Below are 278,209 nucleotides of genomic sequence, written 5' to 3'. Positions count from 1 at the left end.
GGAAATGTAAATCAAAATCATGAGATATCACTTTACACCTGTCAGAATGGCTGTCATCAAAAAGAACACAAATAACAATCATTGGAGAGGATAAAGAGAAAAGGGAACCCTCGTATTCTGTTGATGGGAATGTAAACTAGTGCAGATACTTGGAAAACAGTATGGAGATTTCTCAAAATTAAAAATAAAACCACTGGGAATTCCCATTATGGCTCAATGGTAATGAACCCAACTAGTATCCATGAGGACACGGGTTCAATCTCTGGCCTTGCACAGTGGGTTAAGGATCTGGCATTTGCTGTGGTGTAGGCTGGCAGCTACAGCTCAGATCTGACACCTAGCCTGGGAACTTGCCTATGCCGCGAGTGCAGCCCTAAAAAGAAAAAATAGAATAAAATAAAAATAAAACTATCATATGACTCAGTAATTCCACTCTTGGGCATATATTCCCAAAAAACCCAACCACTTATTTGAAAAGACACACGCACCCCAGTGTTCCTGGCAGCATTATTTACAGTGACCAAGATATGGAAGCAACCTAAGTGTTCATCAACAGATGAACAGATAATGATGTGCTGTATATAAAATGGAATACTCAGCCATAAAAGAGAAGGAAATATTGCCACTTGCAAAAATTTGGATGAACTTGGAGGGTATTATGCAAAGTGAAATAAGTTAGAAAAAGATTAACACTGTATGACACCATGTATAAGTAGAATCTAAAAACACAATAAACTGGGAAATTTAACAAAAAGAATCAGACTCACAAAGAATACAAAATAGTGGTTACTAGTGGGGAGAGGATTAAGTACAAATTATTATGTATAAAATAAGCCGCAAATTTTTTATAATAGTTATAAAGCATGAACTTAAAAAATTGTGAATTACTATACTGTATCCCTATAACTTACATAATATTGTACAACTGTAACTTTAAAAATAGCTTAAATTAAATAAAAACAAAAATTAAGAGGATCAAGATGACAGAGGATTAAGACGTGGAAGTTACCTTCTCCCACAAAAACATCACAACCAAAAAAAAGCACCCATCTACATGTAGAACAATTCACACATACTAACTACCGAACACTGACAGAAGACCTCAGACTTCCAAAAAGGGCAAGAAAATCTCTACTCAGCTGGGTAGAACAAAAAGAAGAAGGAAAAAAAGAGAGAGAGAAGAGAAAAAAGAACCAGGATAGGACCAGCATTCCTGAGAGGGAGCTATGAAACAGGAAAGGAATCCTCACCCTGGGAGGCCACCTAAATGACAGGGATATCAGCTGGGATGGAAGATGAGCCCCAAAGCCTCAGAGCAAAGTGCAGCAGCCTATCTAAGAAGAGTAAAGCAGAGGGAGCTGCAGAGAACATTGGTACCACCACTGAGTGCACCACAGCCTGAGACCCTTGGGCTGGGTCTGGCACTAAGAGGGCTACAGAGGCTGTGTGGAAACAGCCCTAGTAGGGTATCCGGCTAGCAGTAGGCTATCAGTGCACCACTCACTGGGAAGTGGAGCATCACAGGAGACCTGGGCCCTCAGGAGAAACAAGACAGCATTGTTGGAGAGTGTGAGAGGAGGGCGGCAGAACCGCCATGGAAACTTCTTTTTCTCAGTACATGTGAGGGTTCTCAGGTGGCAGGGCAGCTCTCGCAGGGGCTACGGGGGCAGTTGCAAACCACCACAGTCATCTTGGAATCCTGACGTGGGCACAGACTGCTACCACTAAGAGTCCCTTGAACAGACACAACCTGTGGCACCAGTCACCTCAGAGGCCCTGCCAAGGAGTGCCCTGCAACCGAGTACCTCTCATAGCCCTCACCTCATTGGGAACACACATGCCTCTCTATCAAAGGCTCTGGGTACTGCCCCTCCTTTCCTGAGGGTCACTGTCACTACCAAGGGCCCTGTAATCAAGAGTAGCCTACTGCCCACACCTCCCCATGAGTCCCTGACACTGCCAAGTGCTGGGTGACCAGGCACCACCTACAGTTGCTGCCCATTGTCACCACCTCCCTGGAAGCACAAGCAGGCCATACACCTTTTCACCCCCATCAAGGGGAGAAGAGCCTACATGCACTAAGGCAAAAGATAGCAGGCAGCCAAACCAAAATCAGCCCTCATGGCAAAAAAAATAGTAAGCTCTCACAAGCTACCCAGGGATGCTCCCAAACATAAATAGGCCTCCAAGACTACAACTGTTTTCCCTAAACTCACATAGTAAGAAAAATATAAGCAAAATGAAGAGGCACAGGAACCATCCCCAGTTAAAAGAACAGGATAATTCCCCTGAAGGAACAAACAATAAGTGACTTGGAAGATAGAATAATGGAACTCACCCAATCAGGACAGCAGACAGAAAACCAAATGAAAAAAAAATGAAAGCAATATAAGATCTATGGGATAATATAAAGCATGCCAATCTACATATAATAGGAATTCCAGAAGGAGAAGAAAAAGAAAAGGGGGGTTAAAAATATATTTGAAGAAATTAGGGCTGAAAAATTTCCAATTCTAAAGAAGGAATGAGATATCTAGATACAGGAAGCACCAAGGGCCTCAAACAAGTTGAGCCCAAACAGACCTATACCAAGACATGTTATAATAAAAATGGCAAAAGTTAAAAATAAGGAGATGATTCTAAAGGCAGCAAGAGAAAAAGAGGTAATTACAAGGGAACATCCATAAGGCTACCAGGTGATTTCTCTATAGAAACGCTACAGGCTATAAGTGAGTGGCAAGAAATACTCAAAGTTCTAAAAGGGAAAAATTTGCAACCTAGAATGCTTTACCTAGCAAGATTATTTAAAATAGGAGAAATAAAGAATTTCCCCACAAGCAAAAACTAAAAGAATAGAACAACACTAAACCCATTCTAAAAGAAATATTGAAAGGTCTCCCCTGAACAGGAAAGAAGATACAGGATGGAGAAGCACCAAAATATATATGACAAATACTAGTGGACATAAAAGAAGAAACTGATGGGAATAAAAAAAATGAGTAGGAGACTAACACCCCACTCACATCAATGCAAAGATCCTCTAGACAGAAAATCAACAACAGAGATGTTAAATGACACAAAAGAATGGTCAGAATTAGTTATTTTCAGGACATTACCTCAAAAAAAAAAAAAAAACCCATAAGAATATACATTCTTTTCAGGTGCACATGGAACATTTCTCTAGGATTGACCGCATACTGGGCCACAAAAGTAACTAACCTCAACCAATTTAAGCGTATAGAAATTATTTTAAGCATCTTCTCTGACAATAATGGTATGAAAACTAGAAGTCAACTGCAGGAAAAAGAAAATGTGAAAAAACTGACTACGTGGAGACTAAACAACATCTACTGCAAAATGAATGGGTCAACAAGTAAAGAAAAAAGGAAATTAAACACCTTGAGAAAAATGACAATGAAAGCACAACCATTCAGTATCTATGGCCAGACTCACCAAGAGAACCCAAATAAAACAAGAAATGAGAAAGTAGAAATCTCAACTGACACTGCAGAAATACAAAAGGCCATAAGGGAACACTATAAACAACTGTATGCCAACAAATTAGACAACCTAAAAGAAATGGACAACTTTCTAGAGACATACAGCCCATCAAAACTGAGTCAAAAAAGATCATTTAAACAGACCCGTCATTAGAAATGAAATTAAATATGTAATAGAAATACTCCCTTCAAACAAAAGTCCAGGACCACATGGCTTCACAGGCAATTTCCACCAAACATACAAAGAAGAACTTATACCCATCCTCCTTGAACTTTTCCCAAATATTGAAGAAGGAACACTCCCAAAGACATTCTGTAAAGCCACCATCACCTTAATACTGAAACCAGACAAAGAAACTACCAAAAAAGATAATTATAGGCCATTATCTTTGATGAATATAGACGCAAAAATTCTCAACAAAATTTTAGCCAGTGGAATCCAACAATGCATAAAAAAGATCATATACCACGACCAAGTGGGATTCATCCCAAGTTCACAAGGAAGGTTCACCACAGCCACCATACCCAGATCAGTCAATGTCATACACCACATTAAGAAAAAGTCTAAAACCACATGATGATCTCAATAGTTGCAAAAAAAGCATCTGATAAAGTCTGACATCTGTTCTTGAATAAAAACTCTTACCAAAGTGGGTATAGAGTGAACATACTTTAACACAATAAAAGCCATTTATGACAAACCCACAGTCAATATAAAACTCAACAAAGAAAAGCTGAAAGCCTTCCTACTAAAATCTGGAAGAAGACAAGAATGCCCAGTCTCACAACTTTTTTTATTCAATGTCGTATCAGAAGTCCTAGCCACAACATCTGATAAACAAAAGAAATAAAAAGTATTCAAACTGGAAGAGAAGAGGTCAAATTGTCATTACATGCAGATGACATGATACTATACATGGAAAACCCTAATAACTCCACACAAAAACTCCTTGAACTGATGAAGGAATTCAACAAAGTAACAGGATACAAGATTAACATTCAGAAATTGGTTGCATTTCCGTATACTAACAATGAAGTATTAGAAAAGGAATATAAAAATACAATACCTTTTAAAATCACACCTCCGGAGCTCCCGTCGTGGCGCAGTGGTTAACGAATCCGACTAGGAACCATGAGGTTGAGGGTTCGGTCCCTGCCCTTGCTCAGTGGGTTAACGATCTGGCGTTGCCGTGAGCTGTGGTGTAGGTTGCAGACGCGGCTTGGATCCTGCGTTGCTGTGGCTCTGGCGGAGGCCGGTGGCTACAGCTCCGATTCGACCCCTAGCCTGGGAACCTCCATATGCCGCGGGAGCGGCCCAAGAAATAGCAGCAACAACAACAAAAAGACAAAAAAAAAAAAGACAAAAAAAAATGTCTACAAATAACAAATGCTGGAGAGGGTATGGAGAAAAGGGAACCATCCCACACTGTTGGTGGGAAGGTAAGTTAGTACAACCACTATGGAAAACAGTACGGAGATTCCTCAGAAAACTAAAATATAGAACTACCATATGAACCAGCAGTTTCACTGTCCGACATATATGTGGACAAAACTACAAAAAGATACATGCACCCCTATGTTCACGCGAACTATTCATAACAGCCGAGACATGGAAACAACGTTAATGTCCATCAACAGATGAATGGATTAAGAAGAGATGTGGTATGTATAGACAATGGAATTACTACTTAACCATAAAAAAGAACAAAATAATGCCATTTGTAACATGGATGCAACTAAAGAGTCTCATACTAAGTGAGGTAAACCATAAAAACAAATAACCCTATAATTTCACTTATACGTGGAATCTAAAATATAGCCTAGATGAAACTATCCATAGAACAGAAACAGACTCAGAGCAAAGGAGAACAGACTGGTTGTTGCCAGGGATGAGAGGGGAGGGAGTGGGATGGACTGGGAGTTTGGGGTTGGTAGATGCAAACTGTTGCATTTGGCATGGATAAGCAATGAGGTCCTACTGTATAGCACAGGGAATTATATCCATTCTCTTGGGATGCACCATGATTAAAGATGACATGGGAGGGGGGAATATATATATAATATATATATATACATGACTGGGTCATTTTGCTGTGCAGCAGAAATTGGCACAACGTTTTAATCAACTCTAATAAAAAGAAAAACGCAAAAAATAAAAAATTAAATATTAAATGTAATGTTTAATAGGACACAAAAAGGCTGTTTTACTTAGCGTAAAATTCAAGTTAAATCATACATAAGCCAGAATGACTTTCACATACCTCATTATTTGAAATTTTCTTCTGTCAGTTCATACCACCAATTTATTTCAGAATTTTACCAGAGTATAGTTGACCTACAATGCTATGTCAGTTTCAGGTGTACAGCAATATGAATTAGCCACACACATACACAGCCATTCTTTCCCACACAGGTCACCACAGAATTGAGAAGACTCCCTGCACTACACAGCAGGTCCCCGTCAGTCAGTCATCTACTCTGTATATAACAGCATCATACCCCCAATTTTTTCTCCGTTTATTCATTAATTCAAGTATAGTTGATATACAATGTTCTGTTAGTTTCTGGTGTATCACACAACAGTTTGCTAATTTTAGATTACACACTGTTATTATCTAATATTGACTGTATTTCCGGTGCTATATATTACATCCTTGTGACTTTCATAATTAGCAGTTTGTATTTCTTAATTTCCTTCACCTATTAAGCCCCTCCTCTGTCTCCTCCCCAATCCTTCTTCTATTCAGAGGGATAAGAGACCCAGGATTTGATTCCAAAATAACAATAGGCTGCCCTTCAGAGAAACATGCTCTGTTATTGCTTTCAAGAGTCCTGGTATGTTTTTTCCAATATGGGACAATACCCAAATATTTAAGAGGGCTGAGAAATCTGTGCCTTTTTCTTGAACTATAGCCTCATTCAAGCAAAAAGTTGAATTCTTTTGACAAAGTCAAAACTGTATTTTGATTTGAGGTGTCCTTTGCCTTACTAGCAGTCAGAGTATCATTCACAAACTGAAGTAGGGCTTCTGGTTTTTTTGGGGTTTTTTTTTTTTTTTTTGGTCTTTTTTGTCTTTTCTGGGGCCTCACCTGTGGCACATGGAGGTTCCCAGGCTAGGGGTTGGATCAGAACTGTAGCCACCAGCCTACACCAGAGCCACAGCAACTCAAGATCCGAGCCACACCTGCAACCTATACCACAGATCACGGCAACACTGGATCCTTAACCCACTGAGCAAGGCCAGGGATCAAACCCTCAACCTCATGGTTCCTAGTTGGATTCGTTAATCACTGGGCCACGAAGGGAACTCCAGGGCTCCCTCTTTTAATTAAGGGTCCCTAAAATCTTTTGGCAGGATTTCTCCAAATATTATAAGTGAATTTTTAAATCCATGAAGTACTGTATTGCAGTACTGTTTAACTTTTGTATCTAGATCTTTCCATTTGAAAGCAAAAAACTTCTGGGATTCATAACTCAAGGAGATAGATATGGCATCCTTCAAATCCAATATGGTAAACCAACAAAAATCTCCAGACAGAATAGTGAGCAGAGCATATGGATTAGGGACTAGTGGATGAATATCTTCTAGAATTTCATTATTTACTCTTAAGTCCTGCACAAACTGATATTCATCTGGCTCATGTGGAGCCCAGGCTCCAGCACCAACAACAAAAGAGCAGCAACACCATCATATAAGGTGGAAGAAGGGCCTTCAGAGAGTTCAACTAAAATAATAGCAAGTCATCCTCCTCCTCCTTAGAATCAAGCAAATCAGGTTTGCCTTTCCTTGCTTTTGAATCATAATCTTACATTTTCTTTGCACAAGTTTATTCTGATACAATAAACATACAAGACTATATATATACATAAGGTATTTCATCCCATTTTTCTTCCCATTTACAAAGTAGGTCTAGATGCAAAACTGTACTGGAATATAAGTTCCATTTGCAGACCATTTTGCTTCAGAGCCTAAAGATACAGTAGCCATGCAGTATTACCAAAAAAATACCCTATTTTTCCTTTCCCCAGATTCATCACTGAGAGTTCCTGAATTTGAGAAAGCAGCCTAGGATGTGAATTAATGTTTCCCACCTTAAAGGAGCTTTGCTTTCAGGGGGTTGCAGCAACAAAATCTTTCTGATGGTCTCAGCCATGGTTACCAAGAAGTTCAACCCCCAATAGCCAGTTCTTAACAATTAAGACAATGAGTCATAAATGGCCATTTCCAAACAAGCCCAAATCCAAAAACCAGAGTCCCAGGCCTTTAACCCAGGTAACAAGTACCTCAACAGCTGTAAACTTTTATACTATTTGCTAAAATCCCACCAGGTGGGCCTCCAACCCACCATTTGGTCAGGATTGCAAAAACAATCTAGAAATAGGTACATTTCTTTAACAAGTTTACTCACCCAAAAGGTGTGTTCCAAACCCAGCCCCCAAGGCCGTTTGTTTCTTAGCTGCAACGGCAAACTAAATGCAGAAGTTCAGGAGTTCCCATTGGGGCTCAGCAGCTATGAAACCCAACTAGTATCCATGAGGATGCGGGTCGGTCCCTGGCCTTGCTCAGTGGGTTAAGGATCCAGCCTTGCCGCAAGCTGTGGTGCAGATCGCAGATGCGACTCGGATCCCCGCATTGCTATGGCTGTGGCTTACGCTGGTGCTACAGCTCTCATTGAACACCCTAGCCTGGGAATGTCCATATGCCATAGGTGTGGCCCTAAAAAGACCAAAAAAATAATGAAGTTCAAGGGTACCTCGCTTGGGGGACGTCAAGAATAGTCCTGGAATGAGTGGACCTTGCAGCTGCTTGGTTCATCCACAGACTCTCAGAACCTGCAAGGGGTCAACGAGCAAGAATTCCATCTAGACTTCCCTCCAGAGCTTGCCCTTGCCAAACCCAGGCTCGTTGTTCCCGATGCACAGCAAGCCAAACTACTGAAACGCACAGGTTTTCGGCAAAGAGAGGACTTATTTGCAAGGAAGCCAAGCAAGGAGATTGGAGGACAAATCTCCCATCTGCCCCCCAGAAAGTAAGGGCTCAGGATACTCAGAAGTGGTGAGCGTGGGTTGAGCCTGGAGACTTGTGATTGGAAAAAGTTGGGGAATCATGGTCATCATCTCTGCGCAGGCGTAAGTACGCTGTGCTACAGGCCTTCAAAAGGTCGGTGGGTAGCTGTTTGAGCATGCCCAGTTGGAGGGTGGGTGCTTCCCGTCCTGTCTTAACCAGGTCAGCTGAATTGGACACAGCTGACTCCAAATTTCTAGAAAACTCAGGCAAACATTGTTTAGGATACTTAGTGGTTGGAGAACACGCAAATCTTGAGGCAACAATTAAAACGATAATGATTAATAAAGGCAAGTTACAGGTGAAATGGGTATAACTAACGGCAACTTCGGTTTCATAACCAGCTTTCACCTGTCTTTGAGAATGCAGGACAGCCGTCACTGGAGGAGTAATAGTTATCTTCCCAGGCATTTATGAAGAGAATTTTTCTTTTTTTATAGATGACTCTGAGCATAACTAGAACATGCTGTGCTTTCTTGTTGGTTGAGAAAAAACACAGAATATTTAATAGGGCTCTGATTATCCTGATATCCTCCCCACATGCCCCCCCCACCCCCTCCACACATACATACTTACATAAGAATTCACTGAAGCCTGCATGAGAACTCGGAATTTCCCCCAAAAAAAGTCTTTGAAGCCAGGCACATTCAAAGTGTGATCCTTAGATCCGTTGTTTTTCCCGAGTGAGCTTTAGAAAGGCAGAATTGCAGGCCTACAGACAAGATTCCCCACGTGATTCCTCTGCGTATCAAATTTTCAGAAGCACTGTTTTAAAGAGGAGGGCTGTTTTGTTTGGCTGTATGTTGAAATCACTTGGAGAGCTTAAAAAACTGACAGCCCTATTTCCAGAAATCCTGATTTAATTGGCTTGGGGTGCAGTGGGATTCTTGGAATTGTCACTCTTGATACGAGACACGGCCCTGTGGGGTTCCTGGGTGCAAGAGCCTTTCTGTGTCCCACATTTCTTGTTCTTAGGAAATGGGCCTCATTCAGCCACCATGACCTTCCCTGAGTTCCTAGGGACAGGTTCAGACAGTTGCTGATCAGGGAAGGAAGGGAATGCAAAGACAAGGGAGGAACAGTCAAGCCACAATAGTACAGCCTTGGGGCAGGAACCTGGTTCCCTCTCAAGGAAAAAGGAATACATATAATAATGTAGGCATCTTATACACCTAAGAGAAAAGTTATATTCCTTATGCTTCTTTTAGAAATGAATAAAATTGAACAGCTCAGAGTCCTTCCTTGTCCTTCTCCCTGACTTAATTGCACCCTAAACACCACTGCCTGTAAGCTAAAGATTAGGCACCTTGAGCATGATTGCCTGTGGGTTAAAGGTTATTAGCACATGCCTTGTTTGTTCTCTTCTTTGATCAATATGCCCTTTTCACAAGTACTGTTTTTCTAGGCAGTAACCCAGACCAGCATCATGAACATCTCCTGACTCCAGCTTTGATGCCTAAGATGCCCCCGAAGAAAGAAGAGTGCATGTTTGTCCCAATCCTGATTCCTATCTGAAAACCTGTTTTTCTCCTTTTTACTATAGAACTCCTAGCAATTCTTTCTAAGGGCGGGGGGAGGCACAGTCTTTAAGGTATTAGCCTGCTGTGACCCTCCTTTTCCTGGCAAAGCAATAAAGCTATTTTTTTCTTCTTTACCTAAAAATCTGTCTCTGCCTTTTAATTCGGTACCAGCAGACAGAGGATGAATTCCAGCAGAACTCTTTGAAAATTTTTCCTTACCTGTAAAATAGGAACAGTACCACCTGTTCTTACTACCTCACAAGAATGTAGAGGGGTCAAAATAAGATCATATTAAAAAAAACTTTACAAACCAGGAAGCATCGTGTACAGGTAAGGAATGATTATTCATTGCCCCACGTCCCTAAACACTTAAAACCTGGATTCTTCTACATGATCCTTTTACTACTGCAAAGAATGTATCTGAGTTCCTTCTTCTCTTTGCCTTTCCCAGTGCTTTCCTCCAAACCTGAGGCCTCTTTTGGATACACTTTCATTTAAACTCTCCAGATCTCCAGGATCTGGAGACCCTCCTCTTTGCCCAGGCATTGAAATAATTTTCTGGAGAAAACTGCTGCAGTAGAGCATCAGAAACAAAAAACCTTGGAGGGGAAAACTAGAAAAATTATATGTAAATTTAGGAATCAACTAAACCTTCTTTAAAGGGGTTGGGGCATGGAGTTTTGGAGGCAGAATCAGTGTTAGAAGATGTGGGAGAGAAGGGAATTGACTGTAGAACAAAACGGCCTCTGCTGCACAAATTAGTTCAGTGTCATTTGAGACAGTTTAAAGTCTTAAATGTTCAAGGTTTTCTTGGATCCTCTCTTCTTTGGATAAGTGTGACCACACTGACCTGCATAACGTCAAGCATACCTGAGACTTTCTTCTCCCACTCCCAATGGGATCCTGAGACACAGCCGGGCCCCTAGGAGGGAGGCCCTGTCATCAGTGTAGCCGAGTCCTGGTGACTCAGTGGAAACAAGCCAAAAGCCCTTCACCTACCATCCAGCCACACACAGCTGACAGGAAGACAATTCCCGAGTAGGGTGGTAGCCGCTGTCTGAGAGCACCCAACCTGCATTTCCTGGCATACCCTTCTTCCTAGAAAGGCCATGGCACTGAGCAGGAAGCAGCCACATGTGGCTTTTACAATTTCATTCAAAGTAGATAAAGTCTGGAGTTCCCTGGTGGCCTAGCAGTTAGGGATTCGGTGTTGTCATTTCTGTGTCTCGGATTTGATCCCTGGCTTGGGAACTTCTGCATGCCATGGCCATGGACAAAAAAATTAAAAATTAATTAAATTTTTATGGGAAAAATAAAGGGTTGACTATGAAAGCAGTCAAAGCTTTCAATCCAATGCCATTCATGGTTTTCGAGCCCTAACTGCAAAACAGCTTTGCGGGATAAGGGCTGGGACACCGTGGACTAATTTCAATTTGGGACGTTATAATTTAAAGAGCTTTGCAGTCTCTACAGATTGTCTGAAGCGTAAAGTTTCTCCAAAGTCTTCCCAGCCTGATATGGATGGGGCAGAAGCTCATTTCTCAAGGGATATCACTACTCCCTTCATCCTCAAAGCCTTCCCCACCTTCTCTTCATTCGTCCTCTGGACCAGTGCTGTCCCATAGAACTTCCGGCCATGGTGGGAAGGTTCTATCTGAGCCATCCTGTGTGATAGCCACTAGCCACATGTGATCATGGAGGACTTGAAAAGTGGTTAGTATAATCAAGGAAATGAGTTTTAGATTTTATCTCCTTTTTAATTTTTTTGTCCATGGCCATGGCATGCAGAAGTTCCCAAGCCAGGGATCAAATATGAGACACAGAAATGACAACACCGAATCCCTAACTGCTAGGCCACCAGGGAACTCCAGACTTTATCTACTTTGAATGAAACTATAAAAGCCACATGTGGCTGATATGGACAGCACAGCCCCAGGATCTGACTGTTCACCAGTCCTCATACTTCCTGGTGATCCATTCTCTCCCAAGCCCAGCCTGGTTCCCCAGTGAAGTCCTAGGTAGAAAGCTGTTCATGGCAAAGAACACAACATCTTTGCAGCTGTAACTGTCCTCCACAGGAATCATTGTTTAAGAAAAATGACAAATGAACTCATATAAATCACCCTGTCTTACCTTCAGAGATAATCACACACAGTTCATTTTTGCCAAATAAAATAAATCATTTTTGCCAAAGCAGCGCAGAGAGGCAAGAGGAGGAATATGGAGCCCTGAACCCTGGAGAAAGAGAGCCAGAGATACCTGCCAAGACAGAGAATACTCCATCTCTAGCCCTCTAGCCTTCATTGCTGTAATTTAGGTGTTCTCCAGGTGTGAGCCCCAAACAGGCGTGTCAAGCATCACCTGGGAATTTCTTGGAAATGCAAATACTCGGTTTTACCCTACACCTACTGGATCAGCAACTCTGCAGTTACAACCCAGCAATCTGTTTTAGCAAGTACTCCAGAAAATTCCGAGGCATGATAAAGTTTGAGAACCCCTGCCATAAATAACCAGCGGCCCACTAGGCTCCAGAAATCACAGAACTTCCTTCAGGAAGAGGCTACCCTCAATGCCCTCCCAGACACCGATATTGAGATAAGAGCTCAGTTTCATTCTCTTTCTCAGACTTCCGTTCCCCAACCCGCCAGCTTTTCTCCCAGTGAACCAGCCTAAGCTTCACCCCTCAGAGTGGGCCCAAAATAAATGCCTCCTTTCTGAGCACCTCATCCAATAGGTATGTACTTACTGATGCTCTACTAAAGCACTCCACTAATTACTTTTCATACAGTTCACATTTAATCATCTTAAAAACCCTGTAACCTAAGTATTAAGAGGTGTTGCTGGAGATGGCAGTTACCAGCTCATGAGAGCTAGTTGTGCATATCTATTCCCAACTCACTGGTGGCTGGAAATTGGCCGGGGTGAGAGTATTTACACCACAGAAACTGGCAAACGGAGAGCTGATTGTTAAACATTTACCAGTGCACCACTGAATGATCCTTTCCTGTAAGTGAGGGAAACAGGATCAACGAAGTTGAGTTGGCCAAGCTTGCACATATAGGAATTTTAACCCAGGTCTTGTAACTCCTAGACCCGCCTGTTTTTGTTACAAGGCTCTTCTGGTGATACCTGAGTTTGTTTCAGTCAAGTAGGGGGCATCCAGAAGGCACCAGGCTCAAAGTACCCTGTGTAGGGCTCCATAGAGTCAAAGGGATAAGATTAGATGGGGGGGGGGGGGGACAGGGGGTTGTATTAATTAGATTACAATGAAGTTACTACACCTTTGGGGATGGTCCTAACTATTTTTCAAATCATTCACCTTTAACAAAGTCCTTTAAGTTTAAGGTTTCTTGGCTTTCCTGTCTTAGAAAAACTGGCCACACTGACCTACAGCCATCTTAAGTTTAATTGGGGATTTTATCTCCCTTCTTGAACAGGATCTTGAGAGTAAATTGAATGTGTAGATCAATTTGGAGAGCAAATGTCAATAATATTAAGTCTTCCAAACCATGAACCTGGGTTGTCTTTCCATTTATTTAAATCTTCTTTAATTTCTTTCAACAACTTTCTGTAGTTTTCAGAATATAAACTGTACATTATTGTTAAACTTATTCCTAAATATTTTGTTCTTTTGATGCTACTGTAAATGGAATGGATTTCTTAATTTCGCTTCCAGTTTACTTATTGATCCTGTGTAAAAATACAACTGCGTTTTAAATATTGACATATTGATCTTAGTGGCCCCACTCCCAGCAAGGCGCTTTCTACCACACCTGCATTACCCATTCCCTTCTATGCCATCTCTTTCCAGTCTCCTTTTGTAAACATTAAACCTGCTACTTATCATTCCCTTGTTCTGTGTCGAGCCTGTTGTCTAAATTTCATGAAAGCCCTACTCCATGTCCATGTTATAGATGAGGAACTGTGGCTGGGAAAGGTTAAAGAAAGACCCAGGATTCCACAACAAATAATACTCAGAGCATCAGCTGAGTTCCCAGCCCATACTCCCGACCACCATACTGGATTTCCCACAGTCTTACATAGTCTTAATTGGCAAGAAAATATACACTTTTCAGTATAGTACAGGAAATTAAAGTGGATGTAAGGAGTTCCTTCTGTGGTACAGTGGGTTAAGAAACTAACTGTAGCAGCTTGGGTGGCTGCAAAGGCATGGGTTCATCCCCTCCTGGCACAGTGGGTTAAAAGATCTGGTGTTGCTACAGCAGCAGCTCAGATTCAAGCCCTGGCTTGCGAACTTTCATGTGCAGTAAGCGCGGCCATTAAAAAAAAGGAAGAAAAAAAAAAGATTGTAGAGGAGATTCTCCTGCAGAAAATTTCAAGGCAAGTCTTTATCAGACTCCTGATTACTTAGTAATGACTCTCATCACAGAAGCTGAAACACTATGTCAGGCTCAAGTGCATATATCTTTCCATTCATTCTTTCCTTCATTCACTCAGTGAAGATTTACTGGGCAGCATGCTGGGTGCTAGGGTCTAGCTGCGATCTTATAAACAAGAGTCCTATCTTCATGGAACTTCCATTCTAGTGAGGAGACAATAATATCAAGATATTATACCATGTTAGTAAACTCTGCAGAGGGAGGAGAATGGAGGAAGACTATCCTATGTAACAGCAAGAAAGGCATCTCCTGGGATTATATTTGAGCAAAGGCCTCATTGAAGTAAGGGCAGGAAAGGCCTGCAGATATCTTGGGGAAGGAAGTCCTCTGTTTTAGAGCAGGTACACAGAAACAAGGTGGGGGTGGCTGGAGTAGAAGAAGCATGGATAGGGCAGCAGGTGATGCCTGCAGAGAAGCAAAGGGAAGCCTGATCCTGTAAGGATTATAGGCCAGGGTAAGAAAGTTTCCCTACTGCCCGAAATTTTTTAAAAATTCCTTCAACCTTTAGGCATCTCAACTTTTCAGCCATTCCCAGACTCAAATGTCCTTAAATGGTGAATAGTTTTTCTACTACTCAGAAGCCAACTCCTCTTCCTCTCTGTAGGGGTGATCCCTGCTGGTTCCTTCCCTTGTGGCTTTAATAGTTCCAGACAGATTATTCTGAGCTATAAAAATCCCAGAGCCTCCTAAGGCACATGCAGAACAGGATGTCACGTTGCTCCTGAGCCCCAGGTGGAATGTCCCACTCTCGGAAGACAAAACAGCCCTTTCCTCTAGCCATTTGAAACCCAAAGAGCAAAAGCACAAGATCCTCCTCTGGAAGCAGCAAGGGGTGGGCACTGGGAAACATGCTCAGCGGGTTCATTTCAGCCCCTTTCCTTTGAGACAACAAGTTCCTACCAGGTGGGATCCCGGGGGGTGTTGGTACTGGACAAGGTTCATGCCGCCCCCACTGGTGAGCAGGGAGCAGATGGAAAGCGATTGAAAGTCGGGGGAATGGTATGTATAGAGCTTTCCCTCATAGCAGAATTGGAGAGGCACTAATTAGCCTCTGCTAAGACTTTAATGACTGAAGGGAACTGCCAATATTTCATTTTTTCAATAAACATTTGTTAAATGCTTATTTTTTACCAGGCATTGTGCTTGACCCTGGGAATTTGGAAATGAATATTGTAATGCTGGATGCCAAACTCAGAAGGCAGATGTGAGCCCAGCTAACCATACTACAACCAGATAAATAACCCAGTGGAAGCTAATGTTACAGGGACAGGGAGGAGCCAATTGATTCTGCCTGGCTTTGGGAGTGGAGTGGAATTGGATAGAAACCCTAGGGAGAAGATGAAATCATTGGAACTGTATGAGTCTTAGATCTCTCTAGGAAAAAGAAAAGGAAACAACAAACTTTACCTGGGCTTCCTGAGAGCACTGGACTTGGTATCCTAGAATACCTACTTGATCTAATTTCTTGCTGTTTCACAGCCAGCTCTGAGATCTTGAACAAGACTACATCTCTTGTAACTTTTATTTTTTCATCAGTAAAGTGAACTCTGTGGTGTCTATGTCAAAGATTATCTAATTCTTTGATTTCCTTTCATTAAATATCTTCTCTTTCCCAGCCTGATTTCTTAGTCTTGTTAGGTGTGATCATATCAATGAGTCACTGCTTTAGAATGGCTTAACCCATCTCAGGAAAAAATCTCTGGAAAGCTGGGTGGTTCTATGTTCCCCAGATGCATAAAAACAGGGGTTCAGTGCTCTAACAATACATGGGCATTCTGCAGATTAGAGCTTCGACATTTAGGAGACTGGACATGAAGATTTATTACATTCTAAACTGAGGGGCATTGACAAGAAATTTCAACTTCACATTTGCCAATATGAAAAACGAACAGCTTTTTAAATACAATTTTAAATGTCTTATGGAGTTCCCGTCATGGCTCAATGGCTCTGACTAGCATCCATGAGGATGAAGGTTCAATCCCTGGCGTCACTCAGTGGGTTAAGGATCCGGTGTTGCCCTGAGCTGTGGTGTAGGATGAAGACATGGCTCAGATCCTGCGTTGCTGTGGCTATGGTGTAGGCTTGCAGCTACAGCTCCGATTAGGCACCTAGCCTGGGATCCTCCATATGCCGTGGGTACGGCCCTTAGAAAAAAAAAAATTAAATGTCTTAAATTTCTGAATGATTTTTAGAAGATATAAAAATTTTTAGCCATCTATTTGTGTAAATTTTTCACTGAAAGTGTTAAGAATCTGAGACATCAAACTAAAAGTCTTGATCAGAAAATGCAGGTGGTCATTTAAAAGACAAAACAATAATTGGGTCACTTTGATATACAGCAGAAATTGAGAGAACATTGTAAATCAACAATAATTTTAAAAATATTTTTTAAAGATAAAGTTTGCAGATACAAGCTCAGGTTTCTCAATAAACCTTTTAAAAACATTTTATTTGGAAAAGTTAGGAAATTTTTCAATACATAATATTATACCTGCTACTTCATTTTTAAAAAATATTTCTTAAAATTATGTGAATAGTGTAAAGAAATTTCAATGAATTTTTTTCCAGCAAGCTCCATGTAGAGACTTCAGACTTCCTCCCTCTTACCCCACTGTGCCAAATAAATATCCGTGGAACAGGCTTTTTACCATCATGTGAAAAACACCAAGAATCATTAGTTCAAGATATATGCCTGTAGTTTGAAAGTGACCATTTTATTTAATAGTCATTCTTTCCCCCACTGATCTGCAGGGACAGCTCTGACATAGAACAAGTTCCCACTACAGATGGCTCTTTGTCTGAGCTTCCTGTTCGATTCCATCAGTTTTGCTTTATCTCTACAGCTATATCAGCATTTTTCATTATAGCTGTTTCTTAAACCCATTTTTTTTTTTTTTTGCCACTTGTAGAAATTTAGCCTGAGACTATCATTTATTTATTTATTTATTTATTTATTTATTTATTTTTAAACCCATCATTTTTGGTAAGGTCAATTCCTCCACCTTTTATTTTAGAAGAATGTTCACCTTTGCTTTTTTTAAAAAAAATTAATAGACTTTGTTTTTGAACAGTTTTATATTTATTGAAAAACTGAGAGAGAGGACAAAGGGTTCTTGTTGACTGAACTAGTTAAGACCTCCAGTATAATATGGTAGGGTAGTGAGAGCAGTCACCCTGATTTGAAAGAAAATCTTTTTTACTGTCATTCTATTTAATATGATATATGCTTAAGTCTTTTTATGTATGCCTTTTATCTGGTGAATGTTCCTTTCTACTCCTAATTTGCTAGGGGGCTTAATATGAATATAAATGTTGAATTTTATTGAATTATTTTGCAGCTGAAGAAAATATTCCTTTTGGTTTTATTGCCTGCAGAAACCTCATGCCACTTAAGAATAAACCTCTAAGTGTGACACATGACTAAACTGGCCTCTGGGAGGAATAATCACACAGTGGGTCATCCAAGAACCCCAGGTCACATGGGATTGTAAAATTTTTCATTGAGCGATTGAGATAATAAAATCTTTGATTCCCCCTGTAAGCAGGCATCTAAGTTAGCCAACCACTAGAAATTATAACCTGATTTCTCAAACAGTATATAACTCCAAGTACATATTTGGTGCAGAATTAAAACCGTGAGTATATTGTATTTCCAGAGGGACTCGTCTAGGAAGCCTTCAGTTCAGAGGCATAAAAAGAGCCAATGCAGTGCCCTAGCATCTAGGAAATAAAGTTACTTTGCACACATCCTCCCCGCCGTATCTCCTAATAAAGCAAATTAAAGATGAAAGGGCCAAAAATGTAGAGAGGGAGTAAGGAAGGGAGGAGTAGAAAACAGGAAGACAATAGCAACAAGGAGATGTCCTAATGAAAAGAGCACAGAGACACCAGCATCACAGCATAGTGGGTATTGTCTATCTAAGAGACAATGGAGACAAGGCTATAATGTTAGTGCCGAGTGTTTGCACTAGAATCCGTTAATTTTTTTTTTTACTGTTGTTTACTGTATACAGTCAGCCCTCCATGTCCACAGGTTCTGCATCCTGGGATTCAAAAGTCAAATGTCCTGGGATACAGAAATCATGGATATGGAGGGCCAATAATCCCATGCCATTTTATATAAGGACTTTGAGCATCTGGGGAAGCCCTGGAACCAATCCCTGATGAAAGTACCAATATTCAGTGAAATATCTACTTTTACTACGAGTGTGAAATGGGCGTTCTATCATATTTATTTTCTTGCTGTGTGTTTTATACCAAGTTTTGACTGACTCCTTTGGCTTCTATCTAGGAAATTGTTCTTATGTATTCTGTTTGGCTAGTTGATTTGTATTAGTTTTTGTAAAAATATATTTGAATTTATGTCATGCTGTTATTAATTTCTGGTTTCTAGTATTTGTTAGAAAGGTGTATTGACATCTATTTACAGTATTCCATGTAGGATATGGGATTTCATTTACCAGTTAGTTGGTTTTGTTTCACAGCCTGCTTGGTACCAAAAGTCACTGATATATTTCTTTTTAGCTGTATGTATTTATATTTATTTCAGGGTTAGTGGAATATTCTTGCATAATCACAACCAATGCTTTTCACCTGGACTTCTGTATCTAGAATACTGTATCTACAGAACCCTTTTAAAAATCTCTTTAAAACAAATGAAATGAAAACCCTTTCAACTTTTTCCTCCATATTTCTCTCTACCAAATTTCCTTGTAAAACTGGTATTTGTTATGTTCCAATAAATACAATATATATTTACCTTTTATTGGATGCCAACTGCTTGCTTTGGTCTTCACGTTCTTATGAATTATGTAAGTAGCACTTGCACAGCCTTCTCTGGAGGTGGTTTGAGGAAGTTCGGGGGTGTTTTTGTTTTGGGTTTTTTTGGTCTGGTCCAGTCCCTTGAAGCCAGCTTCTCAAGCCAGTGGGCCCAAGCAAAGCCCTGTGGTTGCCTGAGCCCCTACCCATTGGCGCCTCTACAATGGATGACAAACCTGCAGGAGAAAGGAAACAGATCTGGGCGCTGTTTGTTTTCAGTGTCAAGGAATGACATCACTGCCAGAGATTATGACTTTGGACAAGCTGGTGGGTGGGCTTGGATTTACAACACAGAAAGGTCAAACTTTGGTTAACAGGCTACATCATTAGTGCACAGGGAACACTATATGTGAGTTTTAAAAGTAGGAAACATCAACACTTTTATGAACTTTGTGTAAACTCGATGGTGTTTGTTAAGGCCAAAAAGTGTGCTTTATATAAAACTTACATGATATGCTTGGGCCAATTTTTTTCTTTTACTCTAAAACCGGTGATAACAATTTTTTTTTTTTCTTCTCCAGTAGGCAAAGGCTCTTGCTCAATGACAATCAATGAATTGAGCTTTGGATAATTCCCTTTTTTATTTCCATGAGATGGAAACAGTCAAGATAGGAGTTCACAGTTACAGGAGCACAGATAAAAAGTGACTTGGAAATGTCCAACAGGCACTGAAAGGTGAATCAGTGATATTTACAATAAGGGTGTGTAAAGGAGGCGAGCTAGGGAGATCAGGGCAGGGGGTTGGGCTGTCATCAAAACAAAGGCTTTAACAGATCAGATTCTCCCCACAGAGCAATGACTGTACTAATCATCAGTGAAATATTTACTTTGACTATGTGGAAACTGGATACCATGAAATCCTATGATCTTCTTTAGGATAAACTGAAGTTATTACTTTAAACTCAGGAAAATATAAAACGAATTTCATGGCAAGTTAGTATTGCAGTTTAGTTCCTAAGCTTGAATGAATGGCATTTGGGAATCTGCAGTGGAAAACAAGAGACAGCAATGGGCTTTAAACCATATTTGTCCAAGAACACCACCACTGGATGGCAGCAACAATCTTTGGATGTCCCCCCCAGCCCCCTCCACCTTCTTTTCCCCTACTCATTAATTAGTCCTTCTTGTCCACTTAAAAATACCATGCATTTAGAGTTAACTTTTACCAGAATGACTTAATATGATATGCTTATGACATGTTAGGCTAAAGTTCAAAAATTAAAAAATAAAAAAGAAAGATAATGTGAAGTGGGGTCAAAAAAGGATAAAGATATTTGGATGCCCACAAAAATCAGACAATCTCTCCATCATTCAAGGTCAATACCCAGTCAATTAGGTCACTTGCAAATCAATTTAGATGCAAAATGATGAGATCTTGTTTACACAAGGTCTCACAGGGACTTCAAACTTGTACATGCTAGCGAGAATTAATGGTCTCAAAAAGGACACAGGAGTTATCTTTTCACTGGTTACCTTCAGAATTGAAAAAGCTATGCAACCCCTAGAGTGGACTTTCAAAAGAGGACTCACAGGCACTCAAAGGTTTCCATATCCAGAATTGAACCCATTATCTTAAACTCCAGGATTAATTATTAACTTATTCATTTATTAAATAAATATTTATTGAATACCTACAGATGGCTGTTGAGCATTGGAAATAAAACACTACTCAAAGGAATCAGAATTTCTGGGAATGGTATGAGGTCTGATCATTTTAGTCTGATAAATTTTTTTTATTTTTATATAAATTCAAACTTAGAGAAAGTTACAGAAGAATATAAATAACCACCATAGTTTTTACACAGATTTGCCAATTGTTTCTCTTCATTTTGTCCTATTTTCCTCTTTTGCTTTGACCCTCCACCTCTCTATGTACGTTTTTTAATCATTTGAGATTAAGTTGTAGATATATGCCTTTATCCCTATTTATGTCTGTGTATTTCCTAAAAAGAAAAGCATTATCTTATATAAATACAACATGTGATAAAAAATTGGGAAATTTGACATTGGCACCATCCCATTATCTAATCAAGAGTCCATATTCAAATTTCATCAGGTGTCCCAGTAATGTTTTTGTTGAAGGGTAGTTTTCCAAGGAAGTAAATTCTGTGGTGAAGATTAGTGTACAGGAATTTTTAAAGGGAGCACTCTTGGGATCAACATCCGGGAGTGGAAAAGGAGAGGAAGAAACTGCATTGTGATGTAGCCTCAACAAAGGGGAACCTAGGCCAGCCTTTTGAGGATCCTGAAGCTGTGATTCCCTTTAATGTTGTCCTGAGCTAACATGAGGGATTTGGGGCTTTATGTTATATATTGAACAATCATTGGATCTGAGCTGTCTTGGGGAAGGAAGCATGGGAAGTTTGTGTAAGGCAGAACTCTCCAGCCTGTGGTAATTTCTGATGACTGTCAGCCATCAATAGACTGTCAATTGCTGGAGGAATAAGTCCTCCAGACTTCAAGGGGATGGAGTGGCACATCACAACTCCCATTTGCACTACTCAGATCCACTTCTCCATATAAATTCTGGGAGGTGTTCCTCCAAGATCATGTTTGATCTCTCTTCCTAGGGGAAATGTATAAAAATGTTAGTAAGATAAATTATAGCCCTGGCTGTAAGCATTTGGAGCCCAAGCCCTTGGAGCCACAACTGACTGATACTCATCATTCTAGATTGCCTCCTTCTCAGCCACAATCTTTGCCAAGGAGATGGTTTACTTGCTGGCATGACTCAGATCTTCATTTCTGAGGCCTCTGATCTCCTGATCTCCATGGTTTCCCTAAGCATGACTGATGTGTTTCTCCGTTTTTCCTCAAGATGAACAAGGAAATGTCAAAAGGCCCCTCCAGTGGACCACCAGGATAGCATCACATTCTTCTTCCTTTATGTAGCAGCAGCCCTCCTCCGTATGATATTCAGGATCCTTACTGCTAACTGGATGGGTGGGTGGCAGCTTCAGAATCTCATATGAACATCGGTTTTCTTGGGCCACCCTCACCACCGTTGCAAGTTGAGTTTCCCAGGAAGCAGAGTCATCACACAGGAACTGAATTAGGGAATGTTCTTGGGAATCATGCTTGTAGAAGGGAAGAGAAGGAAGCTATACTAGGTGGAAATGATTGGGTTTTCAGTCTCAACAGACTCTCCATGTCCTTAAAATCTCATAAGGTTCTAGTGTTTAAAGGTTTTCATCAAAACTAACCATATCAGTGGCCTCAAGTGATATTGTGGGCACTTCAAGCCTCAATCTCTTCACTGCATTAGCTCCCCAAAGAATGAAACTCTGTATGAACCAACTCTCTGGTGAACATCTTTGTCAAGTTTTCCTAAAATCTTTCCTTTTATTCCTCTGCAGGAATATATTTTATTCTTCTGAACTCAGTGGTTAGTTAACACTTCAAAAGTTTTCCCATAAAATATTGTTTTTATTTATGAAAAAATTTATCATTAGAATATTCTTTGGTAGGATTTTTCAGTAAAATTTTTTTAAATCCTTTACAAAAAAGTTATTCAGGAATGTAACTATTGAAATAGAATCTAACAAGTACCATAAATGGAGACATGTTACAAACATTTGTACTTTCACCCAAATGCATGGCCAATACTGAGTCGTCTGTTCTAATAAATACTTGTTTCTTCATATCTTCAACCATGTTTTCTATGTGACTTTCCAAAAAAATGTGCTGAAGAGGAATGCTTTGGAGTTTATTGGTCTTTTGTTTTATAATTCTTTCAACCATTTTTCACAGTGGCAGGAAGAACCAGAGACTGCAATGGTTTGAGGCTTTTGTTCTTTAATGATAAAGTGAAAAACCTCAAAAGAAGCTTCTGCACAATTATCAGTAGGTTTCAGTTTGTCAAGAACTGGGTTTATTCCACATAATTTTAAATATCTCTGAAAAACTGCTGACGTTTGTTTTCCTGTTCTGGATGCTTAGCTTTTAAAGTCTGGCTAATCACCAGAATTCATATTATTACCAGTGAATATCTTAAGACATAATATGCTAGTCAGCTAGGGAGAATGTTATCATTAAAGAACAAGTTCATTAATGTAAGTGGATGTAAACCCATATTTTTATTTTATTTTATTTATTTATTTATTTATTTTGTCTTTTTGCCATTTCTTGGGCCGCTCCCGCTGCATATGGAGGTTCCCAGGCTAGGGGTCGAATCGGAGTTGAAGCCGCCAGCCTACACCAGGGCCGTGGCAACGCTGGATCCAAGCCGTGTCTGCAACCTACACCACAGCTCACGGCAATGCCGGATCGTTAACCTACTGAGCAAGGGCAGGGACCGAACCCGCAACCTCATGGTTCCTAGTCGGATTTGTTAACCACTGAGCCACGACAGGAACTCCGTAAATCCATATTTTAAATGGTCATCTTGATAATTTTAGATTTAGAGGGACTTCTTGCTAATTACATTATCATCCTTTTTTTTTTTTTTAAATCATATTGGGGCTTATTTGTACTCAGAATAAAAAGATTTACTCTACCATTTTCTTTAAGTTCATTTTGCTGTTATCTTTTTTTCACTGGTTACATTTTTGCAGAAATCTTTTAAAGCCGTGTTTCCAATAAGATTGTTAACTTAGTTACAATGAGACATTATCTGAAAATCTCTTTACTCGGCACATATTAATGGAATCTCTGAAGACTTTTCAGAAGCAATCAACTGAATGAACCAGGACTGTCATTCCCTTGGCACTTTTTCCTCCATAGGATATCTTAAAATCACTGGGGCTTGGGAATTGTAATTATAGCAATTAGCATACCCTGACTAATGTAATATCAATAGCAAGTTTGAGAAGTATGGGCTCCTGTTAAGCCACGTCTCCTCATTTTGAAATTGTACAACTGTTTTTTTATCTCAGTGCAGAATTTTAACTTTGCTCCTATTCATTTCACTGTCATTTGCCCCCTTATGTGAGCTTGTCAAGCCCTTTTGAGATGCATATTATATCATACACTAGGGTTGCTACCTCTTTCAAGTTTGCCTACCTTCTACATCTTTAGTCAAGACTTTAATGTACATATTAAGAAGGGTATCTGTTTAAGACAAAAACAAAACAAACAATGCAATAGAACAACTTCCTTCTGCTCAGTTACTCAGCCCCTTGTGGGGCTGACAATAGCAGGATGGTTTAGTCTCTGCTCTCCACAGGCTTTCCTGCCAGGGGGCTTCTGCATTTCAGAATCGGGCAACAGGAGTCAAACAACTCTTAGCATCTTTGTTCTCAAACTCCTACCTCTGATCAAGCGGGCGACCTTCAGAATTCTCTGCCTATGGTCCTAATCACCAGCCCCATTCTCATTTGCAATTGCTCATGAGTTCCTTGTAAAAGAGACATTTGAGAGTTTCCTGGTGGCCTAGTGGTTAAAGATTCGGTGTTGTCACTGCTGTGGCATGGGTTTGATCCCTGGCCTGGAAAATACCTCATGCCACAGGTGGCATGGCCAAAGACAATAAAATAAAAGAGACTTTTATTTGAATAAAACAAGGTCAAAAAGACTCCCTTTTCCAGGTGTGTCTGAGTCTATATATTAGAATCATTTTGCAAGCTGCTCTTGGAACTCACCAACCCCAAATCTAGACAAAGGGGGAGAGTTTCCATGTCGAGCCTACACAGCTCCAGGAACGGGCTGCAAAAACAAGCTGCTGGTTATAGTCATTACTCTCTGCTGCCACCTCCAGGTAGGCACATAGCTCTCCATATATTGCCCTGGGGCCTGTCACATCACATATGAGGACTGGTCTGAGAAGCACACATTCACTACTGGGAAAATGAGGCTGGTCAGGCCCCACCCACAGAGATCAGAGCAATCAATGCTTACCTCCAGATTTAAGCCATGGTAGGATCAGAGGCCCCTGAGAGCATCTAATTTTCCATATCTGATTTAGGAATAGCAATTGGAAGCTAAGGAGTTTGTCATTAAGCTATGCTTGTATAACAAGAATCCTATTTTTACTAAGGTTGTATGCTTATTTAGGATGACTTTGGTTGTTGAGGCTAATGGATGTCGTGGGAGTCAATGGCCCACTTAAGACACCCTTTGGTGCCGTGACTTGAACCACCATTCTGCTTTGAAAACCAGGGAGCCCAATAACCTATTAGCCAAAGTCACACACCTCTCTGGCTTCCATATACTTCCCCAACTTCCTTGTTCCTTCTCAGCCTCAGGATCCTTCCCACATCTGATTCTTACTAGGATGCTTTCATCACTGAGAGGAGAAATTGTGCCTCTGAATCAGGACAGCATCCTCCTGTTACATAGCACCAGACCCATGTCCTCCCCCAGTAGGTAGTTACTGTTAGAATTTGAGGTGTAGATAGGTAAATTGATATTTAGTTGGTTTAAAGTCATCCAGGTAATAAGCAGCACTAAAATTTAAAGTCAGGTATGTCTAGCTTCAAAACATAGGCTCCTTCTTTTTCCATGCCTCCTTTCCTAGAGCAGGGCTCTGAGGAGCTTCAGAGCCACCCTAGCACACACACTGGGAGAGGTATCCAGTCCTCTGTATTGACTAGTTTCACCCCTTGGAGACACCTTCATATAGTGAAAGTCATCTCCTCAACCCTGTTGGAGCATTAACCATGGCTCTTCACAATTTCCGATGGCCCTATATTCAGAATAGTGCCTTTTGACACTTAATTCTAATGAAATCTATGCCCGGAATGCAGAGACCCACAATACCCCAAGCCTGCCTCAACCACTCCAGTCCTAGTAAACTATCACAGTGGGTTTTAGCACAGATCTCCCCATCTTCTAAGCGTGTAGCAAATATTGGAGATGGTAAAAAGCCTTTATAAAGCCCAGTCTTCATCCTCTGACCTCCTTCTCATCTGCTTTTGTCAAGTCATTTGTTCACCAAAGATATAGGAGGATTATCTGATATCTGACAGTGGCTTACAGTTTCTGTCTTGCTTCAGAGAGCACATCTCCCTGGCACCAAACACCCACAGCCATATGGCCAAACTGTATCAACTCAGTTCTGGAAAATGCCTCTGCTTCTACATCCATCTGTCTTTGCTTTGCTCCTTCCTTCTGCTTTTTGATCTCATTTCTTAAACCTAACCCCTGATTTTGGTGTTTGGACTCAACACTCTTTGCTCTCAATTTTGTCAGACCTGACCTCTTTATCATTGGATCGTGTTTTAAAAAATGGTCTCTTCATCTTAGAAACAGAAAGCAGCATGGTGGTTACCAGGGGCTTGGAGGAGGGTAGAAAGGGGGAGTAGTTGTTTTAAGGGTATAGAGTTTCAGTTTTTCAAGGCAAAAAACTTTTGGAGATCTGTTTCACAACAATGTGAATATGCTTAACACTTCTGAACTGTACACATACAAACTAAGATTGTAATTTGATGTTAGGTGTTCTTTATTATAACAAAAAAATACAAAAAAAAAAATTTAGCACCCAGAAAAAAACAAATGGTCCCTTCATCTATATTTTTTTCTGAGACACAAATTAAATGTGCTGTCATTAGGCACATGGAGCTGCCTTTAAGGGAAGTGTATGCTATAATGTGTTCCAATATTGAAACCTTGATGTTGGCTATAGCTATCATCAGAATTCATGCAGTATTTACATAACCTGTTCCCTTGGGTCACTCTCTTGCATTAGTTAAAAATATGTAGTTTGACCCCTGCATCATGGGTTTTAAAACTTCAGTGTGCAACAACGGTCGCAGCCTTATATATGCATATTCCAAGGTTTACGCTAGACCTACTGAATTAGAAATCCTCTGAGTCTGAGGCCCAGAAATCTATATGTCAAGTAAACTCTATAAGTTATGCTGAAACAGGTTGTCATTGTACCACAATTTGAGAAATTCTGCTTTAGAAGGTAGGCTGTTTTAAGGTAAAGACCAAATGTTTAGTTTTATTTTTTTCTTCTATGGGCTCAATCTCAGAGCTTTGTACTTAGTAGGGACTTACATGTGGATGAAAAAAATACAATTAAAAAAAAAGTATTGCGCTGGACTTGTCCAAATAAAATACAATAGAAGCATGTGGTTTCTTTCAGAATTAATTGTACATTAATGTATATTTGAGCAAGCTATATAATAAGTAGATATAATGTGATGCTATCTCAAAAAATGCCCCTTTAGTGTTTAGTGTTTTGAAATTCAGACTCTTGGAACGCCCGAGCTCATATAGTTCTAAAGAGTCATTTCCTTTTTGAACTGTTTATCCCTCTTTAGCTTCTAAGTGGAAGCGAAGCATTCCTAGTTTCAATCAGACTTACAACTTTTTTTTTAAGGTCTGCACCTGTGGAAAATGGAAGTTCCCTGGCTAGGGGTCAGATTGGAACTGCAGCTGCCAGCTTATGCCATAGCCACAGCAACACCATGATCTGAACCATGTTTGCAAACTACACCATAGCTAATGGCAATGCCAAATCCTTAACCCACTGAGCGGTGCCAGGGATCAAACCCACAACCTCATGGATATTAGTCTGGTTGGTTACCATTGAACCACAACAGGAACTCCTGACTTACAACTTTCAATGTGTTCTCAGTAAAGTATAAGAGAACGTTTATAATATATTTTATTGTATAGTCTATCTACACAAGAATAACTATGAATATATTAAAAAAATTACATATGATTTAGAATTTAATTTTTTCCCAGAAGAATAAGAAAGTTTCATTATCTAGTGAACAAAGCAATTTGGAACTGCCTCATTTGGATTAACATCATAATTTTATTTTTAATAGAGCCATTTACATTTATGATATCACAAAGCTATGCAACAATAGTCTATTTACTTAGAAATTAATGAGACAACTTGTCCTTTATGTTCTAGAGAATTTCTGCCCACCAGTTGGATACTTAGATAAATGCTATGAAGGATCTATCTCAACTGAGAGTTTGCAAATTTATACTGCCAAAATAATTTCTTGATATATTTAATATTAGTTGGATAGAACATGAAATGTAATTTGTTTCCCACAGAGGACATAGTTTTTAGCCCTAAATTTGCCTGTACAAAGTAAATTGCATAATAGTTTTATCTCCATGTATTTTTAGAATGACATCATGCTTTAGTGATATAAACAGTCAAATGGAAAATCAAAAACACTCCAACTGATTTGGTTTTTAGCTTTTCTAGGGACTAATCTCTTCTCTTTCTCCCCTGTATTGTTCTATTAAGGTGTCAACAGTGGTCACCAAATGTGCTATGTAAATACAAACAGGATTCACAGCACTCCAAAATGTCTTGAGAGGCTTGAAAGGGCAGTTTGAAGTCACAGAAGCTTAGACATGAAAGGACCTCGGAGATGGAGCATGAGAACATTGAGGTTCCTGAGTTGCTGAAGAGTGTTTAGTGGTAGAAAGGTGACTTGCTTCTCTCCTGAGGAAGTGCACTTCCCACAGCTTTGAAGCAGGGAAAATTAAGAAGTTGTTTTGCTCTTCTCCCTGGGAATAATACTGTCCTAGCTATCCTTTAGAAAGCCACCTGGTATTACATCTACTTGTTTCTTCCTTCCAGCTTGGTTACCCCTTATGGTAGACAGACTCTAGAGTGGCCCCTGTGATTTCCTGCCTGTTGGAATTCATTCCCTTTCCTCTTCCTCTGAGTAAGGGCAGGACCTGTGACTTGCTGCCAACTAATAGAACACAGCAAAGGTGCCAGAATATACATGATTATGTGCATATGATGACCTTACACATAACCATAAACTATCTGGGCAAGAGACCCTCCCTCTTATAACCTGCCTGGCCAGAGGCTTAGCTGGGTCCACTGGTTCAGAGTCTTACAAGGATGCAATTAGGTTATCAGCTGGAGCTTTTGTCTCATCTGAGGTTTGACTTGGGAAGGAGCTTCTTTCCAGCATATGTGGGTGTGGGCAACACCCAGTGCTTTGCATACTGTTGGACTGAAGGCTTCAGTTTCGTGCTGACTGCTGGAGTGAGGCTGCCTACAGTTCCTTGCCATGTGGCACTCCCCTGAGGCAGCTCGCAAGATGGCTTCTTCAAAGCCAGCAAGAGAGAGTCTTTGGGTCATATTGGATACAACCAGAAAACTCAGTTATTTTAACTTGTTGCATCTAATTGGAATGAACTTGTACCCCATAATTTATGTTAGAATTCTAAAGCTTGTGATGGTGTTCACCTTGACATCAGTATAAAATCAGTTTATACTTTTTTCATTAATTGCATAATCATATGGTTCAGGGGATTATAGAGTATATTGACTCTATTATGAACCCAAACTAATCTACTGTATAAGCAAGAAAACTGTGTGAACTATTAAGTCAGCGACCAATCTACCACCTGGGCTTCAGTAGACCATAGTATCTGCCAAAGCAATACATTTACCAGTGACACGTGAGTCAATTTCACCGCGACGTTCTCTCTCCTATTTCTTTCCCTTCTTCCTTCAAAATGTTGCACAAAAATAATATTTGGGCACCAATGCTCTCAGTGCTCATAGTATTCCTTTTCATGTACAGAAGTATGCCATGCGCTGCCCCTATAATGGTATATTTTCTTTTCTGCCTATTTTTTTTCCCAGAGGTGGTTTTGCGTCTTTCTGCCTCCGTCAGTAATTGGTATCACAAACCACTTTACGGTTGAATCCAAAGGCTATGCCCCCAAAGAGCACATAACTGACAATAAAATGAAACAATAAAATGAAAGTGTCCATGTTTCAAAATTAATAGAAAAACTTTTACCACAACACTAATTAGAATTTCCTTTAATTAGCATGATATCAGATTTTAGTCTTGATAAAACCGATAAACTCTAGGCATTCATTTCTGGAGACTTTCAAAAGCCTTTTTTTTTTTTTTTTTAAATCATCAATACATGGAAACTAGTGCTATTTTATTTTAGGTATATGGCAACGTGACAGAATAGCAATTGAGGCTAAAGCCAAATCCAGTGAAAGCAGTTTGGTGTAGGTTTGCTGGCTGAATTTTAACCAAGGTTGGGCTTCTGCTGGGAGATACTGTGAACTCTTCCATTTGTGCCAGGATTATTGTAATTTTGCAAAGTAACCTTTCTTTCTTTCTTTTTTTTTGGTCTTTTTGCCTTTTCTAGAGCCGCTCCTGTGGCATATGGAGGTTACCAGGCTAGGGGTCTAATCGGAGATGTAGCCACCGACCCATACACCAGAGCCACAGCAACGCCAGATCTGAGCTGTGTCTGCGACCTACACCACAGCTCATGGCAACACCAGATCCTTAACCCAGGGAGCAAGGCCAGGGATCGAACCTGCAACCTCGTGGTTCCTAGTAGGATTCATTAACCACTGTGCCAGGACAGGAACTCCCAAAGTAACATTTCTAAACATTACTGTTTACTGACAGGCTAAGTAAAAACAAGCTCCCGGAGTTCCCCTTGTGGCACAATGGGATCAGCTGCGTCTCTGCAGCACCAAGGCACAGGTTTGATCCCTGGCCCAGCACAGTGAGTTAAAGGATCTGGCATTGCTGTAGCTGTGGCAGAAGTTGTAGGTTGCAACTATGGTTTGGATCTGATCCCTGGCCTGGGATGTCCACATGTCTCATGGTGGCCAAAAAAGAAAACAATGACAAAAATAAACTGGTAAACACAATTTGATTTTACTAAAATTAATAGAAGTGTCACTTTTATCCCACTTAAGTCATCTAGTTACTTCAAATAGTTAATTTTTATATTTTATTTTTATAACGTAGAACTACTTCCTAAATTTCAACAATTTTTTCCATGTTTCTGCTAACATTTAGTGACCCATCCTTCACCTATGTTCTTTTGATTAGTCATTCCAGCAGTTCTGATTTATTTTTATTAGTATTATACAACAATCCAAGTCAAAGGAATACATTTCCCCACAATTTGGCTAACACGTAGAATTTCTGCGAACAAATATGTTATTATTTAAAACACCTGTAAGACTCTGATATATGCAGTGCATTTGGGTCATTTGAGAAATAATATGCAGACTTTCTTTTTTTGCATTTTCCTTGTGGATTTTTGCTTGTGTTTCCTTTATATTGTACACATAGAAATTCTTTGTGATTGCAATTTAAAAATGTATTTTGCTCCACCTGCAAAACCAAAACAGTTGAAGAAATTTGCACAATACCTTTCCTGGCAAGGCGTTTGACTTTTTCCTCTAATGCCTTTTGAGAGTCTATCATTAATTTTAGATTAAGGGTAAAGAAACTTTCTGTTTCCATAAACATTTGAATGTTTCATTTCTAGAGATGGGCTACACAGGGAGCTCTGTGAAGCTGTTCTTTTTGAGAAGTTAAACATTTCCTCACAGAGAAGGCAAATTTCTGAGAACAATGGAAGCCTGGTATATGTACCTGGAGTTTTCTTAGAAGAGTTTGTGCTTCTCAAAGTGGTAGGATGCTTTGCTCCCAAGAAACATATTACACTGTTGCCAGCTATTTTCTTGACAATGTCAACTCAGGTAAGGTATAGGCACTTCCATACATTGTAGCTGTTATATCCTGACCACAGTGGACTTCTTTCTTTCTGCTGGTTGTAGTAGAAATTCACTCCTTTTTCTCTCTCTCTCTCTCTCTCTCCCTCTCTCTCTTTAAAAGGAATCTTTTCCTCCCCATCTGTGCCTGGGATGCAGACATGCTTGCTTTCCTTCACCAGCTCTGGCTGAGCTCATTGTTCAACCTATTGTTTCTCATACACAGAGCTTCGCATTAAAGCTAAGAATGGAAAGAAATGGCTGGGTAAGAAAACCAAATCAAATCACTAAACAAAATTAGAGAGTGCAAGTTCTTGTGATGAGGACTTTTAAGATTTACAGTCTTAGCAACTTTCAAAAATGCAATATGATATTATTAACACAAGTCACCAAGCTGTACTCCCAACTTCTTTCTAGAGGGTGGGATACTAATAAACAAACAGAATAATTGTATAGACTGGTGCTTCTCATACTTTACTGAGCATGAGAATCATCTGAAGTTAAAATGCAGATTCTTGGGCCCTACCCCAGAGTTTCCGACCAAAGTACTGCAGATGCTATTGGCCTGTGGACAGCACTCTGAGTTGCCCCTCCTGTCAAGAGATTCTCTAGATATTCCAGTGTTGCTTCTCAAAGTGTTACCCCAATGTAAAGAGAAGATTGTTGAGACAGTAAGTACATAATGATTGACAGATAGGTAAGATAATAGATAACGAATAGAATCCTATGAAGGACCTTAAGTAATAAGTTTTTAAATTTCTGTCTTTAAAATTAGTAAGTTTTTCAAAAAGACAACATATGGACTGATAGAAAATATTTGCAAATGATGTGACCCACAAGGGCTTAATTTCCCAAAAATATGAATAGCTCATACAACTCAGTAGCAGAAAAATAACTCAACTGAAAAATGCACGAAAAGACCTAAAGAGACAATCCTCCAAAGAAGACATGCAGATGACCAAAAAACACATGATACGATGATCAACATCACTAATTATTAGAAAAAAGCAAGTCACAACTATAATGAGATGTCAGCTCACATCAGTCAGAATGGCCATCATTAAGAAGTCTACAAATAACAAATGCTGGAGAGGGTGTTGAGAAAAGGAACCCTCCTACACTGCTGGTGGGAATATAAATTGTTGCAGCTATTATGAAAAACAATGTGAAAGTTTATCAAAAAGCTAAAAATATAGTTGCCATATGATCCAGCAATCCAATCCTGGGCATATTATCTAGACAAAATTATAATTCAGAAAAATACATGCACCCCTATGTTCATTGCAGCACTCTTCATAATAGCCAAGACATGGAAACAACCTAAATGTCCATCAACAGATGAATGGATGAAGAAGATGGTACATATACACAATGGAATACTACTCAGCCACAAAAAAGAATGAAATAATGCCATTTGTAGCAACATGGATGGACCTAGAGATTATCATACTAAGTGAAGTCAGTCAGAAAGAGAAAGACAAATACCATGTGATACCGCTTATATGTGGAATCTAAAATATGGTACAAATGATCCTATCTATAAAACAGAAACAGACTCACAGACATGAAGAACAGACTTGTGGTTGCCAAGGAGGAGAGGGTGGGGGAGGAAAGCATTGGGAATTTGGAATTAGCATACACAAACTATTACATATTAAATGAATAAACAACAGAGTCCTACTGTATAGCATAAGGAACTATATTCAATATTATGTGATAAACTGTAATGGAAAAGAATATGAAAAAAAAATTAGGTGTAACTGAATCACTTTGCATATAACAGAAATTAACCAACATTTTAAATCAACTATACTTAAAAAATAAATCACTTTTTGAAGCATGGTATACACAGTATAAAAGTGAAAAGAGCAAAAACGTATCAGAAATTAAACTGCCCACCCATTCCAGATACCCACGCCCACTTTGCAGAGTCAAGCATGTTTAGGGATCTTGTTAGACCATGTGCTCTTAATATTTTGAAAGAAGTTGAAAATTACCATCTATCAAATAGTTTATTCCAGTGTATACTTCCAAATACTTTATATGGATGCTTATTTCTTTTCTTTTTTTTTTTTTTGTCTTTTTGCCATTTCTTGGGCCGCTCCCGCGGCATATGGAGGTTCCCAGGCTAGGGGTCTAATTGAGCTGTAGCCACCGGCCCACGCCAGAGCCACAGCAACGCGGGATCTGAGCCGCGTCTGTGACCTACACCACAGCTCAGGGCAACGCCAGATCATTAACCCACTGAGCAAGGGCAGGGATGGAACCCGCAACTTCATGGTTCCCAGTCGGATTGTTAACCACTGCACCACCACGGGAACTCCTGGATGCTTATTTCTTCACTCTTCAAGGACATCGGACAATAGCCGAAATTTTGATCTGCCAATCTGACATGTAGAAAATGACATCTAATTTTTATTTTCGTTTGTGTTGCATACAGTTATGAGAGAAGTTAAACAACTCTGAGTAACAAGACTGTGGACAATCCATTTGTTTAGTGCAATTGGCTACAAATGGTTTACAAATTCAACTTCGTACTTTCATTCACTCAAAAGCATCTGCTTTTCTTGTTCACCTGATATTTTCCTTTTGCTGAATCTTGCCTCAAGAAATACTGATTCATTTCCTTTTGAATGAAAAGAAACAACTATGACATGCCCCCCCCCCCACCCCCTGTCTGCCTCCTTCCTCATTTCCCCCAGGAAATTCGATTTTTAGAGCAATCCTTTGAAAAATGAAGGCTGAGATGTAGGTTGTTTGCAGTTTATATGGAAAAACGATACATCTCCAAACCCAAGATTTGTTTATGGGAAATGACAACTTAGAGCCAAACCAAGGTTATAGGAATTTAAAGAAAATGTTGGCTATGGTGCACAGATCAAAGCTGAATTTTCCTTGTTTACTGGTGTTCACTTGAAAGAAACACACACACACACACACACACACACACACACACACACACCCTAAGACTGCTTTTTGAAATCAAATGCATTTCCTGCCCTCTTCTTTCCTCAGTGCTCTTACCACCAGCCTATTTATAGCCCAGGAAAGGAAAAAGCTCTGCTGGAGGCAGGAAAACTAAGTTCAGAAAGAATAGGAGGAAGTGTGCCTGCCATTTAGCCAAACAACCTTTAATTCATTGAGCTCAAAGCTTAGCAGCTTCACTGTCGTTGTTAGGGTGTAAACAGCTTGCAAATTCAATTTTTTTTCCTCTTCCCGATTCTGAACTGGATTTGGGCAATGGAGGTGAATGCAGCGTTTTGAAGAGAGGACAGGAATCTCTAGGTGTTCCAACACGTGGAAGAGAAACTTGCTAAGAGTTGGTGAAGCAGTGCGAAAGAGAGGATTTGATAAAGAGATGCGCTCGAAATGATTCCACGACTGCAAGTTAAGGTAAGTGTCCTTTTTAAGACCGTCCATTGTTGTGTCTACATTCATATCATGTACCATGGATACTGGTCACAGACAGTGTATATAATCTGAGGGCAGGTCCTCATGCAGAGCTCATGAACTTTGCTTCTATCTCTGAAGAAGTGTGCAGATCAGCCTCGGCTATGCCATCTTCACTTTTTAACAAACAGTAATAAAAATTTTAAATGATTGTTTCCTTAAGATAGTTTTATCGCCACTAAGTTTTCTTTCATTTCATTACGAGCAGGGGGTCAAATAGTATAAATAAATTCACTGAAGATCATTTTGAAAAATCCTTGATATTTGTCTGTTTTTCTATCCTTCTCAAAGTGCTGATTAATAATCCATGTGCCCTTTTTTGGTATCGCTATTGGTTTAGAATACATTTACTAGATATGCTTCCAAGCTAGTGTGACCTTTTTTAGAAAAGTTATTTTTAACTAAAAAATTTAGATTTTATATAAAATGAAAATTAATTTTTTTCTATACAAAGCGTCTCCTGGAATTCACAATTATTTACACTGAAGCTATTATTTCAAAACATTCATTGAACATGTATTTTCTGAGTAACCTGAACAAAGGTCCCTGGATTTGGAAGTGGAGAGGTCAAGAGGAAATGGATTAAATCTGAGAGCTCTTGATGCTGCCCACAAAAACTCTGAGAGATGGGGACATTGTAACTTCTTTTAACATTTCTTGCCATCAAATAAATACATTTGTTTCCATGATGACCATACTTTCATCCACCACTGCTAACCTCCACATCTGTGTCCTGGAAAAACTTGATTAATGTCATGCCCATGTCAAACAAAGGAATAGGGGTTCTGGTGGTTTCGGGAAAAGGAAGAAGGAAATGTATTGCTGTTATTTTGGCTTACCCCAGTTTGAGATTGGTATGTTTAGCATCTGCCGTAAGAAGATAGCAAAGCTGGAAGCCAGAATAGCTGAGCCAGCCAGATGACAATTGACACAGGAGGCCACGGCTCAGTGCTGTCTCAATATGGAACTCACCGACTGTTCTCTTTCCTGGAAGAATTTAAGGGTTATTTTCTTCTGATTAGAAAATTATAATTCATTCCATGGAAATAGCGGAGAAAAAATATGCTTGACTAGAAAGAGCAATATTTCTTAGTTAAACGTAGGTTGTAAAAAATAGGGGGAAGTGGAATTAATCTGGACAAATATAATGGGTCTGAGGAAACAAAACAAACGCTGAGCCCTCGTTTCTAGGACATGCCAGTACTGCAATGTCCTGAATTCAGGGCTGAATCTATTTTACTCTTTCCACAAAGTGAAACCTATAGTACTCTAATTAACTGCCACTCCACATGGGTCCACATTGCTTACAATGATCCTGACTTCTGTTAACGTTGAACCTTTTCCTCTTACAGTTTCAAAACAGCATTCTCATTTGACACCTTTGTATGTTTACATACATTACAAGAATAAAAAAATGTTTTAAATACTACTGAAGGTTGAAATAATAGATAAAATTATGAGTTATCTATTTTATTCTAAGAATATGTATTTTTTTCACTTTTAAAAGTTTTGTTGTTGGTCACTGGTTTCTGGATGCTCCATAGTTGCTTATGAATGTATTCATGAAATGCCAGCTATGTAAAATAGATTTCTTGAGCGTGGCTTAACAATGTCACAGCTTTCTGGATGTATTCTGAAGCTCCTGAGAATATGCTACATTATTAGAGTTAGAAAATTTGGGGGGGGGGGAAGCTGCCAATTTTTAAAGCTTCTCTATTAAATAAATAGACATTTATTTTTGGGTTTCCAGCATAACTCCTGTAATCACTGTATGTTTACAGATTGCACAGGACAGCCACCTTTGACCCTGCCATTGAAATATCACTGAAATCAGGTTACTGATGAGAGTGTTGTGGAGGGTTAAGAAATTTAGATGTTGCCAAGTGCAATCCACAGTTTGCAGGATGTATTGAAGAGGGGACATAGGGAGATGTGTGCCAAGGTCAGGTGGACATACCCACCTGGCCTGTTGCTGTGGGAGGAGGGGGAGGTGAAAATTGATGTTCATGGGTCTATGAGCTCCTTACATCCAGATTAGTGGCCTCTGGAGGTTCTTTTTCTCCTATGCTCTCATCTGCTGATAGCCTGTTTGACAGGTCAGCAGCAACCCTATACCTTCAAAGCATATTTATTAAGTTCTCCTACTTGTAATATAATCTCTGTCTTTGATAAACTCAGCATTTACTTGGAGCAAGGAAATTATGTGGAACACAAGACATCCTGTATATGGAACCAATTGGGTGGTATAGATAATGTGTACAGATGAGGAAGCCCTGATCTAAGCAGGCTTCATGGAAGAATGAGGTTGAGCCCAACCTCGAAGGGCAGAAGGAGATCTGATGGGTACAGCAAGAGATAAGAGCATCCAAGACAAGGAAGGATCTGTGGGCCTGGGCAGAGATAGCAATGGACTTGGGTCACCAGATAAAATACAGGATTTCCACTCAAATGTGAATTTCCAATAAACAACGTATACTTTTTCTAGTAAGAGTATGTCCTATTGTATCAGTATGAGAGGCCTACTGCATGAGATATACTTAAACAAAACATGTTTGTGGTTTATCTGATTCACATTCAACAGAGAGTCCTGTGTTTTTTATTTCCTAAATCTGGCAACCCTTCCAGGGAACCGGGTTGACAGGAGCAGAAACAATACACATATGGAGTAAAAGAAAAGCTTCTGGAGGAGGGGGGGGGGGGTTAGGTTGAGGTGGGACAGCAATGCCAGACTAAGGAAGTTAAAATCTGATTTCAAGATGCTGGAGAGCCACTGAAGGTTTTGAAAAGGGAAATGACATCAATAAGATCTTCCCATTCCAGGCAGGACCTGGTGGGGCAAAGAGTACAGTTCATCAAGGTGTGGGGGCTGGTGACAACAGAGAGAAAGAAACCAACCAGATAGAGGGACAGTTGGAGAACAAAGCCACATGTTTTATAAACTAATTGAATATGGTTTTTGGAGAGGGCAGTGTTAGAGAGGATATTATGTTTTATGGTCCATTCAAAGAAATAGCCAAAGAGATAGCAGCAGGTCAGGGAGTTAGGGAGACAAGGATTTTGCTTTCAGACATACTAAATTCAAAGTGATGATGGGATAATCAGGTAGAAATAGTAAGTGGACAGTTGAGAATAATGATGACAGTCAACGCTGGTCAAGAATTTTCTATATGCCAAGCTTTTTAATATCCATTCTCTGATTTAATGCTCACAACCGCCCATGGGCAGGTTCCACTGCTCGACACATTGTATAAATGAGAAAACAGGTTCAGACAGGGTAAATGTCTTGTCCCTGATGTCCTAGCTAGTGGCAGAAAAATGGAACCATGTGTTCAGGAACTCAAAGCCAGGTGCCCACGCATTCTCACAGAGAATGTTGAGTATCTGCTCTGGATTCAGTTTCTCCATCAGCAGAGATCTAGGGCCACAACCGCTCATGCTATAACCCAATTTTTAACTAGATGCATAGTAGTCGTTCCTAACTGTGGTGGCCCTCAGAATTCTGCACCATTTGGTGAATCTCCCTAAGGAAAGGGCTAATGGTTTATACAGAGATTTTCCTTTTTTTAAATTTTATTTTAAAGTTTGAGGTCAGATAAAGTTTATTAAACAGGATTTTACTACCTACATTGCTTTTCCCTTCAGCAACTCCTTTTTAGATTTCTCCTCAGTTACCTGGTGAAATAAAGATTATGCTGAAGAGGAAACAGGATGGAGGAGGATGTTAAACTCCTCTCCCTGTGCCTGGCTGCCCTCTAGTGGCAGAACCTAGTAACAATACTCAGCCCAGGTCAAGGACAGCTCAGCCAGCCGTTAGAAGCAAGCTCCCTAGGAAACCAAGAGGTCACAGAATCACTGCAGAATCATCTGTGGGCTCCTAGGAGGTTTGGAAGCTAGTTGTGCTAGGAGATTCTAGAAAAGGATTTCATGGAACTACTTTCACACTTTCATCTGGTTAGCCTGAAGGGCATTTTGGATAGACCCATTTTAGATTTATCTTAAAGTTTGTAATAATTAAAAGTATTTTACTTGTTTATCCTGTTAGGACGGTACATATATCAAGTTTTATTATTAAATTTTTAATGCACAGCTATGCCTTGGTTGTTAAGAAAATTTCCTAGACGTTTCATTCTAAGTATTTATTTCAAAATACCACACTATATTCCAGCTGAAAAGTAAATAGTCTATATGTTAGGAATGTATCCTAAGAAAATATTCATAGAGTGAGACAAAAATGTATGTAAAAGAAAGTTTATCTATTTCAAACAGACAGGATTTTTGATAAATATACAGAATAAGGGAATTGCCAAATAATATTCCACAATATGGAATTTCAAATAGCCGTTCAGCTATAGTAAACCATGTAACGGCACTGGAAACTCTTTGTAGTGAATAGCAAGTGAAGATGAGAAAGCAGAATATTATGTACATGGCATGATCCCATATGCTTTTATAATGAGGCACAAAAACCAGTCTGTTTTGAAAAAGTGGGGAACTAAGTTCCAGTACTCTAATTTCTTGCTGTTATGGCTGCCAATCAGGTTTGTGCTAATTCAGCTCCACTTAGGCTTCTTTGCCCAGTAGAGAACTGTATCCTGTTTGTGACAGCGTAATTCATTGTAATGGGAAAGATTATGATGCACTGTTCTGCTCTATGACTTCACTGTATTCATCAGCAACAGGAAACAAAGACAGACACTTGTTTTTTTTTTCATAATTGTTTTAGTAATAATTGACAATTGGAGGAAATGAATGGCAGAAAACAATTATGGGCAGACAAGATGGTCAGCAAATCGGACTGGGAAATGCAAGGGAGCCTGTCTTAGTTCTATTCATACAACAATTTCAGAACATTACAAAGATATTATTGTTTTGTTTTCAATCTACTCCTGAAATCACTGTTGTTTTTACCAGCAGTTACACAACTCTTTTCTGGCAGCCATGCCTCCCAATGTGTTTTTAATTCAGTAATCTGGTAATCCCACATGAGGGATTTGGAACTGAATTTTTTATCCATGTTAATATTCGGGGTCAGCATGAACTTCTCCCTGTGCGTGTGTCCAGTAATAATGCCTCTACATAAAATAATAACTAGCCACCTGTTGCCCATACATAGAATCTTAAACATTTTGTTTTCCATTACATTTTAAAAAATCAAGTTCATGTTTCTATTTTCTGTGGAAATAATTCCTTACTTTCATTTTAGCAGTAGTGGCAGGGGGAACAAACAACAAAAAGTCAAAAACAAGTGAATTCATGATTCACTCTCCTGTTTCCACGCTGTGAGATGAGTACAGATAACAAGACCTGAGATGAAAATGTAGGCTATGTTATCAACTAGGAAAGAGCGAAGGAAGGCAGGTATCTCATACACTGGGGTGACATGCATCTCAACCTGTGGCTTGTGTCCATAGACATGACTTAGCGGTCCTGTTGAGCATTATTAAAATGCTTTTGAATGGGAAAACTAAGCACCCAGAAGCTGCTTTAACCTTTACTTCTGGTCGTCTTCTCCTTTGATTAGCCTGATTTGGAATAAAATTCTGCAGCAGCTCTGACTCCCAACCTGCAAAACCAGTTACTACTCATGCGATTTATGGTGGAGGCCTCTAGACCAAGTGCTGTCCACTAAAAATATAAAGTGAGCCACAAATGTGAGCAACATACATTATTTCTTTCTAGTGGCCATATTAAGAAAGTAAAAAGAAACAGGAAAAAATTAATTTTTAAGAATTTCAGAGTTCCTTTGTGGCTCAGTTGTAATTAACCCAACTAGTATCCATGAGGATGAGGGTTCAATCCCTGACCCCACTCAGTAGGTTTAGGCTCCGATGTTGATGTGAGCTATGGTGTAGGTCACAGATGAGGCTTAGATCTGAATTTGCTTTGACTGTGGCGTAGGCCAGCAACTGCAGCTCTGATTGGACCCCTAGCCCGGAAACTTCCATCAGCTATGGGTGCAGCCCTAAAAAGAAAGGAAAAGAAAAAAAAAAAAAAAGAATCTTGTTTATTGAATCCAGTATTACCCGAAACATTATCACTTCAACATGCAATCAGTATAGAAGACTATTAATGAGATAGCTTACCTTTTTCTTTTTTGGTTCCAAGTCTTTGAAATCCATTGTCTGTTTTGTGCTTGCTACATATGTCAGTTTGGGCAAGCCTCATTTCATGTGCTCAGTGTCTTCAGATGCCTAGTGGCAACTGTAGCAAGCAGTGCAATTCTCCACAGCAGAGCAGCAGTGCTGCCGGTTGCATAAGTAGCATGTGAAGCCTGGGCTATAAGATTCTGCAATCTGCTCAGGACTCCCAGTCTTCTTCATTCTGATCCATTCAACAGGCCACTCATCCACATACCAACTCAAACTGAATAACTGAAAGCAAGCAAAGGATTGACAGTTTTTGAGTTTGGGCCTCTAAGAACGATCCAGCAGTTCGTTGGGTCAACTGGAATGCTGCATAACTATGGAGTCCTCCATTGAGAATAAGAGTAATAGAGGTTTTTTAAAAACTCTCAATTTTGACATTTATGTTATAAGATTATAAGAAATTTTCTCATGATGTTTCTGAGTGAATTTAGGCATGGGAACAGATTACATCACACCGCCTAAAACAAACTTCTAGAAAGCATTATCGACATTGTGCTCTTAATAATACATAAAACTTATTACAAAACAAGAAATCTTTGGCCGTTCACACACACACACACACACACACACACACACACACACACACTTTTCTACCATTGTGACCATGTCTGATGTCTTTTCTACATTCTCATTGTCTTATTTGAAGAGTAGGAAGTGTGCTTCCATAATCTTGTATAACTACTATGCCCTGGGGACTCACGCCAGTCAGCTGGTGTGACAAAGATAGTTCTGTGAGCTAAGTATAGAGATTCAAAAATAGAACTGATGGAAGTGGATAAAACTAAAAGACATTGTAGGTTCTTAAGGCCCCGCCAATGGCACAAACCTGGAAACAGGGGCGTCTCAAGTCCCGACAATGAGTTGCAGCCAATTGAAACAACCATACTTCAGGTTCATTTCTTATTCCATGAAGGTTGGTTACGGAGCTAGGTTTAAAACAATCAGAAAATTCTAAAATCAAAATAAAAGTTAAAGGCATTTAAAATATAAATAATGATCATTCATTGCATGATATACCAAGTGGATGTGCTCCAAGAGCTTGTTTTTAAGACCGTTCTTGGCCCTCTGAATTGACTTTCCATTTTCTCCATGGAAATAAAGTTATAAAGAGTGACCGACTGATATGTACACCTAAAATACTATTTCCTTACAATGAAATCATTATAATATATTTATAATGTATTCATCATGTATTAAATGATTATTTTAAATTGTTATAATTTAATGTAAATGTGAATTATTGGACTATTCAAATGCATTTACAATCAACTTAAAATCTCCATCTATCCAAAGCAAAAGCACTGCTAGAGAACCTAGGAAGTTCCAGGTGCTCTATCAGGTGAGGGGACAAGCATAAGAGATAAATTGTATTTATTTTGTTTGCTAACTTCGCTATGAAAGCACCTTCTCTAGAGAAGAGTGAGGAAGTCAATCACATTCTTTTCTAAGGAGATGGGCTTATAATCGATGTGACTCATGGGTGGAGAAGGCCTTTTCATTTCTGTGTCTGATTTTACCTCTAAACTTTGGATTTGCCTTTTCCCTTGTCCTTAGGACTAAGTACCTCTAGCGCTGCTCTTCAGTATGTAGCCATAATTGGAGATTTTTTGGTTCTTAAATCAGGCATGATTTTCCTAAGTCACCTCTGGCAGAGAGGTAGCAGATGAGGGAGGTAAGAGAAAGGTTGCCCTGAAAGAGGTGAGGTGGGCACGTAAGAAAGAGAATTCTGCAAACTTGCTCCATTCTCCCAAGGAAGAAAAAAATGCAGAGCACAGGGGGACCAGGATTTGAATCATTCTCTAAACTTTCCTCTGCAGCTTCCAGAAGGGGCTAAAGGAGGGGAGGGAGGCATGTGCAATTGACCACTGTATGTAGAGTGTGCTTTCTAAGAGCCAGTGTTTTATATCTTGGCGAACGCCATTAACTGTTGGATCCTGCGTATCCCACATCTGCTTTCCTCATCACCAGTAAATGAGGAGCAGGTGGCAAAGTCAGGCACTAACTGGCCTTTAGGCAAAGTTAAGGAGTCCGGGTTGAGTGGGGCCCCTGGGTGATTTCACAATGAGCAAGAGAATTCAGGAACATGGAGGTGAATTGAGATGACCCATCCTCCCTTCCCATCACTCCTACTTCCATGCTTGCTCTTTCCCCCTGACTCAGGGACTCACTCTAGCCGATTTCCTTCCCTGGGGTCTCCCCTCCCCCCATACTTAACTTTCCATGCTCCAGAGAATACAGTCATGCGCTGGTATCTACTATCCCTGGGGGACTTGTTCCAAGACCCCCACCGGTACCAAAATCCTCCGATGCTCAAGTCCCTTATATAAAATGACAAAGTATTTACATTTAAACTGCACGTATCTATACTTTAAATCATCATGTCTAGATTATTTGTAATACCCAATACAATAAAAGTGCTATAGAAAAAGTTGCTAGTGGGCAGCAAATTCAAGTTTTGGCTTTTTGGGAATTTCGGAAAAAAACTTTTTTTCCAAACCCAACAGATACAGAGGAACTGACCCACTATAATGTCTTGGGGGTTCCTGGGACTTTGTTAATTAACATTTGTTAAGTAGAGCCCCAGGTGTAGGGCGGTGAGCAAAAGAACACAAAGAGAAATTGAAATAGAGAGGTTTATCCTGGGGGTTAAAGGCAGGCACCAAGAGGGAGGTCAAGACAGGCTGCAGGCACAGGATCTAGGCCAAATGCTTTTATTAGGGCACAGTCCATGGGAAGAATGCTTTGGGATTCCTGAGCTATGGCTAGATTGGTCCATTCAGAGCAAAGACACCAGGGTTTTGGTAAGCTCCAGAGGAGTTTTAATTCAGGGACACACAGGGGAAGGATCTGGGAAACTGTTGATCATAAGGGTTGGTGGGAAAGTCATATCAGAAACTTAGGTTTCTCTATGACTCTTCTGGCTTATATTTAGGGCATGCCCTTGTGTGAGGGGCTAGAGTAGTTTAAGGCCGCTTAGCCAAAGGAATGGAAGCCGAGGCAGCAATACCTTGGAGTAGCTTAGCTAAACTCTCAGCAGAAGACAACAAACTGCCTGGGATCTTAGCTAAGTTGCAATGAGTGGAAATGCATTCATCGTAGCTGTATTGGCTATAAGAAAAAAGTGTATCTCATGGAAACAAATGAAGTTGAGACTGACAAGGGCCTCCCTCCAGAAACCAGTTGATCAGGGGCCTGAGAACTGACTGGCGAATTACTTACCTCCACTTCTCCTGAGAGGCTCTGCTTCTCTCTCTGTCTCTCTCTGATCTCTTTCTCCACTTTCCCCAATCAATGAAGGTCCTTTTTGTTCAAGCACTGATAGCTCTAAGTTCCAAATTCTCTTGAGAAAGAATCTAATTATCCAATTAGTCTAACCTTGCCTCAGGTGTCATTACCTTGTCTAGTCATTTATGGCCTTGAGACTGCTGTCTGTACTAATCCTGAGGATGGGGGTGGTTTTCAGCAAAGAGGGGCTTGAACTGTGTCCTCCAAAGCTGTCAGGTGTAATAAATCAATTTATTTTTTCTGACTTTTCTCTCTCTCAGGCCCTAATGAATGTGTCTCCTATCTTTCCCTGAAAACATCGTGTATTTTTCCCTCTCTATAGACTTTCCTGTGCTGATCTGGCCAGCTAGGGCTATGCTATACCCCTCCTTCCTTGCAATCCAAAGCCTGAATATGCTTCCAGATGCAGCACAAATGTGCTCTTTGAGAAAGCCATCACCAGTCTTCAGCGACATAGCCCTCTTCCAAAATACCTTAACACACTATTTGTCTGATATATTTAATCACAGGTTTGGTGGTATTTCTTTCATTTATCCAGCTTTATTTGCCTCTAAAGTTAATTTTCCAGAAATTTCTTCTCTCATCAACCGAATTATGAATTCCTTGAAATATAAGCCATGTCTTGTGCTTTTAAAAAAACTCTCTCTGGAGTAGGTCAGTGTTCCTGGAGGCATTATTCGTGATAGCCAAAGAGTGGAAACAACCCAAGTGTCCATCAACAGATGAATGAATAAACAAATTATAGTATATACATACAATGGGATATTCTGCAGCCATAGAAAAAGTATGAGGTTCTGATATGTTGCAACATGGATGTATCTTGAAAAAATTACGCTAAGTGAAATAATCCAGACACAAAGGAGAAATACTGTATAATACCACTTATGTTAAATATCTAGAATAGATAAATCATAAAGATAGAAAGCAATTAGAGGTTATTAGAGACTAGGGGCAGGAATGAGTGGAGAGTTATTCTTTAATGGTTATAGAGTTTCTATTCAGGATGATAAAGAAGTTTTGGAAATGATGGTGATGGCTGCATAATATTGCGAGTGTAATTAATCCTACTGAATTGTAAACTTAAAAGTGGTCAAAATATCAAAATTTTTGTTATATATTTTACCACAACTTAAAAAAAAGAAAATGCAATATACCGAATTGTATGGTATGTGAATTATGTCTCAATAAAGCCATTTTTTAAAAAATCCCTTCTGGGAGTTTCCATTGTGGCTCAGCTGTGAGGAACCTGACTAGTATCCTTGAGGATGTGGGTTTGATCCCTGGCCTCACTCGGTGGGTTAAGTAGCTAGAGTTGCCAGGAGCTGTGGTGTAAGTCGCAGACAGGCTTGGATCCTGTGTTACTGTGGCTGTGGTGTAGGCCTGCAGCTGCAGTTCAACCCCTAGCCCAGAATCTTCCATATTCTGCAGGTATGGCCCTAAAAAATAAAATTAAATTAAAATTAAGAATCCCCTCTGGGAACTAGATATTATGTATAATAAGTGCTTTAGTTGTAGTAGTCTCATTTGTTGTAAGTTATCATGATATTATCTCTTGTAATGAGATTCATTAGGGCATGAATTTATATGTGATAGAGCGCAGATGTGTTTCTGTAGTTATATAGACCAGATATAACATGATTTCTCTGTATTTGATGCTAAGGTAGGTGTCTAGATATGATTTGAGATCCTAAATTCTGTCTTAATCATTTTTACCTTTTGTGGATTGCCTGTTATATTACACATACCAATATACTAATGTTATGTTTAGTGAAAGAATGAATAAAAATGTTAACAAGGTATAAAGAATTTCCACTCATATATTTTTTTCCACCATCAACTTACCATCACTGGGGATTCATTCCTTAGGACTGAGACACTGTATTCCAAATATATTGTAGGAGAAGTTGATTTGTGAACTGGGTTTCTACTTCTCCATTCTCTGGCATAAATAAATGCCACTTCTCTGAATAAAGTTTGTGCTGTTTCAGTCTCAAAAAAGCAAAAACAAAAACAAAAAACCCCAGTATATGATACTATATAGGTAAGATGGAAAGTTGTGCAGCCATGGGAAAAATCATATTTTGGAGAAATATTTGATGACATTGGAATCTTTAAGAATATCTAATGCCATTGGAAATATTTATGATATGTAATAAAAAGGCAGACTGAACATCTATCTATATGCCTATTTTTGAGTAAAAAGTCACTCCCAAACTAAGTCCCCCCCCCTTTTTTTTTGTCTTTTTTGCCTTTTCTAGGGCCACTCCCTCGGCACATGGAGGTTCCCGGGCTAGGGGGTCTAATCAGAGCTGTAGCTCCCGGCCTATGCCAGAGCCACAGCTACGCAGGATCGGAGCCTTGTCTGCAACCTACACCACAGCTCATGGCAACGCTGGATCCTTAACCCACTGAGCAAGGCCAGGGATCGAACCCGCAACCTCATGGTTCCTGGTTGGATTCATTAACCAATGAGCCACGACGGGAACTCCCCAAACTAAGTGCCTTTAAAGAGCAGTTTGTACATATGATCTCACTTATATGTGGAATCTAAAACATGGCACAAATGAACCTATTGTCAAAAGAGAAATAGATCACAGACATAGAGAAGAGACTTGTGGTTGCCAAGGGGAAGGGGCAGGGAGTGGGATGGACTGGGAGTTTGGGGTTGGTAGATGTAAACTATTACATTTATAATGCATAAGTGATGAAGTCCTGCTGTGTAGCGCAGGGAACTATATCCGGTCTCTTGGAATAGACCATGATGGAAGATAATATAGGAAGAGCAGTGTGTGTGTATGTATGACTGGGTCACTTTGCTATGCGGCAGAAATTGGCACAACATTGCAAATCAACTATACTCAAAAAAAAGTGGGAGGGAGAGTTGCTATTGTGGCTCAGTTGTAACAAACCCAACTGGTATCTGTGAGGAAGCGGTTCAATCCCTGGCCTCACTCAGTGGGTTAGGGATCCAGTGTTGCCATGAGCTGTGGTGTAGGTCGCAGATGCGGCTCAGATCCCGTGTTGCTGTGGCTGTGGTGTAGGTCGGCAGCTGTAGCTCCAATTCGACCCCTAGCCTGAAAACTTCCATATGCCACAAGGGCGGCCCTAAAAAGCAAAAAAGCAGGTCACAGTGAAGTGTCAGCCCCAGCTGTCAGCTGGTGCTGACTTGCTGGGGCCTTGAAGTGATGGGGGCCTTGAAGACCTGCTTTTGAGGCGTCTCATGCCTGTGGCTGGCAAATTGATGTTGGCTGTTGGCTAGGACCCCCAGTCCCTCTCTTCCTGGGTGTCTCTGTGGGCTCCTTGAATATCCTCATGACATGGCATCTGACTTCCTTCAGAATGAGAGATCCTTGACTGAAATGAAAGCTGCAAGTCTTTTTATGACCTTGCCTTGGGGGTTACCAGCACTGCAGCTCTTGTCTTCTCATAGTCATCAGGGCCAGCCCTGATTCAGTGTCAGCAAGGACTGCCCAGGACATGTGAGGCTCACAGGGGGCCATCTGCAGGTGACCACAAATACACACTGAAATAAAAATTTTAAGAACGACATGATTAGAAATGATCTTATTTTTCTTTATGCTTTTCTATACTTTTCCACATTTCTTTTATGGGGGACATACATGCCTTCTGAAGTCACACACATCCAATACCATGCAAGTTGTTTTTTAAAACTGTAACTGTTCCAGCTAGGAGCAAGTCAGTCCCTGACACCTTAATAATAAAACTGGGTTTTCTTTGATATGACCCTGTAACCAAGGAAAGGGAAACATACGGGAAGAGGAATAGTTTTGAAACATGAGACACACAGCTGGGAACAGGTGGCAAAGAACAGGTGGCCGAGGGAGAGAGCCTGGGTAAGCCTGGCAGTAAATGGGCCCTGTGGCCAGAGGGACATCAAAGAGGGTTGAGAATATTAAAAAGAGCAGCAGGTATATTATAAAAAACGTCAAGTGACAGGTATATTATAAAAAACCTTGAGCTTTCAGCTAAAGGTGGGTTTATCACAATTTTACCTACTACCTCTTCTTCCTTCTGAGATCCTAATAAGAGGAGATCAGGAGTTTCCATCATGGCTCAGCGGAAAGGAATCTGACTAGTATCCATGAGGATGTGGGTTCGATTCCTGGCCTCATTCAGTGAGTTAAAGGATCCGGCATTGCCATGAGCTGCGGTGTAGGTTGCAGATGCAGCTCAGATCTGGCATTGCTGTGGTTGTGGTGTAGGCTGGCAGCTGTAGCTCTGATTTGACCCCTAGCCTGGGAACTTCCATATGCCATGGGTGTGGCCCCAAAAAACAAAACAAAGACAAAGATGAGATCAAAGGGATTGTTTTTTTTTTAAGTCACAAATACACAATGACAGTATTTTGGAAACTGGATGGCTGACCACTAATTCAATAACGGAAACCAGAAAATCAATCCAATGTTCACTGAAAAACCCTTCAAAGATTCAGGAATTAGTGGTATTAGTTATCATTAAAATTACAGGTGAAGGTGAGGTTAAAGCGAGGAAGACTGGTTAAAAACTTTCCCAGAAAGAAGTTAGGTTCCCAAAAGTTAGGTATCCTTTACACAATACTGGAGGTTTGGTCTCTCAAGAGGATAAAACATGGGTGTTTAGAGTGGGGGACCCTGGTCTTTGGATGAGGCCCAGCTGAAGGGAGGCATATTATACTTAAAACCAGAGAATTAATTAAAAGTTGAGGCCCAGCGCTTTTCTCTTCCCTGGCTCCCAAAACGTAGGCAAAGCAGAAAATAGGACTGCTCGTAGGTTCTACGTTTTATGCCTTAGACATGACCAAAGAGAAAGGATGTTTTGTTCCATGTCTGAAAAACATGGGGGAAGGGACTCATGAGGTTAGGGAATTGCCTGCCTGAATCAGGTGTTTACCCCTGAAACACGCCAATGTGGCCAAAGCCAGAGGGGTGATGATTGGCTCAGGTTGGATTACATGCCCATCCCTGGACCAAGGAACTTTGGCCAAAAGATTAAGGAAGTTCTTCCGGGAGGAGGGGCAGATGGGGTTGCGCTTTAAGGGGATGGTGGAGGAGGGTGGGCAGGTTAGGGAGACCGTATCCTAGACTTCAACTGAAAACTCCTTGGCCTCCTCTGTAGGAGATCATGTCATGTGGATAAATGTACTATGAAGCCTTAAAATCCTTACAGATGTAAGAAATGAGTACACTTTACATTTCTACAATATTGTGTGGGTTTTCAAAGTACTTTTTCCTATACTCTTTCCCTTGCTTTCCAGAAAAATCTGGGAGACAGGTCCGTTCTCATTTTATTGATGATTAAAGGGAAATCATAATGGTAATGTGGTAGACACACACACTCGCTAATCCCTTAACGAGATCAAGGCAGAGCAGGTGTTGTGGCCGAAACTCAGGCTCTGTGTACCGACACTGTGTACAAACGCTGCCGAGTTTGAGTCTCAGAGATGGAGTTTTGGGTGGAGGAGAAGAGAACAGTGTCACTGCTCTGTCAGGCAAAGGGAGACACAGCAGCATGGGATAAGGCCTCCAAAAACTGTGCGTCCTGCAGGGGAGGATTTGGTGAGTTTTGTAGCAGTGGTTCCAAGGCAGGATTGCTGTTAAGGATCAGGGTGTATGCTGGTCCTCCAGGCCTTTAATATGGACTCAGGGGTCTCCAGATGGAGGTTCCTTTAATCTGGCTTTAGGGAATCTCCTGATGAGCTTCTGTGGTTCAAACTGTGATCTTCTCTCTGGAATGAAAAAGGCTTCATCAAGTAGTTAACATCTATCTTCCAGTTTTGGGGGGTTTTAGTTCTGCAGAAGAGCTCAAAGATAGTGTTATATATATTCCTTGTGGAGGAACCAGGACCCTGCTTCCAGGCTGCACCATGGTTTCTTGACTACTCTTCCCTTGTCTCTGCATCCGCTCCCTTCCCTGATTAGCAACTGTTTGAACCTGCCCTTTGGAACCCAGGGAAGGTCATGGAGGCTGAAGCCTATTCCCTACAAACAAGAAATGGGGGACACGGAAAGGTGTCTGTGCCCAGAAGCCCCACAGACTCCTGCTCTGTTCCATTATGAGAAATCCTGTCTTTTGATTCTCAGTCTGGAGCAGCTTCTTTTTCAGCATCCTAGTGATCAACTCAGGATCTTGGATTCTGAGATAACTGGGCAGGGAAGGACATCTGGAGAGCTCTTTACAGGCAGTGAATAGCAGGACTGTCCATCTTCTCCTATGGTCTCATGCACAATTCCGTGCTTATCAGCCCCACCACGTGTAAAATCAGTGGAGGCTGGGAGAGTGCCCCAAGCACACACACTCCAGAGGAACATGTAGCTTCCTTTTGGAATAAGACTAAAGAATTAGGAGTTCCTGTCTTGGCTCAGAGGTAACGAACCAGACTAGTATCCCATGAGGACAAGGGTTCATTCCCTGGCCTTGCAGTGTAGGTCACAGATGTGGCTCAGATCTTGCATTGCTGTGGCTGTGGTGTAGGCTGACAGCTGCAGCTCCGATTTGTTCCCCAGCTTGGGAACGTCTATATGCTGTGAGTGTGGCCCTAAAAAGACTGAAAAAAAAAAAAAAGAATTAACTTCTGGAAAGGATTATTTTCCATCTGTTTTCCAAATAAGATTGATTAGAACCATCTATCTAGTTTCACAGATTCCATGAAAGAATGGATGAATTGTCCCATGTGACCTGGTAGAGTTTAATTCACATTTCTCTATAGAGTTCTAGCTCCACTGTGCAAGGAAGGTGTCTTCTTTACACACCTCTGATGGAGAAGAGGAGTCAGGAGGTCCCAGACGTGAGCCCCACATGGCCCCAAAGACCTCATTTTAAGTAGGAAAGGTTGCATCTTTTGCCACAGGCCGATTGGGTATCAGACAACTTCACGTGCATTTCATTTACCATTTCCCTGAGGTTACAGCAGGGAGGTATATTTCTCTTTGCTGGTTCTTTTTGTCTCGCTTCCACTTGCCTTATGCTCTTTACTCCCCACCAAGTCAGTTCCCTTTGTTATTTTTGGTAGAAAAAACCTTCCTTCGGTTACTTTCAAGGATTCAGAAAAGTGGTGTTAAAACTTGAGTTGAGGAGAAGTGTCTGATCCTCTTCTCTGTGTGTATGTACATAAATATACACACTCACACACTCATACGTATACACACACGCATACTCATACATACACAAACTCATACACACATGCACACACTCAACACACATCCATACACACTCATACACATGCACACCCTACACCTGTGGCACTGAATGGATTAAAAGTGGATACATCTTTTTGTTTGTTATTTAATGATAGTCTTTGTATTTTAATGGTGAATTCAGACAGCAATGATTGTGGTTACTGAGGTATTTTTTTTTTTAATTTTCTATTTACCATTCTTTTTCTCTCCTTTATCTTAGATTTTTCAAGTTTTCTGTATTCCAGTTTCTCTTCTCTAGTGTTTAGTAAGTTATGTACTCTATTTCTTTTCTTTTAGTGGTTATACTTAAAAATTTAAAATACATGTTTGATTTGCAAAGCCTAATGTTAATACCTTCATGTTAACATCTTCTTCCAAATTGATTTGAAACAATAACCATTTGTGCATACATAGTGGTTTTTGTTGTTTTTCTTTTTTTGCAATTTTCATGGTGAATGATGCGTACAGCATTGAATTAATGCATTGTAATTATTCTGCTTAATGACCCCTTATTTTTAGGTTGTTTCCTTTTTACTGTTAGTATTACAAGTGTTGCACTGAAGTGTCTTACACATATCTTTGTGCATTAGTTTTAATATTTTTGTAGGATAAAACTGGAATGCAGTGCCTTATTTCCAACCCATATAGCTACCCTTTGAGTTGCATATTATCATTTCCCTTTTATAACTGAGGAATCTTACCCAGATTTTCCTCTACTTATGAGAATATCATAAGTGGAAAATGCATTTAATACACCTAATCTATCACTTGGCCTAGCTTACCTTACATGTGCTCGGAACACTTTTATTAGTCCACAGTCAGGCAAAATCATCTTACACAAAGCCTATTTTTTAACCACGTGTTGAATATTTAATGTAATTGATTGAATACTGAAAGTGAAAAACAGAAGGGTTGTAGGGGTTCAGAATGGTTGTAAACATACTGGTGGTTTCTCCCCTTGTGACCAAGTGGCCTGACTGGAAGCTACAGCTTAATGCTGCAAGGTACCAGGGTGCAGACTGATAGCCTGGGAAAGATCAAAATTCAGAATTCAACGTATGTTTCTCCTGAAGGCCTGTAGCTTCCACACCACCATAAAGTCAAAAATCTGTAAGGCGAATGATCATAAATCAGAGGCTGCCTGTACTTAAAGGCTAAGTGACTTACTCAGCTAGTGAGTGGCTAATGATGAGAATCCTGATTTTCCAGTTCTCCAGTGTGCCAGCATCCTCACCACTCACCACACCACCTCTCCTACTACTCTGGAAAGTGGTTAAAAAAGAACAAGTTTGTTAATGTTGGTATTGTCAGGAGGATTACTGGAGATTTTCAGCTCAGAGTAGTCCTGTGGATTAGAATGCAGGGCATATCTCAGGCAATTTATAATTTCACTTGGCCCTTCAGCAGGGGACACTAAGGAAGAGTGGAGGGGCTATTTTTAGCAGGTTACTTTTAAGCACCCCTGGAGAGGTTGTGAAATAGCCTGTCTACCACAGGCAGCTAGGAATTGCTTGCCTACTTTTTTGTTCCAAAGGAAAGGACACAGATCATCTGGGCCAGTAAGTTGGGTCCAAAATGAGACTCATGTTTATTTTACTTAGTCAGTGTGTTCTTGAATAATATGAGTTGAATTTTGGTTGGTTGAATGCCATTTTTAATGCACCAGGGGTGCACACATTTCTTGTAATCCTGCAATGGTGGTGGCTTTCTAAAACAAAGAATGCTTTGGTAATGTGAACAATTTTCCCTTACATGTTGAATGTAACCTTTTTTTTTTTTTGCTTTTCTTAAGACAGGGAACCCTATGCTCAGTCTCTTGTGTCTTAGAGGGTGTTGGCTGGTATAGCCATATTAGTTAATGTGGAATATATATATATATGCTGTTAAAATATAAACTAATATAGTCCAACCTCTTATTCCAAAGTCCCAAACCAAACAATCAAGTGAAACCATATTATTTAGAAGAGGTGGTTTGCAATCAACACTCCATGCCAAAAGGAATGTAGTTGTAGACCTCAGGTGCCCCATCCTTATGTTTGGCTTGTGCCCAATTCCTGCCTCACTGACATGGCATGTAGAAGAGTCGCCACCTCAGTTTCTAAGGCCACAGTCCAGAAAATAAGATAGAAATAAGTGAGGGTGTGACTGACCCTTTTTCACACTAGCACCATTGCATGCTTTGAAAGTATAGTCAAATATTTCTAGTCCAACATTAACATTTTTGTTCTTTCTAACATAGCAGTTCACATTGGCCCTATTTGTTTTAATCAGTCAGCAATTGATTCTACCACTGGAATGGCCTTTTGTGTTCATGGAGTTTTTGGTGTATGCAGATAATAACAAGCATTAGCCAAAGAGAAATAGACTTCAACTTTTTTTGTGTGTGTTTTTAGGGCCATGCCCGTGGCATATGGAGGTTCCCAGGCTAGGGATCAGATCTGAGCTGTAGCTGCTGGCCTACACCACCGCCACAGCAAGGTGGGATCGGAGCCGCGTCTGCCACCTACACCACAGCTCATGGCAACTCTGGATCCTTAACCCACTGAACAAGGCCAGGGATTGAACCCACATCCTCATGGATGCTACTTGGGTTCGTTATTGCTGAGCCACAATGGGAACTCCCTAAACTTCAACTTTTAACTTTGGCCAATTTTGGTTAATTGGGCTTAAGATGCTTCTTCTTCTTTTTTTTTTAATACTATTATTCTACATGAAAAGTAAGCAAACATCTTCAACACAAGTGAATTAGTTAATATGCCTGGTAAGATAAGATTCTGAAATGCCCTTTTATTGGCATTATAATTAGTATTATGATCTTGATCTACTAATTTAATATTTATCAGTCTTTTAGAGGCCATGACCCTTACACTACTTTTATTTTTTTTATTTTATTTTATTTTTTGTCTTTTTGCTATTTCTTGGGCCGCTCCCGCGGCATATGGAGGTTCCCAGGCTAGGGGTCTAATCGGAGCTGTAGCCACCGGCCTACGCCAGAGCCACAGCAACGCGGGATCCGAGGCTCGTCTGCAACCTACACCACAGCTCACGGCAACGCCAGATCGTTAACCCACTGAGCGAGGGCAGGGACCGAACCCGCAACCTCATGGTTCCTAGTCGGATTCGTTAACCACTGCGCCACGACGGGAACTCCCCTTACACTACTTTTAGTCTTGGAATAATAACAGTAAAATGATTAACTTTGTAATCCAAATAATCCAAGTTTTGGAGGTCTGCATGCAGAAATAAAAGCATCAGAAACTAAGATATATGTGGTAGAATGTTTAGTGCAACACTGTCTATAGAGGTAAGATACTGGGAGAATCTTGATCAGCAATAAGGTGAATAGCTATAACTACACTGTGAAGGAGTATGAATTTATTAAAAAGAATAAATAAGGAGTTCTCGTGGTTGCTCAGAGGGTTAAGAACATGACATAGTGTCCATGAGGATATGGGTTCAATCCCTGGCCTTGCTCAGTGGGTTATGGATCCAGCATTGCTGCTGCTGTGGTTCTGGCATAGGGCAGCAGCTGCAGCTCTGATTTGACCCGTAGCCCAGGTATTCCATATGCCACAGGCATGGCTATAAAAAGAAAAAAAGAATAAAACTGTATTATTGATCTTGGAGCCAAAATATGTGACCAATGATATATTTTTATGTGGAAAAATCAAATTAAATTATAGATTAATTTTTAATGGAAAAATAGAACCCCACACATGTATGTGTGAGATGCATTTCTCATAGGTGTATGTCTCTCAGTGAGAAAAGAGGGGGTTTTTGGTTTGTTTGTTTATTTGTTGGTTGTGTTTTTTTGGCCACACTCACTCCCTATGTTGCTTCCTGGGCCAAGGATCAATTCTGAGCTGCAGCTGCAACCTGTGCTACAGCTGTGGCAACACCAGATCCTTAACCCACTGTGCTGGGCCAGGGATTGAACCCATGCCACTGCAGAGGCAATGCCAGATCCTTAGCCTATAATAATATATCTTACTTCCTTTATTGTAATATACTTTCTTTATGTAAATCTATGCATTCTTTGAGTTGCTGTAATGAGCACTAGTGTTTTAAGTTTAAATATAAACTGAAACACACAGACATCCTGTTTTTCTTATTTTGTAAAGGGAAACAAGACCAGTCTTACATGTGATAATGTAGGTTTTTCTAGCCATTAGAATATATATTTTAAAAGAATTCATAGCATTTAAATACCTATTAAAGCCTCACCATTTAGATTGCTATTTTCAGCTGTTATAGCCCATATTCTTCTGCATTGATTTCTCATTACCATGGATCTGTCTCCACAGCCACGAAGCTTTGCTGGCCTTCTTACTTCCTATGGTTGAATTAAGGAAACAGCACTGACCCTGCACTTTCCCTTAATTTGAGAGTTTTACCACAACATAAAAGGATCTATTGCCTTTCACTAATAAGAATGGCAATCACAAAGAAAAGCCCGGAGAACAATCCCTCCTCTTTTAATTAAAACATGAAGGAAAGCAGAGCTATCCCTACCACTTTTTCTTTGTACTTCTAAAAGGACTTTCTTAATTTGCCCTCTGTGATCTGCAAATAAGAAAGTCCTGTTGCAAGAATATTAGATCCTCATTCCTTGGCGGGCTCCCACTCTGCTTGTGGTTGCCTCTGTGTTATTTCAGGAAGCCAGAGGCTTTCCACACACAAAGGGTATAAGTAACCCTGAGATGCTGCCAAAAGTTTCAGCAAATTGAGTGTAAGTAAACCATGGCGATATTTAATTAAGTGTGTGATAAAAGCAATGATACCTTAGGAACGGATATGGAAATGCGCTTAGAAGCACAGGCCTCACAGATTTATAACCTACAGGCAGTGATGGTTGGATTAAAACTTGAGCAAGTAGGTTGGCACCAAACTCTGGAAAACGGGACTTGTAGTCAGCTAGATGGGTTTGGACAATATGATAAAGAGCGGAAGGGATTAAGTAGAACATTGACACTATTTAGAATTAGGCCCAAGTTTGAGCAAATGGTTTTGGTATCAAAATAATAGAGGTGTTTTATAAGTACAATCATGGTGTGAAAGTCCATTCATTCATTCATAAAGCGTTCACTGAGCATCATTCCAGCAAAAGCCAGTGGGGCTGTGGTGTAAACCCAGGAGGGCTTAGCTGACACAGATGGAGGCCAGTGTCCAGAAAGTGAAACAGCACTGAAAGGGTGGGGAGAAGTGAGGCTGAGGGGGCCTATAGTTTGCATATGAGAGTAAAAGTATTTGGAGTTTCTAACTGCAATTTTCCTACTATTCCTGTGAAGATCATATTGTGCCCCACCTTGTACATTTGGCTTTCATACATTTTGAAAAAAAAAAAATTTTTCTTTGCCTCATTTATCCCTGAATCAGCTTTGGATATTATGCTTTGAAATAGCAGCATCCTGACACTTAAATACAGAGGAAATCACAAAGGAAGTCATCAGTCTGAAAACTGCATTATTTTCTACAAACTAAATGATTCTCAGGAAAATGGACAGAGGCAGGCTCGGGGATTTTTTAAAAATGTATTTATTACTCTAAGTAACTCTTTTCAAGAACTAAAAGAATTCCGGAAACAGCCGTGACATTTTAGAAGATTTAGATTAACTTTACCACTAGTTTGTGGTTTTTAGGAGTGAGATCCTCAAAGATGAATGAAAGTTGTTGTCAAGTCAGGGTTTTGAAATAAAACTATTAGGGGGAAATGTTATTATGTAAACAATTATACCAAGGTGTTTTGTGCTATGCATGCTAATTTCCCTTCCCATATTTTACTGAATTCACCTTCAGCTAGAAATCTAGTGCAGTCTAAGAAGCTAAGATAAAGGGGAAAATGCTGCCATAAAGGTAAACTTAAATGAGTAAATTAAATTGTAATTGTATTTAGATGGAGTAGATACAACCATACTAATATGTAATGTGGTTTTGAAAAGTAAATGAAACTTAATAAAACGGAAGAAAGAAAGGCAAAGAAACAATAGTCGGGAAAAAGGAAGAGATCGAAAGTGGAAGCCTATTTTTCATCTGGACTGATTTGTCCAGAAATTTGGGGGTTTCTCCAGGGATGGTGAATAAAATGGGAGCACAGAGGATGGGGTGCGAGGGCCCCTACTACTGAGGCCTCTTCTGGTAGAGGCTGTCCTCCTTATTCATTCTCCTTTTGATTGTTATACAGCCCATCTCCAATTTAAATTAGCTTGGCTTCCCAGGGTACACTTGTAAAAGTTATTTGGAATTTGAGATGTTTTAATCCATAGAAGTATTATCCACAGAAGCAATTTTATAAATACCACTCATTCGGAGTTTCTGTTGTGGCTCTGTGGTTATGAACCTGACTGTATCCACAAGGAAGCAGATTCGATCCCTGGCCTCGCTCAGTGGGTTAAGAATCTGGCATTGCCATGAGCTGTGGTGTAGGTTGCAGATGTGGGTTGGATGCCATGGGGCTGTGTTGTAGGCTGGCAACTGCAGCTCTGATTCACCCCTAGCCTGGGAATTTCCATTTGCTACAAGCTCAGCCTTAAAAAAAAAAAAAAAAAAAAAAAGCTAAATAAATAAATACCACTCATTCTATCAGGCTGTCTTATGACCACTGAAGCAGTATCACTGGCTGAAGTAACCTACATTTGCAAAGGGTAAGAGTATCAAACTACTGTTGTGATGCCAGTAATTAGCCCCCAAAGTGCCATACAACCGACTTGGCTCTTGTGCTTGAGGATAAGTAGGTTTAACTGGAAAAGGACAAGCAAGTCTATGAAAATGTCTATGACGACTAAATCATTTTGAGGTGTAAATGTGCAGGGTTTGGAGTCACACAGTGACATCCAAATGTCTTTTTGGCTTATTAGCTGTGGGAGCTAGTTAATCTCATTAAAGGTCATCTGAGGATAATAATAGCATCTCCATGGAGCAGTGCTGTGAGAATTAAATGAGAAATTTGCACAGATGTTAGCTTGTTATGTATGATTAATAATATATTAATGTAGTACATTATAAAGTTAATAGATACTGATCGTTATGACATAATATAATTATTATTATTCCTTATATATGGCTTCCTACATGTTCCATTTTTCTTCCAGGGACATAATAAGCTTTGAGGCAGAGATTTTTGTCACGTACTTTGGTGACTCCTTAAATGCAATGCACATTGAACCCAAGACACCGTATTTTCTCATTTATTGACAATGATTCGCTTTATTCAAGGCCTTTGGAGATTAAAAGCTCTACTCTGATTCTTTCATAATTTTTTCTTTCTCTTTGTATGTGTGTAGCTAGCCCTGCTCTTAGAACTGACTGATTAGGTATTTGTTTTGGCTTACATATGGTTCAAGGGAAAGAAAAAGGGAAGAACAGGAGAGGGAGAAAAAATTTCCCATGATACTTGGACAGAAGAAAAGGAGGAGAGAAAAGACCGCACAAGACTATGTACCCGAGAACGAAATAATCAGGTAGAATTTACTGAACTCAAGAAATGAGAAAGTTATTTTGCACACAGTCTCCTAAAAAGCAGCTAGGGGGTCGGGGTGGGGATGCAGCATGGCGTTAGTACCTCGAGTTGACCAGTAGGTGGTGTGTTACCAACTTGTAGCAGCTGGTTTGGAATTTGGCACCAGGCAGATGGATGGTTGGACAGCTTCAGGAAGTGGCAGCTGGCGGGGGTGGGGGTGGGGTCATGCTTTCTGATCATATGTGCATGGGATGGATGCTATTTGGGAATTTCTGCTTAGGGGACGTCTCTGAGAAACTGAATCCTAGGTGCTCTTCCTGCATCCTTTGAACCTAGTACTTCCACCACTTTCAGTGACTTGCTATCAAATATTGCTTCAGCAGGGTAGAGAATCATGACTTACTTGAGAGGAAGTGTCTGACTTTGTTAATGGATGGTGAGGCTTTTCTACGCTGGATCTTTTTTCTTGATCACGTTTCTTGTCAATGGCTTTCTCTTTGTGTAGATGATTAAAGTATTTAAGTATGAACTTCAGTATGATTATCAGTCTAGTATCTTTTTTCTTATATAAAAAAGGGTCTCATTTGAAAAAGAGCAGTTGATACACATTTGTCATGAGAATAGTAGGAAAAAAGCCGATAGGCATAAAGAAGCGGAGGAAACTGTATGTGACTCCAACTCCCAAAGGTAACTACTGTTAAAAATTGGACATATAAAGTCTCAGACTTTTACATGTTCGTCTGTTTTCTTAGAAAAATGAGATCATACTGAATATATTGTTTTGTAACTTGTGTTTTTCACTTAATCTATGCCACATATTTTTCCACGTTAATATATTTCAACATTATTTTTATGATGATTGCGTAATGCTACATCTTATGAATGTGTTATAATTCTACCACTTTTGGCACATAGATTGTTTCAGATTTTTCACTAACACAGGCGGTGCTGTGAGAAACATCCTTACATATGTGAAAATCCATATTATTTTCTTGGGATATATTCCTAGAACAGAAATTAAAGAATTAAAACATATACATATTTTTAAAAGCTTTTGCTACATATTACAAATTTATCTTCCTCACATGTTGTAGCAATTTATAATCTTGCCATTTTCCAAACCTCCTGCCAACATTGGGAAGTATCGATTTTCCATCTTTGTCAAGTTTATGGATAATAAATGGTATCCTATTATTGTTTAATTTGTACTTGTTTTTAGGAAAAACATTTTTTCAGATGTACATTGGTCATTTATATTTCTCCCCTTGTGACCTATTTATAATATCCTTTGCCTAGTTGTTAATTATAAAGGCTACTTATATGATAAGGCTATTAACCCTTTATCATACAGACTTCATTTTAAAATCTCATTTTGCCACTTGTGATTTAATTTTTGTTATAGTGAGGTTATTTTTGACATACAGAAATCTTACATTTTATTCATTTAAATATTTAAAAAATTTCTTCATGGCTTCTGCTTTTAGAATTATAATTAAAATAATTTTCATGATAAAAATATTTAACCATATTTAGAATGATTTTAAGATTATAAAAACATTCACACCATTTTCTTCAAGTTTATGGTTTTATTCTCACATTTTACTCTTCAGCTTACTAGGCATTTACTTTGTGTATGATGTGAGGTAATAATTGCATCTTTGTTTTTCCTAGTAATTTTTCAACCAGTTATTGAATGATTTTTTTCCTCACTGGGTCTAAATACCATATTTAATAAATAAACATGCTAGTATAGTACTTGTATTTATATTTCTGGGCTTTCTGTTCCATTGCTCTGCTTCTTTTGGCATCAGTGGTGAACTCTTAATTCTTGATTTTTTAGCCTGTTTATCACCTAGGACCCTCCTTGTTTCTAAAAATTTCTTTACCATTCTCAGGTTTCTTTCAAATAAACTTCAGTATTACTTTTTGCTTTTTAGGGCTGCACCCGCAGCATATGGCAGTTTCCAGGCTAGGGGTTGAATTGGAGCTGTAGCTGCCAGCCTACACCATGGCCGCAGCAACGCTGGATCCAAGCCGCATCTGAGAACTACACCATAGCTCACAGCAATGCCGGATCCTTAACCCACTGAGCGAGACCAGGGATCGAACCTGCATCCTCATAGATCCTAGTCAGATTGTTAACCACTGAACCATGAAGGGAACTCCTTTCTGTTTTCTTAATAGAGTTTTAAATTTTTTAAATTTGTTTACTTTTTTATTATTCCTGGAAATATTGTTGTTATTGTTGTTACTATTATGAATAAAGTTTTCTTCCTCATTATGTTTTCTAATAGTTTTTGGCTATTATATGGAAAATGCTATTAATTTTGTGTAGTTATTTTTTTTAATGTTCACTGACATTTCCAACTATTTAAAATCTTTTTTAAAAGTTGATTTGGAGTTCTTTTGTGCCACAGTGGGTTAAGGATCTGGCATTGTCACTGCAGTGGCTTAGGTTGCTGCTGTGGCATGGGTTTGGTCCCTGACCTGGGAACTTCCACATGCTGCAGGGTACAGCCCAAAAAAAAAAAAATTGATTAGATTGAATAAATGATTACAACAGGTACAGGCTGGATAATTTTGACTCCTGCTTTCTCATAATTCTTTTTTTAGTTTCTTTTTCTTACCTAGTCCAGAACAGTGTGCTAACTAAGGATAGTGACAATGAGCATTCTTTTCTTGTTTATTTCTGATTTTAAAGTTAATACTTCTAGTATTACACCATTAGATATGAGACCTGTGTTTGGTTTGAGATACACAATCTTTACTATGCTAAGAAAAATTTTCCTGAAGTTCCCATTGACCTAGCAGGCTAAGAATCCAGTTTTGTCACTGTTGTGGCCTGGGTCACTGCTGTGGTGCAAGTTTGATTCCTGGCCTAGGAACTTCTACATGCAATGGGCATGGGAAAAAAAATTCTCTTAACTCTATTTTATTAATTTTTTTAAATTGGCATTTAATTTTATCAAAAGACATTAATAATTACCTATTTGCGAAACCACAAGCTTGTTTCCATTGACTTATTTATGTCATTATGCTACTGCATTCCTTAATATTGAGTTTTATTTCATCTCAAGGGTAAACTGTGTTTCTACAGGAGGTTAGTCTGTGGTTTCCTTTATTATGTTTTATCAGTTTGTTTAAGTCAAGAGTGTTATGTTAACCTTCTGTTAGTCTTGTCCACTTGGTCATTTTATATAGCCTGGGAATTATCTGTGGCTTCAAGCCACAAAAGCATTTGATTGTGTAAGTAATTTGGACTAAAAACTTTTCTTGGAAACAATTTCTCAATAACTTTTACATTATTAATTAATTAATTATTTTGGCTTTGATATGCTGTGTTCTCATTATTGAAAAATTCTAAGCATTCTGTGATTTTTTTTTATTCTTTTCCAATAAATGCTTTTTTAAAGGAGAGTTATAAAAATTTTCCAAATTGGCTTGGCTCTTTTTTAACTTATGTTTTATAATTGTTTTGTAATTTTACTATAGAGTGGTTATAGAAGTGGACAAAATAATTTCTTTTGGGGGGAACTTACTTAGGATATTTTGATGGCCTGATATAAATTAAGTTTCTGCAAACTTTAAAAATGATCTTTTCTTAAAGGAGTAGACAGAAAATCCTTCTCTTCAGTCATTCATTTATTCATTCAACATGGCTTCAACCATGTGTCTCCTACATGTCAGGCATTGTCTTAGGCATTGCAGGATATAAAATGAACAAGTCAAATGCTTTCTCTAAGGCTGTCCGAGTTTGAATGGCACATAGACAGTAGAAAATACAAGAGAAAAATTTAGGCCCAGCCACAGGTTCTGAAAATACAAAGGTATCAAAGACACCACCATGGACTCTGAGAGGCTTTCTGAAGCAGAGACAGGCTTCTGAAGTCAAAGCGACTAGGAAATCACTGTAGCCATTCAGTAAGAAATTAAGACATATGAGAGATGTAAGAAAACAAGAAGAGAAGAGGGGATTTTCACATTTAAGGGGAAGTAGAAGAAAAGTCCACATAGGAGGCTAAAGGAGGCAGGAGTAACATTTTACAGAAGTTGCAGGAGATCATTTTAAGGAGAGCTTTTTGAGTTGGTTCAAATGCAGCAGAGAAGTCTAGTAAAATTAAGGCAAAGCCAATAGCCTTGATCTTCGGTGACTTGGAGGAGGCAGTTTCCGTGAAGTGGATGGGAGACACCAGACCATAAGCAGGCTGAGACTTTAAATGGGATGTGAGATGATGGAGACAAAAAGTTTTTCTCCAGGAGCTTAGTCGTGAAAGGAATGAGCAGGTTAGGGTGTGTTAAAAGAGCAAAGGATCAGATTGTGTTTTTAGGACACAGAAAACCATGAGCATATTTAGATAATGAGGGTGAGCAGACAGGGAGAGGACCCATGGTTGTTGGCCAAAGGGTCCTAGACACGTGGGAAATACAAACCCAGGGGGTGGATAACCTCTGCTGGGAGGAGGGCACATCTTTTTGCGTTGAAGGAAATGATTTGTACCTGTAGGCACTATGGGCAGGGAGATGGGATCTCCCCATTTCTTCCCACGGCTGGAAGCTGTCCTGGTAAAACCGTCCATTACACTCGTGGACTTGGTTGGGAAGGTCCTGCTGTCTTGATCTGCACTGATAATTTGCTTCATTGGTAGGATTCAGGCTCCATCCCTTCATCTCTGCCAAGAGAAGAAGGAAAGCATTTCTGTGTTTACTTTTCCTGAGGCTGTTATTTTCTGTTGGTCATAGAAGGGTTTCCCTTTTTTTGTTAATTATGTGGTACATAATAGACCATCAGAACAATTAACAAGTCAATTGCAAATAAAGTAATTGACGGATGCCATAAAGTCACAAAAGTTTCTGTTGCTATAAGTACAAAGTAAAAATGAATCAGATAATATTTCAAATCTTCACTAGGCCTCCTTCTCTGTTTCTGATTAATCATTGTCACGTGTTTACAGAGCTGACATGCAATTTAGCACAGTGCATTTTGGTATCTGTGGTTTAATTCTATTACTAACTTTGAACCCTTAAGGAAGGATACATTTTGAAGCTTGCAAAAAGTTTTCATTTGTACTGTGTTAGCTCCCACGCGTCGCTAACAAATTAATCCCCTGAAAGAATGGCAAGACTGAGTGAGGGTTTTTTTAATTTTTTTCTGTTATTCTGAAAAAAAACTATCTTCTGTATAGAGGGAAACTTCTGGTTTGATTGACACTGTAAATAATTAGACAGAATCCAAAGATGAAAAATTGCCTGCACAAGCTTCTCTATTGAGTAAGATCTCACTTATTAAAAATCAAATTTGACGGTTTAACAGACTCATTATGGTTGAGAAATCCCCTGGGGCATTTTAACCTTTTAAAATCTTTTTTGGATATTGAGTTTGTCAAAAGTGCTGAGTCTCTGTCATATCTCCACTCTGCCCTGCTTGGGCACTGATTTGGGGAAGTGTCTCTTACACTATATCAAGAAGTCAGATACCCAAGTTCAGATGCTATCCAAAATCAGATGGTTCAAAGACTTTCTCTGGAGAGAGGGACCAAGACGGTGGGGATGGGGGTGGAGTAGGCAAATCTGCTCAGGTGAGAAGTATGAATTCAATAAAGCATTCAAGATGGTTTCCACTTCAGTGAGCAACACAGGAAACAGCAAGTTGGTCCCATTTCCTGGCATACTGAAGGGGGCAGCCGCACCTCTGTAAAGTGCTTTGTAAATTTCATGATCTTTTCTGCTTCCACTCTCATTCCCTAGCTGTTATCTCAACAGTGCCCCCAAATGTTGCTACAATTCAACAGATAACTATGCGGAAGTTTGGCTTTAAGCTGCCCGAAATCATTTCCATTAGCTCTTTAGATAAAGCTGCATTTGATATTCTTCCTTAACCCCTCGCAGTCTGCCCCTCAGCAGCATTACTTGGCACAGGAGCCCCGCCTTTGAAATGAAACCTAAGCATTCTTAGACTGCTAGGCTGCCCTCCTCAGAACGCTCCACTCAGTCTTGTGGCTTCTCCGACAAACTGGAGCCTAGGATGATCAGAAAATGAAACCAAGATGGACCAGCGGATTGATGAGGACCGGGGGCACCTGGAAAGGAGAGCCGCTCCCACCTGCTGTACTGTCTGCGGTTCCTACTTCTTGCTGTTCAAGCGCCCCAGTGAAAACCTGAGAGAGATAAGAGAGCAGACGGACTGCCAGCCTACCCCCCACCCTTGCCTACAAACACATCAACTTTCCACTTGCCGTGACCTGCTCTCCAGGGTGACTTGTCAGCTGTTCGGGTTTTGTCTCTAAAAGAAAACAAATCGTGGAATGTATTGCTCTACATGCTAATAAAATGGCTGAGGCAGCTCAGGGGTTATGAGGTTGGCGAATTAGGAGCATAATGATCGTTTCTGACCTCCTGGCACACAGCGGTATTTATCAGGAGGTGCATGTGACTGGTTAAGACACAGAGCCCCAGCTTGAAGGAAACAGCTGCTTGCCCAGTGCTCTGGCTCTTGGCAGCTGAACAGAAAGGGTGCTGATGTGAGGAATACCAACCAACCACCCCAGTAAGTAACTGGAGAACTATCTTGTGAGTGTGTCTGTGTGTGTATGTGTATGTATGCTCACACGTGTTTTGCAAGTCGCTCAGAATTTTTCATTTTGATTTTGGTTTCCCTCTGGCGCTAAAGGAGATATTTTACTTGTACCTGTTGCTAATAGCCATTTGTCTTGTTACTGATTTTTTTTTTCCAGCAACGTTGTTTTCTAACTTTAAGGATGAATGAGGCATATTGCTTGATTCTTATCTAGGAAAGAGCAAGTTTATTTCCTGGTATTTGAATTTTTTATGGTCCATGGTGTTTAGGTTCAAAGCCAAGATTCGGATTATGAAGCAGAGACTATTAAAGTGAGTTGATGACTAGATTTGATTTTAATCAGTTTTACCACTGACACTTGGAAAATAATTGTTTTGGGGAATAACTTGTGGCTTGTTTGTATGTTGGACTGGATCATTCCTAGTCAGTTTTGAAGATTGTCTCATTTAACTATGCGTGACTACTACAATCTGGAAAGCTAACCAAATAATATTTAGATTTAGATTAGAAGTCATATTTAGATTTCAGGTGTGCTTTCTAATTCATTGAAAAATATGTTTTATAGTTCTTTTCTTCTCATCTTCATTACTTTACAGCCAGAACTTTTTAGTGAATTTTGTTACATTTATAGATGTACAACAAACAGCCAAATTTTTTTTATCGTCCCTGGTCTTCCTTGTTTCAGGTAAGGGAAAGTTCATGGTTTATGCTGGGCAGTGTCTTTCTTTCTTATGACTTAGATTATAAAAGTGCTATCTGAAGCCAGTTATCAACTCTGGTGGTGGGGGGCGGTCTGGCCTCTAAAATTGAGAGGACTTGTTCTTTCTTTGGTTCATTTGGCAGTTTTGGAGCCTGCTCTTGGGAGAGCAGGCACCATCCTGGCACAAAGCTGCTGTTCAGGGGCTTTTGTCTTTCTGTAGTAGTTGCCAGAGAGAATGTTTTAGAAGAAAGGAAAGGGGGAGTTTCCGTCCTGGCTTAGTGGTTGCAAACTCAATTAGTATCCATGAGGATGCGGGTTCAATCCCTGGCCTCACTCAGTGGGCTTAGGATCCGGCCTTGCCTTGAGTTGTGGTGTAGATCACAGACTCATCTCAGATCTCGCGTGGCTGTGGCTGTGGCTGTGGCATAGGCCGGCGGCTGTAGCTCCAATTGAGGCCCTAGAAAAAAGGAGAAGGGTACAGTAGGAAAATAATAATAATAAATAATTAAAAAAATAAAAAAAGAATACAGTGGGAAAAAAATAATAATAAATAATTAAAAAAATAAAAGAAAAGAAAAAAAAGAAAAAAGGAAAAGGGATCTGTGAATCTGTTTCTGTTTTGTAAATAAGTTTCTTTGTATCGTTTTTAAAATTAGATTCCACATAGAAATACTATTGTATGATATTTGTCTTTCTCTGACTGACTGACTTCACCTAGTATGATCATCTCTAGGTCTACACATGTCACTGCAAATGGCATTATTTCATTCTTTTTTATGGCTGAGTAATAATCCACCACATATGTGGAGAGGGATGAATTGAAAGTTTGGGACTGACAGGCACACGCTACTATATGTAAAATAGATAATAGGGATCTACTGTATAGCACAGGGAAATCTACTCAATATCCTATAATAAGCTATATGGGAAAAGAGTCTGAAAAAGAATGGATATATGTATAACTGATTCACTTTGCTGCACACCTGAAATTAACACAATATTGTAAGTCAACTGTATTCCAATAAGAATTAAAAACAATAACAATAACAACAAAACAAAGGAAAAGGGGAAAGGGAGAGGGCAGAGCTCTGAATTGATGATGTAAACATCTGCAAGTGACAGGCTTCTGAATCAGGGCTCTGGGGCCAGGTAGCAAAACAAGTGCCCTTTTCTGGATTGCCTGGACATTAAGGAGGAGGGCAGAGGGTGGTTGCTTTGCTTTGAATTCCCTCCAATTATTTTGCCTGTGAGAAATCCAGGGCACCCTGAAGTGTGCTTATTTCCCTAGGTGAGTGGCAGATTGTCATATACACTCAAGTCGTTCAGTTTGCCTGCAATTTCTGCCCCCTGCATGGAGGGACCACTGCTCTCCCTTCACCCCACCCTGCTCTCCACCTGGCATGGTCTGTGGAGAATGGATTGAAAAGGACAGGCTGGTTCTGCTGAAGTTGCCCTCAGCACAGTTGGTCTAGAGTATCATATCAGCCAAAGATCTGGGATGGAAGCAGATTTGGATGCCTGGCTAGTCTGGTTTTGACAAGACCTAGAGCATCCAATGAGAAAACAGTATTTCCAACTCCTTCATTCCTCTTTGTGCCAATTGGGTAAGGTCCCTGGGTTAGCATGTGGTCACATGACCCAGAGAGTTAGTTCCCTGTATAGAAGTTCTCAGGCCAGGGATCAAATTGGACCTACAAGGAAGCCACAGAAATGCAGGATCTGAGCTATATTTGCAACCTAGCCTGGAGCTTTCAGCAACGCCGGATCCTTAACCCACTGAGCAAGGCCAGGAATTGAACCCACATCCTCATGGATACTCATTGGGTTTTTAACCCGCTGAGCCACAATGGGAACTCTCCAAGGGGCCATTATTGAGGAAGTTTGCTTCTGAAATAGTCTCCCCTTTTCCGAAGGCTGATAATAGAAAAGAGCTCTCAGGTGAAACTGTGTCTCCAGAATCATAAGGCCATGCACCATAAAACTGGGAGGGGTCTGTATGGCAGTCTGAGTGTCCTTTGAATGATAACACCTGCTGAATTTTTGAAAGCCCACTGATTATTTTGAAAAGCCTAGTGATATCTTGACTTTCAACATGTTAACATCGGAATAATAGAAATAATTATTTTATGTGCAGACAGCACATCCATGAAGCCAAAGCCTTTTGATTCTGGGATAGGAACTATAGCATGCACAACTTCATACCTTCATTTCAAAGATGAGGGGATTGTAGCAAATGTATCTGGGTCCTAGTGCTAGTGAGTGGCAGAGTTTGTAAAGGGTTACTTGAAAAGTGTAGCTCTTGCTACTACTACCATCATAATATTAACACTAATACTTATAACTTGCATTTATTGTGCACTTCCTATGCCAAATGATGTGCTAAACAAGTGTTTATTTTCGTATAATCCTCAAAGTAAGTCTATGTATTTTATATAATTGTTCCTGTTTTATAGATAGAGAGTCAAGTTCAGAGACCACAACCACTCGCCTATGTATGGCACAGGCAGAAGTGACACTGAGAACTGACTCCGGAACCTGCCTACATTAAACAGACAAAAGAGGAGCTCTTATGCTAATCCCACATGCTGAAGCTTAATTAAACGCTCACAAAATGCAAATGAGAATATTTCAGGACACTACGATTAGATGCACAATGTGTGTTGTGGCCCTTTGGAACTCTCCAGGGCAGGAAGGGTGAGGTTTCCCCTTGTGACAGTCCAAGCCCAGGCTTACAGGGCCACGCTGACCAGCAGTGTGTTTTTCTCTGTGAGAGCTGTTCTCTGATGGCCCTCCCATGGGTCAGAGCGGAGACTGAGAGCTTTGTTATTACCCGGGAGCACATTGCACTTGCTGTCTCTGCTGGCCTTTTCCTCAATATTTCCTGTCACTCCTTTCCTTTGGAGGACCATCTGCAGCCACGCCCTACCCCAAACAGCTGGCCTAGGGGGTGATAACACTAGGGTCAGACCTACTCATTGTGTGGCTCAACATGGAAGGTTGGTCGTCCAAAGAGGTTATTGTCCTTTAGGAATAGAAGCAACCCAATCCTTCCCTCTCTTTGCTCTGTTTGTCCAAGCTGTGAGGGAGGGTCGCTGGCCAGGGCGCTGGGTGTGGGCAGGGAGGGAGGAGAGATGTGCTTTTGTCTGTTTGACTGGGAGGGTGACCTCACCTGTGTTTGCCTTGGGGCACACGACTCCCTCCACCTGCCACTTATCTAAAGACTGACTTTCTCACTTGTGGGCCATGAACCTGTGGCCTTCCTGGGTCATCAACCAGAGACAGAGCCCTGAGAAAGCCCTACCTGTCAAACTCTTCTAAAAATTTAGTTTAGTTCTCCATATTTCATCCCGTGAATAAATGTCAAAACGAGGGCTGGCGATGAGAAAGAGCACTGAGTAAGTAGCCGAAGGGTCTTTTGATTAATCAGGAGGAAAGTTAAGTACACCATTCATGCATGTCTTTGAGAAAGTTGTCAATTTTTTACAAGGGTGCTATAACAAGATTACACATTTGGAAGAGCAAAATATTTACAACTAGATGAGGGAATTTATCATCTACTTCTCACCTGCCTTTTGCCTTTAAGCCCAACTCAAGAGTAATCAGCAATACGGTTTATTAACCCAGAACCACTGGAAATTACCTCCAGTTATTTCTGGGAATTGGTTATTTCCATAGCAATTGGCATGGTCCAGTGGATGTTACGTGGAGACATGTGAGACAGACTCAGAATCGTGGTAGAGTCCACAAGTCAGACTCCAGAGCTGGTGTGAAGAAAATAAAGTGATTATGTTCCTGAAATCTTTTATAAGAAAGCACATTTTGCAATGCAGTTTTGTTTCTTTGTTTTTTGTTTTTTTTTGCTAGCTTATGTTCCAAAGAACCTTTTCTCAAAGAGTTAATTCTCTTGGGTCCTACTTTCTCTTTGTATTGATTTCCCACTTGCCTCCCCTGGAGTTGTTTAGCAGTTTGTGTGTCACATTCCCATTGTTTTATAGATTTGGAAGTCTGGGGTTTCTGCTGTTTCCAATGAGCATAGTAGTGTACCTTTGGAGTCTATGGTATGTATGTACATTTGCTGTGATTTCATCTTCTTTGAGCCCAGCTACAATGTCAAAAAGACCAACTCCTGCTGGGAATTTTCTTGTATTAGACACTTTCTTGCACTTTGCCACAGTCTTGTGAAGGAAGGACACCATCACCCTTGTTTGCAGTGAGGAAAATGAAGATGAGCAAAAGTGTATGACTTGCCCATGGTCATGGGACTGGTAGGTGACCGAGCTCAGCTAGGTCCTCAGTCTTCTGACTCTGAATAATATCTATGGAATTGTTCTCTGTGGTCCCAGTGCTGTAATTTGTGTTATCTTCTCATGGGTGAAATGATGACTGCTATCTCACACATGTCAGTGATGATGTTTCCAAAGCCTTTGGATATTTGGCTTCAGAAACGGGGTCAGCTTAGGTTCAGACACAATAATATTTGTTTTGGGTAGTCTTTTTAAAGGAACTTAGTGGTCATTTTCCTACCCTGCAGACCCAATGTGGTTAAGTTGGAGTCATACACATCTGTGGCATGACATAATATTCAGCTTTTAGAAGGAGTCTTTTTTTTTTTTTGGTCTTTTTTGTCTTTTTTCTAGGGCCACACCCATGGCATACGCAGGTTCCCAGGCTAGGGGTCTAATTGGAGCTGTAGCTGCTGGCCTACGCCAGAGCCACAGCAATACAGGATCCAAGCCACGTCTGTGACCTACACCACAGCTCATGGCAATGCTGGATCCTTAACCCACTGAGCGAGACCAGGGATCAAACCCACAACTTCATGGTTCCTAGTCAGATTCGTTAACCACTGAACCACAGTGGGAACTCCTAGAAGGGGTCTTTTTTTTTTGCGAATTAAAAAGCATAGTATAATGTCCAGCACGTGGTCCCCTTGCCCAACAAAACCATCAGCATTCTTGGAAGTTCTGCCTGGTTTCGGTACTTATACCCATGGGAAAACAGTGTTCTTTGCCCACCAGGAACAGGGTCCCCATGACCATTTCCCTCTGCAAAGTTTTCTGCTCACAGTGAGAAAGTCTAAGTTTGCTAGAATAATTGAGAAACTTCAATTTTCTGTTATTGCAATCCAGTTCATTGTATAATCAGTACGTTGGCAAGGTCCTAAAAATGACAGTGTGTGATGCCTGATGATTTCACAGTGCAGCTGAGATGGTGAGAGCTTAGAGGCAGAGGAGAGGGGAAAAACGAGTGATCAGCTTTACGACAATAACAGCTGTTATAGGGTTTCTTTCGAAATAGACTTTTTTTTTTTTTGGAAAATGGATGTGGAAAGTAGCCTTCTTTGAATTTAAAAAATCCTAAAAAATATTAAATTCATGAACTGACTCAAAGGGCATTCTTCCTCAGTAGACGACAGTGTAATGATCAGAACTTCCTTCACCTTTCAAGAGGATAAAAGGGGAAATTTTTTTTTTTTAAAGAAAAGAAAAAGATGAAATAACCGGTTAAAGATTTACCTTCCTGGGCTACAGTCTGTAGAGTTTGGAGTACTATAAACTTTGATGACCGTACTGTAAGTGGAGAATTCAACTCCATATATGCGGGGTTTATGTAGCTGCAGACATCCCAACATCTTTGAAGTTTCTATTGCAATCAAATGGGTAGTTTTGTTTTCTGAAGGCTTCTCTGTTGGCCCTATCTTTGCACTTCACTTAGTGTTGGTTTAGCTGGACCTGTCCCCACCTCACAAAATGTTCCGAGACCTCGCGTAGATCATTATGCCATTGATTTGCTTTAGTATTATAAGTGTGCTCCGACTTTCATCTTTGACTGTGTTCCAGGTGCAGTCTTAGATGGAGAACTAATAAAGAGGAAAAATAACACAGAAAACATTTTCCTAGTTGATTACAGAACTTCATTTAGTCACCTCATTGCTGATGGATGCTTGTTTCAAAAATCACAGACCAAGTAACTGCATGTCAGTGTGTATAAGTGATTTTAATAAAAGCTTCTCCTTTCTCCTCTCTGAAGTATTTGTGGTAAAGACTTTAGCAATTGATAAACTGGCTAAAAGGAAGGAGAAGAACTCGGGCAGAGGGTCCAGCCATCACTCATGGAATCAGACTCCATATTTTAAAAAGAAGAGAAAAGAGAGTTCCTTCCTTAAAAAAGAAGAGAAAAGAGAGTGTGGCTCAGCTGTAATGAACCCGACTAGTATCCATGAGGACACGGGTTCAATCCCTGGCCTCACTCAGTGGATTAAGGATCCGATGTTTGCCGTGAACTGTGGTGTAGGTCCCAAGGGTGACTAGGATCCTGAGTTGCTGTGGCTGTGGTTAGGCCAGCAGCTGCAGCTCCAATTCAGCCCCTAGCCTGGGACCTTCCATGTGCTGCATGTAGGGCCCTAAAAAGCCAAAAAAGAAAAGAAAAGAAAAAGAGACTGTTTAATCACTCTTCCATTTTGTGTTGAGGAAGTAAAATTTTTGCCTGTCATCCAACAATTCAAAATGGGCTGAACCAAGTTTCCTTGGAGTCTTTTACTTAAGTTCACTTTGGGAAGGTTCCACCTAGGGATTCCCTCTTAGGAGTAGATAGGCTATAAAACTATCCTGGTTTTGCAGGATGCAGGATCAAGGAGCTAGGAAGAACAAATATCACTTTCCAGCCACACTCTAACAACTTGCCCTGTGACTATCAAGAATGAACATTCTCAAATCTCTAGTTCATCTAGCTGTCTGGAACTCACCAACTACACAAGACTTTAAAACAGTTTTAAAATAGAAAACCTGAGTATGGTTTCCATATTTGGTTCTGGAAAACTCATACCAAGAGTTCAATTTGACTGAACTATGGATTCTGCTTCACTTACAGTTCTGCTTTTTAAAAGCAGAAAGTCTTTCATTTATGCATGGAACGACTGCCGTTCAAAGTCCTAGGAGTTGACAGAATGTTTTAGAGATCATTATTTTTTCATGGCAAGGACAGGGCTCAATCTGAATGGTAGTGCTCGAGATTTCTCTGCAGTCTCCTTCTGTCCCTACTCACGTTACCCCTGATTCTAAGATGAATCTGTCTCTCTTTCTATTTTCATTTTGTAGTAGGCATTTAAACTGAATCTGCTACTGGAAGAAGAAAGAAACTGGTGTTTATTTTCACAACACCCAGAGGTAGACATTACTGCTGATGCTTTTGCAGAAGAGAACACTAAATTTCAGCAGGGGCGTGAGTGCCTTGCACAAGGTCATGAGACAGTGACTTGTAAAGCTTGAGTTTTGGTCCTGGTCTTCCTAGAAACAAGTGCCTGCCTTTTCTATTCCATCACACTGTCCTTCACTATGTTTATGTTAAAAGTTGATACTATGGAAAAGGCAGCCATTCTATGGAGTCTGTATTCTGCTGTTCCTGTCATGCCCAGTGCATAACCATTTCCACTAGAAGCATGCTGCAGGACAAAGAAACATCCAAGGACTCTGGATTCAAGATTGCATCCTGCGGTCTCATCCTGTTTCCATTGTTGAGAAGGGTCTGTCAGCTGAGGTGCTCTGTACCTTGGGCATTCTGTCTCTGCAGAACTGAGCCTCTGGCAATACTCGAAAATCATTGTACCGTCTCAGACAATGCCAGGTATAGAAAAGATCATGACCATAGGACCTGGCTGATTAACCAGCAGTGACAGTTTGCTTTACATTATATTTGGTTTGTTCAAGAGATGACATCATATTGGCACCAAGAGGGGACATCATATTCACGCTTTAAATGGTTTCTTCAGAGTTCCTGTTGTGGCTCAGTGGAAACAAATCTGACTAGCATCCATGAGGATGCAGGTTCAATCCCTGGCCTTGCTCATTGGGTTAAGGATCCGGTGTTGCCATGAGCAGTGGTATAGGTCACAGACTAGCCTTGGATCCCACATTGCTGTGGCTTAGGCCAGAAGCCACAGCTGCTATTCAACACCTAGCCTGGGAACCTCCATGTGCCACAGGTGCAACCCTAAAAAGACAAAAAAATAAAGAAATAAATAATAAATGGTTTCTTGGGGACATGATTTCACATAGGTAGGAGGGCCATGCAGATCTTGAAGCAGGACCAGAGGAACATATCTCGCTCTATCTTAATTCTCTATATTTTAGAAGAAGTATTACCTTCAAACTCTCTTTGGAAGCTACAGGAACTTTGACTGACTTAAGCTACTTACTGTATTGTGTAAGAATTAAGGCTTTATCTTTTTAGCTGTAAGCTATAAGGACTAAGAAATGCATTATGTTTAAAATTCTGCAACTATTTGGAATATTCTCACATCAAGCTTGTGGAAGAGAGGCTAAGATATTTGAAAAATTGTTTAGAGGATTGTAATCCTCAGATTTGGAAATTTCACTCAACCAGATGTTATCAAAACCTTAGTGAGTATATTCTACTTTATAAGACCCCTATGTGGAAGTCAGAACTCACATTTGAATAACAAAAGTAAAAGAAAATAGCCAAGATATATTTTTCTATGATTCATGTGGCAAGTATTTTTAAACATACACTTTGCACTGCATATTGCAAAAATACTGGTACAGGATTTATTCTACAGGATATTACCACCTAGTTAATCACATCGATGTTTTTTAAAAATTATTACACCAAACATCTTAAAACACACAAATATTTGTTCTGTAAAAGAGATTTGTACAGAGTTCTATAGAAGTCTGGGGAAAGGAGATGACTACATCAGGGTGAGTCAGGGAAGTGTCCTTAGGGTTGCTAACATTTGAACTGGGTATGAAAGGATAAGTTATCATTGCTCAAGAAGAAAAAACTATATTTTGAAAGACTTCTTTCCAGGAATAACATGTAACTTGGTAGAGATGAATCAATGGGTACATGTTGGAGGAAGAAGTGAAGAAAAGGCTCAGAGATAAGGTCGTTCTAGATGGCTACTCGATGGAACTGTTTGCCCTCTGAAGCATTTATATTTTTTTGAGAATCTTTTAAAGTTAAAAAATATGCTTATTATAGAAAATTTCCAACAGACACGAAAGTAGGCAAAATAATATAACGAACCCTCATGTGTTCATTACCTGACCAGTGGCCAATCTTGTTTCATTTATATCCCCACCCATGTTGTTTTCTTCCTTATTAGCTTTGAAGCAAATCCCAGATATTTCATTTCCATCTGTAAATATTTTAGTATATATTTCTGAGAGATATGTTCTCTTGACAAATTCACAGTATCATTAATACATCTAAAATAATTAATAATTCTAAAAATTATTGAAGTTTGTAAAGTAAGGGGTAATAAGCATATATTTGCATTTTGGAAAGAAAATCCTGGAGATAAGAAAACAGGTTGGAGAGAAAAAATGCCAAAGACCAATAGAAGTTTCCAGAGATAAGTGTGTATCAAGCCAATGGTTATGGAGAAGATGGAAGAATTTTCAGAATGTTTAAAAAGTAAAGTTGATCATTCTTGAGATCAATTATGCTTTTTATTTTTTTTGGCCATACCCATGACATATGGAAGTTCCCAGGCCAGGGATTGAATCCAAGCTGCAGGTGCAGCAACACTGTATTCTTTACCCACTGCAGAGGCCAGGGATGGAACCTGCACCTCCGTGGTAACCCAAGTCATTGCAGTTGGATTCTTAACCCATTGCACTACAGCGGGAACTCCAAAAATTTGAAGATTTTAACTTGTGTAATCAGCATATGAATATGCCAATAACTGATGTAGTGTAGGGATTCCTAGAAAGGCAATTTAACCTGATTCTTCACTAGCCTGAGACTATTGGAAACAAATACAAAAATATTTTCCTATTTCCCTCAAACAAAACTTTGAGACTTGGAACATTTGGAGTACTTTTGATTGCTCCATCTTAAAAGTCATTAACAAAAATTGAAAAACATCCAGTGAATAACATCTAAAATGCCCTAGGGGGAGAGAGGAGCCACTTGGATAGACTGATAACTGACATCTCTTTAGTTTACATATGATTAATAGTTACAAAATTATAAACGCTAATGGACATGACTTATTCACCAAATCCTCAAACACCAAAGTTTTGAAAGATGTGAATTTGAAATAATGGAATGACCCAACAAACCAAAGTCCAGGACCAAATGGCTCACAGGTGAATTCTATCAAGTATTTAGAGGAGAGTCAACACCTATCCCTCTTAACTATTCCAAAAAAGCTGGATCACTTCCAAACCCATTCTGTGAAGCCACCATCACCCTGATACCAAAACCAGAAAAAGCTTATGATGAAATTCAGCATTCATTTCTGATAAAAATTCTCCAGGAGTTCCCGTCGTGGCGCAGTGGTTAACGAATCTGACTAGGAACCATGAGGTTGCGGGTTCGATCCCTGCCCTTGCTCAGTGGGTTAACGATCTGGCGTTGCCGTGAGCTGTGGTGTAGGTTGCAGACGCGGCTCGGATCCCGCGTTGCTGTGGCTCTGGCATAGGCCCGTGGCTACAGCTCTGATTCAACCCCTACCCTGGGAATCTCCATATGCTGCGGGAGCAGCCCAAGAAATAGCAAAAAGACGAAAAAAAAAGAAATTTCTCCACAAAGTGGGCATAGAAGGAATATACCTCAATAAAGGCCGTATGTTAACATATATATAACACACCCACAGCTAACGTCATACTCAATAGTGAAAAGCTGAAAGCATTTCCTTTAAGATCAGGAACAAGACAAGGATACCCACTCTAGCCACTTTTATTCAACATAGTATTAGAAGTCCTAGCCATAGCATTCAGACAAGAAAAAGAAATAAAAGGAATTAAAATTGGAAAGAAAAAAGTAAAATTGTCATTGTAGATGGCATGATACATAGAAAATATACTATACATAGAAAATCCTAAAGATGCCACCAGAAAACTAGTAGAGCTCATCAGTGAATTTGATAAATTTGCAGACCACAAAATTAATACACATAAGTGTTGCATTTCCATACACTAACGACAAATTACCAAAAAGAAAAATTAAGGAAACATTTACCATCACATCGAAAGGAATAAAATACATAGGAATAAACTACCTAAGGAGGTAAAAGACCTGTGTTCAGAAAACATAAGACTTTGATGAAGGAAACTGAAGAAGACACAAACAGATAGAAAGCTATACCATGTTCTTGGATTGGAAGAATTAATATTGTTAAAATGACCATACTACACAAGGCAATATACAGATTCAGTGCATTCCCTATCAAAATACCAAAGGCATTTTTTCGTGGAGAACAGATAATTGAAAAATTTATACAGAAACACAAAAGACTTGATGTGAATGTAAATTTGTACAGCCACTGTGGAAAACAGTATGGAGTTTTCTCAAAAAGCTAAATATGGAAGTACCACATGACCCAGCGATTCTGCTCTGGGGTATGTATCTGAAAAAAATAAAAATACTGATTTTAAAATAAGATATTTAAAAAGATATATGGACTTCAGTGTTCACAGCAGCATTATTTAGAATTGCCAAGATATGGACTCAAGTGTCCATCAACAGGTAAACAGATAAAAAAGATGTGATACACACACACACACACACACACACACACACACACACACATATACATCTGCATGTGTGCAATGGAATGTTACTCAGCCATAAAGAAGAATGAAATTTTGCCATTTGCAGCAACACAGAAGGGCTTGGAGGGCATTATGCTAAATGAAATAAGACAGAGAAAGATAAATAGGATATCACTTACATGCAGAATCTAAAAAATACAACAAACTAGTGAATTTAAGAAAAGATAGAAGCAAAGTCAGGAATATAGAGGACAAACTAGTGGTTACCAATGGGGATAAGGAAGTGGGGAGGAGCAATATAGGGGATTAGATGTGCTAACTATTATGTATAAAATAAGCTACAAGGATATATTGTACAACACAGGGAGTGTAGCCAGTATTTTATAACTATAAATGAAGTATAAGCTTTAAAAATTGTGAATCACTACACTGTACACCTGGAACATATAATATTATACATCACTTACAATTTAAAAAAAGATTAGTTGACTGTAAAAAAACATAAATAAAATATAAAATAATGGAAGGGATTTTTCCACACTTTATGATGAAAATGTTCAAACAAAAAAGAAGAATTGTGTAGTGAATATCTGTCTGCCAATTTCATTTTACCATTAATAATTTACTATGTTTGCTTTTTTCACATATATATCCATGTATTCATTCTTCTACCCATTCATTGGTTCATCTTTTTTTTTTTTTCAAAATAAGATGTAGGCAGCAATATACTTTATTCCTTTACACTTCATCATGTGTCATTAACTGGAGTTCAGTATTTGTTTATGCAGACATTATATTTTACACAAGGGAGATTAGTTTTGCCAAAAGGAATGAAGGTGATTCAAGAAGGATTAACAAAATTCATGGCTTATTGTTACTTGGTTATTTATGAAAATGAGAAACTATTTGAGAACCTCTTGCTCCTCAAAAAAAAGTTGTTGCCATATGGAGCAGACACACCCTCCCACAAAACAGCCTTTGAGGCCCTGTCAAGTATTGGCTTGGCAAAACCACCTGCCTCTCAGTAAATGTTAATTGGATTAGAATGTATCCAAAAAGTGACACCCAAAAGCATCAACTCTTGGCTGGTAAGTGATAGAGCTAGTAAGAGAACAAATCACCTCTAACAGTTACACGTGGAGTATCACTCCCTGCCTGGAACAACTCTGCAGAATAACAAGGCAATGTACTGAATGGTTTGTAAGTAAAAACTGTAATACAGGCAATACATTCTATAGAGAGTCATCCTGAGGTTACTCAAGGGGAGCTAGTACACTAGCAGTGGGAAAGGAAGTGAACTTTTCTCACAAGATAGAATTCTTTATCCACATATTGAGAAAAATGCCTCTGTTCATAAGTATTTGTCCTCTGATATCCTCCAGAAAGAATTAAAACAGCTTATGATAAGCAGCAAAAATAAAATGAAACTGAAAATGATTAGCATAGGAATAAAACAAGGGCTAAAATATGTCAGTACTAGTCTAGGGAGGAACAAGTTTGGAATTAGAAAGCTTTGAAATGTTCTAAATTAAGCCACATTCTAAAATGTTAATTCTCTGCCAGTTGGCTCAAGAATTGAAAATCAAGCCGAGATGTTGTCTAGAAAATGCATTAGTTCAAATGATTGTTGTTGCTGAAGATCTCTAGCGTTCATTTGAAAACTGAAAAATTCAGTCAAATAGCCAGGCATTTGCCTACACAAAAAGCAGACATTCTGATACTAGAACAAATATTTAGGTGTTTGACTTTTTCAGTTTCTATTTTGATGTTGTGACCTTTGTTTGTATCAGTGGTTCTTAACTAGGAGCAATTTTACCTTCCAGGGGACATTGGGAGATGTCTGGAGATGTTTTGTGCTGTCCCTACTGGGGGTGGAGGTGGAGTACTCTTGGCATCTGGTGAAAAGAGGCCAAAGATTTTGCTAAACATCCTACAAAGCAGAAGATGGACCCCTGCAACAAAGAATCATACAGCTGTGAACTATCAGTTGTACTGAGTTTGAGAAATCTTGGTCCGTATGAGTCAGTCATAAGTCGTACTCTAACATGCCTTCAAAATACTTTAGATAATTTACACATGACGTTTCTTCTGATAACTGTGTTAAAGAGTAAGTAGTGACAACTTAATACTCTTGACGAAATACTACTGCATCAACACCAGGGCCAAAATGAGATGTCAACATAAAACAAAAGTCCTTCAGGATAAGGTTCACAAGAAGCCAAGCTGAGTGGTTCCCAACACAAGTTGACAACACTCTTTGGTGTCCAAGAGCATCACATGTTGGCAGGCAAGAATACAGATATTTAACTGACAGAACAGTGTTCAAAGGAATTAGGGCCACTTTGTTTTTCAGAGCAGAGATAAGGATTATTAGATCCTCAGTCATGAGACAGTTCATCCTGGGACTCCTCCCTCTGGGACTTGGGGAGCTCATTTCTCTCTTCCTTTGTTCCTCATCAAAAGCTCAGAGAGGAGGAGTTCCCTTCATGGTTCAGTGGTTTATGAAGCTGTAGGATCCATGAGGATGCGGGTTCAATCCCTGGCCTCGCCCAGTGGATTGAGGATCCGCTATGAGCTGCGGTGTAGGTCACCAATGCGGCTCAGTTCTGGTGTTGCAGTGGCTGGCAGCTGCAGCTCTGATTCAACCCCTAGCCTGGGAATTTCCATATGTCACAGGTACAGCCCTAAAAACACAAAACAAAAACAAAAACCAGGAAGGAGATCTGAGGGTGTATTGAAAAGAAGTGGATTAAATAAACTTCTACCAACCTAATGACTATATGTCTCTGATTGATGTTATTCCCCTTCCCAATTATATAGGCTCTACCTATATTATATAGGCAAACCTGTCTTTGCAACCATGGTCTCCTTACTTCTTCATTCTTGTTACAGCTGGTACTCATGTCCTCATCTTTGGTTACATCTTCATCTCTACTAGGTCATCACCTTCAGCATCCATGTGTGTTCCCACAACTCTCATCTTGTAAAAATACCCATGATCCCCACATCCTCTGCCACTTTCTCTTTGCTCAAAACAGACCAACTCATTAAACTCATACTCTACACAGGCTGTCTTTGTTTCTGTACCTCCCTTTCACTCTTCAGCTTACACCAACCTGGCTTCTGCCCACAGGTCCAATAAAGCTGTTCTTGTCAAGATTACCAGTGACCTCTTTGTAGCAAAAATTTTAAAGCAGATAATTTTCCATCCTTCTAATTGACCTCTCAATAGCATTCAACACAGTTGATTGTTTTAAATTCCATGAACATGTTCTTCTCGTAGCCTCGTGGCACAAAATGCTTTATGTTTTCCTTCTGCCCCTCTGACAACTCCTCCTCAAGGTACTTTGCTGCTTTGCCTTCTCTCTGACCTCTAGATGTTGGACTGCCTGAGGCTAAGGTTGGGATCTCTTGTCCTTTCTCTTTATACTTTCTTCCTGAAGAATATGAACCGTTTCCTATGGTTTTAAATGCTATTCCCCTGGGGTTAACTCCCAATTTTAAATTCCATTTCTTATCTTTTCTTGGAGCTCTATATTCATATAAATAATAGCTCTTTAAACCTGTACACAGGACTTTCACAGGTATTTTAACCTCAAGGCATCTTAAGCATTGCTCTAGATTTCTTCCAACATGCTCACTCTCTCCATCCTGTCTGTCTTCTCCAGCTCAGTAAAGGTGATTATGATCCAGCTAGTTTTCAAGGCTTTCTTTCCCTCACAGCTTTGACTAAATTAATTTCCAAGTTTCAGCTCTTGTCTGAGTCTCTTCAATGACCTTTCCTTACCACTCCCCTTGAATCATCCCTCTCATCATTCTCTGTCTTACCATGTGGTTTGGATTTTCATTCACAGCTCTTATAACAATTTGTAATGATATATCAACTTTTCTGTCTGCTTGTCTGATGTTGATTTCCCTCAGTAAACTGTACATTCCACTGGCCAAGGACCTGGTGTGTTTCATTCACCCCTGGATCCTGGCCTGGCATCACGTCTGGAAAGTAGAGGTATGGGCTCAGATGATATTTGTTGAGACAGTAAAGAACTTGGGATTTGGATATTGAACTTAAAACAGACAGTTTTTTTTTTTTTTTTTCCCTAGCAAGGTAAGAATCATGTCCTTTTGCTGTTAGAATCATACTTTTAATTAGATTAAAAGATAACATTTAAACATCGAGGAGGGAGACAATACAAGATATTATTTATGTATTTTTTCTTTTTACAGCTGCATCTGTTGTATATGGAGGTTCCTCGGCTAGGGGTTGAATCTGAGCTACAGCTGCCAGCCTGTGCCACAGCCGTGGTAACAGTGGATCTGAGCCTCATCTGTTACCTATACTGTGGCTTGTAGCAATGTCAGATCCTTAACCCACGGAGTGAGGCCAGGGGATTGAACCCACATCCTCACAGAGACAGCATGGTGTTCTTAACCCCGCTCAGCCACAACAGGAACTCCAAAACAAGATATTTAATAAATGCTTGTTGATTGGTGGCTAGATTAAGCAATTGGACATTTACTTAATTTCTTTGTATTCCAATTTATTTATTTATAACATAGAAATAATATTTTAATAAATAAAATAATCCAGAATTATTTTATAAGGCAAGGTTAGATTTTTGCCCTATAATCTCCTTGAAGAAAGACATTAAACAGGTACAAAGCCCATTTAAGATGGTGCAGAGATTACACATACTATCAATTTCTTTAGTCTGAGAATTGCATTGCACTAATGTTTGAACTCTTATGGTTTGTGAGCCAACAAAACATCATTGGTCTAAACTGTTATATGCCCTTTTTTGAAAGGACACCCTCTAACAGTGTTTTTATGAAGTGCCTAGAATTATATCATTGTCTGTGAAGGCTCCGAACCCTCCTCCCAGGTGCCCTGCCCTGTGGGAAGTGTTATATGAAGCTGATGGACCGCACAGCACAGTGCCCGTCCCGCTTCCCTGGCTGACGGCATCTGACCAAGGTACTGAAGGGTAACGGAGGTGAACCAAGTGGCGAAGGAAGCAACTTCACAGGGAGGAGTAGGGGTAGTATTTCTAGACCTTGACGGGGCATAGATGCCTCTGCAAAAAGGAAACCTTTATTTTATTTTATTTTATTTTATTTTTTAATCTTATTGGAGTACAACTGACTTACAATGTTGTATTATTTTCAGGTGTACAGCAAAGTGAATCAGTTATACATATACATATGTCCATTCTTTTTTTCCATACAGGTTATTGCAGACTGTTGAGTAGATTTCCCTGAACTATATAGTAGGTCCTTGTTAATCTGTCTTATATACAGTAGTGCGTATATGTTATTCCCATCCTAATTTATCCTTCCCCCCCACCTCCACAGGGAACCCTCATGGTTTTTTTAATTGGATGTTAAGTCTAAGGTTGTTTATGGGCTCTTGGAAGGATGTGAAAATTTCTGTATCTCACATCTTGGTGACTCTAAAAAGCTGGTGCTGAGAATCAGGGAATGATGTTGTGCTTCCTCCTTTTGCATTGGGCAACTTCATCTGTTTTAAGATATAAAACCGGTGGTGGAACCTCAGGGAATACTGATTTTCCCGAGTCTTCTTCTGAAATCCTCTGGGGCCAATCTGTGTGTTTGATTAGTGGTTCTTAAACTTTTATTAATTACAGGCCCCTTGAAACCCTTTCCCCAGAAAGAAACTCATGGACACAAACACAAGATTCCACATATGATGTCAGGGGTACTACAGATCTCTGAGTCTTAGTTAAGAGCCTTGGTGTGGACTGAATTGTGTCCCCCCTCAAATTCGTATGTTAAAGCTTAAACTCTCAACCTGACTGTATTTGGAGAAGGACCAATAAGGAGGTAATTAAGGTTAAATGAGGTCATAAGCATGAGGGCCTAATCCAATAGGGTTGTGTCCCTATAAGAAGAAAAGGAGACAACAGGGTGTCCTTACATGTGTCCTCACATGGTGGTGTCCTCTCCACCATGTGAGGACACAGCAAGAAGGTTGCAAGCCAGGAAGACAGTCTCACCAGGAACTGAACTGGCAGCACTTTGATCTTGGACTTCCTAGCATCTAGAACAATGAGAAATTTATGTTATTTAAGCCACCTAGTCTGTGCTATCTTGTTATGGCAGTGTGAGCAAACCAATACAAGTCTCTGCCCTAGAAACTGCTCTTCCCTTCACAGTAGCTATGTTTATGGTCAGTGATCCATGAAGGAGCAGGGCTGGGGAAGGGGGGCTCCCTAGTGAGCAAACTTTCTGCCTGTGGAAGAACCACCCTGCAGGGTGTATGGGGGCCTGGGAGCACCATACCTGGCTCTCTTTCTGCCCCAGGAGTCATGAGTCCACATGACAGAGCAAAGTATGACGGCCATGCAGAAGGATGATGTGTTCTTAGGCTGGGTGTGGACCTTTTCTGCAGGTCTCCTTCATTTCATTGGGCAGGTTATCCATCTGAGCTTTGAGGCCTCCTTTAATTTCTTTCAAACGTTTAAGAAGAGGCAGGCATCCCCCTGTAAACAATAATCCCCTTTTTGTAAAGTAGAGAATGCCCTTCCCCCAGAGTTAAGACTGGGGCCACCTGAACCCAAAACAAACCACTGGGAATGTGAGAAGCATTTTCCTTAAAAATCCATTTGCCCATCATTATCCCTCTTGAAAAAGCTACTGCTGTCTGATGTGAGTGGAATTTGAGGATAAGGACAATGAGAACTGTCATTAGCAGACAATGTGGTCCCAACTTGGGAGAGCAGGGGCAGAGTCTCAAAGTCCATAGTGGTACTGAAGGAATGAGTTTGGACAGGGGGAATGAAGTATGGACAGCTCTTTCTGGAAGACTTAAAAAGAGAAGCCAAAGTGTGAGTGACCAAAGGTGGCCAAGGAAATATATGGGGTTTCACATAACAAAAGTAAACGACTTAACAGGGTTCAGGATCCACACATCAGAGCCAAAGAACCAACTGTTTGTGCCAAGATGGAATTTTGAGTTCCAGTGCTCCACCTTCTTAATTTCACCTTCACTACAAATCTTTACTCATCTCAGAGGTACCCGGAACTTCTTTTGAGACCCAGCATCCAACAAGCAGGGATTTTAGCTTCTTACTAAAAACTTCCACTAATCTTTTTCTTTTAATTATAGTTGATTTACAATGTTGTGCCTATTTCTGCTGTACATCAAAGTGATATATATATATATATATATATACATATATATATACATATATGTGTGTATGTATATATTCTTTTTAAAAAAATATTATTTTCCATCATGTTCTATCCCAGAAGATCGTATATGGTTCCCTGTGCTATATAGTAGGACCTTATGAGGTAGTTTTTATGTGGCGTTCTTAGGGTTTTCTGTATGTAGTATCATATTATATGCATACAGTGATAATTTTACCTCTTCTCTTTCAGTTTGAATTAATTTTATTTCTTTCATCTGTCTGACTACTGTGGCTAGGACTTCCACTGCTGTGTTGAATAAAAGTGGTGAGAGTGAGCATTCTTGTCTTGTTCCAGATTTTAATAGGAAGGCTTCTAGCTTTTCTCCATTGAGTATTATATTGGCTGTGGGTTTGTCATAAATGGCTTTTGTTAAGTTGAGATCCACTATCAGTTTAAACCCATGAATACAAAACTATTTTCACAGGTGTTCCTATTGTGGTTTAGTGGTGACAAACACGACTAATATTCATGAGGATGCAGGTTCGATCCTTGACCTCACTCAGTGGGTTAAGGATCAGTATTGCCACAAGCTGTGGTATAGGTCGCAGACATGGCTCAGATCTCGCGTTGCTGCACTCTGATTCAAGCTTGGGAATTTCCATATGCCATGAGTGCAGCTCTAAAAAGCAAAAGAAAGAAAAAATATTTTGACAAAGGGAGATGATTAAGTTGGAATAATTTTTGCAGAGTTAGAGCCAAATTACCTTGAAATCAGACCAGTGAGCAGAAGTACCATGACTGATAGCATATAGTTCCTGATTCATTTTTCCATGTCTGAATGGTAAAAGAGCTGCTTCATATCAGAAAACTACACTTTCTTAAGCAGATGCATTAGTTCAGAATCAGCCTGTGACACGTGCACAGGCTGTTTATTTCTGAGGGACCCCAGCCAATGTGAGTCTAGATTCCATGGAAACTCTACTGTGATAGCATATTTTCCTTTCTCCCATTAACTGGCTGTTTAAGCTTGGGCAAGTTATGTTATCTTTTTGGTCCTGGGCCTCTCCTTTATAAAGTGAGACAGTTAATGTGATAAATGAGAGGTCCCCTTGAAAAGTGGAAAAACATGCCTCTGTTCCTCCTGTACCACAAGCTATTTCTCTATTAGAACTCTGGAGTGTTTTTTTTTTGTTTGTTTGTTTGTTTGTTTGTTTTAAAATGATCTATCAGAAGACTTGAATGAGCAAAATGATGAAATCAGGTGTTTAGAGGCCAATCCTTGCAGCCACCCTGGCCAGTAAATAACCCTTCCCTGGTTGCTGGTTGCTGTCTTTAGAGTCATAAATAACAAAGACTACTGGCTCAACTTGTAGAGTCACTGTTCTCCAAGTGACTCGTTACTTAAGTGCTGGAAATTATCTTGGAAATTATCCTGAGATGTCCACAGTGATGAGTACCCGGGAGTTACTCAAATCTGACATGGAAGAATAAGCTGTTACTAGTTATAGTCAACAAATCCAAAGCAACAGAGAGAGGAAGTGAGAGTCAGACTCAATACTCACTGTAGTGTGTGGAATCTGAAAATGTACTTGCCTCTAAGCATGAGTAGGTACATATTTTTTGTATAGATATCCCAGTGTACATTTTATTTTCCTTTAATCTTTCCAGAATCTACAAAATGTTGAGAGGGCATTGGCACCAAGTCTCATGGTCTTAAGAATCATTAGTGACCATCTATTTTGCTGATTATGAGAACTTTTCTGTGAAAGAAAAACAGAAATCAGAGGAAATTACAAATGTTGGGGGGTAATCTAGATGCTATCAAGCATATTATAAATAGAAATAAATAAGAATTTATTAGTCTGGAGTTCCTGTCGTGGCGTAGAGGAAACGAATCCAACTAGGAACCATGAGGTTGCAGGTTTGATCCCTAGCCTTGCTCAGTGGGTTAAGGATCCGGCATTGCCATGAGCTACATGGTATAATTCGCAGATGCAGCTTGGATCCTGTGTTGCTATGGTGTAGGCTGGCAGCTGTAGCTCCAATTCAACCCCTAGCCTGGGAACCTCCATATGCCATGGGTGTGGTCCTAAAAAAAAAAAGCATTTATTAGTCTGACCAGACTTGACAAATGCTTTAGAAATGCGCAAACTTACTTTCTTACTAGGGCAAGGGTTTGTCTTGAAGCTTGAACCTACTTTTTGCTTTTTGTTTTTAATTTTATGGAATTATAGTTGATTTACAATGTTGTGTTAATTTCTCCTGTACAGAAGAGTGATTCAGTTATACACATATCCACTCCTATATAGGTCATCCCAGAAAACTGAGTAAATTTCCTTGCAATACAGCAGGTGAACCTACATTCTGAATGGAAATACACCAGAAGGCATAGTAGCTATCTTGTGATTCTTCCTTGTTCAGTCCACAAATAGGAAGATTCGCAAGAGTCCTCCTTAGCATCTGTGATGTCAGCAGGCAGCCTGGTGAGTCTAAGGAAGGGGCTTGCAAAGGCAAATATTTACAGGGGAAAGAAGTTACCAGAATGAGTGAAGCAGATTAGGGATAAAAAGACTTTTTTGTCTGGGACAAGTAATATTTCACTTTCCTCTGAAATGTACGAAAAAAAAGAAAAGGCATGGAGTGGGATGATAATGGCTCTGACACTTGGTCTCAATTCGGGGAGGCAATAGAGCCTAGTGGGGACTTTGTGGAAGTGGAAGGCAGTTGCTGCTCAGCTGCAGCCGGATGTTGCCTCCTGGGAATGCGGCCCCCAAACTGGCAGATTCTTATGTTTCCATAAGAATCTAGAAAACTGGATTTTTTAAAAAGTGAAAGTCTAGATTTGTACATTTTTGCAACTAATTCAAAATTTTTACAACCTTGTGAGAGCCAATCCTGTGTGAGTCTAACCAAAAAATATATCTACGAGTTAGATCTCTGCTCAGGAGGTCACCATTTTATAGCCTCTGAATACTGAGTGAGGAAGAACTTACACCATCTTCATTTTGGAGGAAGAAAAACCTAAGACTTATGGTTTATTATCTCTATGTCTTTAAGTAGGCTTTTTCAGATAAAGCGGAAAATGCAAAAGAGAAAAGTATTTGAGTACAATATAATGTTTATATAGCCACTCTACCTTCATATTTAATTGCTATACCATGAGAACCAGAGTTCTTGGGTTAGGACCCACAAGCACATCTATGTTGAGATATTGCTGATGTCAAGCATGGCATCTGTTCAGTCATCGTTGCGTGAATATGGTTCTCAAAAAAAAAAAAAAAAAAAAAGCTACAACAACAAAAACCCTCACCAGAAAGACTCAGGTTTTTTCAGATTATAATAAAGATATGGAAATCTGGACATAAAGATGACATAAAGAATTTTTCAGTCTTTATTAAACAGATGTTTGGCATTTTGTAGACAATACATTATTGACTCTAAAACTCCTTATCCAGGAGTTCCCATCGTGGCACAGTGGTTAACGAATCCGACTAGGAACCATGAGGTTGTGGGTTCGATCCCTGGCCTTGCTCAGTGGGTTAACCATCCGGCGTTGGCAGCCATGAGCTGTGGTGTAGGTTGCAGACGCGGCTCGGATCCCGCGTTGCTGTGGTTGTGGTGTAGGCCGGCGGTTACAGCTCCGATTAGACTCCTAGCCTGGGAACCTCCATATGCCATGGGAGTGGCCCTAGCAAAGACAAAAAGACAAAAAATAAAACTCCTTATCCAAAAGCAAAATTGGGTTTTAGGGAAGAAACTATAACATCCAAAAAACAAAAACTTTTACCAAACCTGGACTCCCTTCACATTGCTTTAGATGCGTGAAGGTAGTACATTTTGAGTCTTGAGCATTCTTTCATTTTTCAGTGAGATACTGCTTAAGATATTGTAGTGTTTTTCGCCAGGCGTTGATGTTTTTGCCTTCATCTCCCAAACCAAGTAATACTACATTGTTATGGAGTGGTAAGTTAATGAGAGATTTAAACATTTTCTTTTGTATTTTTCTGTTTTAAAAAAGACCAGAAATAATTTGTGTTGCATTTGGTAGTGGGGAAGGTATCTTTTTACCTAAGTTCTTAGTGAATACTTCTTAGGTTTTATGTGATTAATGGTTAAAGAGGGTCTAAGATAAATAAATAAAACATGTCCAGTTTCCTAGACTAGAAATTAAAAGCAAATGTTGAAAGGAAATTTTCAAAAGAAGTCAAAATATTGTGGTGAGATAAAGATTGGCAAGGGTGTAAAACTGTGTGAACATGCAGATTTGTGAAATCCCCACAAATTACCACAGAAGCCGATCAGGTTCTCATTCTAATTTTAGTGCCCAGCTCAGTTTCACTTACTATTTCAACACTTCAACATCCTTCTTGTGACAAGTAGATCCATCAGCAAAACTTTTGGTGGAAATGCTTTTGTGTTGTATCTACTCTTAAGAGTTGTTTTTGAGGATATTAGTAACCTGACATGCATGTATTTCCATTCCACAAAAGAATGAATGCAATGTCAAGACTTGGATTCCATTCATGATACACATGAGACACTGCTGATATTTCTATGTGTAGCTACTGAACAGTCTTGGTCTCTTTGGGGGCTTGTATGTGTCTTTGTGTTTAAGTACTTATGTGATTGATAGATATTTCTTTAGGAGTTCCCATCATGGCTCAGCGGAAACGAATCCAACTAGGAACCATGATGTTGCGGGTTTGATCCCTGGCCTCGCTCAGTGGGTTAAGGATCCAGCATTGCCCTGAGCTGTGGTGTAGGTCACAGAAGTGGCTTGGATCTGACATTGCTGTGGCTGTGGTGTAGGCCGGCAGCTGCAGCTCTGATTAGACCCCTAGCCCTGGGAACCTCCATATGCCTCAGGTGTGGCCCTAAAAACAAACAAACAAAAAACAAATTTCTTTAAAAATAGATTGTAACTGGTCAATAAAAATATAATTAAATAGGAGTACCCGTTGTGGCTCAATGGTAATTCTACTACTATCCATGAGCATGTGGATTTGATCCCTGGCTTTGCTCAGTGGGTTAAGGATCCGGTATTACTGTGAGCTGTGGTGTAGGTTGCAGACGCAGCTCAGATCCTGTGTTGCTGTGGCTGTAGGGGAGGCTGGCAGCTACAGCTCCAATTAAACTCCTAGCCCGGGAACTTCCATATGCCGTGGGTGTGGCCCTAAAATACATATGTGTGTGTGTGTGTGTGTGTAAATATGTATTTATATAAATGTATGTATGTGTATATATATTTGTTTGTATATATGTATGTCTGTGTATATATGCAAATAGGTTAGGTTGTATGTTTAGAGACAACTAGATCTATCCTCCAAAAATAATGAATTTTAGAGTAGATAGCTGATTACAGAATGTTCATTTTTAAAAATTTTAAACCAATTTCCATTTCATAACTCAAATTCCTGGCTGCCTTCCACCCTTTTTTTTCTCTCTCTCTCCTTTTTTATTTTCCTTTCCTCCTTCCTTCTTCTCTCCCTCCTGCACTCCTTCCCACCCTCCCTTCTTTCTTTGCTTTTTTTCTTCCTCTCTCTCAAATGTCTTTATATAGGGGACTATATGTGACTTATGCATTTGACAGAGGTGACATATATAGGAATTATTTCATCCCTTGGGTAGATGGCACTTTTTGGTCACTTGCCAGGAAAATAACAGTGAGTAGCTAATGTTTGTTGAGCATATACTATATACTAGTTAATAGGCACTTTGCATTAACTCATTTAATTCTCCTAACAACCCTCCAACAGAGATACTGTATTATCCTACCAAAAGATAAAGAGACACAGTAAGATTAAATAACTTGCCCAAGGGCACACAGCTAGAAAGCCCAAGAATCTAATTAATCCCAGTAGTCTGGCTCTGGAGTCTAGACTCAACCATTAAGCTATCCTCAGAACTCATTAAATGAGTAAAATGTATAAAGGCTATATGACCCACAGGGAAGGGCTACATTGTATTATGTCACATGGACCATCACAGAGGCTTTTAGTTCTTATCCTCAGAACATGGTAAAAAGGGGGTCTCTCCCTCTCTCCATGTTTACTGAATGAAATAACACATAGGTACTTTAATTCCAGTTTTAAGGTCTCCCCATTCTGTTAGCATCCCTGCTTTTCCAAAGTGACCTGCTTTTTTCAGTATTATTTCCTCCGCATGCAGTGTTCTTTTCTCTATTCAGTGCAGCTTCATTCATGCTTCAATTCTGTGAGTCAGAACTTGTTTTTGCTTTTCTCATGACTCTTTCATAACTCCCTGTATCATAATTTCTGTTCATATGTGTCCCCTCCTTAGATCCTAAGGTCTCGGGGATCACAATCTCTACCTGACATATACTTGTACCTCTGCCATGGTGTTAATCACCCCACCCCAGTTCTTTCACCCTGGCACAGAAATAAGGGTTTATTAAACAGAGGAGAGAATGGCTGGAAGAAGTATTTGGTGTATTTTTATTCTAACATAAATCTGTACTACTAAATATCTGGAAGCATGTCTTGAAATTCCATTATGGGCATGTTAATATGAAAGAAGTAAATTCATTCAATAAGTAAAAGAAAAAGTTTGAGACAAGAGTAAGATTAGAGAAGAAAATTGGAGAGGAAACAAATCTGAAGTTTGAAGACCAAGCTGAAAGAATAAGATGGCAGAGAAAGATAACCATATAAAGATATCAGATATACTTCTGTGTTGGGGGCTAGAAAGACAAAAGACGGGGTCTAGTTCTTAAGCAGCTACTGGGGAGGCAGAACTATTCAGTATCATAAATCATCCAAAGCCTAGAAGAAGTCAGTACCATGAGTGATAAAAGGCTGCCTTGAAGAGTTGGGGGACTGGAGTAGAATTCAGGTAGGCATTTGAGAAGAGAGTATGTGATTGCCAGGCAGACACAGTAGGGGGAAGAGAGACATTCTAAAAACAAACAAACAAAACCCAATATGTGCAAATCATGATGTCTTAGTCAATTCAGGCTGCTACAACAGTACAATAGACTGGGTAGCTTAAACAACAAACAATGAGTTAATTATCTCCCAAAGACCCCATCTCCAAATACCATCACACTGGGGATTAGGATTTCAATATATGGATTTGGGGGGACCTCAAATATTCCATCCATATCACATGGGCACCATGAAAAATTTTATAGCATTGTAACACGGGATAAAGCAGAGGTGAGGAGGGAACTCCTTTCATGGCTCAGTGGTTAATGAACCTGAGTAGGATCCGTGAGGATGTGGGTTCCATCCCTGGCCTCGCTCAGTAGGTTAAAGATCCAGCATTGCCATGAGCTGTTGTGTAAGTCGCAGACTTGGCTCTCAATCTGGCATTGCTGTGGCTGTGGTGTAGGCCGGCAGCTGTAGCTCTGATTTAACCCCTAGCTTGGGAGCTTCCATATGCCAGGGGTGCGGCCCTAAAAAGCAAAACATAGATAGATAGATAGATAGATAGATAGGGCATAGGTGAGGAAAGGTGAGGGAATGGGTGGACAGAGTGAGGGCCATTGATGAGAGGCTTTGTATGCCAAGCAAGGACATCGATCTCAATCTAATGGAGAATTATGTGATCAACCTGATAATTTAGAAAGATTGATTTGGCACCAATAGAGAGGAGAGAGAAACAGGAGGTCAGAGTCAGTCTAGAAACCCGACAAGCATTGCAGTAAATCAGCCTGAAGCCAGGAGTGGCCGTGGAGGCATATGAGAAATTATTGGAAGGTGGATGATCAGATGTGGATATGAAGGGATGACGAAAGAAGGCACTAGGAAATCTAGGGTGAGACCCAAGTTTCTTGCATGGATAATAGAAAGGTTGAGCCATAAATCAAGGGAGGAAATATAGAAGATATAGCAGTTTAGGAGAGTGAAGAGGATATATTATTTAGTTAATTAAAAATTTAATTGGAGTTCCTGCTATGGCTCAGTGGAAACGAATCTGACTAGTACCCATGAGGACACACATTCAGTCCCTGGCCTCAGTCAGTGGGTTAAAGATCCAGTGTTGCTGTGAGCTGTGGTGTAGGTTGCAGATGCGGGTCGGATCTGGCATTGCTGTGGCTGTGGTGTAAGCCAGCAGTATAGCTCTGATTCCACCCCTAGCCTGGGAGCCTGCCTCCATATGCCATGGGACTGGCCCTAAAAAAAAAAAAAAAAGAAAAAGAAAAAGAAAAAGAAAAAAAATTAATTGATATAATTCACATGCCATTGGAATCTACCTTTTAAAAGTATATAGTTCAATGATTTTTAGTGTTTTCACAAGGTTGTACAACTACCGCAACCAAATTCTGGAATACTTTCGTTACCCCCCCAAAGAAACCCTGAACTCTTTGCAGTCACTCCCTATTTCTCTTTTCCCTCAGCCCTTGGCAATTGCTAATTTACCTTCTGTCTCTACCTACTGGAATTTCCTATCCTAGACATTTCATATAAATGGAATTTACAACATATGGCCCTTTGTGTCTGGCTTCTTTTTACTTATCATGACATTTAGAAAATTTCTCCTTACTATAGCATGCATCAGTACGTAATTGCTTTTTACAGCTAGATAATATTCCATTGTACAGCTACACCTCGTTTTGTTTTTCCATTCCTCAGCTCATGAGCATTTAGATTATTTCCACTTTTGAGCTGTTATGAATTTCAGTGCTATGAACGTTTGCATACAAGTTTTTTGTGGACATTAGCTTTCAGTCCTCTTGGATATGTACTTAGGAGTGGATTTACTTGGCCATATGGTCTGCGTTGAAGTTTTTGAACTGCCAAACTGTTTTCCAGAGTGGCTGTCTCATTTTTCATATCCATCAGCCATGTTTGATGGTACGATATGAAAACTTACCCAGAAGTTAAGTAAAACTCACCCAAAGTCCCTCAGTAAGGAGCCAAGCCTGGATGTGATCTCAGCTGTGCCCCTCTCCAGAGCCCCTCTGTTCTCTATGGCACACTCTGCACCTAGAGTCGCTCACAGAGGTGGAGGTTGAATCTGGTTGTGGATGAGTTTCCATGGAGAGTCTAGGGCAAAAGGAAAAGGCATGGAGACCTGGGACCCTCAGCAGGAGGGGAGGAGTCTGCCCATCAGGCTGGGAAGGTGTGACCAGAGGCACAGGAGGAAAATCAGGCAGGAGAAAATGTCAGGAAAACCATCCAAGAGGAGACACGGGGCTGCTGAGCTTGATGTAACTTCTGACCCCTCCCAGTGCATTTTAGGGGAGGTGTGGGGGTGGGGCGTGGAGGGAGAATTGACCCTGGTGGGTCTGAAATCAAGCCAGCAAATACTACTTGGCTGTGAAGGATGAGGAGAGAGGAGAGACAGCCAGTAAAGAGCTCGTGTTGTTTCTGTCTTGGATCAGGGAAGACACCTCATGTTTGCTTAAACTGCTAACAGTGTAGTTCCAATTTGTCAGTTCCTCCCTTGTTTTATAACTGAGCCGACAAGATCCTATTCCCATTCCTTTGCCTCCTGTAACCCTTTCAACAGTGACTTTGTAGAAAAGCTGTCTTCCTCTCCTTCTAGCTTTCTTTCCCCTCCATTATCTCTCTAGATCTAAAAATACGCATCAGTTTCATGTTTCTAGGAGTTACACAATTTCTGAAGGCTAATCTGGCATATATGAAACCAGTGCTATCCACCTTGGGACTTTAGAATTCTGGAAGTTCTGAAAAGCATTGTTGGCAGATCTCACCTACCTTCTTGTCCTCCATGTGTAAATCTACTAGTAATCCGCTTGTGATATTGTTCTAATGGGGGAGTATATTCTAAATTACAAACCTGGCCTTTTAAATATAGTTTTGTACATTTTGTAATTTTAAGACTTCCCTTTTTATTGTGTTTAATGCTCTTACAAGCTTTTCAAATGATTTTTTTTTTTGTTCTGATGAGGTAGGCAGAGTAATATTATTTCTCTGATATTATGAATGATGAAAGTGAACCTTAGAGAAGTAAAGTGGGACCAAAGATACTACTGAAATTCTCCAGTCACTTAGGTCTTCCTATTTGTCAGTACGTACCGTGATCTTTTTTCAGGAATAATGTGAAATTAGCTAATGTCTTTGATGGGAGGAGGAGGGAGATCACCACTTCTTCTTCTTCTTTTTTTTTTTTTTTGTCTTTTTGCTTTTTCTAGGGCCACTCCCTCGGCATATGGAAGTTCCCAGGCTAGGGGTCGAATCGGAGCTGTTGCTGCTGGCCTACGCCCAAGCCACAGCAACACAGGATCCGAGCTGCATCTGCAACCTACACCACAGCTCATGGCAACGTCGGATCCTTAACCCACTGGGGAAGGCCAGGGATCAAACCTGCAACCTCATGGTTCCTAGTCGTTAACCACTGTGCCTCGACGGGAACTCCGAGATCTCCACTTTTTGAGATTTGTTTTCCTTTCAGAGAAAGGAAGAACCATTTGCGGTAGGAAAAAACCTGAAATAAAAAAGAATGACAGAGTCATTAAGAGGAGCCTTCTAATTATGGGCTACAAGCTATGTAATTTAATTGAGAATACAGAGATAATTTAAAAAACATTTGGGGGGGTTACTATATTTTACTTTAAATTGGTTTCCGAAAAACTGTAGCTCCAAATCCTTGACTCAGAAGTAATTTCAAACTGAGACTTTACTATCCCATAAAAGAATGCTATTAGCATATTTGCTTCTGAACAGGAGCAAAATGTTTTCACTTGAAAAGGAGAAACTAATATTACATCTTCAAGTAAGTCTGTATATAAGTATACAAAAATTAGCCTCAAAATGGTGTAAGAAATTTAATTGTTTTCTTATTTTGGGCTGCATCCCCAGCATGTGGAAGCGTCCAGGCCAGAGACTGAACCTGCACGTAATGACACCAAATCCTTAACTGCTAGACCATCAGGGAACTCCAGAAATTTAGTTTTTAAAACTTATCAATGTCAATAGTGAAAATGAATAATAAAATAATGATGATGGTCATCATGCATAATTATGCAGTCCCTATCTTTTTGTAGTGCATTCATTTACTTCTGCTTTTTTTAAATCCAAAACCAGTTCAGGACTCCATGCATATTTACCTGACCCCAATCATTCTACTTGCACCAGCTCTTGTTCTAAATATTGTCTTATGTGTGTTCTTATTCTTTCTTCATGTGATGATAAGTTTTGATAGCCGGTTGGTGATATCTATCCCACACCCAATTCTGAAATCATGCTCCGATATTTCCAGCCACTGTGCTGTCTGACACCACTGAATTTAGCTGGTATTTTCTATTTCAGTTTTGTAACCTATAAAGCTTAATATGCTCAGGTGTCACCTCTGTCAGGAAGCCTTCCTAGGTCACTTTGGTTGAATTCGGTCCAATTCCTAATGCTCCTACAACGTCTTGGGCGTGTGTCTCTGACACTGGACCTAACAGGCTCATTGTTTTATTATAATTGGTCTGTAATCTGTCCCCACACAAGGATGCGAGTCCTTGTGAACAGCACTTTACTGTTCTTTACAGTTACTTTACTGCCCATAGCACAGGGTTTAACATTTAATAGCTGTTCAGTAATCATTGGCCCCTTTGCCCAGCCAAACAAATATATTTCTCTGAGAGCAAGGAGATACTTTTGAAGGCAGTCTTTCCTTGTGTTAGTGCTTCTTGCTGCATTCTTGTGCAGCAGTTTAGAATTCAGGTGTTGAAATCCTTTCCCAGTATCTTGAGAGACAGGCAGCTCCCACCCTGAGCTGGAAGAGATGGTAGATGAGAGAGAGCGAGATTTCATCCTCCGGACTGTGTCTTCTCTTTGCGTTCTTTTGCTTCTTAGAGATTTTCTGTGTCATACCTATATTCCCTTGGATCCTCCTTTGTGTAGATTCTACCCCCTGAGATGGTCACCTGGCTCCAGTGGGAAGATCCCCAAGTTTTACTTAACTCCTGCCAGTTGCTGAAAGTGTCCTCCTGCTCTTAGTAGGTACACTTAGGCAAGAGGATGGCCGTGCTGGTACCAAGTACTAAATGGAAGTCAATAAGCAGCTCAGAGCTCATCTCACACGGCCTCCTTGCATTTTGGGGGTAACAATTAAATAGCAAAATTGAGCTGCGTTTTATTTAATGCTGGATTTCTGGAGCGAAGCCTGGCCTTCCAGAATTCATTGGGTAAAGTGCTCAGCAGAGTGACTGGCACAAGAGCACTCAAAAAGATTGCTCTCTCCTCCTCCTCCTCTTCCTCCTCCTCCATCACCATCATCATCTTCGAACTCACTCTGAAGTAAATGCACAATCAAAGGCGAAGGGAATATGACTTTATTTCAAGGCATTTGGAACCAGGTCCTTCCAAAGCATTAGTGCCATAGACAGGATCTTATGAATGTAATATTGGCATCTTCAGGGGGAGAAAATACTGATCTTTAAAAAAAAAAAAGAAAGAAAACCTATTTTCCCAAAGTTTTAAAATTTTAACTTCTGAGGTAACATTTCATAGTTCTGGGTCTCATTTGTGGAATATTATTTAGAATTTGCACACAGGAGTTGCCATAGTTAGTCATAACCCTGTTGTGTGGTTGAATGTGTCCATCAGGAAACCATCTGATTGCAAAGTCTAATGTGTGTATGTGTGGGTTTTCTTTTGTGTTCAGCTACAGCCAAATGCTAGGAAAATACCTCCTTGGTTGGACTTTAGAATTCCATTATTTACTGCTGGAGCTGCTTCAACACTTTCATTCCTTGTTCAGCTCATGTCAGGTAGCTGTAAATATGTTCCTTTCATCACTAATATTAAATACTGTTAACCAAGAAAAAATAAAAGAAATGCAATTTAACCTCTTTACTTTATTGTTACCAAACAATGCAATGAGGCTTTGTGAAATGAGCTCTGAGCTGGTTATTGATTTCAGTTTAGTGTTTGGTACCAGCAGGTCCCTGAATTGTCAAGCTTGCTGTAATACTGATGGTTATTCATTTTCAGACAACAGGGCCAGTGATAGAATGCTTAGAAGCTAAGCACGGGGAATAGTAAACATTTGTTCTCGACAATGCCTAGAAATTGATCGAATGGGCAGGACTTAACAACAGCTAGCATTTGTCTGGGTTATGGAAAAAAATATATATTTTTTTGGAGTCAGATGGACCTAGCTTTGTAGCTTAACTAGCAATACGGCATGGACAAGTGATGTAACCTCTCTAGACCTCAGTTTCCTCTTCTACGAAATGAGAAGAAGAATACCTAGCTTTCAGAGTGTAATAAGATTTAAACGTAATTCAGGTAATTTTCCCAACATTATGTCTATCGCATTACATGCCACCAACAAGTCGTACTTGTAGAAGCTATTATTATTTCACTTTGTAAAATTCCAGACAACACTGATTATTAATGTTCCCTCAATTTAGTAAAAGCTCTTTGTAGAAAAAAAATAAGCAAACAACAACTGAAAATTTTAAACCCTGGAAATCCTCATTGTGACATCAAATAAACCCATCTAAGGCAAGAAAGAAAAAATTACTTTTAGAATTGAGAAATACAGTATTATCCATGGCTATCCCTCTGGTCAGTCTTGAATAAATTTTGGGGGTATTGCTCCACTATCCATAAATGTGGGATACTTTCCTCTATGGGTTGTAATTATGGTTCATTTTATTTTTTATTTTTTGAATTTTTTAAAAAATTTTATTTTATGGCTGCACCTGAGGCATAAGAAGTTCCTGGGCCAGGGATTGAATCCAAGCCTCAGCTTCTACCTACTTTGCAGTTGAGGCAAAGCCTGGTTCTTTTCTTTTTTTTTTTAACCCCACTGTGCAGTGCTGGGGATCAAACCCTTACCCACTACAGTGATCTGAGCCACTTCAGTCAAATGCTTAACTCACTGGGAACTCGAAGGTCTTTTTTTTTTTTTTTTTTTGCTTTTTAGGGCCACACCCTCGGCATGTGGAAGATCCCAGACTGGGGGTCAAATCGGAGCTACAGATGCCAGCCTATGCCATAGCCCTACACCACTGCTCACCGCAGCACCAGATCCCTGACTCACTGAGCAAGGCCAAGGATCCAACCCACATCCTCATGGATACTAGTCGGATTCATTTCTGCAGTGCCACAATGGGAACTCCAAAGCCCATTTTAAATGTTTTGGTGTTCCCTGGTGGCTCAGTGGTTTAAGGATCTGGCATTGTCACTACTGTGGCTTGGATTCATTCCCTGGCCTGGGAACTTCTGCATGCCATGGGCATGGCCAAAAACAAAAAAAGAAAAAAAAGTTTTAACTTTACTGTAAGCACTGGACTCATTTTCTAAATTCATAATATCCCAGTTGGTTTGTAATAAAATCACCTTTGACAGTGCTGGCAATGAGACTATGACAGAGTATTCTAGGAAAAGTAACTGATTGGAGAAAATAAAGTAGAAAGATAAATTCAGAGAAATGAGAGGTGATGTTGAAAGAAATGAGAAGGAAAATTAAAATAAAATAAATGCAGAAATAACCAAGGGATGCGAAATAGGAAGAGTGAACTGAGAAAACAACAGTGATGCATCTTGTGATTTCTGACCATTTATAAAGTATGCGATAATGAGGGCATTGGAGATTGTGCATGTTAGGGCAGAGCTACAGAAATCCTGGCTGGGAGGATAGAGAACATGGGAGTAGTAGCTGAGGTTGAAGTCGCCAGAATGAAATACCCTAATAATTTCTTTATTATAATTTTACTTCCAATAGTATCTGTCTTCTCCTTCCCCATTTCAAGCAAAGCTAGGTGAGATTAGAGCAGGGTCTAATGCCTTCATGAGGAAACCACCTAGCAAATGCCAGCCATGCTTTAGCTTGGAGGTTCATACTTGTAGAAACTTATGCGACATGCTGAAACTCAAAATTGCCTGCTCCATAAGAAGAAACTTTCTAGTGACTTGTTCCAGAGAAGTTATAATTTCAGAAACATGACACAAGTGAATGATGTCACCCAAGGAAAAAGGAACACTAAACTTCCTCTCAAAACAAACTCCAGAAGAGAAACATCAGCTTTCTACTCTGGATAGAAAAAATCCCAACACTTCTGGTTTCTTTCTTCTGCTCAACAAAACATCTTTTGTTTATTTTCTCCTCTTGATAAATCTCAGATCTATCTCCATCTAGACCTTCTAGTGGTTGACCCTGTCTCCTTTGTAGAGTAAATAGAAGTCACCAGACAGGAACTTCCTTGACTTCCTGCTATCAAAAGGACAAATATACCCATTCTTTTTCTTCTTATATGCTGCTACATTGAAAGAGGTGACCCTCAGCTTTATCCAAGGTAAATCCCTCCACCTGTTAAGGATCTGCCACTCCTGTCCTCCCAGAGACCTTGTTGTATAAATTCTCTTTATACTACCCCTTAAATTTCCATTTCTACTGATTCTAACCACTTAAACATGATCAGGTAACTTAGGAGTCTATACAAGATATCCAGAAGTGAACTCAACTTTTGCTTTAAGATGTCTCAGGCATCTCTAACTCAACACATCCAAAAGTGATTTCATCATCCCCACCACCTGTGAACCTCCTAGTCCTTCCCCATCCCTCAATTTCTCAATCTGAGGAGAATGGCTCTATAACCCAACTTTCATAACCCAACCAAATGTCTAGCTAGAAATCTGGAAATTATCCCTGGTTCCTCCTTTCTGCTCATTCCCTATAGCCAACAGACCAGCAAATCTTGCTGGATCCATCTTCAAAATATATTCTGTAACCAACCACTTCTCTCCATTTCCATTGCCACACATTAGCTTAGATAACCATTATCTCTTGCCTGGATGGTTATAATTGACTACCAACTGGTTTCCCCATCATTACTGTAGGTCTTCACTAATCTCCCCTCCATATTGCTGCTGGAAGGATCTTGGAAACTCCAGATATGGTTATGCCAGTGTCCTATTCACCTTTAAAACAATGGTTTCTCAATGCCTTTCAGATAAAATTGATATTCCTTAGTATAGCTTACAGTATTGTTCATGAGCTATTTTTATCAAATTTTTCATTTCATCTCTTGCCCTATTCACTATTTCAGTCAGAGTGTCTTTTAACTTTTCTCTTTTTAAAGTTTTATTTCATTAAAGTATAGTTGATTTACAGTTGTGCCAATTTCTGTTGTACAGCAGAATGACCCAATCATACATATATATACATTCCCTTTCTTACATTATCTTCCATCCCAAGGTCTTTTAACTTTTCCTTTTTTTGTTGGTTTTTTTTTTGGTTTTTGTTTGTTGTTTATTATTTAGGGCCACACCTACAGCATATGGAAATTATCTGGCTATGGGTCAAATCAGATCTACAGCTGCTAGCCTATGCCACAGCCACAGCAATGTGGGAGCCTTAACCCACTGAGCAAGGACAGGAATCGAACCTGCATACTCATGGATACTAGTCGAGCTCATGACCACTGATCCACAGTGGGAACTTCCCTTTTAACTTTTCTTAATTGCCATCTTCCCGCCTCTCTAGATACAACTCCCTTGGCTCCTGGACTATATTAGCACCTCACTCCTTCATGTGTTACTTTATTGTAGTTTCTTGTTTAATTCTTTGCTCAAGTATGAGAGCAAGAATTGTTGGAGTTCCCGTCGTGGCGCAGTGGTTAACGAATCCGACTAGGAACCATGAGGTTGCAGGTTCGGTCCCTGCCCTCGCTCAGTGGGTTAACGATCTGGCGTTGCCGTGAGCTGTGGTGTAGGTTGCAGACGCGGCTCGGATCCCGCGTTGCTGTGGCTCTGGCGTAGGCCGGTGGCTACAGCTCCGATTCGACCCCTAGCCTGGGAACCTCCATATGCCGCGGGAGCGGCCCAAGAAATAGCAACAACAACAACAAAAAAAGACAAAAAGACAAAAAAAAAAAGAATTGTATTTGTCTTCCTTACCATTTTATCCTTTCTTTGCTTGCCTGCAGTCTCCTCTACCAACCACTCTAGTACCTTGCTTAGTATCTGGTGTCTAATAGCTAGCTACTCAGTATTTGTCAAATAAATTGATTATCTTTCATAGTTATGTCATTTCTCTTACTGAGCTCAATAATCTTGATCCTCCTATGGAGAATATAATCAGAGCACTTTTAAAATCTCATGTCTGTGGTGAGAAAATAAGATTAAGCTTGAGCGTTCCAAAACCACAAATGCACTTTAGTTGGTAATCCTTAAAGAGGTAAAGGTTTATAATAATTATCACTCATTTTATTTACTTTTTTTTTGTTTTGTCTTTTTACCTTTTCTAGGGCCGCTCCCACAGCATATGGAGGTTCCCAGGCTAGGGCTCGAATCGGAGCTGTAGCCGCCGGGCTACACCAGAGCCACAGCAACTCGGGATCCAAGCCTCGTCTGCATCCTACACCATAGCTCGCGGCAATGCCAGATCCTTAACCCACTGAGCAAGGCCAGGGACCGAACCTGCAACCTCATGGTTCCTAGTCGGATTCGTTAACCGCTGTGCCACGACGGGAACTCCAATTATCACTCATTTTAACAAAGGATTTAGGCATTTGGAGAAACCCCTTTTTCTCACATGAAGGTCATAGGAGTAGAAGGATACATATGGTTATTTATATAAAGACAGTACCTGCCATTAGGAGGGAAGAGTCTTCAAGAGTTTTTGATTTTTCTTGATAGATAGTGCTATAGGAATTCCCTGGTTGCCTGGTGGTTAAGGCTTCGACATTGTCACTGCTCTGGCACAGGTTCAATCCTGTGCTGCAAGAAAAAGATCAAGAGCTAGTGCTATAGGCAAGACTATCTTTGGAACTTCTAATATGGCTAATCTCATTTCAAAACTATTTCTTGAATACTTATGAGATATAATAATTCACCTTATAAATTCTGCAGTCCTGGAGCCAGAAAGCAACCTTAGCAGTTATTTTGGCGTGTTTCCTAGACACTGTCTGGGAATTTAGTCTACATCATCTCTGACAGTCATTACCTTACTCTGGCTTGAGCACTTTCAGGAATAGATTCCAATGCTGATGAGGCCACCTGCCCCACTACTAGATGCCCTAGTGCCATAGTATTTTTTTTTCTATTTCCTTCTCCTTTCTCTAAACTAACATTGCTCTTCTCATCACTTCTAAATATTGATCCTCTATTGCACCTTAAGTCCTCAACTTAAAAGCCTTTAAATACTGGAAGGGAAGAGGAAGTGGAGACAAAAGTAGACAACTTCCCTGTGTGTTGCAGGATAGATGGTTAGGGGCATTTTATGTCACCTCACTAACTCCTTAAACAATCTAGGAAACAGTCTTTGGGGTTCCCGTCGTGGCTCAGTGGTTAGCAAATCTGACTAGGAACCGTGAGATTGTGGGTTCGATCCCTGGCCTTGCTCAGTGGGTTAAGGATCTGGCATTGCCGCGAGCTGTGGTGTAGGTTGCAAACGCGGCTCGGATCCCAAGCTGCTGTGGCTCTGGCATAGGCCGGCGGTTACAGCTCCAATTAGACCCCTAGCCTGGGAACCTCCATATGCCGTGGGAGCGACCCAAGAAATGGCACAAAGACAAGAAAAAAAAAAAAAAGCAATCTAGTAAACAGTCTTGATGGCATTTTACTCAGAGTGGTTACAGCGTATTTTACTCAAAGTAGTAAAACTCTCCCCATTTGTCTATCTAATGTTGATACCCAGTTTTTAAAAACTCTAAAGGATCTGAGTCAAGAGACTGGGGTGCTAATTAAGATCTGTTCATGCAGAATTGCATAAAACTGGCTCCTTTTCACTATTTCGAACATTGATAGCATAGTTCTTATTGTCCAAGGCAAACCCACAAGGGTTTTTTTTGAAGGTAGAGCCTTTGCCAGTAATGTTAATAATGAAAGCCTTTCTTGCTGCATGAACCTCATGGCCTTTGGAAATCACACCCAACAGAACTCTATTGCCTTTTTGAAGTGAGACCTTCTCTCTTAGAAATAATTCAAGCCCTGGGGAAATTCGACTTACTGTGTCCTTTTCAGACTTATGAGAAAATGTTTAGGCTGAGAAGCAGTCATTTTCACTGCAGCCAGAGGGTACCTATCAACACGAAAGCAAGTCCTAAGCCATCAGGAGACTAAACAATCTGGACTAAAATAACACCGACATTCACATTGAGACAATCAGGAGTGATTTACAGCCAGAGTTTGATGATCACCGCAACAAATTGTTTTAGAGATTTACTAACATTCCAAAGTCAGTGTTTGGAAATTCTTAATGAGAAATCCACACATAGAAGTACATTTGGACTAAAATATACTTTTATGCTATCTGTATAAATTTGGGTTTATCATATTTGTAGTTTTTTTGTCTTTTGTTGTTGTTGTTGTTGTTGTTGTTGTTGCTATTTCTTGGGCCGCTCCCGCGGCATATGGAGGTTCCCAGGCTAGGGGTTGAATCGGAGCTGTAGCCACCGGCCTACGCCAGAGCCACAGCAACTCGGGATCCGAGCCGCGTCTGCAACCTACACCACAGCTCACGGCAACGCCGGATCCTTAACCCACTGAGCAAGGGCAGGGACCGAACCCGCAACCTCATGGTTCCTAGTCGGATTCGTTAACCACTGCGCCACGACGGGAACTCCCATTTGTAGTTTTTAACTGGCAGAATTTTTTTTAATGATTTCGTTTTTAAAATATCATGGTACCAAATAACTATTTTGAATGTCTTCTCTTTTTAATTAATTGTATGGGTGACATTTAGACAAAATCTCAAAATCCACTCACAGTCGAAGGGTTTAGGAAATGCTTTATCACAATGTGGATTATTTGGAATTTTTTGATTCTGTTCTTTTATCAGGTTCTCCAAAGTACTTACTCTTGGAGTTGGGTAAACCAGTTCAGCAGACTACGTCCCCAGTGCATTTTCTAATGATGATAACTGCCCTTAGAACTCTTTCAGACCTGGATATCTGTCTGTATGAGACCGATAGGTAAGTATTTCTTCAAACTATTGTAGATTATGTAAGAAGCTCACCAGAATAATTATGCCAGAAAAAAAAACTAAAAGAAACATGCCATGATGTTAACAAGAGTTCCTTGGATGATGAAACCATGGGTAACTTATTTTTCCCTTCCCTTTTTATTACTGTCCTATTTTAAATGATGAGTGTATATTGCCTTTATAATAAAGAAGCTTTACGTTTGAAAAAGCAAATGTAGACACAGTAATATCCACACATGTAAAGTGAGATCTCAGGGACATATGCAGGTGACAGAGGGGCACAGACACATTCACTGATTGCAGAAACAGATGGTAGCTGTATAACCTGGCCAGCCTGGTGTTCATGGACTGGTTCCTTTGCAGATCACAAATATGACTCCAAACATCGTGACAGGTCTTTGGTGTCAGGTTATTTCTAACCCCTTGTGGAAAGTCGATACCTTCCCAAAACAGATGAGCTGAATCATTTTGGTTTTCACCTGAAAATGAATTTAGTTTATCTAGGCTGTTTGGTTCTAAATAACACATTTACTCTTCTGTAGCAAGAGTTAAGATAAAATATATGTTTAGACAGGAAGGTTATCAAATTTATCAAGTGTTGACCTTAATAGGATTGGTAATTTACATTAGGGAAATCGAGACATGCTGACCCAAAATGTCCTAGAAGAGGTGTTAGGTTCTCGTTATGAATAGGGTATAGGTAGATCCTATCACGTCTAGGGAGCTGGCATAGGGTGTTCCCATCATGGCTCAGTGGTTAACAAACCTGACTAGTATCCATGAGGATGCAAGTTTGATCCCTGGCCTCACTCAGTGGGTTAAGGATCTGTGAGTTGCGGTGTAGGTTGTACATGAGGCTTGGGTCCTGCATTGCTGTGCCTGTGGTGTAGGCCGGCAGCTGCAGCTCCAGTTTGAACCCTACCCTGGGAAATTCCACATGCTGTGAGAGCAGCCCTAAAAAGACCAGAAAAAAAAAAAAGACTGATTTAAATTGGTAAAACAAACTAAATAACAACTTCAAAATTTATAGCATACATTCATACAAATATATATATATACTCAGACAAATTTTTTACAATTTTTATTTTCTTTTATTCCTTTCTTTATCCATCCGTCCACTCACTCAATAAGTGCTTTTTTGAGTCTCTTCTGAAAGGAAAAATCTTAGAAGTGGGGGGAGGGTTTACACTACAGAACTAACGCAAAAATCCATGTGTATGTGGAGCTTATTTTTATAGTGCTAGAGAGATTTAAAAAAAAAGCAAATAAGCAAGTAAAATATGTAGTATATCAGATGGGGACAAGTGTTATGAGGAAAAAAATGAATCAAGGAAGCCAGTTGGGAGGTGGGTATGGAGGGAGAGGTGGTGTTGTTTTAAATTAGAATGGTTGGGAAAGGCTTTACCCATTAGGTAACTTGGTTACAAAATGTAAGAATTGGTTCCAGACTATTTATTTATTTGTTGAAATTTTAAATGTATTTATTTATTATTTTAATTACTCAAATGAATTTATCACATCTGTAGTTGTATAATGATCATCACAATCCAATTTCACAGGATTTCCATCCCACAACCCAAGCACATCCTCTGAAGACCATAAGTTTTCAATGTCTGTGAGTCAGCATCTGTTCTGCAAAGAAGTTCAGTCTGTTCTTTTTTCAGATTCCACATGTCAGTGAAAGCATTTGATGTTGGTGTCTCATTGTATGGCTGACTTCACTTAGCATGATAGTTTCTAGGTCCATCCATGTTGCAAAAAATGCTTGGTTCCAGGCAACTTAAATATTCCCCTTTAACAAGTCCTTTGACTCAGATCCCATGTTGCTGTGGCTGTGGTTTAGGCTGGCAGCTGCAGCTCCAATTAGACCTCTAGCCTAGGAACTCCTATCTGCCAACAGGTGCAGCCCTAAAAAAGAGAAACGTCCTTTGAGTAACAGAAGTGGGACACCACTGATTCCATGTTTCTGATTTATTTATTTATTTATTTATTGCTTTTTAGGGCCACACGTGCAGCATATGGAAGTTCCCAGGCTAGGGTTCGAATCAGCGCTGCCTGCACCACAGCCACAGCAATACCAGATTCGAGCCACATCTGCAACCTATACCACAGCATTGCCAGCTTCTTAACCCTGAGCAAGGCCAGGGATCAAACACACATCCTTATGGATACTAGTCAGGTTTGTTACTGTCAAGTCACAATGGGAACCCCCTGTTTCTGTTGTTTTTATGACATGTGGGATAATCTAAAAGTGGTACATTTCATATAAGAGTATGGTTCTCACACAGAAATAATACACAATAAACAGGTTTCCCCTAGAGTTATAAATCTTGTGAATAGACTCATTCAGATGTTACCCTTCAGTGGTACCATTAAACTAATACAGCCACACATGTGGACATTGTTTTGTTTTTTTTTTTCTATTCATTCATGTGTTGGCCTGCTGAAGCTGACTATAAGCCCATCAAAGATAAGGTTGAGACCAAGACAATGATGTGTTCATCCTGGCGGCCTCAGTGCCTCCCCTCTTGCCTGGCAATTGTCAGGGACTCAATGACTACCAGTTGCATAAATAAACTCTGAGAGTAAAGTAGACATTGACTTTAAACGGTTTAAGAGATGAATTACCAATGGCCACGTTTACCTACCCGACTGTCCAAAGTCGATAACTGTCTTTCATCATGACAACCTTTTGATTTCTCCAAGCCTGTATGGACCTGGCATCAAGGACATTCTCTGTAAAATAAAAGGATGGTGTGTTTTCAGGGGGGGATACTTTTGGTGTGAGCAACTCTGAGAGGGTGTTTCTGATCCCAGTTTCCCCATGACAGTGGTATACAGTGGGACGGCTGTCATGCTCACATGTTTCTTCTACCTCTATGACAGATCATTGGTTTATATACGCTTTCTGTTTATATACGCTTTCTGAGATGTTGTAGGATGTTATTCTTCACACTAGATGAGGGGGAAACTTATGACAGTTTATGATATGCACACTTTGGAGAACCATAAATGAGAAAAAGTACAACCCAAATTTTATGTTATAAAGCAGTCCCTATTCAAGGCCTTAATAATTGTGTGGTTTTGGACTAGTTGTTGAATCTATGTGAATACCATGACCTTGTCTGTAAACTAGAAATAATAATTACTACCTCATAGTATTGTTAGGAAGGTCAAGCTGGATCATATAGGCAAAGCATTTGGTATGGTACCCGGTACTTAATGTGGGTGTTCAAGAGACTATTGGTAATATTTTTACTAATATTAGTAATACTATTAGAGAAATTAGGCAAGTAAGATTGTCCTGTATTCTTATAATAATATTAAACCAAGTAATGTTTATAATAATGCACTCTCCAATGTCACTTAAGAATATGAAGAAAGTATAAGATGTTTCAAAAAATTTTTCAGCAATTCCCGTGGTGGCTCAGCAGTAACAACCCCAAATAGTATCCATGAGGATGTGGGTTCAATCCCTGGTCTTGCTCAGTGAGTTAAGGACCTGGCATTGCTGTGAGCTGTGGTATAGGTTGCAGACATGGCTCAGAATCTGTGTTGCTGTGGCTGTGGTGTAGGCTGGCAGCTACAGCTCTGATTTGACCCCTAGCCTGGGAATTTCCATATGTCGCAGGTACAGCTAAAAGACAAAAAAAATTTTTTTTTTCATTTGCAAACATGGGATAATAGTTGATAGGAAACATCTCTGTGGTCTCAGAGTATATAGCAGGCATTTTGCCATCACAGTGGTTGATGCCATCTCTGTCACTGACTCTTTTCTAGCAGAAAAATAGAATCAATGGAAGTCATTATGTTTTTCTTTTTGGCTGCACCCATGGCATGTGGAAGTTCTTGGGTCAGGGATTGAATCCACACCACAGCAGTGACCATGCCAGATCCTTAACCTGACAGGCCACCAGGGAACTTCTGTCGTTATCTTTTTAGGTAGGAGAGTCATGCTTTAATGGACGGCAGAACTCTAGCTGACAACTTTTTCTTCTTATTTCTTTAGAGTCTTGAAACTTTAGGACCACCCCTAAGCACAAACACCACCAGCTTGCATGATTATGGAGATGGTCTGCATGATGTCGAAAAGGCCCCTAGTTTTTTGACAACGGTTGAAAAACCATGGGGTCAAGTGGACTTGGGAAAGCGGCAACGTTAGATGAGCTGCTGAGCACTTGCATTGAAATGTTTGGTATGAGCCTTTTCTCTGTCTTGTATATACTGATACTGTGACTTCCCCTTGTCCAGATGCAAGGGTTGCTCTGGATCAGAATTCAGTCTCCTTACCCTGGTGTGTAAGGCCTTTCTGATTGACCCCTTTCTCTCTCCTGGTAACACCACCCTCTGCATGTCTTGCTCTTTACTGCCCACAGCTAATACCCTAGCTGTGCTGCTCACTTAATGTTTATAGAACATTCCCTGCATCTTTCTAACTCCATGCCTTTAACATACTCCTTCACTGAAACCCTGCTGTAGGGCTCATTTCAGATATCATCTCAGATGTTCATAATACTATTCCTAATCTCCCCTGTCAGGAATGCTGAGTGCCTTTTCCACTCTCCTCCAGCCCTTAGTGACTTACGGTATATCACATATGCTGTCATGATCATTTCTTGGCCTTTTGGCTTGGACAGCTATGTGTGGCACCATCTCCTGCATTCTCTATTTGTGTATTTGTCTTGCATCTCCTCCTAGGTTACAGACTGTACAGCTCTCTGCTTTTTTTATGTTGTTTATGTATCTACCTCAGCATTTTGGATTATCCCTTGGACAAATAGAGTCACAAAAGAGTTATTTGTTGAATTCATTGTTATAGGAAGTGTTAAACCAGACAGAGTAGAGTTGCCAGATAAAATACAGGATGCTCAGTTAAATTTGAATTGCAGATGAGCTACATTTTTAGTATAAGAATGTCCTAAATAGTGTATGGCACATACTTTTACTATAAAATTATTTGTGGTTTACCTTAATTCAGAATAACTATTTTGAACTTTTTTAATTTGTGAAATTTGGCAACCCTAAACCAAAGAAATGGTGAGACCTACCCACATAATTTGCAAGGAAATACCAGCAGAAGTAGGAGGAAAATGATAATTGGATCTGTAAGAAATTTTTGACACTGATGTTCCTCTGCTGACATTTTAAAAAGAGAAAAGTAGCTTGTACTGTTGTCTTCTCACCTCTCATTTTATTTTCTTTTTTAACAGATGACAATGGAGAGCTGAATAATAGTTATTTGCCAAGAATAGTTCTACTGATGCACCGATGGTATTTATCTTCCACTGAATTGGCAGGAAAACTTCTCTGCATATATCTTTTCAACTACTATGTAATTTTTATAATCATAAATCAAGTTCTGTATTTAGATAGAATGTCTAACCAAAGCCAGTAAATTAAGATGAATAAACAGTCTTCAGTCAGTTATCCAGCTGTTTTGTGAATATGTATAGATGTCTAGACACAGCAGCTGCATGATTGACCAAAGAGTTGACCATCCATCTGGATGTTTTGGCTCTACTTGAAAATAATCACTAGATACAAATGAAACAGGAGCTGTAGGCCGAATGTTTCTAACTTGTCTTAAACATTTCTGCTGCCAGTACAATGAAAGAATATTTAACACTGATTCAAGAGATAACTTTCCCTTTTAGGAAGGCAAAATGGTAGACTTAGAGAATACAGTTTAGGCATATGGAAATGCCAGCCAAAATAATATGATCTGGCCCAGGCATAAACATTACCTAAATTTTCACATCTTCCCTTGCTGGCAAGACACAAGGAGCAGTCTAACAGGCTTATTGTAATTTGTAATTGATATTAATTTTAGATTTTCTTCTGATGTAAAAGCAAGAAAAGAAACATAGTTAGAAACCCCATTCTATAATCTGGGCTTTTAGCAGTCCACCGCTTTTGTACATGGTACAGTCCTAAAAGGTGGTTAAAACCCAAATGGCTGAAAATGACTACAAAATAGTCACACATTTTTAAGGAGGTTTCATTCCCTGAGATCTAATGTTTATTAGACAGTCACTAATGTTGGTTCCCACAGTCTCTGGTGGCTTCAAGCCCAGGGCTGTTGCAGAAGAGTGAGAAGCCTTGCAGGGCAGGTAGGGGGAATCTATGAGGGATAGGGTCCACTGAGCGTTATTAGGGCCAGCAGGGCACCTATCTGCTTATTTCAAGCCTCCTCCACTTTCTACTTCTTCCCTCCAGCATCACCTCCAACCTCAGGGCAGAAGGGGATGTTAGAGAGGATAAGGGGACATTCACCCTGAGCAGAGGTTCCCTGGAAGTGAGCAAGATCCTAGTACCTGGTGGTCCAGGGGTTCCACGGGTCCCTCTATTAAAGGGTAGCACATAGAAAAGGATGAGGGGGACTTGACTCAGACTGGCCCTGTCCCTCCTCAGGATCCAAACACTGTCCAAAAAGTGTGCCCATAAACAGCATTCTCATCATTAGTATATTCACTGCTATACAAAACACAAATAGAAAGGGCTATTTAGGCACAGTTAGGTTTAATATCTGAAAGCAAAGATTTTATGAAAGTTGAAACTGCCTGTGAATTAGCATTTCTTTAGATTTTCCTCCCTGTGGATTCCCTGCTTATTGCATGGTGTCTGGCATATAGCAGGAGCTCCATAGATATTCATTTAAAAGAGTATGAATAAATAGACTTGAGACTGAATCGCAACGCAACCTGTATATTAATATACCCCAAAGGGACATTTTCAAATACTAAAGAAATTAGAGTAGTTATATAAGGCATTATTCTTATATGCAAAATCTTTTAGGCTTAAATGGTGCTTCTATGTACTATTGATTTTAAATTATCTATAGTTGGTTGGGGTATATTTGTAATTATAGTTGACAGATGTCACTTGGTAAGTGCCTAGGAAGGTAAAACTAATTTTATAAGTGGCTTCTCTTCCAGAGCAAAAAAAAAAATACATCCCAGAGCAATAATACATTGTATCAATTATTTAGTGCTGATGTCATCAGAACCTACATACCTCCCCACTTCAATGTCCACATAACCCTAATATCCTTAGTATGGCCCTCTTATTAGGAATTCATCTAAACTGATCAAACAGCTGCAGTTCTGTGCAAAGGAAGCAATGCACAAGGATTTTTTCTTTAACTAGCATACGTACCGAAATGCCAGTGGGGAAAGCTGTGATGAATTTCGATTAAAGATCTGCTACTTCATGAGGTAAATACGTACGAATTTAATTATCTTATCATTTCTAGTCCTGGAATTTTTATAGTTTCCTTTTCCCCGAACAATAGACCCCGTCTGACAATAGAATCAACCCTCATCTCCCATTCATTGATTTTGTTTAAATTGGCCCTCCTCTGTTCCAGGGGGTGGAATTTCTCTTTCTTGTGGTCTGGAGATTAAGCAGTGGTCAATGTGACTAGGGAGTAGAAGCGTGTCTTAGAAAAAGCTTTCTACTCCCTTACCATACACATTCCCACCTACTTGCCATGAGCTGGGAGAAGCATTGCCTCTCAGCTGTGGTTCTAAAAACAGAGTCAGAAAGAGAGGCTCGGAGTGGGAGTGGTGGGCTTGGGTCCTTGATTGAAGGAGGAAATAGCGGGACTCAGGGTGATGAGGTGGGGATGGGAGAGTGCTAATTTAGGGTATGGTCCTGAAAGCACTGTTAAATGTAATCTGTAAAATGATACAGTAGTTTTCCATAGAGGTCGAGCTTGAAATCTTCCAGCTGTCAGAAATGCCTGATGCCTTTCAGGTACTGGATTCTGAAGTTTCCTGCAGAGTTTAATTTGGACCTTGGTTTGATCCATATGACTGAGGAATTCCGGGAAGTAGCTAGTCAACTGGGATACGAGAAACACGTCAGCCTCATTGACATATCCAGCATGTAAGAGTGGCGCAAGCTTCTTTCAAACCTGAGTGCACTGTCTGGGGGAGGGCATGGTGATGACCCCACTTGACCTCCATTCACCCCATCTCAGAATCAAGGTCTGCTTCTCTGAGGAGAGCTTAGCTTCAATGAGCTCCGTCCCAGTGGTCATAGTTTCTCTCTCCAAGCTTCAATTTCTTTATTTGTAAAGTGGGGATTGTACCTTTCTCATGGGGTTATTCTAAGCATCCAGCGAGTACCTAGAATGATGTGTGAAAACATTTGGCGCATAATAGAGGCTCAGTACCCACTTGCCGAGTCTAGTCTCCTATGCCCTTGCCACTCATTGTGTGGTCTGTGGATCAGCAGCATTAGCATCACCTGGGGGCCAATAAAAATGCAGAATCTCATGCCCCACCCTAAACTTGCTGAATTGGAAACTGCAGATGTTGTTTTTATAGTCGATTTACATTATCCTGTCAATTTCTGCTCTACAGCAAAGTGACCCAGTCGCACATCTGTATACACTCTCTTTCTCATATTGTCTTTCATCATGGGAAACTGCATCTTAAGATCCCCAGGTGATTCATATGCTCATGCAAGTTTGAGATGCCCTGTACCTTGGTGCTTCTGAGGTCAGCCTGAGGCTATACAAATGTTGACCGGTTGTGTCATGAACTAGTTAGCTCAGTGATCAGGAACTTGGTACTAATTAGGCCAGCATTCTATACTGATTAGTTAACTTTGCAGACAAAACTATTTAGGGCCCTAACTATGGTTATCCATATTGCAAATATATGCTCTTGTGTCCTAGGCATTCATACTCTAGTCTCTTTTTTTAGAATATTTCTTCAAGAGGGATCAATGGTGAGCTATCCAGGAATTACTAAGGATGTTGTTAAAAATACCGATTATTGGGAGTTCCCGTCGTGGCGCAGTGGTTAACGAATCCGACTAGGAACCATGAGGTTGCGGGTTCGGTCCCTGCCCTTGCTCAGTGGGTTAAGGATCCGGCGTTGCCGTGAGCTGTGGTGTAGGTTGCAGACGCGGCTCGGATCCCGAGTTGCTGTGGCTCTGGCGTAGGCCGGTGGCTACAGCTCTGATTCAACCCCTAGCCTGGGAACCTCCATATGCCGCGGGAGCGGCCCAAGAAATAGCAACAACAACAATAACAACAAAAAAAAGACAAAAAAAAATACCGATTATTGGAGTTCCCATCGGTGACACAGTGGTTGACGAATCCAACTTGGAACCATGAGGTTGCAGGTTCAGTCCCTGGCCTTGCTCAGTGGGTTAAGGATCCGGCGTTGCCATGGGCTGTGGTGTAGGTTGCAGACGTAGCTCGGATCCCGCGTTGCTGTGGATGTGGTGTAGGCTGGTGGCTACAGCTCCGATTCAACCCCTAGCCTGGGAACCTCCATATGCTGCGGGAGCAGCCCTAGAAAAGGCAAAAAGACAAAAAAAAAAAAAAAACGATTATTCAGATTATTCATTCCTAGTAGATGAGAATCTCTGGTAGTGAGGTCCAGGCCTCTGTCTTTAGATCAAGCTTTTCAGATAATCCACATGCTGCTGAAATGGGAGAACCAGATTTTGGCGGTTTCCATCACCATCTATAAATTGATAAGGTCCAAAATTTATATCTCTAGCCTTAACCGCTCCCTTATGATCCCAACCTTACCAGTCACAAGAAGGACCAAGTAAGAGATTCTGGATGGATCAGTGCAAACCCACCCTGTCTAGAAAAACAATTCAAAGTTTATGTTCTATTGGCAATGGGTCAGTGGTTTTCTCTTCAAGTAGGAAAGACAGGGAGTGTATTTTGCACAAGCCCCTGGAAGCAGGCCAAGAGTTACAGAGTCAGTAGGTTAATAACTTCCATTGAGTAAAATGGGCTTTCAGCACATTGACCAGACTCACTCTTTTTTTATAGCCCTTCCTATGACTGGATGAGAAGAGTCACACAGAGGAAAAAAGTATCCAAGAAGGGAAAAGCCTGTCTGCTGTTTGACCATCTGGAGCCCATTGAATTGGCCGAGCACCTCACTTTTCTGGAGCATAAATCATTCAGAAGGATCTCAGTAAGAAACTGGACGTTTATTCTTCCAAGGATAACAATCGCGATGCCAACTTTCCCAAGAGCTACATTTTCATTCTCTGCAGTGTTGGCAGCTTCTGTTACTGTGCTCCACTGGAAAAGTGCCCTTAATTCACAGGAACAATCCCTTTTAACCAAAGATAAATATTATCATGTCTTTATTTTATGGCTCAGGAGCTATATTTCTGTCGCTGTTTTCAATGTCTCCTTTCATAGGATTAAAGAATGATTTTCTAAATACTCAATGGAGATTGAACCATTCCAGGTTTATTTAGCTCCATTGATTTCTCCCAAGTGAACATGTTTGGCTGAGCCTTTCATTTAGGGGGGGAAGCAGTATTTATTTAGTTTGGGATTTGTATAAATGCCTAATAATGGGTATAGGTTAAAAATAGGAATTGTTGGCTTTCAGGAGAATCTCAACGTCAGAGTCTTTCCCAGAGATGGAGATCCGGGATTCAATTTTTCTTTCCTACTCTATCTGCACAGAGTTCCTTTTCTACATCCCTCTTCTTCCTAACTGAGATCTCTTCCTAGCCATCTACCCACTATCCACTTGTTATGGTATTTACACAGTGGTTCACAGTTAGCTCTTGTTTTTGTCTCATCAAGCTCTAGGGAAGTCAGTTCTCCTTCTTTTCCAAGCTGCCAAAAAAAATGAATTACGTTATTGCTTGCAAAGATGAACATGAGGTTAGAAGTATGGATTTCTGAAAGATTGATTATTTTTGCTAAGTAATCCTACTTGGAGAGGACTCACCCACAAGGCCATGTGGGGGAATCTCTTGCTCTGTTTATATGCTAGAAGGCTCCTATGTATCTCATGACACTCATGCTGATTTCCATTTTGCAAGAGTGGCCTTACTTTGAATACTATTTTTTCTCAAAAAAAAAAAAAACTTTGCAAACTTCTTCTGACTTGAAATTATGATACTTATATTCATTTCCTCTTCTTTACTGTGTACCATTGTATCTCGAACTTGCCTGACCATTGATGTCACAAATAGTGGGTGAAAAATAGAAATTCTAGGAGTTCCCTGGTAGCCTGGTGAGTTAAAAATACAGCATTGTCACTACTGCGGCTTAGGTCACTGCTATGGTGTGAGTTCGATCCCTGGCCCAGGAACTTCTGCATGCCACAGGTGTGGGGAAAAAAACAGTAGTAATCCATTAGGTCAAATGTGTTCCCCAAAACCATTTTAGCAAATGCTCCAGGTGGATCTTATGATCCAGCAAATTTCAGACTTACTGGAATATGACTTTGAGTCTTGTTCCTTCCTCCCCGAGCCAACACTCTGGTGTCTAATGAGTGTGTGCCTGTGTATGGAGGAGTGAAATACAACAACATAACATGTTAAAGGTATTCAAACTTGTAAGAGGCCATTAATAAATGTGAAGTGAAAGAAATTATTATGCTGTGGTGAAACATCATCTCATCTCTTCCATGCAACATTCTAACTTCTGATTTTGCAAAGACTCCATTGTAATTCAGAGTCTCTGAATCTTCCTTTACTAGTTCACTGATTACCAAAGCTATGTCATCCATGGCTGCCTGGAGAATAACCCAACCTTGGAGAGATCTATTGCTTTATTTAATGGAATCTCTAAGTGGGTCCAGTTGATGGTTCTTAGCAAACCAACCCCTCAGCAAAGGGCAGAAGTCATCACAAAGTTTATCAATGTTGCCAAGGTATGTATGTCTATTAATTAGACCGGGGTTCTCAAAAGATTCTAGATATTTTTTCACTCTATTGAGAAATGGCATTGAGGAAATTTGGGGTTCACAATATAAAAGCCAATTTAACTACCCATAAATGTCTAATGAACAAATCATACGTCTGTCATGCAAAAAGATTGCTTTTAACAGGCAATACTTGGAAGCATTTAATATAGCTATTTTTCTATGAAATGACTAATACATTTTTCTAGTGGATTTCATTTGTACCTTGTTTCAAATTGATATTACTTTTTCTACATCCTTGTTATTAAAATTGTACATGACTTCCGTCTGTAAGTCGAAAAGATCTGTAGAGTTCAAAAATCGTTACCAAGTATTGAAGTTAACATTTTTTTTTTATTGCAGAAGCTCCTTCAGCTCAAAAATTTTAACACCCTGATGGCTGTGGTGGGAGGCCTTAGTCATAGTTCCATTTCCCGGCTCAAAGAGACCCATTCTCATCTTTCTTCAGAAGTTACCAAGGTACAGCAGATCGGATCATAATCTCAAGAGAAAATTCATTTGTGCATTGTTTAGAGATAGGATGATCCTAATAAATATCACTCAGAGTGGGAAAGATTTCTTCTTAGACAACAGGTTACACATGGGGATAAAAGAGGGAAGGAATAGCCATACCAACTGGGAAAAGAGGTTTGGAGGTGGCAGCAAGTGTCCCAATAGGAATGCTTTGAACACTATTAACATTTTGTAGGTGCAGATCTTCAAAAATATGCATTTGGTGCTTTCTGTGTGATAGGCATTGTGACACGTGGAGGTTTCAAGGCAAATAAGACAGAAATTGTTCCTACCCTCCCCACCTCAGTTGAAGTCACTGAACACCTGCTCTCTTTGTAGCTCTGCATTCAACACAGTAGAAGATGCAAAGGAAGGAGAAGACATGGGTCTTGAATAGAAAGCCCTCAGATTTATAGCTGAGTTTTCAGGAACAACAACAAAAAAAGCAGTGGTCATTTCCCAAACCAAACTTTTTCTGCCATGTGTATTTACGCACTACAATAATAATGTTTTCTTATTGAGCAAAAAAGAACATTTCATCCTTATGAAAAGATTTCCTCACAAGACTGCATTTTGCTATATTGATCAGGATATTTTCAGCTATAAATTAAAAAAAAAACACCTTGAAATTACTTAAACAATAAGGAAATGAATTGTCTTAAATACCTGGAAGGCCAGAGGCAGGGCCAACTCCAGGCACGGCCTGATCAGAGCTCTGGCTCTGTTGCTCTGTATTCCTCTGAGCATCCATTTTTTGTTTTTGTTTTTATTTTTCACCAGAATGGCTTCCCTCCTGATTGGGCTTTCTGCAGCAATAGGAAAATTACACTCCCTTGTTTATGAAAGTTGAAGAGAGGAGGAACTTCTTTCTTCAGTTCTACCTCCATGGAATTAAAGAGCTTCTTTTTTAGACAGATTAGACCATCTCAAATCACATGCCTACCCCTGAGTCATTAACATTTTACAGAGGAATACAATGTATTGATTGGCTTAACTCTGTGTTCCTGAACCAATCACAAGCTAGAGGGATGGAATTATGATGATGGTAAGTCAGAACCCATCCTTGGACCTGGGTTTGGAAATAACTCCCTCTGAGCCACATGGGCTGCTTTGGAAAAGAGTAGACTGATCAAAATTAGGGTCTATTAAGAAGGTCTGGATGCTGTTAGGCAACTTACAATAACTTGTCTAAATAAACAGAAGAATATAAACCACAGAAGCATTGCTGTCTGACTTCAAACACTGTGTCCATTCCAAGTAAACAGAGGTTCATTATGTGTTTAATTTTCCTTTAGATCTATACTGAATTTCCAGTAAAGAGCAAAACATATATATATATATATTTTTTTTTTTTTTGTCTTTTTGCCATTTCTTGGGCTGCTCCTGTGGCATATGGAGATTCCCAGGCTAGGGGTTGAATCGGAGCTGAAGCCGCTGGCCTACACCAGGGCCACAGCAACACTGGATCTGAGCCACGTCTGCAACCTAGACCACAGCTCACAGCAACACCGGATCCTTAACCCACTGAGCAAGGCCAGGGATCGAACCCGCAACCTCATGGTTCCTAGTCGGATTCGTTAACCCCTGCACCACGACGGGAACTCCCTAAAACATATTTTAAATATTATGAAGAATAAGAATTCAATGGAGGCTCATAGAGGCCTGGAACTATGAGTGTGCCTTCAAAAATTATTTATTTTGAACTCCGCTTTCTTGTAGAAGAGGAGACTAAGGCCCTCCAAAGTGAAGTGACTTGCTTAAGGTCACCCTACTAGTTAGTGGCAGAGTCCAGAACCACAACTATCTCACACCTGTTCTTATCCCATACTGTCCCAGAGCAACCTTCAAGTTCTATCTCGAATGTGACTTTCTTGGGACAACTAGGAAATTTTAATATAGCACATAACTTTAATATATATAATACAAGCAACTTGTATTTGTGGGTTGTAATAGTGCCGTAAATTACAAAGTACATATATATACTTGATGCTCTTCAACATCTCAGCATCCTGCCTGGTAGGTAGGCAGAGGTGTGGGCTCTTTCTGTTTTGCAGCAGAATGAAACAGGCTCTCCAGTTCATAGCCAGGCTTAGTACATTTTCCTAGCTTTTCTTTTTCCTGATTAATATTTCCCTGCATCAATGTTGGTGCAATTGATACTTCTCTCAGTAGCCAAGGAATTTCCTAGCCACACACTGTTGGGCCTGGGGGTGGGCAGAAGGGAAGGCTGTTTGAAAATTCTACGTTTCCCTCTGTTCCCAGAACTGGAATGAAATGACGGAGCTGGTCTCCTCCAACGGCAATTACTGTAATTACCGCAAGGCCTTTGCCGACTGTGATGGCTTCAAAATCCCAATCCTTGGCGTCCACTTGAAAGACTTGATAGCTGTCCATGTCATTTTCCCAGACTGGACGGAAGAGAACAAAGTGAACATTGTGAAAATGCATCAGCTCTCCGTTACCCTGAGTGAACTGGTCTCCCTGCAGAATGCCTCTCCCCACTTAGAACCCAACCTGGATTTGATCAACTTGCTCACGGTAAGTCCAAGGAGCTGGAGTCTGTGCTAATAGCTTCTACACTTCACTTCCCAGGGGATCCATCATCAATTCACAGTGAGGGTGGGTGGGGGGATTGAATTCAGGGTCAGTAAGTAGAGGGGAAGAAATCTCAAAGGAGGAAGGGAGGAGTTCCCTTTGTTGCTCAGTGGGTTAAGAACCCAACATAGTATCCGTGAGGATGCAGGTTTGATCCAAGGCATCACGCAGTGGGTTAAGGATCTGGTATTGCTGTGGCTGTGGGATATGCTGGCAGCTGCAGCTCTGATTCCACCCCTAACCTAGGAACTTCCATATACTACAAATTCGGCCATTTAAAAAAAAAAAAAAAGATGAACACAAGGGAGCCCCCACTCAGAACCACTGTAACTTGAGACTCTAGTCTCTGAGCAAAGAAAATTCCAGCTTCAAGTGGCCCAGTTTCTGCCCCTCAGCACCCACTTCTGGAGTTCTTAGAGAAACCCTCCAACCCTGTCCTCAGTGCCTCACGGTCCAGCATCACACTCATCTCATTCATCACCTCCTTTCCTGTGTCCTCAACTCTTCAGCTTCTCCTGATCCTCATGCAGGGCTGTGAGTGAGTGAAGCACGGACCTCCTTTGTGATCCCCCACCCCCCTCCCCCAGCAACTTCCCCAAACTGCCTGATGCAGTTCCCAGTCTGGCGTTCGAGGCCCTTCAGGATGTGTTTTCTGACTATCTCCTCAAGTGTCATCACCCTATCCCACATCACACCTGCCTTTGAGGAATATGAGACTTTCCACCATGAATTGCTCTCTGCTGCTTTCTGGCCCTTGCCTTTTCTTGGAAAATCCCTTCCTTATCCAAAAGCCTCTCTCTTTCTGGAGCATTTGCTCTTTCCTGCCAAAGCAGTAATGCACATGTCACATGGATTGCCCTTGCATGCTGTACTTTTTTAACTGTAGGAGGTATCACTTGACAGGGTTTTTTTTTTTTTTTTTCTGTTTACCAGCCTTATTTATCACATGTCCCCAGCACCACTCACAGAGCCTGGCATATTTAGGAGCTCAACAAGTGAACTGAATGCTGTATTTAGGAATGATGTGGGTCAGAAGAAACTTACCTACAGCTCATGCTTTTTGGCATTTGAGGCACACATCATTAGCTGACCTCCAGGTCCAAGTACTTTTAGACACACAGGTGTGTAGAAGAGAATATTTCCCATTGGCTGCTTTTTTGGTGCGGTGGGGGTGTGTGGGGGGGAGAGGCATAAGCAAATTCTCTTACCCTTGCTTAAACAAATGGAGGAGCAACTTCCTTGCTTGGGTTTATAACACTGTAGCACCTGAAACTTGGCTGCAATACTGAATTGACTACTTTCCTCCAAAGTCCATGGGAAATGCAAACAAGAACCCTTTGAAGTGCTAAATCCTCTAGGACTGCTGCCTTGGAATAAGTGCGGTTCCTAGACCTTCTCACAAACTGTTCCTAGAACACATAATTGTTAACTAAAGAATAGAAGTACCCTAGGTGTAGGCAGCAATGGCAGTTGCACTCTTAGTATAAAGCAGAAGTGGCTGACACAGAAACAAAAATCTCTTGGGAGTTTGTGTGATAAATAGTAAACACACATTCTCTGTTCGTGGGGGTGGGGGATAGGGGGAGGACCTCACAATAATCCAGGCACCTGCATTTATTAATCATTTGCCATGTAAATTTGTTGCCATGAATAAGTGACTAGAGTTTCAGCCCCAATCAGACTGTAAACCCACAGACACAGGTGATGTCTGCCGACCAGTCTCAAGTGGTAGCCTAGGTTTCAAGTGTCTATGTTGAGACTGTCTCCATGAGGTGAGGGATAACTTCACAGAGTAGGTACCTACATATGGGCAATTTCTCATCTAGATAAAAGATAATGATGGAGTAGGGAACATGAATTGTAAATGCAGCAAGCAACAATGTGACATATTTAGAGAAATATTGAGGGGTTTTGAATGAAATTTGGGGGTTATAGATGGAATATTTGAACTCTAGAAATAAAAGCAAAAAATAATTCCTCTTTGCTAAGAAGGAAAAAAGAAAAAGACTCTCTCTCTCTATCTCTTTCTCCCAGGTATTGAAGGAAAATTTAGAAGCCACCAAGTACCATATTTAGTAACAAAAGTGTTATATAGTATAGTGTAGTGTAGTGTAGTGTAGTGCCAGGAGTCCCAGATGGGAGAGACAGCTTCTAGCCCTGCCTCTGCAGTTACTTAGCTTTGTCTCCTTGCCAACTAGCCTTGACTTTGGATTTTTTTCCTAAAGGGTTTCTTCTTCATATATGAGGTCTCATCCAGCTCGAAACTTCTGTGGTTCTAGATGTAAGGATGTAGGGAATGGCAAGACTTGGGAATAAGGAACCAAGTGTCATCCTGATTCTGTAGTTCCAGTCCAGGGGCTCATCAAGATGGCACAGTCCCTCATATGCATGCAATCATCAAGCCAGCTTCTATTGAGAACCAAGAGCCTTCCTCTCTCCCCACAGCCAAGGAGAAAGTTCAGTACAGTCATTCTTCCTGGCCACAGGTGTATTCACGTCCCCCGAATGAGAATGGAGGAGACTCCAGGAAGGTGTTCGCTAGAGCCCACTAAGCATTTCATGAACCACAAACTTTTGGGGATTAGAACTGTGTGGTTACCTGAAGCTGCAGGTCATTCTTAATGACAGCATTTGAAGAGGTGAATCATTTTGCCCCAAGAGCCCTAGGTCAAGTCCCTTCCTGAAGTGACTGTATCTATCATGGCCCCAGGAAGCTGATATATGATATATATGATTGAGAGCCATGTAAGAAAGTAAAGCAGAACTTTTAAGTTAAAATCAATAATTACAGGAGTTCCCGTTGTGGCGCAGTGGTTAACGAATCCGACTAGGAACCATGAGGTTGCAGGTTCGATCCCTGGCCTTGCTCAGTGGGTTAAGGATCCGGTGTTGCTGTGAGCTGTGGTGTAGGTTGCAGACGCGGCTTGGATCCCGCGTTGCTGTGGCTCTGGCGTAGACCGGTGGCTACGGCTCCGAGTAGACCCCTAGCCTGGGAACCTCCATATGCCGCAGGAGCGACCCTAGATAAGGCAAAAAAAAAAAAGACAAAAAAAATCAATAATTACAAAACACCCACTCTATGCAGTAGGCTATATAGCAATACTTGAACTTTCTATAATAATTGATTAGTTTTCACACCTCAGTAGACTCTCACACATACCCTGTGATGTAGCTTGGTCAGAGGGTATAATATTACTCCTGCCCCTTCCTATCCTGTTTTAAAAATGAAGAAACTAAGATACGTAAAGGACAAAAAGCTTGCAAATAGCAAACTTCTGATCTAGGTTTGGGGTGCTCTCTCTCTCTGAGTCGTTCTCTTTCGCTGGTGGACATTTACTCTGTAATGTGGGAATATTGCTGACATTTATTTTATTTTACATCTATGACAATAAAATCTCTCTCCTTATTCAAGGGTGTGTAAAGAAAGAATTACAAAACAAAGTCTATGAGAGCAGGGACTATGTTTGCCATTTTTATCACTGTAACCTTAGCCACCTGAATGTCTCTGAGCACATGAAGGAAAGGGACCCACACCACCGAACTGGTGGGATTTGGGTTGTTCCCCTTTTCAAGGAAGGTCTGGAGAAGATATTTTCCATTGTGATTCCAGTTCATGTAACCAGAAGCTTTCAAAGCCGATGCTTCTTGTTTTATGGTATATGAAATAGTATGGTTTTTTCACAGTATTTTTAGATCTATCAGTTTTACCATTCTGAGTATATGCAAATAACTGGAAGTCCCCTGTATTTTTACAATAGCAGAAGAAGAAGGAGGAGGAGAAGGAGAAGGAGGGGGAGGAAGGATTGCAAAAATGAATGGTGAATGGAGATAATTTGATGACCAAGTCTTTTATTTTATAATTCTCCGTGCAAAGGCAGTCTTAATCGTAAGATACAGAGCAAGTTCATAGCCATCTTTGCCGGTAGGCTTGGATATATAAGCTATAACCCGAAACGGTGACTCAGAACATTTTTCTGAAACAACCAAACTTAAAATAGGTTAGACACAAATAAACCTTTTTGAAACCCCATTTACAGGCTGCCTAAATTATGTAAAAGGTGCATAGGAAGAAGAACAGGTCACTCTGCAGGGCCGTAAAGCCCAGTGGAGATCCGAGAAAGCAAGTAGAATTATGGCTGGTAGAGCAGAAAGAGGGCAGGAGTAACCCAGAAGGCAGCTTTGCATTCATGGATGCGCCCAATGTCATTCAGCTGCTGCATTGATTGACCACAGGAGCCAACCCTGCCGTTCCCATCTGTGTGGCCTTCTAAACAAACCCCATAGGATACATATTAGCTCATTTACTCTTCACAACAGTCCTGGGAGGGAGCTCTTATTGAGGATTCCCATTTTATAGATCAAGAGACAGACTCAAGAAGGTTAATGACTTGCCTAAGTTCATTCTGGTTGGGTATTCTGGCACTGCTGTCATCTCCTCTCCAGCTGATGCCAGTGCCGTCATGAGAGGAGGAGTCAGGAGGATGGGAATATACTCATCAAAGCCCGGATCAACTCCTGATAACAAGGAATTCAGAAGGAAGAAGGCACTCAGTTTTCTATGGAGCATTCCCAGGGCAAGACTGCAAACTAGGACTGGGACTGCAGAATGGAAAAAGACAGATGCGCTGTCTACTTTCATGAGGCTTAGAGACCAGCTGAGTCTTCTATTGTGGGATTTGCAAAATGGTGGGCAACTGCTCATGCCAGACGTGTTTGATTTGGCCCACATGGAATATAAAAAGTTTTCATTATCAGTTGCCGGGGTCTAACAATAGGAATATTTTATAGAAAACACCAGATTTCTGACTTCTCTTGACAAACGAGAAGATGTGGTAATTGTTTGTCAGATGGACAACAGTTTTCCTTAGCTGAGTAGGGAATGTCTTGCATTCATCAGAGATCACACCTCTCCCTATTGCTTCCCTAACCCAGAGGGCCTGTGTCCTATTAAAGTCCACTTATTTTTTATAATAATTTTTATTTTTTTCCATTATAGCTGGTTTACAGTGTTCTGTCAATTTTCTACTGTACAGCAAGGTGACCCAGTTACACATGCATGTATACATTTTTTTCCTCACATTATCATGCTCCATCATAAGTGACTAGACATAGTTCCCAGTGCTGTACAGCAGGATCTTATTATCGTTTATCCATTCCAAAGGCAATAGTCTGCATCTATTAACCCCAAGCTCCCAATCCATCCCACTCTCTCCCCCTCCCCCTTGGCAACCACAAGTCTGTTCTCCAAGTCCATGAATTTCTTTTTTGTGGAAAGGTTCATTTGTGCCATATATTAGATTCCAGATATGATATCATACAGTATTTGTCTTTCTCTTTCTGACTTACTTCACATAGTATGAGAGTCTCTAGTTCCATCTATGTTGTTGCAAATGGCATTGTTTTGTTCTTTTTTATGGCTGAGTAGTATTCCATTGTGTATGTGTACCACATCTTCTTAATCCAATCATCTGTCAATGGACATTTAGGTTGTTTCCATGTCTTGGCTTTTAAATTCCACTTATCATCACAATTTTTCTTATTGTTGAGCTAAGAACAAGTTAATCACATCTGCAAAACTCTTTTACCAAATACATTGTTATACCAGTGTCTCTCTCTATCACAATATCCCTTTTATGCCTCTCCCTTCACTCTTTTATGTAGTGGCTGGTTCCTAAAAGCATTTGTTTGTAACCTGGGGACAGTTCCTGTCCTGCCCAAAGGCAGGGCCCCAGGAGGTAGAAGTGATTGCTGTGCAAGGAAAGGTAGATAATAGTGTGCTTTCTTTGTGAACAGCATTTTCTTTTATTTTTCTTTTTCTTTTATTTTTTTTTTTTTTGTCTTTTTACCATTTCTTGGGCCGCTCCCGAGGCATATGGAGGTTCCCAGGCTAGGGGTCGAATCGGAGCTGTAGCTGCCAGCCTACGCCAGAGCCACAGCAACGCGGGATCCGAGCCGCGTCTGCAACCTACACCACAGCTCACGGCAACGCCGGATCGTTAACCCACTGAGCAAGGGCAGGGATCGAACCTGCAACCTCATGGTTCCTAGTTGGATTCGTTAACCACTGCGCCACAACGGGAACTCCTGAACAGTATCTTCATGATCTGAAATGATACTACAGCGATTTTGTAGTAAAGTCAATTTTATTATGTAATAGGAAAAAACCTTTATTTTTATTATTATTTTTTTTTATGGCTGCATCTGCAGCATATGGAAGTTTCAGGCTAGGGGACCAATGAGAGCTACAGCTGCAGCCTAGGCCACAGCCACTGCAATGCCATATCTGAGCCACACCTGCACCTCTGCTACAGCTTGCAACAACACCAGATACTTCACCTACTGAGTCAGGCCAGGGATCCAGTCTGCATCCTCACAGATACAACGTCGGGTCCTTAACTCGCTGAGCCTCAATGGGAACTCTGGAAAAAAGACCTTTAGATGATAAAGTCTAGGTAAAGCAATATATGACCATACATATGAATTCCTTAATTTAAATGTTGTATTTAGTAGCTAGAGATGGTCCCTGGCACATATTAGATGACCAATAAATATTTATTGAATGAATGATTAAAAAATGATGATTTATAATACCAGATTCTTTTTAAAATGATATAGAACAAAAAAGTGAATCCTTGAAAGAGATCCTTTGCTTCTGAGTTTTCTCTTGCTTTCTTCTTTTCCCTCTCATTCCACACCTATACACATCAAGTATATATCTTACAGACAAAATATGTTAAAGGAAAATTTTCACATTTACCATCAGAGAAAGGTTCTTTTCCCTGCCAGTGGAATGGTGTGATTCCTCAGCTGTCTTAACATTGAAGGTCATGGGTGTGAATTATCCAGCCTTATTTTAAGGCTATGACTTCTAGTTTAGGTGGATGGGACCATGCATTCTAAGGTGTTACATATTTTATCCACACTAGTCAATCTTGTCTAAGTTATTATTCCTGCCTACTCTGATCTTTCTCTCTGTCTTTATTTGCCCAAGGCCCCCTCAGTTCAGTCGCAGCTTACAAGTTCCTCTGTGAATCCATCCTGATCATTTCTGCCTTCAGTGGCCCCCACATATAATAAAAAAAAGTAATTGTAACAGGTACAATAATAACGATAATGTTAATACCACCAGATTACTGAGATTTCACTGTGTACCAGGTTTTGTTTGAAGTACTTGACATGCATTATTTCATTCGAACCTGTTAAAAATTCAGTTATATGGGGCTTTTGTGGTCATTCCAATTTTATAGAAGGGGAAACCTGAATGTCAGAGAAGAAAGAACTTACTCAAGGTCACAGAGCTAACCAGTGCAGGCTCGGAATTTGAACTCAGGCCAACCATTCTCCAAAACCTCTCCCTCATGCTTTACACGCTGTCTCCCTGAAAAATTCCTAGAGCACTTAGAGTGGGGCAGCTGACTTCACATTTACCATGTGTTGCCTTTTGTTGATATGAACATATTTCTTTGTGTTCAGGGTCCTGTATATTCAAATCAATTGTCAGGCCCTTGAGGGCAGGATATATCATTTTGTATCTCCAGAACTTAGCACAATGCCCTGAAATAATAGAAACCTATTAATTGCTCCTTTATGTCTACAGTGTTTTAATCAAACCTGTAAGACAGCCTTTATTTCATTTCCGAGTCTTATTTAATGCATCTGCCCCTGGTCCTAGCCTGTAACCATCAAGGATCCCTTATCTCTAGCTCATTGCCTGGTGCTTACAAGCTGCTCAATAAACATTATTGAGAAATTGAGTCAATGGTCCTTGTTGATGCTGACGACCACACTAGGTTTAATTTTTTTCTCTCTTAAACTTCATTTTTCACCTCTATATGCTATCTTTTTAATGTTCCAGGTTCACTCAAATTATTTGATATTGAGCTTAAGCATTCAGTTTGGGAAAATTTCAGCAATGTAAATATATAAATAATTCAATGTTATTTGTCCCTTCTAATTTTTTTGTAGCTTTCTCTGGACCTCTATCACACAGAAGATGATATTTACAAACTATCACTGGTGCTGGAGCCTAGAAATTCTAAATCGGTAGGTATTGTTTTCTCTCTAAGGATTAGTGACAAATGCCATTATTTATCTTTTTCAATAATTGGCCATTACAATAGTGCTTTGTGATCTAAAGATTGAAGAATTTAAAAATCTATATTCACCTCATTTTACCAATGGAACAGCTTAGCCCTGACAGTTTGAGAATTATTTCTTCACATTAGAGGCTAATAAAGAAGAACATCATTTCCAATTACTCTGTTATATTATTTCTTCTATGTGTTGTGTTCCCTCTGAGAACTCACCTATAATATAGAATAACAACAACAAAAAAGGAGCAATAATTCATCCTAACATTAAAGATCATTCAGGCCCTTCCAGGCTTTTTTTAAAAAGCCCATTCAAAATAAAATTAAATCTAATAAATTTTAAATACCCTGGTCATAATTCACAAATTTCTCCTCTAATGATTGATTCAGATCAGAATTTCAATAAAACATTGGATATTATCCCTTAGTTGATAACTGACTTGTAGTAAAAAAAAAAAAAGAATGAGTTGAAGAAATTGCATTAATGAATGTACACTGCTCATTACTTTTAGCAAGTGGACCGTACCTCAGATATGTTTTGCACTAATGAAAAATTATCTGCGCGAATTGAAATTTATGCCATAAAAAAAGAACAAAATAATGCTATCTGCAGCAACATGGATGGAACTAGAGACTCTCATAAGACAAATACCATATGATATCACTTATATCTGGAATCTAATATATGGCACAAATGAACCTTTCCACAGAAAAGAAAATCATGGACTTGGAAAACAGACTTGTGGTTGCCAAGAGGGAGGGGGAGGGAGTGGGGTGGTTGGGGAGCTTGGGGTTAATAGATGCAAACTATTGCCTTTGGAATGGATTAGCAGTGAGATCCAGCTGTGCAGCACTGGGAACTATGTCTAGTCACTTATGATGGAGCATGATAATGTGAGGAAAAAGAATGTATACATGTATGTGTGACTGGGTCACCATGCTGTACAGTAGAAAAAAAATTATATTGGGGAAATAACAATTTTAAAAAATTTAAAAAAAAGAAATTTACGATGAGGATGAGGCTGCATGTTGAAGGAAAATTTTCTCTCTGCTTCTTATACTGATATCCTGAGATTGGTTTTCTTGTAAAGATCTCACGTGTTAACCTCTGTACCAGTTGAATTCTGTGGTGCATTGTCAGCAACTCTTAAAATAATGAGGGTGATGGTTCCATCAGCACATTCCCCTCCCTGCCAGTCCAAAGAGGCCCATCTCCTGGGGACACTGCAGAAGGAAGCCACGTGGGAAGATACAGCATAGGCAAAGGGAGGCGTTAGGACCAGACTCTTCAAAGTTAGCATGACAAAGAGAGAGCAAGAAAGAAAGATAATGTTACTGTAAAAAGGAATGTGTAAGCTCCTCCCTCAGTCCCTAGCTTTGGTGTGATGAAGCTGGCATGGTGTGGTAAGCTGTATTATACCCACACACCCAGCATTTCCACCTCCTGACGCCTTCCTTTACCTGTAACCTGGCACCTTAATTGCTACCTGTTGGTTGTTGGACGCCTGTCAGATCGTAGTCTATATGTTATCTCGTTATCTCTGTGAAGGAGAGTCTGGTGAGTGCAGTTGTCTTATAAGGACCCCACAGCCAGTACGTAGGAGAACTGGGATTTGTCTCAGGACTGTCTGCCTTCATTACCTGTGCTTTTTCCTACAGCGTGATACTGCTCATCATTTTCCCACCACCCCTTGTTCAAAAACAGGGTAGGAATGACCATTTTAGCACACATATCTGATTTGTGCCCTTCAGATTTATTTTATTTGAGGATCAAGTTTTGCCAATTTTGGGAGACTTTCCACCCAATATAAAAGCTTTATTTTTATCTCTTCTAAAAGCAGCTTTCAAAGCCTTTTCCAAATGCTGAAAGCCCATGAATCTATGAAAACACAGTTCTCAATCCCTTTCTGTCTTTGCTCTAAGTGGAATGTCATTCTATTTTGTATTTAGTGTTTGACGCCTGCTAGTAACTCGAGAACAATTTCCAGTCAGGATTGTATTACCAGGAGCCTGTACCTTTGATGTACTTGCAGTTGTCACTGGCTGACCTCACCTAGTTAATGCCGGAGCGTCTCAACGTTTTGTGTTCATGGGACCCCTAGGGCCTCACTATTTTTTGGTGTTTTACTTTGTGTCTCTGTCTTTTCAGGCCACCTCTAGGTCAAAAGAAATACCTGGGCATTACCATTTGAACTCAGTGGTAATAAACCCAACTACTATCCATGAGGGCGTGGTTTCGATCCCTGGCCTGACTCAGTGGGTTAAGGCTCAGGGGTTGCCATGAGCTGTGGTGTAGGTTGCAGACATAGATCAGATCTGGCTTTGCTGTGGCTGTTGCTGTGGCCAGCAGCTATAGCTCAGATTCAACCCCTAAACTGGAACTTCCATATGCCGCCAGTGCAGCCCTAAAAAAAAAAAAAAAAAGAAAGAAAAGAAAAGAAAAGAAAAAATACCTAACAGATCTACTTATAGGATAGTTAGGTCCGAGCAACTAAATGTGAATGAATATTGATGTTGTAGTGACTTGGTACCCACTTGAAAAAATAACACACATTGAAAAAATGTATTTCATTCTTAAATAACTACAATGACTCACTAGTGGACATGTGTATCTGTTGGGCACTGTGCAATTTCTTAAGTCTTGGAATCTGAACCAGATTGGATACTGTCACCATTATTGCTTGTTCCACATTGATTTTTTGCTTCACAAAGATATGTGTCATTAATAGAAACATAGCATGATCAAATGGGTGAATTGTGAATTACTTCAAGCTGGTAGTTTGTGTGATATCTGACAAACATTGAGTATTGCTTGGAAGTTTAAAATATTTTTTGGTACCCCTCTGAGTGCCTCACTGCATAGTTTGGAAACCAAGGGTTTAATCCTTTATTACATCAATATGATGACAGGCTCAATTGAAAGAGCTGAGATGTATGAGTGTTAGTATGAGTATGTGTGAGCATGTGTATAAGAGAGAGACTGCGTGTGGGGGTGACCATATTCAGATGGCAGGTAATTTTGCATCCTGTTGGTAGTCCATAGGATTACAGAAACCCACTTCAAAACATTAGTAGGGGCTTAAACCAGTAGTTAGACCTCAATTCCTCTTGCAAAAATGTTTATCTGCAATTTGGTATCAAATAAAAAATATGCTGGAGTTCCCTGGTAGCTCCTCAGATTAAGGACCTGGCATTGTCACTGCCATGGTTCAGGTTACTCTTGTGGTGTGGGCTCAGTCCCTGGCCCCAGAACTTCCACATGCTGCATTCATAGCCAGAAAACAAAAATTGCTGATACAGATGTGTATGGGTGCCACAGCAAAAATATTTCATCATATGAGAGTCCCAGGGAGACGATACAAAGTACACAGCACTCTTAGCAGCTGGTCTCTCCATAGAATTGTGTTTCATGCTTATGTTGTGTAAACGTGTTAGGAGTTATCTTCTCCACATTATTAATTGAAAATGTCTTGCAGGAATGTGGGGGAACCTTTGGAGAAAGCAAGTCACCAAATAGGACTTGAAAAAGCTAATGATTACCAGAACAGTCAAGAAGTGATTAAACATATTAAGAGAGATGCTGGCATCGCTGGTTTAAGGACACAACCTTGGTCAGGCACTGGCACCCACTTACTGTACACACCTACTAACTTATCACTAGCACTAAGTATTAAAGAATTAGATAACTGGTTTTTTATATATTTGGTATTATATAAAAACTGCATGGATTGCTATAGAGCTGTATAAAGGTGTTTTAGTATTATTAGGGGAACTTGGATAGGATTTTTGGATGAGCTGAAGAAGCAATATTTTTTTATCCATCTAAAAAAATACGATCCAGGCTACTGCCAAAGAAAATGCATTATCCAAACATGTATTTAGTTACAGATTAGATTCCACTGACAAAATATTCCATTAAAAAAATTTCATTGATAGTTGTTTTCCAGACATTTAAGTGCTACCGATATTAACGTGCAAAACATAGATGTCATTCTCAGTGTCCCTGGTCCCAATTGCTGAAGGCTCCAGATAAAGTAAAAAAACCGTGTATGTTTTCTGTCAGCAGCCTACCTCCCCTACGACACCCACTAAGCCCATGGTGCCTCTGGAGTGGGCCTCAGGAGTGCTGCCGAAGCCAGACCCAACGGTCATCAACAAGCACATAAGGAAGTTAGTTGAGGTAAGTGGTTGAGGGAAAGTTAAAAATGAGCACTCGAAGGTCTCTTTTTCTTTCCAGAATGTTCCCCAGTTGCCTAGGAATCAGATGGAATCCATGAAAAACAGCCCTCTGGCAGGTAGGAGCAATTTGGCAAACACTTGGTTCTGCCTGGCATTGGCCTCTGGGGAAGAGTGTCCCAGGAAGGCCCCTTTCTCCTTGCTGGCTGTCAGTTCTCAGTTGCCCAGATATTCTCAGCTACTTAGAACCCCTCCCTTCCACAGGCACTTGACACTTCTGTCATTATTCCTGAAACCCAAGGGACTGTTTGAGGACTAGAATCTACTTATTAAAAACCCACATGGGTCACAATAAAATGCCTGATAAATTGGTTACCTAAGGGTAGGGAAAAAAATCCTGTAAGTTGGATAGTTTCGCCAGCTATATATTTGGAGGTCTGTGACACAGCAGCACAACGCCATTTCAGTCCAAAACATCACTTCATAAAGAGCAAGTTTATGTTGGCATTTTCCATATAGAAAGAAGAGTAAAAGCACCAGTGTGGGAACGATGGAAAATATCTCAGGCACTAGACACTGTGATTATAATTATTAAAAAATTTTTTTTTCTTTTTAGGGCTACTCATGCAGCATATAGAAGTTCCTGGGCTAGACAATGAATTGGAGCTGCAGCTGCTGGCCTCCTCATGGATACCAGCTGGGTTCTTAACCCGAAGAGCCACAGTGGGAACACCTAGACACTGTGATTATTGATTAAACCTCTCCTTTCAGGGATCAGCACATCCTCTGATGCCGTAGGAACAAGTCTGTAGGATAAAATGTGCTTTTTGCTGGGAAAGGATATTTACAGAAAAGGAAAGAATGTTCTCTATCTTGGATTACCCGTAGAACTATGCAAGAAATGTTACATGGAGCATGCGAGCAGGAAGGAGAGATTCAAAAGGGCAAGGGAGAGGGTTGAGGAGGTAATATGGTCCAGTGGAGGCCCTGTGATGACGTGGCAGTAACAGACCTGACCTGGAGCCAGGGAGGGTGGGCAAAGAATCCAGGTGCATGGAGTCGAAGCTCAGGAAGTTCTAGAATCAGGAAATTGAAGACAAATATTCTCTCTCCTAGTCTCATCTCTGCTTTCTCCATTTTCTACAGACAAACTTTCTTTGTCCCACATGGGGAGTCTGTTTCTCTCTCCAATTCCAATTTCATGGGGAAGGTTGGCCCTGTTTGGATAGATTTTTTTTTTTTTTTGTCTTTTTAGGGCCACACCTATGGCATATGGAAGATCCCAGGCTTAATAATAATAATAATAATAATAATAATAATAATCAGAGCTACAGCTGCCAGCCCACACCACAGCCACAGCAACGCACGATCCAAGCTAAGGTCTGTGACCTACACCATAGCTCAAGGCAATGCAGGATCCCTAACCCACTGAGCGAGGATAGGGATCAAACCTGCGTCCTCGTGGATACTAGCCAAATTCATTTCCACTGTGCCACAAGGGGAACCCCTAATTGAGCTTTTTTGACTCAGATATTTTTCATTTTATTGCAATGAGGTATTTTTGTTTATGCTTTCTGACTTTGATGTCATGCTAAAGTCTTTCCTCCTCAAAGTTTGCAAAACATGAAAACTATTTTCATCCATTTACCTTTAGTTCATTTGTAACTTTATTTTTTTACATTAAAATGTTTAGTGCATCTAGAATTCAGTTTGGGCTAATTTATTATTAGCCCATTTAACTCAACAGCAGCTATTGGATAATCCATGATTTCCCTGTGGACTTGAGTAAATACTTTTTAATATTCTGAATTCTTACATATACATGGATTTGTGTCTGGACTGAACTCTCTGCAACACCATATTTTTTTGATTATTGCAACTTTGTAGAATATTTAATTTCTGATAGAGCACATTCTCTCTCATTACTCCTAATTTTTTTAATTGAAGTATAATTGATCTTTTAGGTATTCTAGGTGATCCTCTAGGTGCAGTGGTTCGATGTTTATATACATTACAAAGTGATCATCACAGTAAGATACCATCTGTCATCATACAATGATAGTAACATGTTATTGACTCTATTTCCATGCCATACTTTTCATCCTATGATGCATTTATTCTATAACTGGAAGTTTGCGCCTCTTAATTTCCCTCACCTAATCATTCACCCTCCTACTTCCCTCATCTCCAGCAACCATCTGTTTGTTCTATGAGTCTATTTCTGTTTTGGTTTGTTTGTTCATTTGTTTTTTAGATTCCACATATAAGTGAAATCATATGCTATTTGTCTTTCTCTGCCTTACTTATTTCACGTAACATAATACCCAACCATGTTGTCAAAAATGGCAAGATTTCATTCTTTTTTAATGGACGAATCGCATTCTTTTTTTTTTTTTTTTTTTTTTTTTTAGATCCGCACATTCAGTGTAGGGAAGTTCCCAGGCTAGGGGTCGAATCAGAGCTGCAGCTGCCGGTCTGTGCCACAGCCACAGCAATGTAGGATTGGAGCTAAGTCTTCGACCTACACCAAAGTGCAGGGCAATGCTGGATTCTTAACCCACTGAGTGAGACCAGGGATTGAGCCCACATCCTCATGGATATTAGTCAGGTTAATTACCACTGAGCCACAATGGGACCTCCTCCGTTTTATTTGTATACCACAACTTCTTTATCCATTCGTCTATTAATGACCACTTAGGTTGCCTCCATATCCTGGCTAAAATAATGCTGCAATGAGTATAGAGGTGCATATGACTTCTCAAATTAGCATTTTTGTTTTCCTTGGAAAAAAATACCTAGAAGTAGAATTGATGGATTGTATGTTAGTTCTGTTTAGTCTTTTGAGAAACCTCCATACTGTTTTCCATAGTGGCAGCACCAATTTATAGTCCTAGTACAACACTACAAAGGTGTTTCCTTTTCTCCATATTCACACCAACACTTGTTATTTGTTGTCTTTTTGATGATAACTATTCTGACAGGTGTGAAGTGGTATCTCATTGTGGTTTTGATTTGCATTTTCCTGAGATGAGTGATGCTGAGCATCGTTTCTTGTGCCTGTTGGCCATCTGTATGTATACATCTTTGGAAAAAAAAGTGTATATTTAGATCCTCTGCCTCTTTTTAAATCTGGTTGTTTGTTTTCTTTCATGTTGAGTTATATGAATTATTTGTATATTCTCTGCCAATATCTTTTATTCAGTAGGTGGTCTTTTCATTTTGTTGATAGTTTACCTCCCTGTGCAAAAGTTTTTTAGTCCAAGTTGTTTGTTCTTGCTTTTCTGTCCTTTGCCTAAGGTCTTTACTTCCCATCCTATAAAATTGTGGACTGCTCTCAACATGTACTCTTCTACTGGAACTTTAGAATCAATTTGTTCATTTAAAACAAATTCCCACGGGATTTTGATTGGAATTGCATTAAATGTATGCTTTGATTTTTGAGATAACTTAATATTTTATTTATTTATTTTGTCTTTTTTTGTCTTTTCTAGGGCCATACCCGCGGCATATGGAGGTTCCCAGGCTAGTGGTCTAATCGGAGCTGTAGCTGCCAGCCTACGCCAGAGCCATAGCAACGCGGGATCCGAGCCGCGTCTGTGAACTACACCACAGCTCATGGCAACACCGGATCCTTAACCCACTGAGCAAGGCCATGGATCGAACCTGCAACCTCATGGTTCCTAGTCGGATTCGTTAACCACTGAGCCATGATGGGAACTCCTGAGACAATTTAATATTTTAAAGTTTCATTTTCCATTGTCATGATATTGGTATTTGTGAATTCACCAATTTAGCATTTCATGCCTCACTCCTACTCAATCCTGAGGTCTCAGTTTAAACCTTGTTTTCTCCAGGAAACCTTTTTAAATCTCTCTCCCAACTCCCCATATAGCACTCTGTCTTTATCCTCAGCATTGCACTTATCTCATTATACCATAACTTCTCAAATTTGTTATTTCCCACTAGATTCCAAAGAATGGTATGCTAGTTATTGCTTTCCAAATAAAGAGTTTAGAGGCTGACATATACAGTCATTCGATAAACATGTCTTTTCTTTGCAGTCTGTGTTTAGAAACTATGACCATGACCATGATGGGTACATCTCCCAAGAGGACTTTGAAAGTATAGCTGCCAATTTTCCCTTCTTGGATTCCTTTTGTGTGCTGGACAAAGATCAGTAAGTTTAATTTTGTTATGTTGTAATACAACTGTCCTGAAGCAGAAAATTACTATCAGAGGAGAGCAGGGAAACTTTTAACTTGTATCTGGACATCTTCAATCCAAGTCAAATTTTTGCTGATTTTTTTTCTTGGTGTCCAGGAATGATGACTGGTTGGATGGGATCACAGGGCAGACCATATCATCAATGTTGAGTATAAGGGCTGATTTGCAAATTAGCCCAGTTCTCCATTTCCCATATTACCACTATTGCATACTTAATTCATCAACCCCAAAATCTCCATCAAAAAAGAATAGAGGCTATATGTAGTTAGATCTAGCATGGTAGAGTCCTCAGCATCAGTGGACCTGAGAGAAATCTTAAAACTCATACAGTAAGGTTTTTTTTTTCAGATTACTTATGGTCTTCCAGAGAGCAGGTGATGGCTGCAGATAGCCAGGGAGTGTCCATGGTTTTTTGTTTTTTGTTTTTTCTTTGCTATTTCAAAGATTATCTTGTGAAACAAAGAAAAAATAAATTTCTCTTCAGCTTCAAATGATTCCTGAGAAATTAAATAACTTTAGAGGCTAAAACCTCAATCATTAAAAAAATAATAATTAAAAAATTTTGCCAAGGAAATAAATTTATCACCCACTGAGGGTGTCACTATGAGTACAAGAGTACTCGTTAGACAGTTTCAGTAGCATGGTGGGGTTATAAACCTGATTGTATGGAGTAAAGAGTAATCAAAGGAAATGGAAGAAACATCTTGTTGAAGATTTGGGGAGTAAGAGAAGAAAGAGAAAAGACAAGGGTTGGGAATGGCAGCAGGATTGAGAAAGACATTTTTAAGGAGGGCAAGTCCTGAGTATAGGAAAGAGTGGGTGACAAGATGGAGCAGAACCCAGAAGGAGCAGTGTCCTAAAGCGGTCAGAGAGTGTGGGATGGAAGAATGTCCCCAAGAGAGGACAGATGAGATATAAAGGAATTCTGAACTGGCATGGAAGGTTGTGGTCTCCAACAAAGGCTGATGTGGAGAGAAGGCCACATGAAGCTCACCTATATCACGTGGAGTTGATGTTTTTTTACTAAACAAGTCAGGATGTGTGGTGGTAGGTAGAATCAGAGGTTCTACATGGAGAAGATCTGGAAGAATCAGAGAATGGTCTGTGAGCCAATAAAATATAAGTGAAACAATTACCAATGCTAGTGGTCTGGATGACATCAGACTAAGTGCACTTGAACTTGAGAATTGGGCAGGGGGAGGTGTCCGGTTTGTGAGAAGGGGACTAGGTTCAGACCTCCCTAAGGGTGGACTTTTGGGGCAGAGAAAACAAGGCCGTTTCATGCCAAATCAGCCTTGTCCACAAAGGAGAACACGTTTGGAGTGGGTTTGAAGAATTGGGCGGGGGGAGGTGTCCAGTTGTCACAGTTTTCTGTCTTTCTCCAGAAAGCTGATTCTTGCAAACCCTATTTTGAGCAAAGCTAGAAAGGAGATGTCCTTTTGGTATGTAGGTAATGAAGAAGATTTTCTGTGCTGCAGTGCACAAGCCCCCCCCCACACACACACATTCTGCTTACAGGGGAAGCCTTTGACACTGAAAGCTGTCCTTTTCCGTCCTTTCCTTTATATGTGATAGGAAAATGGACATTTCCTACCTGCTTTTGGCCACAAAGGTTTGAGGTGAGTGATTTAAGTGTGGCAACTACTTAGCAACATGGTACTCAAAGCTTCCTCCCTTCTCTTCACAGGGATGGCCTCATTAGTAAAGACGAAATGATGGCTTACTTCCTGAGAGCTAAGTCCCAACTACACTGTAAAATGGGACCTGGATTTGTCCATAATTTTCAGGAGATGACCTATCTCAAGCCAACCTTCTGTGAACACTGTGCAGGATTTGTAAGTCTGTTTTCCAGTGTTTTCTCCTGTATGTAGCCATTTGTGCAGTAGTCTGAGAATGTAGGAAAATGATATACTGAGTCCATCGTCCGCCTTGGATTAGAAATAAAACATAATGGCTCCCTGAAGTTAAACAATCAGTTAAAACAAATGCAAGGTCTCTGGGTTCAGCTGTGTTCTTTCTGGGAATGTAGGGCTGAGGAAGCTAGGGAAGATTAGTGAGGCCTATTAACTCAAGAGAGCAGTTTGTCTGTTAATACCTGCCAGAGAAGGGTTCTGCCCAGTGAGTCCTGGCATTCACCACTAAGTGGGTGCAATGAAGCAGAGTATTTATCTTAGCCAGTTCCTCCCAGTTCTTGTTTTATATAATGTCAGTCATTCAAAATCTATTCTGGCATGGCTCAAGGAAAGGAAAAAAACCCTTCAAAGAGAAGATGATTATAGGAGTTCCCATTGTGGCTCAGCGGGTTAAGGACCTTATGTAGTCTCCATGAGGATGCAGGTTCTATCCCTGGCCTCACTCAGTGGGTTAAGGATCTGGCATTGCTGCAAGCTGCAGTGTAGGTCACAGATGCAGCTTGGATCCGGTACTGCAGCTCCGATTCAACCCCTAACCCAGGAACTTCCATATGCCACAGGTGTGGCCATAAAAAGAAAAAGGGAGGAAAAAGAGAGAGGATGGTTATAATAATAAACATCTATTCAGCACTTGACAGTACTTGATTACTTCAAGTACCTCCAGACACCTTAACGTAGTTAACCCTCATGACTAGCCCATGAGGTGGGCATTTTACTCTCCTCGTTTGCATATGAAGGTAGGTCCAGAGAGAATAATCCAAGTTTCTCAGGACTGTACAGCCAATAATGACTAGAGCCGGGACTCAAATGTGGATTTCTGACTCTACCTACACTATTGCAACAAATAAAGTTTGTATACTTCACTTCCCACAATTGATGATTCTTTGACAACTAAGACCAGGTTTGGCCCTGGTAGTAAACAAAGACCCTTGAGCTCTGAACATCTCCTAGTTGAAATCCAAGTTATATAAGATGGAAAATGTAGTACTTTAGCTGAGGGTAGCCCAGCAGCCAGGTGAGTGGCCTGTGTCTAGATGTCAGCTTGGTTACGTTAGCCTCATTTGGCAGTCCTGTCTCACTGTGGACCCATACTGAATTCACAGCTTATGTCATATATGTCCCATTAAATTGCATTTTTCCCTCTCATTCTTTTTTATATATTACATTTTAAAATATTCACTTCAGTTATAGACTATTACAAGATATGAAGTATAGGTCCCTGTGCTGTAGAGTAGATCTTTGCTGGTTATCTATTTTATATATAGTAGTGTGTATATTTTAATCCCAACCTTCTGATTTATCCCACTCCCCACTCCCCTTTAGTAACCATGAGTTTGTTTTCTGTGTCTGTGAGTCTATTTCTGTCTTGGAAATAAGTTTATTTGTCTTTCTTTGTCTGGCTGACTTCACCTAGTATGATCATTTCTCTAGGTCCATCCATGTTGCTGCAAATGGCATTATTTGGTTGTTTTTTTAATGGCTGAATAATATTCCATTGTAGTATATATGTCCTACATCTTCTTTATCAATTTATCTGTTGACAAACATTTAGGTTGCTTCCATGTCTTGGCTCTTGTAAATAGTGCTGCTGCAAACCCTGGAGTGCATGTATCTTTTTGAATTATGTTTCTCTCTGGATATACACCCAGGAGTAGGATTGCAAGATCATATGACAGCTCTATTTTAAATTTTTAAGGAACCTCCATACCATTCTCCACTGTGGCTGTACAAATTTAATTCCCACCAACAGTGTAGGAGCTTTCCTTTTTCTCTACATCCTCTCCAGCATGTATTATTTGTAGGCGTTTTGATGACAGCCATTCCGACGGGTGTGAGACAGTACCTCATTGTAGTTTTGATTTGCATTTCTTTAATTATTAGCAATGTTGAGTATCTTTTCCCCTTTAATTCTTGAGTAACTGACTTTGGGGAGCACAAGGGCAGGAGTTGTGTGTCCCTCTGAGAACAGGCAAAGAAGAAGCAGTGGTTACCTCAAAGATGGCCCCAGGTGGTCACAGCAGCTGCTGTGGTCAAGGGGCAAGGCCAGCCTGAGAAGCTCTCTTCACTCACTCCAAGCAAGAAGAGGTTCTCCTGCTAGCTATGCCACTGTGATTATATCACCTGACTCTTCAAGATAGAACAAATAGGTCTCCGTTTTCATGTTTCTCTCTTCTGGTGGGAATTTTTGCCGGTATCTAGACCTGAAAAATGCTCACATGGGATGGAGTCATGTGTGCTCTCTTCTGCAGAGTGGGGCCCAGGGACTCTGTCTGGTCATGACTTGGCTCTGCCAAAAGTCAGGTTGAGACATCTGACCCTCTGGTCCTTATCAGATCTCAAGGTCCTATCTCTGCTTTCCAGTCCTTCTGGATGTCTCTCCCCTTCAGGGAGGCACTGGTTCATAGAAGAGCAAGGTATGCTTTCTTGGGAGCGTCCATACTCTCCTCCCCAACTCCTCAGAGCAGACTTGCTGGTGCTAGGTTCTTGATGCAACTGGGCTCAGTATTTGGAGTCTGGAATTCTGACTTCAAACCTCAGTGCTGCCCCTTATTATCTCTGTGTCCTTGACCAAGTTATTGATCATCTTTGAGTCTCTGCTTCCCTATCTGTAAGAGGGGTTAAGATTTAACTGCCATTTATTGCGATGATTAAAAGATATCAGACATGCTGCATGCCACAGAGCTCAGAGTAGATCTTCCTTTTTTTAGGAGTTCCCTGGTGGCTCAGCTGGTTAAGGATCTGATGTTGTCACTGCTGTGGTTTGGGTCACTGCTCTGACTCAGGTTGGATCCCTGGTCCTGGAAACTTTTGCAGGCTGTGATCACAGGCAAAAAAAAATATATCAACTTTCTTTTTTTAGTGTTCCTTGATACTTCTGGAGTTAACTCATTTAAAGTTTTAATAACCTTTTTTATTTTTCAAAATATACTTAATTTCATTGCTGTAATTTGATTTGATCTTTACTCACACACATTTTTTTAAAAGCTTATTGATTTTCTTTTTTTTTTTTTTTAGGGCCACACCCCTAGCATATGGAGGTTCCCAGGCTAGGGGTCCAATCAGAGCTGCCGGCCTACACCACAGCCACAGCGACGCGAGATCCAAGCTGTGTCTGCGACCTATACCACAGCTCATGGGCAACACCGGATTCTTAACCTGCTGAGCTAGGCCAGGGATCGAACCTGTGTCCTCATGGATGCTAGTTGGGTTCTCTAACCTCTGAGCCACGAGAGAACTCCTAAAAGCTTAATGATTTTCAAAGAGGCTTATAAATGTAATGTTCTAAATGGGTCACTGAAAGGAATTGTGTGGGACTGGAAGGACTATTTTTCAGTGCCTGCACCACCTGCTTTAGAAATAAATTCCATTTTAAGGGTAAGGAAGACAAAGAGGCACTACTTGAAATTCACTGATTTTCGAATTAGAATTCCAGAACTGAAAGAGTTTTGCTAATTCCTTTATTTCAAGGTCTGGAGAAGTTAAGTGATTTCTCTGAGGTCACATGGATCATTATCAGCAGAATCATGACTCATTCTGGTCTCTTGACTCCCAGTCCAGTGCCCCTTACACCACAAACAATCATTCCAAATCTTATAGCAGCCTGAGTTTTCAAAGTCAAAGAACTGTAGGAAGTACCCTCTGCTGTCTTTGGCTGGCACACTGACCCAGAGCCTCTTCCTGCCTTGTGTTGTCTCCTGGTTCTTAAGTGAGCTTTAGCATGCAAGGCCCTGACATGCCCTACTCATGAGACTCATGTTTGTATCTTTTTCAGCAGTTCCTGCATCTATGCTAATAACGTGCCATAGCTGGATATTATAAATCTTATCCTTTCTTGTCCGAGATCAGTGGCTTTGGTCTAAGCACACACAAAACACCCAGGAGCCATGGCTTCCTGCTTCCCGTCTTTCCCTCAAGTGACACATTGTTCACATTCTTCTTTCCCTTCTTACGGGCTTACTTACTAGTTCTTGCGAAGTGACTTCACCTCTCTGTAGCTCAGTCTCCTCATCTGTAAAAGTGAGAAAATAATGATGACCTATCTCATAAGGATATTGTGAACATTAAATAAGTTGTTACACATAGCTTAAAACAGTGCCTTTCACAGAGCAAGCAAGAGCTCATTAAATGTTAGCTCTCATCATTATTTTTGTTGTCACTATTGCCAAGGGCTCTGAGGAAACAATTTCTCATCACTACGAAGTTTCCCAGATGTAGGACCTTGCAACTTATTTAATTTCCTGGATCATCACACTCACCTATTATAAAAGGGAAGCAAACTAGGTTATCATAAAGATCCTTAAAGCTCGGACAGATGGGATCGTCCTACCCACCCACATCCCTTTTCTGCACTGACCCCTCCCATCCCTCTGCTAGTCATCCTAAGCACCTGAAGCCTTTGCTTCCAGTTAGCTGCCTTAATAATCCTTCCTGTCTCCAAGACACAATGTTGCCCTGTCCCAGGAGACGTTTGCATCTTAATAATGTATTCTGAAGGGCCAAATAACTTTGAAGACTCAAAGGACTCACGCTCCACTGGTGGAATTGCCTTGTCAGAAGGAGAGTAAGGAGCAAGCTTCCTCATGCCTTGAATCACTTCACATTGGCAGCTACTTACTCTTTTCCTGTGATCATGAAGCCCACACTCAGGGCATTTTTCCTCTTATAACATGTTGTGGATGACACCCTCAGCAATCCCAGTCGCCGCCAGGGCTGTTTCTTTCAAAATCATTGTATTAGTTTTGTTGGTGGGGGTGGGGGTGGGGGTGTGCGTGTGTGTGTGTGTGTGTGTGTGTGTGTTTGTGTGTGTGTGTTCTGTCAGCCGCTTAACCTACCACTAAAAGGTTAAGAATAGAGCTTCTCCAGCGTGAACTAAGCCCATTTAATTCATCAGTACTGCATGTTCCTGGTGTCCCTGGTTCCCACAAGCCAGTGCTGTGCGAGGCCTGAGAAAGAACACGGGAAGGCCCCTTGTCACGGAGATTACAGTGGGTTGGAGGGCAAAGACACCACCGCCAGGGTGATACCCCTGAACTGCCTGGGCAAACACTCCCTCACTGAACTGTAGGCCCTCACATTTCTCCTGAGACATTTGTCACCTCCTATGTCCTACTTCCTCCTTGGTTGGCAGAATATGAGCCTCTTCTACCTCTCCCACATGCTCTGCACAGGCCAAACCCCGAGCAAATGCAGAGAATAAATACATGATCTTTTCCTCATTTATGTTCTACCAATAACCTAGCCAAATCCAAATGCTTTAGTGGGATACACTGCTTGGGTCACTTAGTTTCCTGTAGGGGGCATCAAGAGCAAGTAGTGTGATTTAAAAGAAGGCAGAGGGAGCTAGGGGCTTCCAAAGGCAGAATGACAAAGTCTCCCTGTGAATTTTGCTGAAAGCTTATTATGCCAAATTCCAATAAATGCACAATAAATGTTTCCTATCCCAGCTCCCACTTGGCTCCCAGAAAGAAAAAGGAAGCAAAACTCCTGTTATTGCTCCAGCTGGAGTGGGCTGGGAGAGTCTTCTTCTATCTGACAGGAAGGGTGTCAGGAGCAGCTACATCCTGTTTGTGCTCGGCCAGTCATCACACTTCCCAGGACTTCCTTCTCTGTGGCCTTGTTTTCTTTCCAGATTTCTTCTCAGATTCCCTGACATTCCTTTGTCTTTTGTTACAGCTCTGGGGCATAATCAAGCAAGGCTACAAATGCAAAGGTAAATAAACATTTATTTTATTAAAATTTTAAAATGTGACATTTGGGGCAGGAATCCTATTTGTCTGATAGAAACGTTATAGCTCTTGACATCGTGGAGATCATGGGGCTTTGGGGCCTTTTGCTCCTGAAGAGTTAATGTGTCCAGGAAAGGACTCCCTGAAGTTTGGGAGAGCCCAGGCTGGAATTTTATCACTTATTACAAAGAGCAAACAACCCCCCCTGTCAACCCCCACACATCTAGCCCCTATCTCTGAGATGTCTTGCTCATCATCGCCACACAGTCAAGATGGGAATTCTGAGGCAGGCAAGCCTAATGGAAATACTGTTTAAAAGAGCTTTGCCCTTCAAGGGGGGAAAAAAGTGTTCTTTTCTGTAATACATATGCATGTCTTTCTACTCTCACATAGCTATTTTTTTCTCTACTAAATCACAGATGATAAGAGGAGAAACTTGTGTCCCTTTCAATAAATTTGTTCATATACTTCCGCCATGTAATTGAAATTTATAACAATTGAATAAATAATGTATTTGATAAACGCAATAGGATGCGTTGCTACTTATATAGTATATTGCTAGTACAATTTACTGGTGTTCTAAAAATTGTTGGATATTTAAATGCAGACTGTTTATACTGATTCTTTTAAGGATATAGTAACACTCTTGAAAAAATATAATAAAACTGCAAAAGGGAACATCTTAATCACAGAATGCGTTCAGATTAATAATGGTCCCTTGTGATGCCTTTTTTCATTATCCGTCTTTCAGTATTTGGCCTTCATTTTACATGAACAGGGAGCGTCCTTGAACTTCCCTTTAGTTCTAACTTGGATTATCTTAGTCATAGAGTTTTACTTTCAAGCAGCAAAGATACTGCAGTATCTTACTGCCCAGCCATGAGTCATTAGTTTCATTCTGGCTTCTGCCCCCTTATCCCCTAGACATGCATAGACACACATACTTTTATGAGTATGATGAAAATCAACCCCTAGGATCATCTTTGTGTATATATTTTCTCTTAAAAACACATCAAGTGAAAAACCTAACTAAAATCGACTGTACATGTCATTACAATTTGATCTATGATATCATTACAAAACCATTTTAAATGAGATCATTGGGAGGGAATGGGTATTGGAAATAATAAGAAAGGTCAATGGTGAGAGAGAAATATACCCTTTAAAATGATCATATCTGACCAGGGATTCTAAGAGAAATGTAGGACCCTCATCATATGAAATAATTGTGTTGCTGTCTTCCAAAGTGGCCAAAATTTTCTATCCCAAGTAGTGCTTAATATCTATTTTCTTAACTAAAGCATCTAACGGGAAGGTCACAGAATGTGCCACATGCCATTTCCAAGCCATAGTCAAATCTGGGATATGTTTATTGAGCATATGCTCACCTGGTTTTCTGTTTCTTCCCCAAGAAAGGAAGCAAGACATATGATCACTTGCTCCGAAAAGTGTTTTGGGAAACGAAGAATAAAAAATACAAATGATCAGAGGCAGCAGTAGGTCCTGAGAGAGACTAGATGCTGAGGCTTCTCGTGTTCATACTGGCTCAGGGAGCCTTTTTGTAGGGAATCCATCTCAGTTTTGGAAGAACCCCAGTTCCATGTAATTTGAATTTAGTGTTGGGCAAAGGCAACTTCCAAGTCAGGTTGCCCCTGCCCTGCCTGTTGCTCCCCAGCACTTCAATGAATTGTGTAGAAGTAGCTGAATAAGAGAGAACTTTAGGAACCCCAGGAAGGGAAAAGGGTCCCATTGGTCCTTTTTCTGCCCTACACACACCCTACAATCCTGAGCCAGATTCTGAGATTAAACACAAAAATAAGAGAGGGATGGGAAGCTAACAGCTTGGGAGCCTGGTCAGCACCCAAAACATGTGGTTCACACTCATCACCTGTGATCTTTTGGGATGTTTCAGACTGTGGAGCCAATTGTCACAAGCAGTGCAAAGACCTCCTGGTTTTGGCCTGCAGGAGATTTGCCCGGGCGACCTCCGTGGGCAGCAGTCATGGGTCACTGCCTGGAAGTCCCTCATTGCCCCCAGGTAATGTTCTCAACTTTCTTTCCTATTGTGATTTCTCGCTGCTCTCCTTCCACACCTGCAGCTTGTTTGGGTTCTGGCTCTGAAACTGATCAGAGCCATTATAAATACCAAGGTCTGGTTCAGGGTGAGCAGCAGTGGCTAAAAACCCTTGAACCTCATGTGTTCCTCTCTGCTTTCAGGTCTCAGTGATGTGCAGTCCGCCAGCAGCCAGTTTCATCCCGCCTCTGATCTTTTCCTCTAGGACCTTGCCCAGCGGACTCCTGTTCTTTGCCCCAACTTTGGTGGTTTGCTGTGAAGCAGTTAGATGTCAGATAAACACAATAATCAAAGTAATCTTTCCTCTTCCAGTGCAGGATGAGGTGTTTGAGTTCCCTGGCGTTGCTGCTGGACACCGAGACCTGGACAGCAGAGCCATCACACTGGTCACAGGCTCCTCTCGCAAGATCTCCGTGCGGTTGCAGCGGGCCACCACCAGCCAGGCCACCCAGACCGAACCTGTGTGGTCAGAAGCTGGCTGGGGAGACTCAGGGTCCCACACCTTCCCCAAAATGAAATCCAAGTTCCATGACAAAGCAACAAAGGACAAAGGCTTTGCCAAGTGGGAAAATGAGAAGCCCAGGGTGCAGGCTGGTGTGGATGTTGTTGACCGAGGCACTGCATTTGAACTGGACCAGGAGGAAGCAGACATGGGTGAGACTAGACAGGACGGTGAGGTCAGTGCTGGTCAAACCACAAATAAAATCAGAAGAGGGAGGATGAAAGGGGTTAAGATGAACATTATAATGAGTTCACAAGGCAGCCTGGAGGTTTTGAAAGCAGAATGATTGGGAATCGAGACATACTACTTTTAGTCTTGCCGTTGCCTAGTTATATGACTCTGGACAAATGATTTCTTTTGCTTGGACCTTGGTTTTATCATGTATAAAACTGAACCTGATGAGTTCTAAAACTCAGTGTAGGTTTCCATGTCTGTGCGCTGCCATAATGTCCTAAGGACCCTTAACTATCCCATGTACACTGTACCTATCAGCTTGGTTTTCCAAGCTAAAGTCAGGGGTGTAAACTCAGAGGAGGCAGAGGAAGGAGAGCTGGAAACTTCTTGTCCCTACAAAAAAGAAAAAAAATTAAAAAGAGGCTTTTGAGAGCATCACAGAGGAGGGTGTGGTGAATAGCAGAGACCAGGGGACCTCACAGTTCTAATAAGCCAGGCTTCGCTTCCACACAAAAATTATGCTCAAATCATCCAGAGCAAATTGGGAAACATATGGAATTTGTTAGAACAAACTGAAAATATAAATCTATTCAAGATGGACTTAGATAAATGTATTAGTCAGTAGTCCATAGTATGAGGATTTGGGGAAATTGGTGTCATATTCCTAACCTTCAAAGCAATGTCATGGAAGGCACCCATTGCTTCCCTACTGAATCCTTCTCATAAATAGAATAGTTAGGCAGACATCCTATTGGATCAGGCCAGGGCCCTTTATTCTCAGGACTGGTCCACTTGTCAGGAGATCTAAGTACACAGTTTCCATAGCTTCCCGTGATGAGAAAAACGCCAATGACCTTTAACCGAAATTCCTCTAGTTCCTTCCTCAATGAAGACAATAAGGATGCCACACAATCACTTCAGTTGTATGAAGTTTATTGTAAGTTTCTGCTGATCCAGTGTTTCCTTTCTTATAACACCAACTTTTAAAACAGCTCTATTATGTACTATAAAATTTACCCACTTAGAAGTTCCCATTGTGGCTCAGTGGTAACAAACACGACTAGTATTCATGAGAATGCAGGGTTCAATCCCTGGCCTTGCTCATTGGGTTAAGGATCTGGCATTGCCCTGAGCTGTGGTGTAGATTAAAGACATGGGTCGTATCTTGTGTGGCTATGGCTGTGGCGTAGGCCGGCAGCTGCAGCTCTTATTGAACCCCTAGTCTGGAAACTTTCATATGCCGTGGGTGTGGCCCTAAAAAAACAATAGATAAATAAGTAAATAAATTTTACCACTTAAAGCATATACTTCAGTGGTTTTTAGGGTATTCATAGAGTTGCACAACCACCACTACAGCCTTATTTCCGAACATGTACATCGTGTGCTGGGTAGATTACATGTTCGTTGAATGCCCTCTAAATCTTAAAGAGGGCAAGGTACTAATCATTTGAGATGGCCCCTAGAAATTATCTGATAAACTGCTTTCTAGGGATAGTCTTGTTTTGTTAAATGAGATCCAGCTGTACAACAGGTTTTGATTTGTGTTGCAGGACGGCTGACTTCAGGCTGAGGACCTTGAAGGCGATCGTGTTGGCATTTGGAAAGAGCAAGATGAGAAACTCTGAAGAACCCTCCAGCTCTCAGGAAGTTATCTGAAAAGATAGCTGGACATTTTACTGCCTTGTGACACTGTGGGATCTCTCTGATTAAACTGTGGGACAGAGGATTTACCCTATGAACTATTTATTTCCTCCTCCCCTGCCCCTAGTTAGGTGCCCCAAAGAGTGTGTTATGTAGTTGGTAGTTTTCTCTATCTTTCTCTAGAGCCACTTATATACGGGTGAAATGAAATCTTCTGTACATGTACCTGATATTCATTTTCTAAACTCATACTTTGCTTTTTCCGTGAGAATGTTATTTTAGTATTTTTATAAACGTTTGAGGGGGGTGTTTAATGAGGAGTCAAATGAAGGGTCTTTTTGTGTGGTTTTAGGACTGGACCAGGACTTAACATTTTCTTGAGGGATAAGAAGGCTCTTCGGGTCATGGAATGTAATGGTTCTTCTAATGATGGTCTGTTTCAAGGAGAAGCTCTTTGCATTGTTCTAACTGTAACATTGCTATTATGATGTGTAACGAGTCACACTTTTATAGTCATATGTCTTACCAATTCTGTATCACAGGGAAGCTATGACATAGCCAATAAAACTCTCCTAATATTCCTAATTGCCATAGCGGAAGATTAACTCAATACTTGTCCTGAGTAGGTTTATCCATCTTGCATAGGACTGCTATTAAGAAATGTGAATGGCAATTAAAAGGCTAATTCAAGTTTTGGGGAATAAAATTTAGGAGAAAAACAAACCATCCCTCAAACCACTTACTGAAATGCAAAATAATTAGCAATTTTTAAAAACTCTCTCTCTTTTTTGTTTTGCTTTTTTTTTTTTTTTTGCTTTTTTAGAGCCTCACCTGTGGCATATGGAAGTTCCCAAGCCAGGGACTGAATCTGAGCTACAGCTTCGAACTCTGCCACAGCTGCAGTGATGCTGGATCCTTTAAGGGACTGCTCAGTGCCAGGGATGGAACCTGTGCCTCAGTCAGATTCTTAACCCACTGTGCCACAGTAGGAACTCCAGAAATGCCTTTCTTCTCATTTTCCATTAGGTAACTAAGATAGTTCCACTCAAAAAGTACTTGTTGAGGACCTTCTCTGGGAGATGCAGAGGAGCCACACACAGTCTCTGCCCTCAGGACCTGACAGCATTAAGGGCATTAAGCTGTGGGCATTAAAGCAAGAGGATTCCTTAAAATACAGTTTCAGATTTGCTAGAACTGACTTAGTTGGGACAAAAAGATTCAGAGATCAATTTGTAGAGATACTGCAATTGTGTGTGTGTGTGTGTCTGTGTGTGTGTGTGTGCACATGTGTGGCTTTTTCAGGCTTCACTTGTGGCATATGGAAGTTCCCAGGCGAGGGGTCAAGTCAGAGCTGCAGCTGCCAGCCTACATCACAGCCACAGCAATGCAGGATCCAAGCTGAGTCTGTGACCTACACCACAGCTCACTGCAACACCAAACCCTTAACCCACTGAAGGAGGCCAGGGATGGAATCCCGTATCCTTGTGGACACTAGTCAGGTTGGAAACTCTGAGATACTGCAAATTAAATGAAGTTACTAGTTGAGGGGAATTGTGATTACACAAGAAAATATAAGAACTCACCATTTGCAACACATCCTCAGTGTTGGTTCTATGTATATATATTCTCTATTCCTATTCATAAATACAAAGAAATACATGTTAACAAAATTAAAAACAAAATGGCAATTTAAGTACAAGAAATCTCTCATGTGTATATGTGTTTTTTTGTTATTGTCAATGAACGTTAAGATTATTTTTTTTCTTCTCAAAGCTGTTACTTCACTGCCCCTTAGAGTTATTTTTGAGTTTTTCACATGTAAAAAAGAAGTTGTATATTAGCAGCCTTCTTGTGACAGATACCAGATGAACCATAAGTAAAAAACAAATATAAACAACAACAAAAATAACAAAACCTCCAAACATATATGTGTGTATGTATGCATATAAACTGTTTTGGGTATATGTGTGGAGATATGTTTATTTGTATACACAGGCATCCATACACACACACTACTAGTATTACTTTGCTGAAGAGTCTGTAATGACGCTGCTTTATAATTTTGATTATATCATTTACTTATAACCAATGGTGACTCTGATGTTCCAATCTATCAATTTTCCATAATCAGTAAAATAAGGAAATTCGGCAAGCCCGTGGTGGAGCAAAAAAGAAAGACCCTGGCTGGTTCCTGCAGACCTTCCTTTTGTAAATTCGATGATTACTGTTGAGGCCAAAACAAGACCAGACTCTTTAACCATGAATAAGATACCAGGAGAGAAAATATTAGATGCTACAATTGAGTCTTCACTGAAGGATGTACAAATTGGATTGATGCTTTTTTGAAATCTACCCAAGCCAGAGGGTGACCCTACTTGGTATCTGAATACGTTATGTTGAGTGTTTGTTTCCTGAAGCCATAATGTCCCCGGATTTCCATGGTAACAGAGCCTCTCCAAAAGTCAGAGGGGTCTGTTTGCTATTTATCAGTGAAGACAGGACTCCTATAGAAAGAAGTACCAAATTATTATGGATGGTAAGAAGCTTAAGCATCCTAAGAGAAACATCTTGATTCTTTATCGAGGAAGAAAATTTAGTCAAATGAGATTCCCACAACACACCTTTGGTATGCAAGCCACAGCCAGATTGAAATCCTACCTCTGCCAGCTGTAGTCATGAGATCCTGGGCCAATCATGTACATCTATCTGGGCCTCAGTTTTCACATTTGAAAAGAGATTTTACCACCTTCCTCAACTACCTCATAGGATTGGTATAATGACCAAGTTGAATGATGTATGCAAAAGTAATTTGTAAAGATCTTATAAGTTAATATTACCTTACAGTTAAGAAGGGTTCTTCTCTCAAAGTGTCTTCAAGATCCCAGACTACATGTTTACATGCCTGTGTTCTTTGGCAGCTCTAAACCCAACATTTAACTAAATTTTATGTCAAAGTAAAATTAAAGAAATAGTCACAGAGGGTTTTCCTTATTCCTGATGCGTGTGCATGCAGGGTCAGTGCTGCTGTGTTCTAACACTGGCTATTCCTACTCTGTTTGAAAATAGATAGGCAAGATTAAGAAACCAAATGGGTAGAATGCAAATGGGCTTGGAGAAAAATAGGTCAAAATATAAATGTGCTTAAGAGGCTGGCTCTTGAAAGAATTTATTTTACTCAATGGAGACAAGAAGAAAACAAATGGGAGTTCCCGTCGTGGCGCAGTGGTTAATGAATCCGACTAGGAACCATGAGGTTGCGGGTTCGATCCCTGGCCTTGCTCAGTGGGTTAACCATCCGGCGTTGCCGTGAGCTGTGGTGTAGGCTGCAGACGCGGCTCGGATCCCGCGTTGTTGTGGCTGTGGCGTAGGCTGGCGGCTACAGCTCTGATTAGACCCCTAGCCTGGGAACCTCCCATATGCCGCAGGAGCGGCCCAAGAAATGGCAAAAAGACAAAAAAAAAAGAAGAAAACAAAAATTTACCTTTCAAATAAAAAGTACTCCATTTATTTGACAAGTAGAATGTATTTTATGACTATTGAAGGTGGTAGTGATAGGACACTACTTGAAATGCAAGGCTCATCAGGAAATGGGTGCCCCTATGCTGCATCCAAAACTTGCTGCTAGAGTGTTTAGAGTTTAGAGTTTAGTGTAGGAGTTCCCGTCGTGGCGCGGTGGAGACGAATCTGACTAGGAACTATGAGGTTGTGGGCTTGATGCCTGGCCTCGCTCAGTGGGTTAATGATCTGGCGTTGCTGTGAGCTGTGGTGTAGGCCCTAGATACGGCTTGGATCTGGCGTTGCTGTGCCAGCTGCTGTAGCTCTGATGAGACCCCTAGCCTGGGAATCTCCATATGCTGCGGGAGCGGCCCTAAAAAAATAAATAAATAAAGTTTAGAGAGTACTCAGACCTCAAACAAGAATATTTATTCCCTTTTTAAAATGTTAATGGCAAGCACATTGGAGGTCACATCTATTCAGAATCTAAATGACTTGTAGTTTATACAAAATAGCATATGGAAAGCATCACATGGGCATTCTATAAGGCAGCTGACGTGAATGCTTGGAAAATAAAATATCTTTAAAAAAAAAGGAGGGAAGGAGCAGTTATGGATCAAACAAACCATAACCACCAAGTGCAGTGTTGTCAGCCTTGAGTGGATTCTGGACCAAAAAATAAATAAAGCAGACATTTTGCAGTGGGGAGGGGGAGCAACTGGGGAAATTTAAATATGAACTATATATTAAATGTTGTATGATAATGTGTGATAATCATTTTATGGCTATGTAGGAGCATTATTTTTAGGAGAGAACCTGCTGAAGTAGTTGGGGATGAAGTGTTAATATCACAATTTACTTTGAAATGACCTAGTTAAAGGTTTTATGTAGAGGGATAAAGCAAATGTGACAAGATGTTAACGATTGTTGAATCTAGATAGAGGGGATATAATAGGGGAAAACTTTGTATTCTATTACAATTTTGAAATTACAAATAATGGCCCATGTCTGGGAACCCAGCCTCCCAGATAATGGGCATTAAGCGAAAATACCTTCTCACAAGAAACATCCTGACTAGATCCACCTGTGAATGACTGCAAGCAGGAAGAAATTAACACATCCCCTCCAGAGGCTGATGGGAACCACGAACTATTTGACTTTCCTCCCTCCCCTTTTAGTGTAAAAGAAGCCTGGATTCTAACTCAAGCAAGATGAGTCCACTACCTTCTTGGTCTGCTGGCTTTCTGAATAAAGCTGCTCTTCCTTGCCCCAACAGCTCATCTCTCGAATTATTGGCCTGTCATGCAATGAGCAGTATGAGCTTGGATTTAGTAACAAATTTTGGTGTCTCCAGCCAGGAGCCTTGCTGCTTATGGCTAGCAGCCTTGGTTGGGAATTTGAGGGTAAGGCTCCCTCACTTGTCCTGATGATCTTGCCTTCAAAATTCCCCCAAAACAGCACCGGCTGCCCCAGTGCTTGGCAGCTGGATCACAGAATCAGCGCTTGGGAGATGACAGGCTTCAGCCAGTAGGGTAAGTCACACCCATGTGTCCTGCCAGCACCTGATTCCTCTCTGGAGATTTATCTCCAGAATAAGCCAATTGGTTTTGCATTTGAGTGGAGTACCCTGTTCGAGAGAGCAAAGAGTTGTTGGACTTTCCTCTATTTGTGAACTGGCTTGTTTTATTTGGGTGCTAGCATTTGAGTGGGTAGTTTGTGGGGATTTTTTTTTTTTTTAATTTCTGTCTTTAAAAACCCGGCATGTTCCAATTATTTCTAAAGTCCTCTGAAGCATATTTTAGATGTGATTTGATTATAGATATGGACCCATGGGTGAGAGGAAGATATTTTATTGTAAGAATATAAGGCCACAGTACCTGTTAGGATCTCCACAAAGAGTTTAGGCAGGGTTATTTTGGGACCCTGTGCACCATGTACTGATACCCTTGCTGTTTTAATTACATCATTTATGGTCTCCTGTGCTGTTGGTATATGTGAAACACCAAAACCAAATTTGAGGGTTTATTGAGGATTTTCTGTCTGTCCTTTGGGTTTTTTGTTTCATTTTTGTTTCATGCTGTTTCTCCATTTAAAGACAAATCGATTCTGTGGTATTTAAAATTTTACCGATGTCAAATAGAGGAAAGGAACAGGGGGAAGAAACAAAACAAAACCGGAGTTCCCGTCGTGGCGCAGTGGTTAACGAATCCAACTAGGAACCATGAGGTTGTGGGTTTGATCCCTGCCCTTGCTCAGTGGGTACATGGCTCGGATCCCGCGTTGCTGTGGCTCTGGCATAGGCTGGCGGGTGCAGCTCCGTATTCGACCCCTAGCCTGGGAACCTCCATATGCTGCGGGAGCAGCCCAAGAAATAGCAAAAAGACAAAAAAAAAACACCCCCCCCCAAAAAAAACTTTTCTTGTCTAAGAGTGGGACATTCCCAGGGACAAAGGTTTCATTTGGCTCCTAGAACCACCAAAAGTTATGAATAGAAAGAGAAGTGTTTTTTCCATAAATATTAGTAAAAAGGATGTAGCCATCTGGACAGGTGACCTTGATTTGTCCCATCTGCCAGAAACCCAATGTGAATCCAATCTCTTTTGTAATGGGTGCGTTTTGCATTGTTGTACCTGACTCATGGCTGAGATTTTGGAATGCGTTTGTGTGTGTGTTTGTATACACGTTAGAGATGAGTGGCACTGCTAAAATTAACTTGTAAAAGAGCTCTGTTTAATTGGCTTAAAGGAAATTAAGTGCTTACATAAACACTCATATAAAAGAAACTGGTCAGAATGATTTTGGGGTTGATGTGATCTAGGAAATAATGAGTATTGCATTAATATGTGGTATTAAAGTTAGCTTAAGCTTGTTCATTTAATTAACACAGATATATCTTTAGAGTTATCAGTTTAAGTACGGTACTTTTATTGTACCTAGGTTTACTAGAAATAAGATCTTATTATTCCTGTTTATAAATTTTGTCAGCAAGAAAAATAACAATGTGACAAAGCTTTTAAGTAAATAGAGATAAATGAAGTTTTAGATAGACATTCCCAAAACGTAATTATTCCTATAGAGTTTATCTAAAATAGTCTTTCCAGATTTCCATAACTTGAAACTAAGCTAAATGAAGAGAATTCATTGACTATCTGGGTCATTTCAAATAGGATAAGATATCAGAACATTAAGCAGATCTAAGTGTATCTATGTTTGTCTTCGTAGGAGAGGAAGACTAAAGCATAAGTTTGTCATGAAATGCTGGTATGACAAACATATTCGTTGTACTATTTTTAATGTTTTTCTGAAGGTTTGTAGTTTTCAAAAGTTGTGGGGGAGAAAATCATCACTTCTTTTACTGGCATTCATTAAAAAAGCAATAACGATAATAAACACAAAAAGGAGGAACTAGAAGAGATCTGAAATCCGACATAAGAAAGATAACCAAAAGCCTCAGAGACTGATTAGAGAGGCTAGTGGGAGGATATGGGGAGGGATTCAGGACTCCATAGAAACAAAGGAACAAACAGCAGGCAGAGACCAACAAATACCACTTTCAGCAGAGGCGGGCACACTCTGAAGTGCAAATCCTCAATCCATTGTTTAAAACAGAAAGAATGGTTATCCCAGCAGGTGGTGGGAGCTTCCTGGATCAGATTTGGTTCTGAGAAGCAATAGAAGAGGAGCACACAGATGGAATATTTACAAGAAGTGATCTGTTTCTAAGATAGCAGACTGCTAGAGAGTCTTTGTAATGGAAAAAAACAGAAAAAACACATTTGCCAATCCCTACCAATTTGTTCTTGCTAAATGATTTTACATACAAAACATAGGTCCATTAAACAAATTTTACCTGTCAAATATATTACCCTGGCTTCTTCCCCACAGGAACTTCCTACAAATTTTGGATAAAAGCTCAAAATTAAAACAGCTAGGACAAAACAAAAACTCAGGGCATACTAGAAGGAAAACAAGGATGGTTAAATGTGAGACCTACCACTGGAAAAAAACAAACAGCATTGTTACAGAACAAATGAAAATTGTTTCTCTAAGAATTAAAGCCACTTAATGAATTCCTGATCCCAGAAACCATGATAATAATAAAATGTTTATTGCTTTAAGCTACTAAGTTTTAGGGTGTTCTGTTATACAAAATACCCTACTGAGCGATTAAACCATAACTTTTTTTTATAATGATTTTTATTTTTTTCCATTATAGATGGTTTACAGTGTTCGGTCTATTTTCTACTGTATGACAAGGTGACCCAGTTACATATATACATTTTTTTTTCACATTATCATGCTCCATCGTAAATGACTAGATATAGTTCCCGGTGCTATACAACAGGATCTCATTGCTTATCCATTCCAAAGACAGTAGTTGGCATGTATTAACTCTAGATTCCCAGTCCATCCCACTCCCTCCCCCTCCCTCTTGGCAACCCCAAGTCTGTTCTCCATGTCCATGATTTTCTTTTCTGTGGAAAGGTTCATTTGTGCCATATATTTGATTCCAGATATAAGTGATTCATAAGGTATTTGTCTTTCTCTTTCTGACTTACTTCTCTTAGTATGAGAGTCTCTAATTCCACCTATGTTGCTGCAAATGGCATTATTTTGCTCTTTTTTGTGGCTGAGTAGATTTCCATGGTATATACATACCACATCTTCTTAATCCATTCATCTGTCAATGGACATTTGGGTTGTTTCCATATCTTGGCTATTGTGACTAGTGCTGCAGTGAACATACGGGTGCATGTGCCTTTTTCAAGGAAAGTTTTGTCTGGATATATGCCCAAGAGTGAGATTGCTGGGTCATATAATAGTTCTATGTTTAGTTTTCTGAGGTACCTACATACTGTTTTCCATAGTGGTTGTGCCAATTTACATTCCCGCCAACAGTGCAGGAGGGTTCCCTTTTCTCCACACCCTCTCTAGCATTTGTTATTTGTAGACTTATTAATGATGGCCATTCTGACTAGTGTGAGGTGGTACCTCATAGCAGTTTTGATTTTCATTTCTCTAATAATCAGTGATGTTAAGCATTTTTTATGTGCTTGCTGGCCATCTATATATCTTCTTTGGAGAAATGTCTCTTCAGGTCTTTTGCCCATTTTTACATTGGGTTGTTAGCTTTTTTGCTGTTGTGCTGTATAAATTGTTTATATTTTAGAGATTAAGCCCTTGTCAATTGCATCATTTGAAACTATTTGCTCCCATTCCATAGGTTGTTTTTATTTTTATTTATTTTTATGGTTTCCTTTGCTGTGCAAAAGCTTGTCAGTTTGATGAAGTCCCATTGGTTGATTTTTGCTTTTATTTCTGTTGCCTTGGGAGACTGACCAGAGAAAACATTTGTAAGGTTGATGTCAGAGAATGTTTGCCTATGTTCTCTTCTAGGAGTCTGATGGTGTCTTATGTTTAAGTCTTTAAACCATTTTGAGTTTATTTTTGTGCATGGTATGAGGGTGTGTTCCACTTTCATTGATTTACATTTGGCTGTCCAGTTTTCCTAGCAATACTTGCTGAAAAGACTTTTCAGCATTTTATATTCTTGCCTCCTTTGTCGAAGATTAATTGACCATAGTTGTCTGGGTTCATTTCTGGGTTCTCTATTCCATTCCATTGGTCTGTATGTCTGTTTTGGTACTAGTACCACACTGTCTTGATTACTGCGGCTTTGTAATATTGCCTGAAAAGTCTGGGAGAGTTATGCCTCCTGCTTGGTTTTTGTTCCTCAGGATTGCTTTGGCAATTCTGGGTCTTTTGTGGTCCCGTATAAATTTTTGGATTGTTTGTTCTAGTTCTGTGAAAAATGTCTTGGGTAATTTGATAGGGATTGCATTGAATTGGTAGATTGCTTTGGGTAGTATGGCCATTTTTACAATATTAATTTTTCCAACCCAGGAGCATGGAATATCTTTCCACTTCTAAACAATAACATTTGGGAAACATTTGGGTTATCTTCTCTACTGCACGGAAATAATTTGTACCTCTCTAAGATAAAAATCATTTCCAAATTACCAAGTTTTCTTCATTACCATCTGGGCCTTACTCCATAAAACAGCATATGAAACAAAGTTACATTCTCCTAGAAGAGAGTTTCTCAGCCTCTGCACTGCTAACATTTGGGTCCAGATAACTTTCTGTTAGAAGAGGTGGAAGCTATTCTGTACATTGTAAAATATGCCTCTAGGTGCCCCTAGCATTTCCTCTGCTCCCTTAAGTTGTGACAACCAAAATGCCTCTAGACACTTCCAAATATCCTCTGCAGTGCAAAATTGCTCTTGTCTGAGAACCACTGCCCATCCAGCAGTATCATCAAGAGATCTTGCTTCAACACTGATTGCTGGGCCCCATCCACAAAATTTCTGTTTGGTGTGGGGCCTAAGAAGTTGCATTTCTAACGAGTTCCCAGGTGATGCTGGTTCTGATGCTGTTAACTGAGTACTGCACTTGAGTAAGGCACTTTCTGCATTGCTCTAGAAAGTCATCTAACTCTTAAGCAGGCTGGTTAGACACTGTTCTAAAAAGACACCCAAAGGACAATGCAGCCATCATTTGCCTTAGTTCAGGTTTTGGATAACTATTTTTAGTAATTCTTTCTAAAGAAATGTAAGGTGAAGGCAATTCTTCAGAGTTATAAAAGTAAACACTGGAACAAAACTCTAAATCTTTGTAAATATCAGAATAAATACAAAAAGCGAAGCAAAGAGACTCTATGACTTTTTCTGTTTTTTACAGAACTTTAAATAAGACAGAACTAAATTCATGTTACATAAATGTTAATGGGCTAGGAGTTCCCGTTGTGGCGCAGTGGTTAACGAATCCGACTAGGAACCATGAGGTTGCGGGTTCGGTCCCTGCCCTTGCTCAGTGGGTTAAGGATCCAGCATTGCCGTGAGCTGTGGTGTAGGTTTTAGACGCGGCTCGGATCCCGCGTTGCTGTGGCTCTGGTGTAGGCCGGTGGCTACAGCTCCGATTGGACCCCTAGCCTGGGAATCTCCATATGCCATGGGAGCGGCCCAAGAAATAGCAAAAAGACCAAAAAAAAAAAAAAATATATATATATATATATTAATGGGCTAAACTCAACGATTTTTTTTTTCTCCCACTGTACAGCAAGGGGGTCAGGTTATCCTTACATGTATACATTACAATTACATTTTTCCCCCAGCCTTTCTTCTGTTGCAACGTGAGTATCTAGACAAAGTTCTCAATGCTATTCAGCAGGATCTCCTTGTAAATCTATTCTAAGTTGTATCTGATAAGCCCAAGCTCCCGATCCCTCCCACCCCCTCCCCCTCCCATCAGGCAGCCACAAGTCTCTTTCTTCTCCAAGTCCATGATTTTCTTTTCTAAGGAGATGTTCATTTGTGCTGGATATTATATTCCAGTTATAAGTGGTATCATATGGTATTTGTCTTTGTCTTTCTGGCTCATTTCACTCAGGATGAGAGTCTCTAGCTCCATCCATGTTGCTGCAAATGGCATTATGTCATTCTGTTTTGTGGCTGAGTAGTATTCCATTGTGTATATATACCCCATCTTCCGAATCCAATCCTCTGTCGATGGACATTTGGGTTGTTTCCATGTCCTGGCTATTGTGAATAGTGCTGCAATGAACATGTGGGTGCACGTGTCTCTTTTAAGTAGAGTTTTGTCCGGATAGATGCCCAAGAGTGGGATTGCGGGGTCATATGGAAGTTCTATGGATAGATTTCTAAGGTATCTCCAAACTGTTCTCCATAGTGGCTGTACCAGTTTACATTCCCACCAACAGTGTAGGAGGGTTCCCTTTTCTCCACAGCCCCTCCAGCACTTGTTATTTGTGGATTTATTAATGATGGCCATTCTGACTGGTGTGAGGTGATATCTCATGGTAGTTTTGATTTGCATTTCTCTTATAATCAGCGATGTTGAGCATTTTTTCATGTGTTTGCTGGCCATCTGTATATCTTCCTTGGAGAAATGTCTATTCAGGTCTTTTGCCCATTTTTTCCATTGATTGATTGGCTTTTTTGCTGCTGGGTTGTATAAATTGTTTATATATTCTAGAGATTAAGTCGTTGACGGTTGCATCATTTGAAACTATTTTCTCCCATTCTGAAGGTTGTCTTTTTGTTTTCTTTTGGGTTTCCTTTGCTGTGCAAAAGCTTTTCAGTTTGATTAGGTCCCATGGGTTTATTTTTGCTTCAACGATTTTTAAAAATATTCTCAGACCGATAGCAAATACCCAATTCTATGACATATATAAGAGAGTTCTCATAAGTGATTCAGATGGTTGGAAAAAAAATTTTTTAAATATGTAAACATATACCAGGCAAATACAAAGAGAAAATACTGGTCATAAATATACTATCACACAAAATTAAATTCAAGGCTAAAGGCATGAAAAGAGACCAAGGAAGGCCAATTTTAATGCTAAAAGATACTCATAATGATTCTATTTTCATCATGAATTGTATTTTTGCACTAAATTACAGAGCATCAGCATTTACAGAACAGGAACCAAAAGGTATTCAAGGAGAAATACACAGAAATGTATTAATGTTATGACATTTATTTTCACCTTATTAAGTACATGATACATCAAGTACCAAGTACATAAAAAATAAATTACTCAACTTGTGCCATCTAGTACAGTAGCCACTGTCCACATGTGGCTACTGAGCACTTGAAATGTGGTTAGTCCAAACTGAAGTGTCTATAGGTACAAACGTCAAATATCAAAGACAGTGCACTTTAATGAAGGTAAAATGTATCAATAAGAAATTTTGTATTTTACATGTTGCAATGATAACATGTTTAATGTAATGGGTTAAATATAGTATTAATAATAACATTACCAGTTTTTTTCACTTAACATAGGTACCATAAAATTTTAAATTGCATATGTGACTTGTATTACATTTCATTTGGAGTGCTACTGTAGGACAACTTAAAAAATAAGTCTAAAAATTATAAGAGCTAGTATATACATGGCACTTATTTCATTCTAGACACTGTTCTTAATGCTTTGCACATATTAATACATTTGATCCTTGCAACAACCCTAAGAGGTAGGTGTTATCATTACAGCCATTTCACAGATGAGGAAACTGAGTCATAGAGAAAATAGTAATGTGTATGATAACATTCCAGAAGCGAATCTGGGATTTGGATCTACTCTGGCTCTAGAGTCTGTACTTTAAGCCATGATGTTAAGTACTGATATATATACATATTAACTCTGTCCTCTGAAAACAGAGACTACATCTCCAGTTTTATCTTCAATGAAACATTCACAAAAATTGACCATATGTTAGGTCACAAGGACAATGCCTGTGAATTTCAAAAATTTGCAAATAATACAGATGGAATTTTATAATACTCTAAAATTAGAATTTAATGACAAAATCAGAAAAATGAAGTCTCTAAAATCCAGAACTTAAAACAAAACCCACCTCTTCCAAATTTTTCAAACAACTTTTGAATCAAAGAGGAAATTGAAATTGAAGAATTTATAACAAATGATCATGAAAACACAGTGTATACTACCTACAAGTTTCTCATAAGCACTATTCTGGAGGAAAAGTTAAAGTCTTAAATACAAGAATACATTGATAGACAAGAAAGAATAAAAATAAATGACTACTTTGCTCAAATCTGAACCCAAAAAAAAGGAAAAAAAGAAAGCCGAATTAGAATGGATAATTTCTATGAAAATACTGTCTATAAAAAATAGACTTAATAAAAAAGAGGGGTTATTTAAGAGATGACTCAGACTAGCACTTTTTTTTTTTTTTTTGGTCTTTTTGCCATTTCTTGGGCCGCTCCCTTGGCACATGGAGGTTCCCAGGCTAGGGGTCGAATCGGAGCCACAGCCACCAGCGCACGCCAGAGCCACAGCGATGCAGCATCTGAGCCGTGTCCTTGACCTACACCACAGCTCGTGGCAACACCGGATCTCTAACCCACTGAGTAAGGCCAGGGATTGAACCCACAACCTCATGGCTCCCAGTCGGAGTCACTAACCACCAAGCCACGACAGGAACTCCCAATACTAGAAAATTTATCAAAAAAAATTTTTTTTTTTCTTTTTAAGGCTGCACCACTGCATATTCGACCCCCAGGCTAAGGGTCGAATTGGAGCTGCAGCTGCCAGCCTATTCCACAGCCACAGCAATGCAGGATCTGAGCCATGTCTGTGACTTAAACTGCAGCTCATAGCAATGCTGGATCCTTAACCCACTTAGCGGGGCCAGGTATCAAGCCCTCATCCTCATGGAAGTTGGGTTCGTTACCAATAAGCCACAATGGGAACTCCATTCTTTTTTTTTTTTCCCTGAAGTTTTAAAGTGTAGATTATTTTGGAGTTCCCATTGTGGCTCTGCGGGTTAAGGACCTGATGTTGTCTCTGTGAGGATGCAGGTTTAATCCCTAGCATGGCTCAGTGGGTTAAGGATCTGGCGTTGCCCTAAGCTATAGCATAGGTTACAGATGCACTCAGGTATGGTGTTGCTATGGCTGTGGCAGAGGCCCCAGCTGCAGCTGTGATTCAGCCCCTGGCGTGGGAACTTCCATGTGCCACAGGTGCAGCCTCAAAAAGAAAAAAATATATATAGATTATTTCATGGTAACTTAGTTGTTCTAGAACACAATAAAAAGACTTCTAAAAACTTTTAAAAAATCAAACATAATATTGACACCAAAATCCGATAAGAATTTCCCCAAAAAAGTAGGAGTTCCCGTCGTGGCTCAGTGGTTAATGAATCCGACTACGAACCATGAGGTTGCGGGTTCGGTCCCTGCCCTTGCTCAGTGGGTTAACGATCCGGCGTTGCCATGAGCTGTGGTGTAGGTCGCAGACCGGCTCGGATCCCGCGTTGCTGTGGCTCTGGCATAGGCTGGCAGCTACAGCTCCGATTCGACCCCTAGTCTGGGAACCTCCATATGCCTCCGGAGTGGTCCAAGAAATAGCAAAAAGACAACAAAATAAAATAAAAAATAAAACTGTTATTAAAAAAAAGAAAAGTAGAATAATCTCATTTATGAATATCAAGGAAAATCTGAAATATTGTCAGTACAGTACAAAATATGGAGGTTCATACTAAGAATTTAAAAATGGTTCAGTATTCATTCATCTATGTGATTATGTTACGATCTAAAGAGGAAAATTATATGATCATTTTAAATGCTAAACAAACATCTATACAATTCAACACACATTCTGATTTAAAAGCTCTTGAAAATAGATTAAAAAATTGATGAAGAATTTTAAAAGTGATTAAAATTTATCTATTGGAGTCCCCGTCGTGGCACAGCGGTTAACGAACCCGACTAGGAACCTTGAGGTTTCGGGTACGATCCCTGGCCTTGCTCAGTGGGTTAAAGATCCAGTGTTGCCGTGAGCTGTGGTGTAGATTGCACATGCGCCTCGGATCCCACGTTGCTGTGGCTCTGGTGTAGGCTGGTGGCTACAGCTCTGATTAGACCCCTAGCCTGGGAACTCCATATGCCACGAGAGCGGCCCAATAAATGGCAAAAAAGACAAAAAAGAAAAAAGAAAAAAAATTTATCTATCTCTACCCAAACCAGCATGATCCTTAGTAATAAAACACTGTAAGCATTATTACTAAGGACTTGTCTAAGATTAAGAAGACCTATCACCATTAGTATTTAACATTGCCTATGAGAGGTGTTACATAATACAGAAGATCAAAAAGAAAACAGGGGTATAAATATTTTAAAGTTGGCAAAATAATTACTGTGAAATGACTCTACTTTGAGAATCAAGTAGAAACTTACTACAAATAAAAAGAAATATCAACAAGGTAGTTGGGCATTAAATTAATAGACAGAAATAGCTGTCATAAATACAGTAATCAGAAGATATAGTAGTTCCCATTGTGGCACAGTGGAAATGAATCCAACTAGGAACTATGAGGTTGTGGGTTCGATCCCTGGCCTTGCTCAGTGGGTTAAGGATCCAGTGTTGCCCTGAGATGTGGTGTAGGTCGCAGACATGGCTCAGATCTGGTATTGCTGTGGCTGTGGCTGTGGCTGTGGCTGTGGTGTAGGCCAGCAGCTGTAGCTCCAATTGGACCCCTATCCTGGGAACCTCCATATGCTGCAAATACAGCCCTAAAAATCTAAAAAAAGATATAATAAAATAAAATACCTTATACACGAATAACAAAGATAGTTAAGATATTAAGATATCAAGGAATAAACTTAATTAGAAACAAGGAAGCTAAACTTTAAAATGCTCCTTAGAGACACAAAAGAAGATTGAAGTGAATGGAAAGGCACCAAATTCTTGGAGAGGAAGAAAACATCGTAAACGTGTTTTCCTCAAGTGAACATTTAATTTCTAACTGCAAACCCCCAAAAACACTAAAAGAAAACTTTTTTTACATTAGAAAATTTATTTCAAAGTTCATAGAAGAAAAAACATAAATTTCTAGGAAATATCTGAAAAAGAACAATGAGTGAGTACTAGTTAGCACCATCAAATATTAAAACCAAGTAAAATAGTTTATCTCAAAGGTATCAATTTATAGAAATAGAATAAGAAGTTCAGAAATAGAAGAAGCAATATGGTAATTAAGTATACAATAAAGTGGCCACCTCATTTTTTAGAAAAAAAATTACTCAATAAAATAATTTGAGAAAAGGGGGTAACAACCTTAAAATAAATTTGAATTTATAGCTCAAAATTTATACCATGATAATTTCCAAATGAATGAAAGATTTGAATGGAAAAAAATCAAACAATATTATAAACTATGGGATAATTATTTTAAATTATTATCTTGGCTAGGGAATGCCTTTCTAAATATGACACAGTGCTCAGAAGCCACCAAAGAGAAAATTGATAACATCAGCTATGAAAGAATAAATAAAAAATTTGAGTGGCTCAACCAACAAAAGCTAGCTCAAAGATAAAAAATATTCTAGAATATTTGCAAGTCATATCAGTAATAGACAGCTAATTTATTTAGTATGTAAAGAACTGCAAATTCGTAAGATAAATTCATCATCCTGGTTTCAAATAAAATGGGCAAAATAATTGAACAGATAATTCACACCAAAAGAAATCCAAAGGACCCATGAAACCATCTCACCCTACTTACTAAGGTGAAATGTATTTTAAAACTATTCTGTGATAACAGTTTTCACACAGATTTAAAATTTTCAAATATTTTATTGGCCTGGATGTAGGGAAATAAGACATTCTATACACACATCACTGCTGGCAATGTTAATTTGTAGAATCTCAGTTGAAGACTAGGAAATATCCATCAAAATTAAAAATGTATTTTCTTTTTGACTTAGTAATTCTATGTATGGGTATTTATTCTAAAGATAGTGTTATTAATAGTAACAATAGCAGTAGCAGCAGCAACTAATAAGGCATTTACTGTATGTCAGGCAACTTTCCAAGTAGTTTACATAGGGTGATTCATTGAATCTTTGCAATAACTTGAGTCCTTGTTAATAACTTGAATTTATATAACAGAGAATTTAAGTAACAAGCTCAAGAACACACAGCTAGTAAGTAGTGGAGCCAGGCTCAAGAATGCAGGCTCTTGCTTGTGACCTCTCAACGTATACTTGGACATAAGAGAAATACAAAGTGAACATAACTTTTCATAACGGTATGGCTTGGAATAGGGAACAACTGGAAATAATCCAGCATTCATTAATAAAACCCTGGTTAGATAATAGTTACGTGCACATGATATAATGCCATTCATATGTTAAAAACAAAAAAAGAAAATCTCTGTGAATTGATATAGAAAGGTCTCCAAAATAAATATTAAAATCAAGGTGAAACACATTATGTATTGCATGTCATCATTTGTATACATTGGGGGAAAAGAATGAATATATTTATTTATTTAAAATATCCCTGAAAGAGGAGGACACATGGACACAAACAACACACACCCCCCTCCTAACAAATTAGATGTCTGTGACAGTAGAACTGTGTGGCTGGGGGGCAAAAGTGAGGAAGGAGACGTCTTTGAATAACTGTTTTCTACATTTTGAATTTTGATCTATGTATTACCTATTCAAAAAATTAAATAATATTAATAATGAAATAATGATATGGACTCTCCTTAGGGTGTCACAGAGGAACAATTGAAGCATGGTGAACAAGGGCGACAAATGTCCCCTTGCAGCAATTTCTAAGAATCATGGTCATACTTTTTTTTTTTTTTTTTTTGCTATTTCTTGGGCCGCTCCCACGGCATATGGAGGTTCCCAGGCTAGGGGTCGAATCGGAGCTGCAGCCGCCAGCCTATGCCAGAGCCACAGCAACGCGGGATCCGAGGCGCATGTGCAATCTACACCACAGCTCACGGCAACACCGGATCGTTAACCCACTGAGCAAGGGCAGGGGCCGAACCCTCAACCTCATGGTTCCTAGTCAGATTCGTTCACCACTGCGCCACAACGGGAACTCCGTGGTCATATTTTTAACAACCACTTAATGAAACAGAAAAAACATAGAATTAGTTATTAGCAGAACTGAGACAATTTTTAAGCTCTTAATTATAGTCCTCTTTCTAGTACATTACACCCAACACTTATTTTTCCATGGCTAAAATAACTTCAAGGGTGGTATCCTATACACTCCATAGAAAAAATCATAGAGATTATATTTTCAAAAAGGGTCTGGTCTGGTGTATAATATATGGAAAGAGGAGTTCCCATTGTGGCTCAGGAGGTTCAGAACGTAACGTTGTCTCTGTGGGGATGTGGGTTTGATACCTGGTCTTGCTCAGTGGGTTAAGGATCCGGAGTTGCTGCAAGCCATGACTTATGCCACAGGTGTCGTTCCTATTCAATCCCTAACTCGAGAACTTCCACATGCTGCAGATGGGGCCCTAAAAAGAAAAAAGAAAAAATGCATATACATACAGAGAGAGATCTCTCTGGTCTGGGACAATGTGTTAGTCATGAAGTAGTCCCTCAGACACACATGAAGACATTTATCAATTAGTGGTTTTTAAGCTTTTATTTATGCTCACCTGCACATTTTAAAATTTATTTACAAACTGTTTTATTATAAATTTAAATGCTTATTTTCTGTAAAATGAAATGAGTATTGACTGTGATTGGAATAAGTATCTTATGACTTGATTTGTTAAACTGGTTCCAATTATCTTATTTAAAGCATAAAGACCCCCTGAATCTGAAGTCATTTTATCCATGAGTCTTAATCCAATGTGTTTTAATAGACTGATTTTTAGTAAAATAATCAAGTTGTGTATTTTAAAAAATCCATATCATTAACCAATACTCTTTTGGTTGCTCTGACCTCAAAGTGTCCCTAGATGGGTGATTTGACCTTTAACAGAGATAAGTAAGAAGGGACTTAAAGGACTAGAATGATTTGAATCATGTTAAAGGAGGCCTCGTTGACCCAGTATATTCAATCATGTCTGTGTTTGGTATCTAGAGGCTTGTATACTCTGGGGTAATTCATAAGAGAAAGATGTAGGATACGTATCTGGGGATTTCTTTTTTTTTTTTTTTACTTTTGCAAAGTGGGAAAACTTATTTTTTCAGCTAGTTTTGGGAAAGAATACTTGTGAAAGATGAGGATCAAAAATTTATCCCTGCGGACTCACTAGTGCAGCATATCCTTTGCAATGGCTGTGTATTCTTATTTCATTTTGGAAAAACATTGTGCTGAACTACAGCTGTCATCCTACCTTCTTATCTTAGCTTGATTTTGATGAAAGAAGAAGAAAAAAGGCTCATCTAGAGGAAACATTCCAAAGAGATATAAAAAGAATTCTGTAACATGAGTGGATGAGTTGAAGATCTCCTAATCTTCAACTCACTCCCTTGGTTGTCCTTGATGCTGCTGCTCTGATTTACACACACTAAATACATTATAAAGATTTTCACCCCCTTGCTGTACAGTGGGAAAATAAAAAAAATAAAAAAAAGGATTTTCAAGTTAGACCACAAAAAAAAAAAAAAAGAAAGAAAGAAAGAAAGAAAGAAAAAAAAAGAAAAAGCAGAAGAATGCATAGCGGACTGTCTGTCATGTGCTGGCAACTGGGATATTTTTGGCTGTTCCGAAGTTGTAGAAAAAGAACTGAATGCCATACACTCCTTTCTAACATTTGTTCCAAACTTGCGCCAGGAAGGGAAGATATTCTCTGTCAGGTTCTGTTTAAGGTGTTCCTGAGTAGTAATTACCTCGGTATTGATAATAACTAAACTTTGAGTGTATATTATGTCCCATACACTGTGGGAGGCACTTTATACAGATTATCACTCTTAATCCACACAGCTTTTCAAAGCAAGTGGGAATTGCTATCCAGATCTTTCCAAACTGGAAGATTATGGTTTGGCTAGGTTAAATAACTTTCTCAAGGTCACAGAACTAGTGCACCAGAGTTCTGAATGCAGATCTCCTGCCTCTAGGTGCTCTAAATAAATCATTAGGTAAATATTTTTTGCAACAACTCATTGCTTTTGAATTTTAATACAGGTATACATTTCATTGCCCAAGTTTGTCAAAGAGCAAGTGCCTCTAAGGGAGACTTTCCATCACTTTTCTTCTTCTAGCAAGCACTTTAATAACCAGGTAAGAGGTTAATTGATAGCAGCCCTACAAGATTTTAAACTGTTACAAGTCATCGTCATTATAAATAAGATTACAAACTAGCCCTTGTTTATCCCTTTAGGGTAGGGTTTACTTTCTGCTTATTTCATTCAATTTTTTTTTCATTAATTTCTGAAAATTGGGGATTAGTGAGAATTAGTTTTTCTGAGTTTCACATTAGTGTAGTTGACTTGTGAATGGTCTTCCACACCACATAACTGGTCTCTGTTAAGAGAAAGGACTCTGAAGCACGTAATTCTTAGGAGACATTACAGAAGGTTTTAAGGCCTTGGTAAGTTCTGGAAATTATGTATAAATAGGGGTTAACCTATCTGCTCTAAGGATTTATACCTTTCTAAAAGAAAACTTGATAAATCTTGTTAAATGCCTCATAAAAAATACCATTAAGATACAGTGAAGGTTTACTTTCAATTCCTAAAGAATTTTGTAGTTGACACTTTTGAGTTTCCAAAGATATTCAGTTACTAAGTGTTCTTGAAAACTTCCTTTGCCTTTTGTAACCTTTCAAAATACATTTCACCCCACTAGGTTTTTATAGTATTTTACTCTGTCCTTCCCTTCTCAGTGAAGCTTCCAGAACTAGTCTAAAGTTAGTTTTGCCTCTCATTCTTCCTTCAAACTCTAGGAAACTGGCATTTATTCTAAAGTGCTCTTGAAAAGCTAAGATGTAATGGATATTTTTAAGCCTTGGCTCTGTAGCAGATGGAATTGTTGGTTACAGGACTCTGGAGCAAGACTGCCTGGGTTTCATTCCAGCTCCCCTGCTTACCAGCTACATGGATATGGGCCAACTACTCATCCACCCTGGGCTTCACTCTCCTTATGTGGGAAACGTGGGTATCAGTAGTTACCACATTGCTCTTGATGAAGAGGATGCCAACTGCTCTGGTTTCCTTTTACTTCTGTGACCTTGTTCCATCACCTCTTAAATGATTATTACTCAGGATGCCTTCCTTGGTCCAATGTTTTTCCCCCCTCTTTGGGTGATCTAATACAGAATCATTCGATTGAATGGTCCAATTCAAAAAATCACTGGATGCTGATCTTTCCCAAATCTCTACCTCTAGGCATTTTCTTGAGTTTCAGATTGAAATCACTCCCACCTCCCCCTCCCCACCCCCCGCATACACCTTTACTCCTTCTTATATTCTGATTACAATTAGTGGTATTGTCCTCTGGTCACAGACACACATACACACAACACTTATTCTTACTCTAACCAATAAAATCCTATAATTTAACCTCCTAAATACTTCCTGAATTTGTCCTTTCTCTACCCCTGTTATACTACATGAGTTTAAATTCTAAGCTTTTGATTCCAATCTTTGCCCCCTCCTTAAATCTATTCTCTACTTTTTAGCCAGTGATTCATAGAGAATCCAAAGCTGACCATGCTACAAGCCTTAGCATACTAAAAAATATAAATTAGTTCCAAGTTACTTAGGAAAGTATGTGGAGCCCTCTATTACCTGGCTCCTGCAATCTTTCCAACATCCCCTGCCAATTTCTACCTCATGTGAGCAATGCTGAAGACCGTGCTAGGCTGGTAACCCTGTTACAGTGTTCAGTTTTTATTATCCTATTGCTACAATGATCTGTTTCTGGCTCTGCCACTGATCATTTTCCAAGGCAGGGACTTTCTAACCTATCTCTGTACTTCAGATGCTCAACATAGTGCCTGGCATAGAGTAGACACTCAGGTGTTTACTGAACTGAACTGCAGGCTTCTCTTCTTAAGGAAAGTATAACATAATTTAATAAATACAGGTCATCCTCATAGACTATTCCCCAAGGTTTTCCCTCACATTCCTAGGGGACATGTTAAATTTTATTTTTCTATTTCCACCCCAGGCTTTTTTCATTTATACTTAGTAGGAACTGAATGTTTTACTATGCAAGTCCTCATGTCAACAGTTATGTTTATGCGAACACCTTTACCAACATCATTTTGCAGGTGACTAAAGGCACTCAGGTGAATGAGTGAGTTTAAATACTAACATGTATACCTGCTTTAATCAGTGATCAGAACCCTAAGAATACACTAACATACAAACATGGAAATGTAGCACTGAACAATACACAGCATTTCTAGTGACTAGAATCATGTTAGTGAGGGAAAAAGTTTTGTGTAACATTAGACACCCTGTGAGGAATGTATTTTTAATGTTAGGTCAACCTAAATCGGTCCTAGAACCAACCCTCCATGGATACCAAGAGACAACGGCATTGAGGGTCAGCAACCCTAACCCGCACACTGTTCAAGGGTCAAGTCTATATAGAAATGATTTCAGATGCTCTTCCTCAGCACAAATTTAACTACATTCCAGCTGGATGTGCTGAAGAGAGAGAAATTTCTACCTCAACCCCTCTTGAATTCTTGTGGCTGGACTAATAATAAAACTGACATGAGACAGATTAACTGGAGAAAAATAAATTTTAATTTGTGCACACTTAAGTCTCACAGAAATGAAACCTAGCCAAAGCAGGCAGCTTTTATATTTTTTAGACAAAAGAAAAAAAATATTTGTGAGGAAGAGGACAAAGTTTTGGCTTTGGGCACTTTATTTGCAAAATATCTAAATCAGAGTTTGGGTTTGAGATAGTTGATCATTGTACAACTATAAATGTAATAAAATTCATTGAGTGATAATAATAATAAAAAAAAGTAACAAAGTTTGTTTATACCAGCTTCTCGACCCAAATTCCCTACCTCTGGCAGTAAGGATGTATGTTCTTCTGTCTCCAGATGCCAGGAGTGCATCTTTCACATGAGACTTAATTCTTACTTTCAGTGAGACAGGAAGGAGGGTCAGTGTCCCTCTAGCATTGGCTATGTCTTAAGTAACTTTAATTCAAGATAATCAATATGCCATTGTGACATATTTTTGTGTGGCCCACCTTGAGTCCCAACAGATACTAGCTCAGTTTAAATCTAGATAGAGAGCAAGAAATGAAAATGATAGTGGCACACCTTTGATAATTTTCATAGAGAATGTTGACATCCTGTTCTAGTTCTGACAGAGGAAGAAACAAAGCACTAACAAAAGGTGCTGTCTGAGTATCCGTTTAAGAGACAATATTTTGATTTCATGTTAAACATTCCCTAAAATTTTTATTTTTCCAAGAAATCCCCACATTCCCTACTCCAGTAAGTCATCTTTTCTACAAATAAAGATTAAGAATGTATACAGATTCAACACTCTATACAACGTACCTTTATTTTAAAATAACAAAACTAACTGGTGGTTTGCAATATCCTCTTTCTGGAAAACTTAATAAATGTCAAAGAACAGAAACTAAAAGACAATTCTTTTATGGGTTTATAATGTGAAAAAAATTTTTAGTTTGAAGCAGGAAAAAAAATGTAAATTTTAGAGCCACGGTGGAGAGATGTTTCATGTTTTCTTATATGCTCATATATGAAAATTAATCTATTACCCACAAAAATAAGTCAAAATTGTTTGTCAAAAGAAAAACATATTAAATATATTGTAGAGTCTGAGGCTAGAAAACAGATTAAAGCAAATACTAAGGTACGTGTTAATACATTCTAAGATATCATTTTTAGATAGGAATCCTTAACAATTTTACTTCTAATATGAAACTTATACATAGTAATAAGCAAAAAAAGAGAGAACACAAAACTTTCAAGGCAGAACTTAAAATCTTTCATAAAAAATAAAAGTATATTGTCTTTTAAGTTTGAACATTTTAGGATGGTAAATGCTAGTTGAAAAATCTAATGAACAGCTAAAAATAACAAAATGATTGAGGCTTTTAAAAACGGTTTCAACTATCAAAAGAATGTGCTTATCTCAACAGCAAATGGAGTATTTTTTTTAACATAATGATTTTTATTTTTTTCCATTATAGCTGGTTTAGCAAATGGAATATTTTTAACGGTAAGTCATAAGTTGATTCCTTACTCTAAAAAGCCCAATTTAGCAGGAAAAGGAAGTACGATTTTTTACAAACATATATATTTTGTTGTGGTCGTCATTGTTGATCTTTTTAGGGCTGCACCTGCAGCATATGGAGGTTCCCAGGCTAGGGGCCAAATTGGAACTGTAGCTGCTGGCCTATGCCACAGCAACATGGGATCCGAGTCACGTCTGGACTTACACCATAGCTCATGGCAACACTGGATCCTTAACCTACTGAGCAAAGCCAGGGATTGAACCTGCGTCCTCATGGATGCTAGTCAGATTCATTTCCACTGAGCCACGACAGGAACTCCACAAACAATATTTGTATTTTCAATGAACTTCCTTTTAAAAAAAAATGTCTCTCACTCTTAAGAGAAACAAACAAAAACACCTAAAAGTTCAGGCCTATTAATGGATCTTTGCCTAACACACTGTGTAGCAACAGCTACACCTAGTGGCCAGAGACGAGTTCCTAAATTTTCCAGCTATAACACTGTAGTAAAAAAGGTAAATCCAGATAAAGCTATTTTTCAATTTACTTAAGGTTTTAGGGTAAGGATTCTCACTCATCAAAAATTATGTTTCAAGGCAACACTTGAGAATCTTTGGGATACAAAGGCCTTAGTTCATAAGCTTGAAATAAGCATTCAGAATAATTCAGTTTAAAAAAGTGGCTAAAATAAAACTCCAACCAAAGAGAGAACATACACTTTTATTGCTCACCTTTCACACAAAGCACACCTCCAGCCATTTTCTTTCACAGCTTGACAATATTTACGTGTACAAAAACCCAGCAACAAGTGTCATGTAGATTTCAGTAAAGAAGAGTGTCAAACATCAACTCAGCCAGGCTTTTGTTCTGCAGCAATAATAAAGGGCCTCCTGCTCTAAGCAAAATCTGTCCTCTTAACTTGGTAGTGCATTTCTTCCATTACAAAAAGTCTCCTGCCCAAAGCAAATTAACTTGTATTTGCTGAGCCAGTGGTATTAACTCGTGCATAAAACAAATTTCAGATTGCTGTTTCTTCTAGCAGATTTCAAGTAAAAATAAGGTGAAGGAGGAACTTGTTTTGAATGGATGCAGGTCAGTTTGAATTGCTCTACTTAAACTAAATGCCTACATGTACTATAGGTTCACAACTTAGTTTGCTCTTATAATCTTGACGGATTTTAGCCGTGTTCAAGGTTTTCAGAGTTGAGCATATGGTACAGTATTCCACTGAAAGGATAAGGCTACTGACTGTGCTGTTTGCAGAAGAGCTCATTTAATAGGAACTGATCTAAAAGTTCTATTATGAAGCAAATGTTGCATAACCTCTTTGAATAAAAAGCCAATCAGGGCAGAACTGTGCTTGGAAAATAGGCATTAGAATACTTTAAGGAAAACACATATAAATGGATTGTTAATAATGAGGACGGTTTCCTAGTTGTTAATCTAAAAAAATCTAGGAGAATCCTCATTTTTCAAAATCACATATTGAAAACCATGAAAACTACTTATTCAAGTAATTTCTTCACAAAAGTATGCATGTTCTGGCTGTGGAATTAGTTTACTGGTCAATTAAAGGCAATTATAATTACCTGTTAAGAAATTCTTCATACAAAGGAGAGTACTGTATGTGTTTCTCAAATAAACAAGCATTATGTAAGTCCATTAAGGGGGGGAAAAAAAAAAAAAGAACAGTATTGAATGAAGACCTACAAATGCTTATGCCAAGCAGAAATCTGCCTGCCACCTCTGGTGTCACATTAATTCAAAATCCATGCTGGATTCAGGATTCTGAAACTAAGTTTCTATTACTTGAGCTCTAGCAAAATGTAAGGTGTGTAGCCTCAACTAGTATAATGTCTTCCCTGTCCAAATCCAGAATGATTATACTGGTAACCTCCATGCTGGAAGTGCTGTTCAAACTGTCCCCCTTGGTGATAATTCTGGCTCCCTCTTCCTCCCCAACCTCCTCCCTGGCCTGCACCACGTCCACCTCGGCCTCCACGACCACCTCTCCCTCCTCGACCACTGCCTCGATCACCACCATGGTGCCCACTGTCCTGGTATCTATTGTCCTGCTGATATCCACCACCCTGGTATCCACTTCCCGTATATGTCGATGTTTGGAAGCCACCATAACCACCGCCTTGATAGCCACCACTGTGGCCACCATGATAGCCACCTGGCTGGAAACCCGAATCTCGGTAACCACCATCTTGGTAGCCACCTCCTCCTCCACTCCCTCCATCTGTCCAGCCTCCTTGATGCTTATTTCCTCTTCCTCCCCCTCGGCCACCATGGTCGTAGCCACCGCCACCACGTCCACCTCTCCCTCCTCCTTGTTCATGACCTCCTCGTCCTCCATACGAGGAATGTTCGTAACCACCTCTCCCTCCTCCTCGGCCTCCTGCTTGCTGCTGGGGGCCATCTTGCCTTTTCTGCCATGGTGGCATCTCTGGGGGTGGAGGTTCAATTTCGTTGGGTCTACCTCCTCTGTCAGGAACCCTGCCCATCAATACCTATGGGACAAGAAAAGGTATGTTAAATTATTTTATAAACAGAAATAAATGTATATGAAAGAAAATAAAAGGTATTCTCATCACCTTGTTGATGGCACAGGCAGTCTTTTCTCTTATAGAGCCACTGCTTGTCCTTAAAATCTTTGACAAGTCTTGTCTTGCGGCCAAAAGATGGGCAACAGCAATAGTACTTTTAGGAGATAAGACTGAGCGTTTTGGCTGGTAAACCTTTGCTAATTTTTCAGTCTGACTCTGTTGAAAGGAAGTGTTCAAAGACAAATGTCAATTTTCAAGATGAAACAGAAACATTGATATTAAATGAGTTAAAGATTTCCAAAATATCTGATAATATTTACTAGACTCCAGATAAGAGAGAAAGTTACATACTCACCATTGCTCCTATCTAGTGAAGAACAATCTTAAGAGTACGGCTGTCAGACTTGCAGATACAGCAAGGAATGATGGGGGGTATACAGGAATAGAGGGGTTTCCCTTTAAGGACTGTGGGGCTAAAAAGGTTCCCCTTGCCATGTGGTCTCAGAACAAACATCTTAATTTTATCTATTTATATGAATGGAAACCCATTTCAACAATTCTGCTTTTTAAAATTTTCCCATCTGCTTACTATGATTTAAAAATGTTACCTGTGACTAATATGAACTAATTATGGATACACATTTCTTGTAGAAGTGATCCCCCATATAATACTTTCCTTTATTATAAATAAAATATACAGAAAAGTCTAATTTAACATTTAGTAGAAGTACATTTAATGCACTTGTAACCTAAGACCACAAAAGATTAATGAACAAAGGATTTAAAGAGGAAGTTCACACAAGAGAAAATAAAGTTCTAACAAATATAAAACATGTTCTCCAGACAAGGATAAATAAAATGTAAATCAAAGTAACCTAAATTTGGGGAAGCAACAATAATTTCTTTTTAAATTCTGGAAGAAACAGCTACAACTAAGTACACAGGAAAATAGCACAAGGACAAAAAAAGTTGCTTAGTCTGTCAGTTATAGGCAGGTACTCAAATATTGATGGTAAATGTTTATATTACATGAAAAGAGATGTAAAAAGGTATGTTTACTATAATTATACATGTGGACAAAGTATGGAAGATAATACTAAAAAAGAAAATAGCCATTGTGGTTAAGACAATGAGATGGCCATTAACTTTTTTTTTTTTTTTTTTTGCCACACCTGTGGCATGCAGAAGTTCCTGGGCCAGCAATTAAACCCATGCTGTAGCAGTGACAACGCTAGACCCTTAACTGCTGGGTCACTAGAGAACCCCAGTGACATTTTTTTCTTTTTTTGGCCACAGCATGTGGAAGTTCCCCTGGCCAGAGACTGAACCCACACTGTAGTGACAATGGTGATACTTAACATTTTGCACAAGAGAACTGCAACTTTTTATTTTTAAAATTTTTCTTTAATAATTAAAAGACTAGGAGTTCCCGTCGTGGTGCAGTGGTTAACGAATCCGACTAGGAACCATGAGTTTGCGGGTTCGATCCCTGCCCTTGCTCAGTGGGTTGACGATCCGGCGTTGCCGTGAGCTGTGGTGTAGGTTGCAGACGCGGCTTGGATCCCGCGTTGCTGTGGCTCTGGCGTAGGCCAGTGGCTACAGCTCCGATTGGACCCCTAGCCTGGGAACCTCCATATGCCGCGAGAGCGGCCCAAAGAAATAGCAAAAAAAAAAAAATTAAAAGACTAAAGAGACTGCCATTCCATAGCTTATCTAGGGAATGTTTCTTCAAAGCCTTATATTTCTTTTTCTTGTAGTCACTACTGTACCTATAATAAGTTTCAATCAATGTTTGGTGAATAGAAACAAACTCATTTGAGAAAATAGTTTTATATATGTTTCAAATAAAACTGATTTAAAATGCAACTTAAAAGTGTTATAAATACATAAATTTAATTACATGAAACAAAAGTTCATGTTGTGCATATCAAAAAAATTTATAGGGTGTTCCTGTTGTGGCTCAGTGGTAATGAACCCAACTAGTACCTACAAGGATGTAGATTTAATCCCTGGCCTCGCTCAGTGGGTTAGGGATCGGGTGTTGCCATGAGCTGTGGTGTATATAGGTCACAGACGTGGCTCGGATCCCGAGTTGCTGTGACTGTACTGTAGGCCAGTACCTGCAGCTCTGATTCAACCCCTATTCTGGAAACTTCCATATGTCCCAGGTAGGGCCCTAAAAAAAGTGATTTGAAACAAAGTTTTAAAGTAACATATCACGGAAGTTCCCGTCGTGGCGCAGTGGTTAACGAATCCGACTAGGAACCGTGAGGTTGCGGGTTTGGTCCCTGCCCTTGCTCAGTGGGTTAACGATCTGGCGTTGCCGTGAGCTGTGGTGTAGGTTGCAGACGCGGCTTGGATCCCGAGTTGCTGTGGCTCTGGCGTAGGCCGGTGGCTACAGCTCCGATTCGACCCCTAGCCTGGGAACCTCCATATGCCATGGAGTGGCCCAAGAAATGGCAAAAAAGACAAAAAAAAAAAAAGTAACATATCACTACATAAATTTCACTAAATGAAACAAAAAAATACATTTGTACAAGTTAACTGTTATAGCCCTTCCTTCTCATCTCTATTATATTTATGTATTTTGTAGATTCATTGTTTATTATAGTTCCAAAGGAACTTAAAAATTACCTAGATGAACATGGCAATTTTGAAGATGTCAAAAATGAGGAGAGTAAACATAAGCTCAGACACAGTGCATTAGGACCCTAGAAGTAAAGTCCATTAACTGCAGTGTCAAAACCAGAACCACAGTGTTAATGTCTGGAGTCAGTGCACATCCATCAATCACTACATGCTCTTCTAGCTGAGAGCTGCAGGTTTTTGTTTTGAAGTATATGTACTATATAAGAGTGAAATGATCGTTTTTATCAAAGACAATTTAAGAAAGGACTGGTATTTCCTCAACAGTAGTCCCAAAGGAGAACAATTTATTTCCTGTGTTACTATTGACTCACTGTGAGATCTTAGTCAAAACCTTCCATTTACTTAAGTCTCCATTTTTTCAGCTGCAAAATGAAGCAAGTTAAGATGATCTCTCAGACTTCTTTCAACGCTAAAATAGTGTAACACAATAAATATCTACCCCATCAATTTAGCAGCTAAATAGGACTGTGCCATGGTTTAAAGATTTTACGTGAAACTAACATATCACAAAGATAATTGGAGAACTAAATAAAAACAGTTTCTCAACTACAACTCAGAGAAATCTACTTTCAAAAATGAATGCACTGGAGTTCCCTTCGTGGCTCAGTGGTTAACGAACCCAACTAGCATCCATGAGGATGCCATTTAGATCCCTGGCCTGGCACTGCTGTGAGCTGTGGTGTAGGCTGCAGACTCGGCTTGGATTCGCATTGCTATGGCTGTGGTGTAGGCTGGAAGCTGTAGCAATGATGATTTGACCCCCAGCCTGGGAACCTCCACATGCAACCCTAAAAAGCCAAAAACAACCCAAACCAAAACAACAAAAAAAAAAACACTAGTAAGGGAACATCCAATAATACTAACATATTTGGACCAATCTCCACAAAATTCAAGAATGGGTTCAATTTCAGGAATATAAGGTCAAATTAATCAACTGTGCCAATTAATTACCACTTACTGATAATATAGTAGATATTTAACAAATATCTGTTGAATGACCAAGATCTTTACTTGGATTAGCTCATGTAAGTTGAAATAAAGTTTTACCAGATTCTCCAATTCTCTATAAAAGGATCAAAATGTCCGGTCCTCCTAAATCCAGTTTTCCTTATATTTAGTTAACGTATTTTATTAGCAAATTATATTGTTAGCTTAAAGTATAGTAAACAAATGGTTTCAAAATAATTTTTAGTAATTTTCAGATACTATTTCCTTTTCTCTCACAAATGCGTACTGCCAGTAGGGTTTACAACATATAGATTTGTTGAAAAACATTAAGAAATTGAAAAATAAATGCTTTCATTTTTGCTGAATGGCTGAAGTAATTGCTACTCAGTAACTCACTAAAGAAAAATTAATTTGTGTATCTCCTATGTATTTCTCTTAGAGTCTCCAATGTACCTAAACTGTGCTAGGAAAGTTTAAGGGTCATGTCTATAAACACTTCACTCTTTTAAATGATTTAATGTGTACCTTAGCTCTGTCAGACCAGCCAAAAGACTGGACAGTGACATCCAAACGTTTTATTAGCAGCTTTCTCCGAACTTCATATTCATTGGCTATGGCTTGGTTAATTGCTTCTATCTTTTCCTGAAACAAAATTAAAAAGACCAGTTACACTTTAAATCTGCTTGACCCTCTATTGCAAAAGGGCAGAAACAGAATGGTATCTGTTTCATTCATAAGTGAATCCCCAGCACTCAGCACAAAATCAATCAGGTTATTTATTAAACAGGGTAATAAAAGTTATAAATTAATGAAATGATAGGCATAATAATGTCATCTCAAAATATAATAAAGCAGAGAGTTCCCATTGTGGCTCAGTGGAAACAAACCTGACTAGTATCCATGAGGATGCAGATTTGATCCCTGGCCTTGCTCAGTGGGTTAAGGATCTGGCATTGCCATGAGCTGTGGGATAGGTCACAGATGAGGCTCAGATCTGGCATTATGTGGCTGTGGTGTAGGCCAGCAGCTGCAGCTCTGATTCGACTTCTAGCCTGGGAACTTCCATATGCCACAGGTGTGACCCTAAAAAAAAACCCTGTAATAAAGCATATATAAAATACAAAATTCTCATTTAGCTTTCCCAGAGTTCACTGTGTGACGCTCAGCCCAGTGAAATTTTTGGCTTGAAGGCAACCCATTTGGCAATTAGAAACATGCATCATACTGAACTTTAATCTATTTTAATCAGCTGTGTGAAATATTTACAATTCATGAAATAAGTGCTTCTAATCTTACAGAATAAAATTATGTTGGCTAAGTCTTAAGATTCACAAAAATGATTATAAGGATGTCCACCTAGGAAACCACATATTAGAAAATGTAACTTCAAAAGCACAAACATAAATATCCTGAGACAGGAAGGTGGTTCCTTACAAAGTTTACTCAGGATGATTACTACTCACCCAGTGGGCCGGTCCCATTGGCTTCTTCAATAAAGGCTTTCCCACATGATTAGGTGGAACTTTTGCTAATGTTTCCTTTAACTGACACAAAAACATAAATGAATGAATAAACAAATCTAAAAACACATCCTCCTCATCTTCCCAATTCCCATCATATCCTGCCATCAAAAGAAGATTCCTGACAAAGGCAAAGGTGGAGGATGTTTGAAATGTACAAGACCCACACGATAAAGACACTCACTTGACCCACTCCTCACGTGCCTATGGAAGCATGAGTCCTTCACTGCACCTAGAATAGTGCCTGACAACAGAGGGCACTCAATGCGTATTTGCTGAATGAATGAATGAACACACAGAAAAATATGGACTGTGGATACACTGCTGCTCCCCTGTAGAGTTCAGCCAAATTTGTGCACCATGGCGTCCATCCACCCCACAACGTAAATGTACCAATTCTTAAGAGTCCAGCAGATATGCATGTAGAGAATAACTTTGCTATAACAAATTTCATTCTCTCCTGTTCATTAATTTTTTATTAACATTTCTTTCCTAATCAACTATGTAAAAAATCTTTTAGCTGTTGATTAACGTGGTATAAAAGTAATTCTGACTTATTTTCACATCATAGATAACATTAGCAGTCAACATATCTAGTTTGCCAACTGAAACATATAAGACTTGAAGTGACTGGATTAAAATCCCAAACATTAATATCCTTTTCTGTCCAGTCAATGGGAAGAATAGAATGTTGGTAACATTTAATGATAAAGACCTTAAATTTAATTGCATCAAAGTAAGTTTTAATAGGACTTAAGTCCTAATTCTTTTTACATTATATCTAGTTTATTTCAGTTTATAAATCAAAGTGTAAAGTCTCCTTTTTTGGAAAAGAAACATGCTAACATGCTAAAAAAAAAAAAAAAAAAAAGGAAAATACCAATTTCTTTTGAAGGTATCTAGGATTTAAAACCCAAAACTCATTTAGTAACAATCACTTAATAATATGCACATTAGGTTCCCATTAAGAGAAATTAACTTGCTTCATTTCAAACAACTGTAGGACTATGCCTTTAATACACTACAATCTGGTACTAAAGGTCTTACTTTTTTTTCAATCCCGCTGAAGAATTGGAACATAGTTATATTGGCTGGAGGTTTGGACATTCCTAGAGCAATACATATGCCTTTCAACTCTTGAAAGACCTCACTACCGCCTCCTTCTTGAGCTTTTTTTGGAGGAGTATTCACACAGAGCATTCTGGCAGCTTCTAGTTCTGAGATGAGGTATGCTGAAGTAAACAAAATAAGATTTCAAAATGAGATACAGCTATAATTAATAGTCATAAGTCTGGAGTCACAACTCTATAGACCTAATGATATGTAACTTTTAAAGCTGCAAGAATGGATTAGAAACAAGAAAGGAATACCATTTTTATCTGCAAATGACATAACATATAAACTGATTCTGTAATTCAGTATTTCACCAATATATGTTTAAAGCTTGATTTAAAAGCAAGCAATTCTTCTTTGAAACCAAAGGATCAAGGTAGATTACATCTAAAAATCTGGATTCTTGTATTTCACTATTAAGGAGCTTCCAGAACAGGGGTTGGCATCTGTTAATGAATTTACAAAAGGTGGCAGGTGGCTAATTTTCAGCAACAGTTAAAAAGGTTGTCATTTTTCTTTTTTTACGTCTCACAACTGATATGCACCAGTGATATAACTATCCTGCCTCTTACCTTCCAATACTGAGGTTATCTGTTTAAGATTGGAGTGAAAGAACAACATTTTTAAGTAGTCAAAGCTTCAGGTACAAGAGAAGATGGAAGACACTAAATTCATATTCCTTTTTAATGGTATCCAGTAGCCTAAGGTCACCCTCTGCCCGTTCATGAAAACCCTCTTCCACCTATATTCTTTTCAGTATTCCCTTTCCTCCTACTTTCCTCATTCTCACACCCTCCCCCTTCCCTGGAAAAATTAAAAACCGCCAAACTTTGTAATCATTTCTTGGCAGAGTCCTTTGGTATCAATATCATTCCCTTGTGTGCTGATTTCAGCCAGGTATGATGAGGGCTGAAATCTGTTTCAGGTAATTCAGTTGAAGGTATAAACATTAAATCTTATTCGCTTGACCTTCCCAAGGACATTTAAATTTTTATAAAAGATGTTTAATAATCATTTGGATCTCAGGATTTCAGGGTATGTGACAAAGTGAGAACTTTCTGACAATATTAGGAAGATAGTTTTGGAAAAAGACATTTTCTGGGCTCTTAAGTCCTATTATAAGTATAAAAGAATAATCAGCTTGAATATCTCATTTCCTACACCCAAGGTGTAATGTGAGAAGTACAGGGGTCATAATTCTGGCAGATCATTTCTGAAAAGCTGCCAACTCCTGTTCTAGAATAAACACAGCTAAGTTTCTGGAAAGGTCATTCTAAATGGATTTGATAAAATCTTAATGTGTTCCATATTGCAAACCATATGAGTTAAAAGATCAAAAGAGCAAAACCCCACTGTCATGAAAATAATCAACTGTTTTTGCAAATATGGTTTTATTGGAACACTGCTACAGTCAGATTCATTTACATATGATGTAAATGGCTGTTTACATGCTACAGCAGCAGAGCTAAGTCAATATGACAAAGGCCTATGGCCCACAAAGCTGAAAATATGTACTATCTGGCCCTTTAAGAAAAAGTTTGCCAACCCTTATTCTAGAAAATCATATATGATTTAATAAATCAGTCTCTAAATTTGGGACAACATAGCTCAGGTATTCACAAAATTAGTTCACCAACACAATTACCATCAAAAAACATTCACTGTAGCTGATGTGTTCAAAGTACCAGCAAAGGCACTGGAGATATAATACACAACAAAAACAATTATCTCTACTGACAATCTAGTTAGGAATAAAGAATATATGCATAAAACAATAACCGACTTCTTATACCTAAGGGAAATAACCTGACAACCAGAAAGGCCAATGCACAGCCAAAACAGTTCTTAACCTGACACTTAAAAGAGTTTTTCAGCCACTATAGACTCTTAGAGAAGAGACTATTCTGTTTTATTAACAACTCTAATGAGCTTGGTTTATTCCTTCCCACCTCAAGAACATCACGTTTTAAAAGATTCAAATCAGTAAGGTAAGGGTGCTGGAAGAAGTTAAGTAAAATTACAGCATCAAGATGTGACAACTAATACTTGGATAGATGAGAAATATTTATACAGAGTGAATAGAGAATGAGTACATGTACATAAATGGATACTAGCATGAGAGAGGATACAAACTGAGGGGAATATTTTAGAACGGGGAAACAGCAGAGCAAAGATAAAGAGGAGGAAGGGAGCAGTGGGTATGTATGCATGAAGAATTTCAAGAGCAGAGTAACCTTTAGTTCATTTAGTCATTTAGTTGAGAAGCAAATAGTTGTATATTCCTGAAGTGCTTAAAAATACAGTCTCTAATAACCACCCTGAATCCAAAATAACAATATTCAGAGCAATCTGCTTAAGAAATATGAAAGAGGCAAAGGCATTTTATGAAAATGTAAATATATATATCCCAAGTGGTTTTTATGAGTATCAGCACTAAAAAGACCAAACTCTGAGCTCTTTGGAAGAATTTTCTATTCAGGGTCATTACTAAGCTTTCCACACAGCTTTTGTCTTCCTATGTAAGATAACATATTCTAAGTGCCAAATATCAGGTATTGGTAAGGATAAGCAGTGCTACAAAGAAAGATTCAGTGATAATACCATGGCTGAGCCAGTTACTGAAATTATACAATTTGAAGAATAATGAACACATGCGTAAGAACTGTAATGCAACAATATTAGCATCTAAAGCAATACCTAACATTGTGTGCCTATCCCCTGCCCCTACACCCATCCAGTAACAATCATTTGACAAATGGGAAGTTAAGACGGTGATTTTGGAATACCTTAGTTCCCAAGTATAATGGCTGTGAAGAAGATTTTTTTTTTTAACTGAACCTTCAAAATTGGAGTTGCACCATTTTTCAAAAGCCATAGTTCAGTTGTAAAAAAGCAAACACTTAAAAGATCTTCTGAACTGTGTTTGTCATAATAAGAAGTACAATATTCAACTACCCAAATCTTAATCTAAATGTGTCTCAGAATGCTACAAAAATTCAGAGTTTAAGACTATTGGTCATATTTATTGGAGAGTTTATATAAAGCAATAAAATCTGAGTCTACTTACTGTTTTTCAGGGTGAAGAGAGAAATATTTGTTAGTGTATTAAGAAGGAAAGAACTTCTCATAAAAATTTATTTCCTGGAATGATCACTAAGTATAGGAACAATCCAAATAATATTCCAGAAATGTCTACAATGTAATTTGACATATTTGCAAACAAAACCAAAATCCCCAATTACCTGGCCACAAAGCAATATCTCTAAGACAAAATAAATAATTGCACGTACCATTTATTGCGCCTAATGAATGATTATTGTCCTCAAAGAAATTACTTAAAAAAAGAATCTTCATTGTTCCCCTGTATCTTCCCAGTTATTTTTAAAATGTGCTTCTAGTTTAGAACACTAAGGTGTGATAATCACACATTTGGACAATGCTCCAGTGCTACTGCTAGTCACCTTTGGTGAAGCACAGCAGGCTGAGCACCACACCCAATTTAAACAATAAAAGAGTAGCAATTAAAAAACAACACTGCTACCAGTGTACCGACCCATCATTAGCTTCTAAGTTAGGAATTTAACAGTTTTCTTTAAACCTGTTTATTAATCATGGAAAACATAAATAGAAAATAAGAGCTACATTCTAGTAGCCATGAACTTACTGAGCAAAAGGAGGCAGTTCTTCTGAACGAGAAGGCGCTTGGTCACATCCCCAGATGTCAGTGAAAGATATGGACAGTTCATCTCCCCTAGCAGGCCACTCACCTCAAGTTGGAATTCTTCAGCTTCACTTGGGCCTTGTAAGAATTAGAATAATCTTACTTAATAAAAACTATTGTTTTTTCCATTAGCATAATATTTATGCATAAATTGAAATTTTTAATAGGATTTTCCTAACACAAGTTCCTTCCCCTTCTAATTCACCCTTTCTCACACTACTGCCAATTTGCTTTCTTAAACAGTTTTCATTAAGTTATTGTCTTATTTGAAGATCTTTAATGGCTTCCTAATTTCTACCTCATCCAATCTAATTTGCTCTGGTTGGCTTTAAAGATTCTTCATTGACTCTCTGCTTTGCCTTTCCCAGTACATTGTTAGGTAGTAGTTCCTACTACATGTATGCAGTAGTTACCTTAAACCTCCACAAACATTCCCTCTATTTGTGCAGGCTGGTCTCACTGTCCCAAGAATGGCCAGTCTTATTTCTATTTTTGTGCCTTCACTTCAGTTACTCCCTGTGATTGATAGGCCCTCTACTCTCTCCTCCTCTATCAAATGCCACCTATCCATCAAAGCCCAGTGGTCTTGCTCCTTGATGAAACCTTCCCCAAGGCCTGATTTTCTTTGTGAACCATAAAGTGAAGTATTTAACTACTGTACTAATCTCCAGTTGCTACAGTTATGCCTAAAATTCCCAGTTAGAGTACATGTAAAGATGGTGAACTGATCTGTATTTCTGTATTCCCAGAACATGTCAACGATAGAGCTCAGAGTGAACCAAGGACAAGCAATGCCCTTTCTTCCTTCCTATGTTGATGGTGCTCTATCCAATATCACAGAGGGATAATACTTTACTAACAAACTTTCAGACAGTCACTTGATTTAAGTACATTTTCTCATCTGTAAAATGAGAATACATTATCAACGTTTTGCAAGCTGTGTTCTCTGAACTCCAGTTATGTTAGAGGCAGCTGGGGAGGAGAGAGTTGGGCTCAAAGTACTCCCTCTCAACTTTAACTAAAAAGCCACACTTTTACCTGTTTTATATTGACTCCTATAAGATAATTTTCACTTGAAAAAAGGGGATTCAGGTTATAAATAATTACCATCTACTACAGGTGGCGTTTTCAAATGCATCTACGATCTCAGAAATATTAGGTCAAGAGGTGGTGTTAAGAGCACTGGCTCCCAAACTTGACTGCTGGGCATTGAAGCCTGGCTGCATCACTTACTGGTTCTGTGATCTCAGGCAATGTACTCTGTGCTACCTTGCTTAATGTATAAAAGAGTAATAAAAGCTGTCTGGTAGGGCTGCTCAGAGGTTTAAATGCGATAACACTTGTAAAGTACTTAGAACATGGTTAGTGCTCAATGTAAGTATAAGCTGCTGTTATTACTGTTACCTTATACTCTCCTTAATAATTAGATTATGGATGCAACTATGTATACACATTAAATATACCAAACATGCAAGAGTTAGCTTTTCTTTTTTAAATTAAAAAAAAAGAAAAAAAGGAAAAAAAAAGGAGTTCCTGTCATGGCTCAGTAGTTAATAAATCCGACTAGGAACCATGAGGTTGCAGGTTCGATCCCTGGCCTCACTCAGTGGGTTAAGGATCCGTTGCTGCTGTGACCTGTGGTGTACGTTGCAGACACGGCTCAGATCCCTCGTTGCTGTGGCTCTGGTGTAGGCCGGTGGCTACAGCTCCAATTAGACCCCTAGCCTGGGAACCTCCATATATGCCGCGGGTATGGCCCTAGAAAAGACAAAAAAAAAATGTTTTTAGGGCCACACATTTGGCATAATGAAGTTCCTGGGCTAGGGGTCAAACTGAAGCTGCAGCTGCCAGCCTACATCACAGTCACAGCAACACCAGATGAGCTGCATCTGTGACCTACCACAGCTCACAGCAATGCCAGATCCTTTACCTACTGAGCAGGGCCAGGACACTAGTTGGGTTCATTATCGCTGAGCCACAGCAGGAACTCTTGAGTTAGCTTTTCAAAATGGGATTCTGTGGGGGGTGAAAAAAAAATGGGATTATGTGTATAGTTCTTCATTAGCAGATGGGCATTTTTCCCTATTATGGGTTTACCTATGATAGGAGGGAACCAGGTGGTGGAGTATCAGGTTCCATGCTTTTGTTTCTTTCATCACATCAAAACTAGTGCTAAAGCAGTAACAAAATTGGCAAATATAAAACAGCTCTCAACAGCATAAACCTGACTGGATCTGGTTTGGTGCTGGATCTGGTTGTGGTGCATTTAGTGATACATTCCTAATGATACAGAAAGCTTCTTAATAAAGCATTCTTTCTTCCCATATATAACAGAATTATAAAGCATTTACTTTACATGCTATGTGTATTTCTGGGATTTGGTAGTCCTAAGAGAAAAATATCCCAATTTCTACTTCTAGCCATCAATTTAAGATTTCACAAATTTCCAAGAATGTAAAGTTCATATATACTTATCTCTACTTTTTTATATCCCAGTAATAGGGTTTTTCCAACTTGCACAAATTAATAGCTGTATAACTACATTCTGGTTTTTCAACTTTAGAATCGCCTTATCGCAAAAAACGAGTTGGTTTCTTTACAAATTTTTTTTTTTTTACATTTACAAAGAACTTGAAATTTCAGCTGCAGTACTGATAATGTTCACCTGACAGTACAAATTTTATTTTTATATTTAGCACCTAAAACTGAATGTTTACTTACTGTTGGTTGCTTGAACATTTTCCTCTAGTTTACAGAGCACTCTTAATTCAGACACCAACCAAGCACAGAGTTTGGTAAACTCAGGGGAACTGGCTCCAGCAGAGACTGCTTGAGACAGAGCGCCATCTTCTAACAATGGACCCTTGTAACTGGTGAGTAAGAAATTACACTTCAGAAGAATATAAAATCATATCTAATATATTACAGATACAATATGTTTACATTTTATTTTTATAATTAAGCAATGATTTAACATAGATAAGTTACAATGACCAATCTCTAAACTTGCAAATGTAAACTATTAGAAAAACAAGCTAATTCCTTCAAAATATGGGACTATTGAATAGAATCATATGTACTACTAAATTACGTCAACCTCTGTACATTTACTGAGAGCCCTTATTGTACAAAGGTTTACTTTCTTACTTTAACTGAATTAGCACTAAAATTAGATTTCTAAGTGATACTATAGTTTACTATTTCAGAAATAAAACTTGGGTTATCTTTTCTAGAGGTTTTACCAGAAATTAATTTGACTAGGTTTTTAATGACTGTCTTTAAAAGCAAAAACTTCCCAATTATTCATTTGTTTTCCTTTTTCTATATTTAATGACATTAAGATGACTAAGATATACTAGTAAATTAATGTCAAGATTAATTTACTAACTGCTGGTGAGCTGATGTTTAGGTGAACTGGTGCAAATGAATCCTAATTCTTTGCAAGTGAATCAAAGGTCATTTTAAAAAATTATTAAACATTCAAACACTCAAAAGACAATAGTAACAATGAACCTCAATCTAGAATATGGCTAGAATTAAAGATTCTGTCATTCTCAAAGTAATTTTAAAACACATATTCATCTTTTATTAATGAAATCTTGATAAAAACGCTAATCATGATACATTCAATATACTTAAGATAACTTTTTAGAGGTATAGAGATGTTAGAGAAATGTAACATTCAACCCTCTTAAAATATAATCATATGTTTATATTTTTAATGGGACAGAAGAAATCTTACGCAAAAAGTGAGATTCTATATAGTCTGGCATCTAGATTCAAAACCACATATTGCTAGAAACTGGAATAAACAAACTAGGCCTACAAGTGTCTCACTGTGTTACACACTTAAATTTTATTGATTTATCCCACAAGTAATTACTGAATTCTTACTGTGTACCAAGTTAGAAATAAACACTGGTCATTTATTTCTAATATTTCCCAGTAAATCCTTGAAAAGCACACATCAATCAATTAAGACTAATTTTTGATGGCTGAATGCCACCAAACTAACACGTTACGGGTTAAAATTTATAGTCAAGTTTTCAGAAAATCCCACGGTTTATCTTACAACCCATCCCAATTATTTATTTAATTAGTGTTATTACAGTTACAATGACTGTTCCAGTACCCAAGAGAAGAAAAACACAATTAACAAAGGGTAAGAGAACAATCATAGGAAGAAGTGGCATCCATCATCAGTTGTTGCAGATGGACTTCATTTAAGTGGGGTTTACCTCCATCCTCTCATGCTACTTCTCCTTCAACACTAAGTGTCTAAGTGTCACTTCTAGGAAGCTTAGGACTTGTTTCCTTTCCCAGTTTTCTTTCCTCTTCCTGGCTCTCCTCAGTTCTCAAGGCATATTCTCACAGTGTGAACTTTTCTTCCACCTCACTTTGTACCCTTAAGTGTTCAGACCAACATTGCCAACAGACCCAAAGTGTTTACTGAATACTTCATGTGTGAAATTTAGCAATTTAGTCTAAGAGGTTCACCAAAAAGACACCACTTTGCTGATTGTGACTTTTACTTAGGCTCTCATCAAAGAAATAAGCTGCCTAAAGTCTGACTTTATTCATGAAAATTCAGAGCAAGTTCCAAAGAAAAGAGCAATGGTAATTCATATTGACAGAAAAAGATAAGCACAACCACTGCCTTTCCTAAAAATGGGCAGACTTTGGGAACCCTTGTTCTTTTAATACTAAAGTAAGCTTTCCCCCAAAGGCTTCCATGGCATGGAAAAACCTAGAGGAAGGTTTTGATAAGAGACTTGCTACTTTTATAGTTTTCTAAATCCGTATTTTTTTTTTAAAGCTGTACTGTGGGCAAATATTTAATTATACAATTTGTTTCTGGACAGCATTTAGCCCAAGAAATTCTAAGTTCTCAAGTTTTAAGAGAGTACACTGATCTGGGTGACCCAGTGAGATAAGCAGCCTTATTTCCAGCTTCCAGATACTGATGAATTATGGCTGGGTTAATTGTCAGGGGGAGACAAAAATGCACAACAAATACGCTGGGACTTGGTGGGTGAGGATGCCCCTAAGGCTAAGAGCTAATGGCGGCTCAGTGAAGGTGTGTCAGAGTCAAGGGAAACAGCGAGTGGTTCCCATGAAGGTGGTGACAGGTTAGGTGTATAAGTGAGCTGGCTGGCAGAACGGATGCAGCGCAGACATGTGCCTTAGGGAAGCCTGGGTGCATGCAGACATGACTGGGCAAAGGAGATTTTCTGAGCGAAGTGGGGTGGGGTAGGAGCAGGGGCTCAAGACAGAAGCAGGAAGTTTGGAGGACAAGTAGGAAAACAGAGAATCAACTTTGGCAACCTCCAGAGTGAGGGGGTAGGGCAGAAGGATGGGGAGCACGGAGAGAAGCTGGGGGGGGGTGGCGTGAACCAGAGCCCAGACAATGACACGCATGACTGACAAACGCTGCGGGAAACTTGGCTGCACCGAGCACAGGGCAGGCCTAGGGGCGTCGCAGCCGGAGGGCCCCGACCCAGCAGAGCAGGCAGTGGACGTGGCATTGGGGTCCTGGGGCTATAGGGAGGCGACAGCCAGGAGCCACGGGGTGAGGCGTGGAGAGGCAGGTGTCTCTGACTGAGGTGGAGAAGGAGTTTTCGGGCCGGTGGGCGACAGTGTGGGGTTTGGGAGACCCGTGCCCTGGCAGTCTTACCCTAGATCTTCCAACGACTCCAAGATGTCAGACTCCAAGAGGTCACACTCCATGCTACTGTGGTATTCAAATTTCCGAGTCGTCAGGCTCCCCTCTTCGCCGGCAACGCGTACACTCGCGCATGCGCTGCTTCCCCGGAACTTCCAAATCGACAGCTGGCGCCTCAGTCCATGCACTGCGCATGTCCGGAGCGTGCGTAAGAAACTTGGTCCCGCCTGCTGGCCCGCCCCGGCCGCCTGAAAGATGGTCAGGCGACACTGCTTGCACATGCGTATTACTGAATAGTGAAGCCGACGGCCCCAAGAAGGGCAGGAGGACTGGCTGCGTGGCAGCTGGGCGTGGGGACCTGGCGAGGGCCGGGGGCGCTCTAATTTTTCCTAATTGGGTGTGCGCATGTGCGAAGCTTGGGGCGAGGCGGGCGGGGAAGGATCCTCGGGCGGGGGAGAGTGGGGGTCCATAGAGTTGGGTGGGCGTTTGCTGTGAAACCGACTGTCTGGATCCCAGTCGCCTGAGTGGGTGACCAGCCTTACCTGTGGGCCGTAGAGAAGGGAGAAGTTCGTTCGCTCTAATTCCTTAGAACAGGGCTAGAGACGGGACAAGTGCCGAGAATGGCAGATAACATGCCGTCGGAGTTCCTGGTGGCTACAGTAGCTGTATTTGGGAGTTAAGGAGTAAACTTTCCCTTGACACGGATGTATTCAGAAAGTTGATTCTTTCCGTTCCTTTGCCGTTCTCTACCAGACTTCTTAAGCCCTTCCCAGACACTAAGAATCTTTATTTTAAAGGGGTGGGGGAGGGAGGTAAGAGGGGGGGCCTTCGCTGTGTGTCAATATCAAATAGGCTGGAATATATTTAAACCCACGCAGTTTAAAGGGTAAATAAACTTTTTGTTGTACCGTTATCGATTTGGCATTTTTTGGCATGGTGTGACACTCGCATCACGATGGGCTGTGGTTTCTTGGCAGTTACTGGTTGGGTATGTACTTAGAATTTATTGGAAAAAATGAGAAAATGTTTTCGAAGTGATGGCATATTTAGAAAATTATATTTAACTATAAATGGTCATAATTGTGCACTGTGTAGGCATTAAAGAGTTTTCACACTGGTATCAGTAAATTTTATTTTGTAGTTCTCAGATATTTTGGTATCTAATGGATAAATGCTCCTTGTTCTTCATAGTACCTTTAAAATTCCTTATTTTGCACCATCTGGAATGAGGGAAGGAATTAACATTTATTATGTATCTACTGTGTGCTTGAATTGTATTATTTCCTTGATCGGTGTTATTTTATGCAATCATCATAAGGCTGTGTAAGTATTACTCCCATTTTGCAGGTGAGGACACTAAGGCTTAGTTGGCTTGTCTATCAAAAATGGTAAGACCTTGCTTTTGAAACTGAGATATCTCTAAATTCATATTTATTCTTATTTGACTAGTCAAATAAGGATTTATAAGCAGGATGTTGAAAAAATAGGAAGATGTAGCTAGTTGGATAAACAAATCATGTATGCTTGTATATCCTGTATATAAATACCTTAAAATAAAAACAATAGTTATTCTCATAGGGTTATTGAAGGTGCTAAACAAAAAGTAATTATGCAAAATCAAGTTGGGAAAAAAGTTTTCATTCTTGACTCACTTTTCAAGGTAAGTTCTAACACATACTATTAGTAAGTGAACAAGTAAAAACTCCCCTAAATTTATTATTATTCTCTATCTAATGCAAATTGTTACATTAAATGGAGGGTAGCCAATGCAAAGTATTTAAAAAAATATTTTAAATAATTCTATAATGGATTTTACTGAAATAAAAACAATGATTTTAAAAGTAATATTGTCATCATTTCTAAGGATTTACTAGAAATCTCTTGCATTTTTTATTTTCAAATTATTTGTTTGTGAATATCTGAAGACCTCATTCAAACAATTACATGAAAATAACTCTAATCTGGGAGCCCTGGTTTTTGCCTCGGTACAATGTAAGAAAGAATTTTCTAACACTTAGAGTTGTCTAATATCCATCAGGTATCTTTAATAGATGAGTTTTCTGTGTAGAAGGTATTCAACTAGCAATAATGAATAATCGAGACTTAGTCCAGCCTTTCCAAATATTCTTGTAAAGAGTAAAAACATATTTTATAGTTGTGAAAAAAATGTAAAGGTGAAAACTGAAATGAAAAAATTGATTTTTGTTTTAAGAGGAGCATCTTTTATGTCATAACCTTAAAGATTATCAGGTGAAGTTTTTAATTATATAGTAGTTAAAATGTCTTGCATCCGTGAGTCTTAGGAATGTTACTTCTAAAATTCATAAAGTGTAACTTTTATAATGCCAAATAAGTAGGTAAAACTTGAATGTGAGATTTGTCATTTGTCATAGAATATTTTCTAAAAGTTTTGATTAAATAGGCACCTAAAATAATTTTTTCCTTAATTGAAAGATTCTGAAAAAAAAAATAGCACTTTCCAGTTTTAATGAATTTGCCTTTTAAAGACTCACTCCAACAAAGAGAAAATAAGAAAGACCAGAGATTTGCTCATGTTGGTCATGAAATTAAGTTTGTATATGATACTAAATAAAGTCCTTTTCATTTTGCATTGTGAAAACAGTACTTTCCCCCATTAAATATTATCATGTAGAATTAATCTTATAGGTTCTCAAATACTCTTATAGGCATGCCTTAGAGAGGTTGCAAGTTTGGTTCCAGACCATGGCAATAAAGTGGATATTCCAATAAAGAGAGTCATATGAATTTTATGGTTTCCCAGTACATATAAAAGTTATACTTACATTATACTGTAGTCTGTTAAGCGTGCAATAGCATTATGTCTAAAAAAAAGTACATACCTTAACTTCAAAATACTTTATTGCTAAAAAATGCTAACCATCATCTCAGCATTCAGAGAGTCATAGTATTCTTGCTGGTGGAGTGTCCTGCTTTGATGTTCATGGTTGCTAACTGATCAGTGGTGGTTGCTGAAAGATGGGGTGCCTGTGGCAATTTCTTGAAAGCTGACACCAACAAAGTTTGCCACATCAATTGAATCTTCCTTTCATAAATGATTTCTCTGTAGCATGCAATGCTGTTTAATAGCACCTTACAACTTCTTTTAAAACTAGTGTCAATCCTTTCAAACCCTGTTCTATCAACTAAGTTTATGTAATATTCTAAATCTTCTGTTGTTACTTTAACAGTCATCATAGCGTCTTTACCAGGAGTAGATTCCATCTCAAGAAAACATTGCTTATCCATAAGAAGCAATTCCTCATCTGCTAAAGTTTTATCTTGAAATTGTAGCAATTCAGCATCTTTGAGCTTCACTTGTTATTCACTCGTATTCTAGTTCTCTTACTATTTCTACCACATCCGCAATTACTTTCTCCACTGAAGTCTTGAACCCCTTGAAGTCATCCATGAGGGTTGGAATCAATTTTTTCCTAACTCCTATTCATGTTGATATTTTGACCTCTTACCATGAATCTCAAATGTTCTTCATGGCATCTACAAGGGTGAATTCTTTCCAGAAGGTTTTCACTGTTTAACCCAGGTCCGTCAGACAAATCACTAGCTAAAGTAGCTAAAGCTTTATTAAATATATTTCTTCATTAACAAAACTTGAAAGTTGAAATTACTTCTTGATCTATGGGCTGCAGAATGAATGTTGTGTCTGCAAGCATGAAAACAAAACAACATTCATCTCATTGTACATCTCCATCAGAGCTCTCGGGTTACCAGGTTCATTGATGATCTTCAGTAATGTTTTGAAAGAAAAAAATTTTTTTTTCTGAGTAGTAGGTCTCAACAGTGGGCTTAAAATATTCAGTAAACCACTTTGTAAACAAATGTATTTTGTAGTGTGGGCTTTGTGGTTCCATTGACAGAACACAGAGATTTAGCAAAATACTTAGGGGCCCTAGGATTTTTACAATGGTAAATAAGCTTGGCTTCATCTTGAAATAACCAGCTATCTTTGCCACTAAACAAGAGAGTCAGCCTGTTCTTTGAAGTTTTAAAGACAAGCGTTGAGTTCTCTTTAGCTATAAAAGTTCTAGATGGCATCTTCTTCCAAAAGAAGGTTGTTTCCTTTCTATAGAAAATCAGTTGTTTATGGCAGCGACCTTCATGTATTATCTTACATAGATCTTCTAGATAACTTGCTGCAGCTTTTACATCAGCATTTGCTGCCTGCTTCACCTTGCACTTTAAAGTTGTAGAGATGGCTTTTTTTCCTTAAACCTCTTTAAACAACCTGTGCTAGCTTCAAAATTTTCTTTGGTACCTTCTTCATAGAATTAAAGAGAGGTAGAGCCTTGCTTTGGGTTAGGCTTTGGTTTAAGGAAATATGCAGCTGGTCTGATCTACCCAGATCACTAAAACTTTCTCCAAATCAGAGATAAGTCTATCTTACTTTCTTATCATCCAGGTGTTCATTGGAGTAGCACTTTTAATTTCCTTCAAGAACTTTTCCTCTGCATTTACAACTTGGCCTTTCTCAGCTTTACACATGCTTTCCCTGCTAAGTTTAATCAATTCTAGTTTCTGATTTAAAGTGAGAGATGTGTGACACTTCCTTTCACTTGGACACTTAAAGGCCATTGTAGGATTATTAACTGGCCTAATTTAAATACCGTTGTGTCTCAGCGAACGGGGAGGCCTGAGGAGGGAGAGAGAGACAGGGAACAACTGGTCAGTGGGGGCAGTTGGAACATACACATTTATCTGTTAAATTTGTTGTCTTATATGAGTGCAGCTTATTGTGCCCCACAGCAATTATAATGGTAATATCAAAGATATATATATCACAGTTCACCTTAACAAATAAAATAATAACGGGGAGTTCCCATTGTGGCTCAGCGGGTTACAAACCCAACTAGTATCCATAAGGATATGGGTTTGATCCCTGGCCTTGCTATATGGATTAAGGATTCTGCCTTGCTGTGAGCTGTGGTGGTGTAGGTCACAGATATGGCTTGGATCCTACGTTGCTATGGCTCTGGCTGTGGTGTAGGCTGGCTCTGATTCGACCTCTAGCCTGGGAAGTTCCTTATGCTACAGGTGTGGCCCTAAAAAAACAAAACAAACAAACAAAAAAAACCCAACCCCCCCACTATATATATAATAACAAAAAAGTTTGAAATATTGCAAGAATTACGAAAATGTGACACAGAGACACAAAGGGAGCAAATGCTTTTGGAAAAAATGGTGCCAACAGCACCAAAAATGGTGATAGACTTGCTTGAGGCAGGGTTGCCACAAACCTTCACTTTGTAAAAACAGGAAGTGCAATAAAGTGAAGCATAATAGAAAAAGGTATGCCTATTCATTAATAAAGAATCCTTTTTTTCGAATCATGTTTCTGGCTATGTTAGTATATTTTCTGAGCCCTGGCAATTTTTGAAGAATATTACAAGGTTTGAGAGTAGTATCTTGTCTATGTTTAAATTGAGGAATATATATATATATATATATATATATATATATATATACATAATATATATCTATATATATATACATAATATATATCTATATATCATATAGATATATACAGACATGAACAGGTCTTTCCAGAATAAAAGCTCCAAACTTGATTTCCATTCTTTTCCAAATCTTCAGCCTAGCAGCCATGTTCTGCCAACCCATGACTTTGGCACATAACAAATCAGATAGACACTGGTCTAATTTGGATGCAGTAAGAGCTTGTTAGACTCTAGCCCAGATGTGATAAACTAGCATTCGTATCAGGCCAAAAGTTGCATGGTTTTATTTGGCCTAAGTAATAGTATGAAGAATTTTGAATCATTACTTAAAAGTTTGGATACATTGTCTAAAAATCTGGATTTCTGGGTTTTCTGGAAAACATAAATCAGATGACTTGGCAGTACAAGGCCTTTCAGGCCCAACAAGGCAGAAATTGGCTTGGCTTGAGACAGCTGCCTCCTCTAGACCGGACATGAATCTATTAGTTCTTTGTGCTTCTGTATCCCATCATTCACACAATATTACATATGCATGTCCAACCAGAGATTTACTTTCCTTGAGGTCTTGAGAATTTCAATTTTATTCTTCTTAATCATGTTGACTGCTTCTTCTACTCTACCCTTCATAGGCCCTTGCTTTTTCCTCCTCTGCCCATTCTACTATGGAGGAAGAAAATTTTTTCTTCTATCCTTTTAGGTTTATGAATGGGGTCTGCAAATTAAACTGACAAAGGCAGTTTCACAGGAGAAAAGGCATATACATTTTTATTGATGTTGTTGCTATTATTAATTTTCATGGTGTCTCACAGAAATAAAGTGAAAACCCCAAAGAGAAGGCTGGACTTCAGAGTTTACATTGCCACTTTAATAAAGAGTGATACATTGTAAAATGACTCAACAAAGGAAAGGGAGGTTGAGTTTCCAGGGTGGGTAAATTGTGGGAAGGTAAATATGTGGGGAAACTAATGGAAGATCAGGGTTATTTTAGTAAGGTTTGTTTGTGCAGACATTTCAGTGCCAACTTTCTTTCTTCTTCATGGCCATAAAACTCCCCCATAGTGGAGATTTATGACACTTCTAGCCTCTTAGAAGTTTCTGCTCTTAGTCATTTAATGGAAGCTCTGAGAAGACTTCTTTCTGCATCTGTTGATTCTTGATTGCCTTTATCTCAAAATAATCTATGCCTGTAGCCTGAAAAAAAATTTCACAACCTAAAATTTGAGAGTTATGTTTTTTTTTTCGGCAGACTTGCTGAGGACTTGAGCCTGGGAGATATCCTCTCAAAAGCTCTGAGGGACTGCTGCTCGCTGCTCTAAGAAGTAAGGGAAGAGGCAGAATATGTAGGAGTTTTGGTAAAAAAAATCAAATGATTTCTATTAATTAAAGGTAACACAAACACCTCAAGTTAATGACCTTAGTGCTTTTCTATGTATGGAAGATTCAAGTCTGGGCTTAATGAAATTATTCCTTTGAAATGCAGGTAAACTATCTAGGGCCAGAATCCTGTTCTTTTCCATCCTGAATTCCCTCAGGGTACACTGTTGTTAGTGGTGGTGGGGCCACTGCAGTGGCTGACATCCTTTGTTTGCTGATATGACAGGTGGCATTCTTTGTGCAAATGCCAAAGTAGCATTTTTTTTGGCCATGCCCATGTCATGTGGAAGTTCCTGGGCCAGAGATTGAACCTGTACCACAGCAGAGATCTGAGCCACTGCAGTGACAGTGCTGGCTCCTTGACCCATGGGCACAAGAAGACTCCCGAAGTAGCATTTTTGGAGTGGCACAGTCTGACCCCCTTCACTAGTCACATGGAACTTTTGCTATTCACTTAACACATCTTGCCCTCAACATCTCTATACTTTGTATAAGTTGCTCTTCTACTTGAAATCCTCTTTCTCTTATCCTCCCTTTAGACAGATTCCTCTGGCCCAGTCTTTTAAGACTCAGGGTGGGGGAAGCCTTCTCTGACTGCCTTAGGCACTCATTCTCTACCTCCCAAAGCTTCCTTCTTAGCATCTTGTCCCAGACAGCATTCCTGCTTTAGGCAAGTGCACAGATGTCCTCTGGTCTCTCTGTTGCTTTGTTTAATTCTGCCCTGTGCTCAAGGCTGTGTTCAGCTTTACTGTGCCACAGAGGTATCCCATGACTGCACCGATTAAAATTAATTTTCCTCTTCTGGATTTCTAGTGTGTCAAGCCTGACGATCATAACCATCTGGAAAACTTATATGAGCCCTGGACCTCATCCCAGATCCTGCCTCTGATACTCTTGGATCAAAATTTCTGAGGTTGGGTTTAGGAATTAATTTTTCTCTAAGACCACCTCAGGTGGTTTTATAATTAGTCCTTCATGATTTAAAATTTATTAATGTTATAGTTTATGTTGCTTATTTAATATGTTCTGATCTTATCCATCCAGTTGCCATCCATGTCCTACATATTTCTTAGTACATTGATGCATACATAATAGGCATAAAACTGTTGATTACTTTATTGACAGGAAATTTTCCTTTCTCATGACCAGATTTTGCTTTCTTCTAAAAGAAGAAAGTTATTCTTTGCAGGGACTAAATAAGTATACAACAATGAATTACACTCTGAGCTCTTGGATCATTCTGGAACTCAGTCAATGGCTATTTAAAACTAGTCTATTCTTGTAGGATGATATGTTCTCCACTGACTTAGATTGTTATTAGCAACTTTGTCTTTTATCCTAGAGGAGTGAAACATTTTGGTGTAGGGGGTTAGAATCCTCAAGGAGACTTTTCAAGCTCTCCCTGTCTCTCCCTGAGAAAAGTCCCCATGAGAATAATAGCTTTTTTATTTTTTTTTTATTTTTAGGGCTGCACCTGCAGCATATGGAGGTTCCCAGGCTAGGGGTTGAACTGGAGCTGCAGCTGCCGCCCTACACCACAGCCACAGCAATGCCAGATCCTTAACCCACTGAGAGAGGCCAGGGATTGAACCTAAATCCTCATGGATACTAGTTGGGTTTGTTACTGCTGAGCCACAAGGGGAACTCCCTGGGAATCACAGCATTTTAATGAGAAATGCTACTGACTGGGAGTGTGTTGTGAACAAAACAGGGCTAATGCAGGATAAAGGCTATAAATTACTGTGCTAGGGAGAGCCTGTCAACATGACATTATGATTACATAAGTGAACTTGAGGCTGATTTAGGATGTCCTCAGCAAATCTTAGTTTCTAGTTCTTGATAACAGTTATATACTTAATTTCTTTATTATCACAATAGGATCATTGTTTTTTAAACACAATAAGAAGATACTATATGTTAATTTTATTATTTTATATACTTATGTTTGAGCTGAAACAGTCATATTCAAATCTTTGTGTTAGATTACTTCCTGTTTTGGAGAATTTAGGTAGACACATAAATTTGACTCTGAAGAGAAACTTGGGACATCATTCTGGACCAGCCATTCTCAAATGCTTCCAAGACAGAATTAAGTGCTAATGGCTTAAAGCATCCATTGTGTGTGATAATTAGCTTCTCTCTTATGTGCCTAGAATGCCAGCTATCTATGTAATCTTATACTAGGAGAAAAGAGTCACATTTTCTCTAGACCCCAGATCTCTCCTCTGCTTGATAAAGGCTAAATTATTTAGATTGCAGTGGTTTTCAAGTGTGTGTGTGTGTGTGTGTGTGTGTGTGTGTATGTGTGTGTATCAAAACTCTCTGGAGGTTTGGTTTTTTGTTTGTTTGTTTTTTCCTTTTTAGGGCTGCACCAGAGGCATATGGAAGTTCCCAGGCTAGGGGTTGAATCTGAGCTACAGCTGCTGGCTTACACCACAGCCACAACAATGCCAGATCTCAGCCATGTCTGCGACCTACACCACAGCTCATGGCAACCCGGATCCTTAACCCACTTAGTGAGGCCAGGACTTGAATCCGCATCCTCATGGATCCTAGCTGGGTTCGTTAACCGCTGAACCTCTAAGGGAACTCCCTTAGAGGCTTTTTAAAACACTGAATGTCAGGCCCCACCCATAAAGGTTCTGATTCTGCAGGTCTGACGTGAGGCCCAAGAATCTGCATTTCTAATAAATTCCCAGATAACAGCTGACACCCATGGTGTAGAGACCATAATTTGAGACCCATAGATCTTACATTGTTTAAAAAGACCATGTCAGTCAGTTAGTAAGAAACTCACAGCTGAAACAGTTTCATGAAAAAAGTCATACACTTTGCTAGCACAGTTCCACCCCCACCCCCCATTCCATTTATTAAAAAATGCTGGTTGGAAGCCACTAATTTGATCTTTCAGGTCACCAATAGGTTGTGGGCAGCATTCTGAAAAACAGTGGATGAGGAAGTCTGTCTTTTCCACCTTTTGGATTTCATTCTATGGCTTAACCATCTTCATTTTATAGCTATGTACAACATGCTCAAAAGCATGAAAGCCTAAGAGGTGGCTACTCAGTAAGGATTCAAACACATCTGGTAAGCCTCATGGGAAGAGTTTGGGACTCGATGAGGAAATATCTGAAGTCTTGCCTTTAGCATCCTTTAGCAGTGAAAAACCAACATTCAGGCATTCAGTCAGATTGGATAAAGAACTCATGCTACGGAGAGGCCATGTCTCTGTACAAACTTAATTAGAGACACTGAGGAGGGCTTGCCCAGGTAGAATGGTTCTGCGCGCGCGCGCGCGCACACACACACACACATATTTTTAATGGCCGCACCCATGGCATATGGAGGTTCCCAGGCTAGGGGTCTAATCAGAGCTACAGCTGCCAGCCTATGCCACAACAACTCGAGATCCGAGCCTGTCTGCAGCCTACACTACAACTCACAGCAACGCCAGATGCTCAACCCATTGAGCAAGGCCAGGGATGGAACCTGCAACCTCATGGTTCCTAGTAGGATTCGTTTCTGCTGTGCCACGACAAGAACTTCTGTTCTGAGCATATTATAGGACAATAACACTTAAGTGGACTTTTGACCTGGCTCAAGGGAAAATTGGGCCTAATTCCTAGAGTAGGAAAAGAGAGATAAAGGAGAGCTGTAAGGATTTTTTTTAAACCATTTTGGGGTATGATCTATCACTTGGGTTACAAGGAAGCTTTGTTAAATGACCAAAAGATGGAATTCCTGTTGTGGTGCAGCAGAAACAAATCTGACTAGGAAGCATGATGTTGTGGGCTCAATCCCTGGCATCGCTCAGTGGGTTTAGGATCCTGTGTTGCAGTGAGCTGCGGTGTAGGTCGCAGATGCAGTCTGATCTGGCATTGCTGTGGCTGTGGTGTAGGCCAGCAGCTACAGCTCCAATTAGACCCCTAGCCTGGGAACCTCCATATACCGCTGGTGCTGCCTTAAAAAGACAAAAGACAAAAAACAAAACAAAACAAAACAAACCCAAAAGACATGATGGGGTTGGGGAGGAAGGAAGGTATTTGCTTTTTTCTTTGTTCACTTTATTATTGTGAACTTGGATTTAGGGAAACTGTGGATGACACTGTCAATAATGTGGGAACACTACCACCAGAAGTGATGTTAAGAGTGATGCTAAGAGATAGGACCAGATTGCTACCTGAATTTCAGTAATGAGGACTATCTTTGAGGATTTTTTAGAAGGGAGATTCACAATCTGTGATTGTTTCCTAGGTTAAGATGCCCTGGGAAGTATATTTATTTAGAAAAGAGAGTTTCTAGGTTGTGTGAACTGCCCTGCTCTCCCCCTTGAGTAATGATGACTTGATACCTGAACCCATATCCTCTGATTTCTTAACTCAGTGCACATACATTTTTGTTATTGTTATTCGTTTGTTTGCTTACTTCTTGAGCAGGATGGACCCTAGCAGCACACTGTGTCCTCTAGAAGTCCCCTTCTGTCACCCCGACTATTCCTCCAGGCCTTGGAACCCAGACCAACCCCAGGGAGCCGGGATACCTTGTGAGAGCAGCACGCGCCTGCGCAGCGCGTCTGCGCGCAGGTGCCCTGGGGCGTCTGGGGCTTCTGGGACGGTGAGAAGGAAGGCTGGAAGGCTGCCTCAGCCTAGCAGGCGGTCCTTTTGGAGTTGCCGGGTTACCTGCGCTGAGCTCCTGTTGCAGAGACGGGAAGGCCCCGACCCCTTGTAGCTTTGTGCAGGGAAGACAGACCTAACGGGCCTCACAGGGCCTCTGTGGGAGTCTGGTTCCCACGTGTCTCTCCTCAGCGGACTTACAGGCCCCACCAGGATGGCAAAGACGAGGAGTTCCCGAGAGGTGTGGCCTCAGGGAAATAGGTAACTCGGTTTTGGAGCGGGGTGGCGGGGTGGCTGGGGGTGGCTCTGCGTGTCCTTTCGCACGACGTCTCTGCTCCGAGCGCAGTCTGTTCCTACACGTCTTGCATCTGCATGGTGAGTCTCACAGCCCCTAAAGCTCACTGCTCACTTCGCGTTGGAGCAGCAGCCCTCAGGCACCGGGCCCTCCTGGCCTGCTGGGCAGGGCTACCCGCCCCACCCTGACCGGCCTCCTGGGCCTACAGGCCCCCTCTGTAAGCACCGTAGATGAGGAGTTTGAAGGAGGGTTACCATATGGGCCTGCTGTTGGTGTGGGACGAAGGGCCTGTGCGACAGTCCTTTAGTTTTTAATCCAGGGTGTTTTTCATAGGTAAAAAATAGTTTGTGAGGTAGAATTTATTGTAAGACCCTCTGTTAATATAATAGATTTTTGGGAAAGCAGCACATGACAGAATGCAGGTATCTCTGGTGATGGTACTATTCCAGGAACAGGCCCTCTAAATTCTTTTAGGCAGTTAGAGGGGAGGTCAGAGTTTGTTCCTGAGCCTTTTGGGCCTTGATTGTTTTCAGCTGGAAATAATCTGCATGCCAAGGAGACATTTTGAGGGTCCCGGCAAATTTTGTTCGCCTACAACTCTATTGTAGTAGATCTCCTGAATAAGGTCCATTTTACCATCATGACAAGTATTGTGAATAATTTTTCTTTAACAGTTCCTAGGGTGTGGATGAGCTTTGGAGGCTGGTCATCCATATTATGCTGTGGTGAACCAGCTGATAAAACTATCCCCTGTGATAACTTTGCAGACATGTGTCTAATAAAGTTTAGCTCTAGGGAGTGAGATTGGAAAACAATGTTAGAAGCTTATGTAGGTTTCTGTTGGCTGCATTTGCAAAGTATTATTCAAAAAAGATGAAAGTAAAGAATTGTTAAATTTACAATCAAGAATGAAAAGCAGCAAAGTCTTCAAATTCAGAGACTTACTCTTGAAAGAGACAATTGCTTCTCAATCTCAGCTAGAAAAGGCCAATACTAAAAAGGCTTCTGAGCATTCAAAGCTGATTAAAATTCAGTCTTGTGTCAAGGGATAAATTCTCCACGTTAAAACAGTGGAGTGAAGTAAGATGTTTTAGAGGAAGCATCTACCTACATTGTCTTGACCAGTAAATCCCTCTGTTGATTTAAGGAAAACAGACTAAATGTCAGGTGCTCCCTCTGAAGACTTATTAACAATGCACATGCAATTAATTTACATGTATTTACAAGAGAGTCTTGAGGGCAAGAAAGCAAAGGAATGTAGTGGTTCTGAGAACTCTTCCTGAAAAAGAAAAATAAAATGAGGGATATAAAACAGGAATCAGAAGATGGGAGACTCTAATAAAAGAAGTTAATTGAGCAAAGGAGCCACACACCTGGTCAAAAAAGCTGTGACTGACTTAAGCTTAACGCGATCCTGAGTCCTGAACGTTCCATGGGCAAGAAGCAACCTGAGAAACCTGCTCAGTACTGGGGTTTGACCCAGTCCTCCTTCAGGTGTGGCTAAGGATGATGACTAGAAGGAACCTCCCAGAGGGTGGAACGAAACACAGAGGCAGTTTTAGGAGCTTCTGCTGGACGTTTCCCACCATGGTGACTCTTACTCTGCAGGTCAGAGAGCCATGTAATTCTTTCAGCTGCTGAATATATCACTTTTCTACACTCAGAGGCCAGCAAAATGAGTAGAGGGTGGGCCTCTTTGGCAAAGTGGAGGTAGTTTAGAGCTATGCTTCTATATTCGTCAACCCTAAAGAGCAGTGCACATGACAGCATTTTGGTTTCCTTCATACTGGTGTCAGTTGGGACTCTGTATCTTACAGAACTGGATATTCCTTTTACTCTGTGTGTAGTTTTTCTGGAAAGTGACCAAATGTGTAACTATATATTGGAATACTGTACAGAAGCAAAAATGTGCAAACCATAATATTGGTGAGTCTCAAACACTAAATTGAGTAACAGAAGCAAGACACAGAAAGGGTACATAGTGAGTCTATTCATAGAAAAATCAAAAACAGGTAAAACTAATCTATCACCTTTGATGTCAGGATAGTAATAACTTTTGGGAGGTTAATGATTGAGAAGGAAAAAAAAAAACATGGGTTTCTCAGATGTTTGTAAAGATTTATCAATCTGTACATCATGACTTAGGTAGCTTATATTTGCTATGCTATAAATATTATATAAATCTTTGTGGGTGGATCTATAGCTATATATTAATGTCTTTAGGATATATATACTTAGGAGTAATATTACAGAGTCATAGAATAGTTGTTTGTAATTTTTTGACCTTTTTTTTTTTTTTTTTTTTTTTTTAGTTAGAGGCACACTCATGGCATATGGAAGTTCCCAGGCTAGGGGTCAAATTGGAGCTGCAGCTGCTGGCCTACACCACAGCCACAGCAACACCAGATCCAAGCCGTGTCTGCCACCCACACTGCAGCTCACAGCAACATCAGATCCTTAACCCACTGAGCGAAACCAGGGTTTGAACCCATATCCTCATGGATACTAGTTGGGTTCGTTACCGCTGAGCTACAACAGGAACTTCAATAGTTTGTTATTAACTACCAAGTTTTCCAGAGAGGTTGTAGCATTTTACATTCATACCAGGAATAAGTTAGAATTCCAGTTGCTCCATATCCTTGTTATTGTCAACCTTTAAATTTCCCTTTTGGCTAATGTTATCAAGCACTTGGCTGTCACTGGATACTTAAAATAGCACAATGTAAGCATTAAATAAGTATTTGTTAAATGAATGAAGGAATTATATATCAGGAGGTTCAACATTATGCTTTTATTAAATGTTTCTATATCTAAGCCACAATTAATAGCACAATGCAACATACAGCTTTTCTTAATTCTTATATGTGAAGTTCCTGAAAGCAGAGTAGTCTTAACTGTTCTCTTTGTATACATGTTAGAGTAGTTAACAGACTGCCTAGCCCTATCACTGATTACCTGTATGATTTTAGGAAAGTTACATGACTGTTTCCGGCCTCAGCCTCCTCATCTGTACGATAGGTATTATAATAGTATCTAACTCATGGTGCTGTTTTGAGGCTTAGATGACACATCTATGTCATGAGTTTAGAACAGTGCCTGACATATAGTAAGCTATCAGTAAATATTACTGTTTTTTAAAATTTTGCAGAAATGTAAAACAAAGCTTATAGGCTCTTTTTTATTACATGTGCTTATTTTATTTTATTATTATAAAGTATAGTTGATTTACAATGTTTGGGTAAGTTCTGTTGTACAACAAAGAGACTCAGTCACATACATTGCCCTGTGTTGTACAGTAGGACCCCATTGCCAACCATTCCAAATATAAGTTTGCATCCCCCAAAACTCCAAATGCCTATCCATCCCACTCCCACCCCTTCCCCCCTGCCCTGGAACCCCAAGTAGGCTCTTCTTGGCCACGATCGGTTTCTATTTTTTGTTTGCTTGTCTTTTTGTTATTTTTTGATAGGACCATCTGTTCCATATTTTAGATTCCATAAATAAGTGTTATCATATGGTATTTGTCTTTTTCTTTCTGGTTTACTTCTCTTAGTATGAGAGTCTCTAGTTCCATCCATGAGTCTGCAAATAGCATTAGTTTTTTATGGATGAGTAATATTCCATTGTATATATGTACATTGTCTTAATTCATTCATTTTTCAATGGACATTTAGGTTGTTTCCATGTCTGGCTGTTGTGAATAGTGCTGCTATGAACATAGGGGTGCAAGTATCTTTTTCACTGAAAGCTTTGTCTGGATATATGCCCAGCAGAGGAATTGCTGGATCATGTGATAGTTGTATATGTAGTTTTCTGAAGTACGTCCATACTGTTTTCCATAGCGGTTGTACCAATTTATATGCCCACCGAAAGTAGAGGAGAGTAGCTTTTTCTCCACACCCTCTCCAGCATTTGTTATTTTCTTGACTTGCTAATGATGGTCATTCTGACTGGTGTGAGGTGGAATCTCATAGTAGTTTTGATTTGTGTTTCTCTAATAATTAGTGATATTAAGCATTTTTTCACATGCCTGCTGGCCATCCATATGTCTTCTTTGGAGAAATATCTGTTTAGGTCTTCTGCCCATTTTTGTTTGTTTTTTTACTGTTGAGTTGCATGAGTTATTTATATATTTTGGAGATTAGACCATTGTTGCATCATTGGCAAAGATTATCTCCCATTCTGTGGGTTGTTTTTTTCATTTTTTTGATGGTTGCCTTTGCTGTGCAAAAAGAAACTTTTAGAGTTTTTTTAGTTTTGAAAAGTGGTGAAGAAATCTGAAACATATATTTTAAATACAGTTCTAAGATATTTTAATCACAGCTTTAAAATATTTTGTTGTTATCCCAGAGGTATTAATCGTTGCTTGCTCTCCCCCTTTTCCCCTTCTATTGAAATTTTCTCTGCTATTGTTCAACCAACAACAGGACCTTGTGTCCTTCCACATCAGTTGTATAGTTGACTGTATGACTAGAATACATGACTTAATGCTCCCAAGATCTATAGCCTCACATGAAAAGATGAGCTGGGTCAAGAATTTTTCTCCTTTGTGAATTTGGAGAAGTAAGACTGAGCCATTTGGTCATAGGGACAGTGGTGAAAAGGATGTGTGGAGGGCTCCTGAGGTGTAGCTGCAGGATGCCTAAGGTTAGGAGAGAGAAATGAGGAAACCATCCATTCAGAAGACATAAAGACAATAGCTTTTTTTCCCCCATCTTTATCCATGAAGCTGCACCTCAGGAGCTTGAATTAAGTTATCCATACAGGCAGAGCTAATAAAGGTAAATTGTACTCACAACTTTCTCTTCTTATCCTCTTTTCTGAAAGTAAAACAAAACAAACAACCTCTCCCAGCAATCATGGAGAGTAGTGATGAAATAAAATTCTAGGAGAGGAATCTCCATCTTTTCCTATGATCTCTCTCTGTCTCTCAGAATGCTTAGAGGCCATGAACACATGTTTTTCTGGGTTATCTAATTTGTATATCGTCCAAAGAAATCTTAAAATTCCTACCCTAGTAAAATGAAAGATGAATGTGTTTTTTCCCTCTTATTTCACGTACTCTATTTTTATCTGTATCTAAGATTCTACTCATTTCTCACCCCATATCTACTGGTAAAATTAATATCTACAGTCTGCCTTTTGCTTACAAACCTAGTGAGTGCAAGGCTTTCTGTTTAATGAAGGAGGCTCAAAAAGAGGATAATGAGAGGTTCTTTCGACCCTGCAGCTTCTGGGGGAGACAGAGCTTGCTGTGACATTGAAAGTGGTCAAATAATCTAATTTGATAAAGCACTAGAAACATTCGTTGGACCCACAGTCTTGTTTTTCTGTACAATCAAGAGATTTCTGTGAATATTCATAATAGTTGCTAACTTGTTTCCTGCTAATATAAATCTGCTTTTGGAAGCAAAATTGAAACACAGGGAGTTTGTGATTCCCAAGACCTTAGGAACCAAGGCCATGTCCTGTGAAAATAACCTTCAAAGAGAAACATTTAATTAAGATAGTTTTCTTACTCATGGTGTTTAATTTTTTTGCCCTGGTTATAATGTTGAAATTGACATCTCTGTATTTCCAAAAGGGAAAAATAATTAGAAATTCTCAAATTGGTGGCCTTTTTTCCTCCCTCATGTGGATGGGGGTTGGGTGGGTTTGACTACGAGTTTTTGTCATTTAAAAGTGATAAGCAGTTTTATTTAAATTAGCAGTTACTAGATATTCATAGTTTCTTATTTATTTATTTATTTTATTTTCCCACTGTACAGCAAAGGGATCAAGTTATCCTTACATGTATACATTACAATTACATTTTTTTCCCCACCCTTTGTTCTGTTGCAACATGAGTATCTAGACAAAGTTCTCAATGCTATTCAGCAGGATCTCCTTGTAATTCTATTCTAAGTTGTGTCAAACTCCCGATCCCTCCCACTCCCTCCCCCTCCCATCAAGCAGCCACAAGTCTTTTCTCCAAGTCCATGATTTTCTTTTCTGAGGAGATGTTCATTTGTGCTGGATATTAGATTCCACTTATAAGTGATATCATATGGTATTTGTCTTTGTCTTTCTGGCTCATTTCACTCAGGATGAGATTCTCTAGCTTCATCCATGTTGCTGCAAATGGCATTATGTCATTCTTTTTTATGGCTGACTAGTATTCCATTGTGTATATATATCCCATCTTCCGAATCCAATCATCTGTCGATGGACATTTGGGTTGTTTCCATGTCCTGGCTATTGTGAATAGTGCTGCAATGAACATGCGGGTGCACGTGTCTCTTTTAAGTAGAGTTTTGTCCGGATAGATGCCCAAGAGTGGGATTGCGGGGTCATATGGAAGTTCTATGTATAGATTTCTAAGGTATCTCCAAACTGTTCTCCATAGTGGCTGTACCAGTTTACATTCCCACCAACAGTGTAGGAGGGTTCCCTTTTCTCCCCAGCCCCTTCAGCACTTGTTATTTGTGGACTTCTTAATGATGGCCATTCTGACTGGTGTGAGGTGATATCTCATGGTAGTTTTGATTTGCATTTCTCTTATAATCAGCGATGTTGAGCATTTTTTCATGTGTTTGCTGGCCATCTGTAAGATATTCATAGTTTCTTAATTCAAATGATCTTTCTGAAATGAATCTGACCTGTTTCACCAACTTCAGGAAAAATATCACTTCATACTCTTTATCCTCGCATGCCTTACTTGTCAGGTAATAAGATTTCTCCCCCTGTGGTTTTTTCTGCTCTTACCAATTGTTCAAGAATGCTTGGACCAAAGCTTCAGTCTTGTCTTATACCTGGAAGAGAGCAAGGTGGGAAGTCCAGTCAGCCTGTTAGATGCTTGTTTAGGTGCTGTCACTGAGTACTATTGCTGAGTATTTTGGAAAGCCTGATAGACTCTTGTCTGTTGCTTCAGTGATGCCTTTTTTTTTTTTTTTTTTGCCATAGATCTTTGCAAAGGATGAAGTTAGTGCCCTGGCTCTGCCTCCGAGCTTGTGTTGACATGCTGTTTTCTCCACAGCCTAACACTGTGCCTCAGTGGATCCAGAAGGGCTCCATATTGAGCCCTGCTCTGTGCTAGAGTCAGTTCCCACTGTTGGTGGAAAAACAACAACGTCAAAACCACACAGCCTAAACGTTGAGAGTCTTTTCTGAAAACGACAACCAGGGCTACAGCCTCTCAGACAGCTCTAAGGAGCTATTCCAAAGTGGTAAGGGAGGAACCAGGATGTATAGGAGTTTTTGCAACAAAAACAAGGTAGAACATCATAAGAGAAAACATCTTGAGTTAAAGAATTTAGTGCTTTCTAAAAGCACTAAAATTAGTATGGGAAGAGGCAAGAGCCTGGGTTCATTGAAGTCATTCCTTTGGTATGCACCTTAACTGTATAGGGCCAGTGTTTCTTCATCCTGAATCCCCTCAGGTTGCATCACCAGGAGTGACTGCTGTGGCTGATGGCCTCTTGGCTACAACATCTTTTGTTTACTGAATGACAGGCAGCATTGTTCGTCCACAATCACAATGGATTTTGGACAAAGGAGCTTGAGATCTTGGAATTCCCTGTACTGTGAAACCTTAACCAGTAGTAGGAATAAATTCTTATGTCAGTAGACTTTGACTGGTATCTCTCACTGGTCAATTCCATGGTACCTCGTAGTATAGAAGAGGTGGCTGGTGGTCCACGTGGCACATTAGAAGTGAAAACGTAACTGCCTCATGTGGTAAAAGCTTGGTATCTTGCTTTTAATTTTTCTATTTTTTGGTTTTTATTTTGTAGTCATTAACCTGGAACAATATTCTTTCCTGCTTGACAATTTTTATCAACTTGGTAAAAGGGATCCTTTTTCTTGTCTTCCTTGGCTATGGTGATGATTTGGGGAAGATAGATTTTTCATGTAATCCTAATTGGAAGAGTCAGGAGTAATGACTGTAAGTTGACCAATAAATACTTCACACAGGGGAAAGATCTACGCAGAGTTGTTGCTAATGATGTCAAGGCAGAGGCTGGGGCGATGATGGCCCTACCCCACCTGCCGGCTCCGGCTCCGAGGCAGAGCTCTACCACGGTTGTAGCTCTATGCAAACGACCCGGGTTCTAGGAGTCTAGTAACTTTTCAGCTTGATAAGCTTGAAACCATCTTATCAAGCTGGTTTATTCTAGTCTCTATTGAGAACTGAATGTGTAATTTTTTTTTTTTTTTACCCTGAAAGTTAAAATTTAGAGCAATTGTCATTTTCAAATTAATTGTATGTCTGTAGATCTGAAGAGGACAAAAGATCATTGACTAACCCTAATGAAGTGGAAAATATTTTATTTTGTTTTAATAACTTTGAGCCCCACAGCCTGAACCAATGCTTCGTTTTTATTCTTTGCTGCAGCAGGTACTCAGCTTTAGAATAATAGTCTCTTTGTTCAAAGACCAAGGAAGTTCCCTTGCCAGTGGCAGATGGCTATTTATTTTTAAATTGACCTGGATAGGGATCCTTTTTCTTTTCTTCCTTGGCTATGGTGATGATTTTGGGAAGATAGACCTCAATGGAATGTTAATTCTGGCAGGTTAGATTTTTCATGTAATCCTAATTGGAAGAGTCTGGAGTAATGACTATAAGTTGACCAATAAATATTTCACACAGGGGAAAGATCTACGCAGAGTTGTTGCTAATGATGTCAAGGTCTCCAGCATCTTCTGTAGCTGATGACTGTTATAAATTCAGACTTCTCTCTTGTGTATTATCCTCATAGATATGCTTTGAAGCCCCTTCTCCCTTTGCTTCCACATGGCCCCTAAACATTCTTGCATAACTGCTATTTCATATTTATGTTTTCTTGATGACTCTCCTGAGCCAATAACAGCATCTGCTTCCACAGTTTGCAGGGCATTAAAGCAAGAGCTCCTCTCAGCACTCTGTGATCTATGACGGACACTTCCTATCGACTGCATTTTAATCAGGTTCTCTCTGCGTTTAAGTAGCAATGTTTTCTGCATTGTGGCATTGACATATAGGGGCGCACCTCAGCTCTGTTCATAAATTCATAAGACAATTAGTTTATAGCTATGAAGTCATATGTTACATTTTCCTTCCTCAGAGTTGTTTTTATCAAGAGAGAAAGATTTGCTGTATGCCTAAGAAGGACTGAATTGGTTCTATTCTTTGTTAGAATGCTGAATGACACTTTGGCAGTGACTTGTGTGTGTGTTCTATTCATTTTCAGATAAGAAGACATTTATCTGTTATGTAACTTATGCTACATAAAAAGTTTTATATGAAACAATTCTATAGGTTCAAGCTGTGTGATCATTCATTTTATGGGAATTTTATTTCTGAAATGACATTCATAACCTCATATTAAATGACTTCTAAAACTATTTCACAGCACTGAAAGAAGAAATCAGAGAAAGAAATGATTTAAGTTGTACATTTTCCCAAATCTATCCAAGAGCTATTGTGTGGGTATTGCCATGGAATCATATAATGAAGGAATCTTAGAGTGTTTATCTTAGAAATTATCCTAGGGTAGTGTTATAGACTATGTCCCCCTCAAATTCATATGTTGGAATCCCAGCCCCCAATATGATGGTATTATTAGTTGGAGCCTTTGGAATACAATTTCCTTTTTTTCTTCCATCTGAGGATTCAATAAAGGGATAAGCAGTTTGTGACCTGGAAGAGGGATCTCACCAGAACCTGGCCAAGCTGGCACCCAAGTCGCGGACTTAGAGACTCTAGACTGTGAGAAATAAATTTCTATTATCTGTAAGCCACCCAGTTTATGGTATTTTTCCGTAGTAACCTGAATTGACTTGGAGAGGTGATATATCCCTATATTTTTCACAGAACAAAAGTTTAGAGACCTGTAAATAGGTTCAAAGGAAGAATATGGTAAGGGAAACACATGGTCCAAGAGATTTATGAAGTGGGTTAAAAAAAACAAGGTTTTCTTTACGATTTCACACCCCCTTTAAAATGTTAATGTGGATTGGAGTCTTCAAGAGACCGTTCAGTTATATTGTGCTTCCCAAGGTTATTTGACCACCAATTATTTTTTTCCAACATGTCCTGTTGTGGGACTCGTGATTAATCAAACGCACATGAGCCTAGTGTGACTCCTTAGAGCCTCAGTGAAAGCAAATGGACCCAAAAGAGGGAATTAATCTACCCATGATACACCCAGATGGTGAAGTGCCAGCTCAAGGCTGGATCCAAGCTCCCAATGTCTCTGTTCTTTTTGGGTTTTTTTTGTTTGTTCATTTTTGTTTTTTGCTTTTTAGGGCCGCACCCACAGCATATGGACATTCCCAGGCTAGGGGTCAAATTGGAGCTACAGCTGCAGGCCTACACCATAGCTCACAACAACACCGGATCCTTAACCCACTGAGCAAGGTCCAGGATCGAACCCGAAATCTCATGGTTACTAGTTGGATTTGTTTCCACTGCACCACAATGGGACCTCCCCCATGTCTCTGTTCTTGGCACGATTCTCCACTGGCTTCTCCTGGTTATGTTCTCCTATGTAAAGACCACAAATAGAGTACTTCCACGTAATTTTTTTTTCATGATGTACTTTTTGCAGCATACGTAAAAAACATTTTATTTTTTAGAGCAGTTTTAAGTTTACAGCAAAATTGAACAGAAGGTACAGAGATTTCCTATACGCCACCTGCCCCTACACATGCATAACCTTCATTATCAACATACCCCACCACAGTGGTACATTTGTTACAGTAGATGAACCTACTTTAACATCATTATCACCCAAAGTCCGTTATTTACATTAGGGTTCATTCTTAGTGTTGTACATTCTGTGGGTTTGGACAAATGTATAGTGAGTGCTACATATCTGCCATTATAGTATCATACAGAGCAGTTTCAGTGTCCTAAAAGCCCCTCCCATTTATCCTTTTCTCTCCACTAACCCTTGGCAACCACTGATCTTTTTACTGTCTCCATAGTCTTGTCATTTCTAGAATGTCATTTGGTTCAATCATACAATATGTAACTGTGGGAGAGGAAAAAAAACTTTTTTCTTTCTGCCCATCTAGGTTCTCCATAGGCTCCATCTGGGGCCTATAAATTATACTGACAAATGATAAATTAGGAAGAAAAAAGCAAATAAGTTTATTAACATATGCACTATGTATATACATGGGAATCCTCAGAGATGAGAAACTCTAAGGGGTGGCTAGAACTTGAGCTTATACAGCATCTTAACGAAAGAACAGTGAATTTTTAGAGATGTGACAAGACTAAGGAAAAGAGCTTTGTGCTTCTAAGGTGGAAAATTTTGGGAAGACAAATATATAGAGAGATTAATGGAAAATAAAGGTCAGTTTCAGCAAGGTTTGTTATTGTAACTTCAACTGTGCCCCTACAGTTGTCTCTGGTGATTAACTTCTTGTGGTCTGTGCGTGGGGGTGGGGGGTCAAGAATTATTTCTGGACTTGTATTTGGGGTGAAAAGAAAGAAGAGTTTATTGAGCATGGGGAGGTGGACAGGAAGAGTTTATTGACAATAAGAGACGGATATTGCAAGCACAGTGGGATGACTTCCTAATAATCAGAGAGAGCCAATAACAAGCACGTGGTCGTGTCTGTTTTAATAACCCAGGGAGAAGAGATGCACCTGCTGACCCACTGATTGGTTGGGGAAAGAGGGTTTTAAGATACACTTGTGGTTGGTTTGGGGCTTATAAGGCCCCTGTAGAGGTGGGGTGAGAAGTGGGCCACAATATCTTTCCTAGTAGGGGCAGGAAGGAGTAGGCCAGGTTGCTCGTGAGGGAAGGAGTTTTACAATGAGACCCGTGGGGCAATGATAGGGGTCTGGTAAATCGTAATTCTTGTCTTGGCCAGAGGCTTCAAACGCATGTCCTCATGGATGCTAGTTGGGTTCTTTACCGCTGGGCCACGACAGGAACTCCAAGCCCAATATTTGTGTTGTTCCTGGTAGAGAAAGAAGGAAATTTTGAATTTTGGCTCTTTTAATAGGTGTATGGTCCTCATATAATTTTAAAATTTTAATTTTTCTAATTTGGGTTTAACATTTAAACAAAACTAAAAGCCTTTTAAGATTAAAAAAAAAATCAACCTATGGATTCACCACTTCCTAATCCCCAGTTCAATTTTCCTGAGGCAAACACTTTTTTTCCTTCAGCCCCACTGGCAGCACATGGAAGTTCCCTGGGCCAGGGATCAAATCTAAGCTGTAGCTGTGACCTAAGCTGAAGCTTGTGGCAAGGCCAGATCCTTAAGCCACTGAGCTGCAATGGAAACTCCTGCAATGTCATAATATATTAATTCTACACATTATGTATTCATTTCCTATTAGGAGAAATGAGGATTTAACACTGAAGCAATGTTTTTCCCTCAGCCTAATTTCATTGCTCACTTTCTCTATTTGTGTTTATTTTCTGTATGGTTTTTTGTTTATCCCGAAGTTGATAATTGTGTTGCTTTTTCTTTCTTTTTTTTTTTTTTTTGTCTTTTTGCCTTTTCTAGGTCCATTCCTGCTGCATATGGAGGTTCCCAGGCTAGGGGCCTAATCAGAGCTGTAGCCACCAGCCTATGCCAGAGCCACAGCAATGCAGGATCCGAGCCGCGTCTGCAACCTACACCACAGCTCACGGCAATGCCGGATTGTTAACCCACTGAGCAAGGCCAGGGATCGAACCCACAACTTCATGGTTCCTAGTTGGATTCATTAACCACTGCGCCATGATGGGAACTCTCATTTGTTTTGTTTTTATGTATGTGCAAATATAGAAAAATGTTTACAGTTGTATTTATTTATATACAAATACAAGATATATATACAAGCATACATAGGAAAAAGCAGAGAGCGAGGAAGAGAGAGTGAGAAAGGGAGGGAAGCTCTATCAAACTGAACTTGCCTGCTATGCAGCAGAGCCAATTTACTGACACCAAGTTGTACAGTGTTTTTTGCAGGCCCATCAAAGAGAACAGGCTGCTCATGTTAAAAAGATGCAAACTCCCCAGTGGCTTTCAGTGAAGGGTTTTTAAAAGCAACATTTGGGGTGAGGGCTGCAGGGTGCATGACTTTCTTCTGAATGGTTGGTGGTGAGGTTAATGGGGTAGTGTTTTAGGAATTTTAATCAGCAGGCTTCAACCAGTTCCAAACAATCTGGATTCTTTGTGCTTATGCTCATCATATAGTCAACATCTTCCACCTGGGTGCGATGGGGGAGGGGGGTTGGGGGGGAGTCTTTGTTCCTGAAGACCAGCTCAAAGATATGTATCATATTGTTATATATATCCCTTGAAGAGGGATTAGGACTCTGAACTATTGTATTTTTTTTTTTTTGTCTTTTTAGGGCCACACCCACGGCATACAGAGGTTCCTAGGCTAGGGGTCGAATTGGAGCTACAGCTGCTGGCCTACATCACAGCTCATGGCAACACCAGGGATCAAACCCGCAATCTCATGGTTCCTAGTTGGATTCCTTTCCACTGGGCTACAATGGGAACTTGGAACTATAGTGTCTTGACTGCATTCTCTCACTTCACTAATTAGTCACTACTTGAGTCTGCTCTTTGGAACTCAGGGAAGGCCTAGGATATTAAAGCCTTTTTCTACAAATAAGAAAAAGGGGGCACAGAGAAGCTTTTGTACCCCATGGGCTTTGCAAGGTTCCTACTTTGTTTCAGAGGGAGGAATAAGAGAGATAATTTCAACCATTCAGGCAGATATATGTAACTTCTCTTAATACAATTTTGCATGTGGACAAATTCATCAGATAATTCTCCAGGTTCTCTTTGTCTCTGGAGACCTTCCATAAACCCACACATTTCCTGTCCTTATCTCTAGGCCTGTTGCACAGATATCCTCTGAGAATATTCTCTGTCACTCTTTTGTATCCTTGTTTCATGGATACTAAGTCTGTTTCCTGTTTTACTTATTTTGGCGAAGAACATAATTCAGCCTAAAAATAATCTTAAATTTACTCTTATACTTGACTAATACTTTGGCTAAGTATAAAATCTAGGTTGAAGAGTTTTAAAAACGTTGCTTCCAGATTCCATCATTGTTTTTGAAAAGTCTAATTTAGTCATTCTAATTTCCAAACATTTATAAATGACTATATATATATATATGTATATTATTTTTTTCCTGAAAGCTTTTTATAATTTTTAATCTTGATGTTCTGGATTTTCACAATGGCGTACCTTGAATATGGCTCTTTGCTCATTCCCTACTCTGGCTCTTGGTATTTTCTTCCAGTCTCTGGATTGATGTTCTTTGTGAGTGAGTGTCCTTTCATCTGTTTTTTTTTTTTTCTTTTTATATTGTGGCAAAATACACATAACATAAAATTTACCATCTTAACCATTTTTGACTGTAGTGTTCAGTATCATTAGGTAAATTCACATTGTTGTACAATCATCACCACCTTCTATCCACAGAAGTCTTTTTCATCTTTTTTAATGGCCACCTGTGGCATATGGACCTTCCTGGGCTAGGGGTTGCATCAGAGCTGCAGCTGCAATCCTTTACCACAGCCAGAGCAATGCCAGATCTGAGCCGCATCTGCAACCTATGCTGTAGCTTGTGGCAATGCTGGATGCTTAACCCACTGAGCCAGGCCAGGAATTGAATCTGCATTCTCATGAAGATTATGTTGGGTCCCCAACCTGCTGAGCCACAGTGGGGACTCCTAAGAAGTCTTTTTTCCTTGCAAACTGGAAGTGTATGCCCATTAAGTAGTAAGTACTTCACCATTCCCCACTCCCCTAAGCTCCTGGCCACTGTCATTCTATTTTCTTTCTCCATGAATTTGACTGTTCTAGGCACCTCATTATATTATTCAGGGTTCTCTAGAGAAACAGAACCAGTGGAGTGTGTGTGTGTGTGTTGAAAGAATGAGATTGAGAGAGATTATTTTAAGGAATTGGCTCACATGGTTGTGGGGGCTGTTATGGCCAGCTGGTGGGAGGTGCAAGGAAGAATTGATGTTCCAGTTTGAATCTGAAGGCAATCTGGAGGCAGAATTCCTTCCTCAGAGGAAGTTAGTCCTTGTTCTCTTAAGTCCTTCACCTGATTGGATGAGGCCCACTCACATGATGGTGGGTTTAATCTCATTTAAAAAATACTTTCCAGGTGTTCTGTCATGGCGCGGTGGTTAAGGAATCCAACTAGGAACCATGAGGTTGTGGGTTCGGTCCCTGGCCTTGCTCAGTGGGTTAAGGATTTGGTGTTGTCATGAGCTGTGGTGTAGGTTGCAGACGCAGCTCGGAACCAAGTTGCTGTGGCTCTGGCGTAGGCTGGCAGCTACAGCTCTGATTTGACCCCTAGCCCAGGAACCTCCATATGCCACAGGATCCGCCCTAGAAAAGACAAAAAGACAAAGAAAAAAAAAATCCAGCAGAATCCAGGCCATTTGATGAAATATCTGGATACTATGGCCTAGCCAAATTGACATATAAAATTAGCCATTAATATATAAGTAGAATCATACAATTTTTATGTCTTTGTGTTTGGCTTATTTTACTTAGCATAGTATCATCAGGGTTCTTCAATGTTGTGCCTGTGTTGGAATTCCCTTCCTGTTTAAGGCTTAGTAATATTCCTTTGTATGTGTGTAACACATTTTATTTATCCATTCTCCTGTTGATGGACTCTTGTGTTGCTTCTACCTTTTGGCTGTTGTGAACAATGCTGCTATGAACCTGGACATGTTAATATCTCTTCAAGCCCCTGCTTTTAATTCCTTTGAGGTGTATACTCAGGAGTGGAATTGCTGAGTCATATGACTATCACTTGTTTTTAATTTTTTAACTTGTTTTTTCCTTATCCTCTGTCATTCTAATCACATTTTCTGATCTCCTTCCTCTCCAAGATAGAAATCCTATGAAGGGAGAGGAGAAGGAATTAGAGACCTGTTAATGATGACAGTAGGGTCAAGTTGTGTGGTTTCTTGTAGGTAATACTTTCCTATATGCTTTTATGAGAAAACATAATAATTATTCATTATTTTTAAAATTGAGTAGTTTATATTTTCACAACTTTTTTAACAGATATAAAGTATTAGTATTTAATACAACATAATACGTCATTTCAGTGATGTTGAAGCATCTTTTGAGACCCCTCCCACGGAATCGTCACAATTCCATTTGTCTCCTAACAGGGTTGACCTCGCTGTATCCTTTACCACAGCTTGTGCCCTCTTCTATGTCACTCACAGCAGACTGTATTGGGATCATCTGTTTACTTGTCTCTTTCCCTCCTAGATAATTAGCAACTTGAGAGGCCTTGTTATCTCTCCAGTGCCTGGATGATAGTGTTATTGAGGGAATTTCCATCAAATAGAAAGAATTCAGAGGGTCAAAGATTCAGCAAAAGAATTCCCCGAAGTGAGTGCCGATTCCAGAAGAGAGGCTGTTTGTCTTTTTGGGAAGCAACATCTCCCACCCTAGATTATGACCTCAAGTCCCCTCCTTTTCTTCTGCTTCAGTAGGGAAGGGGGCTGATGATTTTTTTCTACTGTAAGCTCAGGGATGCCTCTACTCAACAGCTATTAGACAATAGTGCCAAGAATATTTTCATCTTAATAAGGAAGCTCTGATTATAATCATACTCAAGTGCCTAAAGCATTGCTGGACTCTGACCTCCAGATACCCAGGGAATTACCATGTTGTGAAAAAAATCAGTCTCAAAAGATGAGATAGGTTTGTTTGTAAATATTTGGTTCACCTTTCTGAGAGACAAATCTTTAAACTATAAAAATGTACAGTATGTTTTATGGGTTTTATCTTCCTTCATAGCTCTATAAAATCAGAGCTCTATTGGTGTGAGCCCTCTGTGTGAAATAAATGATAGATAAGCAGATGATCATTTTATTTCATGGTTGAGACAAGATGTGCTGGGCTTTATTGCACCTAATTCCCCACTGAAAGGAGAGTTTTAAAGTGCATAGTAGTTAATTCTCTTTGGCAGATATGAGCTATAAACCTGTTTTCATCTGCTTTCTTTCCTTATTAAATTAGAAATTTTCAGTGATTATAGGTTTTTATTTCTCTTGTGGGAAACTTGCAAAAGATTTTTATATCTTTCTTTCCTTATTTTTTCTATGCAGTGGCAGTGTTACCTGGAGTGACCTGAGATACAGTATTAATTATGCTCAGCCTATCACTACTTTTGGTATAAATGGCTTTTTTGGCTTGAATACAAAGATTAGACATTCTCACTATTGTCAAAACAGTGATTCCTGATCATTCAAACCAGAAAAGAGCTTTTCCTCGTTGGTCCTATTCTCCTTGACTTTTTGTCTGCACTTAGTAAATAAAGCTCCTTTACTTGGGAGTTCTATATAATGACAGCTGATTCCCACCCTCTTTATCTCTTCTATCCCTGCAGATGGGGCTGCCTAACTGTGACGAGTATAGGACAGAAAATTGATCTTAGTTTTCATACCAAGTCTGACAAATAGTTTTTGGCTTTGGGGAACATTGAGCCTAGAGATGATGAGGCCACACCTAGACTGAGTATGAAACAGTGCTACAATTGGTTGGAGATGCCTTTTCAGATTCAGGAGTGGGATCCCAGTCGCAGTCCACATTATTAAATTACAAAAGTATGGGGGGAGGGGAAAGGGAGTTGGAGACCACCTCTGAATTCATGAGTTTTCAGACAGGTAACATTTCATAAGAGCACCATGAGGCCAAGGGGGTACCCATTAAGAATGGGCTTCAGTTTTACTGACAGGTAGCCTCATTTCTCCCTTGTGAATTCCTCTAAACCATCTCCACTTACCCAGTCAAAAGCACTCAGTCAAAGTAGAACATATCACCATGCTAGCAAACCTTCCATCAGAAATGCTTTAGAGGAAAAGAGGCCCACACTCAATGGGACATCTGATGACAAGAGCCTCTACTTCATCTCAAACTACACCACGAAGTGGGCAGTCCAGTGAACACAGGCACCAAAAGGTCTGACCCTGGCTTGAAGGCCTTTGCTTCCTAAAAGAAAGAGGGGGGTGGTTGGTGTGGAGGGTAGAGAGAGAGGGAATGAGGGAGGTAAGGAGGGTGGGAGATATGCTTTGGAAAATAGGACGTTTGTTTAAAGCCACTCTCTACATTTGTGAGTTTTTTCTTTTTTCATTTTTTAAATTTTGATTTCTTAGGGAAGCTTTGGTCATTTACTGCACAGAGAAATCCAAGGCAGGTATGACCTGCTTCTTCTAATTTCATAAACTTTTGCTCATAGACAGACAGGCATAGTTTGTTTGCCAGCTGGTGATCCCATCTTTCATTATTGTACTGTATTGTTTTTGTTTTTTTCTTTTTATGGCTGCAGCCTGTTACTTCCTGGGCTAGGTGTTGAATCAGAGCTGCAGCTGCTGGCCTATGCCACAGCAACACCAGATCCAAGCCCTATTTGCAACCTACGCCACAGCTTGCAGCAACACCAGATTCTTAACCCACTGAGTGAGGCCAGGGATCCAACCTGCACCCTCACAGACAACATCAGGTTCTTAACCCACTGAGCCACAAATGGAACTCCTTATTTTGTTTTACTTAAATTTTTTTCATTAGAGTATAGTAGTTGATTTATGATGTGACAATTTCTGCTGTAAGGTGACCCTTTCATACACATCCCTTTCTTATATTTTCCTTCATCATGGTCTATCCCAAGAGACTGGATATGGTTATACAGTAGGACCTCATTACTTATCCATTCTAAATGTAATGGTTTGTATCTACTACTCCCAAACTCCTGTTCATCCACTCCCTCCCCCTCAGCAATGGTAAGTCTGTTCTTCATGTATTTGAGTCTGTTTCTGTTCTGTGGATAGGTTCATCTGTGCCATATTTTAGATTCCAGATATAAGTGATATTATATGATATTTGTCTTTCTCTTTCTGACTTCACTTGGTATGAGAATCTCTAGTTGCAATTATGTTCTGCAAATGGCATTATTTTTGTTCTTTTTTATGGCTAAGTATTCTATTGTGTATGTGTGCCACATCTTAATCCATTCATCTGCTGACGGGCATTTAAGTTGTTTCCATGTCTTGGCTATTGTGAATAGTGCTGCAGTGATCATGAGAGTGCATGTATCTTTTTTAATTGTAGTTTTGCCTGGATATATGCCCAGGAGTGGGATTGCTAGATCATATGGAGATTCTATATTTAGTTTTTATATTTAGAACCTGCATACTGTTTTCCATAGTGGTTGTTTGAATTTATATTCCTACCAACAGTGTAGGAGGGTTCACTTTCCTCCACATCTTCTCTAGCATTTGTTATTTGTAGACTTATTAATGAGGCAGCTCTTCCTTAATAAATAGATGTCAGTTCCTTTAGTAGGCTGGACCCTCTTTACCGAGCCCACCCATTGCCATGCTCTGTCAAGTCTGGCTGCATAGAACTCACTACTGCCCCCTTTCTCCAGAGCATTGCCTTGGCAGAGTATCACGCAGGGACTTAGCCCTACATAGAACACTCACCCCTAAAAGCGTATAGCCAATTGATTCATTTCTCACACAAAAGTTCTTCGGTGTGATTTCTGTACCAGAGCTCTCTCCCCATGGATCAAGCTGAAGTGTCAGTCTTTGCCTGAGAACATATCCTTGCTTGCTCTTGTTTTCCAGCTTTACTTCCAGCCCTGTGTGCTTTGTCTGAGGGTGTTCTTTTGACAGATCACATGCACCCAAAACCCAGTTTCGGACCCTGCCCCTTGGAGCCTGCCCAAGATAGTGCCCTTGCCCATCATCCTAGTGCACTTCCTCTAGCACCCCTCCCTTCACCATCACCCCCCTTTCCCTTTCCAGCACCCCCATCATGCCCTCACCCACCTTCCACTGCCAAGAGAAGACGAGAAGCAAGTTATGAATGTGTGAAATCAGAGTTAGAAATAATAAAAGAAAGGAAAGCAGGAACAGTAGAAAAGAAAACAGGATTTGAAGAGTCGAGGATGTGCAAGGTAGGAGAAATGTAGCCATACACAGAGGGAGGATGAATAAAATAAATTCAAGAATAATGACAAAATCTATGACCCAGGTATGACAGGAGAATTCTTATTTATTGCCCTCTGACAAACTCGTTTCTAAGAAGGATGTATCCTAAAAAATGGATTTTTGTTTTAAGAGGTTAGCTTATGCATGTGAAGATGAGAAACAGATAGGAAATAAATTACTCTGCATAAAATAGGAAGCCTGGGCTGGCTGGGAGGCTGGAGGGTGGTGAGGGGAGGGTTGAAGAGGAAAAATGTGGTTGGTGACCGATGGGATTAAGACAGATAATTAACGGTGATTTTTTAATTTTTTTTGGTAAACCATAGGTGTTCACTGTAAAATAATCTTCTAGCCTTCTCCAAGAGAAACCAATAAACATCCATTTCTCAAAGTGCTGGGGTGTGGGGGGTGGAAGTTGATCTATTTTTGGAACAGTGAATCCTGATGCAGAAGCAGATTTAGGAGCAGGAAGAGGGACCACCCCCAGGGAGCCAGTCTTGGGGGTCACGTGGTATACTTTTCCTACTTATAAAGGAAAATTCTGAGAAAAAAGACAAACTGGGAGCTTGTGCATATGTATTACTTTATTTAACAGAAATTACTTACTGAAATAGAGCCAGGTGAGAGGAGGATGAAGACAGAGAGGCAAGGGGCAGTGCAGTGAAATCCCCCAAGCAAATGTTTGCATGTTTTATTGAGTTGCTCTGTGAAGCCTGAACATTTTCATGTATTAAGATTCTGGTGTTGTTCTGTGACTTGCGTCTATTTCTGGAAACTTTACTGATTTCAGTGGCTTCTATATAATTTTTTATATTCAGCCTGATTTCTTAAGTTCGGTTGTACAGCAGCATGATGCATCTGCCGTCATGGTTCTCTATGAGCCCTGCAGCTCCAGGAAGAAAGGAGGAGAGTGGCATGAGGATTAAGTCTGACTCTCTTAGAAAGCTCTCCTGAAGCCCCATTTAGTGTCTTTTGCTTCTGTCTTATAGATGAGAACACAGTCTCCTTAGCCAGCCCTAGCTTCAAGGGGGTATGAGTAAGTAAGTATTTTAGCTGTCCAGCCTCTTTGGTAGAAGATACAGTAAAAAAGCAAGATGTAAATGGCCTTTGGGTAGCCAGCCAGTGTATTCCATCTGCCTGAAGATGCTACGGAAAATCATCAGGAAAGTGAATAAATGGACTATGACTTAACCTAGTAAAGAACCGGCAGCCCAGGGCCCTCAGGGAGAATTACCCCTGTCAAGAATATGGAGAATTCCCACATACAGAAGGTTGAAGTCTCAGAATTTAGAAGAATTTAGGCACTATTAAGGTGGAGACATGGGGAAAAGTTGAAGAAGGGAGGCATTGTTAGAAATATACATAGTGAGCAAACGGCCAAGGTTCCTCTCGATACCCCCTACACACAGCAATGGTTTAGTCACTGATGACACTGTGTGAACCAGCATGGAGACCCTATGAATCCTATATTCTGAAACACGGGACCCTCATCTCCCTCCTCCCTCCTTGACCCCCCGATACCAGAACCAGGGGGATATATCCCAGAAAAGAAATGGAAGGATTCTTCTCTGAGGAAATTAAGAGCCCTGGGGGAAAGACTTATAAATACTGACATTTGGCTTTTAACCTTTCCATGGTCACTACCTATGGGCAACATCTCTGAGTCACTTCTCCAAAGCTAGGAGTAAGAGTAGCTGTTGGCTTCTGTCAGAGGTAAGCCCCCAGTTTATGAGCGGTGCATTGGGTGAGTCACTAGCCTGGTCTTTATGGTTTGCTTCTCCTGATATGGAACTGCAGCTCTATGAGTGGCTGAGGGCTGCTGGAACCTCAGGATTCCTGGCCTGCTGTGCTTGGGGTGGGCCTTTCACCCTGTTAGAGGCAGGGCGCCCTCAGTTCTCAGGTGCACTCACCTAGAATTGATTTTCTGCAATAGGGAGCAGGTCGTGCTGGCAGCATTCCCCTCCTGCAGAGATACCATGGCCTCTGACTAGGAACTGGAGCACAGGGATCCCTATGTGCCTGGCCACACTTACCCAGAGTGGAATTTTCCTCATGCTATTTAGAGATAAAGGAGGGAGCAGGTCATGGCTCAAGTGCCACAGAGTCTCACTGTTCTCACCAAGATTTATTTCTTACCAAGATTTTTGAATCAATGTTTCTTCATTTGCCGTATGTCCTTAGGGCAATTTCAAGAGATTTTAAATGGTTGTATTTTTATATTTTCACCAGTTAGGTTTGTTTTGCTGCAGAGTAGGCATACCAAGCTCCTCATGTCCCCATTCTGGAAATTGTCCCCCATCTTGGAGGTTAGTGGAAATGTTGGAGGGACTTCCTTAGAGCATCCACAGTTCTACACAAGTGGAAGAGATAGGAGAGAGGAGGTTTATTTTTATGTAGGAGACGTAAAACTCTGAACCTGAGTTCCTTTGCCTCTCTCCAGACTTAGAAGTCATTGGGCAGATGATATAGATGTTGCAATAAATGAATGTGTGGGAATAAGATTTATTAATAAAGAATGAGTGTTCTCACTGCTTGCCCACTCTTTTACTAGCTGAAGGTAATTTTGTCTTTGCTCACACAGATGCTCCCCTCCTGTTAGTCTTTAAGATTTCTGTCTTTGTTAGCCTGATTCTAGGCTTTTAGAATTATCTAGAATTGGGAAAACTGGTAAAGAAGGAAAATACCAGAAAGATTAGAGGAAGAAGAAACAGGAAGAAGAGCTGGATAAGAATAGGAGAATGAAGGTATATGGGTGGGGGTGCATACTCAGCTAGCTGGGTGGAGAGAAAGTTTGTTGTGGTGGGAGGATGAAAGAATTGCAAGAAGAGCAAAAGAAAGGGGATTGACAAAGTTTTGCTTTGAATTATAGATGGTTTTCCTATCATGGTCCTTGAGAGATGCAAGGAAGATTTGTGGTACAGTTCTGATTTTGTTTGGATAGTGGTCAGCTGTCCTCTATATGTGGACAGTGGTCTATGTATATAGCCTTATTTTTATTATATTATATTTATTTATTTATTTATTTATTGTCTTTTTGCTATTTCTTGGGCCGCTCCCGCGGCACATGGAGGTTCCCAGGCTAAAGGTCGAATCGGAGCTGTAGCCACCGACCTACACCAGAGCCACAGCAACACGGGATCTGAGCTGCATCTGTGATCTACACCACAGCTCATGGCAGCGCTGGATCCTTAACCCACTGAGTGAGGCCAGGGATCGAACCTGCAACCTCGTGGTTCCTAGTCGGATTCATTAACCACTGCTCCATGACGGGAACTCCTATTATATTTTAGTAAATAAACACTCTGTTTATTAAAATATAGTGGTACTGCTTCTTTATTAGATTTTGCCAGTGGTACTCATTACAAAGAATGCTGGTCTTTATATCAACCTCAGGAGAAATGGAGAGAATCATGTCCTATCTTAAGAAAAGCATCTGGGTATTCCCTGTTGGTATAGCAGATTAAGGATCCATCATTGTCACTGCTGTGGCTGGGGTTGCAGCTATGGTACAGGTTTGATCCCTGGCCTAGGAAATTCTACATGTCATGGGTGTGGCTGGAAAAACACGCAAAAAACAAAACAAAACAAGAAAAGCATCTGATTGATCTGTGATTCTAAAAAAGAGTTATAAAACATGTGTTTTTATTTGATTAACATATTTCCATTATTATATAATGCATGTTTCATTAATAGCTCTTAAAACAGAGATTCTAAAATGCCATTTTGGCTAACAGAATTTCAGCCAAAAGGGTATGAAATGAAATTCTGCCTCTGTTGCTCAAAAGAATAAATGTCACTTAATGAGTAAATCTGGAGCTTTTCCTGGATTATTTCACTGGCTGATATGGAGGTTGGTGGGGAAGGGGTAATAGCCACCATGGACTCCTCCCATTTTACAGCTTAGGTAACTGAGGACGGTGCTGTTTTAATGAGTTATGAATGTGGAAGAAGAGCAGTTTAGGGAGGTAGGAGAGATATCTGTAGCTATTGGGCTTCCCATGCTTGTGGGACATCGAGGTGGACATTTAGTAGCAGATAAGTCTATAGACTTGGGCTTTGGGGATGCTTGAATGGAGGATATTGATTAAAAGTCAGTAACACAATGACAGTGGTAAAATACGAGGGAGTAAATATGAGGCTCGAGGGTGGAAGTGAATTTGTGAAAGAGGAGTCATCTGGGCAGAAGACAGAAGGGGTAAAATGCTAGAATGTGGAGAGAAGAAGAGGATCAAGCAACAAGGACTGAAAAGCATTAAACAGAGCAAAGTATTTCAGGAACTCTGGGAGGCCAGAGAAAATGGGCGGTAGTGTCTTAACTCCAAATCAGGGTTAAACAAATGGCACTGAAACAAAAGTAATGTGGCTAGTCAAACCTTTATTGAGTGTTAAATGAGCAGATTTGGTGGCCAGGAGATTATTATGTGTCTTTCTGACTTACTAGGCAGTAGAGGGGTGGAAAGTTGTGGTAGGCTGAGGAGTGAATTGGAGGCGAGGAAGCCAGCAGTTGTAATCTACTGCTTCAAAAACTTGAAGGAAGGATAGAAAAAAACTAGACCATCCACTCATTATTGGAATGCTAGCTCCAAAGAAACAGGGCTAATGTCCTACACTCAACTCAGTATATCTGGCCTGGTTAGGAAAGACTCAGCAAATACTGTTAATGGAAAGAAAAGACAAGATGAGGAGTCAGGGAGATGAGGGTGCAAGCAAGAGAGTTGTTTGAATGATCTAGTCTGTTCTGCTCCCTCTTTTTTCATTTCTCTGGACTCAAATGCTTGATTAATTATACTACATGTTAACTAGACACCAACGGGTTGGCCGCATTTCTGATTGTGCCCAGCCTGTTGTCTTGCTCTCAAGTGATGGTTTAGAAATCTTGCCAAGGTGCATGTTCAGAGTACCATGAGTTTACTCTCCCAATAAGCAAAATGGGTCATTCTAAAGCCTGAGAGAAATGGTCAGTGAAATGCTTACTTTATGATAACTTCCACCTTTTTCTGATCCTCACCTCCAAATAATCTCTCTGTAGTTCCATTAAATCCCCCAGTCACTTCAACCATTTGTTCCACTGATTGTCTACACTTACAGTTTCCTCTTTATGTTCAGTTTGTCTTGAGCGAGAATTTCTCAACTCTGAATGCACCTGCGGAGATTTTAAAATATTGATAGTCAGGAATTCCAGCTGTGGCACATTGGCTTAAGAATCTGACTGTAGTGGCTCTGGTCATTGGGAGGTGTGGGTTTGATTCCTGGCTCAGTGGGTTAAAGGATTCAGCATTGCTGCAGCTGCGGTATAGGTCACAGCTCTGGGTTGGATTCAATCCTTGACCTTGGAACGTCCATATTCCATACCTGTGGCCATAAATATAAATAAAATACTGATATCTAAGACCAATTTAGTTAGAATCTCTCAGAGTAGTACCTGGATAGAAGCATTATTTAAAGGCCTCTCAGAGATTCTGTGGTGTATTTAAGACTGAGAACCAATTTCTTAAGCATTTGCGTGGACATAGTTCTAAGTTGTATGTTGAAATAATGACCCTATCCTTGACCAGATAAAACTGGCTGTTGATCTCCACCTTGAACTTTAGAGATGAAAATGTAGCATCACATATTCTGAATTAGAAGAAGTACCCTTTCAGATACCCATAAAACTGGGAGGGGAGGAGAACAGAGAAAACACCGTCTGAATGCAATTGTTATGTTGATCTCAAGTTGATGCACTGCTTAGAAGAAGCTGAGACAAAGTCCTGAGACAAACCTTTCTTGCCTGTATTGATCTTTGGCCCCCTGAATTCCTGATATTGTGGACATCCTTATACTCATCCACTTTTGCTTTAGGGTGAAGCTATTCAAACTTTAAAATCACCCCCCAACAATCTTTTCAAATGAAATCTTTTTCTTTTTTCCATTTCTTGGGCTGCTCCCGTGGCATATGGAAGTTCCCAGTTTAGGGGTCTAATTGGAGTTGTAGCCGCCAGCCTAGGCCAGAGCCACAGCAACGCGGGATCCGAGCTGCATCTGTGACCTACACCACAGCTCACGGCAACGCCGGATCATTAACCCACTGAGCAAGGGCAGGGACCGAACCCGCAACCTCATGGTTCCTAGTCAGATTCGTTAACCACTGAGCCACGACGGGAACTCCCTCAAATGAAATTTGATGCAGAATCTGAATAAAGAGTTGGATAAAAGTGTAATTGCTTTAGTTGTGGCAGGAATGTGGGACGTTTTCCTCTTGGCTATTGGCTCCTCCTGAAGTGTCCTGAGGCACTTGTGCTACCCCTAGGGTTTCTAGGAACAGACTGAAAATCACTACTTTGGAGTGATGGCTGCAATATTAAGGGCCAAAGATAACATTAGACAGAGTAACACAAGTTGTTTGGCCTTTAGCAAAATAAGGCCACTTTCACTGAGTAGTTCTGAAAGGATCCCAGTCTAAATCTGAGGATGTCAAATAGATGGTGTGATGAATACATCCTTAGTAGAACAGAATTTAGGACCTGAGAGATTAATTTCCCATAAATATCCTATTTCCAAAAGATATGAGACATCTCCTGACCAGTCACCATCTGCTAAGTATCTCTTCTCATCTGCAAACTAATGAACTTACTGCTTGGACTCTAGACTTTCCCCCTCTTTGTGCTCCTTGCCCCTAAATACTGCCCACCCCAAACCCTCAATGGACTTGCCTCTAGCTTGCTACAGCATGCATTTCCCAAACTGCATTTCCTCTGCTATTCCTGAATAAACTCATTATCTGGTCACTAGACTTTGCCTCAGTTTATCTCTTTATTTTGGTTGACATAGTCAAGGCTGTAGAGCCCAACAGGCTCAGTGAGAATGCTAGGTGTAGGGGAGACACCAAAGAAAGGAAACAAAAGCAAGAAGAATAGAAGAGAATAGCCAAGATAGTGTGAATATGGAAGATTACATTGTGGGAGTTATAGTTGCAAGAACTGGCAGTGTTTAGTTTGAAGAGAAAAAAATGTGGTAACTAGATATTTTTAGGACTGTCCCATATAAGCAGGAGTGAAGCAGTTCTGTGTGGCTGCAGAAAGTAGAACATACACCATCGGGTGGGAAGAAGCTTCGAGGAAAAAGCTTGTGGTTCAGTTTTAAGAAGTAAGTTTCTCAGAAGCAGACTCACAGCCATAGAAAACAAATTTATGGTTACCAAAAAGGAGAGAGAAGGGGAGAGAGGGATAAATTAGGAGTATGGAAATAACAGATAGAAACTGCTATACATAAAATAGATAAAGCAAGAAGGATTTACAGTATATAACACAAGGAATTATAGTCAATATCTTATAATAACCTATAATGGAATATAATCTTAATAAAAAACTGAATCATTTTGTTGTATACCTGAAACTAACAATGTTGTAATTAAACACAATAACAAAAATAAGTTTCTAATATTACAATAGGCTTGGCCTCAGGAGTTAGCAAGCTCCCAGTCCCTGGAGATATTGAGCCATTGACTAGATGACGGAATCATATATTTACTCCTTCCATCCTTCTTTTCCTTCTCTCACACACATGAAGATTCATATTACATAAAACTATATCTTTCATCAAATAAAAATAAAGTTTGAGTATCTACTGTATGCCACACGAATGGGTCCTACTGTAGTGTGGACAGAGAGAAGATGTATCACAATTGTGATGTGTCTCACAAGAAATTAGTTTCTATTAATAAATTACTAGGAGTTCCTGCTGTGGCGCACCAGGATCAGCAGCGTCTTTGCAATGCCAGGACACAGGTTCAGTCCCCAGCCCTGCACATTGGGTTAAAGGACCCAGTGTTGCCACAGCTGCAGGGTAGGTCGCAGGTGTGGCTGGGATGTTATCTCTGGCCTGGGAATTCCATATACCAGGCGGTGGCCAAAAAAATAAAATAAAATAAAATAAAACTCACAACTGATTTGCTTTAAAATGAATGAAAAATTAGATAGGTTCAGTGAAGTACCTATGTCATGTTTTTTAAATGTTTTGGCCGTTTCCACGACACGTAGAAGTTCCTGGGCCAGGGATGGAACTCAAACCTCTGCAGTGACAACTGCTGAATCCGTAACTTGTTGTGCCACAGCCAGAACTCCTCCATGGTCATTTTTATCCTGCATTCTGTGGTGAGTATTTGAGTGGAAAAAAGAGATATGGGTTATTTGCTAAAGTATCTAAAATTAATTAAAGCCTAAGTCATATCAAATAATTATAACCAGAGTAAGTGACCAACACTGACTAGCTATCCCAGGTCTAATAAAATAGAACTTTTATTAGAGATATCTGCTCAGATTCTTTTGTTGAGGATGTAAGACGTCTACTAAACTATACATGCAACAATACCTTTAAAAAAAAAAGAAACTTAAGCTTTCCCTGAATCAGAGCTTGTAATTTGTTAGTTTCCTGTGTTATGGATGAGAATCCACTAGATGGTACTATTACATAAGTGATCATACTTGAAACAATACACTTGAAATTTTCTTCTTCATTAAACAACTGCTCAGTGAAATATTTTGCTTTTGAACTCCAATTATGGCAACTTGATTAATAGTACCTTGGTCTAGAATGAGGAAGTAAATTGTCACTCTTCTGATTTATGGTAAGTTCCTTGAAAAATAAATAAGGCGGTCAATTGCTGGTTTTTTAGAAGTTTGTATGTATGAAATTATGAACTATAGCATGCTATATTTTGTATTTGAAACTGAACTCCTTCCAAAAAACATTTTGATGCTTATGAGAAGGGAATTGCATTTGGTATGCATTTAAAATTTCCTGTTTTATAGATGGCAATTTATTGACTGTTTGGTGTTTACAGAGTTTTGCCAGGAAATCAACTGCTAATCTGGGGAAGTTTAAACATTGCACACTGTATGCAATTAGAAGCAGATTTGATTTAGTGGAGCTGCTACACGGAAGCCTCTTTGTAATATTTCTTTGAAGTTCATGCTCTGGAATCTTCCTTGGAGTTGGGCTATTTGAAAGTAAGCCGTTTTGATATTTGAGTGTCCTTGGAAGTAATCCAAGATGAACCTGCTTCAAATAGTTCATTCTGTAGTATCATTATAACAGAGTAAATCTCCAGATCACCAAAGTATGAATTACATATGGAGAATTCAGTGGTTTGAATGGAAAAGATAATTCTGGGAGTTCCCATTGTGGCTCAGTGGTAACAAACCTGACTAGTATCCATGAGGACGTGGGTTTGATCCCTGGCCTCGGTCAATGGGTTCAGGATCTGGTGCTGCTGTGAGCTGAGGAGTAGGTAGTGGATGAGGCTTGGAGCTGCAGCTGTGGCTCCAATTTGATCCCTAGCCTTGGAACTTCCATATGCAGTGGGTGCGGCCCTAAAAAGCAAAAAAAAAAAATTAAAAAGCGAAAAAAAGGTATTTGTATTAGAAGCAACAATTAATCATATCAGCAGTGAAGTCACTACAATCATTTAAATAGTTGGAAATGTATTTTTAGTGACTTAGAGTTAGCTGTTATTACTACATTTTTTTCTTTAAGCTAAGTCCTAATTCAGAAGTTCTTGGTCCATGGACCCCTTTGAGTATTCATAGATAGAAAATAGGGGTCTAGGAACTTATTAAAGTGGAAAAATTGTAGCTAACTGAAATTCATCATTTCCTTTCATTACAAATGTAGAAACAAATAATGGAAATATTATCAGAATCTGCTTTTGACAACAACAGAAATCACAGTTATCTTCATTATCACGTTGCAGTATCTTGAAATATCTTCGTTTATCACTGTTTTGAAGTTAAAGTGGTTAATTAGACTGTTGGATCTTAAGATGTTAAGTAAATGAGTTGCTCTATAATAGTTTATAAATATTTTTATTACCATATTTTAGTATGATTGTTTTCCTTTATAATCCTATAAATTTTACATTATGCATATAGAAATACTGTTCAGACAAGAGATTCATAAGTTTCACACCAGACCATCAAAGGAGTCTATAATACAAAAATGTTTAGAAACCCTGTTATAAATTGTGCTTTGAGATAGGACATTTTGGAAGAGCTGCACATTATTTGTCTTCCTTAAAAAGAAAACCAAACCAAACCAGCATCCTTTGGACTGTGCCATTTAAGGGTACTGAACAACCTAGAGGGTGGATGACTTTAAATGGAATCAGAATCAATGATTACTTTCCACTTAGCTATAGGAATTTAGAAGATGGTTATTCAAGTAAGAGAATACTCAGAACTTCAAAATTTATCAGTAAATAAAACTTTTAAAATGCAGAGCAGTAAATTCTCAACTTTCTGTGGCAAATGGATTTGAGAATTGAACTAAATAGGCAGGAACCTGGTTTCTTAGTATTTTCCTCCCCTGAAGCACTTCAGAGGTTGAGGAATTAGAATCACTATTAACTTCTCCTCAGACAGGTACTAGTAACCTCAATAAATTAAGAAACATTTAAGAAACAGGTAGAAAATTTCTACCAAGCATAGAATTAGACGTTTTTGTGATAAAATATATCCTAAAAATATAAAAGGAAACAGAAGAAAATCAGGCTATAATCAGTGACAGTAATACTTTCAAATTATTTGAATTTGGTAGACTCATCAGTAAATATTATATCTGTAGATGCAATTCTTACAGATATAGTAACTGTAATCACCAGCTGTGATTAACACCTTCGATGTATGTTTTCTCACAAATTGCCCACATTTCATTTAGCTATGAACCTTGGCAAAGGTTTATGTGACTAAAATGTCCAGTACATTCTGATTCTCCACATTTCTTGCTAAAAACATCAGTTTAAGCGTTCCATTGTAGCACAGTGGGTTAAGGATATGGCATTGTCACTGCAGTGGGTCAGGTTGCTACTGTGCGGCAGGTTTGATCCCAGGCCTGGAAACTTGTACATTCTGAAGGCAGGGCCAAAAAAAAAAAAAATCAGTTTAGATTAAACAATACATTTAAAGAGAATTTTAAGAACTCAGAGGAATTGAGGGACGAAGTGAGAGGTTTATTATTTGTCTACTTGATAGAAGACACTACTGCACTTTTTTCAATCTTAAAAAGGCTTTCACATTTTATTTATTTTTTAGATGTGACTGATGGTCTCTGTGTTTAAAGAACTAAGTGCTCCTCATTCTGCACAGTTCGACAGTGGGAAAGTTATAGCTTCTGGGTATGGGGTCAGTGTCCTTCATCTGGAAGGAGCTGCTGCTGAAAGAATCCAGGCATGAATGCATGAGTACATGAATGTAAGCTCACAGTCTGTTGTTTTAATGTAGGGGCCTGCCATGAGCCGTGGTTCGTCTGCATGTGGAAAATCACCAGGTCTGCTGGTAGGGCCCTGAACTCTCTCCTGCTCAGGGAGTGGCTTACTCACTTACTCACTGGGAGGAACTATTTCTGTTCCCTCAAACTTTTCCTTCCTCTCTCTTATAAGCTTATCTCTCTCCTCAGTGCCTCAGTGGTGCCACTATTTCTTTGACAATGCTCCTCAGAGTCAGTGTTAACTTTTTATTTATGCTACTCTGTGCACTCAATCCTTATATCTTGATCAGCTAGGAGTTTTCCACCTCTTAATCTATATTGCCCTGTAAATTCTCCAGTCCCTGGTCATTTCTGACCTCACATGACATAAAATATACCTATAGACCAGTGAAACTGATTTGAAAAATTTGATAATTTGAAAAATTATTTTAATGCATTAGCTTAGAGTCATGCTGTGCATAATTTTTACTTCATTAATCTCTTTTCCCTTCATTCAGTACTAAATGCAATGCCAGCCATCCTGATTGTCCCTGAGATTTTCATTTTAATCCTTTAAATCTTTCAATGGTTCCCTGTGTTCCTCTTCCTTATCAGTGCACTAGTTACAGTAAGCATTTTGTCAATATTACTTTTTTCACATCCCAAGATACACTTTCCTGTTCATTCTGTACCCCTCAGAAGTCTTTCTTCCAAAAACTGTCATTCAAGCTTTTTCCAGTATTTACCTTCCATAATACTCTAGATATGTCCTCATATTCCAGACTTCATACCTTTTATAAAAGATTTCTCAATTATTTGGAAGAAAATGCAAGCTAATAAGCCTCGACCAGTTAGGGTATCTCTTATAAGTCCTAATACTTCTGTTACATACAAATGAGGATTCATAACTGCAAACATTTCAAGAAAGGATTTTTTTTTTTTTGGTTGCCCCTTGGCATGTGGAGTTCCCAGGCCAGAGATCAGATCCAAGCTGCAGTTGTGACCTAAGCCACAGCAGTGGAAACGCTGGATCTTTAACCCACTGTGTCTGGCCGGGGATCAAACCTATGCCCCAGTGCTCCCTAGACGCTGCCGGTCCCATTGTGCCACAGTGGGAAGTACCAATGCATTCACTATTTTAATCAAAAACTACACAGGTGGTTTCCAAAGCTGAAGTTTTATCTTGTGGAGTTGGGTTGCAGAACACACCCATTGGGTTGGCTAATAATGAATCATTCTTTTCACATGCTCTTAATCTTTAATAGTTTCTCCACATTCAGTTAGACAAGTAATTCAACAAGAAAAAGTTATAGAATTTTGGGAAGATTTTGAAAATATTTCAGTCAAGGCATATTTTCAGGGCTAGTGTCTTAGCTGAGATTGCTCTAACCTAGATTATAGATTAGGTGTCTTAAACAAAAGACATTTATTCTTCACAGTCTTCGAAGTTGGGAAGTCCAAGATCAAGGTGCCAGCAACTTTGGTTCGTGGTGGGAGTCTTTTTGGCTTATACAAAATTTCTGCCTTGTAGGAATACATGGTCCTTCTTTCAGTCTTCATCTTCTTATGAGGACATTTATCTCATCATGGTGTGGGGAGGATACCTAATTTAAACCTAATAACCCCAAAGGCCTTACTTCCAAATACCATCACAGTGGAGGTTAGGCCTTCAACATATGAATTTTGCATAGACATAGGCAGAATTCACTATGAGTACATAATCTGCAAGACCCAGTGCAAGATGAAAATGTGAAGTCCTTGTTTAAAAGCAAGGAAAAAGTGCCATTGAAGGTACTAAAGTTTATTAAAACCTTACCTTTCTTCTACAGTCTTTTTTTTTTCATTTAAAAAAAATTTTAATGAAGCATAGTTGGTTTATGATGTTGTATTGATTTCTACTGAACAACAAAGTGATTTGGTTATGCATATACACATATGCATTATTTTTCAGATTGTTTCCCTTGTAGATTATTATGGAATATTGAGTAGAGTTCCCTGTGCCATACAGCAGGTCCCCTTTGACTCTCCGTTCCATTTACTATAGTATGCATATGCCAACTCCAAGCCCCCAGTCAGTCCATCCCTTCTTTCCACCTTTCCTCTTTGGTCCATAAGTTTTTTTTTTTTTTGTCTTTTTGCCATTCCTTGGGCCACTCCTGCGGCATATGGAGGTTCCCAGGCTAGGGGTCCAATTGGAGCTGTAGCCACCAGCCTACGCCATAGCCACAGCAACGTGGGATCCGAGCTGCGTCTGCGACCTATACCACAGCTCACAGCAACGCTGGATCCCCAACCCACTGAGCAAGGCCAGGGATCGAACCTGCAACCTCACAGTTCCTAGTAAGATTCATTAACTACTGAGCCACAATGGGAACTCCCCATAAGTTTGTTTTTGAAGTCTGTGAGTCTGTTCCTGTTTTGTAAATAAGTTTATAAGTTTATTTGTATCTTTTTTTTTAAATTTTAGATTCCACATACAAGTGATATCATGGTGTTTGTCTTGTCTTTGTCTGACTTACTTTACTTAGTATGATAATATTTAGGGTCATCCATGTTGCTGCAGATGGCATTATTTCCTTCTTTTTTATGGCTAATATTCCACTGTATGTTTGTACCACATCTTTATCCATCTCTCTGTTGATGGACATTTAAGTTTTTTGTATGCCTTGACTACTGTAAATAGTGCTGCAGTGAATATTGGAGTGCGTGTACCTTTTGGAATTATGGTTTTCTCTGGATGTATGCCTAGGAGTGGGATTGCAGGATCATATGGTAGCTCTACTTTTAGTTTTTTGAGAAACTTCCATACTGGTTTTCATAGTGGTTGTACCAGTTTACATTCCCACCAACAGTGTAGGAGCATTCCCTTTTCTCCACTTTCTTTCCAGCATTTATTTTTTTGTAGACTTTGCAATGATGGCCATTCTTACTGTTGTGAGGTGCTGATGCTTCATTGCAGTTTTGATTTTCATTTCTCTACTGTTTTGTGATATTGAGCATCTTTTCATGTGCTTTTTGGCCATCTGTATGTCTTCTTTGGATAAATGTCTATTTCAGTCTTCTCTTTGTAGTCTCTCTTGATCTGTCATAGTGTCTTTTCCTTGCTACTTAATGTCACACTCTCTCGAGCATGGGGATACTTGATGAATGTGTGTAGATCCTCACAGATGCCTGCAACCCTATTACTGGCTGCTAGGCTCCCCTTTTGTCAGCACTACATGTCCATGGGAAATCAGTCTCCTTTTCCAATAGGATTGCTACCTTAACCAACAGTGAACAGGTGATCCTCAAGTGATTAAAGATGCCACACTGGGCTGTGCTTAGGTACCTGGCTAAGGAGAAGCTTGCCCTCCTTGTCTCCTACTAGGTCGGCTGTGGTGCTGTCAGCCTAGAAAGTGTATGGCCACCGCCATGCCCCTCTCTGAGACGGGTGTGTCTGCTCTTGTACGTATCACCCTGAAACTCCCATACCCACATCCAGGCCCACTGGGAAGTTAAGTGGGGCCCAAAACACCATAGAGTTAGGTAGCTTGGCAAGTAAATACCCATCTGAGGAAGGCAGTGGGAAGCACAACTGCAACTGAGCCAGGGCTCCAGCCCCTGGCACATGCTGCATTGTCCTACTGAATTTCATTTACAAAATACAAATTCAAAAATAAGATCACTAAGAATTTTCAGACAAGTAATGCAGTACCTTAAACACCAACTAAGGGCCCTTTAGGTGTTAGTTTCCATGTGGCTAACTGGTCACAAGCCCGTAGAGATAGCCTTTCCTGCAATCCCTGAGACTTATCTGTTATGTAGTATAGCATTTAAGATCAAGCTAATAAATCATTTAAAAATCTGAAGGATAGCATAACATTATATTACTTACTCCTCATGAAGGACTATGCTGCATATTCATTGTCTGTGAGCCCCACAGTATCCTTTATAGTAGTTTATGTGAAAAGGTTATTCCTTGAACATTACATCAAGACAGTGAAACAAAAACAGGATATAATTCAAAATTAAATACTATATCAAGGAACATTCATTCATCAATATAATTTATACCTAAAACATACCTTTCAATTTTACACACATGTGTTCCCATATCAGAGGCTCTTTACAAGATACCACTTTGATTGTTTTTCCTTTGCTAAACTGATCAATATTTAGGAAGGAGGCGCATTCACAGATAGAATCCACAAGGAGGAGCTCTGAACTCATTTAAGCATCAGCATTTAGTTTGTATCTCAGGGTGTATCCATGGAGAGTAGGGTGGTCTTGAAGTATAATTAGTTCTAAGGCAGAATTTTATCAGCTGAGTCTTTGGGGAATGGTAATGTGTAAACACTTATTAAAATGTTGTAGTAGGAGGGGCACAATTCTGCATAAGTCAATTTAGGCAAATGCAAATAAAACCAAAGACTTCCTGCCCTTGGGATTATTTGTTCTTTGGTTGAAGATATCACATGGTGAATTCTCATTCATGTTAAGAGCTAGCAAGGAAAGAGTATGGACATTTTGTAGTTTACAGTTAGCGCTGACAAAATAGAAATATAAACACTGCGGCTCTCAGAATCTTGTATTTTTCCTAAGGGCATCTTAGCAGGGGGAGGGGCATCGGGGAAGTCTATTGAATTGTTTTCATATATTGAGTTCTCATATCAGGAGAGCATGAATTAAAGTGTATTGTGGGATGTCTTGTACAAATATGAAGAAATAGAAAATAATATATTGTAAACAGATGAGACAAAGCAATAGAAATGAAGGCTTACAAAGTGTATTGAATTGTAGACTTTGTTTTCCTGCCTCTATTTTCAGTCTAAATAAAGCCACTTAGTCTCTTGAGCCAGCTGGAGTATTTGAGTGAGTGTCATATCCCAACCCAGAGCTACTGAATCAGAATCTGCATTTTCACAAAATGTCCAGGTTGGTTGTATGTATATTAAAATTTGAATGGGTGACTCCAGAGAATTGGGACTTTTTTTTTTTTTTTTGTCTTTTTGCTATTTCTTGGGCCACTCCTGCGGCATGTGGAGGTTCCCAGGCTAGGGGTCGAATCGGAGCTGTAGCCGCCGGCCTACGCCAGAGCCACAGCAAAGCAGGATCCGAGCCGCATCTGCAACCTACACCACAGCTCACGGCAACGCTGGATTGTTAACCCACTGAGCAAGGGCAGGGATCGAACCCTCAACCTCATGGTTCCTAGTCGGGTTCGTTAACCACTGCGCCACGACGGGAACTCCAAATTGGGACTCTTTAACCAAGCATCAGGAGCAGGTTGGGACAATGGTGAAACCTGAAGGTTGGAATCATTCCTTTAATCTTTCTTCTCGTTTCCCCAGCCTGACTTTAGGATAAGGGATGCAAACTTTGTAAAAATTGGCAAATTCTACCTGATGTGATTAAATACTCATGACTTGGTTGTTTCTACACAGCTGGAGAATTGGGGTGATTTTTCTACTCTCATTGTGAAGTTAGTAGAAGTGAATTGGAAAGGAATGGTATGATTTGACTGGTACTTCCAAAAGGAAAGTTGGGTTAGACTCAGGGTGAAAAACCAGAGAGGTCTTTCTTGGCAAAATAAAACCACCTGCCCTTCTTTTATTATTCCTTTGCCTTACTTTTATTTTTCACTCCAAAGTATTCTGACTTTAAACAAGCACGTGATCCCATCAGAAGGTCTGGCTTCTATTTCCTTCTTCTGAGCAAAGCAAAGAAAAAAGAAAGCAGGAGTTCCCGTCGTGGCTCAGCAGTTAGCGAACTCGACGAGCATCCATGAGGACAGGGGTTCAATCCCTGGCCTTTCTCAGTGGCTTAAGGATCCGGCGTTGCCGTGAGCTGTGGTGTAGGTCGCAGATGTGGTTCGGATGCCGCGTTGCTGTAGCTGTGGCTATGCTGGCGGCTACAGTTCCAGTCAGACCCCTAGCCTGGGAACCTTCGTATGCTACAGTGGGGCCCTAAAAGACAAAAAAAGAAAAAAAAAAGGCTGCAAATGGGTTGAGATGGAATGTTTTGTGGTGTCCTTTATATCCTCCTAAATACCTCTTTATAAAGTCCTTTCAACTGTAAATCTTCATTAGTACTTTCCGTTTCTTTTCCATCCTAATTTTTGTATAACTCAATTATGTTATTGTAGTTTAGCCTCATATGTCAATAAGCAAATGGAGTGCTTGTATTTCACACGTGAATGTACCTTTTTAAATAATGGCCTGTCCTAAAGATCGTACCTCTTTGTGTATACATATTTCCTTCCTTCCTCAGCTTTCTTAGATGTTAAGAAAACAAGTCCGTGTTTTAAGTGAGATTCTGTCCTCCAAGCAACATTTTACAAAGGATCCTTTTTCATCTTTGTATCATTGCTTATAGCAGTGTTCTTCTTGGGCCTGGGGTCTCTTCTTTAGTGGCTTTTCAAGTATTAATTGAGAGTCCTTGAGTGATAGTTACATTCAGAAACTAGGCACTCTGTATTTTAATAAAGATTACCTTAACTATAGCCTCAGGAATGGTTAACTTCTAATGAATATAATTGAGAGTCAAATCGAAGGTCACTCTTAGAGACTGGGGACAGGAAAAATGCCCAGAGTGGTTTGATTGTTTTTTGTTTTTGTTACAAATGTCCTGGATCAACATCCCAAGATTTTTGTGTCTTGTGTTAATACATAGAATAAATAACCTTTCTTCTCCCATTGCTACCATTTTATTTCTACATTGAAATTTAGTTTCCTTATGAAAATCTATCTTATATTTTCTTCTATGTAATATATAGCACAGTATTGTACACTTCATAGTTATAATAGAAATTCAGGATTTGAAATTTTTAAAAAAGTATCAGCTGCAAATAGAAAGAATTGTAAGCAAAAGACCTAATAAGACAAATAAGCCATGCATTTAATAGATGGAAGCACAAATTGAAAGGGTGGTTTATGATGTTTTCTATGGATATTTTAAAGCTGTATGAATCATTATAATAAGCAGTCATTAGAAATGTCTTACATTGTTTGGCCCAAATATCTTTATATTTAATATGTATTTAGATTTAGCCGTAAGACTGGCCTTCCCCCCCGTCCCCGGAGGCTATATTCATGCATTCATCTAGGTAAAAATTCCTAATGCCAAGATAGCATCATTTTACTTCATTCATATTCCCTAGTGATGATCATGCTGTCTTTCCTCAGCTGAATAACAAAAACCCAGTTTCTTTGTTCTGTCTTGAAAGGTGATATGAAATGAATTCAACTAGCCTTTGTTTGTCTATATCCTATGCTGAATTAGTCTTAGTGAATAATCTGAAGTTAGGACAGGCTCTCTTTTCTAGCTCTTGGTGGTGCAGAAACACACACAGAAACACAATGTTTTACACTTTACAAGTTTACGAGAATATACTATGTAGAATATAGCCTCACAAAAATAAGGTACGCAGTAAATTAAATAATGTGATAAAATGAATAGATAACAGCAACCTGTTAAGCTTACTGCCATGTTTTGTTTTTGAACTGGTGCAAAATATAAAGTACCTAATTTTCATGTCATTGGAATTTCCCCCCTCAGTTTCATCAGGTCCTTAGGTATGTTCCAGTTTAACCTTGCATGTGCTTACTATTTATGTTATGTATGATATGTATAATTATAGATACAAAGTTGGACCCAATTATACCTTTGGGCTGATGAGAGAAAATCAGTGATGTAAATGAAACTGTCTTTTGGGCAAGTTTTCATAAAAAGCAAGTTCCATAGCTGTAGCAGAGGAAAGGCCATTTGAATTTAGCATTTCCTTCTCCTCTTCCTCTCTTTACTTTTCATTGCTGAGAAATAAGAAAGATCAAAAACAAGTGTGTTGGAATTTTTTTTTCTCTATCTACTGAAGTAAAATCAAAAAACCAAAATATCAAGGATCACAAAGGGATGAAAGAGCTTGATACCTCCTAAACCAAAGAGAATAGGAGAGGGCTTGGGTGATGTAATTGAAGGTCAGGAAGGAGACGATCTTGTAATACAAGGTCTAGGATTAGTAGAGTAAGAACCCTTGAAAATCCACTCCTCTTTAAAAAGAATGAGAGCATTGACACGAATGATCAAAATCAACATTTCCAGAAGTCTGGAAATTAATCAAAGGCTTACCATAATTTTAGGACCATTTAATCAAGAAAATGTTTAAATCTTTGTAAGAACAGTGAGTTTTGTGGTTTTTGATTTGCCTTATCCCATCCGCCTCTCATCAGACTTGATTGAAATCATGGTGGCCAAGAATACCAGCATTCTACTATCTACTGAGCAGGGCAGAACAGGTATAAAGAATCTTAAAAAGCCCCATTCCCAGATAATTGTCATCATTTGGCCTGTGCCTCAGTTCCCTGGAAACCTCCTTGGCAGGGCTTGTCTTCTTTATTTGACCTGACTGGCTCAATGCTAACAGCCTTTTTTACCTGAAGCATTTGTTGAAAATAATTAATGGCAGTTATTTAGAATTGCAGCTGCCTGATGTGGTGATAATATTTGAGCCACACAGGAAGCTAGCCAAGAACTTTAAGGGAAAGCTGAGTAATGAGATGTTCATGGGTTTTTTTTTGAAAAGCTCTGACATATTCATGGGAATCTAGAAGGCCACACACATGCAGAGCTTTGTGCATGTCTAAAAATAGCCCGAGAAAAGTCTTCTCTCTCACTTCTGGCTCACCTGAAGTTTTGCTCAAGCAGGAAGTGAAACTGAGATATATAGTATGCTGCTTGCTCTGTACTGAAGACATAACCCACACAGAGTCCCTTAGCAAATGCTAGGAGACTTATTGGATCTAGACATTTAAGAAAATATTCAATTATTAGCTAATCCAAAGCTAAATGAGAAGAGACATCAGTGTCCACACATGACACAGAATACAGATTTTATAAAATTAGTCCAGGAAACCTATTAAACAAATAGCAATTAAAAAAAAAAAAAAACCCTGGAGAAAATATCTGATTTTCAGAGTTGCCGTATTATTTAAAATATTTAGGTTTTACCATAATAATTTCAAGGCATGCAAAGAAAAGTATAACCCATACACAGGGAGAAGGCAATGGAGTCAATAATAACTGACCCTGAGGAACCCTGGGTATTGCTAGAACACTATAAATTACTAAACAGACTTAATTAGTTGTTATATGTGTGTTCAAAGCACTAAGGGAAATTGTGTCTACAGAATTAAAAGTATGGGAGTACTGTCTCATCAAATGGAGAATATCAATAAAGAGATAGAAATTACAAAAATGAAGAGAATATTTGGAGTTGAACAGTATAATAATTGAAAAATTCACTTGGGAAGGTCAGTAGCAGTGTGAGCTGGCATTAGAAAGAATCAGAAAATTTGGAAAGAGGTCAACTGAGATTTTATAGTCTGACAAATAGAAAAAAAAGAATAAGAAAAAATAAGAATAAGGGGGAAAAAAGCCTCAGAGATATGGGGAGACCATAAAGTATATCAACAAATATATAATGAGAGTACTAGAAGGAGAGGAGAAAGGAAAGGGGACTGAAGGAATGTTTGAGGAAATAATGTTCAGAATCTTCCCACATTGGATGAAAAATCATTTAAAGTCTTCACATCCAAGAAGTTCAACAAGGTTCAAGTGGAATAAATTCAAAGAGATCCACATAGAGGTACATCCTAATCAAACTGTTAAAAGCCGAACACAAAGAGGGACTACTGGAGTTCCCTTCGTGGCCCAGTGGTTAACGAATCTGACTAGGAACCATGAGGTTGCGGGTTCGATCTCTGCCTTTGCTCAGTGGGTTAAGGATCCGGCGTTGCCGTGAGCTGTGGTGTGTGTGGGTCGCAGGCGCGGCTCGGATCCCGCGTTGCTGTGGCTCTGGCCTAGGCTGGCGGCTACAACTCCGATTAGACCCCTAGCCTGGGAACTTCTATATGCTGTGGGAGCGGCCCAAGAAATGGCAAAAAGACAAAAAGACAAAAAAAAAAAGGGATTACTGAAGGTAGTGAGAGAAGCAACTCTTCACATACAAGGATGTTCAATATGAATACCAGCTCATTTCTTAGAAGAAACCAGGGAGGCCAGGAGGCAGTGGTATGGCATATTCAAAATGGTGAAATAAACAGTGAGAGGATTTGTTGTTAGCAGGCCTATTGTACCAAAAAAAACTAAAAGGAATCCTGTAGGTGAAATGAAAGAACCCTGGAAAGTAATTTGAATCTACCTGATGAAATAAAGAGCGATGGTAAGATAAATAGTAAAGATGAGAGTAGAAATAAATGAGGTAGAGAATAGAAAAATAATAGAGAAAATAAGTCAAGCTGAAGTTTTCTCTTTTTAATAAGATCAAGAAAATTGACAACCTTTAGCTAGATTGACCAAGAAAAAAAAAAACCAGACTCAAATGACTAAAACCAGAAATGAAAGAGAAGTCACTACTGACCTTAAAGAAATTAAAGGATTGTAGAGGAATACATAAATTACTTTATCCAAGCACATTAGATAACTTAGATGAAATGGAAAAATTCCTAAAAAGACACAAATTACTGGACTGACTCAAGAAATAGAAAGTTGGAAAGGACCGGTAACAAGTAAAGAGATTGATATTTAATTTTAAACTTTCTGCAGAGAAGAATTCAGGCCCACATGGCTTTACTGGAGAATTCTACCAAATGTTTAAAAAGAATGAATACCACTCGTAGGTGCTTCCAAAATGTAGAAGAAGGAATACTTTTCTGTGGCAGGCTAAAAAAACCAATTTGACAGAATCCAGTACTCTATAACCATGAAAACACTCAAAAAAATAAGATTAAAGGAGAACTTCCTCTACCAGGTAAAGGGTAACATGAAGAACACACAGCTAACATATTTAATGATAAAATGCGAACACTTTCCCCTTAAGATCATAAGCAAGACAAGAATGTCTACTCTTGCCACTTCAATTTGACAGTGGACAGGAAGTTTTGGACAGGGTAATTAGGCAAGAAAAAGAAGAGACATCCAGCCTTTTGGCCAGAACCACCATCTTCCAGTAATTTGCCAAAATGAGTTAACACAGAGGGAAGGAAGAGAAGCACCTGTCATACATTCTTTAGGTCTTTAAGAAAACAGAGTTGTTCCTTTGGCCATATACGTGTGAATCTAAGATAAAGGTGATGTTGTAAACATCAAGAAATGAGCACTGTTTAAAAAGGAGTGCCCCACAAATACTATCATGGTAAAACTGGAAGCATCTACAACATACCCAGCATGCTATTGGCATTGTTGTGAACAAGGGCAAGATTCTTGTACATATTAAACACTCTAAGAGCCAAGGCAACTTCCTGAAACACATGAAGGGAATATGATCAGAAGAAGAAAGAAGCCAAAGATAAAGTTACTTGGGTTCAACTGAGCACCAGCCTGTTCCACTCAGAGAGGCACACTTTGTGAGAATCAGTGGCAAGGAGCTTGAGTTGTTGAAACCTAGTCCTTACAAATTCATGGCATGATAGGTCCAAAAAAAAAAAGACATCCGGACTTAAAAATGTTTCTCTGTGGAAAAATAGGATCAGTGGTGTCATGGGAGCTCTGGGACACAGGTTCAGTTCCCCACCCTGCACAGTGGGTTAAGGATCCCCACCCTGCTGTGGCTTAGGTCAGAACTGTGGCTTGGATCTGATCTCTGGCCTGAGAGCTCCGTATGCCACAGGGCAGTCAAAAAGAAAGAAATTTCTCTTAAGTGAGTAGAAGTGTGGTGTCCCCTCCCCCAAAGAAATATTTAAAGCACACTTTGTATCCTAAAAATGAATGAATAAATAAATGAATAAATGATATCCAGATTGGAAAGGAAGAAAACCATTTCTATTTGCAGGCTATGTGATTTATATATAGAAAATCCTACAGATTCTACCAAAAAAATGTGAGAGGTAGTAAATGTTGCAAGATAACAGTATTAATATACAAAAATCAATTGTATTTCTATATTTTAGCAATAAGTAATATCAAGTTGGAATTAAGGGAGTTCCTGCTGTGGTGCAGTGGGTTAAGGATCCAACTGCAGCAGCTCGGGTTGCTGCGGAGGTACAGGTTCTATCCTTGGCCCAGTGCATTGGGTTAAAGGATCTGTTGTTGCTGCAGCTTGGATTCAGTCCCTGGCCCTGGAAATTCCATATGCCATGGGTGCAACTATTAAAAGAAATGGAGGGGTTCCCATCATGGCACAGCAGAACCAAATCTGACTAGGAACCATGAGGTTGCGGGTTCCATCCCTGGTGGCCTCACTCGGTGGGTTAGGGATCTGGCGTTGCCGTGAGCTATGGTGTAGGTCGCAGACATGGCTTGGATCTGTTGTTGCTGGGGCTGTGGCATAGGCTGGCAGCTATAGCTCCTATTGGACCCCTAGCCTGGGAACCTCCATATGCTGTGAGAGTGCCCCCCTCCCCCAAAAAAAAGGAATTAAGGAAACAGTGGCATTTACAACATCAAAAAGAATACCTAGGAACAAATTTAACAAAGAAGTGTAAGACACTGAAAACTACAAAAAGATTGTTGAAAGAATTTAAGACCTAAATATTGGAAAGACATCTCATATTCACATATTGGAAGGCTTGATATTGTTAGTATGGCAGTACTTCCTAAACTGATCTACAGTGTAGTGCTTTCTCGAACAAAATACTGTGTGACTTTTTTATAGGGCTTGACAAGCTGATCCTAAAATTTATATGGAAATATGAGGGACCCTGAATAAAAAAAAAACAGCCTTGAAAAAGAATGAAGTTGGATGATTCACATTTTTGATTTCAAAACTTAAGGCCATTGCAATACATTTGAGAATCTGAAAATAAACTCTTTTATGGTCAATCCATGTTTGACAAGAGCACCAATGCAAGTCAGTGGGAGAAAGGATATTCTTCAGCAAATAGTACTGGGACAACTGGATGTCCGTATGCAAAAGAATGATATTGGACTCCTAATCTACACTACTAACTAAATTTAACTCCAAATGCATCAAAGGCAAAACTATAAGAGCTAAAACTATAAAATCCTTAGAATAAATCATATGAGTAACTCTTTGTGTCCTTGGATTAAGTAATGGTTTCTTAAGTGCGATACCAAAATCACAAGTGACAAAAGAAAAAACAGACAAGTTGACTTCAGCATTAAAAGCTTCTGTGCTTCAGAGGACACCATCAAGAAATTAAGAAAATAACCCACAACATGGGGGAAAATATTTGCAAATCCTATATTCAATACAGGGACTAGTATCCAGAATATAAAATTACCCCCTATAACTTGAAATGACAGATGACCCAAATAAAAAATTAGTAAAGGGGAGTTCCCATTGTGGCGCAGTGGTTAATGAATCTGACTAGGAACCATGAGGTTGTGGGTTCCGTCCCTGCCCTTGCTCAGTGGGTTAACGATCCGGCGTTGCCATGAGCTGTGGTGTAGGTTGCAGACGCGGCTCGGATCCTGCTTTGCTGTGGCTCTGGCATAGACTGGTGGCTGCGGCTCTGCTTAGACCCCTAGCCTGGGAATCTCCATATGCCACGGAAGCGGCCCAAGAAATAGCAAAAAAAAAAAAAAAATTAGTAAAGGATTTGAATAGATATTTTCCCACAGAATATCTACAGATATCCAATAAAAACATCATTAATCATTAGGGAAATGCAAATAAAGCAATAATGAGATACAACTTCTCACTAGAATACCTATAATAACAATTTAAAAAGGAAAATGATAAATGTCAACAAAGATGAGAATTGAAACATCACATATTATTAGTGGGATTAACAGCTGTTTTGGAAAACAGTTTGCCAATTCCTCAAAATGTTAAATTTGTAGTTAACATATGATACAGCAGTCTACTCCTAGGTATGTACCTAAGAGAACTGAAAAATATTCTCCATAAAAACCTGTACACTGATGTTCATAACAGCATTATTCATAATAGAAAATTGGGGAGTTCCCGTCGTGGCGCAGTGGTTAACGAATCCGACTAGGAACCATGAGGTTGCGGGTTCGGTCCCTGCCCTTGCTCAGTGGGTTAACGATCTGGCGTTGCCGTGAGCTGTGGTGTAGGTTGCAGACGCGGCTCGGATCCCGCATTGCTGTGGCTCTGGCGTAGGCTGGTGGCTACAGCTCCGATTCAACCCCTAGCCTGGGAACCTCCATATGCCGCGGGAGCGGCCCAAGAAATAGCAACAACAACAACAACAAAAAAGACAAAAGACAAAAAAAAAAGAAAATTGGAAACAACTCAAATAGCCATAAATTAATGAGTGGGCTAAACAAAATGTAACATATCTGTATAATCAGATATTATTTGGAAATTATAAAGAATGAAGCATTGGTACGTGTACATCATGGATGAACCTTGAAAACATTAAGTTAAGTGAAAGAAGCCAATCACAAAAAGGTACATAGTGTATGATTCCATTTATGTGAAATGTCCAGAATAGGCAAATCCATTGAGACCAAGTTAGGTAGTAGTTGGCGGGACTGGGATAGGGTGGTATGAGGAGAGACTGCTAATTGGTACAAAGTTATTTTTATGGTGGTTAAAATGTTCTGAAATTATGTAGTAGTGATGGTTGCACAACTCTGTGAATGTACTACCACTTCTGAATTATGTACTTTAAAAGGATGAGTTTTATGTGAATTATGTTTCAATAAAGCTGTTATTAGAAATATATGTGGAGTTCCTGCTGTGGTGCAGTGGGTTAAGAGTTTGGTGTTGTCTCTGTGGTGGCTTGGGTTGCTGCTGAGACACATTTGATCCCAGGCCCGGTGCAGTGGGTTAAGGATCAAGTGTTGCTGCAGCTGCGGCATAGGTCAGAGCTATGGCTTAGATTCAGTCCCTGGCCTGGGAAATTCCATATGCCACAGGTGCAGCCAAAAAAAAAAGAAGAAATGCAGTATGATCTAAATGTTATATCAGAAGAATGATAACTAACTTTTATATAGACTAGTGAGGGATATGGGTAAGAGATTAATTCTTACAGTATTAGATAGCTTTGAAACAAACTATCGAAAACCCCCCAAAATTCAGAAGCAATCAAAAAATACTAAAGAAGTGAAAAAAAGCAAGATGCCATTTCAAGGTTTCTTGTTCCCTCCCCCATTGCCAGCGCTCAGCTTTCCCTTCTACCCAGTAGCACAAACTTGTGCAAATGGCCTGTGTAACGTAATATTTATTAAGTGAATATTCAACCTGTTGCTACTTGTATACTCTAATCCTATATTTTCCATATTATTCTTTGCTGTTCTTTACAGATAGTCCACCTCAAGATTCATGAAAGAAAAATCTCTCTCTTTTCATTCTAAATTATTGTGCATTAGCAAATATTTGGGGAGTTTAAACAATATATCATCTTGTTTTATAGGTATTTTAATTGAGAAACATAAGTAGATTTTAAAAAACAGGACAGTTTTCTCTTCTTAACTCTCATTTATATCAATCAGGATTCGGTGAGAAAAACAGTAATTATCCTGCACGTCTCCAGGATTTTCAAGGAGAAAATTATTTTTTTTCCAGGGAATTAGATGCTTACAAAATTGTAGGAAAAACCAGAAGAGAAAGAGGAAATGAGAGTCTTCCCAGGAATCCGAAAACTGTAGGCAGCTTCTGCTTATATTCCATCTGAAGCCTGAGAGTAGACATAAAGCCCAAGAAGCAAGCTGTTGCTGATGCCATTGCTGAAAAAGTCTGAATTGCTGTGCGAGGAAGAGTAGATTCTGCCTCCTTCCTGCCTTTCAGATCACATGCAGATGCTTCTTTTTGATGGAATCTCAGAATCCTATTGGCAAGAGATTCTGGAAAATGTAGTTCCCAAGCTTCTAGCCCCTGTGGTACCAAGAGAATATGTTTAGAAGATTGCTGGGAAGTTACTGAGCAATAGCCAGTTAAAACATGCCTGTAGAAATCAGAGCATGGTCAAAATGAACTTTGGGAGAATGATGCTTTAGGTTTAAAATTGACCTTTGTTCTTTAAAATACTAGAGAATTAACTACTTCATTTTTGCCTGTTTTTTTATATTTTACCTTTCTTATGTCTCTGGCTGCCTAACATTAACATTAAATCCAGAAAGTATTTGTCTTGGTGCCTCCTTTCTGCTATAAGAAATTGCCTCAAACCTAGTGGCTTCAAACAACACAGTTTTGTTCGCTTACCATTCTGAAGGCATAAAGTCTGAGATTAGTCAATCGTCCAAGTGTCCACAGGGCTGATTTCTTCAGAAGGCTGTGGGGGAATGTGTTTCCTTCTGGAGGTTATGTGCATTCTTTTACTTGACCCCTTCCTCAAATAAGTCTAGTGTCTTGTTTCCATCATCACATCTCCTCTTCTGTTGTCAAATCTCTCTCTCTCTCTCCCCTTCTCTGGCACCTTCCTATAAGGACTCTTGTGGTTATGTTTAGGGCCAACCTAGAAAATTCAAGATAATATCTTCAGCACAAGAATCTTTATTACATCTGTGAAGTTTTTTATGTCATAGGAGGAAACATTCACAGGTTCTAGAGATTAGGACCTGGATATCTTTGGGGGCCATTGTTCAACCTACTAAAACATTCAAAAAACATATATTCTTTTCTTTTTATAGACACTTAGCTTTGTTCCTATTTTGTGCCAATACTTTCCTGTCCAAAATATAAGCCATTAGGCTTATCCAATCACTATAACTTTGGATCTGAAATTTTACAGAAAGGGTACTCTCGCATATATTGCTCTTTCTTTGATGATCTTTATTTATATGGTGTTAAATACTTTAATTTTTCAGGCACAGAAAGTTCTAGGGAAGTAGATGAATTAAAAATAACATTTAATTCTTTCAAATATCTTATCCTAATTTTTCTCCAAAAGAAGTGTTATTTCTTTTCTGCTAAACGTTTTGCTTGTTCTGCTTCTGGTTGATTCTTGGCTCACCAATCCCAGTTAGTAGTGTCATGACTTTTTGTTTGCTCAAGCATGGTCTACAGCTGTACTATAGCTGGAGCCTAGTAAAAGGACTGGAACCAGTGCTGGGCTCTTTGTTCCTCAGGGCCTGAAATGTGTAACAAGTGACCCTTCATTACACATTCTTGGTTCTTGGTAAAGCAGTTTTTCCAAGGGAGGATTCCAAATGCATTTCCTCTCCTGCCAGGTCTAGTTCTTTTGGTTCTTCTACCAGGGATGAGGGTTCCTTTCTGAGTCCTCAGTCATAAACAGGAGAGTAGGTGGATCTCCATGAACCTATCAACTGACCATTGATTTTACTCAGATTACATTAGAGGCCTCTTTATTACAGCAGTTTTGGGGAACTATATTTTCTATTTCATTTGAATGTAGAATAGATGTTAGAGAACTCAAAATAAATTATGCAAATACAGTCTATATATAGATAAAAAAAGACCCTGAAAAACAACCCAGAATTAATAACAAATTCCCTGCATGTAATTTTTGTTTTCTTACTATGTTACTGTTCAAAATGGACCAATGTAACCTACTCATCTTAGGTAGAATTGCTGATTTTCTAGGATAGTGAAGTAATTGGATAGTTGTTTTTATCAAAGGTTTTATTTTTGCTCCTATCTAGAATAAGCAAAGATCTAATTTATGTCAACAAAACACTTTAAGAAGCTGAGTAAATGACAATGTCAATAAACACTTGAAAGGAAGATTTGCTTCCAATTCATTGTGAATAATTGAAGTGACAAAAATCTCATATCAACAATTCCTTCCTGAACCAGGGCTTTGGATTAAGTAAATTGTACTAGTACACTATCTTCTTGCATCCCAATTTCTTACCAGTATTTTCCTGTAGTAGCAAAGTGACATTCAGGCAACGCAAAGATTGGCAGCAGTTGGAAAAGGACAGGCCTCCAGTGTTTGGTTATGCGGTCAGGTACTCACCAGCATCTAACATTATACTGCTTTTTACAAAAGCACCAATCTATCAGGCAAGTTATCTGAAGCGGGGTGGGGGTGGGGGGGTCACTTAGATGTGAGTCTTCCTTGTTAAAGCAGTTTTTTAAAGGCTAAGAAGGAAAGGCTTCAGTGTGGAATCATACAGAGGATTTCCTTTGTTCTGTGAAATAGTCAGATGTGCAGGAGTGATCCTTTATTTACACAGGAAATTTCTAACAATAGATTCTGATTTTGCTATTAGGGCTCCTGTTTCTCATTTATTCTAAAATAATTTGAAATTAAAAGAGAACTATGAAAAAGCAGAATGTCTTGAATATGCTACTGATGTAAAGATTAGGCACTAGAACAGGTTATCTGCTATGGCATGGCTCTACGCAGAAAGTCTGTTTATAAAAGAAGGCATTAATCAAGACGTATGAATCCATTTATAATGTCTTTGCACAGTTGCTAACTCCAGAGTGAGCTGGTGAGTGAGACGGCTAAAGCCTGACAGCCAATTTAAACCCAAGGTCTTCACTGTCCAGAGATTTATCAGAGAGTCAAGCAGCCAGTATCTTTTATGACTTGTACCTTCTCCTTTTTCAGTGGTAGTAAATGAAAAAGACTGAAAAAGGAGGTGCCATCTATTGCAGCTGTGTAAAATCACATAAACACCGTGCCCTGGGCTTTCATGAGAACACCTCTTTCTTAGCTAATTACTGTCAGCATTAAATTACAGAGTCAGGAGGCCCCACTCAATACCAATTCATTCATTTCAGGTCACAGTTTGGCAGAAAACCTGTAGTGAAAGGCCAAACCTTTATCCACTAAGCCTTTTATTTGTGACTAAACAAAAGTCTTGACAAGTAGTATAATTTGCATCAAGCAGAGCTACACCAAGGGCCGATTAATAGTTTTTTTTTTTTTTTTAATAAAAATTTGCTCTAGCCTCAAGTCTACTGGACAGGATTCGTTATTTTGCATATCAAAAGACACAAAAGGTGGTCCGTTATTTTTTTCCCAGTTCAAGCGTTGTATCTTTTAGTATTCCCAACCTTTCAACCAATGAGTAGCATGATTTTTTAAAAATAAGTGGAACATTTTACACCCATCAGATCTAAGTTGTTGTCTTTTAATACTGTTAAAGGTAAGATTTTTGGTAGCATAGGTGTTTATAATATGTTGATTGGAGAGATTTACTATCCTAACCCTTTTAAATTCCATTATTGTACAATTCAGCATGCAGGTGGTCAGATCAAAATGTGTTTTTAAGAAATGCAGAAAGGTTTTAATCTGCTTAGGTGTTTTCTGGGATATAAAAGTCTATAAAGTTACTAACCTTCCGGGGGTTTGATTTGCTTTTTCACTATCTAGCTGTCATTCTTCAAACAGCTTATTTAGGAAAAGGAAATCAAATGTGCTAAAGCCTAGCACATTTGACAGTTGGATATAGTCACGTAAATAAACTGATTTTCTGATCATATAGAAGTAAGATTGAAATGAGAAATTAAAACACAGCCTATCTTAAATTCATGTATGGTAGAGTGATGTTGTTTATCCATAAGAATCAGTTTCTTTTGATTTGCTGTGCTTGGGTTTTAGGACACAAGGGGAATGATTTTGGTGAAAACATTGTTGCACTGAATGAAGTTCTTGCCTTAATGATGCCAGAGCCTGAACTAGGCACTTTCTCACTTATGTCCCATTTATTTAATCCTCACAAGGATAATGTGGAGTAAGGGGTAATCTCCATTTTATAGATGAGAAAAGTCAAGCTACAAGAAATTAAATATCTTGCTCAAGATCATATGCTATTAAAAGGCAGGGCTGGGATTCAAGCACAAGTGTCCTGTCTTGACGATCTCTGATTTTTCTGCCTCTTCTGTGCATTAGAACTGTCAGCAGGGGAAGATTATATTATTGTCAGGGGCATCATTACCCTTATCAATGGTCAATGTTTCAATGCAGTGCCCTCCAGCAAATTTTCTGGAAAAATAGCCACCTTTTTGTCAGTTGCTAAACCAAGAAAACTCTAGTTTTTCTTCAGTTCGTGGACCGTTTTGGCAGTGTTTACACTTGTGAACATACAAAACAAAGAAGCACTTGGGGAAAGTGTAACTGAAGTGAGTGGATACGGAAATGTCATGATCTGTGAGGTCCTTAAGATTTAAGATGCCTGAGGAGTTCCTGTCATGGCTCAGTGGTTAACAAATCTGACTAGGAACCATGAGGTTGCGGGTTTGATCCCTGGCCTTGTTCAGTGGGTTAAGGATCCGGCATTGCCGTGAGCTGTGGTGTAGGTCACAGATGCAGCTAGGATTCTGTGTTGCTGTAGCTGTGGTGTAGGCCAGCGGCTACAGCTCTGATTAGACCCCTAGCCTGGGAACCTCCATATGCCACGGGTGTGGCCCTAGAAAAGAAAAGGAAAAAAAAAAAAAAAAAGTTTTAGATGCCTGAGACTTGGTGGGGATTGGGGCCTGGCAGTTATATTTGTAGTACAAACAGCATCATACATAAATTTCTGCAGCTCTATTCCTGCCCCTTCTGTTTCAGGACTCAGTTAAAGGTAGCCTTTCAACTAAGAAGGATACTATTACTGAAAAATGATTGCTAACAAGGCATCTCTCTATGTTACAGATTATCTTTTATGACTATGCCCTTGTTCTAAACTAAATTAGAAAGAGATAGCCTTTTGGAGTATCTGCAAAGTATCTGGCACCGTGTTGGATGATTGGGCAGGGGTCAGTGCTGAATAGGATGTAGTCTCTGGAGCTTATATATATATATATATACATACACACACACACACACACACACACATATATATATTTGTCTTTTTAGGGCTGCGCCATATATATATGTAGTCTCTGGAGCATATATATATATATATATATGTATATATATATATTTGTTTTTTTAGAGCTGCACCTGTGGCATATGGAAGTTCCCAGGCTAGGGACTGAATCAGAGTTGTAGCTGCCATCTTGTACCACAGCCACAGCAATGAGGGATCCAAGCCCTATCTGCGACCTATACTACAGCTCACTGGGCAACGCAAGATCCTTAACCCATTGAACAAAGCTAGGGATCAAACCCGAATCTTCATGGATACCAGTCGGGTTTGTTATCAGTAAGCCACGATGGGAACTCCTGGATATATTTCTATAGGAAGTGGTAGTACAGTTGGACAGCAAAAATAGGCAGATGTTATAATGATAGGTGCAACAATAAAAAAATACATAATATATTGGAGTTCCCATCGTGGCTCAGCAGTAATGAACCCGACTAGTATCCATGAGGACATGGGTTTGATCCCTGGCTTCACTCAGTGGGTTAAGGATCTGGTGTTGCTCTGAGCTGTGGTGTAGGTTGCATACATGGCTTGGATCCCCAGTTGCTGTGGCTCTTGCATAGGCCAGGGGCTTCAGCTCTGATTCGACCCCTAGCCTGGGAACCTCCATATGCCGAGGGTGTGGCCCTAAGAAGACAAAAGACAAAAGACAAAAAAAAAAAGTAAGGGAGATAGATATTTATACTTCTGTGGCCAGTCATTGGATATAGACTTTCCCCAGGGGCTGGGGATACTCTTGTGCTGTGGGCAGTTTCTGGAGTGGGACTCAGCTAAAAGCCATCACTTGCAGCAGTCAGGCAGCTGGGGGAATGACTGCCTCAATCTTTGAGCACTTGACTGATTGCTCAGGTGAAGCAAGGTATCCATTCTTATTAAAGATGTTAAAATTCTCCTGAGAACTTTTCTTGTAGAGTAATCATGCTCACAGAACAGCTCTCTTAGGCCTTTCTATTTGTTCTTTCCTCTACCTGCAATGTTCTTTTCCTAGCCCTTTTGTGTGGCTAGATTTTCTTGTTACCTGGTTTTTATTTCTTTTTGTTTGTACTTTTTAGGACTGTACCTGCAGCATATGGAAGTTCCCAGGCTAGGGGTCAAATTGGAGCTATAGCTGCTGGCCTATACCATAGCTACAGCAATGTGGGATCTGAGCTGCATCTGTAACCTACATCACAGCTCATAGCAACGCCGAATCCTTAACTCACTGAGCAAGGCCAGGGATCAAACCTACATCCTCATGGATGGTAGTCAGATATGTTTCCTCTGAGACATGATGGGAACTCCTTGTTTTTTCTTCCTAATATCGCCACCAACAAGGCTCTTCTGATCACCTGTAATCTACCCCAAGCCCCAACAATCACTGTCTAGCCTATTACCCTGTTTTCTTTTTCTTCATAGCAGAACAAGATAAATGCAGATCTCATTGTCTGTCTCTCCACCCCTAGAATGTGAACTCCAGGAATCTTTCCTGTGTGCTTCACTGTCATCCCCTGCACCAGAACAGTGCTGGTCACACAGTGGCTGCTCAGTCTTTGCCAAATGAGTAAATAAAAATTAAATTTAAGAGAATCAATGTCAGGGTAGATGGAATTTTCAAAAATGAGGGATCCTGAGGAATTCTTATCTTTTGCTTTTGACACTGGAAGAACGCAAGTCCAGGATAACGGTTTGTGTCTCATCACTCCTCTACAGTTTTCAGTAACCCACAGAGAACTATTGGAGTATATCTCTTGATCATGTAAAATGGATGGATAGACCTCTGGCAAGAGCTTAGCTCTTAGATCTAATGTTGGTTTTTTTTTTTTTTTTTTGGCCTCTGGGAAGTTTGAGGGCTTTTATTATTCTAAAATAAAACTATCTCGGAGAAACATAAATTATCTATTAAAGAGACTTTTGGAATTTTAGCATAAAAATCATGTGTGGAATTTGTGTGGAATTGACAAGCTACTCCTCTATAATCACCTAAACCATTTTCTTTTTAATAGAAACAAACTGAAAAATGTAGTAATTTTCAAGTATAGAGGCAAAAAGGCACTTAGCACAGCTTGAAGGTTCAAATTATTCAGGAAACAACACTGCTGTACTTGGCTTTAATTTGAACTTCAGCTCTTAGAAACAGATTTAGTGTCTAGCCTCATGACAACTGCTGACTTCAAAAGGGCCTGTGGAGGGCAAGGCACAGAGGGAAGAATCTACTTTTCACTTTCTTTTGATTTCTGCCTGCCTCAACCCAGTCACTGTACCTTATATGGTGATCCTGTCCAGGAAGCACTTACTGTGTTTGTTTGAGAAGAATGGAAGGAATCTTTGGAAGTCACTTATTCAAGTCCTTGTCACTAGCCTGAAATAAATGGACATCAATAATATAAATTCACTCTTAGTTGTATTCAAATATTTAGATTCTTTACTAAAATGTTTGGTCCTCTGGTTCAATTAAGAGTCCAGAGAAGAGACAGGAAAGCATTTGGGGAGTTATCAAAGGCACTGAGAATACGTAGGGCAAATCTGCAGTATCTTCAAGCAACAGAAAAGAGAGTAAAGAACCACAGGGTAGAACTGGGGCCAATGTGTATGCAGATTTGACTTTATTAAAGGGATTCCCAGTCAATGATTAGAGAAGCTCAAGGTAGAAATGGAATTAATGTCGAGGAGACAGCGGCTAGCAGCACCTTGAAGTGAGATCGCTGACCAGGGATCAAACCCTGGCCATGGCCAGTAAGAATGCCAGATCCTAACCACTATTTTACAAGAGCCAGTGGCTAGAGTCTGGGCCCCAGTTACTGCCCACTTTGGAAAAAAATCTGACAAAGATGCAGAAGATAGAGAGGAAATAAGGTGTTTATTAGAAAAGTACAATACATGCACACACGTGCTCAGGTGAGCTCAGAGTCATGCCTTTGTGAAGTTTAAATCATTTATAAGGGGCTTGTCTTTCAGGTCTTTGTTTTCCTCTGGCCAGTCCTTCTGCTTTGACCCTATACCTGATTTGTCTCAGAACCCTCCCCTCTGTGTGTGTGCATTCTTTAGCAAAGATCGATTCAAGTGAGAGGGACTTTGGAAGTTAGTAAGACTGATTATGGCCTGGCATCCACTCCCTTTTAGGCCCCTGAGGACCCCTTTTGCACATGTGCAATCGAGGTCTCCCTGATCTCAAGAATGAGAAATATGTGACCTCTTGATCTCTTACTCAAGCACAGCTTAGTCTCTGTCTGCCCATGCCTTTACCATTATTTAAAAATGTCCATAGGGGACAAAGTCCAGCTATTTACCCTGTTCCTGTTATTTCTACCTCAAAGTTTAAACAGGAGGTTAGCTGTAAATATCTAGCCTCGAGCCCATCTGTCTCCTGCCTCAGAATGCTTCAGAATATGGTGACTGCTTAGTCATCTAGGTGTTCAAAGAAAGCTTGGATAGCTTTTGAAAAAGAGATTCCTCAAGGAATTCAAGAAACAGAAGCAAGATGATCTTTTAAGGGTACTTGCAGCCTTAAAGTTCTATAAGCACAAAGAGAGTGGCTTTCTATGATTTTGTGTCACTAGGTAGTTTGTTGTCAGGAATGCTGTATGCTTTTTATTATTATTATTATAATTGCTGTTGTGTTTGAATCCAAGCTTTCCTTCCAACTTCTATACATTCTTAGTCACTTAAACCTGAAAATCTGAGTCTAAATAAATACAGATCAGTCTCTCTCTCTTTCTCATATACATACCTCCCTCATCCTCAGCCTGTTGGTTTTTTAAGTTAAAATAGTCTTTTATTGAACCTTTACTTTTGTTAAAGCTATACATACATATATAACAGCAAAACCATCCCCAAATGATACCTACCCTGTTTCTAACAAGGTACTGAGTTGCTTTTAAAAGACGCTAGAACAAAACTGCAAGGCATGGAGCTGAAACATGTGCAGAGGAGAAAATTTGGACTTCATACATCACCTGGAACCAAAATTTCTTCCTCCACGAGGAACCAAAGGACTGAGATATGAACCTGACACCTAAACCCATTCACCAGTTCCTCTGGTATCCAGGGAAAATCCAGTGCTGAAACCCCCTTTATCATATCTTACCTTAAGTGGGCAAGTTCCAAAGCCTTCCTATAGAAATCTGTCCCTGTAGCACTTCCATATACCAGTCCTCTTCCCCTAACTCATAACTTTTTTTTATATGATGATTTTTATTTTTTTCCGTTATAGCTGGTTTACATTGTTCTGTCAATTTTCTACTGTACAGCATGGTGACCCAGTTACACATACATGTACACATTCTATTTTCACACATTATCATGCTCCATCATAAGTGGCTATACATAGTTCCCAGTGCTACACAGCATAATCCATTCCAAAGGCAATAGTCTGCATCTATTAATCCCAAACTCCCAATCCATCCCACTCCCTTCCGCTTCCCCTTGGCAACCACAAGTCTGCTCTCCAAGTCCATGATTTTCTTTTCTGTGGAAAGGTTCATTTGTGCCATATATTAGATTTCATTCATTTTTATGGCTGAGGAGTATTCCATTGCGTGTATAGACCACATCTTCCTAATCCAATCATCTGTTGGTGGACATTTTGGTTGTTTCCATGTCTTGGCTGTTGTGAATAGAGCTGCAATAAACATGTGGGTGCATGTGTCTTTTGCAAGGAAAGTTTTGTCCAGATATCTGCTCAAGAGTGGGATTGCTGGGTCATATGGTAATTCTATGTATAGTTTTCTAAGGTACCTCCATACTGTTCTCCATAGTGGTTGTACCAGCTTACATTCCCACCAACAACGCAGGAGGGGTTCCTTTTCTCTACAGCCCCTCCAGCACTTGTTATTTGTGTTAATGATGGCCATTCTGACTAGTGTGAGGTGGTATCTCGTGGTAGTTTTGATTTTCATTTCTCTGATAATCAAGGATGTTGAGCATTTTTTCATGTGCTTGTGGCCATCTGTACATATTCCTTGGGAAAATGTCTGTTCATATCTTTTGCCCATTTTTTCATTGGGTTGTTGGCTTTTTTTTTGAGTTGTATAAGTTGCTTGTATATTCCAGATATTAAGCCCTTGTCTGTTGCATCACTTGAAACTCTTGTCTCCCATTCTGTAAGTTGTCTTTTTGTTTTTTTGTTTTATGGTTTCCTTTGCTGTGCAAAAGCTTATCAGTTTGATTAGGTCCCATTGGTTTATTTTTGCACTTATTTCTGTTGCTTTGGGAGACTAACCTGAGAAAATATTCATGAGATTGATGTCAGAGAATATTTTGCCTATGTTCTCTTCCAGGAATTTGATGGTGTCTTGTGTGATATTTAAGTCTTTAAGCCATTTTGAGTTTATTTTCATGCATGGTGTGAAGTTGTGTTCTAGTTTAACTGATTTGCATGCAGCTGTCCAGGTTTCCCAGCAATACTTCCTGAAAAGACTCTCTTTTTCCTGTTTTATGTTCTTGTCGCCTTTCTCAAATGTTAATTGACCATAGGTATCTGGCTTTATTTCTGGGTTCTCTATTCTGTTCCATTGGTCTGTCTGTCTGTTTTGGTACCAGTACCACACTGTCTTGATTACTGTGGCTTTGTAATATTGCCTTTGTCTGGGAGAGAGATGCTTCCTGCTTGGTTTTTGTGCCTCAGAATTGCTTTGGCAATTTTGGGTGTTTTGTGGTTCCATATAAATTTTTGGATTGTTTGTTCTAGTTCTGTGAAAAATGTCATGGGTAATCTGATAGGGATTGCATTGAATCTGTAGATTTCTTTGGGTAGTATGGCCATTTTTACAATGTTAATTTTTCCAACCTAGGAGCAAGGAATATCTTTCCATTTCTTTGCATCTTCTTTAATTTCCTTGATTAATGTTTTATAGTTCTCAGCATATAAGTCCTTTATTTCCTTGGTCAGGTGTATTCCCACATATTTGATTTTTTGGGGTGCAATTTTAAAAGGTATTTTATTTTTGTATTCCTTTTCTAATATTTCATTGTTAGTATACAGAAATGTGACTGATTTCTGAGTGTTAATCTTATATCCTGCTACTTTGCTGAATTCATTGATCAGTTGAAGTAGTTTTTGGGTTGAGTCCTTAGGATTTTCTATATATGGTGTTATGTCATCTGCATACAGTGACAGTTTTACCTCTTCTCTTCATACTTGGATGCCTTTTATTTCTTTTGTTTGTCTGATTGCTGTGGCTAGGACTTCCAACACTATGTTGAATAAGAGTGCTGAGAGTAGGCATCCTTGTCTTGTTCCAGATTTTAGTGGGAAGACTTTCAGTTTTTCTCCATTGAGTACTATATTTGCTGTGGGTTTGTTATGTTAAGGTATGTTCCCTCTATACCCACTTTGGTAAGAGTTTTGATCATGAATGGATGTTGGACTTCGTTAAATGCTTTCTCTGCATCTATTGAGATAATCATGTGGTTTTTGACTTTTCTTTTGTTAATGTTGTGTATGATGTTGATTGATTTGTTTATGTTGAACCATCCTTGTGCATCTGGGATGAATCTCACCTGGTCGTGGTGTATGATCTTTTTGATATGTTGTTGGATTCGGTTGGCTAAAATTTTTGTTGAGAATTTTTGCATCTATATTCCTCAAAGATATTGGCTGATAGTTTTCTTTTTTGGTGGTATCTTTGTCTGATTTTGGAATTAGGGTGATGGTGGCATCATAGGGTGATGGTGGCATCATAGAATGTCTTTGGGAGTGTTCCTTTTTCTTCCACCTTTTGAAAAAGTTTAAGGAGGATGGGTATAAAGTCTTCTTTGTATGTTTGGTGGAATTCACCTGTGAAGCCATCTGATGCTGGAGTTTTATTTGTAGGGAGTGTTTTATGACATATTCAATTTCATTTCTAGTGATTGGTCTATTCAGTTGATCTATTTTGTCTTGATTCAGTTTGGGCAGGCTGTATGTCTCTAGAAAGTGGTCCATTTTTTCTAGATTCTCAAATTTGTTAGCATGCAATTGTTTATAGTATTCTCTCATGGTTTTTTGTATTTTTGTAGTATCCGTTGTGACTTCTCCTTTTTCATTTATTATTTTGTTTATTTGTTTTTTTCCCTCTCCTTTTCTTGGTGAGTCTAGCCAGAGGTTCATGATTTTGTTTACCTTTTCAAAGAACCAGCTCTTGGTTTTATTGATTTTTCTTCTGTTGTTTTTTTAATCTCTATTTTATTGGTTTCCTCTCTGATCTTGATGATTTCCTTCCTTCTGCTGACTTTAGGTTTTGTTTGTTCTTTTTCTAATTCATTAAGTTGGTGGGTTAAGTTATCAATTTGAGATTTTTCTCTTTTTTGAGGAAGGCCTGGATTGCTATGAATTTCCCTCTGAGCACTGCTTTTGCAGCATCCCATAAATTTTGAGTGGTTGTGTCTTCATTATCATTTGTCTTGAGGTATTTTTTAATTTCCTTCTTGATTTCCTCATTGACCCATGGGTTTTTTAGTAGCCTGTTGTTTCTACTTCTCCATGTAGTCAGTTTTTTTTTTCATTTCTTTTCCTGTGGTTGATTTCTAGTTTCATGCCATTTGGTCAGAGAAGATACTTGAAATAATTTTTATACTCTTAAATTTGTTGAGGTTAGCTTTGTACCCCAGGATGTGATCACTTCTTGAGAATGCTCCATGTGCATTTGAGAAGAATGTATGTTCTTTTTTTTGTTTGATGTAATGTCCTGAAAATGTCAATTAAGTCTAACTTTTCTACTGTGTCCTTTAGGATCTCTGTTGCCTTATTGATTTTCTGTCTAGAAGATCTGTCCATTGATGTGAGTGGGGTGTTAAAATCTCCTACTATGATTGTATTCCCATCAATTTTTCCTTTTATGTCTGTTAGTATTTGTTGGAGGTATCTGGGTTCCCCTATACTAGGGGCATATATATCAACAATTGTAATATCCTCTTTTTGAATGGATCCTTTTACCATTAAATTGTGTTCTTCTTTGTCTTTTTTTATGGCCTTCATTTTATAGTCTATTTTATCTGATAAGAGTATTGCAACTCCTTCTTTCCTGTTATGCCCATTGGCATGAAATACTTTTTCCCATCCCCTCACTTTCAATCTGTACATGTCCTTTGCCCTCAGGTGAGGTGAGTTTCTTGTAGGCAGCAGATTGAAGGTTTTTGCTTTTTTATCCAATTTGCCACTCTGTCTTTTGATTGGAGCATTCAATCCATTGACATTTAAGGTGATTATGGATAGATATGTATTCATTGCCATTTTAAACCTTGTTTTCCAGGTGATTCTAAGTTTCTGCTTTCTTCTTTTCTTTTTTTTGGTTGAATGGTTTCCATTTATTTTATGCTTGAGTACTTTTTGGTTTTTGCGAATGGAATGTTCGGTTTTGATTTGTGGTTACCCTGTTTTTTGAAGTATGTTAACTCCTTTCTATATCTGCTTGCTTTAGGCTGATAGTCATATAGGCTCAAACACATCATTAAAAAAAGAATCTGTATTTTCTTACTTTCCTTCCCTGCATTGTATGATTTTGATGTTTTTCTTTTTTTTAGCATCTTCATGTTTAGATCTGTATACTGGCTTATTAAGTGATTGCTCTCCAATTGTGGTTTCCTCCATCCTAATTCTTCTTACTTTTATTTTTTTTTTTAATTTAGAGAAGCCCTTTCAGTATTCTTTTAGAATGGGTTTAGTTATTGCTGTACTCTTTTAACTTTTGTTTGTTGGGGAAATTCTTTATTTCCCCTTCTATTTTAAATGATATTCTTGCTGGATAGAGTATTCTAAGTTGCAAATTTTTTCCTTGCAGAACTTTGAATATATCTTGCCACACCCTTCTGGCCTGTAGTGTTTCTGTAGAGAAATCAGCTGATAGACTTATGGGGGTTCCCTTATAATTAACGCTTTGCTTTTCTCTTGCTGCCTTTAGAATCCTCTCTTTCTCTTTAACTTTTGCCACTTTTATTATAATATGTCTTGGTTTGGGCCTGTTTGGGTTCAACCTGTTTGGGACCCTCTGTGCTCTCTGTATCTTGATATCAGTATCTTTTAGATTTGGGAAGTTTTCAGCCATGATTTCTTCAAATATATTTTCAATCCCCTTTTCTTTTTCTTCTCCTTTTGTAATTCCTATTATGCATAGATTGGCCCACTTTATATTCTCCCATAGGTCTCCTATATTGCTTTCATGTTTTTTCATTTGGTTTTCTGTCTGCTGTTCTGACTGGGTGATTTCCATTATTCTATCTTCCCCATCACTAATTTGTTCCTCTGCATTATTCATTCTGCTCTTTATTGCCTTTAGCTCAGTTTGCATCTCTGCAATTGAATTTTCTAGTTTTTCTTGGCTCCTCCTTATATTTTCTAGTTCTTTTCTAAAGGAATCTGCATTACTGTTTATATCCTCTCTTAATCCCTTGATATTCAGCTTTAATTCCTTCAGTATTTTCACTATCTCCCATTTGAACTCAATGTCTGTCAGACTGCAGAGGTCTGTTTTACTGTTGACTGTTTTAGGTGAATTCTCCTGTTGGTTTAACTGGGAATGGTTTCTGAGCTTCTTTATCTTGCTTGCGTTTTTCTTTTTCTGTGAGTTTGGGGAAGCCAAACTAGTCTTGTAAGTATGCAAGAGTACCCCCTTTGTATTTTGAGGGGTTACTATTTATTTTTGGTGTGGGAGTTTGAATATTTGGTGTCTCTTTTCGTCATTGTGAGCAGGCTGTTATCCCCAGGATGCTCATTGTGTTTTCAAGGAGAAGGAGGCAATGAGTAGGGCCAGGAGTCAGTGCCTGATCGTTGGCCTCACAACAGCAGGAAGGACCTGCAGGAAGGTGGCACAGGCTACTCCTAGTTGCAGGGCCCTGGGCAATGGTAATGAGCTCTAGGCAGATCTACAAGGTGACCGGAGCATTTGGCAGTAGCAGCAGCAGAGTGCGTGAGATCCCAGGGGAATGAGAGCAACAACAGCTAGTGTTTGATTGCAGTGCCCTCCTCTGAGGTGATTGGAACCACAGGTGGTGCCTGTTCAGGGACCCCTAGTGGTAGTGGGCCATGACTGCCTCTGGAATCAGTGATAACTGTGGTGGTTTTCCCCTGCCATCTGTAGACTGTGCATGAAGCAGCTCATCTCACTTAGTCACATAGCAGGTGCTGCACAGGCTGTTCCTAGTTGTAGGATCCTGGGAAGTGACAGATATCAGACGTGTGGGCATTGCCCAGAGCGTCTGGCAGTGGCAACAGTAGGGCGGGTGTGCTCCCAGGGGAGCAAGAGCATCAGCAGGTGGTGTTCTGTTGCAGTGTTCTTCTCTGTGGTGCCCTCGGTGCAAGTGATTTTTGTTCAGGAATCCCCAGTGGCAGTGGGCCACGCCCACCTCTGTAACTGCAGCGGTTTGCCCCCACTGCTTGTAGACCACACAAGAAACACTCTTTCCCACTTAGCCCACACAGAAGGTGCTGCACTAGCTGCTTCTAGTTGTAGGGTCTTGGGAAGGGACAGCGACTAAGTGTCTGGGCACTGCCCAGACCATTTGGCAGTGGCAGCTGCAGGATGGGTGTGTTCCCAGTGGAGTGAGAGCAGCGGTGTATGTGCTTGGTTGCAATGCCCTCTTTTTTTCTTTTTTGCCAGCCCCTGAGGTGACAGGGGTCACAGGTGGAGCCCACTCACAGGCCCCCAGTGGTGGCAAGCCCCGCTTCCCTCTGGCCGCTCAGATGACTGCCATGGTCCGTACCTGCTGTCTGTTAGCCATGTAAGAGGCACCATGTTGCATATATCCCTCTGATGCCCTTAGCCCACACAAGAGGTGCTTGGCCACTGGTAGCCTGCACAAGAAGTGCCCAGTCTCCCCTAAATGAGCAAGAGGCTTCTCACCGCCCACAGCCTGTGCCAGAGCCACCCCGTCCTCTGAGAGCCCACTGGGACGTGCACACTCTGCTGCAGGGAGTTTCCTATCGCAGTCCATCCCTCCTCTTCTTGCCCTCCCCAACAGTGGCTCCTTGCTTCTCCTACAGGCCTGGACCTTCTCCCGGGTTCCATCTGCTGTGGTGTTCCACTCCCCAGCCCATAGCGTACCACTCCCCTGCCCATGGCGCACCTCTCCTTAGCCCCTTCTGTGGTCTCCACACCGCCAACCCCAGTCTTCTCCCGGGACTGACCTCTGGAGCCTACGTCTCAGCGCCGTGCCCCCGCCTGAATGTCTCAGGCTGTGTCCAGGCCAGTCAGATGATCTGTGTGGCTCTCACTCTGCTTTGTTGTTCTCAGTCCAGCTGCTACACTTTTCTCGGCGACTTTGAGGTCCCTCCAACTCAGCTGATCTTTCCGTCAGTTAGGTGGCTTCCCAGGATGTGGATTCCTTTTCTCCTTCACAGCTCCCTCTCAGGAATACTAGTCTAGTCCTGACTCCTTTTCTTTCTCTCTCTTTTTTTCTTTTGTTCTCCCCAGTTATATCAAGAGTTTCTTGCCCTTTTTGGAGGTTTAAGTTCTTCTTCCAGGGTTCAGTTGATGTTCTTTGTGAGTCATTTTACATGTTGATGTGTTTTATCGATGTGTTTGTGGGAGAAGGTGAGTGTGACCTCTTACTCCTCCACCATCTTGCTCTACCTCTCTCAAATTTTGAGGGAACTTATAAGATTGAGGGGACATATTAGAGCCCTATCTCCCTTCTCTTTGCCTATCTTGCAATAAAGATTTTTCTTTTCTCAAAAGCTATTGCCATAGTACTGGCTTCTATGACTGTTGAACAGTAACACACAATTCGGGAGTCAAATGATTTGAGTTGTAAAAACAGTAAGAATGCCCACTCTTCATTTCCTCTTGTCTATAGACAACCACTTTAAGCTCTTTTGGCTGTTTTGTTTGGTATATGTATCACCATATTTCTACATAGCAGGTCATATTTCTGGTTCTTAAGTTTTCAGATTTAGGAGTGATATATTGACTTCCCACTAGAAAGACAAGAATTTGGTTTTCTCTACTTCCCCCATTTCCTCTCTCATCTGTTCCCTTGTTATATTAAAACTTAGGTTAAAACCATTATTCAGCCTTACATTATTATGACTATTTGAATTGAAGCATACAGTATGCACTTTCCTTCCTGATTTTTTATTTTCCTGCAGTTAATAATTATGCTTTTTGTTTGTATGTTTTATTTTCTATATACATACTCATGATTAATTCAACCAAAAACTCATTTCTATATTTTTCTAAGTCTCTTCTTAATTCTTTATTTAGACATGTCAGATTATTTTAATCAGTTTTATTATCTTGAAGAAATGTCCTCCTAGAATCTTTTATTTTGTTTTGAACTGGTGCGTTCTGGACTGGTTGCCTTTATAGCTTGTGCTCAGATAACAATTTGATATTTCCTTTCCCCTGTTAACCTTATGCTGCCTGGAGAGAGCCCCCCTTTTCCTGTATCCGATGTCTTCCTCTGGTTGACTCCTTATTTTGATGAAGTCATTGTCTTTTAGAAAAAGGGTGCCTGGGTGTGAAGTTTTTTGAGGCTTATTTTAAGACTCAGAGAAGAAATTTTTTTTTTTTTCTTTTGTCGTTTTAGGCCCGTACCCACGGCATATGGAGATTCCCAGGCTAGGGGTCTAATTGGAGCTGTTGCTGCCTGCCTATGCCAGAGCAACAGCAACGCCGGATCCAAGCCACATCTGCAACCTACACCACAGCTAATGGCAGTGCTGGATCCTTAACCCACTGAGCAAGGCCAGGGATCAAACCTGCAACCTCATGGTTCCTAGTCAGATTCGTTAACCACTGAGCCACGATGGGAACTCCAAGAAAATGTTCTTATTCTACTCTGAGACTTGATTGATGATTTTTGGCTGAGGGTAGAATTTAAGGCAATTCCCTGCCCCCCCCCGCCCAAGAATGTTTAATCCTTTATTTTCTGGTTTTTCAAGGGTAATGTTAAGAAAGTAAAAGCCAGCTGATTCCTGTGACTTTATATGTGCACTGTGTTTTTCTTCCTCCCCTTCCTTGGAAGCTTGTAAGATGTCCCTTTTTTCTCTCAATGTTCTAAAATTTCACAATAATATCTATATTTGTTTTGCTGGCCACTTGAATTGTACTGTTAAAATCTAGAAATTCATGACTTTTAGTCTTGGGCTTTTTTTCTTGAATTATTTCTTTAAGAGTTTCCTCCCCTCCACTTTCTGTTTTTTTTCCTGTTATTTTCTTGCTGTTATTTCTATTTGATTGTTGGATCTCCTGCGCTGGCTCGCTAATGTTCCCATCTTTCCGCTCATGTTTCTCATCCACTTATTGTTTTGCTCCCCTCTCTAGGAGGTTTTTTCCCTTTTTAATTTTACATACTTGTCTACCAAGTTTTTCATCTTTACTCTTAGATTTTTCATGAATTTTACCTTGGCTCTCCTTTTCTTTTAATTTAATTTTATTAATATTCTATTTTTAGTTCATGGATGTATCTCCTTTTATTTCTCTAGGTTTATGAACATTAATTTTCTTCCCCTTGCTCTTTGAAGAATTCATTTCCTCAGGTGGCTTTTTTTTTTTTTTGTATTTTTGCTATTTCTTGGGCCACTCCTGCGGCATATGGAGGTTCCCAGGCTAGGGGTCCAATCGGAGCTGTAGCCACCGGCCTATGCCAGAACCACAGCAACACAGGATCCAAGCCGCGTCTGCAGCCTACACCACAGCTCACGGCAACGCCGGATCGTTAACCCACTGAGCAAGGCCAGGGATCGAACCCACAACCTCATGGTTCCTAGTTGGATTCATTAACCACTGCGCCACAATGGGAACTCCTCAGTTTGCTTTTCTTAATTAGCCAACTAATTAATTTTTTTTGACCATTCACAGAGGTTACTTTTCTCATATATCCAATGATCCTCATATGTAAGAATAGGAAGTTAGGAGTTTCTGTTGTGGCTCAATGGTAACAAACCCAGCTAGGATCCATGAGGATGTGCCCCAATCCCTGGCCTCCATCAGTGGGTTAAGGATCTGCCTTTGCCCTGAGCTGTGGCATAGGTTGCAGACACGGCTCGAAGCTGGCATTGCTCTGGCTGTGGCATAGGCTGGCAGCTGCAGCTGTGATTTGACCCCTAGCCTAGGAATCATATGCTGTGGGCATGACCCTAAAAAAAAAAGAATAGAGAATTAGATCTGAGTAGATGGTTGGTTATTGTCATCTCTGGGATGCACCATAGGATGTTCTTGCTGGACCTTTTCATTGAAGAATTTCTCATGTCAGTATCTCTAGGTCCATTTGGGATGCTCGGATTCACCAGGAAATAATCTTTTCATCTCCTATCTGGAGGGTATATGTTTGTTGTTAATAATTCTGGAAGCCAAACCGGAAAGAGAGTTTGGTATCTTAGTACTGGATATGTAAACATTAACATCACACCCCCATTTTACACATCCTACTCACATTCTTATTTATGTCAGAGGTCCCCCAGTGTGAAGATCCCCTCTTTTACCCCTTTCAGAGAATAAACCCCCTTTTGAAGGGAAGAAGGGGTTTTAGTGACCTGTTTCTCAAACAGACCTCCAACCAGTCCTTTTATTTTCAAATCCACTTCTAGAAGTACTTGGCTGCCAATTCCTGAGCCTTTGGGGGATTTTGTGTGGTAAATAAGCTTGCTTCAGTACATCATTTTACCCAGAAATCTCATCTCTATTATTACTATTTCAGAAATCTCTCTTTTATCTATATTTAAGGTTAAGCCATCATCTTTATTATTTTTAAATATATGATAGCAATAGGTTTTAAAAATAACTTTGTTTTCTTGGTAATATTAACATAGGCTTTTTACTGTCTTAGCCTCGTAATCAGTGAGCATGGTATACTGCCTCAATTTTACTTTTGTCAGCTCCTGCTTTTAGAATGGGAAAAATCTCACTATGTAATTCAGCAGTGATTTTTATCCTACATTCTAGGCTTTCTGTGACAGAACTACATCTTTCTGGACTAATATTCCATTACATCCTACACTTAAGTCTGTAAGAGTGGATTCCTTATGGTCCTTTTCTTCCTCCTTTATGTCTTTCTAACTTGGTGCCTTTGCTTCTTAGTTCTTAGAATGTGGAAATCCTTCCCTATCCTTTACCGATGATCATAGTCTTCTTTTCCCTCAAGTCTTGTTTCTGATGTTACCTCATTCATGTAACATCAGAAACAAGGGTTTGACTTAGTATTTATTACTAAGAAATACTTAGTAAGAGTATTAGTATTTAAGTTAGTATTTCATAGTATTTCTTTATTTAGTATTTCTAAATACTTAGTATTTCTTTATTTAGATGTATAAATAAACACACAGTAAATATATAGTTCTAAATTGCAATGGGTGTTATGAAATAAGAGTGTGAAGTCTTATGAGAGGAACTGATTCTTGAGAAGTCATTGGGGGTTTCCATGACTAAATGATCATTGCGCTGTGAATATAGGGTGAGGCGGAGGCAGGGCATTGTTGGTAAAGGGAAGAACAAGTGGAAATGCCAGGACATGTGAAGACTAAGAAATATTCAGGGACTTGAAGGAAGGCCAAAGTAGCAGAGAGCAAAGAGAGAGTGGGACAGTGGTAGATGGTGGGTCTAGAGATTTAGGAAGGGGCTAATAGCAAACAAGACCTGTAGTCTGAGGGCTGTATCATGTAAGACCTTGCAGTTCAAGGTGAGGAATTTGGCCTTTACCATAAGGGTAATGAAAAGTTTCTGGAGGGGTTTGAGTTGGAGAACTTCTGATTAAATTTGTGTCTTTATGAGGTCACTCCAATTGCAGCATGCAGAATACATTAGGTAGGTCCAGAATGGAAGCAAGGAACCTATTCAGGAGGCAATTATAATTCATACTAATGGGACATGAAGGTGGCTTGAACTCAGGTGATGCCAGTAGTGATGGAAAGAAATTCAAAGAAATATTTAGGAGGTAACATTGGCAGGACTTGTTAATAGACCTTTGTCAAAGGTGGCTGAGAAGGGAAGGGGAAGAATCAGGGAAGATTTTTGAGTGTCCTGGCTTGTCTGATTGGGGAAATCTTGGTACTTTTCACTGAGATGGGAGTACTTTTGTCTTCTTTTAGAACAGTGAGGAAGATGTAAGGCAGAGTATTCTATTTTGCATGTGTTTTATCTGACTACACTAAAATATGAGCTTTGTGAGGGAGGTGATATGTGTTAATTATCTCTGATTTTGCTGCCACTTCCCTTTTGTCCTCCAGATATTCAGCCCAGTGTTTATACCTGTGGAAGAGAGAAATATGCTTGAGCCTTCTTTGGGGAACTGGAATGTGACTGAGAGTTTGGACTATTTCCTCATGGTGGTTTAGAAAAGACTTTTACTTCCATGTTTACTTCTTTTTTTTTTTCCAACATGTATTAAGACCAAATGAGATAGCCAATGTAAAATACTTGAGAGAATGATAAACACAAGGAACAGCAGAAAGATAGATAGGAAGATGTAAAAAAGGGCATCAAAATCATAAAATGTTGGGGAGAATAAGAAAATCTAGATTTTTTTAAGTATGTTTGAGTCTGTATGACTATCAGGTTAAATCACACAGATATAGGAAGAGGTTAAGATCATGCATAAAGTTCCTGTTGTGGCTGATTGATAACGAATCCAACTAGAATCCATGAGAATGTCGGTGTGACCACTGGCTTTGCTCAGTGGGTTAAGGATCTGGAGTTGCTGTGAGCTGTAGTGCAGGTTGCAAACTCGGCTCAGTCCTGCGTTGCTGAGGCTGTGGTGTTATAGGCCAGCAGTTGTAGCTCCAATTAGACCCCTAGCCTGGGAACCTCTGTATGCCATGCATGAGGCCCTAAAAAGCAAAAAGCAAAAGATATTTTATGCAGATGGAAATGATAGAAAAGCAGGAGTCAATGGAGTTCCCGTTGTGGCGCAGTGGTTAACAAATCCAACTAGGAACCATGAGGTTGCGGGTTCAATCCCTGGCCTTGCTCAGTGGATTAAGGATCCGGCATTGCTGTGAGCTGTGGTGTAGGTCGCAGACGCGGCTCGGATCCCGCGTTGCTGTGGCTCTGGCGTAGGCTGGCAGCTACAGCTCTGATTAGACCCCTAGCCTGGGAACCTCCATATGCCACGGGAGCGGCCCAAGAAACAGCAAAAAGCCAATAAAAAAAAAAAAAAAAGCAGGAGTCAGAATACTCATATCAGACAAAATAGACTTTAAAACAAAGGCTGTAAAGAAAGATAAAGAAGGATACTATTTAATGATAAAAGGATCAGTTCAAGAAGAAGATATTATACTTGTCAATATATATGCCCTATTAGAGGAATATCCAAATACATACAACAAATACTAACAGACATAAAAGGAGAAATTGATGGGAATACAGTAATAGAAGATTTTAACATGCCCCTCCCCTCAATGGAAAGATCCTCTAGATGGAAAATCAACAAGGCAACAGAGATCCTAAATGACACAGTAGAACAGCTAGACTTAATTGATATTTTCAGGACATTACATTAAAAAAAACCAGAATATACATTCAAGTGCACATGGAACATTTCTCTAGGATTGACCACATGATGGGGCACAAAACTAACCAATAAATTTAAGAGTATAGAAATTATTTCAAGCAACTCTGACTACAATGGCATGAAACTAGAAATCCATTACAGGGAAAAAAATGTGACAAAAACTGACTACATGGAGATTAAATATGCTATCAAATGGGTCAACAAGTAAATCAAAAAGAAAATTAAAAAATACCTTGAGACAAATGAGAATGAAAGGACCATTCAAAATCTATGGGATGCTGCAAAAGCAGTTCTGAGAGGGAAGTTTATAGCAATACAGGTCTTGCTCAAAAAAGAAGAAAAATCTCAAATCAACAACCTAACCTACCATCTAAAAGAATTATAAAAAGAAGAACAAACAAAACCTAAAGTCAGCAGAAGGAAGGAAGTCATAAAAATTAGGAAATCAATAAAATAGAAATTTAAAAAAACAGTGGAAAAAATAAATCAAACCAAGAGCAGATTCTTTGACAGACAGCATAAACAAAATTTAAAAATCTCTGGCCAGACTCACCAGGAGAAGAGATAGAGAGAACCCAAGTGAAGAAAATACGAAATGAGGGAGGAGAATTTTCAATGGATACAAAAATAGAAAAAACTAAAAGAGAATACTATAAACAATTATATGCCAACAAATTTAACAACCTAGAAGAAATGGCCAACTTTCTAGAGACATACAGCCCACTAAAACTGAATCAAGAAGAAATAGATAATTTGAACAGCCTGATCATTAGAAATGAAATTAAATATGTAATAAAAATACTCCTTACAAACAAAGGTCCCAAACCAGATGGCTTCACAAGTGAATTCTGACAAACATAAAAAGAAGAACTTATACCTATCCTTAAACTTTTCCAAAAGACTGAAGAAGGACCACAGCCAAAGACATTCTATGAAGTCAACATCACCCCAATACCAAAACCAGACAAAGATACTGCCAAAAAAGAAAATTAAAGGCCAATATCTTTGATGAATATGGACGCGAAAGCCTCAACAAAATTTTAGCCTATTGAATCCAACACATAAAAAAGATAATATACCACACCAAGTGGGATCCATCCCAAGTTCATAAGAATGGTTCAACATATGTAAATCAATCAACATAATATACCACATTAACAAAAGTAAAGTCCCAAACTACATTATCAATAGATGCAGAAAAAACATTTGATAAAATCCAATATCCATTCATGATAAAAACTCTTACCAAAGTGGGTATGGAGGGAACATACCTTAACATAATCAAAGCTATTTGTGACAAACCCACAGCCAACATAATACTCCGTGGAGAAAAGCTGAAAGCCTTCCTGTTAAATTCTGGAACAAGACAAGGATACCCTCTCTCACATTTATTCAACATGGTATTGGAAGTCCTTGCCACAGAAATCAGACAAACAAAAGAAAGAAAACCTATCCTGGAGTTCCTGTTGTGGTACAGTGGAAACAGATCTGACTAGGAATCATGAGGTTCTGGTTTCAATCCCTGGCCTCGCTCAGTGGGGATCTGGCATTGCCATGAGCTGTGGTGTAGGTTGCAGATAGAACTCGGATCCTGCATTGCTGTGGTTGTGGCGTAGGCTGGCAGCTGTAGTTCCGATTTGACCCCTAGCCTGAGAACCTCCATATGCTGCACGTGCAGCCCTAAATAACAATAAATAAATAAATAATAAAATTAAAAATCGTTGCAGTTCTCACTTAAAAAATAAAAGAAATGAGAAAATATAGATATAAAAGCAAAAAAGTACAAACACTTCCCATAAGTGGTTCCTATCCAAAAGAGGCCAAGACCTCAACCCTAATGACTAAAATGAGCAGGAAACAGACCCTAGGAGACATTTTAAAAAACAAAACAAAACAAGAAATGTACCTATTAAAATTGCACCAAGGAGTTTCCATTGTGGCTCAGTGGGTTAAGAACCTGACTAGTATCCATGAGAATGTGGGTTCAGTCCCTGGCCTTGCTCACTGGGTTAAGCACCCAGCATTGCCACAAGCTGCAGTGTAGATCTCAGATGCAGTTCAGATCTGGCATTGCTGTGGCTGTGGCATAGGCTGGTGGCAGATTTGACCCCTAGCCTGGGAATTTCCATATGCTGCAGGTATAGCTCTAACAAAAACAATAAATAAATAATGTAAAATTACACCAAAAAAAAATACCTAGGAAAAACCTGATGAAGGAGATGGAAGACTTATACACTGAAAACTATAAAATGTTAATCAAGGAAATTAAAGAGAATTCAAAGAAGTGGAACAATATCCCATGCTCCTGGATTGGAAAAATTAATATTGTTAAAATGGCTATACTACCCAAAGCAATCTACAGATTTAATGTGATCCCTATCAAATAACCTATGACATTTTTCAGAGAACTACAACAAATAATGCAAAATTTTATTTGGAACCATAGAAAACCCAGAATTGCCAAAGCAATCCTGAGGGGGGAAAAAAAAAGAAAAACAAGCAGGAGGCATAACTCTCCAGACTTCAGGCAATATTTCAAAGCTATAATAATCAAGACAGTGTGGTACTGGTACCACAGCAGGTATACAAATCAATGGAACAGAATGGAGACTCCAGAAATAAACCCAGAAACCTATAGTCAGTTTTGACAAATGGGAAAATTAATAATACCAGAAAAAGTCTTTTCAGCAAGTGGTGTTGGGAAAACTAGACAGCTGCATATAAATCAGTGAAACTAGAACACACCCTCACACTATGTACAAAAATAAACTCAAAATGACTTAAAGATTTAAATATAAGACAAGACAGTATAAAACTTCTAGAAGAGAATGTAGGCAAAACATTCTCTGACATCAACTGTATAAATGTTTTCTTAGGTTAGTCTTCCAAGAGAAAATAAGTACAAACAAAAATAAACCAATGGGACCTAAATCAAACTTAAAAAGCTTTTTGCACAGCAAAGGAAACCATTAAAAAAAAAAAAAATGAAAGACAACCTAGGAGTTCGTGTCGTGACGCAGCGGAAAAGAATCTAACTAGAAACCATGAGGCTGCGGGTTCAATCCCTTGCCTTGCTCAGTGGATTAAGGATCCAGTGTTGCCGTGAACTGTGGTGTAGGTTGCAGATGAGGCTCGGATCCTGAGTTACTGTGGCTCTGGTGTAGGCTGGCAGCTGTAGCCCCAAGTAGACCCCTAACCTGGAAATCTCCATATGCTGCTGGTGTGGCCCTAAATAGACAAAAGCCAAAAGCCAAAAAAAAAAAAAAAAAATACAACCTATAGAATGGGAGAAAATAGTTGGAAAGGATGCTTCCAACAAGGGCTTAATCTTCAAAGTAAACAAACAACTAATGCAAAAAGACACACAACTCAAATGAAAAATGGGCAAAAGTCCTAAATAGGTATTTCTCCAAAGAAGACATATGGATGACCAGCAGGCACATGAAAAAAGGAGAACTAAATAAGATATATTAGCTAATGACCCAATCAGTGCCAGATATAATGAGATGGATTCATTTTTGCCACACACATCACTCCATGAATTGCATGCTGGACTACTTCCAGGTATCCCACATGTGTTCATGAAAATCTTTCCTATTTATTTATTTACTTAGTGTTTGTCCTCATTGAACCTTAGTCGTTAAGTTTAAGAAATTAATAAAGTCAAGGTTTATAAATTCTTGAAAGAATACATGATTCATTAAAAAATTCTCCATAAAATTCATTAAAACAAATAATATAGGGCATTTTAGAAGGTAAGCAAAAATAGATTCTAAATACTCTTAAGAGTTCAAAACAGTGAACTCTATCACCTTGCCAATGTGGAGGATTCTGAAATACTTACAAGTGCTTTCCTAGATGATTAAAAAGGGATTTTTATTTATTTTTTTTGGAGTAAAGTAACTGTTTAGAAAATATCAGTAATGAGGGACAGAATTCCCATGTTGATCTTTTTATTTCTTAATGTTACAACTCAACAACTGAGTAAAAAATCCAAATCCATTTGTGATATACTACCCCTGACATTCAGTTTCACCTGAGAAGTGAATATAAATTGTAACTAATGAAACTATAGGAACAGTTGTACACAGTGAAAAGGCCAAATGATTTGGAATCAAATTTGTTAAGTAACATTTTACAAAAATGATACATTTTCTTTTTTCATTCTTCATCATACTCATAATTCAAAACTCAGCCCAAATGTCACATTCCATGTCCCAACTCCTCTTATCTCCTCTGCATGGCAGAATTAGGCTTTCTCCTGTTGACTCAATTAGCCCCTTCCCCTTTCCTCCAAAACAGAATTTACAGGAGTTCCCAGTGTGGCACAGTGAAAATGAATCCAACTAGTAATCACGAGGTCGTGGGTTCAATCCCTGGAACTCACTTAGTGGGTTAAGGATCTGGTGGTGTTGTGAGCCATGCTGTAGGTCACAGACACGGCTTGGATCCTTTTTGGCTATGACTGTGGTGTAGGCTGGCAGCTATAGCTCCGATTAGATCCCTAGCCTGGGAACTTCCATGTGCTGTGAATGTGGCCCTAAAAAGCAAAAAAATAAAAATAAAAAAATAAAAAAACAGAACTTACAACATTATGTTGTAAATTTTTGGTTTCCTGGAAGGAAATTATTTTCTATTGCTCATATTTGAATTGCCTATGCTCACCAGAGTTCCCGGCCTACAGTGAGAGCTCAGCATATTTGTTGAATGAGTAAAACAAATTTCTCTAAAGGCTATGAATTTATTTCATGCTGCACAATTTCATGTTCAAATGTGTACTAGCTTGTTTCTGTAACAAATTTCAAAATTTCAGTAGCTTATCCAAATAGAAGTTTATTTATTTTTTTTTTATTCGTATAACAACAGTGTGGTCAGTGGCTTTCAAGGACTTGCTCTGCTTTTCTCTAGGACCTCAGAGTGCTAAATTTGTGTTCGTCTACATCTTTGTGAGAAAAATGCCTTACATCCTCTTATGTAATGTAATGTGTGCAAGCCACTTGTCTCTCACTTATCCAACTAATGTTTATTTGAGAATCTACTTATATGCAAGACAGTGTTATAGGCACCTATAATGGAAGAGTGAAGATGACAAAGATTCCTGCATTTGTACAACTTTATTTTATTATAGATAGACAAAAAACAGTAAGTTAAATAAATGAAGGACTATAGTATGTGAAAAGGTGGTGAGTGCAATGGTAAAAGTAGAGCAAGGAAGAGGAGATTAGGAGTATGTGGGGGCCTTAATGTAAGCTTACCTTACTAGAGTTTGAAAGAGGGCTCTTTTGAAGTCAGATGAGATGGAGTAGTGTGAAATTTTTTCCGATCCATAGCCAGCATCCAGATGTGCTTACCATGCACACTCCAGTTGCTCATGTCTAGTCTTCATCACTAGTCCTTTCCTAGCTTCCTGTTCATTAGACCAGGCTGACACAGTGATGGACGCGCCAGGCCTCGTAGCTGTCTTCCTTTCTAATTACTATTTCCAGCACTCTGCTACCTAGTTCCCCTTGCTTAAGACATGGAAACAATTTTTAATTCTCTGCTTGACTTTCAGTAGTTATTTAGTTTCTGCTGTGAGTTTAGGATTTGGATTACCTCATCCAGCCAGACCCTGTGTCATGCCAGCAGAGCCACTCTCTGGACTGCCACTTTCTACTCGTAGGCAGCTACTCCTCCCCTTGCGGGACCTCTCCGCCTTGTGCTCATCTTCTTGGAAACACTTTGAGATGCCATCATGTTTCTTTCAACCTTCACCTTTCTCTTTTTTTTTCCTAATAGGGCCTCCAGGAGAACCTGATGGCCTACCTCCTCCTAGCCTGTTGCCCTCTAGGATAGTGTTCACTATTCTAGTGGCCTCTCTCCACCTATAACCTGATTGTTATTTCCCAGGAATTAAAGAATACTTATCCCATTCCTTTCACTGGAAATGCCTCACCCTATTCTTTTTTATTTTATTTTTTTTTCTTTCGAGGCTTGGTTCAAAAGCTCCTTATTTTGAGATTCTGCGACCAGCTCCATCCTATCCCTATCACTCCATCATTTGTCTCTCTAGTCCTCTATGTAGAGTTATATTACCTTACATATGCTTATATGCATATGCTTATGTGTTGCTTTCTAGCTGTTGTCGCTACCACTCTAATCTACCTTTAAGCACCACTTTAATTATGATTATCTCCTCCCTTTTTCCTACTGCCTCAGGCTGAAAACACACTGTTTCCTTGGAGACCCACCACTCCTGTCCTCCAGGCAGCTCTCCTGGACTCACAGTGATTCTAAATTCTATCACCCTGGTGTACTTTACTCACCTGAACCTGTAGGTTCAGCCCATCCCCTAAGGCCTGCTGATGTCTCATTCATCCCACCTAGATGCCTTCTCTGATTTATAATCTTGCGATTTGAACTCAGGAGCCAAAAGGCTCTTTTGTTCTCCCTTCCTGACATCTTTTCTGTGAACGCCTGCTCAGACAAAAAAAATTTAAAAAGAACTTAATTATACACTGCTATATATTGTTTACTAGTGTTTCAACTATTGTGTTTACTTCTCAATTAATTTGTTAGCTTTTTAAAAATTATAGCACTTCTACATTCTCTGAAAAAGCCACCACTTCCTTAACTTATCCTGAGTCTGT

The 278,209-nt window shown here is 39.6% G+C and overlaps 2 protein-coding genes across 5 annotated transcripts; one reads left to right on the top strand and one right to left on the bottom strand.

Moving 5' to 3' along the window:
- The first annotated feature begins 34,793 nt into the window (after positions 1-34,793).
- Positions 34,794-148,957, top strand: RASGRP3 (RAS guanyl releasing protein 3). 4 transcript variants are annotated; one of them, XM_047782298.1, is made up of 18 exons: positions 34,794-35,117; positions 104,889-105,021; positions 109,042-109,227; positions 110,243-110,345; positions 112,184-112,246; positions 112,788-112,919; positions 114,835-114,982; positions 116,516-116,689; positions 117,083-117,199; positions 119,495-119,770; positions 127,793-127,870; positions 131,981-132,097; positions 136,155-136,270; positions 138,005-138,152; positions 143,904-143,940; positions 145,869-145,994; positions 146,343-146,707; positions 148,257-148,957. In XM_047782298.1, exons 3-18 carry the CDS (start codon positions 109,158-109,160, stop codon positions 148,263-148,265), a joined length of 2,079 nt encoding a protein of 692 aa, XP_047638254.1. In that variant the 5' UTR covers positions 34,794-35,117; positions 104,889-105,021; positions 109,042-109,157; the 3' UTR covers positions 148,266-148,957. The 4 variants fall into 4 exon arrangements, with proteins under 4 accessions (XP_047638254.1, XP_047638256.1, XP_047638255.1 ...); XM_047782300.1 differs by lacking the exon at positions 34,794-35,117 and adding an exon at positions 65,000-65,780 and having other exon boundaries at positions 146,343-146,684; XM_047782299.1 differs by lacking the exon at positions 34,794-35,117 and adding an exon at positions 65,002-65,780 and having other exon boundaries at positions 131,984-132,097.
- A 24,140-nt stretch (positions 148,958-173,097) lies between these two features.
- Positions 173,098-190,725, bottom strand: FAM98A (family with sequence similarity 98 member A). The gene is made up of 8 exons (XM_047782295.1): positions 190,571-190,725; positions 187,618-187,766; positions 184,840-184,974; positions 181,110-181,294; positions 180,006-180,086; positions 179,068-179,184; positions 174,994-175,161; positions 173,098-174,909 (listed from the first exon to the last, which is right to left on the bottom strand). The coding sequence occupies exons 1-8, from the start codon at positions 190,621-190,623 to the stop codon at positions 174,235-174,237; spliced, it is 1,563 nt and encodes a 520-aa protein (XP_047638251.1). The 5' UTR covers positions 190,624-190,725; the 3' UTR covers positions 173,098-174,234.
- Between the last annotated feature and the right edge of the window lie 87,484 nt (positions 190,726-278,209).

Source organism: Phacochoerus africanus, chromosome 5, assembly GCF_016906955.1.
Source record: "Phacochoerus africanus isolate WHEZ1 chromosome 5, ROS_Pafr_v1, whole genome shotgun sequence".
NCBI lineage: Eukaryota > Metazoa > Chordata > Mammalia > Artiodactyla > Suidae > Phacochoerus > Phacochoerus africanus.
This window is presented reverse-complemented; position numbering and strand designations above follow the sequence as displayed.

Excerpts from the sequence above, each read along its gene's own strand:
- RASGRP3 (XM_047782298.1), top strand. The coding sequence starts at position 109,158 with ATGGGGTCAAGTGGACTTGGGAAAGCGGCAACGTTAGATGAGCTGCTG. Across the intron at positions 110,346-112,183 it reads GCAGGAAAACTTCTCTGCAT|GTACCGAAATGCCAGTGGGG; the intron begins ATATCTTTTCAA and ends TAACTAGCATAC. Across the intron at positions 112,247-112,787 it reads AAGATCTGCTACTTCATGAG|GTACTGGATTCTGAAGTTTC; the intron begins GTAAATACGTAC and ends GATGCCTTTCAG.
- FAM98A (XM_047782295.1), bottom strand. The coding sequence starts at position 190,623 with ATGGAGTGTGACCTCTTGGAGTCTGACATCTTGGAGTCGTTGGAAGAT. Across the intron at positions 179,185-180,005 it reads CAATGGGACCGGCCCACTGG|GAAAAGATAGAAGCAATTAA; the intron begins GTGAGTAGTAAT and ends ATTTTGTTTCAG. Across the intron at positions 174,910-174,993 it reads CTGCCTGTGCCATCAACAAG|GTATTGATGGGCAGGGTTCC; the intron begins GTGATGAGAATA and ends CTTGTCCCATAG.